This window comes from Toxorhynchites rutilus, chromosome 1, assembly GCF_029784135.1.
Source record: "Toxorhynchites rutilus septentrionalis strain SRP chromosome 1, ASM2978413v1, whole genome shotgun sequence".
Taxonomy (NCBI): domain Eukaryota; kingdom Metazoa; phylum Arthropoda; class Insecta; order Diptera; family Culicidae; genus Toxorhynchites; species Toxorhynchites rutilus.
In genome coordinates, this window is record NC_073744.1 from 161,768,552 (window position 1) to 162,056,909 (window position 288,358).

The 288,358-nt window shown below is 39.3% G+C and overlaps 10 protein-coding genes across 28 annotated transcripts; 6 read left to right on the plus strand and 4 right to left on the minus strand.

Annotated features, from left to right (window-relative positions):
- Window positions 1-16,929: 16,929 nt before the first annotated feature.
- Window positions 16,930-44,111, minus strand: LOC129776051 (transmembrane protein 41B). The gene is made up of 4 exons (XM_055781432.1): window positions 43,261-44,111; window positions 20,918-21,266; window positions 20,714-20,842; window positions 16,930-20,648 (listed from the first exon to the last, which is right to left on the minus strand). Exons 1-4 carry the CDS (start codon window positions 43,304-43,306, stop codon window positions 20,141-20,143), a joined length of 1,032 nt encoding a protein of 343 aa, XP_055637407.1. The 5' UTR covers window positions 43,307-44,111; the 3' UTR covers window positions 16,930-20,140.
- A 1,398-nt stretch (window positions 44,112-45,509) lies between these two features.
- Window positions 45,510-49,571, plus strand: LOC129761557 (uncharacterized). Its single transcript, XM_055759293.1, has one exon. The coding sequence runs from the start codon at window positions 45,510-45,512 to the stop codon at window positions 49,569-49,571; it is 4,062 nt and encodes a 1,353-aa protein (XP_055615268.1).
- A 32-nt stretch (window positions 49,572-49,603) lies between these two features.
- Window positions 49,604-50,905, plus strand: LOC129761558 (uncharacterized). The gene has a single exon (XM_055759294.1). It carries the CDS (start codon window positions 49,604-49,606, stop codon window positions 50,903-50,905), a length of 1,302 nt encoding a protein of 433 aa, XP_055615269.1.
- Window positions 50,906-56,026: 5,121 nt separating this feature from the next.
- Window positions 56,027-65,935, plus strand: LOC129779243 (tetraspanin-13). Of its 3 annotated transcripts, none has more exons than XR_008743606.1 (6): window positions 56,027-56,306; window positions 56,611-56,778; window positions 56,877-57,086; window positions 57,149-57,277; window positions 58,926-59,438; window positions 64,420-65,935. XR_008743606.1 is itself a non-coding variant. In XM_055786614.1 (5 exons), exons 1-5 carry the CDS (start codon window positions 56,247-56,249, stop codon window positions 64,516-64,518), a joined length of 666 nt encoding a protein of 221 aa, XP_055642589.1. In that variant the 5' UTR covers window positions 56,032-56,246; the 3' UTR covers window positions 64,519-65,935. The 3 variants fall into 3 exon arrangements, 1 of the variants encoding a protein (XP_055642589.1); XR_008743608.1 differs by lacking the exon at window positions 58,926-59,438 and adding an exon at window positions 57,604-57,880 and having other exon boundaries at window positions 56,028-56,306; XM_055786614.1 differs by lacking the exon at window positions 58,926-59,438 and having other exon boundaries at window positions 56,032-56,306.
- Window positions 65,936-66,615: 680 nt separating this feature from the next.
- LOC129764626 (uridine phosphorylase 1) lies at window positions 66,616-147,118 on the plus strand. 16 transcript variants are annotated; one of them, XM_055763933.1, is made up of 7 exons: window positions 66,616-66,680; window positions 86,013-86,117; window positions 86,733-87,186; window positions 132,128-132,251; window positions 136,504-136,851; window positions 136,912-137,050; window positions 144,026-147,118. In XM_055763933.1, exons 3-7 carry the CDS (start codon window positions 87,137-87,139, stop codon window positions 144,400-144,402), a joined length of 1,038 nt encoding a protein of 345 aa, XP_055619908.1. In that variant the 5' UTR covers window positions 66,616-66,680; window positions 86,013-86,117; window positions 86,733-87,136; the 3' UTR covers window positions 144,403-147,118. The 16 variants fall into 16 exon arrangements, with proteins under 16 accessions (XP_055619908.1, XP_055619987.1, XP_055619977.1 ...); XM_055764012.1 differs by having other exon boundaries at window positions 86,800-87,186; XM_055764002.1 differs by having other exon boundaries at window positions 86,817-87,186.
- A 20,184-nt stretch (window positions 147,119-167,302) lies between these two features.
- LOC129764683 (translation initiation factor eIF-2B subunit beta) lies at window positions 167,303-168,791 on the plus strand. Its single transcript, XM_055764034.1, has 4 exons — window positions 167,303-167,525; window positions 167,587-167,673; window positions 167,737-168,570; window positions 168,645-168,791. Exons 1-4 carry the CDS (start codon window positions 167,458-167,460, stop codon window positions 168,715-168,717), a joined length of 1,062 nt encoding a protein of 353 aa, XP_055620009.1. The 5' UTR covers window positions 167,303-167,457; the 3' UTR covers window positions 168,718-168,791.
- LOC129764608 (uncharacterized) lies at window positions 168,624-173,831 on the minus strand. Its single transcript, XM_055763860.1, has 3 exons — window positions 172,993-173,831; window positions 172,453-172,914; window positions 168,624-169,482 (listed from the first exon to the last, which is right to left on the minus strand). The coding sequence occupies exons 1-3, from the start codon at window positions 173,470-173,472 to the stop codon at window positions 168,823-168,825; spliced, it is 1,602 nt and encodes a 533-aa protein (XP_055619835.1). The 5' UTR covers window positions 173,473-173,831; the 3' UTR covers window positions 168,624-168,822.
- An 11,395-nt stretch (window positions 173,832-185,226) lies between these two features.
- LOC129764613 (programmed cell death protein 4) lies at window positions 185,227-227,508 on the plus strand. Of its 2 annotated transcripts, XM_055763881.1 has the most exons (5): window positions 185,227-185,569; window positions 185,654-186,692; window positions 191,834-192,225; window positions 192,300-192,550; window positions 226,200-227,508. In XM_055763881.1, the coding sequence occupies exons 2-5, from the start codon at window positions 185,990-185,992 to the stop codon at window positions 226,273-226,275; spliced, it is 1,422 nt and encodes a 473-aa protein (XP_055619856.1). In that variant the 5' UTR covers window positions 185,227-185,569; window positions 185,654-185,989; the 3' UTR covers window positions 226,276-227,508. The 2 variants fall into 2 exon arrangements, with proteins under 2 accessions (XP_055619856.1, XP_055619848.1); XM_055763873.1 differs by having other exon boundaries at window positions 185,227-186,692.
- Window positions 227,509-234,871: 7,363 nt separating this feature from the next.
- Window positions 234,872-235,519, minus strand: LOC129761559 (uncharacterized). Its single transcript, XM_055759295.1, has one exon. The coding sequence runs from the start codon at window positions 235,517-235,519 to the stop codon at window positions 234,872-234,874; it is 648 nt and encodes a 215-aa protein (XP_055615270.1).
- Window positions 235,520-266,644: 31,125 nt separating this feature from the next.
- LOC129764586 (transferrin) lies at window positions 266,645-268,942 on the minus strand. Its single transcript, XM_055763808.1, has 2 exons — window positions 267,261-268,942; window positions 266,645-267,201 (listed from the first exon to the last, which is right to left on the minus strand). The coding sequence occupies exons 1-2, from the start codon at window positions 268,925-268,927 to the stop codon at window positions 266,724-266,726; spliced, it is 2,145 nt and encodes a 714-aa protein (XP_055619783.1). The 5' UTR covers window positions 268,928-268,942; the 3' UTR covers window positions 266,645-266,723.
- Window positions 268,943-288,358: the final 19,416 nt, after the last annotated feature.

The window sequence follows — 288,358 nt, forward strand, 5'->3', positions numbered from 1 at the left end:
GCGCCAGAAGCTCCGGGAGCTCGGATGGGAGGTTCTTTTGCATCCGTCGTATAGTCCGGACCTTGCACCAAGTGACTACCACCTGTTTTTGTCCATGGCGAACGAGCTAGGTAGTCAGAAGTTAGCCACAAAAGAGGCCTGTGAAAATTGGCTATCCGGGTTTTTTTGCCAATAAGGAAGCGAGCTTCTATAACAGGGGTATTATGAAGTTGGCATCTCGTTGGGAACAAGTCATCGAACAAAACGGCGCATATTTGACTTAAAACAGATGATTGTAACTAATTTTATGAACAAATGAAAATTCAAAAAAAATACCGCAGGACTTTTTTGACAGCCTAATATAATCAATAATTACGAAAACAAAATTCATTTCTATTCGGAGTGCATTTTTTTTCAAACAAGACTAGCTTATTGGCTTAAATTTGATATGTCGATCATCTGAATCGGTCCAGTAGATCAAAAGTTGATGTTTTTTGTAGTAGAAAAAATGATTTTTCGGACCATCGGTTATCTTTGAATAATAAAAACTCAAAAACGAAAAAAAAAATCTCCCTGGTTTCGAGATATGCTATGTGAAAAATTCAGGGAGGCGTTTTTTTTCGTTTTTGAGTTATGATTATGTGAAAAAACCTCAGCTCTCCAGAAAAAATATAAAAATATATAGCGCCTTTGGTCCCGAGACCATGAAAACTATAAAAAAAAACAAATACAATCAATAATAACGAAAACATAATTCAAATTTTCCGCAACTGTAGTATTTTTCCAAAAAAAGACCAGCTAATTGGCTTTAATTTAATATGTCGTACATCTGAATTGGTACAGTGGTTCTAAAGTTAATATTAACATTCTTTGTCACAACATACCATGTCCCAATGTCGGTTCATGTAAGCTTTGTAAGCGGTTTTGGTAAGCTTTGTGAGGTTTTTTTACCAAAACATGACGAATTGTCTTCCGAGTAACATTCAATTTTAAATATTGCTTCAGTTGCATAAGCGATTTTGAGGTGTTCGAAGCTGTTCTAGCTATTTCCCGCTTATCCCGGTCAGAAAGCTTCGATTTACGTGGAGCTCTCTGCTTCTTACCGGATCCGCCAAATAATGGAGCACTACATGTTGGAATCGTCCAATCCGGCGAGCAATTTCTCTGATACCAACATTTTCTTGGTTAAATGCATCGATTTGTCTTTCTTCTCTCTCCATGACCGCTTTTCCCTTCGAAAATTTCCAGATTTATTGATCAAAACAACTAAAACAACGGTAAATGTAACTGGTCTTACAGAAACTTGCGTTCACAAGCGTTTACAAATGCTGAATTTATTCAAGTTATATATATACCTCGAATAAGTGTATCATATTTATTCTCACCCGTTTACACCTATTTTCACGTGAATAAATCCATCTATAGCTATAGATCTCCTTAATGTAAACCCGCCATAAGTGTCAAAAACATTCTTTACGCTCAGCGTTCGTACACACACATATGAAAATCATGCAGTGTATGGTAGTCACCATTACCTACACTCTAGAATATAAATTAAAGCATTGTTTGTTTTCAATGACACAAAGCAACAAGATCATCACCTGGTCTTATAGAGTCGAACTTGATTTGTATGATTCCAGTGCTGTTTTGAGCGAAACTGATTTTTACATCCGGCTCATCCATGATTTTCCATAGCTGTCGTCGGTCGATGGAATCATATTCAGCTTTGAAGTTGACAATTTTGGGTAAAAATTTGGTAGGTCGTCGAGCAACGGGCAACGGTGCTTACTACTGGCGATACACGGCTAGAGGATCGGGGATAGAACTTAGTGGGCACTATTCATGATCGTAATTGCACGATAGTTCCAACAATCCAGCTCGTCATCTTTTTTTATCGATGGGGCAGATTATCCTTTCTTTTCACCCCATTGGTGGCTGTTCTGTGTCTCAGATCCTGACTATCAACTGGTGCATATACTGTCAGACCTATTCTGCGTGGCATATGAGGTGAGATGAAGATTGTCACATCACCATCACACAATTGTTCTCATTCTTTTCCGACAGTCGTGTCGTATGCCGTGAGAGGTTCATTTTGAGGTGAGTGACCGCCTGCAAACTTTAACTTTCAGCTTTTATAATCAAACTTTTATTCCTGCTGCTAACAAAACATCGTTGTTTTCGAATGAGAAGTGTAGCTGGTATATTTTGTAGACATTAGCACACATTTACAGATATTTCAGATTTGTATTGCAAATATTTGAGAGAAAGACATCTGGTATTCCAGAAACAGATGTTCGTTTTGCTAACAGCCGAGTGAAAGCTATCGGTGCAACTGTCATAATTTTCCGAGTTGTTTGGTTCGCGTGTTGCAAATCTTCAGAAACTTATTTTGTTTTGGTTGACGTCCCTGATAGTTTCCTTTGGGAAACGCTTGAATACATGCAATTAGCAACACATGAAGTTCGAGCTCGGTAAGAGATTATCTCGATTTACAAAATACGGAATTTTGCTCGGGGTGATGTTGATATTGATTGTATCGACATCTCGATTCGATTTATATGATAGGGCCTATGATCTGTGCACAAAAGTCAGAGTCGTTTGTAAAATTCTCATAATATTTAAGCTTTTACTTAGTATTGAAAGCATCAACGTAAAAAATCAGACTTCTGCCAGGGTCGAAATCAAATCTTTTTAGACCGAAATAATTGGAAATGTACTCAAATCATCCTCATCTAGCAAAATGTAATTCTGTACCAGAATCTTTGTCCGTCCAAATAGTCTCATTCTTTTCTACCACTAACGCCTCGTTTCGAAACTACTGGTACTGACGTTCACCAAGTCCGGTACTATGAAGCTGTTAGTGTTCTTTAAGCCCCACTTGTAATGCGAAATAGATGGAGTATATTTAAAAAAACTGGTCAATCCTAGGAGAACTTTCGACAAGTTCATAGAATTTCGAACTAACAGAGATAAAATCCAGAGAAATTTAACGCTCACATCTGTTAGGATTACGATTAGGGCTTTCAAATCATCTGGCGTTTGGTTTAGTATAAATTGATGTTGATTTACACAAAAGTAATGGTTATGTAATGTTCATGGTCCATGGTACTCCATGGTTCAACGCAGTAATTCCTATCGTTATATTTCACTTTTTGCAAAAAGTACTAAGATGTCCTTACGAGACGAGCAAACCACTCGCATGAATATCCTACTTCTGCTTATGCTTCATCGATGTGGGTGTTAGCGATCTCTATATATTCTGGGTTGTGTCCTATTCACCCGAATTCCATTCACCCGAAACACGTTTACCCGAATGTAACGCATACCCGAATGTAACAAATACCCGAATGCAGCATAAACCCGAATGGACATTTACCCCAATGAAAATTTACCAGAATGCAACGTTTACCAGAATGCGACATTTACCCGAATGGGATGTTTACCCGAATGAAGAAGGAAAAATTCCGACAAATCAGTTTATGAGTTTTGTCGAGTCTGCCGTTAGGAAGTTACGAAGTAAACTGAGAAATTGTAATGAGGAAAGTCGAAAAAGATGTTGAACACTTCACTGTGTCATTTTTAGAAATTAGTGTATGCACAATTGACATGCTGTCTTCTTTCCTTTCCGTATTGCTCTTTAATACCAAGAGATCATTCAGAAATGAGCATGAGCAGAAATGAGGTTATGAAATATTCCGAAAATTAAACAGGTAACTTTAACATAATTTTTTTTTAATGAAAATGTGAAAAGAATCGGAAGCGGCGGCCTCTCGTAAGCAAACCTGTGTTTCACCGATTGCCCGGTTTGTTTGAAACATAGAAGACGATCCTTTAGTCAGGCGTCGGATTGCATACGTTTACCTGGTGCATTACGTTTGCCCGGTTAATTATGCATGTCATACATTTTGATTGCCTGGTTGCAAACGTGATGCACCAGATAAACGTATGGCGTCCGTAAACGGGCTGCGTCATCGTCATCAAGAATGGATGGACTTAATAATACGTTATAAAACTGCATTCTTTCACTTTTCATTATTTTGAAAAGAATTTTATTCAATGCCAGTATTTCTCGAATTGTACTTCCCACGAAAAATACTTATTGAATGGAAATGAAAGTATGAGACAAATATGATCTTTATATAACACTGATCAGAGTTAAATATACAAATATAGTAAAATTTGTGTATTATTTGAATATATCCTTCTTTTGGGTAAGTGTTGCTTTCGGGTAGATGTTAGATTCGGGTAATTGTTACATTAGGGTATTATATTTTTTATTATCTGTATTATAGTGATTTTCAACTCATTTGGCTGGTTCGTCACTTTTACTTCCATTTTTGGAAGAATGTCGGGAGTGAGAATGGAACTCGTGACCTTTAGCGTGAGAGGCATGGATGTTACCACTACGCCAGATCGCCTCCACATTACATTAGGGTAACTGCATTGTTGCATTCGGGTAAGTGTCAATTCGGGTAGATGTTACATTCGGGTAGCTGCCGCTTTCGGGTATTTGTTACATTCAGGTGAATGTCTTTCGGGTAACTGTCATTCGGGTGAGCGAGTTTCGAGTAAATGTGACACAATCATATTCTGCTTCGACGGGATATCCATCGATCGCGAGGGAAAGAGGAGCCATCCGACGTTCTACTCGGTTGAAGGCACTGCGTTCTGAAGTATTTGTAGTAATGAATATTGCTACGAGATTTAATTGACTAGAATGATGAATCACCGTATCTCTGATCTTTTTATAAGGTGGGTTCTCATCTGATCCTCCATCCATAGTAATTATGATTACTGACTTGATTATTCCTTCATACCGAATATTATCACCGAATTCAGGCAGCTCGCATTCCCTTTTTAAATCGAGTCCATCAGAAATTGCGTTCGAAGAAAAGTGCCTTGAACGAAGTGCAACGGATGTTGAACCACTATATCCAATTGCTTCAGCATGATTAAAGTGCCCTAGCTTTATTCTGCATTCCGCGATAAAAGATGGAATAAGCAAATGCTCAGCAGCCACGACAAAATCATGATCCGGAAGATTAACGCGATGTTTGAGAAGCATCAATATCGGAGCCTACTTATAGGTTGATGTTAAGACCATCATAACACGTGCTTCGTCACATTGGCTCAGGAAACACACATAATTCGGTCCCAGAATCGAAGCTAACTGCTCAAGCATATAGAGGCGCGTTGATTTGTTTAGGAATAAAAATGGAATTTTGTTACTTGACGATTACGGCTACCCCCTCCCCCTACATTCAGTAACGCAACCTCAACATACCTCCCCCCATGTGCAGGGTTGCCACATATACAGAATATTCTGTATTGTACAGATTTTTCGCCAGATACAGAATCTGTATATACAGAATTGCAGATTTTCAGCTAAAATACAGAGTTTACAGAAGCTTTTGAATTGAATTCTAAATATTGAATTTATTACAGTGCATACATAGACGCCTTGATTTATAAAAAAAATTGAACACGAGATGGCTTTCGTTGGAGACAGTTGTTAAAAGAAATCTTGAGCGGTTTGAAGAGCTTAAACTATTCTTTTGGTTCCAAATTAAGTATGACCATAATAAATCTGTTGGTGAGCAAAATTGCCGATCGAGACACCCCTCAACTTGATGTATCATCATCATTGCGTGCTAGCAATGATACAACGACTCATACCAACAAAACCAGTACAAATACAGGTTTTTTTTATTATTCATCATCACACTCATTTAAACGATTCTATGACTAAAACGATTATGCTGTTCCTAATCTTTGTTCTACCGCTCATCAATAAAGTCAGTTGCACTTTTCTATCAGAAAGTTCTCAACTTTGCGAACTTTATAATGAGAAAAGTATGTTATTGTTGATCATGTTGGGTAACTTATTTTTTGAGAGCTACGTGCAACGATTCGCTGATGTTGACCTTGATGTGAAAGATTTTGAAGACTTTCTAAAGAAGCCTGAAGATGTTTACGTCGATATCGAGAAGAAAAGCTGAAAAAGTATTGGATTCAGCTAGGAAGCTGAGCTTCAATTCGATTTGTTGTGACTTCTATATTGAACTCGTGAAACAGATTTCAAAGTGATTTGATTTCAGCGATTCGGTTATCAAAACTGCGGCCTTGAAAACCCACAAATTTTCGTCAAACTACCAAACCTTATTGATTTGATACGCTAATTTACGCCTCAATTCGATGAAGCATGTAATGGACAAGGCTTGGATAACGAATTCAGGCTACTCAAGACGAATCTTATGGAGCAAAAATTTAGTGACTTAGATAAAACTTGGTCCCGGCTGTTGGATGTCAAATGGCGTGATGAGAATTTTTTGTATCCAATGGTAAGGTCGTTTGTAAGACCCTTTTTGATAACATTCATCAGCGTGTGTTGAGCAAATATTTTCGCTTTACAATGCCAACAAAACAAAATCCGGGAATCGGTTGTCTCCCACAATTACAGACTCTATTTTGAAAGTGAAAAACTATGTATTGGCTCAAGGAGGAGTTTCAAGGATGAAATTAAAAAAAAATGAAGGCAAACTTCAACAAAACCATGTATAAACATCATATAATTCAGAGGATTAGAAGAAACCTTTTTATGATTTATTTATGATTTATTTATTTGAAAACGACTTCAACAACCCATAAATAAGGAAAAAAAACATTCAGAATGAAAAAAAAACCTTCATTTTCATTTTTCCCCCTTAATTTGTCGATACAGATTTTTTTACTAAGAATATAGATATACAGTTTTTTTTTAAATAATTTACAGATTTAAATGTGGCAACCCTGCCCATGTGTTACGTAATTTGTGCTCGACGCCTTAGGATATTAAGTTTATTTAATAAGTAGAGCGAAATGGTTGTTTGTATTCTGCTGCTCCCTGCATTTTTGCGATACAGAACTTTTCAATATCTTAATCCTACTCAAAGTTATTGATGGGTTTTCACCCAAAAACTGACGATTTCAATTTTAGTTTACTAAAATACAAAAAATAAGTTTTGGAAATCCCACATTATGTAGAGTAAAGTATGTGCTTTCAAATGTCTTCAACAAACATTTTTTATGTTTTCCCCACAAAGAATGACAAGCAAATGAAGAGAGCGTATTTTTTGGAAAGTAATATCAATAACTTTGAGTAGAATTGAGATATTGACAAGTTCTTACTAAAATACAAAAAATAACAGTTTTGGAAATCCCACATTATGTAGAGTAAAGTATGTGCTTTCAAATGTCTTCAACAAACATTTTTTATGTTTTCCCCACAAAGAATAACAAGCAAATGAAGAGAGCGTATTTTTTGGAAAGTAATATCAATAACTTTCAGTAGAATTGAGATATTGACAAGTTCTGCATCGCAAAATATTTGTCTCAGGAAGCCCTTAAAGTGTTCTGAAGACAGTTTGCATTAAAAATTTGAAAAAAAATTGTTCTACAAAGTTTTTTTAGTTACTGGAGCTATAACTATTTTCTATTTTCTTGAAGTTTCTGGAGCTATAACATTGTAGAACTATGTTTATCTATATCTATAAAGATAAGAAAGTTAGAAGTTTTATTTCATCGTAAATGTTGGTCACCCTATTTTTGACAATACCAAAATAAGCGCTCTACCATATGCAACAACTTTTTCGAAGACAGTTTTTTTTCTAGAGAATAACTATCGAGCTATAGATGTTAGTTTCCACTTAAATGCATTTCGTGGACCATTGTGCAGTGATTAATCGAAAATTTCGACATATGCCCCATACAGTGAACTCTACTGGATAAAAGAAATATTCCATTGGAGACCCGGGGTGGAAGAGTCGATTTGCACACACCTCCACCTGCAGCTCCTAGTTCGAATTTGCCATTCCCTATTTCGATCGTTACTTCCTGCGCACAGCATTACAGACCCACCTAGATACGAGAAATATACCGAGGAGAAAATGATGGCACACCCCACCCAGCCACCCCCACCTGGTACCGATTCCGATCAGTGAAGTTTCCCCGATTGAGCAAGGTGCGGTACAAGTCTAGCAGGTCATCCTCAGAGCCATGGGTATAGTGATCTGAGATAGGTATGCGAGTAGACGTTGGTGATGCCATGTTTTACCCTCTTGTAGGTAAAGTTGATGAACAAAAAGACGGGTGGGTAATGTCGGGGACATAACCGGAGTGACCTAGGACTATACAAAGGGGACAGCTTTTGTTAAATATATATTTTAAATATATTGTTTTATTTTCTTCTCCTACGTGAATACCTACCTATCTACCTGAAAAATGGATTAGTTTACTGTTTACTCTTTATGAACATGTTGATGGTTCTGAAAAGAACCTTTGGTGTTGTGTTTTTGTTATCACTCGATATTCCCATCTTGTTCGGTTAAACCTTCCTGTTTAGCTATTGCGTTTGCCACTCACCACAGCTTTCACAGTTGGAAAATTTCTTCCCATCCAGCTTGAACATGTTGTTCAGTAAATTACATTTAATGCGACGTGCCGGAGAAACACTTTGCCACTCACTGAAACTAATTGTTGCCTTGATGAGCGCCGAACCGAAGCTGCTCTGTTCTTGATGCGGGTTTTCTGATTGTCGTGAGCAGCTTTTCAAGCCAACTCGAGCACTCCGACGGCCGAAACTCTATAATCGCTGTTAGGTATATTGGTGCTCCGGCACCAATCCGTTCGGCCTAGTTACCCTTGCGGAGCAATCAGTAAATGCGACCAACAGGGAACTGGAGACCTGCACGGCTCGAGTGAGACTTTGCCTTTCCCTTAACTTGTCCTCCTTTGTTACGTCTACGATGCCGATGCCGTACAACCACACGGGTTTACGGTTTGAAAGAAAATAAGATATTTTTTTGGGGTCCACGTGTTTTATACTCTAGCGGTACACACTCACAGGATAGAGACAAATCGGCAGACTCAGCCAGAGGGGCGAGTCCAACGAGACGAACGAATGAGCGTTAAAAGGGAGCGATGGCAAAAAAATACATTCATTACGATTTGTTCGCTCGTTGGATTCACATGCAGGATAAAAAGGGTCCTTTTCAGGATCACAAAATTATCTTCAATCTAAAGAGTTTATTGTTTTGTTATCACTCGATATCCCCATCTTGTTCGGCTAAACCTTCCTGTTTAGCGATTTGTTGCCACTCGCCACAGCTTTCACAGTTGGAAAATTTCTTCCCATCCAGCTTGTGACATATTGTACAGTAAATTACATTCAATGGCACGTCGCATTACCACCACTCAGTGTCGGATTGGAGGTAATTTTAACCTGTAATTGAACATTTGCGATGACAGTGGTACAGTGTCGACTTTTAATGTGGGGTCATAATTTGGACCCCGAACTCTATGTTTACAAAAATGTCCAACTAAATATGTCGCATTACAGGTCCGTCCAATTAGCTAAATGTCGAGATAAGTGCAAATTTCTGTACTTTCAATCTAGAAGCAATTTAAGAATTGGTGAAAATCAATAAGCTCAGAACAACTGCCAAATATACATACTCATCATATCCTGGCAAACAAATTATGAAAAGATCATTTTGTGTTTTATTATTATTTTGGATATTGTTTTAGAAAGCATTGAACTGTATTTCCTAAACTCTTTTGACGTAGGACTACGTCTTTCATTTCTATACAGGGGTGTAAAATCAAAGTTTCGAAACCGAAAGCGTTACGCCGGAGACCGATATTTTGAGCGTTAATAGCTCCTGAACAACTGAACGAAATGGTATGATAAACACTTCATTCGAATGATAAAATGTCTACGCGTTATATACTTGTTACTTTTTGATCCAAAAACTTGTTTCAATAGCCTTAAAATTGTTCTCGAAACAGGCTATTGAAATCACCAATCGGTACATAAGCGAGCGCCGCTCGGAAATCCACTCAGTTCTAATTGAACAGCGATTGGAGCATGTTGTCGCTGTTGTGGTGAAGCTCTTCTTTTATCATGAAAGCGCGGATGAACGGTGTCACCAAGAGCCTGTTTGTGCACCTTAGACCAGAAGGGAATCCATCAGGAGGAGAGTGATGCCACAAACGGTTCCCCGGGAAGACATCGCTACACACACACATACACGTTTTTCAACCAAGTGTAATTAGCAGGAAAGCTTCTGAAGATTATTCTTCCCCATCAGTAGGATATTTCCGTATCCAATATTGTGTGCGCACGCAATCGATTATTGCTCAGTCGCCGAAAGTTTCGAGCTCAGAGAGTTCATTCCCCTCTAGTTTGCCTTCCAAATTGCCATCGTAAACCACACCAAATGAATGCGTCTCATCACCAGAATATCGCTTAAGTATGCTTTTTGTGTGTGATTGAATCGAGCAATCACACACAAAAAGCATACTTAAGCGATATTCTGGTGATGAGACGCATTCATTTTTCGTGAGGACATCGACAAGACAACATCGTTGCCTAACGTGCTGGAGGAGGTGGACGGCGAAGGATCGACACATACACGCGCAGAATTCTTTCCGTTTGGATGTCATTCAGCATCGAGAAAGTTCCGGAAAGATCTAATCATTTCTGGAAAATAATCTGCCAGTTCCTCTGGGAATTTAAAAATACATTCATGTGAAAGAGTTTATTTTAATTTTTTCTATCCATGTAACACTGTGACCAAATATTTTTCAATCAAGTGCTATTAACAGGTGGTTATCGAGTTAGTATTAACCACTGGTGGGCTTCCAGTATCGAGGAAAATGTGGAAATATCTAATCGTTGCTGGAAAATAATCTGCCAGTTCCCCTTGGAATTGAAAATTACATTCAAGCGAAAGAGTTTATTTTAATGTTTTCTATCCATAAAATATCCATATAATACATTTGGTTTTGTGATTTATCAATCAAGTGCAGTTAGTAGGAAAGCTTCTGAAGATTATTCTTCAGAACAAGGTTTTTCGTATCCTATATTGGATGCATAAAACCTTGTGCCTCCAACGTAACGCTCTCGTTTTCGAAGTCCCCCAAATATTCATTAATTCATTAATTCAGAATGGATTTTGATTCAACTTCAAACAAATGATCTCTAAATCAACGATAGTCCTACGTCACTCTTGCGGTTATACCATAGTTATAACCCACTTCCTGTTTTTTGGAAGGTTTAATGGCCCTGAAAAGCGCCTTGTTTTATGGAATGGTTCCAATTTAGAAAACTTAGTACTCGTGGTTTTGAAAAAAAAATGGGTGGGTTATATCTATGATATAACCGCAAGGTTGACGTGGGACTATCTTAGCGTAGCAATCATTTGTTTGTATTGATTAAATTTTTGATTGAATAGAACAATTCCCGAATTCAATTGAATTCAATATATTTGCCATGTGAGTAAAAAGATTGTATTATTCCATATAAGATCTATTCATGCATTCGTTACAAGTAAATTTAATGACAGTCCTTTTACGTTTGGTATGACGCCTAGGACAAAACATGTGAACGGAAGAATTATCAAACGATTATTTTATTTCACGTTTCCTTCTGAAGTTTGCATCTCTCAAGTGTACGTATTTCTCGAACCGCGAATTTGCTTGATTTGATGAACTTCAGGCACTCAGTTTCGATTTTGACATGTACGTCGAACGCATATTGTTTAATCAACAGGCGTCATCGCAGCAATAGATTATCAACATCTTGCCCAATCATCAAATGGTTTGCGTAGGAATTCAGTGAGCAGAGGATATGAAGGCATATCCTTCAATGCAATCTTGAATAGCTGGGCCAAAGCGTAGTGTTCGTACCCACTTTTGTAATCCGTGTTAGGAAAACACTTTTAGGAGTGCAAAAAAACATGCAAGTGTAGAAGTACCCCCGGAAGACCGTATTAAAGGAAACATATTCTAGTTTGCACAAAGGCAAGCGAATACAAAAGTACCCGCAGTTTGCATTTATTTGCTGAGCCGATTTCCCCAGACATCTTGGTTTTGAAGTCTGTGTTAAGCAAACACATTTCAGTCGGTACAAAAATGCCCCCGACTTTCTCAGACACCTTGGTTCTAAAGTCGGTGTTGGGGAAGTACATTTTAGTTGGAACAAAAATACCCCCGACATTCATGTATTTGCAATGCCGATTTCCCCACGCTCCATGGATTGGTAGTCTGTGTTAGGGAAACACATTTCAGTCGGAACAAAAATGTCCCCGACTTACATGTATTTGGAATGCCAATTTCCCCACGCTCCTTGGATTTGAAGTCTGTGTTAGGGAAATACATTTCAGTCGGAACAAAAATACCCCCGACTTTCATGTATTTGCAATGCCGATCTCTCCAACGCTGCTTGGTTTTGAAGTCTGTGTTCGGGAACATACTTTCATGTATTTGCGATGCCGATTTTCCCAAGGCTGCTTGGTTTTGATGGCTGTGTTAGGGAAACCGTAGATCGGACCAATCAAAATGAGGCAGTTAGGGCGTTTAGATAACGTTCAACATTTTACAGTTATTCAATTGTTTAACTAATGAAAAATAACATTTTCTTAAGTACGATAGAAGCGTAGAAATATTCCCTATCAATTGATGCCAACATCTTTCTGATCCAGTAAGAAATGTTCGCATTATAAGCATTCGGAATCTTTCATTTTATCCTGCATGTTCCGTGTTTAGGTTTTCATTTTACCCCCCATATACTCCGGTTAGACGTATTCCAACGTCAAAACCATTTCGAACGCCCTCGATGCCGCCTTGTTCTGGATTTGCCACCAAAGCAGTTTGTATAAAGAACAATTTTTTTTCTTCTGCTACCTGATGCCGTTTTGCGATTGCGTTTGCCACTCGCCACTCGCTGCAATTGCCTGTTGTCTTGATGTCCACCGAACCGAATGTGTTCTGTTCTGAATGCGGGTTTTCTTATCGTCGCGAGCATCTTTGCCAGCTAACTCGATCACTTCGGCGGCCGAAACTATATAACGCCGGCTAGGTGGACTGGTGCACTGGGACTAACGCGCTCGGCCTAGCTACCCTTGCGGGGAACTCCAGATCAACACGGTCCCTTCACTTTTCCTCCTTTACCATGTCCAGACATGGCTGCTTGGGTTGGTTTGTTGATGTGTTGTGATGCGAACCGATGTGGTGTACGGTTTGAATGAGAATGATCGTTACGGCAGCGGAGCGGGGATTTTTAAGCTGACTGGCTAGCTCGAGAATTACGCATGTGTGAGCCAATGTTTCGTTCATTTTGTTCTTTTTCTTTTCCAATCGTGCTTCATTCTATTTCGCTGCTGCTCTGGTTGCCCGTTTTGGTCGGTACGATTTGAGGAGCACAAAATGGACCAATCAAAAATGGGCACACAGTGCATTTTGACAATGCTTAATATTTCACAATTATTCAATTATTTATCTCAAGAAAAATGAAATGTTATTCGTTATGATAGATGCGTAGATATATTTCCTATCAATTGATGCAAAAACCTTTGCGATCTATTGAGAAATGCTCGAGTTATAAGCGTTCCAAATCTTGCATTTTTTCCTACTTGTTCAGTGCCTAGATTTCCATTTCACCCCCTATATCTTCCGGTTAGACGTAGTCCTACGTCAAAAGTTTAAGACATAGGTTTCAAATCCTGTATGGATATTCGGTAATACGATACCGTACGGGTTGGGTAAAGTTTCGGTCGGTCAGGTCGAGCGTCTGTAGAATCCAGTGGGTCGGATGGCCAAACATCTAGGGCGGGTAACCCTTAGCGATGAGCGTCATCCGATTCTAGTACGTGGTGGTCGAAACCCGTAAGGGTATATCATTTGAGCTTGTATCGTGTGTGGTCGTTATCGTCGAGTATCGAATGGATATAATGCAATCCACTCGTGTGTTAATCTCATGCGAACCCAGTACTGTTAAGCCCGTCACAATTCTTCGAACCACTCACCCCTGGTCATTTTCTGGTTGGCATACCATTGAAACCTGTATTCTTCTAAGTTTGAAGATATGGATTTTGGCCGCAGGGCGAAAGCAAAATGAACCATACTTTTTGCTTTGTACAGTTATACCTTCTGGATGTGCAAATCGCAAAATGAAATGTGATATTCACCAAACGAACAGGAATACGCCACGCCACATGATGGAGGTATTTGCCTCTATTCTCCTTTGGATTTTTAATATTAGCGTTTCCTAAAAAGATCGTGGTAATGATTACTATTACTTTGTCAACAGCCCGTCGGGCCTGTCCGGTTTACTTATGATTAAATTGTTGCTAGTTTTTCCTTCTTTCAATATGACTATTTACTGCTTACATGCTCCCTTCCATCCATCGTTCACTGTGGATTTCGGGGCATATTTTCGTTTCCCAAATATGAAAAATATGCTCCTCCTGCCACTGCTGCTTGTACTTGTAAAACCAATACACCTCCTTTGTCGCACTCGTTTACATTACCTTATTATTAATAATAATCTATTCATTAGCTATTATACGAATAATTTTGTTACTTCTTACATTCAGCAACACCTATCACACACCCCACCTAGCGGCGTTTTAATGTCGGAAGGGCAGAAGTTGCTTGTTTTTTTTCATTAAGCCTTCGGTTTCGTGTCTTATAACTTTTCATACTGCATGGCTAGGATTTTTATTTGTTAAATAAAATTTAGTTTTTTATGTAATGATTGTTACCATCGATTTTGTGACGGGATGTTCGATAAATATGTATATTTGTGGTATAAACTTTCCCGCAGATAATCACCACTATAATACTTTTCACTTCCACTAAAACTTTTACCCATTCAATTTTACGCGCGTTTTTCATCGTTCATAAAATAAAAACAAAAGCTTGTAGATGATTAAAATATTAACGATTTCTAAAGTGTGTGTACTTTAAAATGCTATTTGCCATCGTAAGGCGGCTACTATTTTACACTGCTGACGGAGCGATTCTATTTAGACATGAACCTGTTTGATGGCGGGTGGTGCCCCAAACTAACCGTGTTCAATTAATTACGAAATTTTGCTTTATTATTATTATTCTGTTTTTATAGATTTTTCATCACCATATATTATACTTTGTTTTGGTACAATCGGAGGCGAGTGAATAGAAAGATTCAGTGCCTAATCACAAACGCCACTTAATGGCAAAAACGAAATGAAATGTATTTAGACGGATTCCGCGCCAACTCGACCAACATCTGACTCTTTGACCCTTTCAAAATTTAATGAAACTTTCTGGGCGTGAAGACCTTACCTAATTAAGCAACTTGGCATAATTGGTTTTCCAAAAATTTATCTAGACTAATATATGGAAGGGCTAAATATTTTTGACCATTTTTATATGTGCCCTACAACTCGTCCATACATCGCAACTTGTGCATATTTAAGGCAAAAAAGTTTTTCTAACAAATTTTTTTTCAATATTTCATTGAAATTAAGTTTATTTATTTTTTTCAGTGCAGAAAGCCAACTCAAAATAAAAAAATATAATAATAATAATAAAAATGTTTAATGAATGTTTCAGAGGTCTTTATTTCAAATCAGATGTAATAAAACTTAGGCCATTTTTTGACATTAAATTCATTTTATTCATCTGATCTTATATCATGTACAAAGAGATACAATCATCATAAATTTCTTATTTTTTCTTTTTATTTAACATTTTGGAGATTTTGGGATCATCTACGCATCTTTAAGCTGCGATTTTGTTTTCATCAACAGGAATAAAGCAATGAAATGTTCCCGATATTGTTTTAGCCTGATTGATTGATTCTCAAGCTTACTCGCCTTTTTTGTATGCTGTTCTTTGGATACGTAACAGAAATTTAATTTCGTGAAACATTTGTCGTTTTGTTGATCTGCTAAATCATAAAGCTCCAGTGCTGTTGTATTTTCGTAATCTCGGGCAAGAGTTGCTCTCTTTGCCATTCGTTTTAGAGTCCCTTCTATTGCATCGCCGGGTTCTTTCCCGTGGGAGGTTGCGAAGAAATGCCATTCTGCTTCTAGTCCGTAAACTTTTTTGAAATTACTCAGACTGGAGAAATTCTTTTTGTTTTTGTAGTGTGCTGCTGCTCCATCGGACATGAAAGTTATTTTAGCAAAATCGATTATTTTTCTGACAAATTCTATCAGTTTTACTATAAACAACTGCACTGCCACAATGTCGGGTATTAAAACTTCTGAAATAACTGAAAGCTTACGTTTTCAAGTTTACCATTTGTTTTATAGTATATTTCAAAGGGGTGAATAGTTACTTGCGAGTTATTCCAGTGATAACCCTGTGCCGCATTTTGAATTAGGAATTAAAAATCATAAATTACTGTTATTTCTCCTTGCGTCAAAGATTTTTTTTATTTCGCAAAAAGGTTCACTGCTGTCTGTGAATAAAGTCATGCTCTATGAGTTTGTCTACATTAACAAAGAAATACGACACAAATTCATCGATTGGTTTAAAAATCGTTTCCAAATTACAACGGTCTGTGGTCAGCCATTGTTGAAAAATGATTTCTTCTTTTTCACTTTCCTCTAATAGAAGAGTTGTTTCTTCCGTGAATTGATGTTTTGGAAACACAATCCAAACAGCACTTGAGCTTCATGATTGGGCGGTTAAACAAAATGACAATTGTATCACGAAATTGCATTTATGCTACGTATCCAAAGAATAGCATACAAATAAGGCGAGTTAGTTTGAGGAACTATTCAATCGCGCGAAAACAATATCGGGAGCACAAACATTTCATTGTTTTATTCCTGTAGATGAAAATAAAATCGCAGCTAAAAGGTTTTCAAATTCAGTAAATCACCCCAAAATCTTCAAAATGTTAGATGAAAAGAAAAAAAAATAAGAAAGATATAATGATTGTATCTCTTAGAATATAAGATAACATGTATGTGTTATAAGATCAAATCAATAAAAATGAATGTAATGTCAAAAAATGACCTAAGTTTTATTACATTTTATTTGAAATGAAGACATCGAAAACAATCATTCAATATTTTTATTTTTATTATTTTTTTAATTTTGAGTTGGCTTTCTGCACTGAAAAAAAAAATAAACTTAACTTCAATAAAATATTGAAAAAGTTTTTGTTAGAAAAACTATTTTGCTTTAAATATGTACAAGTTGCGATGCGCGGAAGAGTTGTAGGGCAAATATTTTTCTACCATTTATCTACCATTTCATCAAAACCTGAGATGATAATTTCGAGAAAATCGACTTTTAGTTTTTGAAATCAATTTTCTTCAGTGTAGGATTTGAAAAAATATTTTTCCAGCTTTTTTTTTTTTTGATATCTGTATTATAGTGATTTTCAACTCATTTGGCTGGTTCGTCACTTTTTACTTCCATTTTTGGAAGAATGTCGGGAGTGAGAATTGAACTCGTGACCTTTAGCGTGAGAGGCATGGATGTTACCACTACGCCAGATCGACTCCACACACTTTTCCAGCTTTTTTTTTTCTGAAAATTCAACTATATTCCTAAATTTTTCTAAAAAAATTATTTCCATAGATCACTTTTTTGTAGGACTTGTCATTTTCAAGTAAAAAAAAACTTATAGGAGGTTGTGTTTAAGATACGACCGAATTGTTGACGTATAACTACGCTATGGTTAAATTCAAATCCCTTGTTTATAACTGCGGATATTATTTTAAAATGCTACGAAAATTTTGAAATGATCATTCTACCAGTTTGGTCGCCCTGAAATGTTTTTTTATTGTCATTTGAAGATAATTGTTTGATGATTCATTCTTGTGCTCGCAGAACAATACACACTCGAGATAAGAACAGTTGTCATCCTTAGTGGAAAAAGTTTTGCTGCTGGCAGGCGAAACCAAATCTCATACAAAATTTCAGATCGACATTTACTTTCTTGATGACTAAATAAACTAAATAAACTCTATCTGTTAATCTCAACAACCTCGAACAGAGTAGCACTGCTTCATTATGATCAAGATAAGCGCAAACGCAATCCTAGTTAAAAGCAGTTTTGCGACTGGCACGCGAGCCCAAATAAGTTAATAACTTGATATAAATGATTGAATAACTTGGTATTCCCCAAATAATTTTTTGGTGCACAACCTTAACACCTGCTTCACCATAGCGTCAGTCCGAAGCATTGATGACAGAAAACAAATAATGTGAACTGCTTGGAAAAAGGCTGAATATTTGCCTCAGAAGATTCATTACCAATACCCTAGCGTAAATATTTCCCTCCTGCTATCTCCTCTCCTTGTTTATATTTATCATCACGATTGCATAATTTGCAACACCACACAATCGTCAATCATAGCATAGAAAAATTGGGCGATTGTTGCATCGTTACTGGGCCAATGCACACGGGAGCAGTTACAAATGGGGTTTCAGCGTAGCGAAGATGCACCTTTTTTTAAGTACGGATTATGAAGCACACACGTACGCATACAAATATCCATATACGATGGCTAGAAGCAACTAAATATACACACACTTATCTCCGTTTTGCACTCTTCTCAGCAGAAGCCCTTTCTGTCAATATTGCCAGTCTAGATTAGCTTAGCTGTCATCCTTTGTGGAGAGAGTTTTCCTACCGTCATGCGAAACCAAATCACTGACAAAATTCCAGAAAATTATTTTCTTGGTCAGCTGAAGATAGCCTAGTTTGATGATTCCCCACACAATTTTATAGCTCAAAACATTAATGCAATGATTGCAATGCCAGAGACATCAGCGAGTGAGTAATTTGGACGCGTCCACAGCTCAATACGAAACGAAGACATGTGATGACGCAAAACAAGGAAGATCAAGCGATATTCATTGCTTTGAATTCAGAACGATACTGAAAGTTTACCTTCCTTTCTTGCTTGAGACTTTGAACTTCTTCAGTTCAATCGCCTGTAACCATCAAAAATGCCCTTGGAAAACTTTACTTTATCCATAATGTTACTCCTCTTCCTACATTGCCTTGAGAAAGGCATTCGATCCCTCGCCGTCTAGCTCGCCCAGCAACGATGTTGTTCAGTCGATTTGCTCACGAATAATGAAAGTTTGCCTCATCGAGATCCACTGTTTATACTTTATGCAAATATTTCCCTTCGTTCTTCTTCTTTTCCTTTGTTCACGGAGACTTTCGATAAGTTACTCGTTATTGACAGCTCTGTTCGTGAAAGCACACAAATGGACATAACAAATGTATGAGGAAACAAGAATGCTTCCAATTTACATTATTTTCACCATATGCAGACTATGGGATTATATTGTATAGCATATTAAACATCTAAGGAAATAACCGATTCGTTTGGTATGTAAATCGCCAAAATCCGTTCGCGGGAAAAAAAGGTTATTAACGTTAACTTTATTTCATAACAACGTGACCTGTTTTCTGATTTGGTACCCCTAATGAAAGACGTAGTTCTACGTCAAAAATTATAAAAAAAAATCAAAAATATTTGGCCCTTTCCATATGTTAGTCTAGATAAATTTTCGGAAAACTAAGTATGCCAAGTTGCTTAATTAGGTAAGGTCTTCACGCCCAGAAAGTTTCATTAAGTTCTGAGAGGGTCATGCCAATTCAATAGACGAGTTGGCGCGAAATCCGTCTATAACCTTGCATAGAATTCATTTCGTTTTCACCGTGAAGTGGCGTTCGTGATCAGGCTTTCAAATTTCTGTTATCAATGAAAAGATGAAAGATTTACACTCTGTCATATAAAATGTCAATATAAAATCAAAATCAAACAATTTTCGTTCATTATTTCCGTATTCCATAGAATGCAAACGGAAAAGCTTTTCATTCATCCATAAATTGTGTTTTTTAACCTCAGTTGTTGTAAAAACAACTGACAATTCGATAACGTTTTCAAATAATAAATACGTGGTTGTTCTCGACAGAATGTGTATCACTTTGAAAAACAGAAAAAATATGATTTCATACTGTCAGCTTACAACAAATAAAATTATTAGTTGAATTAGTTGATGTTATTTGAATAGAAGATTCGACATCGCTTCGCATCAACGCAGTGCAAACTTTTTTCGCATCTCGCTCTTAATCTTACCGATAATCCTATTTCGAGTCCCAACACGGTATCGAATTCCCGTATATGTTTTTCCCCCTCTCGCAGGAGAAAGCTTCCTTCCAGGGTTTTCGACTCTTTGCAGAGCTTTTCACATGCATATCTTTGGCTAAAATTATACTATTCACATGCTGTTTTCGAATGCTTTTGTTTTGCCCCCGTAGAGTTTGACTAACCGCGCCGCACCGGTGTAGTTTATAGCAGTACTGCTTAGTCACTTAGTCGATCTTGGCCTTGAAGTACCGCTTGAATATGACTGGCACGAGCGAAAACACCGAAAATACTGCCAAAAGAAAGATGGAGCCCCAGCTGAACGCATCGCTGGAGCTGGTCATCTTGTACAGCGTTTTTCCCGCCTGGATTGCGATGAAGGAGGGCGGTGCGACACCCAGGAATGTGCCCAGCACGAACGGATACAGCGGCACACCGATGACCGGCGCTACGAGGTTGATGAACCAGTTCGGCAGGAAAGGGGTCATCCTTAGGAAAAGCATATAGCTGAGCAGATCCTCCCGATGTTTGTCCACCTGTTGGGCCCAGACTCGCGCCTTCTCGGGGAAGTAGTGCTTGACTAGGCGACGGCCGACCAGCTGGGACAGCAGGTAGCATAAGGTGGCGCCCAGCGCCGAACAGAAGCAAACCAGAGCCAGCGCTACGGGGAAATTGTACAGGAATCCGCTCAAGATCGATAGGAACAGCGAACCGGGAATGGCAAAGGTTTGTAGGCTGCAGTACAAAATATCGGTTAGAAAATCTCAAATAACTTTAACACAATAACGAAAAACACTCACAATATGTACACTAAAATTACACCGAACATGACTTCCAGATAGTACAGATCTTTGTACCGATCCAGCACCAAGCCCAGCTGCTTGGCATCCTCGATATCGAACGGCACCTTGATGTACTGTTTTTCCGACCTTGAAGTAATCAAAACAAACTCATTAGCCCGCGTCACGACGTCACGACGACGATTCTTTCGTCGCTTTACTTACTCCTCCAGCTGTGGGAACATGGCATACACGTAAATCATCGCAAACAAGCTGGTGAAGAAGATCGCCGCCAGGATGATCAGCGATTGTCGGGCCGAACGTTCCTCCTCTTCCTTATCGTGCCTCTTATCGCTCTCACTGTCCCTGGTGGATGTTGGCAGAGGTCCATTTCCGTTGCACTCGGGGTGGTGTGCCCGCGTCTGTCCGTTTTGCTTCTTCTGGTGGTGCAAACCGGTGACATTGTTGTTGGTGGAATTGCTGTACAGCAGCTGGCCGTTCGTCAACGGTGGGGATGATCCGGAAGTCATATTGCTCAGAAGCAGTGGCACCTTCTCCGCTCTATCGTTGGACTCTAAATGACACAGAGTAGGTAATAAACGAATCAATAACGATGACTAGTCACCACATGTGGGGAATACGGAATGGATGATGATAATGGCTCATAACGAGCACAAAGGGGAGGTACCAAATCGAATCAGCTGACTCGGCTAAACAGTCTAGCGCGTTCTGACGAACGCCGAGGCAATGTTAAAACAAACCTTGTGCGGTGCTGTTTGGGACACGCAGCGGTGCTATTTACCAGCCGAGTGTCTCATGGACAAACAAACGTTGTTATGATGTTTGCTGTGTGTGTGTAGCCCATGCACAGATACTGTTGCACTTAGAGCAATCGATCATGCTTTGGGATGGGATGTGAGGAGTACTAAATCTTTGTACACACGTTTGTACAGCATGACGTGAATGTTTCAAATGGGCAGAGATTATTTATCTGTGCTTGAAATGGAGCAAACAATGCAGCAGTTGGAAGGGCCATGAAACTGAATAATGTACATACATTAGATTTGGAAATGTTTTCAAAGCATTTGAACGTCGTTTTCTAGAACACAGTTTAAGCCGTACTGATTTGTGAAAGGTCAAACGAAATTTTTTACGTCATTCAAAATTATTTTCGAACGATACACTAGCGGACTTGAGCCAACAACACCGAAATGTCCCACACATGAGTTTCAAAACGATGGCAAAGAGCTTCTTGTGGGGGTTTTTAAAATGTAAAAGTTTGGAAAATACGAAAGCCTTATCTGTGGATTTTCATAGACAGCAGCACCACATACATCATATGCCCTAGCTTCCGGGCAAGAAAATTTATAGAATATAAACAAAGCTGGTTGGTCTAAACCAGCCACTCAACCTGCGGCCCACGGCAACCTGCAGCTTTCGTTCTATGGCAGCAATACTCAATAGGCGACCCGCGGGCCGCATGTGGCACGGTGCTTTCTTCCGGTTGGCCCATGTGTCACTTTATTTTGAACTACTTTTTAATAAATATAATTTTAGTAACGAAAATCTCTGAAATCATCACCTAATGTTTTAACGTGGGGCTTCGTCTTTCGGTAGAGGTGCCAAATCAGAAATCAGAATACGTTTTTATTAAATAGAAATAGGAAATGAAGCGTTTTCAATCTATCGAGTATAAAAAAGCTATTCGTGATTTCAAAACATTTACGATTCTTCAGTCATCCAGCTGGAAGACTAGACGGCAGCGAGGTTTTCCAGGCCGAGAGTTTAGTTTTGTTTTCCAAATTGGCTTTTTTCAAGGCTAGAGGCGAATGGACAGAGTAATTTTTAAACCTCTATAATTCAAACCATGAGCATCATCAAGCATCATTCAAGACTGGTATCGCACATAGTGATGCGTGTTCGGTGGAGGCACTGCGTCGTTTTTCATGCCGTCTGGTGGAGAATGCTTTTGTATTTTTGCGTCTGTACTAGAGTGCAAGTTTCAAATATCGAAAACGAGAGGGTTACATTTAGGGTACAAGAATTTGAGCGTTAACATATATTTGCCGGTCGAGAGAAGTTTCGAACTTTCGAAAGATAATAGGTGTATAAATGATGTTTTTTATCTAATGACCCATAGCTCAAAAACTTCTTTGAAAAAAAAATTGAAATCACAAAAATCTATAAATATTGGTGAAATCACGTGCAAAATTTCATAAATTTAACCTGTTTCTGGAGATTGGTTGTGTATGATTGAATCACATGTATTTTTTTTTTCTTCATTCTATGTTGAAGGAGATTTTCTGTAAATTTAGGAGCGCGTGCGGATTTATTGGCGTAATATGTTATATTTTATGTTTTATTTAATTTCTGATCTGGCTCATTGCATTAATGATCGGTTTACATAGATGTTAAGAAGTAATGATGATGATGCTTTGAATAATAGAAGCTTTCTCAGACTCTCAGACTCCCTCAGTTAATTTGCCTCTAGCCTTAAAGAAGGCAAATTTTGGAAAACAAAACAAAATACTCGGACTTGACGAAGGCCATTTGGAATGCCACTGCCATCTGGTTGCTAACAAGATGAATGATAAATGGTGAATGTCTTATTGGTGACTTTCTGATCGGTCAATTTATATTCGTGAATTCGAGCATTGCTCCGGGATAAAAGTAGCGTCAAATTGCAGCGCATTTCAAGCCGGATGTAAAGAAGGTATTTTTCAGCGGTAAGTGCTGAAAGCGGTTGCTGTCGACGCCGCCACCCCATCACACACCAGTATTCTGACTGTTCTTTGGAGCGTTGCTTTTAGGAGCGTTGAAAGTGTATTTTTTTAAGAGATACTGAGAAATTACTCGGCAATTCTGTAGATTCAGTGTTTTACTGTCACTCAAACGGCGAACAATCTACAGTACACGCTAATTCTGCAGGTCCGCGAAACGTTCGAGCCCCGAAACGTGTGTGAAAGCATTCATTCATCTTCCTTGTCAGTGCAGGCAAATGTTTGCACTAAAATATTTAATTCTTGCATTTCTACAATGCTTGTTTCTCGCTGGTTATAATTCTTTAGCCCTACGTTGAAAATGCGTGCGTGTCTTGGACTTCTCCCTTCTTTATTCTTTTTGTAGCCCGCGATACCATGACTAAAACGTGTTTGTGGCCCTTCTGGAAAAAAGTTTGTGTAACGCTGTTTTATGGACAATGTTGACGGAGAACATATTGCAATTTCAGCTCCGCCCGTTTCAATTTATTGAGTATAAACAAGCTATTCGTGATTTCAACGCAAATGACCAAACGACCTTTCTCAAGACCGAGAGTTTAGTTTTCCGAATTCCGCTTTTTCTAAGGCTAGAGGCGAATGAACTGAGCAATTTTAAAGCCTCTATAATTCAAACCATGATCATCATTATTCAAGTCACAGACTCGCTCCAGCTATCAGACAGCAGTATTTTCCTTTTATCCTTCATTCCACTCCTTTATGTCAGCATCCGTTCACCCGTCGAGACGTGTACCGATTTCGAATTTCTCCAGCTTGACACGCAACTCGTCTCAGTCACCCTCGCGGGGTTTCTCACCTGTCGAGACGTGAACCGATTGTCCATCTACCGTTTTGAGCCTCTCTCTCTATCTTTCTCTCTCTAACGATCTCTCTATCTTTCTCTCTCTATCGATCTTTCTATCTTTCTCTCTCTATCTATCTTTCTCTCTCTATCGATCTTTCTATCTTTCTCTCTCTATCTATCTTTCTCTCTCTCTCTATCTATCTTTATTTTTCTCTCTTGTTTTTTTCTCTCTTTCTCTCTTGTTTTTTCTTTCTTTCTCTCTTGGTTTTTTTCTTTTTTTCTCTCTTTCTCTCTTGTTTTTCCCCCTTTCTCTCTTGTTTTTTTTCTCTTTCTTTCTTGTTTTTTTCGCTCCCTTTCTCTCTTGTTTTTTTCTCTCCTTCTCTCTTGGTTTTTTCTCTGTTTCTCTCTTGATTTTCACCATCGTTTTGATTGATTTCTGATTTTTCCATTTTTTTTTCACAATAACAAACTCTCAATGCTGTAACTCACGAACCAATCGACCGATTGTCGTCAAATTTTGACACGTATCCATTGAAAGATGGTGCTTTGTGGTAGTCAAGTAGATTTTTGCAAGAGGCACCATCTAGACGCCAACCTTATGAACTTTGCAGCCGAACTGTTACGGTGATTATGTGATGATTATTGGTGATTATAATCTGCCTCGCTTGCTCTGGTTATATGACGAAAACTTAGACTCCTTGCATTCACCGAAAATATGTTTGCTGGTGGACTGCAGCAGACCTATGACGTGCGTAATGCCAACAATAGGCCACATGACTTGGACTTTGTTAGTGACAGCAGTGAAGTAGAACTGATCGACGCGCCATCTGCGATTTTACCCTCTGACCGCCACCTAAAACCTTTTGTCCTCCTTTTGAGCACAAAAAGTACATTGGACGACCAAGTTGGCAGTATTTACCTGGATTTCACTAAAGCCATCGACAGATGCCTCATGATTTAGCCCTGAAAAAGCTCGACAGACTAGGATTCCCAAGTTGGCTCATATCTACAAGGAAGATTCGCTTCCGTGAAACAGAAGTCTTCAAAATCGAACTGCTGTGCTACACCATCCGGCGTACCACAAGGTCATCCTCGGACCGTTAATTTACATCCTGTTCGTAAACGACCCAAGCCACCGTCTTGAATCACATCATCTCATGTACGCTGATGACCTAAAGATCTACCGAATAATCAGGTCATCGGTCGATTGTGTCGCGTTACATCGTGACGAGTTGGTGTATATCAAACGGCATGGAGCGTTTGTTTTTTGCGACCGCTAGACATCGCACTATGTTCGAAAAAAAATCATCCTCTTCAAATGTGCTTCAATCTATTGATTGATTTTGATTTTTTTGATTTCGATATGTGTAGGGAAAAAATAAAATAAAACCTTGTATTACTTTCTCTCTTTTTCTCTCTCTTTCGCTATTTTTCTCTCTCTCTCTTTGCATACATCAGCTGTATTCTTTCTCTACTTAATCGGTCGCTGCGCTACACACTTCAATACTCCCAGCAGCTGTTGGAGTTCGTGGTTTGCTTGCGCTTTGGTAACATATCCCTTGTTGGTATAATGATGTCGATGTCATTGCCGAACCAACAATTTGGGCGTACTTCCTGAAGATCACACCTCCTAAGGCAACTTCAAAAAGTTCAACAAGACTCGATGTTGTCTCCTGCACTCAAACAATGCAACGATCCATATAGAGCACTGCGATCATTCGTTTATCATCTGTCACAGCTGATCTCGATCTATTTTGTCATATGTCGATTTGAAATCGATGGCGTTTCTATAGAATTTCTATGTAGTGTCTCATTGGAGGCGCTCGACAGTGTAATCGCGGATGATCCAACTGATCACCCTTTTGTAGATTGGATATACATTACTTCAATACTCAACTCTGTGTTTCAATAACTCAGTAGGTGGCCGCTTTTTTTCTTTTACGGCAGGTCGATCTACCTCAACCTCCTGGGGGTCTAGGGGCATAGTCTTCCGCTCGTGCCCCAATGGCCGTAAAATTGACGATACGTCATATAGAATATGAACAAAATCAATGATTCCTTCAAAGCTAGCGCAACAGAGAAAACTGCAATAGGAGGATAACGAAAGGAAAGATCCATATCAAGGACTTAATCTCCCCCTCCGCTGCAAAAAGCAGATTTGCCTAACGTACCGTGTAGTAAAATACATTTTACTGTCCAATGTAATCTCTCTGAACACTTATTTCAGTGGCCTTCTAATTTCTACATTTTAAAACTGACGGAGGACCAGAGGACTATCGAAATACAGTTTCATTGCTTTGTTTCCCAGAGGGAGTAATTCTGAATGTTATAACAAATCGTACTTCAAAATAAATTGATGGCATCTATTCTATAAACCATGTCTAACTCCAAATGCCTCGAAAAGTTGCAGAAAAATCGCCGGAATTCGCAAGTTTTGTAGCTGTGCAACTAAACTACATCAGCTTTTTCAGAATGATGAATGAAGTACATTTGGTCGGTCGTTTCTGCCAAAATGAACCAAGCACCAAAAACATTATTTCGAGATATTTCAATTTGAAGTTTGGGCTCCCACTAATTGACCGTGACTGATCAAATCTATTATTTTATCGTTCACGTGTAACCAAAAGGATGTCTTCAAATTGCAAAGATTATGAAAATCTGTAAAATAACACATAAATATAGAAAGAAATGATTTTTAGTTTTGGTACACATGCATTCAGTTCACTTTGGCAGAATGAAAGTCAAAGAATATGGTTTTCAGTTCAGTGTGGTTGGATACATTTTTAATCTGAATTGTTACGACAATAACAATATTAAAATGGGTGGGAAAAACTTTTTTTATTTCCCCCTGTTAGGTACATTTTCCACTACGACCAGTTATTTGATCTATTGTGGCGGGCCCCTATTTGTTGTAAGCCTTATCAGGGTGTCGTATCGATATTAGTTGGAGTGATTTCCACTTGCTGACTGTAGGCATGATCCCAATAAGGTATTATAGCACGAATGAACTATATTGCCTTATTGGAGGAAGCTATCCAAACATCTGAGGGTTGCATTAAACCTTTATCAAAGAAATTGCGCCTTCTATGAAAAAGTGCTTCGCAATTACATAATAAATGGTCCGAGCTTTCACTTTTTTGGTTACAGAAACGACAGGTATCTTCTTCCAATTTACCTAGTTTGTCTAGGTGGTATTTACTTGGACAATGTCCTGTCACTAGGCCACTGAAAGTGCATAGGTCTTTTTTTGTTAGACTGAGAAGTCTTTCAGTTCTTTAATTCCATTTTGAGGGTACATTCAGGGGCCCCATAGATGATTCAGGGCCTAGGAATGGTTTCGATCATCCACATCTAGCCTACAAATCTGCTTTTTCATTACCTTCAACTCCACAGTGCCCGGAACCCAGAATAGGTTCACTGCACTTTTTTTAGCTACCTCTTGAAGGCGTTGAATACACTCCCAAACTAATTCAGAAGTACAGGTAACTGATGCTTTCAATGCAGCTTGACTTTTAGAAAAAATGCATATGTTTGCATCAATAATTGCCTGTACTTCTGCCTGAAATACAGTTGGCCACTTGCCCATATCAATTTCGATATGTTCACTCCAGTACCGGTTATTCCAGCCCCGGCTCTTTCGTTTAATCTGGAACCATTAGTGTAGAAACTTATAGATCCTGGGTGAATATCAGGTCCCCCTGACTCCCATTCAGTGCGGCTTGGCTCAGTCACTTTGAATAGTCTTTCAAAGTTGTATTGCCTGCACATCCAGTCCTCCTGAGTTAATATCGAATTAAGTTTGAATGCCTTTAGAATACTTAAATGACCCCTAAGGTCTCCATCAAAGAACTGTTTTGTTCTTTTCTACCTTAGTCCTTTTTTCAGCCTCCAATTGAACGAATAGATATAAGGGAAGTAGATTCAACATTGCATCTAGTGCTTTAGATGGCGATGGCTGGTATGCAAATTGAAATTTACTGAGTGGTGTCGATTTCAACTATTGCGATTTGATATAGTCATCAATTAGTTTATCCATGAATTTCAGCACAAATGACGGAAGGCTAATAGGCTGAAACGATTTTGGACTTTTTTTTATCTTTTTTATTAGCTTTGGGAATAAAAACAACCCGAATTTGTCGCCAATTCTCTGGAATATACTTCAATCGTAAGCTAGCTTTGAACATTTCTGTTAAACAGGGCACTACAGTTCCTCCACTTTTCTGGATCATCACAGGACGGATCTCATCATTACCCGGTGATTGAAAAGGGTCGAATGAATTTATTGCCCACTCGGCTCTTGCATGAGTGAAAATACAACTCGCTAGATCTTGCTTCTCTGCACTGATCATTTCATGCCCAGGTTTACTGGTATTATCATTGAAATCTTCAGACGGTAAAGCGTGACTCTGTTGCAAATCAGTATGTGGATCTATGCTTGTCGTCCTATCACTCAAGACCGGTAATGATCCTGGAAAACGAACTTGCATCATTAAACTCAAGGTCTCCGATGCATTAGAAGTGAACTTTCCGTCCTGTTTTTTGAGAGTTCCTAAACCATTCGAATGATCATTTGCCAAAACTTTTTGTAATCTTGCAATGACTGGAGTACCTTCAATATTTTCACAGGTGTGCCTCCATTTTTTACGTTTAGATCTTCTGATCTCTTCATTATACGAAGTGAGTGCTTTCCTGTATTCAGCTTTGCTCGGTTAAACATTTTTCGAGCAAGTTTTCTTAAATTTTCCAGCCTAGCATTCCACCATGGTACATCCCTGTCTGTTGATCGTACCTTGACTGGGCAGCTCTTATTGTAAGCTTGAATTATTCTTGTTGTAGCATAAACAGAGGTGAGAAAAACTTATGATTCTTTGTGGCTGGTCAGATCATAATCACTATCAACAAAGTTTTGATTATAGCTCCATGAAGAATTCGTGGTTTACAAGTAACTCAATTTTGAAATAAAAGGCGCTTGGTTCGTTTCGGCAGAACTCCAACCATTTATGCTTGATATTTTATAATGCCTAGTTTTCCACATCTAATCTCATTCATATTTCCTCTAGACCTTGTGTTTTCAATTGGATAGTCTGGAAAGCATCAGAGCAAAGTATATTTCGTTTCGCTCTCTTATCTCCTAGTTTATTACTCATAGTCAAGGCATGAAAACCAAAAACAGGTATAAACAAAGTACAAATGTATCACTTCATTGTAACGAGAAATGAGAAGTATAACTAGAGAGACGAGAAATGGGAAACCCGCAGATCCAATAAAAGAAAGAATCTTTTGCTAAAAAGGAAAAACCCAAATCCTGAGATTATTGAATCATTGATGATTTGTTCATTATACCTTGTACTACCTAGGCCATTCTTTTGCGAGTCCCACCATACTTTTCTGTTCAACTATGCTGTGGTTATATAGAATAATGGTGCTGGCGGTAAAATTGTATAGCGAAACAACATCCAAGTTTCACTTGGCCTTGACAAATCGTTTATGTCACATGTTTATTTTTTCACCGTCGTGCATTTCGCAGCGCATGAAGCAGAGGAAGAAAAAATCAAAAATCTCGAGAACGGAAGGCGATATTCGTCTCTTACATTTTCATTCTTTTCATGCTGATAAAGTAAATCTGTTTTTTAACCGAACTAACACACGCTGAGGGCAATTTCTTCGAACGACAGACAGATTGCCGTTGTAGCGCTGCGAATACTCTCCTCGCAGGGAATTTTGCTGGTTTCGTATCATGTCTTTCTTTTTTCGGCGACGGACTCAATCCAAATCGAAATCAGCACTCGACTCGTCGTGGCCGCGTGAAGTCAATGAACGCGCGCGGTGATGATGCTTCATCCATCTCATTATGGGTTGTGACTATCGCTTCATTATGGACCCGAGAAGTTCGACTTGCACTGTCCCTGTGGAGGACGCAAACACTCTCTCTCAGAGGCTCTCGCTCTATCGGTCAGTCATTAACCTTGTGCCGGGCTGATGGCTAATTGCACCAAACAACTTGCCATTTCGGGATCATGGTTGAGAAAAAAAAAGACGCGCGAACCCGGGCCCCATCGATGGAAGTGAAAGTGTTCGTTTTCAAGTTCTTCCTTTTGCTCAACTTCCGGCTTTGGCGTAGCCATGTGTGGACCCCGAAGAAGGAGTTCTGGCTTGTTACGCGGTGGTTTTTCAAGGCTATATGTATCGATAAATGCATTCCCATTCGATGGTTTGTTTGTTTGCTTGTTTGTTTTTGTCCGTGCATTCCTTCGACCGTCGTAATTTGTTCCGCAGCTGCGCTCTGTACTGAGCGTGAAAGTTAGGGCTTCGAATCGTTCTCGCGGAAAAATGAATGCGAAATAAACACGCGTCGATTGGTTGGAAACAATAATTGCTGCGGAGTACAATTTTCGCCATTCTTTCGATTAGATTAATGCAACGGTGAAACTAGGTCACGAGCGAATGTTGGATAATTATTGATTTATTTGGAGCAGAATAATCCGTGTTTCTTATTTGGGTTACGGTAATACGTAGGAACGTAGGCTTCTACAGTGGTTAGAACAAAAACTTTCATCATCATTCTTTCTCAAAGCGAAGTGGTTTCTTTTGAATCAAACTGTGTATAGAACAATCAGGATGGCCACTCAATTTCAGTTTTAAAATTCACGCAATTTTCCCGACTTACTTTTTCCTGCATGATTTCATGAAATTTAATAATATTGTATTGTCAATTAAAACTTAATTGTTGAAACCCAAATTGCAAAAATATTTTTACTTTTTTGTTTCCAAGTTCCGCATTTGATAAAAAATTGGACGGTGTGTTTCTCGGCAACAAATTGTGGGTTGGATGTAGGGTTTAGGAGATAGGGGTCCGTATCTCTACTCTACTTACTCAGAATTCAGAAAGTTTCATTTATTAGAATAACTGACCAGAACCTCATTGATCACATCCAAACATATTTCGAGCATGTTCCGGATACCCTTTATAGTCAGTTTCTAAGTTGAACCACAAATCCATAATGCGACTCTTCTATACAATCGAAATTCTACAATTAATTCAATGTAAGTCAAATTAAGACATTAAGTTACTAGAATCAAATCTCATCCCCATGTCTGAACAATTAAACAAAAATTAAGCTATCATGTTTTTCAAGCTCATTATGTGATTCAGTTAGATATGTAGATTTGTTCAGGTTTTTATTTAAAGTGAAAACCCGTGTTTTATTATTTCATTCATTATCGCAAATAAAATTATACAGAAAACCTGTGTTGTTAGATAACTCTGGACAGAAACGCTTAGCAGGAATAGGAGCATATCAGGCGAGATGAAGTTAAGAACACGAAATAGCGCTTTTTCAATGACTCTGATTCTGACTTATTTTTCTTTAAAATGCGTCCCATTTTGACGTGGGACTACGTCTAACCGGAATATATGAAGGGTAAAATGAAAACCTAAACACAGAACATGCAGGAAAAAATGAAAGATTTCGAATGCTTATAGCTCGAACATTTCGTACTGGATAGGAGAGATGTTTGCATCACTTGATAGGGAATATTTCTACGCATCTATCGCAACTAACAAAATGTTGTTTTTCATTAGATAAACAATTGAATAACTGTAAAATATTAGGCGTTATCTAAACGCCCTAACTGCATCGTTTTGTTTGGCCCGATTTACGGTTTCCCTAACACAGCCATCAAAACCAAGCAGCCTTGGGGAAATCGGCATTGCAATACATGAAAGTAGGGGGACTTTTGTTCTCATCGAAAAATGTTCCCTAACACAGACTTTAAAACCAAGCAGCGAAATCGGCATTGCAAACACACGAAAGAGCCTAGAGGGGAGTGAACTGAAAAGTTTAAACCCTCTTAAAGTCAAAAAGAAGAAAAAGAACACACGAAAGTAGGGGGGGCTTTTGTTCCCACCGAAATGTGTTCCCTAATAGAGATTTCTAAACCAAGGTGCCTGGAGAAATCGGTATTTCAAATTCATGCAAGTCGGGGGTATTTTTGTTCCGACTGGAATGTGTTTCCCTAACACAGACTTCAAATCCATGAAGCGTGGAGAAATCGGCATTGCGAATTCATACAAATCGGGGGTATTTTTGTTCCGATTGAAATGTGTTTCCCTAACACAGACTTCAAAACCGAGGTTTCTGGGGAAATCGGCTCTGCAAATAAATGCAAACTGCGAGTACTTTTGTCCTCGCTTGCCTTTGTGCAGAGTGGAATATGTCTGTCCTAACATGATCTTCTAAACTTAGTAACCTGGGAAAATCGTGCAGCCACTAGAAGCGAATGAACTTCCCAGTTTCAAGCAAATTCGAGATTCGAGAAGTATGTACACTTTTGGGATGTAAACTTCAGAGGGAAATGTAAAATAAAATAATCGTTTGATAATTTTTTTATTGTCTTTATTGGAAAGATTTTCAGCCTTATGCTGGTTCATCAAACGTTTGATAATTCTTCCGTACATATATTTTGTTCTAGTCATCATACCAAACGTAAAAGGTCCGTCATTAAATTTACTTGTAACGAAGAACAATCAATCACAATAAATGAATTGACTTTACACGGCATTTGTTAATTTTTTTCACTCACAGAGCAAATATATTGAACTCAATTGAATTTGGAAACTGTTTCATTCAAACAAACGAATGATTGCTAAGCTAAGGTAGTTCCACGTGAACCTTGCGGTTATATCATAGATATAACCCACTCATTTTTTTACTCCAGAGCTTTGATTTACTTTAAGGACTTGTTTCGAACTGTATGGTGGATCTACATTTGAACTATCAACTGCTATTTTTTCAAGGATATGAATGTTTCTATTGTATGCCATAAGAAAGTCATAAGAGAGGAGAATGTTAATTAATCGTATTATGTTTATGAGGCTGAGGTACACATTTTGATTATATTTAAAAACTAGCTGACCCGGCAAACTTCGTCCCGGCCAAAATTGATATGTATGGGAGCCTCCCTTCAGAGAAGCCATATAAACGTTTATCGATCCCTAAAACCTCTATATGCTAAGTTTGATTAGTTCTCGAGTTGTTTAGCATTCTCCCCCCACCCCCCTCTTTAGAGAGGGGAAAGGAGTATCTCACTACCATAGAAACATTTGTTGCACCCTAAAACCTTCACATGCAAAAATTCGTTTCATTTGCTTGATTAATTTTCGAGTAATGCATAAATTCGTGTTTCATTTGTATGGCAGCCCCCCCAGCCGGAACTATCATAAGAATCTTCCCCGACCGCAAAAACCCTTACATCCCAACATACCAATTTTTATGTCGATTCAGTACTTTCCGTGTCCATAAGAATCAGACAGACAGACCGGAACCCATATATATATATATATATATATATATATATATATATATATATATATATATATATATAGATCTTTTTGCCGCCGCAGAGGTTTGTTTTCAAAACCTGGTTGATTCTGATCAAGAATTGTTCCTGGAGATCCTTAGGGATTTTTGTGTGACAAATCCCTTTCAGTTGCAGAAATCCCAGGTATTACAGGATTCGCCTTCCAGCAAATCTTGAATAACTTCACTCTCGTAAATGCGGAATCCTCTAGTCTTCACCAATCGTCCACGGTGGAGCTGTACTGCCTTACACTTTTCAATTCCGAGTTCCATCCGCACATCGGAACTGAAGTCGTTTATGAACTGTAGTAGATTATTTAGTGCTTCTGTTGATTCCGCAATTTTGTTAACATCGCAATGGTTTCGAATCATTCTATTAATCACATGTGATTGGTCTGTACTTCGCCGCATTCGCTGTGTCTTGATCCTTCGGCATCAGATGAGTAATTCCCTTGGTCACAAACTCCGGTGTTGTTTGGGGATTTTCTAGTACCTTGTTGAAGCACTCTTCTATTCGCCCATGAGTTGAAGAAATTTTTTTTTGTACCAGAAATTGTGCACGAAAACTGGTCCTGGCGCAGCCCAATTCCTGGCAAATCGAATGGCTTCGTTGATATCATGGACGGTTACCACAACGGCAGGCATTACTTCAAGCCCGTTTATATATTCCTCGTCCTCTGCCAGCCACATCCTGTTACTTCGGTGTTGAATGGGGTTCTCCCATAAGCTCGACCAAAACTGGGTTACTTTCTCAATCTCAGGAATACCACCATCGTAATTGGTTCGTTTTTGTTTGATGCGGCTGTAGAACTCCCTCTCGTTCATACTGAACATACGATTATCCGCATGCCTTTCCGTACATTCCGTTTAACGTCTTAACCTTTTTGATAGAGCACTCAACCGTTGAACATGGCTGTCGAGGATCTCAATGATGCGGTTTTCATTAAGATCAGAGAGCTCTGCCGGCTTAACAATTCCAGCAGCTCCACGAATCAGCTTTCGCGATCGACTTCCCATCTTATATTGCGTTAGTCGACAGATTTTTACTCGGAGCGTTTGAATACGACCTTTCAGGCATCGCATCCAAGCAGGTTTCGGTTTTTGGAGAGTACACCGTTCTGTTTATCGTTTTGGTGAAAGGTGCGCATTCCTAACGTCCGTACAACGGCTACAGCTCCACAATAAACGATAAATTGCAGCTCCTCTAGGTTCTCTACGACTTCCAGGTACACAGGTAGAACTTCCTGGTCGAGTACTTGGACGGCACTCGTCAGTCGGTGGGAATACTGCATCTTCGGGATCTTGTGTCGGGTTAAGGGTTCCGGGTTCCATAAAACTGGATCACTGCTGTATCCATGTGGAAAACCAATTCGTTTTTTAGTTGACCTCGTTGTTGATCCTCTGCCGGTTCTTGTTCTCTAGGCACTGCCACTGGATCCGGTGGTGGTGCAATCAATTCCCGCCTTTCACTAGCGAACGATGCACTTTGCCTAGCAGAGCTCCTTCTTGACATATCGCTCGATCCTCTACTCTCTCTACGCAGTTCTCGTTGCGCTTCCAACTTGATGGCCTCTATTTCAGCCGAGGACAGCATGTTGTGTGATAAAAAGACTCGTCTCCGTGTGTAGAGCTTATTCCGATCTAGTTGGCCTGAAAATCATGGGAATTGCTCGTTGAACATTTCCAGCATTCTTGGTCTGCCGGACATGTCCGTCTCCAACCTTGTGCAGACATAACAGCAACGAATTACGGATTTATTCATCTCTCTCCTCCACATGATTCGTTGCTGTTGGCGACCTGTCAATGTGAGCGACTGGCGTCGTCCAATCGCAGCATCATCTGCAGGTACAGCATTGCCACGGTGATTTATTGTGCTGCGGGTTCTGTTGAGCGTTCGGTTTACGGGCTGAGCCCGTTGATTAGGCGTCAGTTCTTGCTCCAATTCCTCTAGCCGCTGGCCGCTCGCATGAACGTTCCAGGACGAGCTCCAGTCCGGGAGCCCTCCTCAGGCGATCGTATTAATAATATTCTCCTTGATCTCAATTCCATGAATGGTTGTTTTCCTTTTCCCAGGGAAAAACGGGTTGGCACAGGTTGCTTCTTAGAGTACTCAACCTGTCTGAAGGACGGTATCTCAGCCGTTCCTAACCTGGAATACAGACGCTGTTGTGGGCCGCTCCTAACATGGAGAACAAACGCTACACTAGTCCCCCTTCACTGTTTGCATACGACCAAAGGTCCCATTGGGGTTGGCTACCCGATCTTTCCAAGGGTTGCTCGCATCTCAGTTAGTACAGCGTGACGATTTGGATGGTATGAGTTATAGGGATCGAATTGACCGTTCGATTCAATTTACATAATAAGGACCGTCATCTGGGGGCAAATTGATCAAACGCACTAATGAAAACAAACTCAAATTCTTTTTTTCAATTGAATTTTGAACTTTCTTGTATGAAACATTCAATAATCATCTGAAGGTTTTTTCCTCAGTGGTTCTCATCGAATCGCGAATTAAATTTTATAAAAATTATCTTTTTATGAATCGCATTTCGTTCCCATTTATAAAGCATGACAAAAAACGTATTTTCAACAAATCAAAATGATATTGATAGACGCTTAACATATTGATTCATACTGGGCTGATTCTTCACGAGATGAAATAGTAATCATATGGTTAAAATTACTTTTAACACGTGAGAAAAATCAATTTTACAAAAAGGCACCAGAAAAACAACTTTTTTTTTCTTAACCAGACAACCAATGTTGCGACTCAATTTTCTCAGAATCGGTCGAACCGAATTGAACACGAAAAATTTCATTTGAAATCCCATTTCGTTCCATTTGAGAACCTTTCGAAGTTTCATCAATATCTGTCCACGAGTTCCGGAGATATGTTAGAGAATCTGACGGTCCCTGGTTGGGTGTTTCGTAATGTGGACAATTTTGCCGTTCTACGGTGTTCTTGAAAGTATTATTCCCATTTAGTTCGCATTATGAACCATGATCAGGGTTGCCAACTTTAATTTTTTTAAATCAGAAAGAATGAAAAAAAGAATCAGGAAGAAATCAGGATAGCTCATATTAGGTTGCTCGGAAGTTTGTGCCGATTTTTGAGAAAACAAAAGCATGATTTTTATAGGCAACCATCTTTTACGCAGCCTTCAAATTATATCCTCCAAGAACATATTTGTTCTCTCGTATGGTTATTACAGAGTTGTAGTGTTTTTTGTGCTCCCGTGGTCGAGTGGTTAGCGTCACACATTATCATACCGGGGATTCGGGTTCGATTCCCGTTCTGGGCGGGGAATTTTTCGTTAAAGAATGTTCTTCCGACCTGCACTGGTACACGTATATTCTACAGCTTGCCACTCAGAATACTTTCAAGGCGTGTTATTTGGCATAAGAAATCTCAACTAAGTATTAATAAAAATGACGTTAGTTAATACCTACGTCGAGACGGCATTAGTTCCATGGGGAACGTTAGCGCCATTCAAGATTATTTCATGAATGTGAGTTTACAATCCAGAACGACGCCTAGATCTCTAACTATTTCACATTTTTCTACATTCTACAAAACGTATATGTTTGATACATTTGGTTTATACTGGTTATAGTTGAAGTTTTTGTTATTGAGAGAATTTAGCAGGGATCTTTCGATCATTTATATTTTTTCCCAAAAACCTACAGCATCATTATAGTGAATTAGAGTGGAATCAGTATTAAGAATTTCTTTGAATTCAACGTCCATGGAATGATTTTTTACTCGCCAAATGAACAAAGCATTCCAACGATGGGTGAATTGTTGATTTTTTTTTCTAAATTTTAATGTTATTTGATTCTATAATAGATATATTTACTATAATTTCACTGAACCTGGTGAGCAAATGTTATATAACAACTTATTATATTGACTTTGAATTCAAAAAGCTTCTCTTGAGTAGTATTACACTCTGAAACGTATTCTTTCAATAATAACTTTGCGGATATTCGTACACAGACATCATACAAGGTAATGTTGTTCCTCAAACTTAATCTCGTTATTATACATCAGATATTCTGGTTTCATGAAATTGAAAATTAAGTGAAAGTAAATCGGGATTTTCACTTATTCAATCATTCGGGATTTGTCGATTCGCAACGGTCATACATATTGATGATAAGTTAGGTATGGCTTTGTATCAGGAGAATTCAATATTCATGTGTACATGTGCGGACCGGAGAGCTCATTTTGACATAATAAAAAGTACAAAAAATTTCTTCCGACTCAAATAGCAACGGTCCTTCACGTACCCCCAGAGGAAGTGATCGACGACGAGAAATTTTGAAATTGTTACCATAAGAGGACAAAGTTTCATTAAGGCTTCGGTTGCTCGAGTGATAGAATTTCACTAAAACTACACGTTCGTGTAAATTGTACATCTTGACACTAAAAACCATCCGATCAGACTGAATGAGTAACCGTATATTATCGTCCCGGAGTGAGGAATACAGTGCTACCATCGACGGAGCAAAAAAATATATAAGGAGCTATTAGATGTTTTTGTGTGAGCGTTTAATCTGAAAGACCCTGTACATCCCAAAGCAATACAGAGACAAAGGTGCTGAATTCGCTCGAGTTTAATGAAGTGCCGCTAGTTGTACGGAGAAAAATTCATTCGTTTTGACATTCTTACCCAGAGATACCTAATAGCGGCCCTCCAAGTACATTTGGAGTCGAACTAGACCCCAAGATACTTGAATGACATGGCATGAGTGATCGGTTTACCCAAAAGTTGAATCTTTGGTATGATTGGTCTATGCTTCCTAGAACAGAAGACTATATCTGTTTTCTCCGTGGAGAACTCAATTCCTAGACCAATGGTCCAGCTTGAAAAATTGCTCAAAGTATCTCGTAGAGGATCTTGCTAGTGGGTTTCGTTTGATCTCACGACAGACACCACTCCATCATTTGCAAGTTGTCTTAGGATGCAATTATCAATGCCGCTTACGTAGAAGTTGTACAAAAGGGAGCTTAAACGTGAACCCTGGGGGAGGCCCATGTAGGAGACCCGACTTACTGCCGAAAATCCGTGAGAAAAATTCAAAGATTGCTTTAATTTGTTAAATCTTCGGTTCCTCACCCGGTGTGAGATTATAAATCCATTGGTGATCGAAAATTTTGAGCAGCTGACCGAGCTAAATTTTCACTGTGGATTCATGAGTGCATATCACGAATTCATCACTATGCAGGTTGATCCTTCTTCGTATATTCCCAACCGTGTTTGTTTTCCTGACTACATCAATTGCTTTGTGCATTTTGATCTGTCCATGAAGCAAAAATCCATGGAATTCCAGATTATCATCGATCGGAGTTTGGTCCAACGATCTTCGATTTAAAGTATGGGCGTATCAGTTGTGATAATATGTACTTTACCGATGGATCCTCCATGAACGAGTCCACAGGATTTGGAGTGTTGAAAGATTTTTTTAGCAACTCCCACAATCTTCAGTTTATTTGCTCAGTGTACAGGGTGGCGCATAAATCACGCAATGTTCTCTGAAGGAAAAAAAAATAACGATCGCGCTGTAACTATCGAGCGTGTTAGTTCCTAAGGGGCTGTCCACATACCACGTGGACAACTTTAGGGGGGGTAGGGGTTTCAAAAATGTCCACGTTTGTCCACGGTGAGGGGGGAGGGGGTCTATATCACATCCACGTGGACACTAATAAATATTTTGAAAAACAAATATATATCTGTGTTCAACAATATAAGAAAAATATTCTGCATTGCAAGCAAATCTATACGTATTTCTGCTGTCTGATAGCACTGCGCGGTGGAAATTCTATATTTATACATATTGTTGAAATTTTTGCCGAAATTTGTATTCAGAGAGTATATCGCACATGAGCTGAGAGCTATCGATTTGTTTTAATTGATTTTAAAGAATCTTACGTTATCATTATCGATCAGAATTGGGACGCTATTATCGGCAGGATTCAGATACCACTAAAGCATGTCGGAATGTTGTAATATTAATAAAACACGACATTGTTTTCGATTTTTTTTTTTGACGTAGGATTACGTCTTTCGGGAACATATTGGGGTACAAATTGAAAAATGAAAATCGATCGCATAGTGAAAAATGTCCAATTTCAAACGCTTGTTACTCATTCATTTCATGATGGATTGATGAGATTTTTGCATCAAACGATTACGGCACTCCATAACAATTTTTCACATTGGATAAAATAGTATATATCATATAACTAACTATCGAACAATTGAAAAAATTCAACCCCTATTCAAACAGAGATACCCAGTCCTGATTGGTCGAAATTGACGTCATTTCTTTCTCGCGCCCGATTCTTTCTCTCACCGGCAAGCTGCATGGCAATCGAGTAGGAGGCGCCTACTTCACACATACCAAATGATATAAAAGGAAGGAGCATTCGTAGATCTCATTCATTCTTACAACGGACAACAACAAGTGGAGAGCAGCAGCAGTGAAAACGGCTAATATATAGGCGAGCATAGAAGTTGAGCGGTCAAAATGCTCATATCGAACTTAAGTGGCAGTAGCAGCAGCAGCGGCGGTAAACATCGAGGCCTAACATCAACAATCGAGCTGTGTCCCGCATCGGTCCAGTACTGATGGCAACAGCAAACATCATGAGCAGAAAGTTTCAGGCATGTTCTCTCTTTCTGCTGATGCTGCTGCTCAGTCAGATTTCTCATTTTGTTCGACGCTCAGATCGGTAAACATATATGTTTTTAGTGTTTTAAGTGTGGTCACATCAGATCAACATCAACCAACATGACCTCATGCGGCAAGGAAGGCAAAGGAGGATCGAAGCGTATCGCAAGGTTCTACATGAGAATATCCAGTGTATCAAACTCGCTATTCGCCGTTTAGCTCGACGTGATGGTGTCAACGAAAACCACCAAAATAAAAACAGAAATAAGCAGCAGCGGCTCCGAAAAAGCTACCGCTGCCAAAAAACAAAAAAATACCCAACAACCAAACCAAACGGCCCTTTTCAGGGCCATCAGATCATTATCAAAGAGTTTAACAATATATTTTTTCAAACATCCAAAATCAACATGCGACAGATAGCCTAACGTAATCCTACGTCAACTATGCGGTCGTGTCTCGGACACAACCTTCTGTGACTTTTTTTATCCCATCCGTTTATTAGGCTCATTTAGCAATTCAGCTGTCACAGAGCCGAATTTATTCGTATACATTTTTATGTTAAGATAACTATTGTTGTATATTATTTAGGCTTAAGATTCCTATCCGTTGTTTTCGATGTTTCGATTCAGTTTCCGCTCTCAATGTAAAAACCGCTTCGTTTATGTTATTCAAGAATTCGAACAACAAATTCATTCACGGGAACCTATCTTAAGATAAGTCTTCCTAGCAGCGATGCTCTTCTTCGGTGAATAATAATATTCTGTGGAATACGCTTCTAGTTATTGGGTAGTCCAGCAAGTTTGGGTGCGCAACTGATGATAATCGAATCGAGACGCTGATGAAGAATAATCCTCGGTATACGACACATCAATTAGCAGGTTCTTTACAAGTATCTATGTTCATGAGCACCTGTTGAAACTAGATTAAGAAACGCTACAATGTATGAGTTCTACACCTATTGACCGAAAACATGAAATGGATCGTATCTCCATCAACAACTCGCTTCATAAATGCGATGAAAACTCGCAGTTTGAAGCAAATAGTGTCGGGCGAAGAAAAACATTATCCTTTACAACAATGTTGAGCGAAAAAAGAATCTTTGAGGTGAGCGAAATGAACCATCATTAGATATCTCCAAAACCGATCTTCACCTGCAGAAAGTCATTCTTTGTGTCTAGTAAGATAGAAAATCGATAAACTTCAAGAAGCACTATTCGTGACTAAACGAAGCAAAATCGTCAATCTAGAACAAACGTTCAGAATTGGCCAAGGCGTCCTCTTCCAGAATAATGCCAAACCTCATATTTCTTTGGAAGCCCCTCCAAAATTTTTTATAGTTTGACTAGGATGTGATAGTCTACCCGCTATCATCAGATATTGCAATTTTTGTTCATCACTTGTTTAGACCCCCAATAAAAAATATTGAAGGTCAAAAATTTTGGTTGCGCGTTCGCTTAGTAAGCGATCGATCGTGAGTTTAAAACTCAGGGTCCTCAATTGACCATCTTTGTGTTGTAACAGAATAACTACGTCCGCGCAACAATTATCAGCGATGGAGATCGATCCACGGCCGAAATAAGATCGATTCATCCTTACAACTGCACTGCTCTGCAAGAAACATCAGGCTGTTGTTCTATGAACAACACAACAATGATCATATTAACTGTGTCCGCTGTCCGGTGGTCCAGCCGGACAATGGAAGAACAGATAGAGTACTCTTACGCCTTAATGGCTATTGTATAATGTACCATATGCAATGGTATAAAAGGAATACTCTTACACCTAATATGGCTGTATCATGCGCTATTTATAGATTTGACAAAAAAAAGTGACATGTACACGATAAAATGCTAATGAACCTAAATAAATAAACAAATGGGATAAAAAAAAAAGAATTTCGACTCATTGGACACAGTTCTGCGGTGATAAATTCTGCAAGTTGCATGAAGAATGATCGGCAATTTTGGAGTTGAACTCGCCAAAACTACATAGCACAACACAATGGAACGAAGCACTTGATTTCATTGTCTTATTCTCTTGAAAACTCATAGTTCAGCCAGCTTGCGTCGGTTTATGATAGAAAATATCCGAGATTAGATTTACATGTGATGTTTTACTATAACGTAAATATTATGTTTTATAACGTGATCACATGGTAAATGAAATTTGGAAGGAAACAAACAGCAATACAAATAGCTTCACGAGTTGTTGTCCCCCAAAGCTGTCAAAGAATTGAGAAGAAATTGCCTCTGTTAATTATGTTCACATACAACAAACATAAACTTAAATTTAGGCGCAATTCAGCTATTTTTACGATTATTTTTTCCAAGAAATGGAGAAATGTCCACGTGGACAACAGGGGGAGGGATATAGACAATGTCCAGGTTTGTCCACGATGGGGGAGGGGGGTGTCTGAAATCGTAGTTTTTCTGTCCACGTGGTATGTGGACAGCCCTCAAGCGGTTCAGTTGTCGACTTTTTACCGTTTTGTATTCGAGAATAAAGATTTTGTGTCGTGAGACATTTTTTAACGAAAATTTCTTTTTATGCAAATTTACATTGTGTTGTGTTTGTTGATATGTCTCATTACAAGTCACAACCGCCTCTAATCCGACACTGAGGGGTGCATCAGTATGTGCAATTAGAGATAGTAATAAAAATATAGTTAAGAATTTGTCTCCTTAAAACCTGTGTCTATAAAAATAAACGAATTATAACAATAAAGAATTGAGAGTCATTTGGCTGAAAATTGTTCATATACTAATCAAAAATTCTCAAGGTCTAACCAAGAGGCATAATTAGTAACCTATAGCTAAATATAGTATTCAAACGAACTCTCTCACATTGTGACATTAAAACCACGACCAAAACGAACAATGTAAAAATTAACCGACCGCTCCTAATTAAGTTTTCCACGCTTTATCTAGCGCACATTTCTCTCCCCAATTCCCAGTTATAATCAACGTTACAAACCTGCTTCAAATGTCACAAAACGATTTGCCGTCTCGACGGTATCCATTTGTCGCGTTGTGTGTTCTACGGCGTAAAATCCGTCGGAATAAACTTCCGTATCCGGATCACGAGGCTCCGTTGGGTGACAATACAATAAAAAAAAAACAACACGCACTACTCGCGCAAAAACCCAACCGCGCGGCCGATGTTATTGCGCACACTATTGTTGTCTTGCTTTTTTTTATATGAGCTCCGTTTCACTCTGCGCGCCTGCTGCTACTGCCGCAGCCGAGTATCGTACGATGGTTTGTTGATCGTTCTTCACCTCTTCTTCTGGCACACCTCCTACGCGCTCCCGACAGCTCAGGTAATTTATTCTGTTCTTTCGCAGTACCAGCAGCAGCTGTAGTATCGGGTTCCGAAGTGTCGCCCTTCCTTTGTTCTAGTTTGATATGGCTTCTGATCCCTCCCTTGATGAACGACTCTCACTGTCGTTATCTAATTCTGGCAAATTGCGTCCTTCGGACGATAAGTGTGTGATAATCGCAATTCAGCCAGTGGAAACACGCATTCACCACACTTCAGTCTCGATTAACGAGTGCTCCAATTTCAAGCAAACTAGATGTTGTAATGGCACATAAATTATGCGTAACGTAGTTCCACCAAAGTGCGGTACTTCACTAGGGCTAGTCACACACACGGTACGCATGAATTAACCGAGGACGAGGATTAGTTTTGCACTGTTTGCTGCAATATAGACTGCAGAAAGTGTAATGTATTATATGTGGTGGCCGTTGTAATCAAACATACGACAGTTTGACCAACTCGAAACTGTCATGAACGGTGCAGAAAAAGGAACTGACTTTCGGACTGCAATTTGATGCAAAAAAAACTCGGAGAGGAAAAACATCGCACTGGCGAACGAGACAAGGCGATGAGAGCTGTTTTCAAATGGATGTCAAAATGGGATGTTTATGAATGAGGGCGGTATTCACTAACGAAAATGTCCACGGAATTATCACGCCACACTTTTCTACACCCAGAAGACAGATAAGGGGCTGTCCACATACCACGTGGACAAAAAAAGGATGATTTTAGACACCCCCCTCCCCCTCCGTGGACAAGCGTGGACATTCCTTATACCCCTCCCCCTACTGTCCACGTGGACATTTCTCCAGTTTTGAGGAAAAAAACAAGGGATTCTATTTTCTTCGCCTAAATTTCATTTCAAGTTTGTTTCTATTTCCTATTCCATATAAAATTATAGCCTTACCAATGGTAACGATTTGTCTTGAAAATTTCGGTTTTTTTCAACATTGTCCGAGAGCTTATTATTTGCTTCCGAATTCCATTTACGTTATCTCCATATCCATTTTAAAATATCAATTGTGAGCTTACTCTCGAGAATTTTTATTAAAGCTGGCTGGCTGTTTGAGTTTTCAAAAAATCAGATAATGAAATCAGGCACTTTGTTTGAAAACAGAATTTTCTCGTCTAAACATCAATGACTTTCGCATTCACAGCCATCAGGCGGGCTAAAATGAACCTAGTAAAAACAAAACATCTGCAGTATCATCGTGATCGATGATTCCGTTGACCTACAACCCTTAATTGTTAAATCATGCTAAATATTGTCCTGAAAAATTCGTGTCGATTCTAAGGAAAAAACCAAAAGCATGTTTTTGTAGACAAACATCTTTTCGATCATATCACCATTTTTTCTTGAATATTTCAGTATCATTCGTGCAACTTGAGAATTCCATCCTCTCAGAACTCATGCTATGCAGTAAGTTGAAGTTCTCACAAGAATCTTAACAGTTAATAATCTTGTTGTGGCACCGCTGGAAACACTGTCAGATGATACAAGCGCTCTCGAGCGGTGAGCGCGACAACCGGCGCACAAAAAAACGTCATCGACAACCAAATAAAAACAAAAGCAAAGTATAAGGTTGATGAGTATACAAAAATAGAAAATTGTGAAATTAATTAAAGTTCAAATAATTGTTTATCTGGGGTAAATATGAGTGAAATACTAAACATTGAAATTGTATTGATGAAATGATAATTAAATATAGAAAACAGGAGGATATTAGGCGGAAATTAGCTGGTTGAAGAAAAAGGGAGTTGTAGCATAGAACTACTCATGTGAGTAACAGTTTGTTACAAAAAAAATGTCATTATTAAATAAAGTTCATTGCAGTTTTGAGCTGCTGATAAAAAAAAGTTGCTTCAAAAATCTAGTTCCAGACAACGTCCGAACAATCTCAAAAATGAGTAAAACTCGACGTACGGGACAATCTAACCTCGAAACTGAGATGGCAGAAGAGGATCCAAACAAGACGGGGTACAACTGTGCGCGTTGCTCTCGTCCGGATCATGCCGAAAGTAAGATGGTGTTTTGCGATCAATGTGAGAGCTGGTACCACTACGGTTGTGTCGGTGTGTCATCACCGGTAAAAGATGATGATGATTGGATGTGCCCTGACTGTCGTAAATCTGGTGACGAAATAAGATCAGAGGGTGCCAGTGTTGGACAGAATGCTAGTGTCGGTACTGAAGTGACGGATCCCGATCAGGAAGATCAAGAGATGGCAGTAGCCATGAAAGCGATAGAGCTGGAGAGGGAACGTATGAAGAAACGACAGACGCAGAAATTGAAATATGCCCAAATGCAGCTAGAGCTGGAAAAAGAGAAACTTGAGATGCAATGGTACACTGAGAAGAAGATCCTGGAAATGAAAATTAAGGCGCAAGCGGAATTCAACCACAAGAGAGATGCCGAGCGCAAGAAGTTGCAGCAGGAATATGATCAGCTAATCAGAGAAGGGTCCCGAGAAGAAAAAAAGGTGCAGCGGGAGAAGAATGTGAAGAAAAACGTAGCTGTCGAAAAGAAAGAGGAATTAATAAGTACTGAAGAGTTTTACGATGGCAACGTTAGCAATTCAACTCCGGTCATGCAAGCTGGACCTTCAGGAGTAAAAGGCGTTCAGGCATCTATTGTAAAGCAGTCAGACGCCAACGCGCACAGCGAAGACAGCAGCGGTTCTGAGTACGAATCAGAGGGAGAAAAAGAAATTAGAAATAAATCCGAAAATGTCATTAGAAGTGGACCATCGAAAGCGCAGTTGTCAGCTCGACAGTTTTTGTCCCGAAAACTTCCACCGTTCTCTGGCCGACCAGAAGAGTGGCCTCTGTTTTTCAGTAGCTATCAGACGTCGACGGATGCATGCGGATTTTCAAATCTAGAAAATTTGGCCCGTCTTCAGGAGAGTTTGAAGGGAGCAGCGAGAGATGTGGTTAGTAGTCGTCTTCTACTACCAGACGCGGTGCCTCAAGTCATGGAAATGCTTCGTATGTTGTACGGACGGCCGGAGCAGCTTCTAGACTCTCTTTTGCTGAAAGTGCGTAAGGCTGATCCGCCAAAGTCTGAAAAATTAGCATCGTTTATCACGTTTGGAGTGATTGTTCAGCAGCTCTGCGATCACCTCGAATCGACGAACTTGGAAGACCATTTGGTGAACCCTATGCTCATCCGGGAATTGGTGGAAAAATTGCCAGCGGGTACGAAAATCGACTGGATACGGTACAAGCGGCAAGCGACGAAAGTGACGTTGCGAACATTAGCAGATTTCCTATCAGATTTAGTATCTGCTGCGAGCGAAGTGGTAAATTACGTTGATACGTCTCAAGTAAGTGGTAGTCGAGTTGATAAAATAAAGAACAAGAGTAAGGAACAGGAGAGTTACGTCCATGCACATAGTGGATTCGATGGTGCCGTTGTGAACAAGACGCAGGGTCGAACACCTTGCGTGATGTGTGGGCAGACAAATCATCGTCTGCGGAACTGTGAGAACTTTCGCCTACTTAGCGTACCACAGCGGTGGGAGGCGGTGAAGAAATGGGAATTGTGTCAAATCTGTCTCAACGCCCACGGTAAAGCGAAGTGCAAACTTAATATTCGTTGCACAATAGGAAATTGTTCGAAGCTCCACAACAGTCTGCTTCATTCTGCTGAGATCCAATCGAGCTGTAATACTCACAGTGACTTCTCCAAGGATTCGATTTTGTTCAGAATGGTGCCGGTTAGAATTTTTAACGGTGACGTAAGCGTTACAACAATAGCATTTCTAGATGAGGGGTCATCGTATTCACTGGTAGACAGTTCGTTGACCAGAAAACTAAAGTGCAGCGGACCAACTCAGCCGCTCCGCGTCACGTGGACAGCTGGAGTCTCCAGATTGGAAAAATATTCTCAGAGACTACAGTTGACAATCGCGGCTCGCGACTCGAACGAAAAGTTCGTGCTTCGGGATGTACACAGCGTGAACAATCTGAAGCTGCCAACGCAGTCCATGAATTTCACTGACGTAGCCGGAAAGTATCGGCACTTGAAGGGGTTGCCTGTAACCGATTATGCTTTGTCAACACCGATGCTCCTGATCGGGCTTAAACATATTGAGTTTTTCGCACCAATAGAATCGCGTATCGGTCAACCAGGCGAACCGATCGCGGTTCGTTCGAAACTAGGCTGGACAGTTTACGGACCACAAGGGACAAATCGCGAAGCAGGTTTTGTGGGACAACATTCGTGTATAGGGTTATCAAATGAAGAGTTGCACGATCTTCTTAAATCGCAGTACGCCCTCGACGAAAAAGGGGGTTCAGTTAAAATAATGCCAGAATCTGAAGAAGACAGAAAGGCTCGAGAAATTTTGGAGAAACGAACAGTTCGGGTCGGCGATCGCTTCGAGACCGGACTGCTCTGGAATGAAGAGAACCCTACATTTCCAGATAGTTTGCCAATGGCACTGCGGCGCATGAAAAGTTTGGAGAAGAAATTATCGATGAATCCAGAACTGGAAGAGGCAGTAAGGCAGCAGATAGTTCAGTATCAGGTGAAAGGCTACTGTCACAAAGCAACGAAGGAGGAATTAATCTCAACAAAACCAGAAAATGTGTGGTACCTACCGTTGAACGTCGTCCTCAACCCAAAGAAACCGGGAAAAGTTCGGCTGGTATGGGATGCGGCAGCAGAAGTGAAAGGAGTCTCACTCAATTCCATGCTCCTGAAAGGACCGGACTACTTAACCTCCTTACCTTCAGTAATAAACAAATTCCGGGAACATCGCGTCGGATTTGGAGGTGACATCCGCGAGATGTTTCACCAGCTTCAAATACGATCGGAGGATAAACAAGCTCAGCGGTTCGTGTTCGAAAATGAAGTTTACGTAATGGACTGCGCCATTTTCGGAGCCAGTTGTTCTCCAAGTGCAGCAATGTACGTAAAGGATAGAAATGCTCGAGACTTTTGTGAACAGTTCCCAGAGGCTTCTGACGCAATTATTAACAGACATTACGTGGATGACTATTTCGATAGTAGCGACACCGTCGAAGAAGCGGTTCAGCGAGCGAGTGAGGTGAAATTGATCCATTCCAAGGGCGGTTTCGAGATCAGGAACTGGGTATCAAACTCCCCAGCTTTCCTGGAGCAGATGGGTGAAAAGGAGAAGAATCAGGCAATCCTCCTGGATTCAGCCAATCCCGAACGGGTGTTGGGGATAGTATGGAACACGACAGATGATGCTTTCACGTTCACCACCAAGATGCAGGATAAATTGATGCCGTACTTGTACGACGGAAAGGTACCAACGAAACGTGTTGTGCTTAGCTGCATCATGAGCCTCTTTGATCCACTAGGACTACTGACACCGTTCACATGTTTCGCAAAGGTGCTGATTCAACTTCTTTGGAGAATGGGTTGTGAATGGGATCAGGACATCGAAGGAGAAGCGCTGGAAGAATGGAGGCAATGGACGAGACACTTGGGTGTTGTGGAGTCGGTGAAGATCCCGCGACATTACTTCGGCGACGCTTTGTCTCTTGATTACTCGTCGTTGCAACTGCATATTTTCGCAGATGCCAGCGAAAAGGCTTACGGCTGCGTCGGATATTTTAGAATCATGGCTGGGGGAATTCCTCGGTGTACGATGGTGCAAGCGAAAGCAAAGGTGGCACCACTGAAGCAGGTATCGATCCCACGATTGGAGTTAATGGCGGCCGTGCTTGGTTGTCGATTAGCTGACACTATAAGAGAGAATCACAGCTTGACAGTGAAGCAAGTGTTCTACTGGACGGATTCGCGCACCGTCCATTCTTGGATAGTTTCCGATCAACGGAAATATAAGGCATTTGTAGCGTTCCGGATCGGAGAAATCATCAGTCGGTCGCAGCCATCGGAATGGCGATGGGTGCCAACCAAGGTAAATGTTGCGGACCAGCTAACCAAATGGAATAAAGGGCCACAGCTCGGTTCGGATAGTTCTTGGTTCTAAGGTCCTCAATTTTTGCGCAGACCGGAACCGGAATGGCCACTACCACAACCAAAACCCCAAATGTGGAAGAAGAGATGAGAGCGGCTTTCCTGTTACATGATATAGAAGTCCAAAGCACGTTAGTGGACGTTTTAAGGTTTTCCAAGTGGAACGTTCTCGTCAGAACGCTGGCTTGTGTGAAGAGGTTCATCGACAATCTACGAGCAAAGCGAGAAGGAAAGGCAATCGAAGTTGTGCCGGCATCACAGAAGGTTAAAGCATCGATCTTGAAGAAGCTGTCGATAATCGAAAAACCGTTGGACCGCGATGAATATCAATTCGCGGAAAGTTGTCTGTTTAAATTGGCTCAGGTAGAAGCGTATCCCGACGAAGTCAGAACTTTGATAAAAAGTCGTCAAGCAGAGGGGCCAGTCAGATGCAATATGGAAAAGAACAGTCCACTCTACAAAGTGTCACCGATCCTAGATGAACTCGACGTCATTCGCATGGAAGGAAGGTTGGCAGCAGCGGAGTTTCTTCCGTTTGAGCTGCGTTACCCGATAGTGCTTCCGAAAGGTCACCAGATCACACGCAAATTGTTGGACCATTATCACCAACAGTACGGACACGCAGGCCGAGAAACGCTAACAAACGAAATTCGACAGAGGTTCTACGTGTCCCATCTTCGAGCTGAGGTGAGAAAGGTTGTGGATAATTGTGTATGGTGCAAAACAAGAAATTGCAAACCAAAAGCACAAAGGATGGCACCGTTACCAGTACAACGCGTGACCCCTAATCTGCGTCCGTTTAGCTTCACTGGAGTCGATTTTTTTGGGCCTTTGCTTGTTACTGTTGGTCGGCGTGTGGAGAAACGGTGGGTGGCATTGTTCACCTGTCTTGTGACAAGAGCAATTCACCTAGAAGTCGCCCATAGTTTGTCGAGTCAGGCGTGCTTGATGGCGATAAGACGATTTGCTTGTCGGCGAGGTATGCCAACGGAGTTCTTCTCGGACAATGGGACAAATTTTGTAGCAGCGAGCAAGGAGGTGATTCAAACTATCGTTATAAGATGCAAAGAAGCATTTACAGATGCAAGAACAAGATGGAACTTTAATCCACCGGCAGCTCCCCATATGGGCGGGGCATGGGAGCGACTCGTTCGATCAGCGAAAGAAGCGTTGTCAGCGTTGGACGATGGACGAAAGCTAACCGATGAGGTGTTGTTGACGGTTTTGACTGAGGCGGAAGATGCGATACGAAGCACTGTCGCCAAATCATTTCCTTCGAGGTTATCCGCCAGGTGGCGCGGAGTCGTACGTCGTTCCAGTAAACGAAGCAGAAGCATTGCGGGATAGCTACAAGCGATCTCAGTTGTTAGCGGAGAAACTTTGGCAGAGGTGGCTGTTGGAGTACTTACCGTTCATCAATAAACGTACAAAGTGGTATGTCGATCGAGAACCAATAAAGCCTGGAGTCGTAGTATATATTGCGGATAGCGAGAACAGGAAAACATGGGTTCGTGGAGTTGTGGAGGAAGTTGTAAAGGGCATAGATGGTCGTGTCAGGCAAGCGGTAGTGCGGACGACCAAGGGTGTCTACAAACGACCGGTTACGAGGTTGGCGGTGCCCGAATTCGAAGTCTGTAAGTCTGGCTACAATCCGTGATTTAAACCAGAATTACGGAGAGGGGCTGTTGTGGCACCGCTGGAAACACTGTCAGATGATACAAGCGCTCTCGAGCGGTGAGCGCGACAACCGGCGCACAAAAAAACGTCATCGACAACCAAATAAAAACAAAAGCAAAGTATAAGGTTGATGAGTATACAAAAATAGAAAATTGTGAAATTAATTAAAGTTCAAATAATTGTTTATCTGGGGTAAATATGAGTGAAATACTAAACATTGAAATTGTATTGATGAAATGATAATTAAATATAGAAAACAGGAGGATATTAGGCGGAAATTAGCTGGTTGAAGAAAAAGGGAGTTGTAGCATAGAACTACTCATGTGAGTAACAGTTTGTTACAAAAAAAATGTCATTATTAAATAAAGTTCATTGCAGTTTTGAGCTGCTGATAAAAAAAAGTTGCTTCAAAAATCTAGTTCCAGACAACGTCCGAACAAATCTGAAGACGCAATATCTGGTGTGTAAGGCGGGTGGAGTTTTAGAAGTGCCCTAGAAGCGTTTTCTGGATCGTTGATTTTCATAAGTTCAGCTGCCAGCAGTACTTGTTGGAATTCACCGAAACTAGCTGCTTGGTAGAAGCCCATGATACAGATTTTCTTCCAGTTCTACCAGACCCAGCCATAACTTTCTTCAAGCGAAAACCTGCTTCGGGGTTCCATTCACTTGCTAATATTTTTTTTAACTCAACATTCTTGTAAATGATTTGCCCTTTACAATTCGCTATAAATATGTATTTTCGTCGCGTTTATGAAACGAATCGCAGATTGAGATAAGTCCCTTCAAGTGTTTTTTGATAAAATAAACCCTTATTCCGGAATCCGGTTGGATTTGAAATTAGCACAATGTTGCGTTCTTTAAAAGGATATTCTAGTCTAGAAATTTGAAAAAAAATTCAATTTTTTTCTTCATATTTCTCTAATTCAGATATTTAAAAATATACCATAGAAGAGAGTTTTCGAAAATCTCATTATTTACCAAGTTATAGCCATTTTAGTGAAGCGATATCTTATTCAGTACGGCCATAACAATTAACTTCAAATGCGTTTTTCTCGAAACATGTTTTTTCAAACTGGCTTACACGATATTTCGAGTTCTACTTATCCGATCTATGTTTATATGAATACAATCTGTATGTATCTTTCTATCGCATTAACCTATAAAAAAATAATTTCGTAACTTTGCTATTTTAAAAAAAATCAAGAAACAGCATTTTTTTTTTCTTCAAATTTCCGCCATCTTATCAAAAAACACGATTTTGACTTGTCCGAGGTTCATGCAATAGTGGCATCTTTACTGATTCAGAATCTGTTCGATTTGTTTGTTTCAGAAAAACAGAAGTACTGGAATCATGTACGTCATGGCACCACTTTTTTTTTGAACCCCTTCACTTGATCAGCTTCTAATTATGGATATATTTTTGAAAGATAGATATTATTGAAAGATAGATAAACAAATAGTGATTTAATGGATGGTAAAAATATTCTTTGTTTTACTTTTTCGGAGCTCGAAAAAACGTCCGAAATTCGTGTCTCTATCCCCCCTAATCTGATCGAGTCAAATCCCAATCGGATTGTACAAATGTTGCAACCTTGAAATGCAGAATGCAAAAGTTTATTTCGTTCGGATTGCGATATGTCAAACCCGATCGGGTTCCGTAATATGGGTTAATATGTAGTCAATGCATTGTTGTATGTTTGCATGTTGTATGCATGTTTTTCGTGATGTTTCGTTTCTGTGATCTCGGTGATTTTCGACATCTGTAGCGAATCTACTAATTCATGTGCATGGAAGATTAATCTTTTCTTTTAATTAATCAGCAATAGCAGCATGAACTTTCCAGACAACTCAAATGAAGCGTATTACAAAAATTACCAGACATCAATGAAGAACAACATCATTGCAAGGAATAGATCTCCAGAGATACGGTCCGTACACTCATGGAAGAATTTGTTGTTCGTTTCAATGTTCAGAAATCCTTGGGAGTTCTCGAAAAAAAAAACCAAACAGTTTTGTCATCAAGAGCAAAAGCTGAATTTAACCCGCACTTAAGTCGTGATTTTTAATACTACAAAAAAATCCAACATTCTTTGCGTTATTGGGTGTTTTTATCCTGGCGGATTTAAGCCCACTATTACCGATTGGAATAAATCGGATCCTAGTTCATGTGCGTTACCTTCAGAATATACATTTCAGGAAAGACGTTCAGTCATATGAAAAAAATGGATGTTTGACCGAGCAGCACTTTCAGGCAGTTCAGTATTTTTATTGGTGAATACTGAGTACTCAGGGCGGGCGTGAAGTTCAAAAAATCGTGTAAATACAAAACAGATCTCATTCAATTTTGACTACTAACTTGAATGTTTTACTTCAAAAAAAAAAAATTAACGTGTCCACGTGGACATTATCAAAACCCCGTCTCCCCTCACCGTGGACAAGCGTGGACATTTTCGTAACCCCTACCCTCCCTAAAGTTGTCCACGTGGTATGTGGACAGTCCCTTACTATAATAAGCTACCGAATCTTTGGTAAGCCAAACATTAGTAGAATGTACATATTTTCTGTGAATATTACCGACCGTTAGTAAAATAAATCTCAGATGCAATACACATTCCTACCAACGATTACTACATTTTACTGTGCGTTCTCGGTAACTTTGACAATTGTCATCCCTGGCAAACGCGAAAAACTATCTGTCATCATTTAAATTTTTCCGTGCTGATAACAACAATAAAGGTAAGTTCTTTTGGATAAATTTTGTTTTATGACTTATTATTTCATTTCGTTGCTGTATTGCAGGTTTTTACATATAGTCCATCAAATCGAGCATAGCGCAAAGCGCACAAAAACCGATTCAGAGTGGTGATAATTTGCGAACCACCAGTGGAGGTGGAGTTATCGTGCTGGGAATAACCGCCGAAGAGAATTATTACTCGGCCGATAAACACCCAGTCATTCTTTTTCTGAGCTGGATAAATATGATAAGTGTCAGCAGTACTTGCGGGGGCTGATACATCATGGATTGTTATGCAAGCAGTGTAATCTCATAGTGCATCGGTAGTGTTCGGCTACGGGGCTTCATCCGTGGGAAGAGGAAGCTGGCAGTCGAACGGTAGCGTTGATTTTCATTTTCGCCTGATTTGCATTTTCGCCTTTATCAAAGAAAAACTGTAAAATGTACTGGATATTCTCTTTGTTGATTCCCATTATTAACACACTGAAACTTACCACTGAATTCAGCAAACAAAAAACAACAGAAGAGTTTTTCAAATGTGAAATTTCATCTTAACAACGAGCATAACTATGAAATTGTTTGATCGATACTACCGAGAAAATAATGGATTTCATTTTTCCCAGCCTAATATTTGACTCCGGCCAAACAGTGTACGTAGGGTGTTCATATCAGGGCTCTGCATAGTCAAAGTCAACTGAGGATAGTCAGCTGACTATCTGACTGACTATATCCGTATTCACTTAGTAATGACTTTTGGCTTCTTCACGCAGTTTCTCCACCAAAATGACTAAACAGTCAGTCGGGCGTTTAGTCGCTATCTCCCTCTACCGACTCGACTATATCATTTCATTCTTCCCAGTCAAATTGTCCTCATTGCATTTTGAAGTGACTTCCCCCAAAACGAATTCATTCCTCTCTTTCTCACTCCCATGTACGTGTGCATGCATCGATGTTTGAGTTCAACGTGGTTTAACATACGCTACTGGTGAGCTAGATTCTTTTGTATCGTACACGAAAATTATTCACACGTATAAAATAGCTACGCTATTTACTAATACTAACGCGAGGACCTTTCTAGCATACTTGATAAATGTCTAAGTTCGTTGGTTTGAGTTCACGATGGGTAGACGATAGACCGTCCATTGAGGGGGTAACTTCTTTTTTGCATAAGGAATCATGTTTTCGTTCCTCTTTACATCGTAAAGTCGTAAAAATAAGATTGCGTACGCGGGTATAAAATTGAATGAAGAGGCAGATTTGTATTCATTTGTCGAGTCAGTTAAAATAACCACTGAATGGACTAGTCATCCTAGCTAGTCAACGCTAGCCGATTCATTTTCTAGTCAAGTCACTTTTTGTTGTGACATTGTATTTGACACAAAACACGACAAGCAAATATTCAGTTCGTGTTTTTAGTCGTTCGTCGCATGCAAATATTCAGTTATTGGATGCCTAAAATATGTTTTCGGTTGTTCGTCGAACCAGTCGGTACATGACCATGCTACCTTAACCCATTAGTGCCCAGCGCATGAAATTTAATACGCAAAAATGCCCGTTTTTGAAAAACTGTTTTTGATTAAACCAAAGTGTTAAGCGCATTTTAAATGATACCACATGACAATTTAAGAGTGTTTTCTTGTGTCAGTGCCATTTATCTGTCATTTTTGTTGTTTTGTTGTGTATTAAAGCTTGCAGAGTTCGAGTTTCCCGCAAAAGTCGCAAAGTAAACATAACCTACACCTTGGCAGTAATTGTAGTAATGTAGTAATATATCAGTCGAATTTTTCCCATGTTCGATGTTTGACATTGTTTTCCACTGTTGATAATTGAAGAGTGGTAAACAAAATAGTGTTTGTACAAATTACAAAACAAACTTTATATGTCAAAAAGTGTTAAATATATGACCTTGGGACAAACGGTGTACGGTCACCTTTAACATTTGTTTTGGAAGAAAAAAAAACGCTCTGTTGACGACCACAAACCACTTCATGTTCCGCCACATGGGAAACATCGCATCTCGCGCAAGCTTTTGCTCCCACCTGTCAAACGGGCCCGTCCGTGAGGAAAACTTGCGAGGCAACAGCAGCAGCTGCTGCAGAAAAGCTATTCGTGAAACAGTGTGCGAAGACAAAGGTGGAAAGGATCTGGCAAAGCAGAAAGACGGGAGGAAAAAAATACACATATTGCAGGATTTTCCAAATTTCTTAGAAGTGGAAGTGGCGAGGTTGATTGATTTTTTTTTCTGGTGGAGAAAAATTAGCAAATCTGACCGAAAACATGTGCGGGGGCTTTAGTTGTTCCAAAAATGCACTGATTGCGCTGAACATCCTCTATGTCGTAAGTTCGAATTTTGTTTTACGATGGTCTAAATAACTTAATCCCACGGTCTCGGTCTCCATTGTGAAATCGCATTGCCTCGCTAGCGCTGCAGAGCTGGGCAATTGATTCTATAATTGACTATTTCCCGTTCTCCTTTCCTTTTTCCCCCGAATCAATCGATTTGTGGTGTTTTATTTTTAGTGTTTGTTTTGCGCTATCACAATGTGCCTTCGAAACGCGTTTCCTTGTTTAGCATAATCTGCGCCGCGGTGCCAATTGTTCCTTGTATTTGAATTGAATTAATTTTTTTTAATCCTTACAGATGGTTGGCTTCCTGCTGATCGGGGTTGGTGTATATGGGCGCGCCTCTTCTATCGTGACCAACCTCCCGATCATCGGTGGTATCCTGGCATGTGGCGTAATTCTTATCCTTATCTCGGTTCTGGGATTGATTGGGGCTGTGAAACATCACCAAGTGATGCTGTTCTTCGTGAGTATTGTTGCACTTGAGAAGAAAAACAAACAAACAAACAATATGCGAGCGATAAGCTTTAACCTTCTGGGGGCTTTCTTTTCTCTCGTCTGTAGTATATGATCATATTGTTTATGCTGTTCCTGATCCAGTTCTCGATTGCTTGTTCCTGCCTGGCGGTGAACCAGGAACAGCAGAGAGAATTTGCGGAGCAGGGCTGGTCGTTGGCCCCCGCGGAGATCAAGCAGCAGGTACAGGAAGAGTTTATTTGCTGTGGATTCAATTCGACAATGACTGAGGATCATCCGTCTTGTGCGTCCGTAAATGTGAGTATAAGAACCAGAATAAGGTTTTCTGATGAACTATATGTTCCAATTTCGCTTTACAGACCATGTGTTGCCATGATCGCGCTCCAGAGAACTGTCAGTGTCCTCCCTGCATGCCCAAGCTGGAGAGCACCATTGATTACGCGTTCCATCTGTCGGGAGGCATTGGACTATTTTTCAGCTTCACAGAGGTAAGCTCAAATTTCCCTCCCCCGCTCCTTTTAATCCGTTTTGGTAGTGATCAAAGTTCGAACATTCCACACACACACGTTGCGCGTTTAATACGTTGTTTTCAAAATAACCATAACTGTTTCTTTCTTTTTTTCCATCTTCAAAATAATTGACTCGTTTCATGCTGGCATGCTGGATTGGTTGTTTGTTTTGATTGATTCCGGTCATTATTAATTATTTGGCTATCATATATGCTGCGGTTGGTTCACGTTTGCGCGCATCATTTGTTCCTCCTCTCCAATTCGTAACAACACTTCCGCCGCGTGGAAATCACCGCGGGTTACAGTTCGTTGGTGTTTGGCTAACCGTGCGCTATCGCAACCAGAAAGATCCCCGAGGAAATCCCAGCGCTTTCCTCTAAGGTTGGAGGGAGCCTCTCACCCCCGCAATGGAGCTGTAAAACATTTCATATGGGTTTTAGTTTTGTTTCTTTTTTTTTTACATCTATTTGGCGATCGAAAAACGGGTCTAGCGTAACACACAGACACACGCCCAGTTGAAAACTAGAAACCATCAGAGGGAGCGAACTCGAATTTTCGGATCTCCGGTCTTGGTTTTGATTGGTAATTCTACTCGCTAAGAAACCCCTGCCGAATGATGAGTGTATATTGTCGATGTTGTACGATGTGTTTGGATGGTTTATAATTTTGCTTTTCTTCACTGAGTCGAGTGATGAGAACGTTTCGGTGCACCGAGGCAAAGAGCAGAAGTGGAACACGAATTGGAATGTTAATGGTTGACTAAGCTCGCAGATTGTAAATTGGGATTATAACTTAAATCCGTATTTGAGGTTAGATGGAACCACTTGCTTATGCGAAGGGATACCATCCGTACTGATTTAGCAGGAGATCTTTCTGGGTGTCATGATTTATTTTTCATATTTTAGCATTCGTTCTGATTTTCATAAGAAATTCAAATTCATTTCCCATGTAAAAGTTAAAAAATGTTGACTAAAATTTTACGAATATATAAAGAGTGATAGTTGCATCTTAACCCTTTATAAGGCCGTGGAAACTAGGCAAATAATGGACTCAACCTTCAGAGAACACAATCCTTACATAAGGAAGAACACATATTTACCTTTGACAAAAAAAAAACGATTGAAAAAGTTGGTGGCATTATAGTTGCCACTGTCCGTTAACCCAAAAACAATATTTGCCGTTGCCGTGTAAGTTCACTTTACTGCGCCTTTGGTCATACAAAAATTAAAATTATTTTTCTAGTGCAGCAAAAAAATATAGACTTACAGTGATGGAAAAAATGATAAATGTAAGCATTCCTTATAAAGTCATCTGAATTATAACCTATCAGATATAATGCATATTGAAACGCCATCTCTGTGTGAGGTCGCTCATATCATGAGCAATTAATGGAACAATGCTATCTGTCAAAATTCATATTATTTTGACCGTGAGCGAACGTAAACTTTCGTTGACCAGTATTCGAATGGAAAAAATAATAGGTGTTATAGTATACTATACATCGTGACGTAACTTTTAATACAAATTGGTTATTGATTTAAGGATTTCTGTGAATGAAAATAGTACGTCTGTACTGATATACTGATATTTCATAAGTTGGCTTTAAAATTTCGCTTTCTGTTTACAGACAATGGGTCGTGATAAACGTTGGAGTCCCGATGAAAGACGGCTGTTAAAAATCTGCGATGTGAAACTAAAACTTTTAAAGAAATAGCAGAAACCGTCGGATGCTCACAGAAAATAGTTACAAGTGTCCAGAAATATCGGAAGAAATCAGAAACACGAGGACAGAAAAGGAAAACTGGTTCTAGGAATGACCGCCGAATACTGAAATTGGTGAAAAAAGATCCTTTCCTTACATCTACAGCCATTAAAAATAATCTTGGACTGGAAGTGACAACCAGAACAATCCAGAGCCGCTTGATTGATTGTAAATAACGTGTTAGTGCTGCCGGAAAAACTCCTTTTGTATTGAAAAGAAATCATAAAAAAGACTGGTATTCGCTGACATCATCTGGAAAATCTCAAACTACCTGCAGCCAGCTATTTCAGAAATGTGCTATGGAGTGACGAAGCAAAAGTGAATTTTTCTCTCCCCAATACACGAATAAGACCATCAAGCATGGCGGGATGAATTATGGTATGAGGATGTTTTTCATGGTATGGTATGGTATGGACCTCTTTTTTTTTGATAAAGTTTATTATGACACAGAATGCCTTGCCATCTTGAATGAAATAATGCTGTCTTATGCAGAGGAAGAAATGTCATTAAAATGGCGATCCCAACAGGATAATACTATTCCGGTAGAAACAGGCCAGAAGCTTGTCGATTCTCTGCCAAGAAGTTGCGAGACTGTATTGAAAAGTAATAGATTTCCGACTAAATACTAAAAGTTCACTCAATAGAACATATTTACTATTAATTTGAAACAATGAATCATATATTTTAAGCTGTCCTAAAAATTGGAGTATGGCGAGTATTGTAGAAGACTTCGGTTAAGTAAAATGGAATAGTAAAAAAACGAAAAAATTTTTTGTGGGTCGCAATATAGTTGCAACGACCTTATAAAGGGTTAAACGAGATTTTTTAATCTGAATTCATCAGAGTTTTCGTTTCACCAGTCACGGCGTTGTTTCCGTTATCTCGATATTCCAAGTTGATTTTTAATGTCTAACCGGAAGTGTCATTATACCGACGAATAGCGCCAAAAGTACCCTTGTTTCACAGAAGGATTATGCAGCTAAGTGCTGCATACGTTATTCATACTTGTTGGTGACTAAAAGCGGTATGTACATTTTGTCATTTTGTTGAAAATGAAGCTTGAAAGCAACTATGAACCATTACAAGGGAATCTGTAGTGGTGCGGAGCTGCCCTGCGAATGAAACACAAATTTCTGCATTACTCGAGAATTAATCAAGCAAACGAAACCAAATTAGGTATATGGAGGTTTGAGGGCGCAATAAATGTTTTCACGGTGGTTAGACACTCCACCCCCTCTCTAAGGGGGAGCTGCCATACAAATGAAAGACAAAATTCTGCATCACTCGAAAACTAATTCAGAAAATATTAAATTTGGCATGCGAAGGTTTTAGGGGACACCAAACGTTTCTATGGCGAGAAGAATTCAAGAACTAATCAAGCAAACGGAACTAAATTTTGCATGTGGAGGTTTTATAGGGAAGAAACATTTCTAAGGTGGTTCGACACTCCTCCCCCCTCTCTAAGGGTGGGCTGTCATACAAATGAAAAACAAATTTCTGCTGAACTGGAAAACTAATCAAGCAAATGGAGCCAAATTTGGTATGTGAATATTTAAGGGGGCACGAAACGTGTCTATGATGAATAGACACTCCTCCCCCCTCTCTAAGGGGAGAAGAGGAGAGGGGTCTGTCTTTATTCTATGATATTTTCTGTATCAAACATTTATTCCATGTAACGGAGAAACACTTTATTTGCAAGTGGTTGAAAAATCTTGAACGAGAATTGTGTTTGAAAATAATCAGATATTATAATGATGAGTTTTGGTAGAAGTACTAGGAATTTTTTAGTAAAAGGTAAATTCAACGGGGTCGATTAGAAGATCAATCAATGAACAGTTCTGCGATTGTACTCATGAACTTGCGCTTAGTAAGAAAACGTGAATGTTTGAAGGTATTGATAACAAAAAAACAAATTTTGGGCGGGACGAAGTTTGCCGGGTCAGCTAGTATTATATATTTGTCCCATACTACCGTTAACTATTTGATAACGCATAACGCATAAAATGAACAATTCGTACAATCTCCACCGTATGAACACCGACAAGGTACCTTCTATTTAATATTTCTCTTCTGCTTTGATTCCGCTCTATACTATACTTGCTTCTTGCGTATTCTGAAGATGCATTCTTTGGCAAAAAACAGGAAGTGGGTTATATCTATGGTATAACCGCAAGGGTGACGTAGGACTATCGTTGATTTAGAGATCATTTATTTGAAGTTGAATCTAAATCAATTCTGAATGAATGAATAAATGAATATTTGGGAGACTTCGAAAACGAGAGCGTTACGTTGGAGGAACAAGGTTTTATGCATCCAATATAGGATACGAAAAACCTTGTTCTGAAGAATAATCTTCAGAAGCTAACCTGCTAACTGTACTTGATTGACAAATCACAAACCCAAATGTATTATATGGATGTTTTATGGATGGAAAACATTAAAATAAACTCTTTCGCTTGAATGTAATTTTCAATTCCAAGGGGAACTGGCAGATTATTTTCCAGCAACGATTAGATATTTCCACATTTTCCTCGATACTGGAAGCCCACCAGTGGTTAATACTAACTCGATAACCACCTGTTAATAGTACTTGATTGAAAAATATTTGGTCACAGTGTTACATGGATAGAAAACATTCAAATAAAATCTTTCACATGAATGTATTTCTAAATTACCAGAGGAACTGGCAGATTATTTTCCAGCAATGATTAGATCTTTCCGGAACTTTCTCGATGCTGAATGGCATCCAAACGGAAAGAATTCTGCGCGTGTATGTGTCGATCCTTCGCCGTCCACCTCCTCCAGCACGTTAGGCAACGATGTTGTCTTGTCGATGTCCTCACGAAAAATGAATGTGTCTCACCACCAGAATATCGCTTAAGTATGCTTTTTGTGTGTGATTGAATCGAGAGAAGGTGTGGTTTACGATGGCAATTTGGAAGGCAAACTAGAGGGGAATGAACTCTCTGAGCTCGGAACTTTCGGCGACTGAGCAATAATCGATTGCGGGCGCATACAATATTGGATACGGAAATATCCTACTGATGGGGAAGAATAATCTTCAGAAGCGATCCTGTTAATTGCGATTGATTGAAAAACCACAAAACCAAATGTATTTGGTCACAGTGTTACATGGATAGAAAACATTCAAATAAACTCTTTCGCATGAATGTATTTTTAAATTCCCAGAGGAACTGGCAGATTATTTTCAGTAACGATTAGATATTTTCACATTTTCCTCGATACTGGAAGCCCACCTGTGGTTAATGCTAATTCGATAACCATCTGTTAATAGCACTTGCTTGAAACATATTTGGTCACAGTGTTACATGAATAGAAAACATTCAAATAAACTCTTTCACATGAATATATTTCTAAATTCCCAGAGGAACTGGCAGATTATTTTCCAGAAATGATTAAATCTTTCCGGAACTTTCTCGATGCTGAATGGCATCCAAACGGAAGGAATTCCGCGCGTGTATGTGTGTGTAGCGATGTCTTCCCGGGGAACCGTTTGTGGCATCACTCTCCTTCTGATGGATTCCCTTCTGGCCTAAGGTGCACAAACAGGCTCTTGGTGACACCGTTCATCCGCGCTTTCATGATAAATGAAGAGCTTCACCACAACAGCGACAACATGCTCCAATCGCTGTTCAATTAGACCTGAGTGGATATCCGAGCGGCGCTCGCTTATATACCGATTGGTGATTTCAATAGCCTGTTTTGAAAGCAATTTTAACACTATTGAAACAAGTTTTTGGATCAGAAAGTAACAAGTATACAAGTTTATCTTTCGAATGAAGTGTTTATCATACCATTTCGTTCAGTTGTTTAGGAGCTATTAACGCTCAAAATCTCGGTCTCCGGCATAACGCTTTCGTTTTCGAAACTTTGATTTTACACCCCGGTATAGAAATGAAAGACGTAGTCCTACGTCAAAAAATTCATCAGCCAACGACATGCATCGACAAACTTAGACTAAGATGGACTTTCAAACAGGTACTCATATTTATACATTTTCGTGATTTCAGTAAATTGCTTTCGCTGCAATTTTGAGATATTGAAACAAATTTTTGGGTCAATTAGTAAACAGCACTACTTACACACCTTTAATCTTTCGAATGAAGTGATTGACATACCACATTGTACAACTGACAAAGAGGTGTTAGCGCTTGAAACTTTGCACGCCAAACGTAGCGCTCTTGTTTCAAATATTCTAAACTTACACCCCAGCGCAGATTTAAATGTGATGTGATGCCATAATACAGAGGTACTCTTCACCAGTCGGCATACAAAGTGACGCGGTGCCCCAACAAAATTGCACCATACAGTGCGATATCTATCATTCATTCTTCCTTAGATTCGAGCAAAATCATTGTGTGTGACATCAGCATTGAGAAAGACTGCTGTTTGATAGCTGGAGCGAGACGACTTGATGTGAGTGATGATGATGTTTCGAATTATAGAGGCTTTTAAATTCATCGGTTCATTCGCCTCTAGCCTTGTAAAAGACCAATTTAGAAAACTCTACTAAACACTCGGCATTGAGAAAGGTTATTCGAAAGACTCGCCGCCGTCTGGTCGCAAGCTAGATGATCGATGAATTGTGAATACGTAAGAGGGGTATACGATAACGTGAATGATAGGTCACCGAATGGTCTGCGTAAGAGAGATACGAAAGCATGCATAAAGGCTGTATGAACGCAAGGCGGGGCACATTTTCGTACCCCTGCATGACGGTCTCGTGTGTGCGTTTGGTCACCGAGTGATCTGAGTATGATGGAGCCATTATTAGGTTACCTAAAGCAAACCAAACTTATTTGAAAATGAAAAGTCTGATTTTTAGGTTATACTCCCAATAATAGCAATTAACTTGAACAAAAACATCGGAATAAAGCAACATTAGTGGCAAATAAAGGACAATATCTAGAGAATTCTATTTCACCTAATGTTCCCCTTCTTCTCTGTGCTCAAACTGGTTTTGCCAGAATCATGTATTCTTTCCCCGATGCAAACGTTGCACTGGACCGACGGCAGCCGGAGACTGACGTCCCTTCTTTGAGCTCAGTGCGTCGACTTCGCACGCGCCTGCGTATGTGCGCTTGGTTTGCAATACTATCATGCCTATATTTCTCTCGCTAGCGCGCTTCTCTGGATATCCCGCTATAATTTTGTAAATTTCGTCCATTTTCCTCTCAATTGTAAGTGTGATGTGAATTGCTTTAACCCATCCTCCCCATCCGTGTTGCTCCCGTGTACATGAATGTTTCTAGTCATTGTTGTTAGTCAACTAGCCTGCAAACCTGTGCCAACATTTAATCTTATTTTTTTATGCATTTTGTCATCACCACCAAAACAGATCATCGCTGTGTTCCTCACACGTCGCTACCGGAATCAACAGGATCCGGACCATCTGCCGGCACGGGCGATATTTCCCCAGAGCAACTACGTGTACTGAGCGGATCACGGTTCGGTCGAATGTCAGGAAAAACCGTCAGGGAGAGTCAGACTGCTTCGGTTATAAGATGGGTGTGCGTAAACAGGTCTCAAAACCAAAATTTCTTTTGTTTATCACGCCGCCGCCGCCGTATACTATTGACCTGTTTGAACCCCAAAAAAATTATGTATGAAAAAAGAATGAAGATAATACTCATTTTGTCGCTCCTCTAGGATTAGGTTTTGTAAGGAAAGGTTGTGCTAACTCTAGATCCGCCGATTTTTTTTTTATTTTAAGTAGACCATTTTTAAAGAGAGGCAAAACTAAATGCGCGATCGTTTGTATATTTCAGCAGTTCAGAAGCTAAACCTAATGAACTTAATTAATACTTTAAGTAGTCTGTTTATTGCAACCATGGTTGAACAAAGATTCTCTCTAATAAGTTTATATAGTGACTATTGAATAGAGTTCAAATTCGAACAATGAGTAGTCAATAATGGTTCGATACTTTTAACATCATATATGTGTTGTTATCCATCAAGTGATCTCCCATACATAAAGTGTGAAGTAAATCTTCTCCTTTAGCACATCTATTGAGACGCACGTGGTTCACGTTAACGGTATATCCTTTACACAATATGTGTATACGTAAAATCTATAAATCCTTAAGTTAGCAGCTTTGGTTCGAATATCTCGAAACATTTTTTTTATTATTTTGTGATATAAAACATAGCTATCAGGCCAGTTGCAGAAGAATGTTTCCTCTTGCTTAAAGGCACCCAACCACAGAATATAGGTTCCGGGTGCGATGCTCTTTGCTTCCACAGAGACGCACAGCCCTATTCTGTATTCCGACGGATTTACATTTCGTTCGAAACCGTTATTTCGTTCGAGTTTTAATTTCGCATTCCCTATTTCGAACGTTTTGCCCATTCAATGTTTGAAGAGAAACAGATCGAACGAAATGCAAAAACAACTCGAACGAAATACAGAATGGAATTTTATCAAGTCGTTCGAAATATTTCGACTCGATCGAAATGCAGAATAGGGGTGGCAAACAAGTTGACGCAATTTTGAATGTATGTATTTTTGAATCCAATACACGAACACACGTATTTATTCAAGCACTTCACGATAGTATACATTTATATATACATATTTACGACATATTCGAGAAGCAGCACCAGGAGCAGCCGACCGCAGATTAAATATCCTCGAAATGGAATTTTTGTTTCCCATCCAAATTTCACTGAGTTCGATTCATCGCGCAGAGAGTATTCAACCAATATCAATTGTGCAACATGTATTCTGTATTTGGCTGACTGGTTGGGAAATGTGTGCGCTGCTAAAAGATCACGAAACTGTTAGTCAAAAGAATGTGGATTCTAGTGTGTAGAAATAAAGGTGAAATCAAGGTATGTAAACTGTGAAACGTCAACCACCAGTTTGATTATATTCGGTAGAAAATTTGAGAACACCATTCTATTTATTCAAGCATCTCCCTTGATCGCTGTTCCAGACCAAGGTGGCTATATAATATGTATACCAGGTGAAGCGTCACCGTCACTTTAATAGGAAGGGGAATGCAGTTTGTAGAGCGGGGGTTGTTTGTTTTGTTATTGCTTTGAAACGTCATTTTTACATTTTCAAATGCGAGAATAGTGTGTGCTAAATAAGTGAAACTGGACCAACAAAAAGAACTTCAGACGAACTTCGTTTTGCCAATTCAAACCCAAGAAAGTCTGCTATCATTGGATTATTGCTTCATGGTAACTTGTTTTTTTACAGATGGCCTATTATTGTGCTGTAAAGCAGTGCCACAATAGTCAACGTGTGACTAAAAACACGTCGATATTGTACCACAGATTCCAACGCAATGACGAGCAGAGGAAAATGTGGATACGCTTCTGTGGACATGATGAATCCTGGTGTCCAGACCAAAAATATGGAGTTTGCTCGAGCCATTTTAACGCAGAGAGCTATGAACAGCGAAATGAATATACCGGGGCTAAACAGCGCAGACAACTTTTGAAAAATGGTGAGGGAAGAAACTCAAATTATCGAATGATACATACAATGTATTTCACTTTTAGCATTACCAATCGTGTCCGGACCCATGAACCAGAATGATATTTAATTCCCTCATGCTTCCGAGGATGCAATCGAACATTCTGGAAGAACAGGTATATACATATATATACATTTCATAGAATTCATAGAAATAGAGACGAATGAACTCTCAGAGTTTAAAGTCTCTCTAATTCAATACCTTCCTTCCTTCCTTCATAGAAATACAAATTTTTTTCACCATGCTCTGGCTATCCATGATCTACTCTAATTATCGTTTATACCCATATCAAAATATTATTTACTTTCCTACTTCATGAAGATTACATTCATTACATTTTATATTCATAATTTCGTAATTCGTATCCGTAATACAGTTCGTAGAGATACTAAAATGATTTAATTAGCTTCGCCTGATTAGCGGCTAATTCAATGGCTTTTCTTACTGTTTCTTCGTCTGCAAGGAATTGCATGAAAATAACGGGTTTCAGATTCTCATCCAATTCATAAACATAAAAGATTCCAAATTTCAAATAGCTACATCGCTCTTCTGATCAGAATTTGGATCGGACGATACCACGCAGACTTTTTGTGATCTAAGATGATGATTTTCCTGACTTCAGTTGTCGAATGATACCCTCGTTTCAATAGGACAGAATACGTTTCATTGTCAGCTTGAAGAATTCCGCCATTGGCAAGTTAACCGTTTAGCGATCCTTCTGTAGCGTGTCTTTCATGATTGCGTCGTAAAATACAGGATTCGGTTCCTTGTACGATGGTGGTACTTCAAAATTACGACGCCTTATAAAGAACTGCTCTTTATCGTATTTTTCCGCAACTTCAACTTGTTTAAACCGGTTGATTCACCACAGTTGCGTTTAATCAAACACCTTGTTTTCTCTATGTGGAAGAGACGAATGAACTCTCAGAGTTTAAAGTCTCTCTAATTCAATACCTTCCTTCCTTCCTTCTCTATGTGGATGCCTGTTTGACCACAACCGGCAGCTAGATCTTCTGCTTTCCTAAAGACGTAAAATAAAATTACATCACAGTTTACCTTCGTTAGCATCAAACCAACCACAGAAGATTTTTCTGGTTCTGTAGATTCAGATTCACCGTGCCGAACCACAACGGAACAAAACTTTGCCACTATTCTCGGTATGATTTTCAACAAAACACTTTTCTCTGAAGATCACTTGCTACAAAATCGATAAATCAGAAACAGAAAACGAGCTTAGACTCCGAAATGGATTGTGGTAAATCTCAATCGATGTATTCCGTGGGTGACATAGCCGGCAAACGATGCTGTTTGTAAGCAATACCGACAGCAATTCCAATATGGCTGAAAGTGTATTTCATATGATTGTTTCACCTGGTATATATAGAGGCGCCTTGTTCCAGACCAGAAACTATTTGTAAAGGCAGTCCCGACTCAAATTGCATCATTTTCAAATGGCTGTAACTTTTTACACTTTGGGTTACTTTGGTTGAAACTTTGGGTAAAATTAGTTCAATGTGTATTGTGTACATTGTGTAAGTTTTACAGGCGGATGTACAATAGTTGCGAAAATAGAAAACAGCAGCAGCGCAAAATAATTTTGCGCACGTACCTCGATCCGGATTTCTCACATCGTGCCATCAGCAGGAATCTGATAATCTACGGTAAGTCGTATCTTAAATCGGTACAACGAACGTTTGGCCATCGATCTGAAGAAAAAAAAATGGGTGGGTTATATCTATGATATAACCGCAAGGTTGACGTGGGAATACCTTAGCGTAGCAATCATTTGCTTGTATTGATTAAATTTTTGATTGAATGAAACAATTGCCGAATTCAATCGAATCCAATATATTTGCTGTGTGAGTAAAAATATTGTATAATTCCATATAAGGTCAATTCATGCATTGCGATAGATGAAGTTCTTCGTTACAAGTTAATTTAATGACAGTCCTTTTACGTTTGGTATGATGCCTAGGACAAAATATGTGAACGGAAGAATTATCAAACGTTTATTTTATTTTACGTTTCCTTCTGAAGTTTGCATCTCTCAAGTGTACGTATTTCTCGAACCGCGAATTTGCTTGATTTGATGAACTTCAGGCACTCAGTATCGATTTTTGGTTCTCAACATCTTGCCTAATCATCAAATGGTATGCGTAGGAATTCAGTGAGCAGAAGATGTGAAGGCATATCCTTCAATGCAATCTTGAATAACCGAGCCAAAGCGTGGTGTTCGTATCCGTTTTTGTAATCCGTGTTAGGGAAACACTTTTCGGAGTGCAAAAAAAATGCGAGTGCAGAAGTACCCCCGGAAGACCGTTTTAAGGAAACATATTCTAGTTTACACAAAGGCAAGCGAGTACAAAAGTACTCGCAGTTTGCATTTATTTGTTGAGCCGATTTCCCCAGACATCTTGGTTTTGAAGTCTGTGTTAGACAAACACATTTCAGTCGGAATAAAAATGCCCCCGACTTTCATGTATTTGGAATGCCGTTTTGCTCCACGCTCCATGGATTTGAAGACTGTGTTAGGGAAACACGTTTCAGTCGGAACAAAAATACCCCCGACTTTCATGTATTTGCAATGCCGATCTCTCCGACGCAGCTTGGTTTTGAAGTCTGTGTTAGGGAACACATTTCGGTGAGAACAAAAGTCCCCACACTTTCATGTATTTGCAATAGAGATGGGTAAACCGTTCATGAACTGATCAAAAGAACGAGTTCACCCAAAAAAGTGAACGAACTGCCGTTCTTTTTTGCTGGGCAACAGTTCATATGAACTGTATACCCAGTTCAGAACGAACTGTGTACGGTGAATGATGAACTGTGTATACAGTTCAGAACGAACTGACCGCTGGCAGAACTGTGCATGCAGTTCAGAACGAACTGTGTACGGTAAGCGGTAAGAGGAAAGAAAACGAATGAGTGATAGATGAATGGTGCTGCAAGGTAAATAGTTCTCAAATTAACGAATTGAAACAAACGATAGCCCCATGAAACAACAAAAATAATATGTCGGTATTGTCGCTTCATAAAAAACGCTTGTTGCGTTTTTTTATGTTGCGTTCAAGATACGATGGTTTTAAATTGGATTGTTAAATTATTTATCAAATTTCATATTTTGGAGTTCAGGGTAAATATTTCAGTAAGTTGTTATGCCAATCTACCTCACTTATAAAATATAGTTGAAAGCTGAAAGTTGATTTAAACAGTCTTGTTAAACAGTAAAATTCGCGTCGCTAATATGAAATATGTTTTATATTATATCATATTGTGCTCTATAATTTTGAGATGGACGTTCACGGTTTGGGTACAGTTTTGCTATAGCATTTATTGCAATACATCGTAAGCAAAGCAGTACAATGCTAGTTTATGCCGAAAATAATGAATAACGACTCAAACAAAATCAAAATATCAAAATCAAAGTTTGATTTTCTATTGTGCTAAGTTATTTCTAACAAATATCGGACATATCCCGCCACTGTACAAAAGAGTGAGTGAACTGCTCAAAAGAACTAGTTCACTTAAGTGAACGGTTGGTCAATGAACGGTTCATTAAAGTGAACCGTTTTGCGCACCTTTAATTTGCCATGCCGATTTCCTCAAGGCTGCTTGATTTTGATGGCTGTGTTAGGGAAACCGTAGATCGGGCCAATCAAAATGAGGCAATTAGGGCGTTTAGATAACGCTTAACATTTTATAGTTATTCAATTGTTTATCTAATGGAAAATAACATTTTATTAATTGCGGTAGTAGCGCAGAAACATTCCCTATCAATTGATGCAAACATCTTTCTGATCAAGTAAGAAATGTTCGAGTTATAAGCATTCGGAATCTTTCATTTTTCCTGCATATTCTGTGTTTGGGTTTTCATTTTACCGTACGACATCGACATCGGTACGACATCGGTTCAATCACCAGTCGCTACGCTTGGCTCAATTTCGTCAACGTAAATTTACTCTCCCGCTCCGAAAACAAATTTCTCCGCTCCGTCTGCGCTGCCGGTCCGTACAGAGAAGTTGCTATGCCTGATAATATGAATACATCATGTATTTGTCTGCCCATGTCGGTACGTGCCGTTTACGCTACGTGGTGGATAATATAAAACGGCCTTAAGAGATATCGATGGATTTGCAGGCGATGTATGCGGTGCGATACCGCAAGAAGGAGAGACAGGCGGTGAAAACGTCGTGCCGGGTGAAGAAGTCCTTTTGACCAATTGATCTGAAATTTGGAACTCACCTTTATCTCTGCAGTCATTATAAAACTGCGTATTTCATGATCTTCGCTACAAAATGGCGGATTACATATTTTCTCAAAGCCCCATCAATATTGGTAGCAAATGAAAGGGATTGACTAGTAGAACACAGTTATTTATGAAAAATGCAAATCTAAAATGGCGGATTACATTTTTTCTCTAAATCCCATCAATATGGGTATCAAATGAAGAACTTGACTAGTAGAACATAGTTATCCATGAGGAATGCAAATTCGAATTATATCACTATACCAGACGGTAAATACCTATTACGATGTGCTTGCCATCAAGTGTGTGATCGTTGCCGGCTGAACAATAATCCCTACAACATTTGCACCGCGTTTGAGTGTTTAGGTGGAAATACGAAAAAATCAAAATTTGTCGTGTGCTGAGGTTTTGTTCTATCCTTTGATTTTTTTTCTGTAGTTATGTGCATGAAAAGTTTATCTGTGCTCTATGATATTCGAATAATGGACAACCCCTTGGTATAGTCCTACGTCTCTCCTGTATGTCCCCGATATTACCCACCGTCTTTTTTTGGCATCGAACTTAGAATAGTACTGTGAGTCACGAGATACCTTGTTCAAACACTCAAAAAAAAAACATAGACATCTTTTGCCTCTCCGGAAGCCATTGACCTCGGGTGTGATATGGTTTTTATTTCTTCGAGTGGTTTGTCAAAAATTCAAATGAATGTTTGCCTTTTGCAATCAGCTGACTGTGCGAATTTTAAAATTTCATTTTTATTTGCGTTCGCCTATGGCGACAAAGGTTATCAGCACAAGTTCGTTCAATCCTCGTATCAATCTTAATGACGCTCTTTTTTTTCGAAAATTCTTAGAACTACGACGAGTGTACAGGTCGGACTCGATTATGTATAGTCGACCATTTTTTTTCAACAATTATTTTCAAATCCTATACATAATCGAATCTTAAGAAAACAATTTTTCATTAATGTATGAATGTCAAGCATTAATAGAAAAATAGCTTTTTTGTGATTCGATTATGTATTGGATTCGACAATTAACGCTGAAAGTTGAATTGCGACTATATATAATCGAGTCCGACCTGTATTGTCGTCATAGGCAGCAGATAGGGAAGAATACTATAGGTTCTATGATGTGGAAAATAAATATTTTGATAAGGTATTTATGCCATTCATTATTTGCACATATACATCACTCGTATGTGATGGTGCTCATATTTTTGATGTTTTTGACGTATGACTACGTTTTTCATTTCAATACCGGGGTGTAAAATCAAAGTTTCGAAAACGAAAGCGTTACGCCGGAGACCGAGATTTTGAGCGTTAATAGCTCCTAAACAACTGAACGAAATGGTATGATAAACACTTCATTCGAAAGATAAAATGTCTACGCGTTATATACTTGTTACTTTTTGATCCAAAAACTTGTTTCAATAGTCTTAAAATTGCTTTCAAAACAGGCTATTGAAATCACCAATCGGTATATAAGCGAGCGGCGCTCGGAAATCCACTCAGTTCTAATTGAACAGCGATTGGAGCATGTTGTCGCTGTTGCGGGGAAGCTCTTTATTTATCATGAAAGCGCGGATGAACGGTGTCACCAAGAGCCTGTTTGTGCACCCTAGGCCAGAAGGGAATCTATCATGAGGAGAGTGATGCCACAAACGGTTCCCTGGGAAGACATCGCTACACACACATACACGCGCGGCTATTAACAGGTGGTTATCGAGTTGGCATTAACCCCAGGTGGGCTTCCAGTATCGAGGAAAATGTGGAAATATCTAATCGTTACTGAAAATAATCTGCCAGTTCCTTTGGGAATTTTCAAAATATATTCATGTGAAAGAGTTTAATTGAATGTTTTCTATCCATGTAACACTGTGACCAAATACATTTGGTTTTGTGGTTTTTCAATCAATCGCAATTAACAGGATAGCTTCAGAAGATTATTCTTCCTCATCAGTAGGATATTTCCGTATCCAATATTGTATGCGCCCGCAATCGATTATTGCTCAGTCGCCGAAAGTTCCGAGCTCAGAGAGTTCATTCCCCTCTAGTTTGCCTTCCAAATTGCCATCGTAAACCACACCTTCTCTCGATTCAATCACACACAAAAAGCATACTTAAGCGATATTCTGGTGGTGAGACACATTCATTTTTCGTGAGGACATCGACAAGACAACATCGTTGCCTAACGTGCTGGAGGAGGTGGACGGCGAAGGATCGACACATACACGCGCAGAACTCTTTCCGTTACGATGCCATTCAGCATCGAGAAAGTTCCGGAAAGATCTAATCATTGCTGGAAAATAATCTGCCAGTTCCTTTGGGAATTTTCAAAATATATTCATGTGAAAGAGTTTAATTTAATGTTTTCTATCCATGTAACACTGTGACCAAATATGTTTCAATCAAGTGCTATTAACAGGTGGTTATCGAGTTGGCATTAACCACTGGTGGGCTTCCAGTATCGAGGAAAATGTGGAAATATCTAATCGTTACTGAAAATAATCTGCCAGTTCCTTTGGGAATTTTCAAAATATATTCATGTGAAAGAGTTTAATTGAATGTTTTCTATCCATGTAACACTGTGACCAAATATGTTTCAATCAAGTGCTATTAACAGGTGGTTATCGAGTTGGCATTAACCACTGGTGGGCTTCCAGTATCGAGGAAAATGTGGAAATATCTAATCGTTACTGAAAATAATCTGCCAGTTCCTTTGAGAATTTTCAAAATATATTCATGTTAAAGAGTTTATTTGAATGTTTTCTTTCCATGTAACACTGTGATCAAATACATTTGGGTTTGTGATTTGTCTATCAAGTACAGTTAGCATGTTAGCTTCTGAAGATTATTCTTCAGAACAAGGTTTTTCGTATCCTATATTGGATGCATAAAACCTTGTGCCTCCAACGTAACGCTCTCGTTTTCGAAGTCTCCCAAATATTCATTCATTCATTCATTCAGAATGGATTTAGATTCAACTTCAAACAAATGATCTCTAAATCAACGATAGTCCTACGTCACCCTTGCGGTTATACCATAGATAGAACCCACTTCCTGTTTTTCGTGATAAAAACAGAGTTCTTTGTTTCAATCAAAGTAAACCAGACAATAGATGCTCTGTAGAAATAATTGACTCAATAATGGCCCTAATTGTTCTGCATAAAGCTTTAACACTTTCGTCGCCCCGTCACCCCGATATGGGTGACACTTTCCTCGTTCAAATTGAATAGGATTTTTAAAAGGATTTTGACAGAATAGGCACCTAAATGTAACAATAGGATATTTAGAAAAATAATAAAATCATAACCATATTATTATAATGTTTATAATATACATTTCATTAATTTATAGTGCGGATGGTTAGTACTGCAGTTTTTTGCGAAATCCATATAATCACCCCTGTTCTGTATTTCGATCGATTCGAAATATTTCGAACGACTTGATAAAATTCCATTCTGTATTCCGTTCGAGTTGTTTTTGCATTTCGTCCGATCTGTTTCTCTTCGAACATTAAATGGGCAAAACGTTCGAAATGAGGAATGCGAAATTATAACTCGAACGAAATAACGGTTTCGAACGAAATGGAAAGCCGTCGGAATACAGAATAGGGCTGAATATGACTTTGGCATGTGTTATTGTTGTCAAATCGTCTTCAAATCATAACAAATATTGCTAGATAACGTGAAAGGTGTCTAAAAACTAAGTTTGATCTTCATTTAATAATTTATCCGCAAGTTGGGCCCCGCTATAAACTCAAAAACCTCGTGTTGGGCGACGAACGTGTTAAACATTGAGAACTCGGTATCACAAAACCTTTTGTATCCCGCCATTGGTTAAAGGTATAACATTGTTTTTATATCAAAATGCGGATTGTTCTTTTCAACAACAAAAAAAATCATTAAAGTTGTAATGAATTTTCGTAGGTTTCATCGGATATCCTCCATCAAAGTTTGGACTCTTTGTTGGTCAACCTCAGCGGCCATTTAATTCCACGATCTTTTCATGTCTGCGAGTCACTTCGGGACCATTCTTCCGCCTGACAATTGTCCAATATTTATCGATTGGGTGGGATTGAGGGAAATTGGGAGAATTGAGGCCCCATTTTCACGGTGCCAATAAAGCACCTCTCGACTGTATTGGCAGCTTGCTAAATATGGCCAAAACTTCACTGGATATTTGTGGGCCTTAATAAATGGGAAAAGACGTTTCTGCAGACACTCTTCCATATGCATTTTCGAGAGTCCATTGTTTTGTTTGTGACGAGAGCTTTGGTAAAAGTTCTTGCAAAACAAGAACTTCCTGTCAAATTTATCAGCGAAAACTAACTTAAAAACGATCGATTTAGCCACTTTCAGAGATTTCGCGATTTTCGTATCAGATCAAGTCAGATTTTCTTCTCTCGACTTCCGTCTTTCACAACTTTTTTAAAACAAAATGGATCAAAGTGAAATTTTTACCGAAAGATACATTTTTCCAAAACAGTTTCCTGTCAAAAGATTTCAGATATGCCTACTATGACGGCTGCTATAAAATGAACAGTGATTCCGGATTCTAAATGTTCGAAGCCATAGCTGGTTAATATTGAACGCAATGTGAATCCGAAATAGGAAGCTTGTAAAATGTCACGTAAAATAATCAAACTTCATGATATTTCATCATCTTCACCTATTACGAAACGTGGATTATCTCCAACAAAAAGCAGATATTTTTGAGAGTTTGTAAAACTAAAACAAAACGGGTGGATGGAAGAACAAAAAAAAAAGGATGCGTCGCCTCACGGTAGCAGAGTACCACGTGTCTCCTTCGAATCAAAAATTTTACGAACACCTTCCATTGTCGGAACACGATCCGCAAAGTATATTTCACCGCTCGGAAGGGAGCGCGCGTGTGCGTATACTATCGGGGCCCGAGATGCTCCTGAAAGTAGAAAGAGATCCTATCCTATCTATTCACGTTTTTGGTGACGACGACGAGGACGCAGGAGAAGGGTGGCGGAAGGGGCGATTTTTCGGCTTCGTTACTTCGGTGGCACCGAAAGCATGTCGCTTCCATTCCATAATCTCACGACTCGTGTGCGCGTTCGTGGTCTTCTGCTCTCGTGGTGCACTCGGCGTCGGGTGGCCCAACGGAGTTCAGTCTTTGTAACGCCGCTATTTAGGGTAGATGTAGTGGGGTTTGGATCAATTCAAGTGGAGTTGAGTAAGTTTTTTTCGGATATATTTTAGTGGCAAAGAAAGTTTTGTGTCAGAGCTTGTGAGAGTGGATTGATTCTTATAAGGAGTGAATTTAACCGCAAACCATTAGTGAGCAATATTTGAAGATAGTTTTTGTCCTGGTGTCATACAAACAAAAAGGTTGCCGTTCTTCTGGGAATTGAAGGTACTCTTTCCTAATGCGATATTTTGTCGGGATAACGAGATTAAATTAAGTGCAAGTTAAGAATTTTGTACTGAAAGTTCTGCTGCTTCCGTGCAACAAATGCCAACTTACGAAGAAAATCGATATCCGCCGCTTTGCCACCACACAGTGAAGCACACACATTCATCCCACTCCATTTTTCTCCGCTGGCATTCTTTCCACACCCTCCTGGGGGTGTGTGTATTGGGAGAAAAGATCCGTCGTCGGTTTGTTGGTCCGTGTTCGGAACAGAAACAGCGTCGGCTGAACATCAGAGGTACTGTGAAGCTAGGACTGAAGGGACAAACGCCGTCGTCCGCTGCGTGTGTTTCATTTTACAGTCATCACGTCACTAGCCCCATCCCACTGCTGGCCATCCACAGGGTGGGCTGGAGGGTGTAAATTACGCTCTCACGCTTATGCTCGCCGCCTCAACTTTGGCGGAGCCACATGACCCGAGTGGATGAAAAATTGGGAAAAAACTGTCATTCGATTTGGGAAGAGTTCAATGGCTCTTGCGGCTAATTTTGATGGTAATTGTCTTACGCATTAAAAATGCTTTGAAAAATGAAACTTTTGTATAATTGGTATAACGAAATTATTCCGGAATAAGTGCTTTTTTCTTGTGCCCGTCAATGTTTGGTTTCCACTGTGTGGGAAAGAATGAGTCATTTGAGTGAGACATTATTTATGCCTTTTCCTAAACATTCATACACTCTTTATTCCATCAACGAGAATTTGAATGCAACGATAATTTGAACACAAATTATTATTGGGAGTACCTGTTGGGCAACAGGGCAGGGACTCTCTATTGTTCGAGCAATCTCGAAAAATGACAGAGGAATGTTAACTAGGGATCTCCATCTATTAATCGTCGGAATTATCTCTTGCATCAGAAATTGTTTCCCGCTGATGAATCCAGAAACAATTATTCCAAAATAGAGAAATCGAAAAAGTTGGTACCATTGGAAGACCGTCAACGCAGACACTGTCTGAAGAGTATCACACAGGAACAATACGAGAGATTGTGTTGTCCGTAAGAAGTTCTTCGCCTGAAAGATGAATATGAAGGGACGGCTGGAGTTTGCTTAATTTGCTATGTGAATAAATCTAAGGGGTTCTGGCATAAGGTTCTTTATACGGACGAGACTAAAATCAACCTCTATGGATCAGATGGAATAACGACAAACGATAAAATACGTTCGAGAGTAGCCGTTTTATAATGCCTCCAATTGATTCGAAACACCTCGCGAATCACCAAACTTGAACCCTCTCGAGAATCTGTGGTAGGAAACCCAGTACCATCTAAGTAATAAAAATCCATGGAACGAAGCAAGGCTGAAGACGGCAGTTACGGAGATCTGAAGGAGTGTTTCGCGCTCACAGCGTCAAAGTTCGTTGAATTGATACCACGTCGCTTGCAGGTAGCTGGATGTCACATGCAGCCATACCAATTGCAACGGGCCCTATTCCCGTATCCACTTACATTTACACTCTCACTACAGTTGCACCTCGCTCATACTGCACGCTATCACATGAACTCCAGCCTATCTGTTGTCAAATTGTGTTTTGGTTGATCATTATATAATTAATGATATAATTGATTCCGCACCGAAAGCGATCATGACGTTCTAGTTCTCTCATTCCCCTTTGTGCCATGATTCGTAGCATGTAACAACAAACGAATGCCACTGGGGGAAATGACTTCTGCAAGATCACATTTGAACGAACGAATGAGAGTTATTCAGTGAAACGTTCAATCGACAAACACTGTTCACACTAGTTCCAACCCGAAAACTGTCTTACGCTGAGGTTGTCACTGACTTCAAAGATCTTAAGCAGGAAAATGAAAAATTAAAAAAAAGAGGTGGAATGTTTGAAAAAGTCTCAAGACCAACTTCGTAATATGGTGCCCAAATTGGAAGCAAATGTCGACAAGTCCGATAGAGCTGCCGTAGGTAATAATATTGTAGTCTGGGGTATCCCAACAGTTCAGAATGAAAATGTGCCCCAGATTATTGAGAAAGTGCTCACTTGTTTAGGACTGAGCAATAATTCTAAAGTTGTGGCCTCCGCTGAGCGGATTTTCTTCAAAAGGAATTCCACTAACGCTCTGGTTCCTATAAGAATAACCTTTAATGATAGGGATTCAAAAGAATTAGTACTAAACAAAAAGAAACAGTTTGGCAATATATTATCAACAGTGATCGATTCAAAGTTCACTGTTAACGGGAGAGCAACGAACGTGACCTTGCGCGACGAATTAACTCCATTATCTTTGGAAATACTTAGAGAGCTTAGACAATCTCAAGAATTGCTGAATATAAAGTACGTTTGGGCTGGAAGAGGTGGGGTTATTTTGATTAAAAAAAAGGAAAATAGTAGACCAGAGATGATTAAAAACAGAGAAGATCTTGGTCGTGTCATAAGTCAGTTCTGGGAAACGCCTAGTATTTCTGATGCTGCATTGGTTCATGGACATTCTCCTCCCCCGAAGCGGAAGAGAAGTGATCAATAACACGACTTATTATCAGTCCGATCAATCTTGCTACGAATCTACAGAATCATACTATTTATAGTGATATCAGTGACCATCTTCCTGTTATTTCGTCTCTTTCCTTAGGTATTGTGAAGAGTCAACAAGAATTGAGGACGAATATCGTCGATCGCGCCAAACTCGATAATCTGTTTTCCACTTTTTTGAACGATTTTGAAGTAACTGATGATGTCGATGTCACTTTAGATACTTTCATCTCCAATTATAATAACATGTTAACTGAGTGTACCAGAACATTCACTAAAACTGTTAACCTGACTGTCCATGGATGATTTACAATATTTGGAAGTTGATACAGATTAAAAACAACTATTTCAAAAAAGCGAAACTCGAACCCAATGATGTAGGTATAAGGGAAATGTTAGTTTATGTATCAAAAAAAGTCAAAACTCTGAAGACAAAATGTAAAAAAGAACATTATGAAAATATACTCAATAGCTCGAATGTGTGGAAAAAGTTGAATGAAATCTTTGGTCGCAATAGCATTCGAATGTGTGGAAAAAGTTGAATGAAATCTTTGGTCGCTCTAAACCTAGGGAGCAAATTAAATTGAGAACTGATGGAAAAATTTTAGATTCAAACTTTGATGTTGCCGAAGAGTTCAATTGTCATTTTACTAGCATTGGTAGTAATTTGGCAAGTAAATTATCTATTAATACTTACGATTATTTAAAATCTGTCAAAAGTATGAGTAGCTCCATCTTTCTGAGGCCCGCTAGCGTTAACGAAGTAAAAATCTTGATAAGTCAGTTGAACTCTAAGAAAAGTAAAGGTTACGATAATTTCCCAGCAGATTTAATCAAAGCTAACATAAGTCGGTTTTCTGAAATAATCTCTGAAATTTTCAATAAAATAATCATTACTGGAAATTATCCAAATGCTTTAAAAGTCGCCAAAGTTTCGCCAGTGTTCAAATCCGGGGACACCTGTGATCCTTCGAATTACCGACCTATTTCTACATTATCGGTCCTCAATAAAATTTTGGAAAAACTTTTAACAAGTCGGCTTATGAATTTTTTGTCTGCCAACAATGCTTTGTACAAATATCAGTACGGTTTCCGGGAAGGCTGTGGTACAATGACCGCTATCACTGAGCTTGTTGATGAATTTATAAGGGAAATTGATCATAAGAAGATCGTAGGGGGCTTATTCATCGATCTTAAAATAGCTTTCGACACCCTGAACCATGAAGTTCTTCTGAAAAATCAATACGGGATTAGAGGAGTTGCCAATGATCTGATAAAAAGCTATCTATGTGATCGAAAACAATTCGTTGTAATCAACGGTGTTCGCAGTAGCTTGCGCCCAATTGACATAGGAGTAACATAGGTCCTTTGCTTTTCTTAATCTATATCAATGACCTAGGAAACCTAAAGCTTCATGGTACACCAAGACTATTTGCGGCTGATTCGGCTTTATTCTATCCTCGCCATAATACTCAATCCATAGTAGCAGACATGGAAGCAGATTTAGCGTTACTAATTGAATACTTCAACGGTAATTATCTTACTATCAATCTTACCAAAACAAAGTATATGGTTTTTCATTCGCCACGCAAAAAAAATCTTCCAACATCCTGATCCGTCTGTCTGTAGCTTAACAATTGAAAAAGTCGCATCATTCAAATACTTAGGGCTACCTCTAGACTCACGTCTCTCTTGGGACACCCACATAAACCACGTATCGAGTAAAGTTTCAACTTTATGTGGTCTCATGAAAAGAGTACGAGGTTTCGTTCCCAAAGATGCGTTGTTGCGATTTTATTACGCATGTATTCATTCCATTCTTCAATATCTAATAATTGTCTGGGGTCATGCTGCTAAGTCAAAACTTAAAAAAATACAAACATTGCAGAATAGATGTGTAAAAATAATCTTTAATCTACATTTCTTACATCCGACAGATGCGCTCTATACTAGTATACAACACAGAATCATTCCAATTTTAGGCTTGTGTGATTCACAAACAATCATGTTTGTACATAATACCTTACACAATAGCAAATTTCACCACAACATAAATTTTTCGACTCGAGTTAACCATCACAATACTAGAAATGCCAATGAACTAATGAGAAGCAGATCATGCACGAACTTGGGTCTTACACGTATTATGAACTACGGTCCATCAAAGTTTAATACACTTCCTAACGACTTGAAGTCCATAACTAACAGCAATATTTTTAAAAGTAAGCTTAAACAATATATAAACAGGAACGTAAGCGAATATTTCCTTTAAGTGTGCCAATCATCCAACCATGAAGTTCTATTTTTTTTTCTCCTATGTTTTAGTTATTGTCAAACGTTATCATTGTTAAATTTTGTTTTGTATTTTTTCGTGAATCCCTGTGTTTTACTGTTTCTTTGTCTGTAATTATAGTCTCCGCGTTTTATTTTTTATTTTTTTATAAATGATAGTAAGTGTCCACTACCAGTGGGCTCTGCTGAGCCCATTGGTGTGGGGGTCAGTGGAGGGTATAAAAAAAATTTAAAGAAAAAAAAACTGGTGGCCTCGCACCAGGGCCCTAGCATCCCTATCCCAACCAACACAAATTGAGCGTGGTAAGATCTCAAGCTGCCAATTGAGTCGGGCTGTTTCTGAAGTTTGAAGTTCGTTGAAATTGGTCTCTGAACAATGCAACCAATCGCTACAGAGTTACAAATTTTCAGCAAAAATACAGAATTTACAGATTCTTTTTGAATTCAATTTTAAGTGCATACATAGATACCTTGATTTATAAAAATGTTGAACGCAACGCAACGAGATGGCTTTCATTGGAGGCAGCTTTTGTGTGAAATCTTAAGTGATTTGGAGTGCTTAAACTCTTCTTTTCGTTTCAAGTTAAGTACCGTCAATCGTATATTGACTCATTTAAACGATCCTATGACTAAACCGTTAATGTTGTTCCTAAACTTCGCTCTACCGCTCATCAATAACAATTGCACTTTTCAACCAGAAAGTTCTCTATTTTGCGAACTTTATAATGAGACAAGAATGTTATTGTTGATCATGTTGTGGAAACTTATGTTTGGAGAGCTACTGGCAACGATTGCGATGATACTGACCTTGATGAGATAGATTTTGAAGATTTTCTGAAGAAGCCTGAGGACGTTTACGTAGGTATCGTTGCAGGAGAAGCTGAAAAAAAGGATTAGATGCAGCTAGAAAACGGACTTTCAAATCAATTTGTTGTGACTTCTATATTGAACCCGTGAAACAGATTTCAAAGCGATTTGATTTCAGCGATCCGGTATTCAATGTATTCTGATGGAATCGGAAATATTAAATAACATAAAGATTTCATCTATGATGTCAGATAACTTCAAATCAAATAAATCCCGATTGGGAAGTTTGAATGGACGACAGGGCCAGTTGGGTTTTTATGTCCTCTCGCGAGCGGGATTGTTTAGAGGAGAACTACTTCCACGGAAGCCATGGGCGCCCTGATTTTGCTTGTCCGTTGCACTCGATTTTAAAAGCAAGCTAACGGCGGAACCACCGAAGGACTTCGGTAGTGGACCAATTTTCACGCCGGAAATTTCGTTGCAAAATAAACGGTGTGCTCTCGTTAACTGTGTCCACTTCCATTTCGTCAGTTGGCGAAGACATTGTGATTTCCGCGAAAGCTCGCTTAGCCCGTTCCTTTAAAGAGCGCTTCAATTTATCCCTGCTATTTTCAAAAGTTTCACATATAGAGAGCTCTCGCAATACGGATACTTAGGTTCCTTAGGTTCACCCACATACTACTTCCCGCATGTCGCCATGTTGCTTAAGTATGTCATGGGCTTAGGGATAAAAAGTATCACAGGTAGCCTCAATTTTTCTACGTAGTCAGGAAGGGCGGAGCGTAATGTTTTTAACCTTTCAAGGAGGACTGTTCCGATCTGGTGGAAATCCAGGATGTTGCCAGTTATCAAGAGCAGTTTTTTAAAGTAGCCAATACTTTTAGGTGCGATTCACATACAACATACACGTCACGTTCACGTCCCGTCACGTCACGATACGTCAATGATTCTACCATGCAATTCACATGAAAACATTCACATACACCAGCAACGTAACGACCCGTCAGCATACGTTCAACGAAAACTACCGGCAGGGTTTGTAGAAAAGAATAATTGACGGAGACGGACGGCTCGTTTGGTTTTTGTCTGGGCTTTGTGTCTCGGCTTTTGTTTTGATTTGGTTGTACAGTAATTTACATCTACATCGACATTAAGCTAATTGAACAGATCTGTGATGCAACACGTTTAATTAGACATTTTTACCTCTAGTTGGACATTTTTGTAAACATTGAGTTCGGGGCCCAAATTATGGCCCCACATTGAAAGTGGCCACCAGTCGCAAATGTTCAATTACTGGTCAAAACCGACTCCAATGCGACACTGAGTGGTGCCTCAACATATCGCTTTATAAGTAACTTACTGTACTTTTTATGCCAACATATCTCTTAGCTCCAAATTTCGCAGTGAAAATCATTCGCGACTAGTTGGAAGAATTATTCTATTTATTATTATTGTTGCATAAGGGTCGGACTACGGGGTTTAAGCATTTAAATAATTGAATTCAATGATTCTCATTGATTTTTTCAAAATTTAGAACTGATTCTAGGCATGCTGATTTGAAAGAGGGCATTGCAATTTAAAATTGTTGTAGGTGGCGACACCATGAATAAAATTAAATAAATCATTCGTTTGGCATTTGACGTGTCGGTGCCGGTGGAAGCATTGACTGCATGTGTGAATTGGTGGAGACGTTGACGGAACGTAGACGTTCTTCTCCGTAACGTGCTATGTGAATCGCACATTACTTGTATGTCAGACCCGTTTCGGTCTCACCCTCAATTTCTACTAGGTGTGAGGGAACATAAACTCGGTACTCCAACGTGAAGTGCTCGTCTGGTTACAAGCTTTCGATCAACCACGACAACGCGCAGTTTGTTTGGTATGAACTTCCAAAATTTCTGTAACGGAGGTATACCTTGTCAGATCTTTCACAATCTGTATGACTATGAGAAATTATCAATCCAGTTGAGGCCGGAAGAAAACCATCCACTTGTGGAATGTAGATGAGGAATATGAGATCGAGGGCAGAGTGAAGGCAGATGGTTTAGCGGATCGAGAGGAGTGGTTTACGGTTTTTTTTTTGAGGGGTTAATTCCTCTTCGGAGAAAAAAGCTTCCGAAGTGAGAATACGGTTGAGCGATTTCCCAGCTTAACACTTGGCTTGATTGCCCATTTTAGCACTAAGGAGGAGTCAGTAGTTTCTGTATCAGAAATCTTTTTATCATCAGAAGATCATCCACCCTCTGCCTTTTTTGCGACAGTTAAACAATATTATAAAAATATTATTATTAAAATCTTAATTCTATCAAAATATTATTTCTATTAAATTATGAAATAGAATGTTAAACCTGTTTATATTTAAAATATATTAAGTTAAACTGACGCAGTTGTATTATTTGGACTACTACTATGAGATTTTATTCAAATGAGGAGGTGATTGCAGGAACGAATGGCTATTTTTCAGACTTGGACAGAGCTATTATTCGGAAGGCAATAACAAACTAGAGCAGCTTTGAACAAGGTGTATACTGCCGTTCAACGCATAGTTGTCCCATGTTCCAAAATCAGCAACTGAGAAAAACGCAATCCAAGTTTACTCGCATATTTGTCTACCAAAAGCTTTAAGCATTTCAATTTAGCAATACACCGGATTTTTATAAGCACTATACTATTGTTTAATGAAATGTGATGAGATCCCCTCACTGAATCAATTAAGCTTGATTACGGGTTTAAACATTAATGGTGGGACTGTTATGCCCAAGGCGCTTGTATAAATGTATAACAGGTGAAGCAACATCATCACTTCAATAAGAAGGGGATTACGGTTTGTGGAGCGGGGGTTGTTTGTTCTGTTATTGCGAGGATACGCCATCATTGCATTTTCACATGCGAGAGTAGTGGATGAACTGGATGAGAATGAAATTCTACAAAATCATCCCTTCTTTTTCACATAAATTCGCGAAAGCCGAACATAGTAGGCATAGTTCGAATAAGCGTCGTGGCAATTTGTAGGGAGCCGCCGGCAGCTGTTTGTAAACAATACCGACAGCAATTCCAATATGGCTGAAAGTGCGTTTCATATGATTGTTTCACCTGGTATATATAGAGGCCTAGAATATCAACATGGGACAATTGAACTTGATGTTGTTTTTTGATATACAGGGAACAAACAACAATTTTTTTTGTGTTTTTTCGAAAGATTATGCATAGAAACATCGTTTTATGAAGAAATGAGTGATCTGCAACACCTTCGCAGAATATAAATCATATTGTTATTAGGCATTCGCTAACAAGGTGTAGACTGTGGGCAGATTTGGTACCGACAGTGAAATTAAACGCCGAGGAAGATGGAGAAAAAGGAACAACTTATTGAGAAAAAGACACGCGTTTTTTAGTTTATCAGAAATATAATACGTCTTGTTTGTTCGTGTTACAAAGTTGAAGTATGAGAACACCACTGCAGAGAATAGCTTTTTATGTTTTGTAATGTTGGCAGCGAAGTAATACACATCGGGGGACAGGTCAGTTGAAAATACACTGATAACGAAAATAGATCATTGTCCTAAACACCTACTTTCCACATACACGTGTTCTGTTAACCTTTTTCTTATTTGTTTGAGAATTAGTTCGTTCTTCCAAACCAGAAAAGAGTGCATTAGGCCTGCTGAAAATGTGACATTAAATTCTTATACTTGAACCGACTTATTCGATATGGATCTACAAAAAATACATGGTGGGACAGTTATGAATAGAATATCAATTTTTTTCTGCTGAAAATACTTTGTTAATATGAATTATGAAAAAATGTGAAAGAAAAGATGGCATTTCGGTTCTCACCTTGATATGACAAGCTTGCATTGGGTTCGTCAATAATTTCTCGTTTGTTTTTCACTGAAAGTATTGTTCATAACTAACTGTTACTTCACCCCCTCTCTACTGCTGTGGCCAACTCAACTCAGTGGTGGAAAACGCCTTTTTCTTGAAAAGAATAAGCTGACTCTATTCAATAAATATTAACGGCCAGAGGAGTTTTATGATTTTTGTTATTTTATTTTAATTGAAAAACTCAATTGGCTCTTACGTCAGCTATGCATATTTGGGCAGACCCGAATGAAAGTTATTCATTTTCCATCTTGTATTCATCATTCATTTTTTGTTTCGATATTTCGTTTCAGAAATTTTTTCCGTAATCGTCAAAAGGGATCCATATCTGTGCTTATTCAAAGCCACGAATTACCGCGGACTTGCTCTTTACATGTAAACAACACCAATTGATTCAGGTACGAGGGTGTAAAATTGCAGATTTGGCAAGTCAACAAAATTACTCCACGCGAGAGGTGGCGATGACAGACGATCTAAGGATAAACTTGCTGACTGCCATCGAGTTCGGTGTATCGAAGTGAAAAAAGGATGAAAGTGTTAGTTTTTCTTTTCGAAAATATGTCGAATGTTGAATTAATGAATGTCAAATTAAAACACTGTATTTAGGCGACGATGTTTATTCGTGTGTACTGATGAATGCTGTGAATGTTGGTTATAGTGGGATGGAGACATGTCGAACACATGACACTTGACTGTCACGTATAGTTATCTATTTGACGTTTGCTCTCATATGTTCATTTCCCATTTGTGTCATAAGTGCCAATCACCGTTGTAGGGATGTGTTTCCACTTGAAACAACCTCTGAAAGCTTTCTAATACTTTTTTTTGTATTGCTGTCTGGCCTATTTCACACAATAGATAAATGACGATTATTACGCTTCACGAAAACGTTTGACAGCTCGAATAAACTTGATAATTTCACCTGTTTTGTACCATATGAAAACACTTTTTACGATTAGATTTCATTCTTTACATCAATCTCTTCTAATAGTTCAAATGAATGATTCTTCTAGAGTCCTTCACAGTGCAAACCTTTCACCCCTACGCGAAACAGTAAGGAAAACCCTAATCGATAATCAGTACTCCGCATTTCCCAGGCTTATTTTCCACGAAGTGAGGTGAAACAAAAAGCAAAAAAAAAAAGGTGGATCCGACCGTTATTAAGTGCTTGCTCGTCGTTAAAGTGGGTCTTCTCTTCGGAGGAAAACGAAGGAAAACCGGCAGAAGATTACACTCTCGGTTCGATTTCTGCTCGAGATCTTGAAAAGTGGGTGTGCTGTTTGTGTAATCGAAGACACACTTTAAAGTGAGTGCTTAACGTAATTGAATAAAAGTGTGTACAGAGGTCTGACCCGGCAGAGGAGAACTTAAAACGGTGTGTTAAGAGGGTGTTGGAAAACACAGAACATAATTCGCCATGTCCGCCTGGAACTATCACCCGTCGCTGTCGGAGGAGGAACGTGACGAGTAAGTATTGAGTTTTTTTCTTATTTTACAGTGCATTTTCAGGATTACGTATTACCGACCAAAGGGCAGATTTCCTTTGTGTTCGGTCTTATGCTTCCACCTGACAGCTCCACATTTTGGGGCTGGAATTTGTGGGACGTGATTCAATCACAATCTTTGCGCCCACATAGAAGGGCATGTTGGCCATCCAACCAAAAATATTGATCACGTTGTAATGTTTTGACGTAAGACTACGTCTTACATTCGGGGTGCCAAATCAGAAAAATCAGAATAAAGTTAATGTTAATTTATATTTTTACTGCAAACGGATTTTAACGATTTGCATACCAATCGAATCGGAAATTTTCTAAGATTTGTTTTATATGCTATACATTACAATCCCATAGTCTGTATATGGTTGAAATTGATGAAAATTGAAAGCATTCTCATTTCGCCATACATTTGTTCTGTCTATTCGTGTGCTTTCCCGAACAGAGCTGTCAATAACGCAATAACGGGCAACTTATGCAGCCGCTAGAATAGAAACAACGAAGGGGCATAGCGAAAAGAGAATATTTGCGAGCAAAAAAATGGGTGGGTTATATCTATGATATAACCGCAAGGTTGACGTGGGACTACCTTAGCTTAGTATTGTTTGTATTGATTAAATTTTTGACTGAATGAAACAATTTCCGAATTCAATTGTATTCAATATATTTGCGTTACGAGACCGTGTTGGGGAAACGCACTCTAGTCTGCACAAAAGCAAGCGAGTACAAAAGTATTCGCAGTTTACATGTATTTGCAACACCTTGGCTTAGAAGTCTTTATAGGTAAACAGATTTCAGTCGGAACAAAAATACTCCCGACTTGCATGAATTTGCAATCCCAACATCCCTAGACACCTTGGTTCTGAAGCCTGTGTTGAGAAAACATATTTTAGTCGGAACAAAAATGCCCCCCACTTGCATGAATTTGCAATGCCAATTTTCCCAAGCTCCATGGATTTGAAATCTGTGTTAAGGAAACACATTTCAGTTGGAACAAAAATGCCCCGACTTGCATGTATTTGCAATGCCAACTTCCCCACGCTCCTTGGATTTAAACTCTGTGTTAGGGAAACACATTTCGGTGGGAACAAAAGCTCCCCCTACTATCATGTATTTGCAATGTCGATTCCTCCAACGCTGCTTGGTTTTGAAGTCTGTGTTAGGGAAACCGTAAAGCGGGCCAATCAAAACGAGGCAGTTAGGGCGTTTAGATAACGCTTAACATTTTACAGTTATTTAATTATTTATCTAATGAAAAATAACATTTTATTAGTTGTGATAGATGTGTAGAATAATTCCCTATCAATTGATGCAACCATCTCACCGATCCAATAGAAAATGTTCGAGTTATAAGCATTCGAAATCTTGCATTTTTCCCCTCATGTTCAGTGTTTATGTTTTCATTTTACCCCCCATATACTCCGGTTAGACGTAGTCCCACGTCAAAACTCCACCTTTGCATTGTAAGTAAGCTGTTGCTAGTTGTGTGATACACAATAATAGTACGACCGATTTGAATATGTGTTCTCTCAAACATATGATCACATCGGGCGAACGCTTAACTGTGACGTCATAACAGCGATGTGAAAGTCACCGACACCGCATAAACCTTCGCTTAGTAATCATTGTCCATGGACTTCACTTTCATCACCAACGAGCGCGAGGTAAGACGTTTCTCCGTTACAACAGCTACGCTGGGTGATTCCCTAAGAAAGCTATATTTATGAAACTCACACTAGTGTATAAGTATTGCATCTCCTCTGATGAAAATTATTAGAATCTTTCTGTGCCCGAAAGAACAAAGGTCGCTTATTCTGCTCGTTTTGTGTTTTATGTTTCCCTTCGAGCTGTGAACGCTAGCGAATATTTCACTTGAAGTGCATCTGACATTGGAATTAACACAACCATCCGAGCCATGGCAAAGTAAAAAAGAAAAAGAAAATAGAGAAGAGTGCAAATGATTATAGGTCGCTTCTAGCCATCAGTGTTTGGCTTTATGTGTACCCAGGTAAGCACTAAGCACTAAGAAATGATCTTAAATCAGCACTGTATCCACATATAGAATACTGAATAAATGCTTATTACGCACTATAAACCAATATAGGGTGGATATAATGCTAAAAAGGCGAAATATAGGGCTCGTTAAATGCTTCAGTTACAGCTTTAAATAAGCATTACTAATGCTTACTAAGGGCTCATTGAAAACGTCACTTGTGATGCCAGCCGTTAATAAGCATCCTTAATGCTTATATTTCGATCGAGGCGAATAGAGCTGAATTTCCACGATTTCAACATTATTCGCCTCGATCGAAATGACTCGTTTGGTGGCGTACTATTGGGGATCAAAAAATGTCACTCCTTCTATAGAGTCACTCTCCCATCGATGACAGGCATTGAAGTTGTCGCTTGCCAGACACAAATCAATGGCAAAGACCTCTGCATTGCCTCGATATATATTCCTCCAAGAACTATGGTTGGCCGCCATCAGTTTTTTGATATCATCGAGGCATTGCCGGAGCCGCGGCTAATCTTAGGTGACCTCAACTCACATGGAACAGCATGGGGATCACTCTACGATGACAACCGTGTCACTTTGATTTATGATCTGTGCGACAACTTCAAATTGACAGTTTTGAATACTGGGGAAGCAACCAGAATAGCCAACCCTCCTGCACGGGCAAGCATGCTAGACATATCACTTTGCTCTTCTTCGTTATCCCTGGATTGCACGTGGAAGGTAATCCAAGATCCCCACGGTAGTGATCACCTGCCAATAATTTTATCGATCGCCAATGAATCAGGTTCTCGTGAGTCAGTCGATATTGCGTATGACCTCACGAAAAATATTGACTGGAGAAAATTTGCAGAAATAATATCTGAAGCACTTGCTTCAATGCATGAACTTCCTCCACTCGAAGAGTATAATTTTATATCGAGTTTGATTTACGAAAGCGCACTTCAAGCTCAAAGGAAACGTGTACCTGCCACTACTTTCCGACGTCGTCCTCCATCACTTTGGTGGGACAAGGAGTGTTCAAAGGTCTACCTTGAAAAATCATCCGCTTTCAAAAAATTCCGGAAAACTGGACTAGTGGAATGGTTTCGAAAGTACCAAGCTCTAGAAGCCAAACTAAAAGGTCTGATTAAAGCAAAAAAGCGTGGATATTGGCGAAAGTTCAATGGTTTGTCAAGGGAAACCGCTATGAGCACTCTTTGGAATACGGCTAGGAGAATGCGTGGCTGGAACCATACAAATGAAAGTGAGGAATACTCTGATCGTTGGATTTTCAAATTTGCAAGAAAGGTTTGTCCCGATTCCGTTCCTGCACAAAGCGTCGTACCCGACATTCCGCTCCAATGCGACAATGAGAATTTTTCGATGGTAGAATTCTCAATTGCCCTCCTCTCATGTAACAATTCAGCTCCGGGGTCGGACAAGATTAAATTCAACTTGTTGAAGAATCTTCCAGACTTGGCGAAACAGCGTTTGCTGAACTTGTTCAACAAGTTTCTGGAGCTGAATATTGTCCCACATGATTGGAGGCAAGTGAGAGTGATAGCCATGCGAAAACCCAACAAGCCGGCTTGCGATCACAATTCGTATAGGCCGATTGCAATGTTATCCTGTATTCGTAAATTGTTAGAGAAAATGATTCTACTTCGTTTGGACAAGTGGGTTGAAGCGAACAATTTGCTGTCAAATACGCAGTTTGGCTTCCGCCGAGGTAAAGGGACGAACGATTGTCTCGCGCTGCTATCTTCTGAAATCCAAATCGCATTTGCTCGCAAAGAACAAATGGCTTCCGTTTTTCTCGATATCAAAGGGGCATTTGATTCAGTTTCCATGGAAATTCTCTCAGAGAAACTTCATAATCGTGGACTTTCACCAATTCTGAATAATTTCCTGTACAATTTACTGTCAGAAAAGCACATGTTTTTCAATCATGGCAGCTTGAAATCTTCTCGACACAGTTTTATGGGCCTACCGCAAGGTTCCTGCCTAAGCCCCCTCTTGTACAGTTTTTACGTCAATGATATAGATGATTGCCTAACTAGAGATTGCACGTTGAGACAACTTGCAGACGATGGAGTTATTTCCATCACGGGTACTAATCCCGCCGTTCTGCAAAAATCCTTGCAAGATACCCTGAACAACTTGTTCACGTGGGCTCTTAAGCTGGGTATCGAATTCTCTACGGAGAAAACCGAAATGGTCGTTTTTTCCAGGAAGCACGAACCCGCCCAATTCCAGCTTCGCCTATCCGGCAAAACGATCAGGCACTCGATGTTTTTCAAATACCTTGGAGTATATTTTGACTCTAAATGTACCTGGGGAATACACATTGCGTATTTGAAACAGAAATGCCAGCAAAGAATCAATTTTCTCCAAACAATAACCGGAACATGGTGGGGTGCCCATCCAGGAGACCTTATTCAGTTATACAAAACAACGATATTATCAGTGTTAGAATATGGCAGTTTTTGCTTCCGATCAGCTGCCAGGATTCATATTCTCAAGCTGGAGAGAATACAATATCGTTGCTTGCGTATAGCAATGGGGTGTTTGCATTCGACACATACGATGAGTCTCGAAGTTTTGACAGGAGTACCCCCGCTTACTCTCCGGTTCACAGAATTATCCTACAGATTTCTCATCCGTTGCAAGATCATGCATCCATTGGTGATTGATAACTTCGAAAATCTACTCCAGCTGAGTCCTCAGTCAAGTTTTATGTCTTTATACCATGAGTACCTTACCCACGACGTGCACCTTTCACAAGGCATCTCCAACCAAGTTTGCTTCCCATACTTTTGCAGTTCCTCTGTCATTTTTGATCTGTCCATGCGACAAAAAATCCATGGAATCCCAGATCATCTACGCTCAGATTCTATTCCGCCGATATTTTCGGCAGAATATGGGCGTAAAGTTAGATCTGAACGTTAGATAAACGGGTCCACTGGCTTCGGCATCTTCAATGAAAATTCCAGTGCCTCTTTCAAACTCAAAGATCCTTGTTCCGTGTATGTCGCTTAAATGGGTGCGATATACTATGCTCTAGGGATCATTGAAACACTGCCCATCGACCATTATTTTATTTTTTCAGACAGTCTCAGCTCAATAGAGACAACTATTGAGTGTTTTGGTCGAAAAATTATTCAAGATTACCTTAGCATGGGTTTCTTCTCATTGCTCGATTCCGGGGATTGAGAAGGCGGACTCGCTAGCTAAGGTGGGTGCTTCAGAAGGCACACTTTTTGAAAGGCAAATTGCTTATAACGAATTTTTTCACATTCCTCGTCAGCACACGCTCGTAAGTTGGCAGCGCATGTGGAGTGAAGATGAGTTCGGTCGTTGGTTACATACGATTATCCCTAAGGTCTCGACGAGTGCATGGTTCAAGGGATTGAATGTAGGTCGTGATTTCATTCGCGTGATATCTCGGCTTATGTCCAATCACTACAACCTAAACGCGCATCTCTATCGCATTGGGCTCGCAGCAAACAATCTTTGTGATTGTGGCGATGGCTACCACGACATCGAGCATGTTGTCTGGTCGTGTATCCGGTTCCATGCTGCTCGCTCTCAGCTCTCTAGAGCACTGAGAGCACAAGGCAGACAATCGGATATCCCCGTCCGGGACCGGGACCGTCCGGCTAGTGACCATTCTATCCTGGATTCCTCGAGTCGAGAAAGACGCACCACGCTAGATATGAGGTACAGACTAGGGGGGCGTTGCTGATTAATGGTCAGCTGCATCCCAATAGGAAGTATCCCGTGTCGGGCACACGTACAGAGCATTGGAGACAGCAACATCCCAATTACGAAAACACTTGTAATACTAACCTCGAGCCAACCGCGAGTAATCGGTTACATATTACTAACATAGATGGACTCCCGGTCCCGTGAGGCTAACGCCATATGAGCCTTGATAAAAATATATATTTTGGAAAAAAAAACAACAAAAATCTGGATAGCATATATCGCAATAAGATTTTAGCGTAATGTGCATTTGCAATCTTTGAAACGTTCGTTGCATGCCTCATTTTCAATTTCATAGAGGCACTTCCTTTATTGAAATCAAATCAATGACGTATAGTTCCCTCCGAATAGGAAAACTCTCGACCTCCTTCGAAAAACGAATGACAAATCCCAAATTCAACATCCCAAATGAACTCGTAGCTTCCGCTCAACGGTGCCGCTTTGGGAAGCAAAAAAAAAATGCTATCACGTTAACCCATCGTGATTGTTCCGCTACATTGTGCGGTCTTAAATTCAAATCTTGACATTGTGGTTAGCTGATGCTGTCACGTGCCGGGATACGTCGAGAAATGCAAATGCTTAGCATACAGCATGCATATTGGTGAGCATCTGTTACCCGGGGCACTGTCTGATAAATATTCATCAAAATGCTGGAAATTTCCCATTAGATTGGATCCCAATGAAATGATTTAGCTTCGCTAGGAGCGTTTAGTGGGATGTAGATTTGATATCAGAAAAAAACTGTGGTAATTGAACTATCTCAGTCCATTGTGTTGTTCATGTTGGATATGCAACCGCCAATGGAACTACATAGAATTCCATCGGAACTTGTTGCACAGTCCAATTTATTTTTTTTCCAATTCCGATTTTGTTCGCGCAATGAATTCGCCGTAGGGATTATCGATTGGAAAGCAATTAACACCGGTCGGGTTTCCTCAGTTGTTCAACTGTTCAACAGTTGCAGCGAGGACACCACAACGGCGATCCTATGCAACCCCGCATACATGTAATCAGTGACAGTTGATTGGATTAGAGCTTGAATGGCGAACAGGAATAGAACACATTTGTATTGTATGTAAATACAATGTTTTGTGTCGGTTTTAACTTCGAAAGGATTGACTTTGTCACAAACATTACATAGTTTGATTACAACGATAGATTGGGCAAATATGCAGTCAAACGTAAAATTCAGTATACAACTCGTGCTGGTTTGTTATTGTTAAGTTTTTCGGGGTTATAAAATAAATAATCACATTTAACCTATATTCATCGTGAAATCGATCCATTTTACTCTCATTTAATGATAAGAAAAAAAATAAAATGGTCACATTTCTACTTAATGTTTAAAATCTCCAATTAGGTCGTTGCAAAATTGAGTGTACAGTTCAAGTTTTTCTTAAAACGAAAATTGAAATCAGTTCAGAAATGTTAATATATAACAAAAATCAATCCACTAGTATTTGGTATGACCCCCCTTTGGCGCCCAGCACTTCCTGCAAGCACCGCGGCGAGATTTCTGGTCACTGTTCTCAAACTGTTTTGGGCAAGAGACCCCTTTTCATGAATTAGCCAAATTTTTATGAAAACCATCTCTTTAGTTTTTTTATGTTTAAAAATAAAAAAAAAGCAAAGATTATTGTGATGGAAATATATCCGACAAAATCTTCAGTAAAGTAATATTTTTACTATTCTCTGCACTGATTATTGTTTTAAACCTTAATTTTTACGTCGTCCATTATTTACATATCCGAATAAACCAGCTCTTGAAAAGAGCCGTCGAGCCGCTCAAATGAGCTGGCTCTTTTCATTGAGCGCACGGCTCTGAGCCGCTCACTGAAATGAACCGTTTTACCCATCTCTATGTGAGAGACTCTTGGTGGTCAGCGAACTCAGCGTGTAGAAGTAATTGAGTAGAGATTTTGTCATTTTCTCATATAGCTGAGCAAATAATCGAGTGTTCAGAGCACTGGTTCGAAGGTTTTTGATAGCACTCATAACATATTGTAAAGACTGATGCGATCTAGGGCTCAGATTTTTTTGCTACTAAATAAATGCTGTCTGTAAATCACGCAGTGAATGGCCAACATCTCAATGTTCTTCCATGGAATAGCTTTTTCGGTAAAAGAAAACCGATCGATTCTCCTCTGGTATCAGTCTTCATATATGTAGCAAAAATCATTTCTTGGTACATATTTTCATCTTTAATATGTTGAACATAGAATACTTTGTTACGCCATGCACATAGATGACCAAGTATTTTGGAAAATTTTTTTCAATCACTTTATTCTAGTTCACTTCATTCACGAGTAGCTATGCAAATACCTTGTAATCTCTTGTAAACTTGGGTATGTGAACATATTTACAGAATTACCTATATTTTACAGATTTTTCGCAAAATTTCAGATACAGAATCTGTATATACAGAATTACAGATTTTCTGCAAAGATACATAATTTAAAGATATTTTTTCAAATTCAAATTTAAATGTTAAATTAATTACAGTTCATTTTCTCTGTCTACCTTCTTACTAACAAACTTTGTTTTTTTATCGTTGAGTCATGAAGATATGTACATTGATTAATAAAAATGTTGAACCATAATTTCACATTCATCAGTATGTGTTGAGTGAATATTCTCGCTTCACAATGCCAACAAAACAAAGTTCTGAAATCGGTTGGCTTTCACAATGATGGACTCTATTTTGAAAGCAAAGAACATGCAGGATCAAATGTGGCAACCCTGGTGATTCTTATAACAGGGTGGTTCACGTAACACAATTTATGGAGCATCTGAAATATTTCAAATAAGAACTTGTGTTATTTTATAGGGGTCGATATTCAAACCCCGTCGACCCCCAAAATCAATTCTCGTTTCTGTCGATCCCTGGGAAACACATATCGACCCCAGGGGGTCGATATAGACCACTTTGAGAAACCCTGCTGTAGACGGAAGTACCTCCCAGATCTCCGTAATCGTCGTTTTGAGTTTTGCTTCGTTCCCTGGATTTCGATGGATGGATGGTTCTTGATTTCCCACCATATATACTCGATAGTGTTCAAGTTCGGTGATTTCAGAGGTATTTTGAGTTGATTGGGACATGATAGAGCAGGCATCACGAAGTCAGTTTGCTTCGGATCATTATTCTGTTGAAAGTAGTAATCACGACGGAGACCGAATTTCTGGACGGGAGCCTGCAGGAATCAATAAACACCATGGTTCCAGTTCCAGAAGCCGCCAATACATCAACTGACTACCGCCGCGTTTTACTGTGATAACCAAATGCTGAATCTTAAGCACCGATCCTGGTTTTCTCCACTACATCTGTCTTCCATTCGGTTCAAAGATATTGGTTTTTGGCTCATGCGTATGAAAGACCTTGTTCCAGAACTCCTTAGGTCTGTTCACATATGCCTTAGCAAACTGTAGTCGTTTTTTTCATATTCATATTCTTTGAGATATAATACTTTTCACGGTCAACGCCACCTCTCAGATTGTTCCTGTATGCTGTTCTTCGGACAGTGTCTGCCCAGACAGGTCTTCCAATGATGCCGGCCACTTCGGTATTCAATTTTAGAATGTTTGTTTTAGGGTTCTTTCGCAATGTTCGAACAATTACCCGTTCATCATCAGAAGATGGGATCCGTTTGCGTTCTCTACCGGAAAATTTTCCATGGTTCCTTCGTATTTCCACTTGTTTATGATTTTCTTTACTGTAGAGTGGGTTCGTACCGCGTATTATGGAGACCAATGAGTGAACATAAAAGGACATGAAGAAAAAATAAAACAAAAAGTGGAAGGGTCTGAACCTAGGGGCACGGACGGAAGTTTGACGTAGGACTGTAGTTGTTCAGAACAGTTGTTTTTTTTTAATGCAATTCTTTCCATTGTTCATAAATCTGTTAGTTTAATACTTTTGAAACTCTGAATAGTAGCCCTGAAAAGACCGGAAACAGTCAAACGGATTGTAACGGTTTGTACTTATAATCGAGGGCAGTAGCTTTTTTGGTGGAATAATGCTCGTTTGCAGACTATCACAATCATGTCGTATTGGTTGTACTGCTCAATCTATCATAGAGGGAATTGAGTCATTAATGTCATAAATTATGAACACGAATCATGAAGATTAACCCTTTGCGGTCGTTTGTCTGCTCTCAGTCACCATAGCACGGAATCATACTAAATACATCATTAAACGATGTATATAGATTTTTTTCCAAACGAATTTCAATGTCTAGTGAACTTTTTCACAAATGTATACGGAGTTTCTGTGAATAATAGGTAACGGTACTTGATATCAACAAAATATTGTAAGCGTGGGAAGATAAGAGGATCTCTTGCAAGGGAAATTAATTCCGACCGCAAAGGGTTAGTTTTCATTTCGTTTCATTTTTGTGATGCGATGTAATGCCGATCTCAATAGGTCCGCGCATGATAATCGCTGCCATCCTCCTAGTTGATATCATTTTTCGATGTACAATTGCCCATGTTGCCGCAGCCCGGAAGACACTTGCTTATGATGTTCGTCATCCCGTCATACACAAAAGTCATTCCCTCACTGGAATATCTTCAACTGGACTTATCTATAACAGGGCGTACGTTAACTGGGATGCAAAGCAGTTATGTATCAATAATAGATGTTATCTTTAATTTGAAGTATTGCTTTTGCTGTTTTGCAGTCCAGTTAGCGAGTAAAATTCGATAAGTGTATTGATTTTTCGGCCCAATTAACGAACCTTTTTTATTTGTTAAATTTTACACTTGTGTTATTATTTCCACTGTTGATGTCTCAGGCGAAAAAAATGCTGGATAAATTTGCTGTCTAATGGTATATATTATATCATATATTGGAGGAAAGATTTAGCGTAATATGCATTTGAAAACTCTTAGACAAACATTACATTTTTCATGGAGTGACCCCCTATATAGAAATCAAACACGTAGTCCTCAAAACTAAACTAAAAATTTTCATTTAAATGTTAAAATTTCCAAACTGCATTCGGGTGTTTTTCTCTGATAAAAGTGGATCCCTATCTAGATGGGGGACATTGATGATGCTGAAGTTAAAGAAGAGGCTTCGCATACTCAATCTGCACATTATTTCTGTAACCATTTTTAACCCTTTCCCGTACAAAATCGAGTCTCACTCGTGGGTACTTGAATAACATAGGGCGCTAGAAAGCTCACCAGGCTAGTGAAATCACTTGATGTGTGACGTATCAAATAATACGGGAAGGAGTTAAAGTATACTGCTTTTTTGAAAACAAAACACAATACGCTTGTGCACATTTGTGAACTCTACAACAGTTCATGTTGCGAACGTTTATCTTCGAATAAAGTACTAGTAGCAGCTAAATACTACTTAAATAATCTACCGCTCTTCTAACCCTGCTCAATAACCAAACGGGTGCACCTTTTTCCATAGATCTGCCTTAAGCTCATCAAGTAGTTTGATAGGTTTGGCAATGACAGATAATTTTGCAGCACATCTTGACTTGCGAATCTTATCCTCTAAGCCGGAGCTTGCCTGAACCGAGGTCGTAAACGGCGAAAAGATTATCTTGAATGTTAATAAAGGGTGTGTCACATCAAATTGCATCACGGAAAAAACGCTGTAGAAATTTAATTTTTAGGAATTATATCTTCAGCTTTCGCTTTAAAATCAGATAAGAGTGTATAGATCACGTTGGCCATGCTTCACTGTAAATTTGGAAAAATGTCGTCGAACGAAAAAGAGCGTCGTGAATTAATCCTGTGCACTCATTTCGAGAATCCGGAGTTGTCACATCGGGACATCGGTAAGATGCTGGGAATCGTCCAATCCGCGGTCAGCAGAGTACTAAAACGATACTTCGAGAACCTAACCATCGACCGGAAGGTGAAGAACGGCAAAAATGGATGCTCCGTCAGTGAAAAAGATCACAAGCGCGTAGTTAAGCAGTTTAGACGTGATCCGAGAAGTTCGGTCCGGGATGTCGCCAATAAGCTGAATTTGCAGCACGAGGGCCCGACCATCTTCTGGCCGGATCTCGCTTCGTGTCACTATTCAAAGGACGTGTTGGAGTGGTACGAAGCCAACGGGGTCACCTTCGTGCCAAAGGAAATGAACCCGCCCAACGCGCCGGTGTTTCGCCCAATAGAGAAATATTGGGCGATTATGAAGCAGGTCCTCCGGAAGAACCCAAAAGTTGTCAAATCGGAGGCGGACTTCAAGAGAAAATGGATTTCTGTTCAAAAAAAACTACAACCTGACGTTGTACAGAACCTTATGGACGGGGTAAAGAGGAAGGTACGAGCATACGGACTTGGGCTCGAAGTATGAAAAATGGAAAATGCCAAAAGTTGTTTAATAGTTTTTATTTTACTGTCTAAAATTTTCAAAAGGATCGGTCTACTGGGCGAATTTCTACAGCGTTTTTTCCGTGATGCAATTTGATGTGACACACCCTTTATAAACATATCCAGTTAAAATCATGCATTGGTTGCACGAAAAGAACTGATGGGACGTTGTTGAACGGAAACCGCGCTATAAGAGTACCGCGTTATAGGAGGATTGACTGTATTCTATACCAAATAAGTGGAAAGTATCGTCAAGTAGCATTTGTATACTCAATTTTGCGATAGACTGTATCTAGACGGAAAGGGAGCTTATGCTATCAGATACAATTAATCAAAGAAAGGTTACAAAATTCTAACTTTATGAGATACAGTCGAGTAAAGGCTGAACACGAAACAATCCAAACAAACAAAAAGTGTGCCATTTATTAGGTGTACCCGTAAGTTTCTTCGGTTTTACATCAGATGGCGTCACTTGATTATTATTCCAGTGAATCAAATTTCCAGACATTCGTTTTAAAGCTACTGTCATTGAGCGTCTTTTTTCAGTATATGTCAAGAAGTTAAAGCGTAAACAACATAGTTTTTTTGCCACTTCGAATATGTCGAACTTCGTGTTTTTGCGGGGAGTGTTACTTCACTACTTCAATATGAAGAAAAAAGCTGCGGAAAGTCATCGCATTTTGGTGGAAGTTTTTTTTTCCCGTGTTGGGTGTGAACCACTGCGTCCATTATTTTGAACTATTGTGGTATACCCCTTTTTATACTACACTTCAAGCTTATCTACTATTTATTGATGAAGGAGTAGACTGAAAGCTATAGCGAGATAGGTGCCAATCAGGAATGATCTGTTTGATAAAATTTATAATCCTGATCGGCGACGCAGACCAGATTTCCTTGGGCTCCAGAATAGCTTTATCAAGGTGTTGAAGTCTGCGTCTAGTTAGAGCTCTGCAGTTACAGAGCAAATGTTCCAAGGTTTCGCTTTCGGCATTACAAAAGCGACAAATATCATCTTGTGCTTGGTGGAAGGTGGTGGAAGTTTATGGTGACCATGCTCCAACTGAGCGAACGTGTCGGACGTGGTTTGCACGGTTTTAAAGTGGTAATTTTGACTTGGAAGACGAAGAACGTTCCGGACCGCCAAAAAAGTTTGAAGATGAAGAATTGGAGGCTTTACTCGATCCGTCACAAACGCAAGAAGAACTTGCAGATACACTTGGAGTAGCTCAGCAAACCATATCCGATTGCGAAAGCAATGGGAATGATCCGAACGATAGGACATTAGGTGCCGTATGAATTGAAGCCACGAGACGTCGAACGCCGTTTTTTCACGTGCGAACATCTACTCCAACGGCATAAAAGAAAGTTTTTTTTTTGCAATGAATCGTTACTGGCGATGAAAAGTGGATCCATTACGACAATCCTAAACGTCGGGCAACGAATAAATACCCCGGCCATGCATCAACATCGACGGCCGAGCGGAACATTTACGGCCAGAAGGTTATGCTGTCTATTTGGCGGGACCAGCTGGGTGCGGTGTACTATGAGCTGCTAAAACCGAATGAAACCATTACGGGGGACCTCTACCGACGACAATTGATGCGTTTGAGCCGTGCACTGAAGCAAAAACGGCCACAATACGAGCAAAGACACGATAAAGTTATTTTGCACAATGCGACAATGCTCGACCGCATGTCGCGAAACCGGTCAAAACATACTTGAAAACGCTGAAATGGGAGTTCACATCCCACCTGCCGTATTCTCCAGACATTGCTCCGTTCGATTGCTTCCCTTTTTTCGATCGATGCAACATGACCTGGTTGACCAGCACTTCTCCAATTTTCCCGACTTTTTGAAAGTTGTCATTGTTCAATTGAAACCGAACAATAAATAGTACAACGACAATGGTGTCATGGTGGTCCCCAAGGAGTACAATCCAATACGTCGTGGCTAAATCCGATCGAAGAATACTGGTTGATTGTGAAGGGGGAACTGAAAAAACGAGTGTGGAACTGCAAGCGACCAGAAAGAATTCAAGCGAAAATGGAATTTAACTGCCAAATAAATGGGGAAAAGCTCGTTCACGGGATGATCGGGACCGGTGCTCGAGGAAAAAAATGCTGTTGTCATATAATGACATTACATTTGGATATGATCGCTTGTGGCTTATGGTTCATGACAATTCGATCATTTTTGAAAAATAATTAAACAAATATTCTACACACGAACAAGATGAATTCTCGAAAAATAACTTCCAAGTGTTCAACAATTTTGTTTCGCTCGTCTCGTGTGAACATAAAATCACGTCTAATCGCCAAAATCTCGCACTTATTCCCACATATCAGAGTACTTCTCCAAACTTCCTATTTTTTTGACGTAAATGGTCTCAACTCACTACGAGCTTTGTATTCAGCAACAATCGTCATTATTCTGTGAAACGAAACCAGTAACTATTCGCCCCCGCAAGCTAAGAGCAACTGCACATCGCACCTTTGCGAAGCGAAGTTATCCATTTATTCCTGCACCACATGAAGCCACCATAAAGGAAATCCGGGAAAGGAACATATTGTTGCTATTGCCTAACTAAACGCAGAGCAGAGCACGTGACCTGGTGGCGTTGTTTCCCGAAAATGGGTTACACGAGCCGAGCATCTTTCTTGCTGGGAGAAACTTTTTCATTGCATGAGTGAACTTTTTCGTTATGAAAATTATCTCGGCTAGGTATTGATTTTTTTCTTTCTCTCTTAGTAACTGTGCACTCCATATTGTGAGCTTTTTCGTTTGGAAAATCAGGCCGCAGCTGCAAATACCTTGCCAAATAATCAGCTTTCTTGGGAATTTATCGGCAAAAACGAATTTGGACTTGCTACGAATTCTATAAAGTCACTGATCACCTTGATCAGTGACTTTATAGAATTTTTTGTTCAGGAAGTTGTCCATAATCCTTTTTGAACCTGATCAAAACATTTACAGCAGACAGCTGATTTTTGTAAAAATAAAACATATTTTGAACTAGCTGACCCGGCAAACCACAATTGCTTTTCTGATTTAAATAATTATTTTTCTGTGCGCGATCTATATTGGCAGTATATAATTTCTTTCTTGACATATACACCTTACCTGGGCCATTGGGCTAGGGATCGAATTCTCCACGGAGAAAACAGAGATGGTGGTTTTTTCTAGGAAGCATAGACCAGCAAAACCAAAGCTTCAACTTTTGGGTAAACCGATCACTTATGCTATGTCATTCAAGTATCTTGGGGTCTGGTTCGACTCCAAATGTACTTGGGGGGCCCATATTAGGTATCTGAGTAAAAAATGCCAACAAAGAATAAACTTTCTCCGTACAATTACCGGCACCTGGTGGGGAGCCCATCCCGAAGATCTTATAATGTTGTATCGAACAACTATTCTCTCAGTGATGGAGTATGGCAGTTTCTGTTTTCAATCAGCTGCCAAAACACACCTCATTAAACTCGAGCGAATTCAGTATCTTTGTCTCCGTATCGCGTTGGAAGATATCCATGGATATTCAGATTACCAACGATCTTCGATGAAAAATATAGGGGTATCAATTGTGATAATATGTACTTTACTGATGGGTCCACTATAAATGAGTCCACAGGATTTGGAGTGTTCAACGAATTTTTTAGCACCTCACACAGTCTTCAGAATCCTTGCTCAGGATATATTGCTGAATTGGCAGCAATTCATTGGGCGCTGGACAGCGTCGCCTCACGACCTGTTGAACACTATTACATTGTAACGGATAGTCTTAGCTCTGTCGAAGCTATCCGTTCAGTGAGGTCGGAAAAGCACTCGCCGTACTTCCTTAAGAGAATACGAGAAATTTTGAGTGCTTTATCCAGACGCTGTTATGTCATTACCTTTATCTGGGTCCCTTCACATTGCTCCATTCCGGGTAATGAGAGGGCTGACTCATTAGCAAAGGTAGGTGCAATTGAAGGCGATATTTATCAGCGTCAAATCGCCTTCAATGAATTTTATTCTTTAGTCCGCAAAAATACCATCGCAAACTGGCAACGCAAGTGGAATGAAGATGAATTGGGCCGTTGGTTTCACTCGATTATCCCTAAGGTTAGCCTCATTCCGTGGTTCAAAAGTCTGGAATTGAGTCGGGACTTTCTTCGCACATTCTCCCGACTCATGTCCAATCACTGTTCTTTAGATGCACTACTCTTTCGTTTCAATCTTGCCAGCAGCAATCTCTGTGTTTGTGGCAAAGGTTATCGCGACATCGAGCACGTTGTTTGGTCGTGCGAGGTGTATCTGGTCGCCAGATCGAATTTAGAAAACTCCCTTCGGGCCCGAGGAAGACAGCCCAATGTGCCGGTGAGAGATGTGTTGGCTCAGTTAGACCTTGATTACATGTCCCATATATATGTTTTCCTTAAAGCTATCGATCTTCGTGTGTGATTGTCCCTATGTCCTTATACCCTCCTTTCCTTCCTTTGCGGGTAATTCGTCCTCTTGCTATAAATAGTATAATAAGTTGAAATGTAAAAACACTATAGATATACAAACAGATTTAAGAATTGAGTGTTCGTCAACATTGTTACAGTTTTCTTATACCCCATCCTTCTCCTAAAAATATGTCACCCTTCTAAACTCGAGTACACCGCGAGTAATCGGTTTTCCACCTTACTAACCATAGATGTAAGAAAATTGTTTATATATATAGTTTTAAAATTATATTTAAGAATTCGGCTCCTTTAAACTTAAGTTACTGAGCCTGCAAAAAAAAATATACACCTGATGCAGACTGAGACACTTCAATCCTGGTGCTGACTGTTCAAATCCTTTGCTCCGTTCTTGAGTTAAATCGTGAGGAACGGACACCAAATCGTTTTTATTTATTAGGCTGTCAAAAAAGTCCTGCGGTATTTCCGCGAAGTGTCGTTGTAAGCGCGTAGTTCTAGTTGTATTCATTGTATCGAGTCATACTATAGCTTGTTGGAAAGGTATTTTTGCGCGCTATAATATAGTCCTTGACAGTGTTTTGTTTGGTTAAGTCGTTCGTGAGTTATAGTGTCGCAAATATGGAGCAAAATAAAGAAAAAATTGTGCAGTTTATGGACCCGATACAGTTTCCATTTCCACCGCACAACGATGGTTTCAACGTTTTCGTTCTGGTGTAGAGGTCGTCGAAGATGCGCCACGCTCCGGAAGGCCTGTCGTCGAAAATTGCGACAAAATCGCTGAATTAGCCGAGAAAGACCGGCGTAGTAGCAGCCGTAGCATCGGCCAAGAGCTGGGGATAAGTCATCAAACCGTTATTAACCATTTGAAGAAGCTTGGATTCACAAAGAAGCTCGATGTATGGGTGCCACACACGTTGACGTAAAAAAACATCTTTGACCGTATCGACGCATGTGAATCGCTGATGAATCGCAACAAAATCGACCCATTTCTGAAGCGGATGGTGACTGGCGATGAAAAGTGGGTCACTTACGACAACGTGAAGCGCAAACGGTCGTGATCGAAGCCCGCTGAAGCGGCTCAGACGGTGGCCAAGCCCTCATTAACGGCCAGGAAGGTTCTGCTGTGTGTTTGGTGGGATTGTCAAGGAAAAATCTATTATAAGCTGCTTCCCTATGGCCAAACGCTCAATTCGGACCTGTACTGCCAACAACTGGACCGCTTGAAGGTAGCACTCATGAAGAAGAGGCCATCTTTGATAAACAGAGGCCGCATTGTCTTCCATCAGGACAACGCCAGGCCACACACTTCTTTGGTGACGCGCCAGAAGCTCCGGGAGCTCGGATGGGAGGTTCTTTTGCATCCGCCGTATAGTCCGGACCTTGCACCAAGTGACTTCCACCTGTTTTTGTCCATGGCGAAAGAGCTAGGTAGTCAGAATTTAGCCACAAAAGAGGCCTGTGAAAATTGGCTATCCGAGTTTTTTGCCAATAAGGAAGCGAGCTTCTATAACAGGGGTATTATGAAGTTGGCATCTCGTTGGGAACAAGTCATCGAACAAAACGGCGCATATTTGACTTAAAACAGATGATTGTAACTAATTTTATGAACAAATGAAAATTCAAAAAAAATACCGCAGGACTTTTTGACAGCCTAATATATAGATATGCAAAATTTGTCGAAAAATGACTTTTCTATTTTCCAACTTTCCGAATGTTTTTCGTATTTTTTTAGCATACAGTGATAGACATTCGTTTAGCCGCACTTAAAAAAAACTTGAAACACTTACAAAACAACTAGGAATGTTCTTTTTATCGGGATACTCATTTGCTATAGTGATAGTATATTTTATTGAAAGGACGTGCGTCACAATCACACACACAAGGCGGCATCGGTGGATATAAACATTCAAACGTCGTTTTTTCCCGAGACATAGTTCAGCCGCAGGGCATAAAATCGAGTTTTCGCATAATGACCAAGCCATTATCTGTGTTTTTTGAAAAAATACTTGGGAATGTTCAATTTACAAGATTAATATTAGATGTGCAACGTAAGAAGTTGGTGAGATTAGTGATTTACGTAGAATTTAAAGGAATGGCGAAAGGTATTCTATTGACGGAAGAGGGGCTGAAAATAATAAAGATATTCAGTGAACAAAAGTTTTCTAATCGCTCGATCGTAACAAAAATTGGTCTATCTGAGAAAGTGGTAGGGAATTTCTTTAAATAGTGCCAGAAATATGGGATATAACGACCATCAAATGGGAACACCAAAGTTACTTTACGACTTAAAGGTCGAATAAGACACGAAGCAACCAGGAAACGATGTCCTGCTCATACATTAAGGCAGAAACGGTTGTTCCAGTAACGAAGAGGCATATTGCGCGCATCTTGAATGAGTCACCAAACATCATGTGGAAGAGACCTCAAGGGAAGCCGAAACTGACCGCCCCCATATTTAAGCAGAACCATCTCATTATCGCCCGGCAATACATGGAATGGAAACTAGAATGGAAAAATCTTGCATTTTCCGGCGAAAAAAGTTCAATTTGGAAGGTCCGGACTGTTACAGTTGCCATTGGTACAATTTAAGTCAACGGCATGTCGTGAGATCGAAGCGAAACTTTGGGGGCGGAAGTTTGACAGTGTGGGGAGCCGTTTCCTATCACATCAAGCTTCTCATTTGTTTCATTTTCTCCCGAATGAACTCCGAAAAGTATCTTCAATTACTGGATGACGTTTTGATTGGCCATATTGAGAATAACGCTACCGAGAATGTCGTTTTTTCAGCAGGATTATGCATAGATCCACATTTCCAAGCAATCGAAGGCATGGTTTGCCGAGAAGGACATTCCGCTTCTTGAATGACCTGCTGGCAGTCGATTGCAATCCCATAGAGAACCTATGGAGAACGCAAACGGATGACAATTTGACAACATTTCCAGTCTCGAGGCAGTAATTCAGGAATGTTGGGCTATAATCAATATGGCAACTTTAAAAGCTGTCTGACTCGATGCCAAATCGAGTTTTCAAAGTGATCCGAAATGGAGGTGGACATACTAAATATTAGCTACCGATTGGACTCGAAATTTGCCGGCCAAATTTTCTTTTATTGAAATTTTAGGATGCGGCTAAACGAATGTCGACCCTGATTCCACATATTTGAATTACTTAGAAAACAAAAAGTGAATTTATACTTTTTTTTTGATGAATTCGATGAAAATAACCAATAATCATCTTTTATGAGCAAAACTGTACAAAGAATTGACTTATTTTTAAAAATATTGAGAAAAAATAAGGTGCGGCTAAACGAATGTCTACCACTGTATAAACCTGACGCAGACTGAGACACTTCAACCCTGATACTGATTGTTCAAATCCGTTGCTCCGTTCTTGAGTTAAATCGTGAGGAACGGACACCACATCATTTTTATTTATATAGTTATGCCCTCTACGGAAAATAGTTCAACCAAAATTGCGTCATTTCCCCCGAACAACAATTCCAATTCCAAATCACCCCGTTTATTGGATAAAGCAAACTACTCGAAGTTGATGGATGGCATAATAGCTCTATTAACCTGCTAATGACCATCCGTTCGAAAATACAACAGCAACTTCGATAATTTTTCATATTTTGCCATGTGACAATATTTTTACACCGAATTATGCTCAATCAACTTACACCAATGGCTTTCGTAAACCAATATGTTTTCTAATTTTATGAACAAATGAAAATTCAAAAAAAATACCGCAGGACTTTTTGACAGCCTAATATATAGATATGCAAAATTTGTCGAAAAATGACTTTTCTATTTTCCAACTTTCCGAATGTTTTTCGTATTTTTTTAGCATACAGTGATAGACATTCGTTTAGCCGCACTTAAAAAAAACTTGAAACACTTACAAAACAACTAGGAATGTTCTTTTTATCGGGATACTCATTTGCTATAGTGATAGTATATTTTATTGAAAGGACGTGCGTCACAATCACACACACAAGGCGGCATCGGTGGATATAAACATTCAAACGTCGTTTTTTCCCGAGACATAGTTCAGCCGCAGGGCATAAAATCGAGTTTTCGCATAATGACCAAGCCATTATCTGTGTTTTTTGAAAAAATACTTGGGAATGTTCAATTTACAAGATTAATATTAGATGTGCAACGTAAGAAGTTGGTGAGATTAGTGATTTACGTAGAATTTAAAGGAATGGCGAAAGGTATTCTATTGACGGAAGAGGGGCTGAAAATAATAAAGATATTCAGTGAATAAAAGTTTTCTAATCGCTCGATCGTAACAAAAATTGGTCTATCTGAGAAAGTGGTAGGGAATTTCTTTAAATAGTGCCAGAAATATGGGATATAACGACCATCAAATGGGAACACCAAAGTTACTTTACGACTTAAAGGTCGAATAAGACACGAAGCAACCAGGAAACGATGTCCTGCTCATACATTAAGGCAGAAACGGTTGTTCCAGTAACGAAGAGGCATATTGCGCGCATCTTGAATGAGTCACCAAACATCATGTGGAAGAGACCTCAAGGGAAGCCGAAACTGACCGCCCCCATATTTAAGCAGAACCATCTCATTATCGCCCGGCAATACATGGAATGGAAACTAGAATGGAAAAATCTTGCATTTTCCGGCGAAAAAAGTTCAATTTGGAAGGTCCGGACTGTTACAGTTGCCATTGGTACAATTTAAGTTGAACACATGTGTTTTGATAAAACAGCACTCAGTGCAACATGTACTTTTATTTACTCTAGTCTGTATTTTTATCTTTTCCCACATCAAGGCCAATATATGCTATCGTTGATTGTAGTTAGCAGTAATTTTAGCCTTTTCCCAGAAGTGCATCAAAACACATAGAATTAATTACTTTGAAATTGAGTGGGATGCTAGGTGTTGTTGTAAAAAAAAACGAAGCTGAAGAGAGTGACCAACAGCTGTTTAGCATGCTTTTTAGTCTCTTTCCAGTAAAAAAATAAGCTTAACTCACAAGTGACATCGAAAATCGTATTATGTGGATTTGGAAAATTTGATACTTACGTATAAACGCCACCGGAGTCGTAATAAAATAGATATCAATTTTATTGTTCGCACTCAGTTATCTTTTATATTGTTGTCAACTTGTAGTTTGCAATGCTTTTTTTCTTATTTTTAGGGCTACCAAAATGGGTACTTAAACAAACACAACAAAACTTAAAAACAGCAATGCGTACGTGTGATTCAATTAAACACAAACACTCTTCGCCAGACGGTGTGAAAACTGATACGGTGTATATTTATCGGATTCGAGAACAAAAATTTATAAGGAGAGCCTAATTGGATCTGATTCTCACCACACAGTTGAACCTCCGAAGCGGTTTCGCTCTCAGACTTCGCGTCGTACTAAACCTCTTTGTGTGGGACTGTTGCCTGCTCGCTGGCTAAAGGGAGAACAAAGTACAAATCATGATTATGACTAGGTTTTGAATTATAGAGGCTTTCATCTTTCTAAGTTCATTCTCTAATTGAAACTCTAATTAAAAAAGGCCAATTTTGAAAACTTAAATCAAACTCTTGACCCTGAGAAAGGCCATTTGAAAAGCCTCGCTGCCATTGCCGTTTGGTCGCTAGCGGGATGAGTAATGTGTAATGAATTATGCCTTCCCTATTTTGTGTTGAAGATATTTCAAATTTGAACGTTCATTCCCTTCTAGTCTCGAAAAAGGCCATTTTGGAAAACTAACTCTCTTGCGGCCTTGAGTAAAGCCATCTGGAAGGGCTCGAGTATTGCCGCCGTTCGTTTGCTCGCCAGATGTCTGATGAATCGTAAATGAAAAAAGATGCTTTCCGATTTCTGTTCAGGAATCGTCCTGCGTTGTCTGCACAAACGTATGTGCAATCACAATCTCTCGCTTTGGTACGATTTCATAATGAGAGCACTTAGTTAGCGAAAAAATAAATATAAATTGGGAATCAGTTTTTTTTGTACTTCAGAATCTGAGGTCATATTCCTCTTCTGATGTACTCCTGTGTGTGTATAAATGTGTAAGCTATGCACTGAGCGTGTATTAACAGAATTTTAAGAATGCATCCACGAGCAAGTTATTTTGATTATCCATTCAACGCAGTAGCAAAACAGAAACTGAAAGTACGAATCCCGAGTGAAATTACTTTTGTTGTATGGCAGTGCAAAGGCGGAGATGACGCACTAATTTTTATCTCCTGCACTGCATTTGCATTTCGAACGAGCAATTTACGAGCGACTGATTTGCATAGCAGACTTTGAGACAGTAGTGGTATATGAAAAAAAACCACAGCTCACGAAACTGATCCAATATTGTTCGTGTTCGAAAATATCGTAGTATCGTTATAGTTTCAAGTTATATTCGTTTTTTTCCTCTATTATAATGATCTTCCATTTTTGGAAGAATGTCGGAAGTGAGAATTGAACTTGTGACCTTTAGCATGAGAGGTTTGAATGTTACTACAACGCCAGATCGCCAGATTTTCGTTTCAATAGCAATCAAACAGGAGACGAAGGAGACGAAGTTACTGCTCTGCTGAGATGTTCTGAGATGTTCTCGAATGAACATATAAAATAGAAATTTATGGTAGCCCTGCAAGGACCAATGAACTGATGCACTGAACGGCGCCAACGATTCGCGAAGCATCAGAACAATACAAATTCAATTTGAACATAAATTACAAGGGTCGTTCAAAAATAAGTTTCAGAGTCTCAGAAATCTCGGAAAAATAAAGTTAGGACCAAAAACAAGGCGATTTTCGTAATCTACGTTTCATTTTCTATCTTTCTACATAATCGCCGTAACGTTCGAGGCATTTTTCATAGCGTGGCACGAGTTTTTCTATTCCGAGCGCAAAGTGCGTAGCGTCCAAATTTTTGAAGGACGATGTAACTGCGTCACGAATTTCTTCAGTGTTATCGAATCGTTGACCGCCGAACCGCTCACCAATCACGACTGAGATGAAATTTCAAGCAGGTAGCCGTATTTATAGATTTATTTGATTTCAAAAGTTAGTTTTGTTTTGAGCCATTGAAAGTGTTATGGGGCCAATAAGTAGCATATATTACTTGTACACCTTTTGTCTTTCGAATTAGGTGATTATCATACCGCTTCGTTTAGTTGGTGAAGAGGTATTAGCGCTCAAAACCTTACACCTCAAACCTAACTTAAACTTACACCCCAGTACAAAAATGAAAGCCGTTGTCGTACGTCAAAAATTTCATAAGAACGAATGCTATGGATGCCCAACTTTGTTTGCCGGATTGTCAGACACTATAATTGAAAGTGAAGGCTTCATGCGTAACAGCTGTCAGCCACTAGCATACATACTGACGTGCGTACTTCTTCTGTAGCAGCCAGGGCTCGACAAAGTCATGTTCAACTGAGGATAGTCAGGGGAATCTGAAGAAATTCGCCTTCGTATTCAATTGGGAATGAGTTCTGACTTATTCCAGCAGTTTCTCCGTCAACATGACTCAACAGTCATTCAGGTGTTTAGTTGCTATTTCACTCTACGACTCGATTATCTCATTTCATTATTTTCGTCAAATGGACTTCAATGCATATCAAAATGACTCCTCTCAAAACGAATTCGTTTCTCTCTCTCCTGTATCACTTGTGCATGTATCCATGTTTGAGTTCAACGTGATTTGACATATGATGAATTTCATGCCAACTCGACTGGCCGTTGGTAGCAGCATCTCATATATCAGTGAAACGTTGTGAGTGTCAACACTTGGGTCTATTAAGCAACTTTGGATATTTGAAATATTCAAAAAATATTTAGACTAATTTTTGAAAAGGACCGAATTTTTTTCTTGATTTTTCGCAAAAAATTATAACTAAAAAAATATATAATAATTACAAAATTTTGGTCAAACGATGAAATATAGTAAATTGTTTAAATTTTCAAAAAAAAAGAACAATTTTTGTTTCGATTTCGCTGAAAAAAAAAGTTATTTTCAAAATTAAAACTCATTTTTCTCAAGAATTTTTTTTTAAATTCTCAAAAAAATTATATGAATGGCCCTTACAATTTCCAACAAGTCGTCCATACATCGGAAGATGGGCACTTTTACATTTTAAAAACTTTTATAACAACCACCTATTCTTTGAAAAATTACAACTAATCCTAATTTTGTTTAAAGTCAAGATAGCGATATGGGGTATTTGATAAAGCTCTATATCTTATTAAATTATGAACTTTCGTGGAAGACTTCAATTTTGTATCTTTTATAGTTTCTGAAATATGGGCATTTTTGTATGGAGACCCCTGAAAAAATAATGTTTTACTCGTTACATTGTTGTGTGTAAATTCTCGCATTTGACATGTTTCTTAATAGAAAAAAACATGAAAAATTTGTTGTTAGAAAAACTTTTTCACTGAAAAGTGCCCATCTTTCGATGTATTTTTCGATGTTACAAGTAGTCCGAATTGTTGGAAATGATAAAGGCTATTCACATAATTTTTTGAGATTTTTAAAAAAGTAAGTTTTTGAGAAAATGAGTTTTAATTTTTGAAATATTTTTTTTTAAATCTTGTGTTTTTATTATGTACTTTAAACAAAAAGTACACGTTCGGTGCGATGAAACTAGCTCAACGAGTTAACCTCGGATTCATTGGAAGCGCTCTTGAACAGTCTGCTAAATAAATGTTTTTTTGAGGTTCATCCATTTAAGAAAATCAACATGATCAAATTCAAATATTGAAATATATTGATATCGCGGGACACTTTAGCTTCTTTTGCCAAATGCGGGACGTTTCGCGAGACGTAATCTAACGCGGGACATTTTGGCGAAATGCGGCACTGTCCCGCGTAACGCGGGACGTCTGGTCAGTTTAAACAAACTACAACTTTTTTGGTGTTTTTCCGGTAGACTGGGCATAAAAACATCGTTTTATGAAGAGAAGAGAAAATTGTCAAAAAGTAACATGGGACAACTATGCGTAGAACGGCACTACAGGTGAGCTAGATTTTTTTGTTTCGTACACGAAAATTACACACATATGAAATAGCGTACAGTGTTGTGTTCAGAAACACTGACAAATTTGTGAATTTTGTTAATTTGAACCCGTTTTCGGCATTTTCAAAATTGAACTCGGAGACAAACGCTTTTTACTAATACTAACGTGAGGACCTTTATAGCATACCTCGTAACTGTATGAGTTCGTTGGTTTCAGTTCACGGTGGGTAAACAATCCAGCCATCCATTAATGGTGTTACTACTTTTTTGCAATAGAAATCTAGTTTTCGTTTCTTTTTATATGGACTTCAAAATAAGATTGTGTACGCAGGTAACGAGATTCGTGTCAGAGGGAAGAGTAGTGTGGATTGAAGTCAGGTTGAATGAAGAGGCAGATTCGTATTCATTAGTCACGTCAATTAGAACAACCATTTGCTAGAATAGTATATCAGTCATCCTTGCTCTCAACGCTCGTCAATTCATTTCCTAGTCAATTCAAGTCATGTTGACGGGGAATGCCGAAGTAGTCCTAGTCGAAGCGAAGCTACGAGAGTCAATATTAATGTTTCATCTTCGAAGATTTCGAGTCCTGGTAGCAGCAGTAGCAGTCCCGTTATTGAATAGACTTCTCAATCTACTGAATCGTTGATTTGTCATACAAAATCATTCGGTTTTTTTCTCGGTGTGTGCACACATGTGAAAGCGAGAGAACGTGTGATCGCGAGAGCGGCGAACCGCGATCGTATGATGTGATCGTTGGAAGCCAAGCGCGAGTAATTTCACCCCTCTCACCCACCAAGTAGAGTGTAATTACGCATAAGATTAGCAGTGTTTGATGTTCTATACACAATGTTTTTTTTTCTCGCTGCACATATTGTTGACGTTCGCTCGAATCGCCGCCTTTTAATGTTTATGTTTTATTTTACCTACCTCCTTCGCCTTCGCACCCGTTGGCAGTTGTGGCTTCTGTTTTTTCAAGTCTCCTCATCTTCCGAACTGCCAGCTGGCAGCTGCATTCCCGATCGGACAAATAAAAGAACCTAATAAATAGAAGCTCGCGAACTAGTTTCGTTTGTACCGTCGCGTTGAACGGATGTCAGTACTCTATTTTCGAGTGGTGAACGGTTTTTTTCTTGTGTGAACGCGTACACGTGTTGCGTGCGAATTAAGAGGTTATATACTAGGTGTCACACTGTGACAGTTTTGCGTAGAAAGTGTGAAGTGATTATCTTTAGTGTGTACTAAACCGAGCAAAAAATAATTGCGAGCAGTATCATCGATGTGATTAGAAGTGTTGACTAGAAACGTGTTCAATAGTCAGAGTTTGAAGATTGTTCTAAAATTAGACCACAGGTTCGAGCGGTTACATTCTACATAGCTTACGTGCAACGGTTTTTTTCGGGTTTTTTTACGTTCGAATTGTTTGTGTTTCTTGCATGGCGGACAGTAGACATGCTGACTAGGTTTCAGTGGTATTTCCGATGTGGACAAAAAAAGGATTGCGTCAGCCGAAATTAAATTCCCGTTCCTGTCTGACATACAAACTTCTAGTGTTCGAGCGCTAGATGCATGAAAATGCCTCCAAATCTCTTCATTTCCAGAAATTGCTAAATGATGGAGAAAGCGATAAAATAAAACTGCAAATCACTGCAATTTGCACAGTTTATTCGACAAAAAAAGTGACTAAGCGCGGTTGTGACGTACAGAGCACACCTCGAAATGACCGTAAGCTGTGTTGAAATAGGATAGGCGAATTTTGGCGCTCATGTTTCTTCCTTTAGTATCGATTCTCTCACCTTTCAAATGTTGCTTTTAAACATAGGTTGCATCGGGGGAGGAGAATTCGAACAACTGTCGGGTTTTTCTTATTCACAGCGGAAGTAACCCATAAAACAGCTGTAATGGAATTTTCCTTCTTTTGTCGCCCTTGTATTGTAAAATCGACGAAAGGCATTTGCAAGGCACTCAATCAATGACGCTACTTTTATGGTTATTATGGTGGCGGCTACCCAACATGTCAATTTTTATTACCACCTGATCAATGGACAGTGGACATCATTCTTCCATAAAAGGTGTATCCAAAATTAATTACATTTTTTTCAAATAATTGATAATTGGGCGCTTGTTTTCGGATTGAAATGTGATGTTCGTAAATATTTTTGAGAGACAAAGGACTACACAGAAAAAATATCCTGGGCTCTCAAAAAGCACGCTTTCAGGCTCCCCTCTCCCCCATCGTGGATAAGTGGACTGATCATTTTGATCATGCTCACTGCGAAATATGATCGATCACAGGAAAAGTCGGTTTATTTTCAGTCTCGATTTCCGATTCACCTTCCTAATCTGCGTCCTTGTTCAACCACAGTATATAATCTTGTCCGCTGTCACCAAAGCGATACAAAATCTTTCCCGCCATCGTTCGAAAAATTCGAAATTTTCAGAGGAAGCGTTCCACTACATATCTCGGCTAAAGCGGATTGATTTTTTAATCCTTATCGAGCATCAATGTCTAGATGACACTGATGCTCGATAAGTTCTCGTGTACAAATGCTTGAAGCTACTCAAATTACAATTTTACTGTGTTATGTCCAGTTTCAATATCGATTTTTTTTACGTAAGGACATATTGACTTTTTTAAAAAAAAAAATCGAAAGCCAGCTATCCGATTCAAACATTAACAAAGTTATTGACAAATTAATGAACTTCATAGGCTGAGGCTTTGCTGAGAAAAATACACTAAATACACTAAAATGCTAAGAAAACTTACTCTAAAATTGAATTAATTATTAAAAAAATAATATCTCATTTTTTCTCAAGTTTTTATTCATATTTTTTGACAAAACTGGTTCAATTTATGAAAAAAATACGACTAGTACTACATGGGTTATCTCACGTAAACGTATATAACAGTTCGACTGAAAAGATTATAAGGTAACACAGTAAAACTACTTTTTTTTGCAAAATTCATTTTATTATTATGTTGAATAATAAAATTGAATTTTGCAAAAAAAAAAGTGGAATGCCAACTCGTCTTAGGAGTTGGAAGCACCATCTCAGATAGTAGTGAAACGTTGTGGGTGTAAAGACATGGGTCATTTAAGCAACTTTGCATACTTTGCAAAATTAGACTACTTTTTGTAAAAAGCCAATTTTTTTTCTTAATTTTTTACAAAAATTTAGAACTTAAAAACTATGATACCTACAAAATTCATGTCAAAGGATGAAATGCAGAAAATTAATTAAATTTTCGTAAAAAATGCCAAAATTTTTTGGAAAAAAATTTCGCTGACAAAAAAGTTTTAAAACTAAAATTCATTTTTCTCAAAAACGTTTTTTTTTAAATCCCAAAAAAAATAAATATACGTACATACATCGGAAGATGGGCGTGTAAATACTCACGTTTGACATTTTATTGACATGTTTCTAAATATAGAAAAGTTAACAGAGAACTTAAAATGTGATAATTTATGCATAAAAATGAAACGAATTGAACATTAATAGCATTGTTCAAAAGAAAAACATGAACAAGTTGTTGTTCGAAAAACTTTTTCCATGTAAATGAAATTATTAAAAATTATCAAAGAATTTTTTGGAAAAAAATTACATTGAAAAAAAATTTTGAAAATTAAAATTTATTTTTCTCGAAAATATATGCTTTTAAAGTTCTAAAAAAAAGATATAAATAGCCCTTAACACTTCCAACAAGTTTTCCATACATCGGACGATGGACACATTTACAGGGTAACTTCGATATAACGTACATTTTACTTTCAAAATTGTACGTTGTATTGAATTGTACGTTACATCGAAGCATAATAAAGAACTCTGAAACGTAGCTCATATTACTTTATTGTGTTGCTGTTTGAGTAAGGTTGATGAATAAAATCAATAAGAAGACGAAGCCAACTTTTCTCATGATGTTTCCCTTCGTTCTGTTGATTGAAGATTTATTCATTTAGAATCCGGAATCACAAAACAGTTGTATTTCGGGATTGGTTGTAGTTACAACACAAGCTTCAGTATCAAAACACAGATAATTTATTGTTCTTTTAGAAAAAGATGCTCAAAAAATTATTTTTTTGGACTTTGATAATGTGTACGTTATAACGAGGTTACGTTATATCGAAGTTTCCCTGTACATGGAAAAAGTTTTTCGAACAAATTTAATTCGAAACATTCTAATGTATGAATTATCGCATTTTAATGCTCTGCTAACTTTTCTCTATTCAGAAACATGTCAAGAAAATGTCAAACGTTGCAAAGTTGCTTAAATGACCCATGTTTTTACACTCACAACCTTTAACTGCTATCTGAGATGGTGCTGCCAACGGCCAGTCCAGTTGGCATGAAATTCGTCAATTGCCTTCGAGGGCGATACAGCGATTATAGCGATCTTGCAACATTTCGATACCATTTTTATAGTACTCTTTCGGTTTTTCCTCAAAATAGACCTCAGTGTCAGTAATCACTTAATCATCGGTCTTAAATTTCTTGCCAGCGAGCATTCTCTTCAGGTCTGGGAACAGAAAATAGTCGCTGAGGGCCGGATCTGGAGAATATGGTGCAATTCGGAAGCAATTCGAAGCCCAATTCATGCAATTTTGCCATCGTTTTTATTGATTTGTGATTTTTCCATTTTTTTCACAATAACAAAAGTTGCTTCACTCTCAATGCTGTAACTCACGAACCAATCGACCGAATGCTGTCAAATTTTGACGAGTATCCATTGAAAGATGGTGCTTTGTGATAGCCAAGTAGATTTTTGCAAGAGGCGCCATCTAGACGTCAACCTTATGAACTTTTCAGCCGAACTGTTATGTATACAATTTGAACAATTGATGAAAGTTCAATACTTTGCCAAAGTGTGAATACCAAGAATTTAGCATGCTTTGCTTTGCTCTTTTTTTGACGTAGAACTACGTCTTTCAGGAAGGGTGCCAAATCAGAAAACAGGTCACGTTTTTATGAAATAAAGTTAACGTTAATAACTTATTTCACTGTGAACGAATTTTCATGATTTGCATACCAATGGAATCGGAAATTCTCTAAGATTTGTTTGATATGCTATAAAAAACATTTCGCTAGTCTCTAAACGGTTTAAATTCATGAAACCTGAAAGAATTTTCTTTTTCCCATATATTTGTTCTGCCGATTTGTGTGCTCACCCTACCCATATTTCGAATGCTTATAACTCTAGTATTTCTTAATAGATCGGAAAGATGTTTGCATCAATTGATAGAAAATATTTCTACGCGTCCATCACAATTAATAAAATGTTATTTTTCATGAGATGAACAATTGAATAACTGTAAAATGTCAAGGGTTATCTAAACGCCCTAACTGCCAAGCTTTGATTGGCCCAATTTAAGGTTTTCCCAACACAGACTTCAAAATCGATGTACCTGAGGAAATACGCTTTGCAAATATAAATGCAAGTCGGAGGCATTTTTGTTCCCACCGAGCTGTGTTTGCCTAACACGGACTTCTAAATCAATGTGCCTGGGGGAATCCGCTTTGTCAAAACATGTAAGTCGGGAATATTTTCTCCCACTTAGCTGTGTTTCCCTAACACGGACTTCAAAATTAATGAGCCTGGGAAAACACGCTTTGCAAATACAAGTCGTGGGTATTTGTTGGTGTTGAGTACTTTTGTACTCGCTTGTCGTTGTGCAGACCGGAAGATGTTTCCCTAAAACGTACTTTTAAACTGAGAAGCCTGGGGAAAATGTCATTTCAGATACGATAGGTGGATGAACTTTCGCGGTTTGAGAACTTCGTAAACATGAGATGTGCAATAATTTCAGAGGAAAATGTAAAATACGTTTGACAATTCTTCCGTTCACATATTTTGGTAGTCCTAGGCATCATATCAAACGTAAAAGGACGTTCATCAAATTTATTTGTAACGAAGAACATAAAATATTACAAAAACTTCGATGCATTCTTAAATAATATTCGAAGTGGTAAACAAGTGGATTGCATAATGTAATTGCGTAGCTCTACGTCGAAAATATGCGGTCGTGTCCTAGATACAACCCCTTACAATTTTTTGTTTTTAAAAGGCTCTAAACTTTGCAGTTCATTCGCCTCTAAGATATAATTTAACATGTCATTGGGTATGAAAATCTATATAAAGATTAGTATCCTTTTGACATTTTCTTTACTATTTTGAAAATACGGTCGAGATGTGCAGCCACGGTATGTTCTTCATACTATTTATTAGAAATGGACAAAAAGTCCTAAGACGCTAAAGCTTGTCAGATGCACCGCATTATTTTCCTTTTTACTTACAACTGAATTCGCGTAAGTCGACATTCTTGAATATTATCCTTTGTTCAAATAGTTAATAGTATTACGTGGTGTGAAAACCTATTTCCGGGATTCGAGTTGTATGTCTCTAGCGAAGGAAACCTTTAATTCTGCTTCCATTAAGATTTTATGGTGCTAGGCGTTGTGGTAATCAGTAGACGACGATCCAGGAGCTCCACTCTCATGCATCGACGTAAATGTCGACCGACTGCACAAAAAAGTTACTAGAAAATTAAATGCCGGTGCCTTTTGAGCATGTTTTTTTGCGAAAAAAAGTATCCCAATTTTGGCACATCCATCCTATAAAGGGTGTCTCACATCAAATTGCATCATGGGAAAAATGCTGTCGAAAATCACCTAGTTGGCCGATCCTTTTCAAACTTTCAGACAATAAAATATAACCAATTAGTAAGCTTTTGGCATATTTATTTCATTCAACTTCAATACCATAATGTAATACCGGCCAGAAGATCGTAGGGCCCTCGTGATGGTTCAACAGAGGAAGCAGACACCTCTGTAGACACTCCTTGAGGTAGATCTGACCGTTTGTAGTCCCGGTAGTAAAGAACGGCGTACTCCATTTGCCTTATGAGCAGATCACTAGCCAAAGCGAAGCGTATAGGCTATCAAATAAATGACCAGTGACTAAAGTTCAACTGTGTTAGACTGCGTTGCATTACCACGCATCGATAAAATATTTGGCTTAGAACGTTTTGAGGCGTAATGGAGAATTATGTTTAATAAAAAAATCCTAAGACGCATAATTTCAACCATTGAATCACATTACGATATTTGTAAAATAAATTAACATTTCAGAACTAGTCAATAATTCAATGTTAGTGTTTTGTGTTGTTTACGTTATTTTACTGTCGAAAAATCACAATGCCGTTGTCTTGATCAACCTGATTAATCCTCCCAAACTGATTTATGATCCGTTCTCTGACACCAAACTGCTATCTCTTTTACTTTCATGGCAATTTCATTCTAAACATCTCCAAAAACCACTAATTCTACTCCATTACGTCCAAATTGGCAAGTGTCTGAAATGAACAGCAAGCAACATAACACTTCCATTAATAAATACGGGCAAAAAAAATCGTGAGAATGCAAAACAGATTCTATTTATTTTGAAATATAGATGTGGATGTATTTTTTAGAAATATTTATTTCACATGCCCACATGGAAATTATTTATACCCCTACCCCTCGCACCGTGGGTACACCCCCTAAAGTTGTCCACGTGGTATGTGGACAGTCCTTTATCTCATCCGGGTGCTATGAATGATGCTAAGACCGTTAGGGGAATCTCAAGCAGAACTTCCAGTGGGGAACTCAATTCAGGAGAACACAAAGGTAAAATGTCAGTGGGGAACTCGATATGTTGGCTCCTGTCAGTTCAATAGAGGTTCAGTTCGTACGCCACCCACGTGGCTAATCTGTTCAAATTTATTCTTTCGAACGATCGAACGACGAAACGAAAATATTATAGTTTTTGTATGGTTATGAAAACTGATATAAACTGAATAATAATCTCTAAATCCGTCATAACACTGAAAAACTAGACATTTGCTTCTTGACATGATCCAGATCATTCACCGCAACTGTCGCAGACTTTTCGAGCCAGAACTCGGAATTCTGGTCGTATCTCAAACTATGACTGAATAAATTGCGATTTGACTAATGTAAACAATACACAATAAACTTTCATCCACTCTTTCAATTTAAATTCTACCCAAAATTTATAAAAAAATCTGTCAAACTTGTATGTTTTTTGTGTGTGCTTTTCAATACAAGACAGACTCGACTTCTCTCTTTTATTCGCTCTCAATTCTACTCCCCCAGCAAGTCTCAGCGAATGGTCCGCTGTCGACGTTCGGAAGCGGTCGAGCGTGACGAGCCCCCAAATTCGAGCGAGAAAAAAAAACAAACAACACTCGATAACAGACATTCCCACTGGTGAGGTGTACCGAAAGGCGTTGTAGAGGAGAATGCAAACAAAACAAGTTTCTTTCTTGATAACGCTGCCAACTTTATTTACATCTACCCGTTCGCGTCCGCAAAAAAAAAAAACAAATAAATAAAACCGGTTCAACATATGTTGTACAGGCAGGACGTTGAGAAATGTCACCTCCTATCGTGCGATTCCTATAATTTTTGTTTTGTTGGATAGACGGAACTATTAATTTTCTGCCGAAAAGTCGTCCTTTGGGCTGACTGAGCAACAACGGCAACAATAAAAAAGCGAAGATGTTATTTTGCGCAGTTCGCTGGAGATTGTGACATTGAGAGTTGTGTCTGTTGATAGAGGTTCTGACGGAGGTTTACCTTAGGTCGCACGTATACATTTTTAAGATTATTCCGCTTTCATGATTACACAGCTGAAAATATAATTTCATGGTTTGTTCCTCTATTACGGAGCAACTGATAAGGGATTACACAATTGGCTTGGCTTTGAAATCCCCGTCTTGGCGTCGCGTTTCCCAAGGTCACGATTTTTGTCGGCGTTTGGTGTTCACCAATGGTGAAGAAATTATATTTTGATGAATGAAAAAACCGTTTAAAGAACCACTACAGTTTGTCATATGGCCATGTCATCATCCAGGTTATGCAACAAGTTAGACAGAAAAATGACCGAGAGGTTTCTACCGTAAAATCAAGTGATATGTTTATCACTGTAAATAATGGAAAACGATGTTTAGTTACAGAACTTAGCAGCTGTAACGATGACAACTGTGAACAACAACCACGAAAATCATCCATGCAAGAAATCAAACTGTTTCGCTTCGTCAAACCGTTTGCCAGCAGTTGAGTCAGCTTCAATTCGATCGTAAATTTTCAGCGCTTTTTTCGTCAACTTAGGTCATTTCCGGAAGTTCAATAGAGTTTGAAAAACAGAAGTGAAAGTGATAAAAAAACCTTTTCTTTCGGTGCATAGAAGAAAGAAACAGTGAAACAACATAAGTGACGTGATGATGCACCAAAATGAAAACGGAAGCAGTCCGGAGGTGTTCGGAAATGGGTCGTCCTCAAATGGAAACCACGAAGAGGATGAAGAGACGGTTTATCCTCGGGATACAAGGTAGTAATCGAATTGAACTTTAATGGTATTTCTGCGTGTCTCAAAGAGACAGGGACACTCATTTTTATTTATTCGAAAAATATATCCTTGTATTCTGACAGCTTTCATGCTTTGGTGTCATCGAAGTTGTGATAGGTTTAATTTCTGGCTAGTAGGGGAAATGAGGTTGAAATGAACCAGTGCTCAAACTTCTATAATTTAACTATAAACAAATTGATACTTCTTCATTATCCTATTCTTAGAACATTTGAAGCGGTGTAAGACATCCTGTTATGCATGAAACTGTCAAATGTAAAAAATAATAAATAAAACTGAAATTTCTCTCACGGTAGCCTTTTTGATGTAATTTTGTGCGCATCGTATTTAAGGAATTTCCCGTGAAATTTAAATTATTCGACCTGATATCTTCGACAAATCATCAGTTTGGACAACTGTTCACATATTCAATGAGAGGTAAACAGGTATTTTGTTTGGTTTCAGTGATTGATTCGCATTCGGAATTACTTTGTTGTTTGGGGCAAAATGAGCCACCACTGGATAAAGACTAACAATGTCATGTTTTCCAAAGCTGATCTACCTCATCAAATGTGACTTTTCAAGGGATTCCTTTTGTGGCTTTAACCCTGAAAAAATATGCCACCTCGACCAAAAACAAACCTCAATATGTGAAGCGTTATGCGTTTCTTACTACTTTTTCGCACGTATGAGTAATTTCTAATATTACTCTAGGTGAATAAGCTCAGTATAATTCATACACGTACCTGCTATTTCAATAAAGATTTAAACAAATTTAGATAAGGAACAACGCATAAATCTATCCCATTTAGCATAATATGTGTAATTGTTCATTTTACCACCACCATGTGATCATATTAACCGCACGATAAAAACATCTTACATCTTATTTTCTTTTAATGAAAAATGTACTTTTTTATTTTGACGTGGGACTACGTCTAACCGTAATATATGGGGGGTAAAACGAAAACCCAAACACAGAACATGCAGGAAAAAATGAAAGAGTTCGAATGCTTATAACTCGAACATTTCTTACTGTATCGGAAGGATGTTTGCATCAATTGATAGAGAATATTTCCACGCATATATCGCAATTAATAAAATGTTATTTTTCATTAGATAAACAATTGAATAACTGTAAAATGTTAAGCGTTATCTAAACGCCCTAAATGCCTCGTTTTGATTGGCCCGATTTACGGATTCCCCAACACAGCCATCAAAATCAGCATCCTCGGGGAAATCGGCATTACAAATACATGGAAGTAGGGGGACTTTTGTTCTCACCGAAAAATATTCCCTAACACAGACTTCAAAACCATGTAGCGTGGGGAAATTGGCATTGCGAATTCATGCAAGTCGGGGGCATTTTTGTTCCCACTGAAATGTGTTTCCCCAACACAGATTTTAAGACCAAGGTGGAGAAATCGACATTGCAAAATGCCCATGAAATTTAAAATGTCATGAAATTTTAGAGGCGAATGAACTGAAAAGTTTAAATCCTCTTAAAGCCAAAAAGAAAAAGAAGAAACACATAAAAGTAGGGGGAGCATTTATTCCCACCGAAATGTGTTCCCTAACAGAGATTTCAAAAGCAAGTTGCCAGGAGAAAATCGGCATTGCAAATTCATGCAAGTCGGGAGAATTTTTGTTCCGACTGAAATGTGTCTCCCTAACACAGACTTCAAATCCATGGAGCGTGGGGAAATTGGCATTGCAAATTCATGCAAGTCAGGGGCATTTTTGTTCTCACTGAGCACAGAGTTCAAGACCAAGGTTTCTGGGAAAATGGGCTTTGCAAATGAAAGCAAACTGCGAGTACTTTTGTACTCGCTTGCCTTTGTGTAGACTAGAATATGTTTCCCTAACGCGATCTTCTAAGCTTAGGAACCTGAAAAAATCGTGCAGACGCTAGATGCGAATGAACTTTCAAGTTCATTCAAATTCGCAAACTCGCTTCGAGAAGTACGTACACTTGAGAGATGCAAACTTCAGAGGGAAACGCAAAATAAAATAATCGTTCGATAATCCTTCCGTTCACAAATTTTGTCCTAGGCATCATATACCAAACGTAAAAAGACTATCATGAAATTTACTTGTAACGAAGAACATAATCTATCACAATACATGAATTGCCCTTACATGGCAAAGCAAATATATTGAATTCATTTGAATTTGGGAATTGTTTCATTCAAACAAGAATTTAATCAATACAAAACAAATAATTGCTAAGCTAAGGTCCCACGTCAATTTTGCGGTTATATCATAGATATGACCCAACCATTTTTTTATAATAAAAACCGTTTTATATCTTGAACAACAGTTAGTTAAGCTATAATATTCTTCGGAGAACGGAAGTTGTAGCAGTATGTGGACGAGTAAATGGGCATATTCCTTAGGGTGTTCATTTTAACCGCTTTTCCTCTAAATAACCTCATGCTAAATACCGCGATCCGCTTATTTTTAAATCAATGAGCATTGCTGGTCATTGTTTTACTTCACTGATGATCTCTGAGAGGAAATAACCAGGGATCGAACCTTCTTGATCAGTTGACCTTAACAGAATGTATTCCAACGGACGCGTGTTGATCATAGCTTCAGTGGGATGAATTACCTCAGAGGGTATCGGGTCTCAGAGTTAGTAAAAACTGTAGTCAAACGTTTATTACGTTCTTTGGCCTTACTCCCTAAAAAGTTCTTCGTTCTATGGAAGTTCGTCGCGCTATCACTAAAATACCCACTGATGAACCTCTTCGTGCAACAAATTTTCTACCTGCCATGATACAGATTTGTGTTGATGTATTTTTTACATTTGAAGTGGACATATAACTCTTAAATACCTCAGCAATCATCGATCGCAAGCTAGGGATTCGGTAGAGTTGTCGCAGCTCGTTCTCCACGTTTAATTCCGATTTGAATGGTGATTTTGTTAGGATGTTTCAACAGTTCTTACCCTTATTGACGAAAAGCTTCCTAAGTTCCTGTCAGCATGCTGGATAGCATATTCATCACCACCTTAATACTTTCACACAGAAGAGATCCCCATCCTTAATGTGTGCTATCGTGTTCACTCCTTACGCAGGCTGCAGAACTGTGTTCCTCCTTGCTTCTTTCACCACTCGGTGACCGCTTCGCATGCACCCATCCATGCTCTCAGGAACTCGTAAGGAACCACCAACACACGGATGGGTAAAAACCTTTGCAACGCACGGACATATTTCGTTCCATACGGTATCCATTAGACTCCGCCTCGATATCTCTCCATGCTGCTTCTCTTGAGACCGCCGTTGATCTCATCGAATCTATTCCTAGACAGCGGTTGAATCCGTCCACAAAAAACGTTCCGTCACGTCGGAAAACGTGCATAGATATGATACTATCGAGAAAGAGAGATCCTTAAACGGCCGTCTGACGCTCCGGCCGTGGAATCGTTGACATTTTCAACGGCGATACGTTTGATTTCGCCACCACAAGAGTTACGGCAGGTCAGTCTGGAGTTCCGGTCCGGTTTCAGCGAAACAACACCGCGGAATGCGAAGCGTGTCGAGTTTAAGTTTGACATGTTTGATTGCACTATTTACGGCATTTGTGATATTCCTAATAGTATCAAAGACAGGCAGTCCTTCGCGGGCAGACAAAAAACACGTGCTCGGCTGATTCATTCATATTTTCGCATTCCAGACTAAGATGCTTGCGTGCGTGTACAAACTGAGTAGGTACTGCCTTAAACCACCGTGATCAACGAGGAACTGCGTTAGGTAGAAATTCTGTCGTAATCTGCGTCTGTCCCATGTTCGTCTCGTAGTCTAGCAGCCGGTTCTCAAAGTATCTTCTCAAGATACTGCACAAATAGTTTGAGACTTTCATTTTGTTACAAAATACTGGTTTTCTCTACGCTTCTGTTTGGATGCCTCTTTCGCTCTTACGACCGCTGTGTAAATGACATCTACCGTAGATGTTCCTTTCTCGAATCCGAACCAGCCTACAGTCCATCGGCTCCCTCCGTGCATTCCGTCAACCTGTTGGGATGATTTTCTCCAGACGTTTCCCAACAGCGTCCAACGGGTCTTTTGCCACTGTTTTTACTGGTTGAGATAACATGCTACATACATACTAGTTTTTGTACCTTTGATAGATCTGGAAGGTAGAACTCGTCTAGCTAGAGTCTAGACACATTGCTGTCCTGAACATATCATTGAACGAGAGGACCACCGCCTTTAGAGCCAAATGAAGGATTCCATCCAGGCCACGTGATTTCTTCGTTTTGAGTCATTTCACAGCTGCAACTAAACTCATTATTATCTCTGGTGTGATTGCTTACTCGTAGGAAGTGTCTTTCGGCGGTGAGGCAGTTGGAACGAAGCACACCAAGTGCTTCGGACTCACGACGATCTTTGCGGAAGGTATCAGTGGTGTCCTTGTTACACAGGTTACAAACACTTGAAACATCTCTCCAGCTGCTTTCTTGTTTCAACAACTTGTTCGCTGTGTCCGTCGAGAGACGATTCGTTGCGGTCTGTGTCACTCGATATGTTGTTCTCAACAGGATTGTTATCGGTACTTTGCGCATGGTGTTTTCCGCCTCTAGCTTCCAACGCAGGTCATCCTCAGGGGTAAATAGACCGAGATTACAGCATTCTATCAATGTTTCGAGAGATGAGGGCCTTACATTCGATCCATCACTAAGGACCTTGAATGCTGAGCTTCTGATATTCGGGTCTCACTTCAGCTCGATCAGCATGATGTAAGTAATAGGGTATGATGATTCTGTCGACAATTGTTGATAGTGCATTTCTTCACTTTCTTACACGGTCATTTTTCATGCTGGCTTAGACATTCCCTGCTGAGATCATTCTGGTTCACAATTTTCATCCTCTCGTCGATGAAGTCTGCCACAATCTGCTACCCGGAAGCGCTTCACAGGACTCTGCAGTCCTGGAGTACCATGATTCGATTCTTTTTTCGTGTATGAGGCCGTTTCCGAATGTGTCTGTACCAGTCTGTCAATATTGAATGATACACAATGTGTCATGCAAGTAACCATTCACTAATATGTAACGTAACATGGATGGATGATTGAAATACTCGACCGAATGACAGTATTCCCTTTTTTTGCACGACATGAATATATTCGAGCTGTACTTAACATCGCACACCATTTTCAAAGCCTGCATACAAGTTTGAGCCGTATATATCGTCCCGTTCTAGCTATAGCAAAAACCGCTGCACAGACAAGTGCAGAGCGATAATACACGAAAAATTACGTCATCATTCGGTCACCACTTGTGGAGAGCAGCGAATGGGAAAAGAGTGAAAACGAGAGATTTTTTTGTTTCTCACTGGAGCGATGTCGCTAGTAAAGTATAGCGGTCTATATGAATATATACGATTCAAGAAATAGCAGCTTTAAAAATGAAAAATATAATCTGACTACCCTTCCCTGAGCATCTAGAAAGCACAGTTTGCACTCTTTGACACTTTTGGGTCAAGATTTGTTGCTGTAAATGAATATGAATAATTCGCTTTGCGTAAACCGTATGATTCTGCTGCTTCATGATGCATGAAGAGAGGTTCGACATATAATGGGTTAGAGGCAAAGAAAAATATAAACTTCCTGCACCGAAACCGATCATGACGGTTTTGGTTTGCTTGATCGTGTATCATGTATCACCATAAGCGTCTATACTGACCTTATAAGTTTTAAGGAGTAGTCTTCGAGTCCACAAATGTTGCGCTTCCGCTTACTAAGCGAAGGGTCGAACTCAATTCCAGGCCCTTCCAATGACAATCTTCAAAATATGGCATTTTTCAAAGCTAGAGGCGAATGACCTTGAAAGCATAAAGCCTCTATAATATAGAAAAATAAAGAAGTAAGTCCGTAGGTCACGAAGGAATACGGATCAGAGCCAAATGTGTTTCTTGTTCAGTTCATATCTCAAATCTCTGGGTTATTCCATATGACACTACATGAAGGCTAAGCGTCAATACAATACAACTACTCCCAAGTAAACCAAAACCTTTACCTTGGATTCGAAATATAATATCGTAACCAGTCGATGATTCTGGAAAGGTATTGAAACCGTAATCACTGCCAACGGAAAGCTTGAAAGCTTGAAGTCTAATCTTCAATCTACTTGAGAAATAAATGAGTTCGCTAGTTTTTTTCAATTATTGACATGCTCCTAGGGTGCAATCTTTTTGCCGCATTGGATATAACTTTCTCCAGCGGGCATACTCAGATACCTGTCTAGTAAGCCTCCCTTTCACTTTAGCCGACTGCCTTCGAATGACCATCTGTCTTCGACGAAACATTATCTTGTTTGTCATTCTTTTCTCCAGTAGAACCTTGGCATCCACCGCAGTAAGTAGAACATCGGGTATACTACATGGGCTGAAAAGTCCCGGGATTTTTAATGAAAACAATCGTTTTTTGGGCAAAGCTGTATTTATCCCTCAACATAGTTTCCTTCGAGGACAATACACTTAGTATAGCGAGTTTCCAACATTTCGATTCGCTTTCCGTAGTACGAAACGTCTAAGTGTTTGAAATATGCCACTCTACAGACTCCACTCTACAGACTGCCACGTTTCATCCATTGTCACAAAACGTTGAAAGAAGTCCACTCGATTACACTTCAAAAACGCCAAACCTGCTATTGAATCATCAACGCGCCGCTCTTTTTGGTTGACGGTCAGCAAACGCGGCACTCATCGTGCGGATAGTTTTTGAAGTCCAAAATGTCGTGCAAAATTTATTTCTTTACGATCGTTCAAAACGAGTCGATGCACTTGTTTTACGATTTCTGGATTCGTAGCTTCTATTGGCTTTCCAGAGCGAGGTGCATCTCAGTGTTGTACGGCCTATTTTGAATTCACTAAACCACCGATAAACTGTGGTTCTTCGGAGGAGCAGAAGTGGAATAACATTTCGTCAACCACTGCATTACTTGTTCAGGACTTTTTTCCATCAAAAACAATGTTTGATCAAATTACGATATTCCTCTTTTTTCCTTTTCTATACGAATGCTCAGGTATTGACACTTAAACAACTGTAGTTTGTGAACAAATAAACGAAATGTCATGAAACTTCACACATAAGCTAGTGACAGATGAATTTCTCGAAATGAATCTTGTTAATTTTTTAGTGGTGCCATCTGTTGGAAAATCCCGGGACTTTTCACCCCATGTAATACAGTAATTTACATTTAATACGACATGTCGATACACAACTCAGTGTCGCATAGGAGGCGATTTTGACCTGTAATTGGACATTTGCGATGAGAGTGGTACAATGTCGACGTCTGGTGGCAGCATTCAATGTGCGGCCAAAATTTCCAATTAATGTGTCGCATTGCAGGTCTGTCCAATTAGCTTAAATGTAACTTACTGTATTTCAGTGGCGAAGTCTGCGCTGTGTATTTGGTGGACCAGATCGGTGCTGTTCAAACCAAACAAAATTATCACTGGGGAACGGTCTCAAATTCAAATAACTTTTGATTGAGACACAAAATATGTATCTACAGCATGACAACGCTCGACCTCACGATGCAAAACCCGTTGAAACCTTCTTCAAAACACTCAAATGGAAAGTCAGATCCCACTCGCCATATTCTTCAGATATTATGGCGTCCGATTTTTACCTGTTCCCTTCGATGGCGTATAATTTGACTTATCAACAGTTCCGCTGAAATGAAGCCACCAAAATACCTTGATTCGTAGATAGCATAAACGTCTCAAAACATAAAGACTATTAGCGTAACTGTATTCGAGCTCTGTCAAAAAGATGGAGAAAAGTTGTAGATAACGATTGACAATACTTTGATACCAATCCATTGAAGTAGTATAGGTAAAACCACATGTTTTCATGGGGTAATAGTGTTTGTGAGAGATGAGCAACGCACACCGTTTGTTTTGGTTTTGGTACGTAAATAGATCAATTCACTTATCAGACTGTGTGGCGCTTCACTGACACGAGTCTTAGAATACATTTGAAAAAATAACAGTTCAATACTGAAGTAAAATGTATGAACGATGTGTTCCGATGAACAATTGCAAATATAAATATATATAGAAGGTGTATTTGCATCTGAAGTAAAATCTGATTACAAAAAAGGTATATAAAGTCTGTCAAGATAGTTGTTCTTTAGTTGTTCCGATACTTTCGTCACTGCCAGTCGGAAGGGATTTAAAATCATGTTCTTTGATATAAGCAAAATATGTTTCAAGTTTAACTTGCTGTAAATAGTCTTGAAAAATGCAGTACAATTTCCTTATTTATGTTCTTCTATACTGTTCCATCGTCTGCTCACGTTGGAGAGCTTTAACTCTTCTCTTCGTTGGCCGGCGCATTTTGATTGAATGTAATACTTTTTCGTTTACTATTTTTGACAGCAGAGGCAGCCGTGGCAGTGTTCCGAGCTCTGCAATACAATTTTCTTAACCAATGTTGAAGTAGCTAAAATTTGCATTATTGACCCATTAAAATAATAATTGCATTGATATCAATACAATTTTATTTTATCGATTTTCATGACATGATACGATATGACTCAGGAATAAGATTTTATTGAGTGGTTTTTATAGCTGTTTCGATGATGTTGTCTGGCATCAATGTCGGAAAAATAACGATGCTTTCACCAATACAAACAAAACCATTGCGGAAAATTGAGAAATGAAAATTTAACTTTCAGAGCACTAGCTTGAGTTTTCCGACGTTTTTCATTATACATTGCGACGGCACATGAAAATTCAATATCTTGTGAGTAATCCATTAGAGTTTGGTTGATATTACTTGATGGGAAGTGTGCGAAAACGATCATTTTCTACACGCTGTTTCGCAAAACTATTCATTTTTTTATATATAGGGCGAGGGGTGAGAGAGGGAGATGAAAGAAATGAGCGCCATTGTGGTCTCCTTCCACCTTCACCTTAATAACTAATCTGCGTGGTTATTTGCGTTTACTTCCCTGCATTCTAATTATCTGCACTTTCTTTTAAAAAAAAAGCTCCATGTTTCGAATAATAAATCAAGAGAATCATTGATTCATGCACAGAAAAACATTCACTTCCTGTAGCATAATCACTTCAGCTTGTGGGATATACCCAACATCCCAACTTTTAAATCAATCTGAGCAAAATCTTACAGATGTTTGCGGCAGGAAGTTCCGCTGGTGCAAGGGAGTGGGAATACATAACTGTGACAACTTTCACTGATTACAACCGTTGTCGTTAGCCCCTCCTCCAGGGAATGAAACCAGCTGAATCCTCGTATCAACTTCATTTACGCTGTAAATGAAGTTGATACGACAAAATACTTATAACTTTGATTGTATTGTTTGTCTCGTTTCAACTCGGAGCGACAAAGTTCTTTGTTCGGGCCTATTATCATCGTGTCTCGCTTTCTTGGGAACACCTGAAAGCCAAGTAATTATAACTTGGCGAAGTGGGTCTAAATTGCGAGGATAACTTGAACAGTGCTGTGAGCAGCTACAACAACTCGTGTATATCTTTTTACACGCGAAATTTAATCCCATCATTCCTTGGTAGAAACAACACACCACTGCAATTCGTAATAAGACCGTAGACCGTTATCGTTTGCCATTAATGCGAAATCTACCACGACAGGATGAATATTTTATATCTGCATATTTTCCGCTGAATTCACAAATCAACAAATGTCGGAAAGCTGTCATTCTTTGCACAGCGGGGATAACGACGTGGCACATAGGATGTGGCGCGGAAATCAAATATTTATTAATATGTTTTCATTTCCATTTTTCGTCTCCGCAGTTCTAACGACGAACAAAATTTGAAACAAGTATGAACACAATGTTCCTTCTGGGATCATGAATATTTGATTTCAGTTTTGGAATGTGGGCATTGAGCAATCGATTCCCAGGAATCATCACCGAGCTCGTATCGGACTCATTCCTGTTAGAACTCTGTTTTATAAAAAAAACTCTCACGTTTCATTATTTGTTTTCTCCATTCTTGCAGATACAACGATGGCTCGGTCAAGTTGCGAAATCCCAACATTGAACTCATGGATCAGGACATCCTGTACCATCTGGCTTTGGGCAGTGGGAGCCACGATTTGCAGGAAATGTTCGGTGACGTAAAGGTAAGTTTTGGATTTATGATTTTTAATTAATGAATACGACTGCATAGAACACTGTATTGGACACTTCTCTCCGAGAATAAGCGGGTCACTATCTATTTTTCGAATCTTCACCGCAATGAGTGTTGTTTGTAGGAAGGTGCATTCTGGAAGATAGATTTTTTTAATCATGGCCCTATTCATAACAAAAATGAAATTGATTCAAGAACATTCGCTTATGTACCTAACTTGTTCAATATCATTATTCACGGATCTACATATCAATGGTTCTGTAATCCAATCGTATGAAATCAAACTAAAAAGATTGATTTGAAAACAGACAGTGGATTTTGTCACCACATTAAACGAGGATCTCCCACTCTTGATTTCTGACGTCAAATGAATTTCATAGCCAAATTCGTTAAAGTTTTGCCTCAGTGTAGATATAATCTATGCTGCACCCCGAGTCTGAGAAAGTCAACAAGTTGAGTTGAAGAAGGAATAGCAACGTTAATTTGCCCGCAAATTCACGCCATCAACAACGAGTCAATATTTGCTCGCAGCTCTCATAAACTACAGTGGCTTCTTGAAACCTAAACGTAGCAGCAGCAGGTCCTGAATGGAAGCTGAAGGAGCGGTATGCTTCAGGGATGTGAGGGAGCTGCTGTGACAATTTCACTCCGTTGAATAGGGCGAAGAATTTTATTTGGACTATGGATGGTTTATACACCAAAATCCTCGTTCGAAAATTACCAAATACATTTGGTAATGCAAAATTAGTAGAATGTATAAATTTTTTGTACATATTGTCAACAAACCCGCATCCCTACCAGAGATTAGTATATTTTACTCGATAACATTAGTAAGCTTGGATATTGTCATATCTGAAAACTAATGAGAAAAGCGCGTATTAACCATTTTCATTGTTCCCATAAGGCAATACGGAGGTATAATAAGGATATAATTCTGATACGTGCATTTTCGGCGAGAAAATGTAGCCGTTATTGTGCTTCCGGATCATGGTTCTGCTTGACATATGTGTTTATTAGTACGGTCGAAAATGGCTATAGATTGGTAGTATTTACCAAAAAATTCGTTATATTTACTAATTATTTCTCTCAGTGTACCTATGATACAACCGCATTGGCTCAGTAATCATTTGTGTGTATTGATTAAATTATTAATTTAACTAGTGATTGAATCAGACAATTTACGAATTCAAATTGAATTCGACATATAAGTAAAGCGTTTGAGCAAATCTCGATTTAGGTCAATTCATCCATTGTGATAGATTACGTTCTTCATTGCAAGTAAATTAAGTGACTAAGTCTGACCCAAGGCGCTTAGAAGTATATCCTAAGGTGAGGCCGTTTCGTCACTAAGTTGGTTAGGGGAGCGGTATATGAAACCGGGAGAAAGAAAGCAGTAGAGGAATTATTTCAGCCAAGACGGGTCTATGGTACTAGGTGAGGCCGTTTCGTCACTAAGTTGGTAAGGGGAGCGGTATATGAAAACAGTACGGAAGAAAGCAGAAGGGGAATTATTTGCTTGTAGCGTAAAAGAGACAGACTGATCACGAGCGAGCTTCGGCACCAGCGTATTGTGTTTTGTTTACATACAAAACACAGTAGAAAATAATGAAACTTCGTTTGTTTCTATGACTATGGGGGAGTGAAACTGGCACATTGAAATATCACTTTTATCCGTCTTTTTCGACGTGATCTCACAAATATTCACTCCACACTATCACATTACCCTCATACTCAGCGGGAGCTCTACAAAAATATACGTTTTTATTGATAAATTACTTCCTGAAAATAGTATTTTTACATGGATGCGGTGGGCAATCAAAAATAAACACAACGACTGACGTCACTATTTGCGAAATAGTTATGGCAGCGCATGCTATGTCGCTTGAAACTCGACCATCTGCATTACCTTTTTTCCAGGACATTGGTATGACACAAGGCGCTTGTATAAATGTATGACAGGTGAAGCAACATCATCACTTCAATAAGAAGGGGATTACGGTTTGTGGAGCGGGGGTTGTTTGTTTTGTTATTACTAGGATACGCCATTTTTGCATATTCACATGCGAGAGTAGTGGAAATGAGAATGAAATTCTACAAAATCATCCCTTCTTTTTCACATAAATTCGCGAAAGTCGAACATAGTAGGCATCGTTCGAATAAGCGTCGTAGCAGTTTGTAGAGAGCCGCCGGCAGCGTTCTGATGATTTTCCTGTTCTTCCGACCGGGTAGAGATTTTCACCAGAGCTGTTTGTAAACAATACCGACAGCAATTCCAATATGGCTGAAAGTGTATTTCATATGATTGTTTCACCTGGTATATATAGAGGCGCCTTGCTCCAGATAAAAGAACTAGAGCCAAAAGGTTGAAAGAATAAATGGTCGAAAGACAAAAGGTCGAATGACAAAAGATCAAAAGACAAAAAATCGAGAGCACATAAGGTCGAAACGGGACAAAACGCTGAGAGGGGAAAAGTACGAAAAATAGAAGGTCGAGAGCCAAAATTTCGAAAAGACATGAAGTTGAAATGAGACAAATCCAAAACCTATTGTCTTTTCAACCTTCTATCCTTTTGAGCTTTTGACCTTTCGACCATCTGTTTCCGATCTTTTTTTTTTATAGATTTATTTCAGGAATCCTTTTTTGTTATTGTCGTTTTAGTTGAAAACATTATTAAAAAACAATTTTACTCTCATTGGTACGCGCATGTGGTCTACGATTTTCGAAGAAAGGACCTAAAAACATTCGTTTACAAATGATGTTAGGTCATTTTTATTGTTGCTCTAGAACTGAACTGTCCTCTCATACCAATTAGTGAACTATTGCTGTATTTGCGTGAAAATAGCGTGTTTTAACATAACTGTGAAATTTGAATCATTCGTCGAAATTTTATTTGAACACTAGTTGAATACTAAGTTTTTATAAATATTTCTTAATTAAAGGTCATTTGTTCATCCATTTATAGTAGATACTTACCTTTTCTAGCACTTAAAATGAAAGACCAAACCAAATAATGAAAAAAAAAACTACAAAACTGAAATATGAACGATTTTTTTTTTGTTAACGCAAACAATTTTTTACTGGCTTTAACTGTCACTTTTTTGCAAATTCTTTTTATGCGGAAGGGTATAACCCAAAAGAAAGTCAGCTTTTCCATTATTCGATCATTTATAACATTAAAGCTCAGTACATTTTTATTTAAAAATGAAGTGTTCGGAATATGAGTCAAGCGGTAGAAACATTTGAGTTTCAATATACAATCTACCTTTTTCGAACTCCAATTTAGATTTAATCCCTTTAACAAGCTTGTGTGCGGTGTGTCGACAGTGTGATACCATCGGAAGGCAGAAAAGATAATATAATATGATCCTATCAATTCATTGAACCAATCCCATAGAATAAATTTTTGCGTATCATCGAGAATTTTCCCTGCGCCCAATCCCCATATTAAATCATCACAACATAGACATAACATGTTGTTATGTCATTTTGATTCACAACCAATTGATGTGGTAATTGTTTGTCACGTGATCTGTGATCTGTGAGGAAAGCTATTTCCGTGTGCTTGAAACTGGCTGGCTTATGATGAAAATATATATATATGTATTTCCATAAAATCAATTAAGCACCATTTTAATCATCCAGCCAACGGGTCGGATGAAGCTCACGCTACTCTCGTTCGATGCATCCCCCATGTAATCTATATGTAAAAGAGCAATTTTGTTCGCTGATAAGCCAAACGTGATTACCTCGTGTTGCACAGTTTCTGCCGGTACCAGCGGGGCCCGGGGATTAAGAACATCATAATAACTAGATTAATGGTATAGTTTCATCAACGAACTACGGATTGACAGCATAGCGATGAGCGGAAGAAAAATTAAACGAAATCTAATCGTGGCGTGACCATTTACGTTCCACAGTCTAGCGTGAACTCGTTCTTCCGATGACGGGGCGCTGATCTGATTAATTAGAGTCGTTAGTCAACATCGTCCTCGCGAGAATTCTCTCTCCAAATAGTTCCTCCACTGGCAGGGTAGGAAAACCACGCTAAAGAGGCAACCCTTTGGCTGCGAATAGCATACTAGCATTCCTTCTATTGTCCTTGTGACCGTTGTTGGGGTTCAAGGTTAAAAAAATAAAGCTACGTGCTACATTTTCTTATCGCTGAATCGTTCACGCTAAAGTTCTAACGCAATCGAAAGTTCTTCATTTTACTAAACGAAGTCTTTTTCCCTTTTCCCCACAGTTCGTCTGCATGGGTGGCACCCCCAAGCGGATGGAGAACTTTGCGCACTTCATCATGGACGAGATCGGCTACAAACTGCCACCCGGAACGCAGCTGCTGGACATCAGTGCGTTCTCGTACCGTTACTCGATGTACAAGGTTGGCCCGGTGCTTTCCATCAGCCACGGAATGGGCGTTCCGTCGTTGGGCATCTTGCTGCACGAGATAATCAAGCTGATGTACCACGCCAGGTGCAAGAATCCGATTTTCATCCGAATTGGGACGTGCGGTGGCATCGGAGTCGAGGGCGGTACCGTCGTCATCACCGAGGATGCCGTGGATGGGCTGCTCAGGAGCACCCATGAATTGGTAAGGGGGAAATGTTTGTTGTGCGATCAGTTCACCAGTGCTTACACCGATTGATTTTAGGCCATTCTGGGTAAGATCGTTCACCGTCCAGCCGTCCTGGATAAACGATTAGTTCGGGAACTGAAGTCACTCGCATCCCAGGATGATCCGTACGATACCATCACCGGTAAAACGATGTGCACATCTGACTTCTATGAGGGTAAGTTAAACTTCTTTTTTCATGTCACTTCACTGGTTTTTCTATCGTTTGCATGAAAAATGGACCTTGAGACCTGATGATGAGACCACTTATGCATCATCAATCATAGTTTTCGTTTTCGAATAAAATTTGACAGCTCTATGAACTGCGAAAGGTATGGTGAAAATAGTAAAGCAAGTGCGCTACTTGGTTTGTACATACCGGGAGCTCCATCCCATTGCGAAGAATGTGAACATCGTCAAGTACTTTGAGTCCGCCGGATACGCACGTTTCGGTATCGTATGTCCTTACATTTCTGAAGAAGAATGAGAGCATAGGACGAAAGCCTGGTTCCGGTCGTTCGATGGTGCTAAAGCAGAAAACAGAGGGAAAGGTGGCTAAATCGTTCCGGGCTTTGGTCCGGAAAGTCGGAGCAACGGGCCAGACAGTGAAAAAATTATAGGAGGTTGTGTCCAAGATATGACCATATTGTTGACGTAGAACTAGGCTGTCATTTTATTCAAGTCGCTTGTTAATAACTTCGGATATTATTTACGAATGCTGCGAAATTTTAGAAATAGCTGTAGAATGGTTTGGTCGCCCTGAAATGGTTTTTTTTATTGTAGAATCAGTTGACGTTGAGTTGAGTTGATTGATGATTCATTCTTGCTCTCGCAGAACAATACACAAGCTGATCGCATGTCGCATTTTGTTTGAGTTTAATGCATTGAAAATTTACCTCGAACGCTGACCTCCGGTGGCCTTTTTCGTAATCAACATACATTTAGCTACAAGCTCGTTGCACTAGAATTTTTTTTTTGGTTTTGTTTTATTTATTCAAGGTAGTTTTGCGATTGGCACACGAACCCAAATAACTCACAACATTCCAGCACGACATTCACTATGGTTTAGTTTGAAATTTCTGATATAGATAGGTGCGCACAACCTTAAGGCATGCTTCGCCATAGCGTCAGTTCGATGCATTGATACAATGTCAGAGGCGCTAACGAAGCACTTATGACGACGGAAAACAAGCGATGTTAAGGCTAGGTTTACGGACGTTTCTTACATATCTATCTCTACGAATACTCGTACGCAACACACATATAACAACACTTAAGAAGCAATGTAATTATATACTACAGCCAGGTTTTTAGACGGTTTCTATGAGGTTTTTCATTAAGTTTTTTTTTACGCGGATTTTCGAATTAACGCGGTTTTTTTACGCGTAAAAAAATCTGAGCAATATCACACCTCTCTCTCTGCTCACATTTTTTTTTCATGCTCCCTTAGAGCATCTGACGGTGCCGCACTCTATCACGATGCTTACGTAGATTTTAGGTGACCTGGTTTTTGTACGCGGGTTTTCGAATTAACGCGGTTTTCCTACGCGTATTTTTCAATTAATGCGGGATTTTTTACGCGGGTTTTTCACGAGGTACGTATCCCCCGCGTAAAAAAAACCTGGGTGTAAAAGTGGAAAATTAAAACATGTAAAATTGAGGTTCACAATAATATTACTAATCCAAAAAATATTCTAGTATTTCATTTTTCAACTCGAACTAAGCAACTGAATTTTTTAAAATCTCTTCGCACTCTGACATCATCTGAAATTCTGCGTTTCATTCTTTCTATTGTTGCTTTCCGGCAACAGTTGTTTTTCGCTTGTTTCATTTGAGATAACGGTATCAGATTATGGAGATAGCGGATCGAAATGTCGGTATATTCCTATATAAACATAGGCATGGAGACATATAGTGGTAGACATTCGTTTAGCCGCACCCTATTTTTCCTCAATATTTTTGAAAATAAGTCAATTCTTTGTACAGTTTTGTTTATAAAACACTATTATTGTTTATTTTCATCGAATTCACTTTTTGTTTTCTAAGTAATTCAAATATGTGGAATCAGGGTGGACATTCGTTTAGCCGCATCCTAAAATTTCAATAAAAGAAAATTTGTGCGGCAAATTTCGAGTCCAATCGGTAGCTAATATTTAGTATGTCCACCTCCATTTCGGATCACTTTGAAAACTCGATTTGGCATCGAGTCAGACAGCTTTTAAAGTGTTGCCATATTGATTATAGCCCAACACTCTTGAATTACTGCCTTGAGACTGGAAATGTTGTCAAATTGTCATCCGTTTGCATAGACCATCTCGGCCAAGATCCTCCAAAGGTTCTCTATGGGATTGCAATCGACTGCAGGCAGGTCATTCAAGAAGCGAGATGTCCTTCTCGGCAAACAATGCCTTCGATTGCTTGGAAACGTGGATCTATGCATAATCCTGCTGAAAAAACGACATCCTCGGTAGCGTTATTCTCAATATGGCCAATCAAAACGTCCTCCAGTAATTGAAGATACTCTTCGGAGTTCATTCGGGTGAAAATGAAACAAATGGGAATCTTGCTGTGATAGGAAACGACTCCCCACACTGTCGAACTTCCGCACCCAAAGTTTCGCTTCGATCTCAAGACATGCCGTTGACTTAAATTGTACCAATAGCAACTGTAACAGTCCGGACCATCCAAATTGAACTTTATTCGCCGGAAAATACAGCATTTCTCCATTCCAATTTTCAGATTCACTCATAGGTTTCCATTCCGCGCGTTTCATGTTTGCTCCTGTTTCGGGACACTCGTAGATACATCAGTGTGTATGTGCTTGTTGCTGCACAGTTCTCTGAGTGAGTGACGGGCGTTATAAAGAAGAAAGAGAGCATGTCGTTTACGTTCCATCTTCGCGCCGCGTTATCTTGTTCACACTGCAACAAAACAAGACAATGTTCACTCGATTATGATCAGGTATTTTGTGTGTAGATATGTGACGTCATTGTAATGTACGTCGTGTTTCTTTAATTATTTAAATTTTTAATGCTTCCTTCTTTAATCCTTTGATAAATTAGTTCTTTAATTCTTGAATGTATTAATAACTTTAACTAATCCAATTGTGACAACGGGTGGTTGTCTTTGGGGGGCCGCCGAGGGAACTCGTCTTCTATAGGTAGAGGCGATGGTTTTCTGTTGCTTAGTGCGTGCTCTTTGAATGTGTCTGGTCGAGGGAGAGGTGGACTGTCTTTGGGTGTTTTGGGAGGGACCGATGATATGTGGTGTTTAGGGGTTGAGTGGTTGAAGAGTTAATGGGTTGAAGAGTGGGGAGGGGTTGAGTGGGAGTTGGGGAGTTGGAGAGCCGACACTGCTCAGGTCTAGTTGAGGGCTTGATCTAGTACTAGTGTATACCCGCGCGGTTATTTTCTCAAGTGCAGCGGATGGTTGGGATGGTCATGGAGGTGGAGCGGTGTTTTGCACTCGGTTTTCGTGTTGCGCGGATTGTGGAAATAAAGAACTTAACTGTTAAGTGTGTGCGGTGCGGGGGTTGGGTGTGGCCTGGAGACTGACCGTTGGTTTGTTGTGTGTCTTTGTGTATTTCCGGGAGATCGGGGGGCTTTTGGTCCTTTTGGTTGTCTAGTGATGTCTTTCACTGTCGTGTTTTGGGGGGTGCGGTTCTGTTTCCGTGTTTGTCTTGGTTGTCTGTTGTATTTGGGAGGGTAGTTGGATTTGAGTGGCTTTGGTTCCTTGGTTCCATAGTTCTTCAATTTTTGATTCTTCTGTTGTTGGGTCCTTTCATTCTTCAATTTGTCGATGCTTTGGATATTCAACTTTTAAATTTTGTGTGTCTGTCCTTCTTTGATTACCCAGGGATGGTCCATCTTCCCCACGATTGGATGTGTGCGGGGAGTGCGCGTTGAATGGCAGATGGGTCGCCGCTCCTGTTTTTTTGGGACGGGTTCTCTCGGTGACTTTTTCAGATTTCCCGGAGATGACTGTCTGTCGTCACAATTGTATTCATATAAGGAGTACGCGCGTTGAAATCCGACCAATTTTAGAAGAGTTCTCCCTGTGACCTTCTCAGGTTGGCTAAAGATAGACCTCTTTCGCCGTGATTGGAGTTATATAAGGGGTACACGCGTAGAATAAGATATCGTTGCTCCGATTAATTTTAGACAAGCCCTCTCGGACCTTCTCAGATTGCTCAGGGATAGCTCTCCTTTGTCGCGATTGGATTTATATAGTGAATGCACGCGTTGGATAACTCAAAACTAATGGATGATTTTCGGAATTCCAATTCGTCGAGTGATCAAGAGTTTGCGCTTAGATAATCACATCACTTACCGCAGTGAATCCTGATTTTTTTTAACCATTCCCACTAACAACTATCCCTTCCATGATAAGCGCTAGGGAACCACGCTATAGAGGCGACCCTTCTGGCCTTCGGGCGGCGAATATCATACTAACATTCCTTCCCTTCCCCTGGTGACTGTAAGGACGTGGCCGGCGTCGTTATTGACAATTTATAGCTCGAATCACCGAAAATTGCACAACGAGAATGATTTGCTAGTCCCAAGCGTCATTCTGTGTGTTCTTTGTGCAATTTGGTTGGTTCAGGTCAATCACGGAGAGCAACTACGAATTGTACAGTCTACCCAAGCTCAAGCTCAAGCTCATTTCTCCATTCCAATTTTCATTCCATGTATTGCAGGGCGAAAATGAGATGGTTCTGCTATCTTTATTATTTTCCGTCCCTCCTCTGTCAATAGAATACCTTTCGCCATTCCTTTAAATTCTACGTAAATCACTAATCTGAGCAACTTCTTACGTTGCACATCTTACATTCCCAAGTATTTTTTCAAAAAATACAGATACAGGCTTGGTGATTATGCGAAAACTCGATTTTTATGCCCTGCGGCTAAACGTATGTCTCGGGAAAAAACCCCGTTTGAATGTTTATATCCACCGATGCCGCCTTGTGTATGTGTGATTGTGACGAACGTCCTTTCAATAAAATTGACTTGAATATACTACCACTACAGCAAATAAGTATCCCGATAAAAAGAAACACAAAACAAGTCACTCGGGGCCAAATCTGGAGAATATGGTGGATGGAGCAGCAGTTCGTAGTGCAATTCGACCAATTTGACCGTGGCGACGGCAGAGGTGTGAGCCAGTGCACTTTTTTCTTCGCCAAATGGGGCCGTTTTTTCTGCAATTTGGCGTCGGATCGGCCCAATAATTCGGCATAGTAGAGCCCTGTGACCGTTTTGCCCTTCTCCAGGTAGTCGATGTAGATCACAACTTGTGATCCCAGAAAACGGTGGCCATTACCTTTCGGGCCGATAGGACACTCTTCGCCTTCTTCGCATTCGCACGTTCGCCGTCTTTGGTGTGTACAAGTCGATCCATGTTTCGTCGACGGTCACGAAACGACACAGAAACTCCTTCGGATTGCGCTCAAACAGTGTCAAAAACTGCTCGGAAGTGGTCTCACGGTTGCGCTTGTTGTCCGGAGTGAGCAAACGCAACACTCATCGCGCCGACAGCTTTCTCATGCCCAAAATTTCATGCAGAGGTTTTATGGGAAACTTGTTCCTTTAAATTGACTTTTGTAGTTTTGACGTAGGACTACGTCTTTCATTTCTATACCGGGGTGTAAAATGAAAGTTTCGAAAACGAAAGCGTTACGCCGGAGACCGAGATTTTGAGCGTTAATAGCTCCTAAACAACTGAACGAATTGGTATGATAAACACTTCATTCGAAAGATAAAATGTCTACGCCTTATATACTTGTTACTTTTTGATCCAAAAACTTGTTTCAATAGCCTTAAAATTGCTTTCAAAACAGGCTATTGAAATCACCAAACGGTATATAAGCGAGCGCCGCTCGGAAATTCACTCAGTTATAATTGAACAGCGATTGAGGTACCATCGCAGGAATGAATGGATGTTTCCCTAACACAGACTTCAAAACCATGGAGCCAGGGGAAACTGGCATTGCAAAATAGATGCAAGCAGCGGATACTTTTGTACTCGTTTGTGTTTCTGCAAATCGGAATGTTTCCCTAACACAGACATCAAAATCATGGAGCCAGGGGAAACTAGCATTGCAAAATAGATGCAAACAGCGGGTACTTTTGTACTCGTTTGCGTTTCTGGAAATCGAAATGTTTCCCTAACACAGACTTCAAAACCATGGAGCCAGGGGAAACTAGCATTGCAAAATAGATGCAAGCAGCTGGTACTTTTGTACTCGTTTGCGTTTTTCCAAATCGGAATGTTTCCCTAACACAGACTTCAAAACCATGGAGCCAATGCAAGCAGCGAATACTTTCGTACTCGTTTGCGTATTTGCAAATCGGAATGTTTCCCTAACACAGACTTCAAAACCGTGGAGCCTAGGGAAATCGGCATTGGAAAATAGATGTAAGCTGCTGGTACTTTTGTACTCGTTTGCGTTTTTGCAAATCGGAATGTTTCCCTAACACAGACTTTTAAACCATGGAGCCTGGGGAAATCGACATGGCAAAATAGATGCAAGCAGCGGGTACTTTTGTATTCGTTTGCGTTTTTGCAAACCGGAATGTGTTTTCCCAACATAGATTCCAAAATCAATAAGTTGGGAAAAACGGCATTCCAGATCTCGGCAGTACTTTATATACCTCCATGCATTTTTACACTCCGGAATGCGTTTTGCTAACACGGTCTATAAAAGCGGGTACAAATGCAACGCTTTGGCTCGGTTATTCTAGAATGCATGCCCCTTCATGTCGCCAGCTCACTGAACTTCTACGGATACCGTTTGATGATTAGGCAAAATGTTAATAACTATTTGCAGCGATAACCACTACCATAATGCGTGAATTGACCTAAATTGAGATTTGTTTGCAATTGAATTCGTTAATTGTTTAATTCATGCACTAGTTTAATCAATAATTTAATCGATAGCTCTGCGCAGCGGCGATATCGTACCCAATGAGGAACATTCGAAGTGCGATTGTTGCTAATTGAAAAATCACCATTAATTAATAAGCCAACGGCAGTCCTACGTCAATCTTGCGGTTATATCATAGGTTAAACCCATCCATAGTTTTTTTTATCGCCATCCGAAAATTGTCCGTTTTTTAGTGCAAACATTACAGCTACGGTTTGCTTTCTATTCCAGGACAAGGTCGCCTGGACGGTGCCTTCTGCGACTTCTCCGAGCAGGAGAAGATGGAGTACCTCGAGAAGCTGCACAACTTCGGCGTGGTAAACATCGAGATGGAGTGCACCATTTTCGCGGCGCTGACCCATCACGCCGGCATCAAGGCAGCCATTGTGTGTGTCACCTTGCTGGATCGCCTCAAGGGGGACCAGGTTATGTCACCAAAGGAGGTGATGAACGAATGGCAACAGCGACCCCAGATTCTAGTGTCCAGACTAATCCGAAAGCATTTGGCCCAAGCGGGCCACCTCAAGAGTCTGGCGGCAATTCCCAGCGCAATCAAGTCGCCGCGACGCTTTAAACTGGTGCAGCAGGAGTCGGAGGCACACGAGTAAATCTCGAGGAGTTTCGCAGAACATTTGCTCGGTACTTAAGCGCCTGATAAACGCACGACTTGTGATGACTGTTGTAGATTTTAAGACGGGACGCGCTTCCGTCGTGAGCCATGTAAAGACACGAGGTGCAGGAAATAAACTTCCTGGATACACACTCACAGGACACATTCCATTTAGGTGAATAACGTATTCGTCATTTGAACCCGGGCGAATTAATATAGAAATATTCAATATAGTATTGTTACAGCAAAAGTTTCCATATATACAGTAAAACATGTTACTAGTGAAAGCGGTTATATCGGAAAATCGCGGCAGCTGACGAGGAATGATACCGACGAAAGATTTCTTCTCGGTTGATCAACTTCTCTAATCAAAACATCTACTTAAGATAATTACCCTATATTCGCATCTATGCGATGATTTCCATGACCACCTTCCAGAAAGATCCGACGGAAATCTTTCATCGGTTCCAGGCAGAAACCAGTCAGCTGAGCACGGAAATAAAAATTAATGTTTACGCTTGTGCGAGTATAATAATCAAATAGACAACGAGTAATAGACAACAAATAACCACGACCACGAATTTTTTTTTGTTTGGAAAATGTCGTTAATTGATATTTGATAGTCGTGTAATAAAATACCCCTCATCGTTTGAAAGAATATCTTGGAATAGTTCATGAAAGATTTAAATCGTCTTAGCTGTGTGGCTTCCAGCCATTTTATTTGTTCATTTTAACGTGACAAAAAATTAGTGGTCTATAAAGTGCATTTAAACCGTTACACTCACATTTTTGTTTCCATACAATCATTTGATACATGATGTTAAACAAAATCTATCGAACATGCACAAAGCAATATTCGTTTTTTTTTTATTTGAACTTTTGCTATTCTCTGTTTGGGGACGGAGACCTTTCTATTCGTTAAAAAATAGGAAGTGGGTTATATCTGTGTTATAATCGCAAGGGTGACGTAGGACTATCGTTAATTTAGTTATCATTTGTTTTTAGTTGCATCTGAATCAATTCTGAAAGAATGGATAAATGAATAATTGGGGGACTTCGAAAACGAGAACGTTATGTTGAAGGCACAATATTCAGCAAAAGAAGCAATCACACGAAAGTTGTATGATACATAATACATTGCTTGTATTGTGATATGATTTTTATTCCATTTACAATAGACAAAATTGCATCAAATCAGTCTACATTATTTTTGCGTCCGCTCATCCTTTCTCACAACACCCATTTCTCGTTTGAGAAACTGTTGAATAAACATCGTTTGCCAGTGTTCATTGCACCTCTAATAAATTACCGAAAGACGTGATCTTACGTTGATCGCACTTGATTGAAAAATCACAAAATCAAATGTATTTGGTCGCAGTATTATATGGATAGAAAACATAATAAATTATTTCGCCTGAATGTAATTTTCAATTCCAAGGGAACTGGCAGATTGTTTTTCAGCAACGATAACATCTTTCCAGATTCTCCTCGATACTCGAAGCTCACCAGTGGTTAATGCTAACTCGATAACCACTTGTTAATTGTACTTGATTGAAAAATCACAAAATCAAATATATTTGGTCGCAGTGTTATATGGATAGAAAACATAAAAATAAACTCATTCGCTTGAATGTTTTTTTCAATTCCCAGGGGAACTGGCAGATTATTTTCCAGCAACGAGAACATCTTTCCGGAATTATGTCGACGCTGGATGGCAACCAAACGAAAATAGTTCCGCGCGTGTATGTGTGTTTGGCGGCTGCTCCGATGTATCAAGCGGAACCGTTTGAGGCATCACTCTCCTCCTGATGGATTCCCTTCTAGCCTAAGGTGCACAAACAGGCTCTTGGTGACACCGTTCATCAACGCTTTCATGATAAACGAAGTTAAATTCACCATAACAGCGACAACATTCTTCAATCGCTGTTCAATTATAACTGAGTTGATTTCCGAGCGGCGCTCGCTTACATACCGATTGGTGATTTCGATAGCTTGTTTTGAAAGCAATTTTAAGACTATTGAAACAAGTTTTTGGATGAAAAAGTAATAAGTATATGACGTGTAGACATTTTATCTTTCGAATGATGTGTTTATCATACCATTTCGTTCGATTGTTTAGGAGCTATTAACGCTTAAAATCTCGGTCTCCGGCGTAACGCTTTCGTTTTCGAAACATTGATTTCACACCCCGGTATAGAAATGAAAGACGTAGTCCTACATCAAAAAGTATATTCGATATTTGCTACTTTTCCAACAGAAATACGAACTAACTGAATGTTGGGGTAACTTATTATACCCCTTGCTGTATCTACTACTGTAACTAAACCGACTAAATCATTCGTCATTCGTTGAACTAAAATCGAGCTAATTGATAAATCATCCACTCCTACCCTACTACTATTACCACTAAATAATAACCATTCATTACTCGCTTGACGCATATATACTACGTGATTCTACGCAACAACAAAAAACCTATTGTTGAATTGCTACATATTTTCGTTTTTGATTGTACTAACGTAAAACCATCATATATAAATACTGATCCAATGGCGGCGAAGCTACAGATGCAGATAATGGCGATGATGAAGAGCGAAAAAAAAATGGAATCCGATGACCAATGATGATGTGGCGTGAAATGTACAAAGCGTAACAGTTAATTAGTATATTAAAAACACACACTATTGATACACTAGTTTAACGAATGGAAACAACATTAGCGCTTTGCAACTCACTAAAACGTTCCGAAAATTCCAGTAGGGGATCCCGGGGCAAGAGTGCCACCTTAAGCTATTACGCGTTTTTGAATGATCTTTTGTTATATTTTTTGTTCATTTATACTCCTATTTAGATGTAGCTCTGCATCAAATTGTTCAAAAGTTATATTTACTATGAAAATGTTTCATTTACAAAAGTGATGTTTTTGGCTTGTATTTTTCTAGTACGGGGCAAGAGTGCCAATCTCACAAAAATATAATTTTTGATGAAAAAAGCACTGTGAAATTCACGGTGGTTCCAAAGAACGCAAAATCAAGTTCTGGTGGCGTTCACGAAAACCGGCAAGCCAATCTTCTCCGGCCAATTTGGATGTTTTGTCGAAAGAGTGATCTAAATTATTTCACTCTGCGATTTTATACCCTCGGTTCGGGATGTCGTGTGTTGTCAGCCCACGACTTCTGCATATGAGGGATGTGACTCACGAGTTACTCCTCCTGTTGTTCAGTAAACACAGCTTTAAAACGGCCTAACTTCTGCACATATTTGGCCAATGTTCTTCTGGGCAAACTATATTCCTCCGCAGCTCGACTCCATGATTTACAGAATGTACTGCAACAACCATAGTTTCCATCTGCCACTGGTTTCGGAACGAAATCCGTTCATATTTACAAACCATGACCACAACAAACACAACCACGATTACACTATTTGCGTTTGACAGATCGAATTCGAGGTTACGACTATGGCATTTGTACCCCGGTAATAATGGCTCCTTTTGCCCAGGAAGTTGAGAAATAACAAATTTATTTTATATTGAAATAAATGCGTATGCTTTAAATTAGTTCATACAGTAAGATGAAGAAAAATGATTATTCTATTTGTATTTATGGGTGGAGTCATGCAAACATATAGAAACTGAGGGTATGATAATATGTGAGATATCTAGGTAGTGCGAACTGAATCAAAACGGCTGTCAAAAAAGATCCAATTGAAATGTCAAAAGAGATCCAACGATCAGGAGTGTTATTTTTCTTATGATAATCAACACTATAAAAGAGGTATTGTTGTCAGGGGCAAAAAAAATTAAAATAACAAAATGAACGAACTACATTTTTCCGTCAATTGTTTGATTAACCATTGTATCTCTGAAAGAGCATCTCAGCCTTTCACTGAGCTACGCCTTTTTAATGTCCCCTCTCTTTGACATAACGTTTTTCCGAACGAAATTAAAACAAACGAAGTCAGAGTCACGTAAATGTTTACTCCTGCGATTTGAAAATATTCGATAAAAAGTGGAAGGAAGAGATGCCAGATTATTTTTAAAAAAAAGTCTGTAAAAACATGTGAATGTCTGTTAAAAATGTGGAAAATGAATACTTTGTACATCGTGATGCACGTAAGATTGTATTTTGTTCTCAGATCTTCGTCAAAAGTGGTAATATTGTTCTTTATCGCAAAACATTAGACTCGTATTTTTTTATTTTTTCATTGGGGTGCCCATTTCCATTTTAGGGTGATCCAAAAAATCATTTTTTTTCCACTTTTTCCCAAAATGACTTTTTTCTAAAATTTATAACTTTCGAACCACTTAACCGATTTAGATGATCGACATATCAAATTGAAGCCAATGAGCTTTAATGGAGAAATATTGAACTTGCAGATAATATGGATCCTATTTTCGTAATTATTGATTGTAGTCGTTTTTTAATGTTTTCATGGCTTTGGACTAGGGGGCGCTATATTTTTTTATATTTTTTCTTGGAAGCTGAGAATTTTTTACATAAAATATCTCGATATCAGAGATGCTATTTTTTCGTTTTTGAAATATGATTTTTCAAAACTAATCGATGGTTCGAAAAACAAATTTTCCCCATTTTTCCCACTACAGAAACATAACTCTTGAACTATTGGACCGACTCATATCATCGACATATCAAATTGAAGCTTACGAGCTATTTTTCTTTGGAAAAATGTTACTTTTGCGAAAAAATTTAATTCTTGTTTTTGTAATAATTGATTGATTTATTTTTTCATAGTTTTCTCGTTTAAAGATAGGAGCGCTATATTTTTTTTATATTTTTTATGGAAAGCTGAGGATTATTTACCTAACATATCTCGATATCAGAGATGTTATAATTATCGTTTTTAAGTTATAAATTTGTAAATTTAACATGTTTTAAGTCTTCGATCAATATTCATATGTGACTAAACTAGAACTATGCTACTAGAATCCTTCCCGCAAGTGTGATATTTTTTCAAATTTTGCTTATTGGCTTCAATTTAATACATCGATCATCAAAACCGGTTCAGTAGTTCAAATGTTATGATTTTTTGCAGAAAGTTATTGTACAAAGGGGGAAAAATGATTTTTCGAACCACCATTACTTTGAAACATCATATCTAAAAAACATAAAAATAGCATCTCTGATATCGAGATATGTTATGCAAAAATCCTCAGCTTTCAAGAAAAAATATAAAAATATAGCGCCCTCTAGTCCAAAGTCATAAAAAAAATAAAAAATGACTACGATCAATAATTACTAAAATATAATAATTTTTTTTCGCATGTTAAATATTTTTTAATAAAAGGCTACGTCAATACTTTCAATTTTATATGTCGATCATCTAAATCGATTCTGTGATTCAAAAGTTATTTTCATTTGTCAATTTTGGGAAAAAGTGGAAAAAAATTATATTTCGGACCACTTAATAACTTATGTGTCGTAAGTGTGTTTAAATGTTTCAATGGTCTACACATACATACATACACATACATACGCGTTGTTAATTTTTACAAAAATCAGTATTTCTTCGTTGATATATTGGACATCCACCAAGGCTTGCAGTCTTGTCGTTGATGAAATTTATAAGAAAATACAGTGTATATTTTCCATCCGCCATGCAAGGCTATACAAGTTTTAGATCCCCACACAGCCATGAACCATGTCTGTGGTAACAATAACGAACAGTAACCCATATTTCGTCATAAGCAGACCCGAAAGCGAATGTAAATTGTTGAGAATAGAATGAAAATTTTTATTCGATTTTGTTGTAATACTTAGAAGACAAAGTCCTGAGCCTAGCTTAACTATTTTTCAATAAATCTCCTTGCATTTCAGCAAAACAATCTTATCTAGAACAAAAAATAATTATCAGAGACAATTTTCGTTCAAGGTTTTTCGTTACCTGCAAAGAATGCAATTTTTCATTAATTGTGAATAACCGTATCCTCTCTTTCGTCTGCTATGATGTCAGGGCAAAAGTACTTATGTGTATGAGTTCCAAACTTCATACACACCAGATGGGCCAACCAGAAAGACTGCCGGGCCGCAGGTTGAGTATCGCTGGTCTAACGTCATGTGTATTGATATAAACTAAATATAATAACTTTTCTGTATTAAAACTATGGAAAAATGGCATATGGTGAGTCAAATATCTTTGATGTGATGAATAGAGCCCTTTTATTTTTCAAAAACCTGTGAAATATTGTTATATCCAAAGTCTACAACAAAAATAAAAAGTGTTTTACAGATATGTCTGTAAATTCACAAACATATTTGTAAATCTGGCATCTCTGGTGGTCTAAGAATTTATTGCAAGAAATCGCTTGAAAACATGCATGAATTTGCTTGAAAATGAAGTGGATTGAGTCCGCACCACTTAGTGAGATATATGCAGTATCTATAAAAAACAAAGTTCTGTAGTTAAATAATTGTAAAAGAAGGAAATAGGCAAAATAATCAGATGGGCACTCTTGCCCCGGGTTCCCTTAATACCTACAATACCTGCGGCGGTGACACTTGCTGCGGAAAAGTGGTCGTACGAATTGTATGCAATAGTGAAAGTAAACAACCACATTGAGTTGTAGTGGTGTGGTTACATTGCTTCCCCCTTGCTTCGTTCAAATTCGTCAGCATCTATGGAACAAAATTGTTTGTTTCACTTCGTACAATCAAATTTTCGTGCGTACTCCGATCCAAAGTAACCCTAGCCTTATTTTTGTTTTTGTACGAATGGAAAACGTTCGAAACTATGCCTCATTCATATCCTTGATATCGTACGAAAGAAATCTATCCATTCGAACTTTCGAACACAGTTCGTTCGGACGAATTGTCGTATCCTTGATTTCGTACGAACGTGTTTTTTTCGTCTGTCAGTCAAACGCTACTTTTGAGTTGCGAATCAGATCAAGTGTAAAAGAAAATTCAATGAATGTTAATGTTTTTTTGTGATTTATTGAGACGATGTGGTATGTAAAAAATACTACATAATATATCATCACAGGAGAACGGCTGATCAGATTTGATTCGTCTATATATCGTTGAGTTTATCTCCATCCAAAATTAGTGTGATAGAATACTTTGGAGAATATTTTAAATAAAATGCGAAAATTCGAAAAAATAGGGAGGGCAGATCATCATTCAGATCAATTCTACAGATCTGAACTAGAATATACAAACTCTCTTGTAATATATACGTCATTTTTACCAACCAAAATATTCTCTAGAAATAAATTATATGGCAAAACAACGTTTGCCGTTTGTTTAACATATTTCTTGGGCGATCCATTCTGTGAAAATAGTCCGGAGATGATGGCTTTTGTCTTTTTACGAGCACAGGAGATTTCCAAATTTTCTGAGCGGCTGGATTTCTTCACCTTATAGTTCATCATGGATTTGGAAGTGGATGCCCATCGAATATTCTGGCAATGTTTCCGATGTTTGGATATGCTTTTCATCATGGTTTTTGAAGTGGATGCCCATCGGATATTCTCTGGCAATGTTCCGATGTTTGGATATGTTTTTCCTAATCAGATCTACCTGTAACGTTTCATTGTTGAATTCAATCTTCTGTTTCAACAAAATGGCCAAATCTAAATACCGCTATGAGCCACCGGCACTTATGAATCACATATGCAGCATTGGCATTAAGGCCAAGCGTTCGAAAAATCGAACAGCAAGTTTGACCATTTTCCATGGTTGATCATTTTCCATGGAAAGTAAATAGTAGGGTAAAGTTTTGGCATTGATTTTGGCACATTGTGAAGTTGAAAAAAACCATTGGAATGAACCTCCTTCAGGATGAAAAATGTAGGTTTTAACCAATGTTTTCGTTTAGTGATTTTTCGAATTTTTTGTCATTTTCCGGAAAAAGGAAGAACGGAAAAAATATTCTTAAAGATTGGGGTTTCTGTAACGCCAATAATCAAAATTACACTCTACCAGTTTGGTCGCTAATGGGTTCTTTTGTGGAAAAGGGTACTTTTGACGCAATTCGTCGGTAAAATGAAACTTTCGTTTAGACATATGAAAAAATTAACTTGGAATATCGAGACCAAACACAAAAACATTACCGTGTTTAGTGAAATAAAATTTATAAATGAAAATAGTTGACAGATCTCGTGGAAGATCCAACTGCTCACAAAACATTGGTCCTCAATAGAAAATGGTTTTACTCAAAAACATAATACACTGGAAATAAATCTGATTCTGCAACAAAATTGAATTTCTCATGATAATCAGGACAAAGGCCAGATTGTGAAAAATAAATCATGACGCCCAAAATAGATCACAAAATCAGGACATGTCTTGCTAAATTAGGACAGATGGTAACCCTAGGTGGAATCATTCTTTAAATAATGCATACAAAGAACATGTAGCATTGGTTTCTATTCATGTCTTCAAAAAGAGAACTGCGTTCGGGTGCACTAATCAGAAAAAGAGAATATTCGGTACTTACGTATCAACGTCACCGCAGTGGTTTTCTTTTGAACATGTCCAAAAAATCCCAAAGAAAATAGTGCAATGGAAAACTGAACGCATGAAAGATAGCGCACATGGAAAAATCCTAATGGGTATAAATGCCACACAGAAAAAAGAGAATTTTTAAGAGAAATTTTTCAAATGGATAATTTTTTTCATATTGAAATTTATTCTGAAGTCAATGAAATGAGGGTGGAGTCCTCATCTAACGAAAATAACGAACCGAGGCGGTCTCAAACCGCTGAGGTAACGCAATCCGAGTTGGTCGCAAGCAAACTTGTGGTGCAGCGTTTGCCCGTTTAGTTTGGAACATAGGAGACGATCCTTTAAGCCGGACTTAGACGTTGTGAGTTGCTCGGTTGCGAGTAAACGTCAATCGATCCGAAGAATTATGAACGCACCATACCACGAAATTTGACATTTGATTTGTATGTATGGAACTACTCGCTCGTTTGAAAACAAAAAACTTTGAAGTAGCTCGGCTGCGAGTAAAAAAAAATGTCTTCACATGGTATGAAAAAATGTCTTCAAATGTCTTCACAGTCATATTGGAGGAAACTAAAATTCATAACGTACTTTTGAAGAAAGTTTGATAGCTTATTGAATGTTTATTCCAATTGGCATTCTTATATAGCGCATTTCATTAAACTTCCCAGCAAACATTAAATCGCATAACAAGCGTATATATAACATCATATGCCCTAAAATTTGGTTGGCATATAATGCGCCTAACTGGCATATGCATGCAAAAGTGGAGGCCATATACATACATGGCAAATGCTTACCGAATTTGTTTGGATGAATATGCAACATTGACCGGCTATAATAGCGACTTGTGCCATACTCATATACGATTTATTACAGACATAGAAAAAAAACAAATGGCGCAAAATATTTTCGTGAAATGTTTATTATAGCCTCACGAATCGCCATTTTTATATATGAGTATTTATGTTTGTAGAAATAATAATTGTTTGATTGACTTGTGTTGGGAGTGGAATTGAATGTTTAAAATGGCACAGATTGGTGAAAACTGCTCCGATATGGGTTCGAACTCCGGTCGTCTGGATTATCATCCACCAGCTATCTCGCGCGGCTATCTGCAATTTAATTCAACAGCGGTTAAAACTTTTGAGTGCATCAGCATTTCATTGACATTTCAATATGATGTAATATGTCCTTTATTAGGATCTAATATGATTTACTGTTTCATGATTTTCTTCAGCATGCAACACGATTTACTACAGTACTGAATCGATTTAAATTATACGCTTATACGACACACAAACTGCATCAGCGTAATATACGCATATGATGCGGATTAAATATATTTTACGACAATGTACATCATAAAATTGATGTTTATTATACCGATATGCGACTTAATTTGATAATGGTATATAAAATCGAGTTTTTACATTTAATGCGATTTCAAATATACACGATACATACTTTGATTGATATCATATGCGATTATGATTTATTCGGATTTCTTGTAAGACTTGGCACGTGCAAAATTATACGATTTAATGTTTGCTGGGTTACCTTGAGATATTGAAGTTTATTTCAAAACATTTGAAAAAAGGATGTGTTGCGCAACTGCGAATTAAGTTTTATGAGTTTAGAAATGATAATTGGCTTGATGTATCATTGATTAAGTAAATATAGCCCAGGTTCTTTCACAAAAACTGAACTGTGATAACTCTACTGGTTTAATTCAGCTTTAAAGTTTTGGTTGTAGCTCAAACCATATCCATAAAGCTAGTTATTGAAACGGTATGTAATCGTAAAACCTTTTGACATGTGAAGTGGTCGTTTGAAAGATTTGGGTTAATCCATTGTATAGTATGGGCCCAAAATAATAAAAATACAATGTCACAATCATTCGAATTCTCGAGTGCAAATAAACTAATGTCTTCTAGAGATAATATCTATTCAGACCGCCTGAAGTTCTCCAGAGTTTGAAGTGAATATCGCTTTGTTATTGAATTCATTCAATATTCCTGTGGATTTTTTAGAAAAAAAGAAAAGTTTAGAAAAGTTTCAAAAAGGCGAGTGAATGACCCCGAGACATATGTCTCCATTGATTACTAAGAACAAAGGTAAACAAGTGATACTGAGACAAAAGCCCTACTTCCCTACTGACGATATTTTCGGCCAATAGTTAGAATTTTAAGGAAATAATATTGTCGGAATACAACGATCACCTCTTCATCATTTATACACCTTGGCTCAACCTTGGTGTTTCCATGCCTCTCGTAGATAGAGAAAAATCATTCCTAACCAAACGTTTAACGAAGCAAGTTCGTTCGTGTATATTTCTTTTCAATTCAATAAAATAGTTAGTTAAAGTATTATGTAATGTGTGTAATTATTTTCTGTATCGAATTCCAAAAGCTGTATTCCGCTGTGGTGTTCTCTCTGTCCGCCCGTCAAATCTTCTAAAAAATTTACCTACGCTATCATACTGAAATGTCTTCACATATTTCATATTGTCTTCAAAATGTCTTCACAAAATCAAATGTCTTCAAAATGAAGACATGGTAAATTGGTAATTCGCGGAGACATGGTGTCGACGTCTGGTGGTGACTTCAAATTAGGGCCGTAATTTGGGTCCCAAACTCGTTGGTGTAATCTCCAGCTGTATGGTACCCACCATGTTTTTGGTGCCAACATCTCAAACGTCAAAAGTATTCGTTTTCTTCAGCCAGGTGCTATTATTGGTGCTAGGATCGTTATGGGCACCTTACACGATCAACCGGATTGACAATAAGGGTCTTCAATATCGTGACAGCTAGGCTTTCAACATCTGATCTAACCCCAATCAATATTTTTCCACTTTACACGGACAATATCGCCCTCAACCCGAGACAACGAAAATATCCGCGATGGCTAGTGGCGACATTTGAGTTTGGGATCCAAACTCTATCAGATAAGAAGGCTAAAAGGCAATTGTCAATTGGTAAAATTTGAATGAAATCTACTTGGTATTATTTAATTAGTTGAAGTGCGTAGTCCTAACCTTAACTTAACATATTTCCCCTGAATTTTCAGATATTCCTACTAAAATGTATTATTATAATATAACGTCAATTTCAGACATAATTTTTGTATGGGATTTTCTCACCACTTGCAGAAAAAAAGTGATTTGCATTCACATAAAATACTAATTTGATTCGTAAAAGTTAATTTTCATTCATAATTTACACTTTAGAATTCGGTTTTTCTTCTCAAAAATACATCATAATACTCGTTTCACAAATACAGACTGTTCCTTTCAGTTTCAGAGATGCCAGATTATTTTAGTTTGCGAAAATATATGCAAGTTATTTTATCTGCAAGCAAATGTTTGTATTCCATAAATGAGACTATGACAGTAGAACCCCGATTATCCGTGAGCGGGTGATCCGCCCTGCGGATTATTCGTGACTGCGAATTCCATAGTAAATCAATAGGCCTTTCCGGAATTTGTTAGTGAGTGGTAGGCCCATGCTCTTTTGTTGTGGTCATGGCTTTTACATTATTTAGCCACTGGTGTACACGACCTTATAGATGGATAGTTGATTGATTTCTGTATTGATAGAACATAGTTTTTATGTTGAAACATCTCTTTTCGTGTTTGCATTTTTTTGTCCTTTAATGGGTCATCCGCGATTTTCGTTAATCGCGGTGAGTATGCCCGACTATTCCGCGGATAATCGAGATTCTACTGTAGCTTGAAATAACACATGATGTTTTTTCATCTGTGGTTTTCCCAGATCTTCTCATTCTCCAAATTTTATAGCGGAGTGTGAAGAAACACACAACCCGCTCAATAGCGCAAAGAATGACCGAGTTCAACGTTAAAAAATTCCTACAACGTTGTTAAGTTTCATCCACTCTCTCACCATCACATTGTCAGTTTACTTTGAAGTTTTGATTTGTATCGTAAAAAGTACCGTATTTTGCTATTCAAAGTATCGGTTTTCCAAACCAAAAGCTTCCATTTATGATTCCTACAATTTCAGTAGTTTATAAATTTTAATTGCAATCGCAAAAAAGACTAACAAAAATTAAATGTGCGCTTGCATATCTGGCAACTCAGTCTGGAAGTCCGTGAGGTAAAACGTCAACATCATGCATCCATATGAAATGTCACGATATTGATGCTCGAAAATCAGAACATCCGGATTTGTGCATCGTCGGCCATGTTCAGCTGTCATTATGCTCTCAAATGTCATCATATTGTCAATAAAGTTGACCGTGTAAGGTCCGCTTTAGCAAAATCTCAAGCAGAACTGTCGGTGGGATACCCAATTCATGTGAAAACAAAGGGAAAATGTCAGTGGGATACTCGATATGTTGGCTACTGTCTGTTCAATAGGGGTTCTCTAAAGACGTCACCCAGGTGGTTTTCTTCAAAACAGCGATCCGCGTTGACGGCATTAAGCTTCGTTTACTAGTTTAGGGGAGCGTCGAAGGAATGGCTGATTTTCAGTCGGAATGAACGTTTTTAAAATTAAAATTATGAATGAAAATTAGCTTTTCCATATCAAATTAGTATTCTAGTTAAATTAAAAACATTTTTGTTTGCAGGTGGGGAAAAGTCTCATATGAAAATTGTTTATGAAACAACTTTAGATTATAATGAAAAAAATAAGTAACAATGTTGGAATTGTATAGCCATATGATTGAATGTAAGTCAGAAATACGTGTTTCAAATAATTAAATTTCATGATGTGAAAATTTTCATTCAAATTTTAAAATTTAAAAACCGGCTGCGCATCTTCTAATCTTATAGAGATTACACTAACGAGTTTGGGACCCAAATTATGGCCAAAATTTGAAGTCGACACCATGCCACTGTCATCGCGAATTACCAATTTGATGGTAAAATACGTATCGTGATGTCGATGATGAACTTTTACGGCAGAGTGATAGTGAGATAGGCGGTGACGATAGGTAGAGTGAGATAGCGAGAATCGTACCATACACCTGGTAATCTCTATCAGATTAGGTGCTGTCCACATACCACGTGGACAGAAAAAACATGATTTAAGACTCCCCCCTCCCCCTCCGTAGACAAGCGTGGATTTTTCAATACCCCTACCCCTTTTTGTCCACGTGGACATTTTTTTAAAATAAAAACTATCAAGGAAATAACTGAATTGCGCCTAAATTCCATTTTAACTCCTTTTAACTTCAATTTATATAAAAAATTTCTAACTGTACTCTTCTGTACCTGCTTTGCTGTGGCCCATTGTTTTTTTTTGTATGGTAGATCAGGGGTTTTCAGATTTTTTTTTTCTCTGACATAACCCAACCGGAAACAACTCTATTTTGGTTACGCGTCCCAGTTACACGACATCTTACCCGGAGTAAACAAAATAAATTACTATATGCCCAGTGAAATTAAATTAAAAATTAAAAAAAATCTGAATATAAACCACACAACTTCAAAGATTGATCTTGAGTTTACTAATTATGATTGCAAACGCCAATCGAATAAATATAAATGAATTTATTAAAATCATCTTTAAATACAATTTTAGTACCCGTTTTTTAAACACTTGGAAAAAATGTGTTGATGTCACATAGTATACGGGCCTGATCACGAACGTCACTTCACGGTGAAAACGATATGTAGTGCACACAATTCATTTCGTTTTCACCGTGAAGTGACTTTCGTTCGTATTGTACATATAGGGTTGGGGAAAAAAAAGTCACAGGAGGGTTGTGTCCGAGACACGACCGCATAGTTGACGTAGGATTCCGTTAGGCTATCTGTTGGTTTTGGATATGTTTGAAGAATTACATCGTTAAACCCTTTGATAATGATTTGGTGGTCTTGAAAAGAGCCTTTCTGTTTGGTTGTTGGGTATTGTTTGTTCACTCTACCAGTGTTTACCGAGTGATGATGACAGAAGGATGGTAAATAGTCGTTGGATGTCGCGTATCAGATAAAAGATACCGAAGTGGAACGAGATATGATGAAAATCGCCCTCTGTGATCATAGACGAGATGCCTCCTGTGTTATGTATGGATGAAATAAATTTTAAAAAAACTCACCAATGTAATATGAAATAATCACCAATACCGAACACAATAATCATTCAGTTTTCTCATCATTAAAAACATAATACTTTAATATGGAATTAGGGGGTCTCCGTAGCCACATTGGTTGCGCGTTCGCTTAGTAAGCGATCGATCGTGAGTTCAAAACTCAGGGCCCTCATTGACCATCTTTGTGTTGTTACAGAATAACTACGTCCACGCAACAATCATCAGCGATGGAGATCGATCCACGGTCGAAATAAGATCGATTCATCCATACAACTGTCTGCTCTGCAAGACACATCGGGCTGCTGTTCTATAAATAACTCAACAATGATCAATCAACTGTCTCCGCTGTCCGGTCTAACTGGATAATGGAAGAACAGAACGAAAACTCTTACGCCTATATGGCAACTGTGTAAATGTGTACCATATGCAATGGTATAGAAGGGAATACTCTAACGCCGAAAACATGGCAACTGTGTAATGTGCTAATTATAGATATGATAAACAGGGGTGACATGTACACGATTGAAATTCGGCTCTGTTACAGCTAAAAGCTGAGCCTAAAAATATAAAATAAAAAAACAAAAGGGATAAAAAAAAATATAGAGAAAAAAAATATTTGAAATAGGAAAGGTAATTTTATTTTATAATTTTAACTTTCTGAGTGTTTATTCAACTCAATGCGAATTTTAATGGGACTAACAACACTTAATACTATATGTAGAGTATATGGGAAATCACTACCCTCCTCTAATTTTCTTCACCTTTCCATTATTTCTCGCCGTATAAACCTTCCTTGGGTGAAAATGAACACAACAAAACAGACGGCTCAAACCAAACGACTCGTTCTCGAGCCGAAACACACCTTGGTTTTTACTTATGAAAATTGAAATAAATCGTAAATCGTAAAATTTTTAACACAACTGCTACCATATACAATTTTACGCTTACACTTGTGCTAAATTTTTCACAGTACACGATCGGTCATTGATATGAAATTTCACGAAGCGACCAACATTAAAGTTTCAAATTTAAATTTTATTTGCTAGAATTAATCGTATCACTCACCTTACTTGCAATATAACAATGCCCCCGACTTGCATATACTTGCAATGTCGATTTCCCCCAGGCAGATTTGTTTTAATGTCTCTGTTATGGAATACATTTCGGTAGGAACAAAAGTTCCCCCTACTTTCATGTATTTGCAATGACGATTTCCCCCAGGCAGCTTAGTTTTGATGTCTCTGTTAGGGACCCGTCGCATGTGTTGTCAATTTCGACCAATCAGAAGTGGGTATTTCCGTTAGGATAGGGGTTGAGATTTTTCAATTGTTCGATGATTAGTTTCATGACATATATTTTTTTCTTCAATATAAAAAATTGTTATGGAATGCCGAAATGGATTGACGCGAAAATTTCATCAATCCACCATGAAATGACTGAGCAATAAGCGTTTGAAATTGGACATTTTTCACGATGCGATCGATATTCGTTTTTCAATTTGTACCCCAATATGTTCCCGAAAGACGTAATCCTACGTCAAAATGTCGTATTTCTGATCGAAATTTGACGCTTTATGTAACATACTTAAAATTATCCAATTTAAGTCAAATATGCGCCGTTTGTTCGCAAACTTGTTGCCATTTAGAAGGCAACTTCATTATCGCCCCCCTTATAAACGCCCCCCCCCCCCTCCTTATTTGCAAAAAACTCAGACAGCCAGTTTTCGCAAGCCTCTTTTGAGGCCAACTTAGTATCACCAAGAGCATTTTGCATGGACCGGAAGAGATGATAATCACTTGGAGCCAGGTCCGGACTATACGGTGGGTGCAATAGGACATCCCATCCGAGCTCCCGTAGCTTCTGGCGGGTCATCAAAGATGTGTGAGGCCGAGCGTTGTCCTGGTGAAAAACAACACCATTCCTATTGATCATTTCTGGTCGCTTCTGGTCAATCGCCTGCTTCAAACGGTCAAGCTGCTCACAGTAGAGAACCGAGTTGAGGGTCTGGCCATAGTTGAGCAGCACATAGTGGATGATTCCCTTCCAATCCCACCAAACACACAGCAAAACCTTTCTGGCCGTCAATCCGGGCTTGGCGATGGTTTGGGCCGGCTCACCGCGCTTCCACCACGACTTTTATCGCTTTAGGTTGTCGTACGTGATCCACTTTTAATCATCAGTCACTATCTTCTTCAAAAATGAGTCTAGTTCGTTCCGTTTCAGCAGTGCATCGCAGGCGTTGATTCGGTCTAAAAGATTTTTTTGCGTCAACTCGTGTAGCACCCATACATCCAGCTTTTTTTGGAATACAATCTTCTGCAAATGGTTCCAAACGGTTCAATGGTCTATACCCAGTTCCTGGCCAATCGAGCGAGTGCTCACATGCCGGTCTACTTGGATGATTTCAACGATTTTATCGGTTTCCACGACGATTGGCCTACCAGTACGGGGTGTATCTTCGACAGCCACTACACCAGAACGAAATCGATCAAACCAACGCTGTGCTGTACGAACCGGTACAGTATCGGGTCCATAAACTACCCGAATTTTTTTGGCCGCCTTCGTTGCAGTTTTATCTCGCAGGTAGTAAAAACGTAAAATATGGCGAATTTCTTGCTTGGTGGACTCCATCTTTGACGCGCTATAACTTGAGACTGAAAAGGACAATCACAACACTGTCAAGACGACACTTGTGGCACAGATTGTGGTCTTTCAATAGCCGTTTAGTATGACACGATGCGATAAGTATAACACAAGATATGTTTAAGTGTTGCCATACATTGACAATATACGAAATTTCTTTTTCCCCAACCCAATATTTGATACAAGAAATCAATTTACGTTCACGGCTTTATTTCAGAAGAGTACTCATTCCATCTGGAAATCCATTAACATTTTCGCCAGTAATAATGCAAATAACCTGATTAATTCGATTCATATTTGATTCTTGTGAAATTTCAGCAGAACTTTTCACTATAGAGATATTCTTGATCGAATGAAAAATTATCCTTTCACTTTAGGTTATGAATGTTTCATGATATAACGATCGCGTAGTTGTGAAAGATGAAAATGGGCAGTTGTGAAAGCTTGAAAATGTTCTATACAATATACAGTCATTGCTTTGACATTGTTTCGTGGCAGAATTACAGCGTTCCAAAAATCACCCAAAATTTACGATGTCGCATCCCGCTCCTTAATTATTATTTTTTGAGTGCAGTTCTTTGCCCACTCCGGAATATGATCGATCACTGCAAATGTCGATTAATAGTCACTCTGTATTTCCGATTCACCTTTAGTCGGTAACGTATTACGAAACCTTTTATTTCGTATAATTTTCTAAGGGTATTCGAATATTTTATCATTATTCAAATCCTTATCGAACATTCTGCATTGAGTGTCTAGATGACTTCCAAAGTGGGGAAAAATGACATCAGACAACTCACGATTCATGCATTCCCAACTATGAAATTAAGCTCAAATCTGAACTATGAAAGAATTATTGAACATTTCTTGAGACCTATTTTTTTTGCCTTAAATTGACCCAAATTAAAAAGTACGCTATTTAAAACGTTTTAGTTGCATTCATTCGATAGATGAAAAAAAAATTGCGGGAAAAAGCTTCAATTTTGTTGATAGAAACAATCAAGTTTATCATGTATTGTCGGCAGAAAATTAATAAAACCATTAAAAAACGAAAAATTTCAAGTTTGTTTTCACCTTTAAAAGGTACTTTAATCCATCAAATTGAATGTTTTACAACTGCATTCTATGCGAAATTTTCAGAAAAATAAATATTAGAATACTAGGTCAATTGATTAAAGTTTGACGACTAGTGGTGCATTGATCATTTTACACAAATGTAAATAATAATTCTTAGAAATCGACAAAATTGCAATACATTGAAAAATTGCAACTTTTCGAAAAAAAAAATTTTAAAAAATGGTTTTACACGTAATTCGGCATGAAAAACTATACAAGCATCATTATCCTAAGACCAACTGTTCTCGAGATAGAAAAAAATCTATAGAAAATTATATTTGATGAAAAAGCCATATGCGTAACATCATGAAAACTCAACCATAATGGAATTGTTTAATTTTCATAGTTTTGGACTATGAACGTTTATGCATAACCCATATCTATAAAAGTCATAGAATCATAGATCATAGATCATGGATCATAGAAAATAGCTCGGTCCTTCACAGTTTACGAGAGTTATTTTCAGAATATGTATTTCAATGAAGAAGAATGATATTAGTAAAAATATATCAAGCAGGCAGCTCAATCCGTTTATTGATAAATATGGAATACTCAGGTCTGGCAGAATGTTTTCAAAGTCTTGAAAACGGAACAGTTTTCGTTTAATTTAGAATGTATCGGTGATTGTATTTGAATATATATATATATATATATATATATATATATATATATATATATATATATATATATATATATATATATATATATTTGTATATATATATATATATATATATATATATATATATATATATATATATATATATATATATATATATATATATATATATTATTCGTGTCCACGTGGACGTAGTCTATACCCTCTCCCCCCTCTCCGTGGACAAGCGTGGACATTTTCATACCCCCTACCCCCCTAAAGTTGTCCATGTGGTATGTGGACAGCCCCTTAGAAGACACGAAGCCGATTTTTGAATTTTAAAATGTGAATAAAAATTTCCACATCATGTTATTCAATTACTTGGCTATACAATTTCAACATTATTACTGATTTTTTCATTATAATATACAGTTGTCTTCATAAACAATTTTCGTATGAGACTTTTTCCCCACCAGCAAACAAAAATGTTTTAATTTAAATAGAATACTAATTTTATATGGAAAAGCTAATTTTCATTCATAATTTTAATTTTGGAAACGTTCATTCTGACTGAAAATCAGCTATTCTTTGACGCTCCCCTAAACTAGTAAACGAAGCCTAGGCTAATGTCACATTAGGCGGATTCGTCGCCGCGGATATCACGACGGCTTTTTTCTCGATATGAATTCGCTTCCAAAACCGCCCGCTCTGTGTGACATGGCTCATTCACAATACACTGTAGATCATCCGCTTCGGTTTTACTCGCGGAATCCGCGGCGGCGAATCCGCCTAATATGACATCAGCCTTAATGCCGTCAACGCGGATCGCTGTTTTGAAGAAAACAAATCTCGCGTAACTTTTGAAAAGGTCCTATGTAACAAATGTAAACAAATCGAGTTAAGTGCGATTCACATACAACATACACGTCACGTTCACGTCCCGTCACGTCACGATACGTCAATGATTCTACCATGCAATTCTCATGAAAACATTCACATACACCAGCAACGTAACGACCCGGCAGCATACGTTCAACGAAAACGACCGGCAGGATTTGTAGAAAAGAATAATTGACGGAGACGGACGGCTCGTTTGGTTTTTGTCTGGGCTTTGTGTCTCGGCTTTTGTTTTGATTTGGTTGTACAGTAATTTACATCTGAATCAACATTAAGCTGATTGACCAGATCTGTGATGCAACATGTTTAATTAGACATGTTTACCTTTAATTGGACATTTTTGTAAATATTGAGTTCGGGGCCCAAATTATGGCCCCACATCGAAAGTCGCCACCAGTCGCAAATGTCCAATTACTGGTCAAAATCGACTCCAGTGCGACACTGAGTGGTGCCTCAGCATATCGCATTATAAGTAACTTACTGTACTTTTTATGCCAATATATCTCTTACCTCCAAATTTCGGAGTGAAAATCATTCGCGACTAGTTGAGAGAATTATTCTATTTATTATTATTGTTGAATAAGGGTCGGACTACGAGGTTTAAGCATTTAAATAATTGAATTCAATGATTCCCATTGAATTTTCCAAAATTCGAAACTGATTTTAGGCATGCTGATTTGAAAGAGTGCATTGCAATTCAAAATTGTTGTAGGTGGCGACACCATGAATAAAATTAATTGAATCATTCGTTTGGCATTTGACGTGACGGTGCTGGTGGAAGCATTGACTGCATGTGTGAATTGGTGGAGACATTGACGGAACGTAGACGTTCTTCTCCGTAACGTGCTATGTGAATCGCACATTAATGGATGCACGCTATTAGTCTTCAATCATTGAATGCATTACAAAAACAATCGTTCACGTATCTATTTTCTTCATCTTTTTATGGCCGATACAAAAAATATCCAATGTACAGATTCGGATTTTAAGCACCCGGCTGTTACTTCGGACGCCACTTTCCGCCGATGCCCGAAACGTCCGAAGTAACAAAGCAGTCAAAACAACACGAAGTCGTACTTCGGTCGTTTTAGGTTTTTGTTTCTTACAGTAGTTGTTATCGATTTCAGTTCAATTCAACGGGTGATAACAATAATAATCTGTCTTTAGAACGAAATGCTGATTTTTGGATTGTTGTTTAGTAGTTAGTTTCAAATTCTTATCGTACAACGTAATATGTCCAATGTGCAAACGCGGACAGTCAAAACGACCAATGTAACATTTTTCGCTCATTGGCTTCAACTTTAAACACAAATTACGGCACAACAGCTACGATTGATTTTGGAGAGTTATTCTTGATCGCTAGTGGTGAGAGGAGCGATAAAGATCGATAACTTTTAAGACAATACGCGGAATAATGTTCGGGTCTTCAACTTCGTTTTTCTCGAGTTGACGAAAATGTTACATTGGACCTTTTCAAAAGTTACGCGAGAAACACTTTTGACATGTTGGCCCCAAAAACCAGGGGTTAGACATCAATTGAATATAGGCTACCCAAAATCAAAATCAATATGGCGTCATTTGTTTATCAACATATCATTTACGAGGATGGAAATCGAAAAATGCGCTGCTTTAAGTGCGATTCACATACAACATACACGTCACGTTCACGTCCCGTCACGTCACGATACGTCAGTGATTCTACCATGCAATTCTCATGAAAACATTCACATACACCAGCAACGTAACGACCCGTCAGCATACGTTCAACGAAAACGACCGGCAGGGTTTGTAGAAAAGAATAATTGACGGAGACGGACGGCTCGTTTGGTTTTTGTCTGGGCTTTGTGTCTCGGCTTTTGTTTTGATTTGGTTATACAGTAATTTACATCTACATCGACATAAGGCTAATTGAACAGATCTGTGATGCAACACGTTTAATTAGACATTTTTACCTCTAGTTGGACATTTTTGTAAACATTGAGTTCGGGGCCCAAATTATAGCCCCACATTGAAAGTCGCCACCAGTCGCAAATGTCCAATTACTGGTCAAAACCGACTCCAATGCGACACTGAGTGGTGCCTCAGCATATCGCTTTATAAGTAACTAACTGTACTTTTTATGCCAACATATCTCTTAGCTCCAAATTTCGGAGTGAAAATCATTCGCGATTAGTTGAAAGAATTATTCTATGTATTATTGTTATTGCATAAGGGTCGGTCTACGGGGTTTAAGCTTTTAAATAATTGAATTCAATGATTCACATTGAATTTTTCAAAATTTAGAACTGATTCTAGGCATGCTGATTTGAAAGCGGGCATTGCAATTTAAAATTGTTGTAGGTGGCGACACCATGAATAAAATTAAATAAATCATTCGTTTGGCATTTGACGTGACGGTGCTGGTGGAAGCATTGACTGCATGTGTGAATTGGTGGAGACGTTGACGGAACGTAGACGTTCTTCTCCGTAACGTGCTATGTGAATCGCACATTATTCTAACTGCATGAGCGATTTTCATATTTCGGTTTCACATGGAGGTGTTCACATTTAACATGGAGTTTAAAGTTAGCCACTATTCGACTATATAACCGGACCGAGTTGTAAACAACATTAATTGATTGAACCAAAATGTCAGTAAACCGCAGCAATATTGGGTACACTGGCAATATGAGGGATTTGACGTTTTAGTCGTAACCCTGCCAAAAACATGGCGGGTGCCATACAGCTGAAATATACAGGGGTATGACTAAAACGTCAAATCCCTTATATTGCCAGTGTACCCAATATTGTTGCGGTTCAGTGACATTTTGGTTCTATCAATTAATGTTGTTTACAACTCGGTCCGGTTACATAGTCGAATAGTGGCTAACTTTAAACTCCATGTTAAATGTAAACAGCTCCATGTGAAACCGAAATATGAAAATCGCTCATGCAGTTAGGAATAAAGCAAACTATCTCCGTGATTTCAACGATTTCAATCCTCGCAAATGATATGTTGGTAAACAAATGACGCCATATTGATTTTGATTTTGGGTAGCCTATATTCAATTGATGTCTAACCCCTGGAAATATACGAACATCCCAGCTGAAATATACTGAACATCCCTACATGTTTTGATTGTGTCTATAAAGCAGTTCGATTGAAGCGACTGTCACTCGATTTGTGTCTTTCGCGTGCATTTGTTTACGTTTCTTCACGCACGGAGTTTCATTCGACCTTCGTCGATTTCTCTTTTGGCTCGAAGTATTTCATTATCCTGGGCCGATTTATCAACGCAAAATGACTGGACAACAAGAGATCAACCTTACTCCGGAAATTGCTCAGTTTATCCGTGACATTCGGTTAAAGTAAGTCAAAATTTCAATTTGGGATATAAATCTATCTATTATATGTGCATTACAATTCCAGCAATATCGTGGGCTCACATAAACTCACGTCCAAAACTCTGGCCCTGTTCACGAATCATATTTCCAAATCGGAATGGACCACAGCTGAGTATATGCGCTTTCCAAACGCTGTCATGAAAACTAGCTTGCATTGAAGAATTCCCTTCCACAGACGTCTGATGACACAAATTCGCCAACAAGGCCAGCTACTGGTAGCGGCTCTCCCGCAGGACATTGTCATCGCAAACACCGTCCGACGGATCCTCAAAATCATCCGAGAGGAGTACGATTCGGCCCAGCTTCGGGTGCACTTCGATGATGCCCAAACTGCGCTCTCCCTGCACAAACTGGTGACCCAAACAAGTGAACAGAAGCTGGGCGATTACTCCCAACCCCAGGAAGGTCTCAAGGAAGCCGTGCTGGAACATCTCAGTGAAATCGAGTCCGAGCTGGAAACCTGCGCCGATAATCTGTCCGTCCAGGCAACGGAACACATCCATTCGGCCGAGCTTATCATGACCATCGGACACTCGAAGTCGGTGGAAAAATTCCTCCGGAAGGCAGCCGAGAATCGGACCATCGAGGTGATCGTGGCGGAATGCGCCCCCGCCTGCAAGGGTCACCAACTTGCGGTGAACTTGGGTAAGGCTAAAATACAGACCACTCTCATTCCCGATTCGGCTATCTTTGCGATGATGTCCCGGGTGAACAAGGTGATCATAGGGACGCACTGTGTGCTCGCGAATGGGGGGCTGCGGGCCGTTTGCGGCGCCTACTCGCTGGCGCTGGCCGCCAAGCACTATTCGGTACCGGTGATCGTGCTGGCCCCGACTTACAAACTGACGCCGGTGCATTTGTCCAACTACGATCAGGACGATTTCAATATTCTGGGCAATACGGAGGGGGTTATTCCGTACAACTCGCCCGTGGCGAGGTTTGCCAAGGCGTACAATCCAGTGTTCGATTACGTGCCGCCGGAGCTGGTGACGCTGTTCATCACCAACTCGTGAGTATACTCTGATTTCTTTTTCTATGAAACCAATAACGAAACACCATTTTTTTTATGTTTATTTTAAACAGTGGTGGCAACGCCCCGTCTTACATCTACCGATTGCTAAGTGAACTTTATCATCCGGACGATAACGAGTTATAGGAAAGAGTACCGAAACTTTATTTTTGCGAATAAATCACTCTCGATTGACGATCGACTGTAGAAAAGCAATGAAATGTACAGTGACTCGGAAAAAACATATCGAAACTATTTCAAACTTTTTCTGTTCAACAGCTTCGAGGCTTTGTAGGTTGTAAGATTATAAAACCGGCTTAAACCTTTCGCGGGAGTACTTAAACTTTCGCTTGACGCTTTGGTCGCTTTATCCCCTTTATCCGGCGAGGTTTCTCCGTTCAAAATCGTTCTTATTCGGCTACTGTCATCGTACCGGTCCAGGATCCGACAGCGGACCAACTGCTGATCGGAATCACTCTCCACTCCACCCGGATTGGCCCGACTGTGTGATCGGGGTGGTTTCGGAAGTGAATTGACCCTGTTGAGAATAGGGGTAGAGGTCGCTCTCGCCCGTGCAATGGTGGGTTCGTCGTCCCCGTCCCCGTCGTCGGAACTATCCGACCGTTGTTGTTCATCCTTGATCGTGGATGGATCGGATGAGCTTAGGCTTATACGATCGGTCGTTGGCGGTGAGGATTCCTCCGGCGAGTACGTGCTGCGCACTATTATGTTCGTGTCGGGAACCGCCTTCATGTTGACGTTCTCGATTTGTGTGGCCGCATAATCGATTGGTAGCTGCTGCCGTTGTCGGGTGGAAGATGACGATTGCAACTTTTGGGACTGGGTGATCAGCACCAAACTGCGGCTGCGAGACGGGGTGACCTCGATTATCCGGACGCGGTAGTAGAGGATCTGCGGAGGAACGAAATAAATTCTTAAAGTCGATTCGATATAAAACTTTCTTCAGTAATCTTGCTGTATTGAAGTACCTATAATTGGGTTGCCGGAATAAATCACTGCAAAAAAAGACTGCAACTGAAACTACCCATCAGAAAAAGTGTAATAGGCCTGAAATATTGTGGATACCGCGCCGCATATTTCAAAACAGGAATTAACCGGGCAAACGAATGCCGTCCGACGTTCGCTAAAGCTCGGTCGAACATTGCTAATGGATGGTAACCTATGTTTCAAACTAACCGGGAAATCAGTGGACCCCAGATTTGCGTGCGTGGGATCTCCGCTTCCCACAGCGGGTCGGCGGTCGACTTGCAATGCATCATCTTGGCGGCTTGACTTTGACCTTGACGAATCCTTATTCGCGTTAAATGGGGACCTCGTCCCCATTACATTGGCCTCAGAATAAATATCGAAAAATGAAAACGAGAGAATAATTTTGTAATAGAAATATGAAGCATTTATACACATGTTTTTCCTGCGCCACAATATTTCTAGCCTACTAGGCGAACCAGAGTGCCCATCTGATTATTTTGCCTATTTCCATCTCTCACAATTATTTAACTACAGAACTTTGTTTTATACAGATACTGCATATATCTCACATATTATCAGTCAGAACCTTCAATATTTTTTATTGGAAAACAGATAAATACTAACTTTACAACTGCAATCTATATAAGAACACACAGGCGCAAATTAACGAAATACCCTCAGCTTCAATATGTTTGCATGACTCCACCCACAAATACAAATAGAATAATCATTTTTCTTCAACTTACTGTATGAACTAATTTAAATCGTACGCATTTATTTCAATAAAAAATAAATTTGTTATCTCTCAACTTCCGGGGCAAAAGGAGCCATTATTACCGGGGTAAAAATGACATAGTCGTAACCTCGAATTCGATCTGTAGGTCGTTTTAAAACTGTGTTTTCTAAACAACAGGAGGAGTAACTCGTGAGTCACATCCTTAATATGCAGAAGTTATTTTATGGGCACACGACATCTGTAGGAAAGAGATGTGGTACAAATAAAAATAAATAAACGTTCACCGGATAGTGTACTTAATTCATAAGCATAAAGAAAAAGAAGAAATATATACCCCTAATATCTCCCTTTGTATTTCGATGGGCGGGTGAAATGAAAGAGTATCGTCGGGAGGAAAACATAATGAACGCAGCTATATAAACGGCCGCGCAATTTCGAGCGAGCTCACCATTCCAGACCATTCTGAAAGGTAGCCAAGGTCCTTAGGTCCTGCTTACCAGTATTTGTGAGTCATGACATTTTCTCTTATGTTATGTCTCATTTAATGTCATAAATCGGGATGACAAAACATGAGCTAAAAATCAATTTTGGGTGTAGTGTCTTAGAATATCAACAGATATTCACGAGTAACGAATATGGTTTTATTTCACTGTAAAAGACTTTTTTTCAGCCTGAAACACACTGACCTCATTATATTGACGAGAATAACAAACGAGTTCATTTTGTTCATATCGCTGATGCATGAACAAATTTGCTATAATGAATGAATGCGGCATTGAGTGGGATCCATAACTTCGCTGTTATTTATCCTTTGAATATCAAAAGCAACAAATTGATATTTATCACATTCGAAATGATATTTGTTCTGGCATTGATCTTGAGTCAAAGTTCAAAAATTAAATAAAAATAGTCAGGCTGGATCATCTAAAGAACAAAACCGCCAGAGTTCGATGAAACGAACCTTGCAAGAAATCGCGCATGATTTTGTTTGGTGAGACGGTAACAACGGTATAAATAAAACCAACCACACACAGCTGTCTCAGGCTAAAAGTGAAAAAAACGGCTGATATTCATTTGGCTGAGATGAAATTCAATTCTGGCATCTTGAATAATCAATGAGAGAATAACACTGGGTGGATAAATAAACTACAAAACATATTGAAGAATAAAAGTTAATTTGCTCATATTCACTGGTTGTCTGGATCTGTCATTTTGATTTTCAGTTTGGAATAAATAGGTTTTGGATGCAACCTACCCGAAAATCTATATATTTGAGCTTAGCGAAGATGATTTTTCTCAACACTGCTATCAAGAACTGAGTTTGGAAGATGGGTCGATAACACGAGGTCCCGCTGCTTGTATCAATTCCAGTAGATTTTCAAACAGGGGTACAACCCTAGTGTAATGGGTACTGGAGCGTGAAGAAGTTAGGTAAGCCTTATATGGGCCATAACGTTCGAATAAGAGACACTAAAAGTCTGCCTTCTATGGGTTTCACCTCTCGTGTCAGACGCATTGGAACGTGAAAAAGGTGATGTCACACGTTAGGTCAGGCCATGAAAACAAGCGCTCCTGTCACTGTGATTTGATGGCTCTCGGGATCAACAAACCGGTATGCTTGGCTCTGCGTGTAGTAACCAATGGGAATCAGCTTCCTATCGCGACTTTCAGCATTCCTTTTCTTTCGTCGGGCACTTACACATAAACCTCGCACTTGAAGACTTCGAGATAATGAGAGGTTTCCGACTGTGCTACTTTTCGTAGCCGAGCGTGATGTCAGCCAATTCTGGAGCTTTTTAGGGTATAAATTTTACCCTAACGGTTTTATACGAAATTTGAGTCACAGCTACTGCAAAAAGATCGATTTGTTGAGCATGATAGATCTAAACTATATTCAATGGTTGTCGTGAAAGAGACTCCCAACTTCCCATGGTATAGAAACTGATTTTCATCCGAAGTTTATATATCAGCGTTACTCAGTTGTCTACGCTCTCAATTTAATAAATGTTGGTAACGGAAAGCCTCGTTACTTAACTTCTGCCCCGCTTCAAATGCCGGGATTTTTATCACCTAGATAACAGTTAGGCAGTTCCTCGCCTAATTCCCCTGTTATCGCACAAATTTCTCCAAATGAAGCAACAAATAAGAATTCATACCTTCTCGGTCGTCATGAACCGAATCGCTTCATCGATTGGAATTTTAGCGCAGTGGCCGTCCTTCAAAAAATCCGCATCGCTTTCCGCATGGCAGGAAAACCTCTGCACCAGCAGCTTGGCACTATCAATCGGCGAGTATAGTTCCAGTTCGAACGCGAACCGCTGGCAAGTCTTGGTTTCCTTCGCGCTGCAGATCACCGTCCAGATGGTTTTCCGACTGTTCTGGTCGTAGATTTGGTACACGTTGAAGTACTGCCCGTACGCACGGATTACATAGTACGCGATAACGGATTGCAGCTGGATGCACTTCTGGCTGTCCAAGGCGTAGTTCCATGTAAGCACAATGTCCGGAGAGCTGTACACCTTGTCCTGGTGTCCGGTGATGCAGTGATCCATCCAGTCCTTATCGCTACCAACCCAGGCGCAGTTCTCCCACACCTTGCCCATGAAACACTCCACTTGCTGTTAACAAGCGCATGCAATAAAAACAAGTAATCAATATTCAAACGAAGAGAAACAACTATGGAATCCGCAAGGTACCTTGAAGCCGCATCGTTCCTTGTGCCACATAATTAGCTGCGGAGGCAAACGTACGGTGCAGCCACGCGACGAGTGCATACACGGAAAGTGCACCTTTGCGGCAATCGCTTCCAGGGTGTAGTTCCGCATCTCGGTTAACTTTTTCCGACACAGCGGACACGTGCTCAACCGCTTGGGACACTGTGCACAGATGCTGTGACCCGTTTGGCACAACACAATCGGTCCGTACAACGGTTGGGCACAGCCGGGACACTTCAGTTCGCTGACGATGCTGTCGTAATGGTGCAGCGTGATGCTGAACAGGCCATCACTGTAGACCAAGGACTTGCGCTTATCGCAGCTTTTCTCAGAGACAATGCTAACCGGTGTGGAAGGGATCGACGTGCTTCCAAGGGAACGGTCCAATGATTTTTTCTCATAGTAGGTCAAGGACCTTACCGTCACTAGCGTGGGTTCCAAGGAATCTTGATCGACAGACATTCTTCCGACAGCTCTGCACTTTTCACACTATCGCGATGTGTGCGAAGCAATTTTTGCTTTTCCGATTCAGAGTGAAAAAAACCGCTATCTTATCCGCTTATCACTTATCGCTTATCGAAATGAGTAGGATTTTCAATGTATTCCTAAGACACACGCATCAATACGTCAATGATATGATAAATGGAGATTTCTCCGCTCTGCAGTCAAAAGTTAACCCTCGCGCGGTTCCATCGATTCGTTACTGAACGGAAACAGGCCACCCGCTGGCACCGTGCCGTGTTTCCGTGTGGATTAGTGTCATGCCCGTTGTGGTCGCATGCTCCTCCCGGTCACCAGTGTGGTGGGACTAACCGGAGGCTTCACTGATTACCTGGCAAGCGCCCTGGAACCACCCTGGAAAAATTTGCGCAACATGAACAGCAAACAATTCAAAAACACCCGAGCACTAATGAGATTAGGGTTGGATAAGAGTCGGGTCTTCGTGTTACCCTTTTGCGGTTGATATTTGCCGAGCTTTCGCTTGTTTTCTGGGCTGTGATAATAGGGGGAGCGAATATTTAACTGCGTCTCGGAGCAACCGCGGACGGTTGACATGTTGTCACAATGTCGGCGAATACGGAAGAATATTCTTCCACGCTCTCACCGGATTCATCTCGGGGGAATCAATGTGAGTTCAGCGTTAATTGATGCAAGATAACGTACGGTCTCACTAGCCATCTGCCCTCACACGGTTTTGTCTACCATGTAAATACATGTAGATCTTCGATGAAATACATGCATATACCGGAAACAACTAACAAACGGTGTATTGGAATCTTGAAGAAGGTTTCACTGTTTTCAAACAGGTGATACTATGAGATAATCGTACAAGTTGTTTAAGATGGTAGTATATCCGTAAGAAAACCCTATAAGCAGGCTTTGAGGGTAGGGGTACCATTTTCCCTGATTTAGCAGGACATGTCCTGATCTTGAGATGGTTTTGGTGCGTCTGATGTATTTTTCATATTCTGGCGTTTGTCCTGATTTTTATAAGAAATGCAATTTGATGACAAATCATTATTCATTCAAATTTTGACGTAGGAACATATTTGGGTACAAATTTAAAATAAAAAATCGAGCACATCGTGAAAATTGTCCAATTTCAAACGCTTATTGCTCAGTCATTACATGAAGGATTGATGAAAATTTTGCGACAAGAGAATTATATATGTCATGAAAATAACTATCGAACAATTGAAAAATCTCAACCCCTATCCTAACGGAAATACCCACTTCTGATTGGTCGAAATCGACGACACATGCGGCGGTTCCCTAACAGAGACATCTAAACCAAGCTGCCTGGTGGAAATCGGCATTGCAACATTGGTTGAATAAACACTCAGAAAGTAAAAATTATAAAAGAAAATAACCTTTTCCACTTCAAATATGTTTTCTCTATATTACAGTAACATGTTTTGACTGATGAGGAAAATCGATAATTGTGTTCGGTATAGGTAAATTATCGTATACAGTAAACATTCACTAACTGAGCGAAAAGGGAAGACCAGTTATCGACATTCGCGTTTTAACTGGTCCGGCATGTTAAACGTCAAATAAAATCGAGGGGAACTTCAATGAATTGTTCGATTCGCGTTGATCATGAAATTGGCTAAACAAAAGGATTCCAATGGTAGTTTCGCATTGAGTACGACAACAAGTATGAAATATAGTTTGAGGAAATTATTTTTCTGTTATTTAATCAATTTTTTTTGTCATGCGAAAATAATGTCAATTTTCACAACATTTCAAATTACATTCGAATGTCCCTCACAGCTAATCTTCCATTTGAATATGGCGTCGATTGTTTACGAAATTCTGCTTTTTAACTGGTCCAAGGACCGGTTAACGTTCGCCTAGTTAAAAAGCAGACCAGTTAAACCACGACCAGTTAGCGAACGATTACTGTATTACATTGGTGAGTTTTTTTTTTCTTAAATTCATCCACACATAACACAAGAGGCATCTCGTCTGGGGTCACAGAGGACGGTTTTCATCATATGTCATTCCACTTCGACATCTTTTATCTGATACGCACCATCCAACGACTGTTTAGCATCTTTCTGTCATCATCACTCGGTAAACACTGGTAAAGTGAATAAACAATACTCAACAACCAAACAAAACGGCCCTTTTCAGGGCTACCAAATCATTGTCAAACGATGTAATTCTTCAAAAATATCCAAAATCAACGGATAGCCTAACGAAATCCTACGTCAACTATGCGGTCGTGTCTTGATAAATTTTTTTTATTATTCATTTTATTTTTCACCATCAATCTGCCTTCATCGCTGGATTGCACCACTGGTGACTCCACGACTGAACCGAACTGAACAAACTTTACTCAATAATCCAACTAAACGCTCCTTTTCAGAGCCATCAAATTATTATTATGAAATTTTTCGAACATATCCAGAATCAATACAGGTAAACCTGTTTATGTGCGAGGAATAGAGGTCGCACAAAAAATCGTATAAAGTAAAATCGTACAAAACTTCACCAGTAGCTTTTTAAGGGGATATTCTAGTGTAGAGACACGAATTTCGGACGTTTTTTCGAGTTCCGTAAAAATAAAACAAAGAATATTTTTATCATCCATTATATCATAATTTGTTCATCTATCTTTTAACAACAAAACAAAAATTCACGGAGAAAAAATATTCATGACTAAAATAGTTAAGAGCTGATGAAGTGAGAGGGTATAAAAAAAGTTGTGCCATGGCGTACACGATTCCAGCCCTTCTGGTTCTCTGAAACTAAAAATTATAGGAGGTTGTGTCCAAGATACGACCGCATTGTTGACGTAGAACTACACTGTTATTTTATAAAGGTCGCCATACATTGGTGGCTTGAAACTACTAGGAATATAAACACTTCTCATCATTTTGCGCTATTCTCAAAAGAAACGCTTATGTTAACATTACTGGCCTCGAAAAAAGTTGCAATACTTTCTCATGCTCGAGGGTCACCTTTAGTGGAGGAGGTTTTGCTACTGGCAATTGAATTGCTAATTGAAGGCAGATTTGCGACTGCCACGCGAACCAAATAACTTATAACATTCTATTAAGACATTCAAGATGCTTGGTATTCCCCAAATAATTTTTTGGCGCACAACTTTAACGCCTGCTTCGCCATAACGTTAGTTCAATGCATTGATACCTTCTAAAAGGCGCCAACGAAGCCCTTATGATGACGGAAAACGAACAATGTTAACTGCTTGGAAAAAGACTTAATTATGCCACACAGCTTGTACTCTGTCGTAACACCTATCGATGCGAATTCGCTGATGAGTTTGTCAAGAGCGACCGCCTTCACCACCAGCGAGGGGAGCTTGATTTTGGTTGCTGTCTGGGTAACGGCACTTACATTTTCGACCGACGCGCCGAAGTCGCCTACTTCGCTGTTGTTCGATGCGAAGCCTACCTTCTTCTTCTTCTTCTTGCTCATCACACAGTGTCCAATTTATGACGCGGAAAGAAAAACACGATACGAATAAAGTGCGATTCACATACAACATCCACGTCACGTTCACGTTCCGTCATGTCACGTTGCGTCAATTATTCTTCCATGCAATTCCTATAGAAGCATTCACATACACCTGCAACGGCAAGTCGAAGTTGCCGTTGCCGGTGAATGTGAATGTTTGTATAAGAACTGCTTAGAAGAATAATTGACGCATTGTGACTGGACGGAACGTGAACGTGACGTGGATGTTGTATGTGAATCGCACTTAACGCACCTGGGTGACGTCTTTAGAGAACCCCTATTGAACTGGCAGTAGCCAACATATCGAGTATCCCACTGACATTTTCCCTTTGTTTTCACATGAATTGGGTATCCCACTGACAGTTCTGCTTGAGACTTTGCTAACGATCCTAGCACCAATCATAGCACCCGGCTGGAATAACGCGAAAAACGAACAGAAAAACCAAACGACGATATCCAAGTTGGATTACCACTGGTGGGGTCCAATCTTAGATCGAAGCGCAGCGAAAGCAAAGTGAACTGGATTGCTCAACAGTCCGATGCCGAATGAAAGTTTGCCTTTTTTTTTCACTTAAATTCTTTTTATTTCTTAATTTGGTTTACATTATAATACTAAATTTCAAGTGATCAACCTAGGGTTCTACATCTTTAAATTGATGAAAGTTTGCCTCAGCGAGATTCACTGTTTATACTCTAGGCAAGTATTCCCCTTCATTCTTCTACTTTTTATTTGTTCACTGAGACTTCAAATCCTCTCTCTGCTCTGTTCGGGAAAGCATACAAATGGACAGAACAAATGTATGAGAAAATGGAAACGCTTAATGTTTTCATAAATTTTAACCATTTACAAACCAGGGAATTCTAATGTATAGCATATTAAACAAATCTTAGGGAATTTCCAATTCGTTCAGTATGTAAATCGCCAAAATCCGTTCGCGGCAAAAATAGTTATTTCTGTTAACTTTATTTCATAAAAACGTGACCTGTTTTCTGATTTGGCACCCTTAATGAAATACGTAGTTCTACGTCAAAAAAAATCCAACAGATTCAGAATGAGTAAGGATGACGATATCGCATGAACCTCGGACATGTCAAAAACATCTTTTTTGACAAAATGGCGGTCGTTTGAAAAACAAAATGTGGTTTAAAACGTTTTTTCTTACGTTTCACGTTTTTTTTTAAATAGTAAAATTTAAAAAATATTGTTTTTTTAGGGGTTCATGCGATAGAAGATGCCTGCAGATTGTATCCATCTAAATTTGACATAAATCGGTTCAGTAGAACTTGAGATATCGTGTGGCTCTGCTCGGTAATTAATAGGATTTTCGATTAGTCCTTTCTAGGGTATATTCTTGAATGCCTAAACTACAGAAAAATGAAGGAATTTTTTTTTATTTGTTTCAAATTTCTAGACTTGAATACTGCCTTAAAGCTACTGTTTAAAGTTGTGTTCGGTACACAATTTTGATAAAACTTTTTTTTGTGCGGTTGATAGGGACGCATAAACAAGTTTTCCCAAAAAAAAATCCGCATCGTTCACCGTTCGATTTCCTTTGGTTTTCCTGCTGTGCGATGGGACGGTTCGCGTCGATGTTCGGCCAGTAAACATATGGACGAGCGAAGGAGCGCATTCGTTCAACTCCGGGGTGCCCTTTATGCATCTGTTGAAGAACGCGCTTCTTGAACGCAGGCGAGATGATCAACGATTGGGCCATCCAAGAGAAGAGATATATCTACATATCCATGATCCTCAATAAGGCAATGTTGTTCCTCACACTTTGTAATTTAATAAATTCGTCAGACAATCTGGTTTCATGAAATTTTCTAGCACTGTTTAGGGAAGCCAACAAACAATTGAGGGTAGACATAAATAAAGTTAAGTACAAAGTTTAACTTAATGCAAAATATATACAAGTGCGAAGGAGAACTATCATAACAGAAAACTTTGGCATAGAAACCAGTATATTTATTACGAATAAGGCAGAGTACAAAAATCATGAAAAATCAGGGTCATTTCAGAAAAATCTGGATAAATTGAGTGATCGTCAGGATATCAGGGAGCGTGCTAAAAAAAAGTCCTGGAAATCCTGGAAAATCAGAAAGGTTGGTATCTCTGCCCACAAGTTTGGCCACCTCTGATATAAAGGATAGTAATGATATTATTTGTTATATTTTTACGGAGCTCGAGAAAACGTCCGAAATTCGTGTCTCTACACTAGAATACCCCCTTGAATTGACAGCCCTTGTTGTAGTGCTACGTCTCTTTATTGTTATGACCCCTATATTGCCCACTTGTCTTTTTAGAACCCCAACAAGAGTTTCGTGTCCGGATTTTTACGTGTTCAATCTTTAGGCCTTGTTCTCATTGCAGCGGGGCGTCAGCGTGGCTTGGGCGGGACGTGTGACGCTTACGATTAAACGTGTGTGTTCATACCGATGTGTTCACATAGGCTGACGTGTCGCGAGCATGGTTTTGACGTGTGGCTGGCGTGCAAACGAAAACAATTCACCCCGGCGATATTAGTGCTTCTCCGCTTCTCTCTAGTATATGTTTGTTTGTAGTAGTGACATAATTTAAATTTTTTTGATTTTTTAAATTTTTTACGTTTTTCACCCTCCGAGTTTTTAGTCGGATACGTCCAACGATGTTGGAATATTGAAAAATAAACCAATTTTCATTCTTTCATTCAAAAACATACATTGACATTTTTCATAGAACACGCCGGAGACACGCCGCTGGCACGGTATGATGTGAGTGAATTAAAATATCGTGGCGTCAAGTGAAAACGCCCCGCTCACACCACGTTAACGCCCCGCTGCAGTGAGAACATGGCCTTATGGCGGGTTTACATTAGGGAGATCTATAGCTATAGATGGATATATTCACGTGAAAATAGGTGTAAACGGGTGAGAATAAATATGATACACTTATTCGAGGTATATATAACTTGAATAAATTCAGCATATGTAAACGCTTGTGAATTTCTCACTGGTGAGAAATCACTAAAGTTAGATGCAGTTCTACTTCAGGTGAATAAATTCATCGAAGATATGAATATATTCGTTATACAAGTTCATGCTAGTGTAAACGGTTGATGCGATTTCTATAAATCTCATCATATTTCTTCACATGAATATATTACTAGTCTAAACCCACCCTTACGATGATAGATCGTTTCAAAATTCGGTAACATCGTGATACTTTCAAACTCCCTGAATACGAAAAAATCGCAAGGCAGCTGCAGAAACATAGAAACAATTTATAATCGCGCGATGAATGAAAAAGCAATTCTGTGAAAATTCAAATGAATGAAGAATAGAACACAGGATACGAAGTATCATAAAAACAGGTTTGTTTCGATTTAGAATATATTGCGCGCATTCTTTATTAGTGATGTCTAAATTTTTCATTTATTCGATTATCGATTAGTCGTTGGGGCATTTTTCAATATTCGATTCATTCGAATAATTCTCGCGTAACTTTTGAAAAGGTCCTATGTAACATTCACATCAACTCGAGAAAAACGGAGTTGAAGATCGGAATATTGTTCCGCGAATTGTTTCAAAAGGAATTGATCTTTATCACTACTTTTACCACTAGCAGTCAATAATAACTCTGAAAAACCAATCGTAACTGTTGTCATGTGATTTTAGTTAGAAATTCAAGCCTTCGAGCGAAAAATGTTACATTGGACGTTTTGACTGCCCGCTTTGTACATTGGACAAATAACGTTGCACGATGAGAATCTGAAAATAACTACTAAACAACGATCCAAATACTTGCACTTCGTGCTAAAAGCAGATCATTATTGTTATAACTCGTTGAATTGAACTAAAAACGATATCAACTGTACGTGTGCCCGACACGGGATACTTCCTGTTGGGATGCAGCTGATCATTAATCAGCAACGCCCCCCTAGTCTGTACCCCATATCTAGCGTGGTGCGTCTTTCTCGACTCGAGGAATCCATGATAGAATGGTCACTAGCCGGCGCAATCATCAGCTCGTGTAGAGTTGTCATGAGCGGTACAACCTTTGGCTCTTGTTGAATGATCAGTGGACTGCACAACCTTCGGCCCGTGCATCTGTAAAGAGTGTGTGTATGTATTGCCGCGACTAAGTAAAAGTTTATCGATCGGATAGGAGGGATATGGAACGGGGACACAACGAAGGAAACATCATTAGACGTTGACATCGGAACAAGTATAGATGAAGCAGAAGATCAGGATTCCGGCTACCTAAGATATCCCGGACGGGGATATCCGATTGTCTGCCTTTTGCTCTCAGTGCTCTAGAGAGCTGAGAGCGAGCAGCATGGAACCGGATACACGACCAGACAATATGCTCGATGTCGTGGTAGCCATCGCCACAATCACAAAGATTGTTTGCTGCGAGCCCAATGCGATAGAGATGCGCGTTTAGGTTGTAGTGATTGGACATAAGCCGATATATCACGCGAATGAAATCACGACCTACATTCAATCCCTTGAACCATGTGTAGCATGTACCACAAATTACTTTGGAGAACCCCTCGTACTATTTTCTTCAGCTCAAAATCAACAGCGGTGTGTGCTTCTGAGTGTCTTTCTCTGTGTAGAATGAGATGCATGGCAATGCGAGTGCCATTCCTATTTTCGATTTGGCCGGCTGATCATATTGAGTGCCAGGTGTAACTCGGCGGCTCAATTTAGCCAGGACGCAGAGCACCAACACATGCCTCGTAGACTTTTTTTTTGTTTTCTGTTTTTTCCCCCAAATGGAAGAGTCTTTCGGCGGGTTTTCTTGTTCTTGGAAATCTAAACCCGGCAAGTGACTCGACTGAAACTGCGCTCGGGAGATGAAAGACAATTGCCCGCGAATATTTGAAAGCGGGACAAATCCAAGCACAGAAGGAACTTCGGTGCGACTACGGAATTGTTAACATCGTTAACAATTACGTAGTTCCGGTTCCAATGAACATCTGGCTGATCTGAGGATCAAAAAGTGTGCTTGCCGATTCCGACTTGGACCGTGGAAGAGGCCAGAGCGGATTAGTGTTTTTGTATCGCGTAAAAAGTAGCCAAAGTTAGATAGATCAAGTTCGTTTATAAAACGTGAGTAAGTGAGCTAGATTCCCTCCCAAGTTATCCGTCAAACCAAATTGGAGGAAGCACCGCTTTGGACCCCACGCTCGAGGCCCGGATTTGCCACCTCTTTCGTCAACCCAGGTGGCTGCGCGAAGTACGCAGACGCAAAACCACACTCGCGCACCGGTAAACGCAGTACGGCACCAGCATCATTCTGTGAGCGGACTCAAAGCTTCACCGTTCATCGTCTACAGCGAACGGCGGTAAAGCAGAACCACGTAAAATCCTAGGTCGTGAGTAGAAATCTATTTATTTCCATTATTAACATACATGCGCATGTAGGGAATAAATAAAGACAGAAAAACCACACAAAACTAACGAATGCCACACGAAACAAAAGCCACACTAAGTTGAAGCGTGTCCTGGATGAACCGATACCGATGGTGAGCACATGCCCATCGGGATAGAAGAACGCTTGCTCGAGGTGCAAACGTAGGGTAGATAGGAAACGCGCAGTTCCGAACCTCAGGGTCTGATGAAGTTGAAGCGTGTCCTGGATGAACCGATACCGATGGTGAGCACATGCCCATCGGGATAGAAGAACGCTTGCTCGAGGTGCAAACGTAGGGTAGATAGGAAACGCGCAGTTCCGAACCTCAGGGTCTGATGTTCGAAACCCGAGGGAAATTAAATAAAAATATGTATATGTTTAAATTAAGGTTGTTGAAATAATCATGTTTGTATAAAATTATATCGTCTGTAGTTGAATGCTGTGGAATATACATGAGTTTGTTATGGGGAAAAATGTATGTAATTGATTAAATCGAGTTTCGTTTGATAAAATAAATGTCGTTAAAGTTTGTTTAGGGAAGGAAAGTTCTGCATATTTACTGGCTTTGCGGTGTAGCCTAAAACCCGTCAATACGATTAATTGTGTAGTGAGGTCACACGAGTCCTGGGTTGGGGGACTCCTTTCTGTTACGGAAATCTTCAACCCCCGCTTCCCATTCTGAAGCTGGTTCAAGGTGGGTGGGAGATCATCATTGAGTAGATCCAGTGATGATAATTTCAGTATAAACGGTGTTCATTGAGAACCACCGGAGTGAATTTCTGTTGCTTTAGATTCGGAACGCGGACAAACGGTGTCGCGGGTCTCTCTTTGTAGCGCAGCCAACAGTCGCGGAACAAACCGGGTTTAGCGACAAAAGGACAAACCCGCCCTCAGGTGTTGGGTGTCTCAAAGCCGGGCAACGACAGCAAACACAACGGCTGGTCTCCTCTTCGCAGGAGTGGCGCTTAAGCCAGCCGCTTATCTACGTAAAAGCCCCGGTAGCGACTGGCTCGCACGCTTTCCCAGCGTCGCGGGTTACACATGCACTCGTCGAGACTTTAGGGATAATCGTGTGTAACCAACGACCGAACTCATCTTCACTCCACATGCGCTGCCAACTTACGAGCGTGTGCTGACGAGGAATGTGGAAAAATTCATTATAAGTAATTTGCCTTTCAAAAAGTGTACCTTCTGAAGCGCCCACCTTAGCTTAGCATGCTAAGGTAATCTTGAATAATTTTTCGACCAAAACACTCAATAGTTGTATTATTCTTGTTAGGAAATAAGATGAGCGTTTATCAACCTTCATTGAGCGGATTGCCTCTATTGAGTTGAGACTGTCTGAAAAAATTAAATAGTGGTCGATGAGCAATGTTTCAATGATCCCCAGTGCGTAGTATATCGCACCCAGTTCAACGACATACACGGAACAAGGATCTTTGAATTTGAAAGAGGCACTGGAATTTTCATTGAAGATGCCGAAGCCAGTGGACCCGTTTATGAATGAACCGTCATTAAGAAAATTTTATCAGATCTAACTTTCCCATATTCTGCCGAAAATATCGGCGGAATAGAATCGGATCGTAGGTGATCTGGGATTCCATGGAATTTTTGTCGCATGGACAGATCAAAAATTACAGAGGAATTGCAGAAGTATGGAAAGCAAACTTGGTTGGAGATGCCTGGTGAAGGGTGCACGTCATGGGTAAGGTACTCATGGTATAAAGACATAAAACTTGACTGAGGAGTCAGTTGGAGTAGATTTTCGAAGTTATCAATCACCAATGGATGCATGATCTTGCAACGGATGAGAAATCTGTAGGATAATTCTGTGAACCGAAGAGTAAGCGGGGGTACTCCTGCCAAAACTTCGAGACACATCGTATGTGTCGAATGCAAACACCCCATGGCTATACGCAAGCAACGATATTGTATTCTCTCCAGCTTGAGAATATGGATCCTGGCAGCTGATCGGAAGCAAAAACTGCCATATTCTAATACTGATAATATCGTTGTTTTGTACAACTGAATGAGGTCTCCTGGATGGTTATCGGGTTGTCGATGTTAAATTTTAAAAAATTATTAAAAAAAATTTAAAAAATTGGATAAAATTAAAACATGTTTGATAGAAAAAATTTGTAGCCTAATTCTTAACGTAAAAATGCATGAACCTTGAGAAAAAATTCCTTCTTTCATTAATCGCGTTTACAGTGGCATTTATTCGATGTATTCATATTTTGATTTTAAATTATTCGATACAAAATTACTTCATTATAATCTCAGAAATTCGATTTTTAAATTAATCGAACGATTAACCGACGTCTTTATTCTCTATTGACACAACATGCACCCACCGATGTGTGCGCTCGCAATCGAACAAACAGTAAACATACGGCAACATAAGAAGTTCCAGAAAGTTCCGTGATTTGCTTTCGATTTTAACACCTGAAGGTCAAACGCTAAACACCCCTAAATGCAAAACTCTCAGCGCGTATTTCCATATGGCGTATCGGTTTTTATTTTTCTCCTGCTTCTTTCTGCGCTAGAAGATGATTATGGCGGCGGACGGTGTGGTGTTTCGTATTCGTAATTGTTGTTATTCGAATGGCTCGCTCCTCGTTCGCCGGTAAGCCCTCAATACTTAATAACAACATTTGCAGAGAAAAACAAATATTGGATAATAATCAAAACATAGCGCTACACAAGCAAAATATTGGAGGGGAAATTCGCACACACACAACGCGCAAACGAAGCGAACACACACACATGTGCTCGCAAACTCCTCATCCGCGGGGGGCTGTGTGCGTGTATCGAGGAACGCAACGAACCGGTCTCGGTCGGCGGCAGGCGCTGACTTCTTCGTTGGCAGTCGAGCTCATTGGATGTGTTTTCAAGTTTCGGAGCAAAAGCTGTGCTTTTTTTTGAGTGGCATTCCGGTTTCTTCTTTCTGTGTCTCTCACTCACTATTGGGGTGTGTTGTGTTCCTTTTTCTTGCATGAGAGATTGCTGTGTTTGGGGCTATCGCGCTACATTTAGCAGCAACAGCAGCAGCAGTGAAAGGAGCACTTGGTGGAGCAGGAAGTGAAGAGAGTGGGTCGGTGGTGTAGGCAGGCAGGAAGAACCTCGGTGTCGCACGATATTACGCAGTATTTGTTCGCGATCTTTCCAAGCTAAAAGGTGAACATTTAGATAGTGTGTCCTGCAAGGTTTTTACTCCGGTGAAGATAAGGTGCATTTGATGGTGTATTTTTAACTTTGAAGGTGATATTGGACACATAGTTGGCGTTGCAACAGATAGAACTTGCTGGAACAACCTGCAGCTGGTCTGCGCCGTTCAAGGCCGGAGGACATTTTGTTTTTCAGTGAAAAAAGTGAGATAAAAAGACTGACATTGTTTTAAGATTTGACCATAGTGAATAAAAAGCTTGATATTGCGTGGGTTTTCGCTGAGTGAAGAAAGGACAAATATTATTCAATCAAGTTAGAGCCGGCATCTTCTGAAAATAGCCCCACAGACAGCGGCGTGTCTGTTTGTGTGCGTGTCCCTTCGTTCCATCCGGTGTGTGCGTGAGCTCAAGTGCTGCAACAGCAGCAGCGATGGAGTTCGAGAAGCAATTGAACGGGGATTGCAAGGGCCATAATGGTGTCCCGCTGACCAATGGACACCATAAGAGTCCGGTTGGGAGCCCGAAGGCACTCGCGAATGGGTCCGCTTTTGATGGGCTTATGAAAAAACCGACTGCCATACTGGATGACACAAAACAGAAGAGAAGAACCCGCAAATTGTCCCGTTCGAACAGCAAAGATGGAGTGCTTGGTGTCGCCGGTACACCCAACTTTGTTGCCCCACACCGGAGGTGGAAAAACAGCCGCCGACCACGCAACGGTGTGGGCCGTGGTTTGCCCAAGAAGAACGGAGGCGGTGGCAAGGGTGTCTGGGGCAAGCTGGGCTCGGAAATCTACGAGGAGCTGGACGAGGAGGATCAGAACGATCCGAACTTCGATCTGGACTCGTACAACAGCCAGCGCAATATCGAGCTGAAGGAAGTCATTCCCGAGTTGACTGATGAGGAATTCACCCGGAAGGTTGAACCAATCATCTTGGAGTATTTTGAGCATGGGGACACCACCGAGGTGGCCGCTAGTCTGGACGAGATCATGAGAGCCGCGAAGCGGCCACTGGTGACCAAGATCGCCGTGGAGATTGCTTTCGAGCATAAGCAATCCCAGCGGGAGATGACATCCGTACTGATCTCGGATCTGTACGGGAAGGTGATTGGCCGTTCGGACATTACGAAGGGTAAGCATTGATGTGCGTGAGGTTCTTGGCAGACAAAAGAGTTTTATTCTATATTGTTCCTTTCTCCTAGCATTGTTTTTGTATCGATTGTCGGTCGCTATTCATTATTCAAAACGAGTTACGAAAACAGAAACTTCCAATAACGAGACTTCTCAGCCTATTTCACAGCATGTGATTTTACGCTGAAACATTCATCCACAATTCTGAATTGCCCTTGAGAGGCATATGATGGAAATGATAAAATCATTTTTTTTTCTTCCTGAAGGCGCATACTTTCGGTTCGTTTGATTATTGTAGAAAAATATGTTCATTTCAAAACTCTTGTTAAAGCATAATCTGGATCATATTAAAAAAAACTTCATTATGGAAAACACAATCATTTAAACAATTTCGCGTTTTTAGAATCAGTTTGAGCTAACGTAATGATTTGTTCTAATAGGATAAATGATCTTGGTTTGTCCAGTCGAAAATATGATCATGGTTTGCCCACTTTTTTGAATGCTCTAATTCAGCGCTCCTGTGTCAAATAAGGCCTTCGAATGTTTCGAAACATATAAATGAAATTGCCTTTTACATGATTTATAGTAGTTTGATAGTATATTTTTACGAAATCACATGTTTTAAGGGATTATAAAATACACCTTCTATTTGTGTCAATGCGCCCCATATTCGAGCTAACTTTTAATCGATAACCAGATGATCATTTGGCACGTATGCAGACCTTTTTCAGGATTATAACACTTAAAAATATTGTAAACATCATGCTTGCACACCATTTGTATCGGATTTACAAAGCTAAACCATTAAATTAACGCATTTTGATGAACTCAATTCTGATCATGAGTTGTCCAATTCAATAATGTTGTTTTGTCCACATGATTTCTATGGCAACCGCTTGGCGCGCTGCAGTTTGTTTATGTTTGTTTATGGTGTGCTTCGCGCATAGCAGAAGTATGGTTTTTCTGTGTTGATTGTGTTGAGGTGAACACTTCTAAAATGCCCAAGAAAAGGCAATATTCTGAAGAAAGCCTAAATTATGAATGAATCAATATGATGACAGTAAACTCAAGCAATGATAAATGCAACATCTAATTGTGAATTCGAATGTTCTCATTCAAAAATGGAGATTTCTAAAACCGGACAAACCATGATCAGAGGTGGTCAAACCATGATCATAATTCTTCTTTAAGGAAAATCGTTAAAAAACATAAAAACTTGAATAATTTCAACACCTTATGGTAGTATTAGCAACTAGAGACTTGGGGCTTTTCAACAAACCCAAACTATCGTATCGATTATGTGTGATTTTCATGAAGAAAAATCGATTTGCATTTACTAGTTGCGTAAAAACACCCCAAATTGGACAAACCAAGATCATTTACCCTATTTGGTTGTCTGAAATTTGCTGGTGATTCTCAGTCTGCCAAAATTGTTGTGAACTCCACTTTCATTTGTGATTTTCCTCAAACGAAGTTCGCTAAAATGTATTATAAAGTTCTTAGTAAAGTTCATTGAACTTTTATCTATGTCCATCTGTATTCAATATAGCTGGCTGAAATTTAACGACTTTTTCCTAGCTAAGTCTCGGCTTTTGGAATACGCTGATTATGTGTTTTCTTTGTTATTCTCGTCAATGCAGGGAAACTTCGATATAACGTAGGGTAAATGATGTTGGTTTGTCCGATTTTGAGTGTTTTCGAGCAACTAGTAAATGCAAATCGATTTTTCTTCATAGAAATCACATGTTATCAAGACGAATTTGGGTTTTTTGAAAAGCTAATAATACCATTAGCCATACCAATAAATTACCATACCAATATTCGGCTACTCGTTCAGTCTGATCGGATGGTTTTTAGTATTAAGATGTACCAATTTACAAGAACGTGTATTTTTAGTGAAATCGTATTATCCGAGCAACCGAAGCCTTAATGAAACTTTGTCCTTTTATGGTAAGAATTTCAATTTTTTCTCGTCGATTACTTCCTCTGGGGGTACGTTAAGAACCGTTGCTATGTTAATAAGCCACAAAATTTGGAGTAACTTAAAAAAGATAACTCGAATTTTCAACAGCATCGAAGTCCTAATGTTAGAGTTGTAAAGAATTTCGTTCACCGTTTAAAACGCGTTATCAAAAAAGGGGTGGTCACATAAAAAATGTCCTAAAATAAGCTTTATTTCCGCTTTTTAAAAATAAAAATCGCTTCACTTTTGTAGAGGTTATTAAAATTTGTTACGTGAACGTTTAATCTGAAAGATCCTGTATTTGTAGCGAATTGTGAAGGGCAAATCATTCACAATAATGTTGAGTGAAAAAAAAATTGGCAAGTGAATAGAACCCCGAAGCAGGTTTGAAGGAAGTCATGGTGCGGGTCTGGTGGGTCTGGAAGAAAATCTGTATCATGAGCTTCTATCAGTATCTAGACTAGTATCGATGAATTCCAACAAGAACTGCTCGCTGCTGAACCTTCTAAAATCATCGATCCAGGACACTTCTAGAGTGCTTCTAAAGACGCGTCCACATTACGCCGAGCAGCCTTGGCCGCCCGGTAAAGCCCGGAATTGTGGACGTACCGCCCGGGCTTGCCGACGTGCCGAGAACCGAAACAAATCGAACCCAACCCGAAACAAGTGGGTCCGGGTCGAGAAAGTCGAACCAAGGCTAAACGAAGTAAATTAGCGTTGACGACATTGTGTTTCGTGTGTTCGTGACGGCTTCGTACCTCCGATGGGGCTTCGGCTTCGTGCACCCGATGTGATGTCCATGTGGCGTCCACATTGCATAACGAACCGAATATGACAAAATAAATAGTAGATTAACACTAACACCTTGTTTTTTTTTCACCTAGACACCAAATCGTAGTGTCCCACACATAATCAAAGGGATGGATTTGTTCCTGTTTCTCGTTTATTATCACTTTCAATTATATCCTTCTCCAGTGCCCATCGCTACCGACCGATCCTCGTCACTCTCTTCCATTCTCTCCCTCTCGCCCTGTCCTATCTGTCATTGTATCAATGTTTTCATAAGCAGGTATGCTGTTCTTTTATTGCGGTTAGAGGTAAAACCCTACAGGTGCGTATCAGATAAAAGTTGCCGAAGTGCAGCGAGGTATGATGAAAACCGCCCTCTGTGATCCTAGACGAGACGCCTCCTGTGTTATGTGTGGATGAAATTTAAATTTTATTTGCTACAATTAATCGTATCACTCACCTTACTCACAATATAAAAATTCCCCCGATTTTCATATATTTGCAATGCCGATTTCCCCCGGGCACCTTGGTTTTGATGTTTCTGTTAGGGAACACTTTTCGGTGGGAACAAAAGCTCCCCTTACTTTCGTGTATTTGCAATGCCGATTTCCTCCATACAGCTTGGTTTTGATGTCTATGTTAGGGACCCGCCGCATGTGTCGTCATTTCGACCAATCAGAAGTGGGTATTTCCGTTAGGATAGGGATTGAAATTATTCAATAGTTCGATAGTTAATTTCATGACATATTTTATTTTCTTCAATATAAAAAATTGTTTGGAATTCGAAAATCGATTGACGGAAAAAATCATCAATCCATCATGAAATGACTGAGCAATAAGCGTTTGAAACTGGACAATTTTCACGATGTGCTCGATTTTCAATTTTTAATTTGTACCCCAATATGTTCCCGAAAGACGTGATCCTACGTCAAAAATAATTAATGCAAGATCCTTTAGGCCCCCTGTTGGCCGCGAATCCCAGAACCTTGTTCTAAAAATGTATCGACACAAATTTCGAAAAAGCCAAAGAAGGACAAGGATTGCTCTAAATTGGATCGTTCTTATTATGCTTAAAAGGCCTTCAATTTTATATAAAACTAGCTAACCCGGCAAACTTCGTCCTGCCCATTTACTTGATTAATTCTCGAGTAATGCAGAAATTTGTGTTTTATTTGTATGGCAGCCACCCCTAAGAGAGGGGGGAGGGGTATCTAACCACCATAGAAACATTCATTGCACCCTAAAGTTTCCATATGCCTAATTTGGTTTAATTTGCTTGATTAATTCTCGGGTAATGCAAAAATTTGTGTTTCATTTGTACGGTAGCCCCCTCTAAGAGAGGGGGAAGGAGTATCTTAACACCATAGAAACATTTATTGCATCCTAAAACTCCACATGCCAAATTTGGTTTCATTTGCTTGATTAATTCTCGAGTAATACAGAAATTTGTGTTTCATTTGTATGGCAGCCCCCCCTTTGAGTGGGGGAAGGACTGTCTAACCATCATAGAAACATTTATTGCACCCTAAAACTTTCACATGCCAACTTTGGTTTCGTTTGATTGATTAATTTCCGAGTAATGCAAAAAATTGTGTTTCATTTGTATGGCAGCCCCCTCTAAGAGAGGGGGAAGGATTATCTTATCACCATAGAAACATCTATTGCATCCTAAAACCTCCACATGCCAAATTTGGTTTCATTTACTTGATTAATTCTCGAGTAATGCAGAAATTTGTGTTTCATTTGTATGGCAGCCCCCCCCTTTGAGTGGGGGAAGGACTGTCTAACCATCATAGAAACATTTATTGCACCCTAAAACTTTCACATGCCAACTTTGGTTTCGTTTGCTTGGTTAATTTCCGAGTAATGCAGAAATTTGTGTTTCATTTGTATGGCAGCCCCCTCTTAGAGAGGGGGGAGGGGTCTCAAAATGTCACGAAAACCTTCCCCGGCCCCAAAAACCCCTACATACCAATTTTCATGTCGATCGGTTCAGTAGCTTCCGAGTCTATAAGAATCAGACAGACAGACAAACATCACTCCATTTTTATATATATAGATAGATAATGGATCTCTACACCTCATATTTTCTACTACTAATCTAAGCAGCATTTATGTTGATTGTTCCACAAGCCAGAAAACACCTTATGATTTGTAATAAAATATTCGGCCAAAGGAAATGGATCATTCTAATGTTTTGAAGATCGAACATCTCTAAATGTCAAGCCTTAGACATATGCACATTTCAAGGCATCTCATTAATAATTCCACGAGCACGAGAAAACTGGACCGGTTTGAAAAAATTCTCTAACGTATACAACAGTTTCATCCATCTTTCGAGGATATGCGTTTGAATAATTTTGATTTCAACAATTTGTTTTCCCTCACAGGATTGGATTTGGTTCTGGAGAACCTGCCGGATCTGATGCTGGATACGCCGGAGGCACCCCAGCTGCTGGCGAATTTTATCGCCCGTGCTGTCGCCGACGACTGTATTGCACCGGTGTACACAATACTGGAGAAGAGGGCGGACAAAAGCGAGCTTAGTCAGCCCGCTCTCGATGTCATCAGCCGGGCTCATGCACTACTGAATGTGCAGCCCGGCTGGAGCTTCCTGGATGACGTATGGGGCGTCGGAGGTGGCCTTCGGCCGGTGACCAATCTCACCCATACTATGGAGGTGATGCTGAAGGAGTACCTCGTATCGAGGGATCTCGAGGATTTGCAGCGCTCGATCAAGGAGCTGGAGGTGCCGCATTTCCACCATGAACTGATTTATGAGGTAAGAGAGAGCACGAACACAATGACGATTTACGCGAAACAGGTGTTCATTGATGTGATGTGTATTGTCTACAGGCCATCGTGATGATGCTGGAAGCTTTTAGCGATTCCTGCGAGGAGGCCATGTGTACGCTGTTCAAATCGCTGGACGATGCTTGCATCGTCAGTCCGGAACAGATGGAGCAAGGCTTCCGGAGGGTGTATGACGATCTTTCCGACATCGTGTTGGATATTCCGCTTGCCTATTCCATTATCGATAGGTTCGTGCAGCGCTGCCAGCGCGCCAATTTCCTGAGCCCGGCGGTCATTAGAGATGTGCCTTCAAGGTAAGTCCTGCTCTGTCTTGTTCCCATATGAAATCAAGTGTCGATTGTTCTATCGGTCAAAGCGCACCTGCCATTTCCTGGATTGAAAAAAATCCTTTCAAAGACCCTGCTGCCACTCTAGTCAAAATAATCATGTGGAACCGGTTTTCTGTTCCTAAACACACCGCGCCTCGATTTGACCCGCATACGCGAGCGTCGTCCGTGCGCGAGTTTATAAATAGAAACATCGCGGGGAAGAAGGCAAGAAAGCAAAACACACAGCCGACGCCGTGTGCGCCGAGTAATGTTGTTGTTGAAAACAATTAACCCTTCCGAGCGAGCGAGCAGTTGGCTGGGCGCCGCCAAGTTTGAATCACCGATTTATCATTCGAGCTATAAAACGCGTTTGTTTTTCTTTTTTTTTATCTTGAAAATACATTGAACTCAATTTAAAGAGTGGATCAATGCTGCACTGCTCGAGTAGATGGATGCACCAGCAAAGCCGGTGTGCATTTTTGCAGCGAGCAGCAGCGCTGTAAGAGGAGGTGGCAAACGGAGGCGTGCCGCGTTTATATTATTAGCAAAGCGAATTGTAACGATCCGTTTACGCGCGGGGTATGCATAACAATAACGACTTCCAGACTACGACTCCTCTCGGTGCACGTTCGTTTCTTCAAATGGTCGTGCGATTAAATACAAAATGTTATGAATTTTGTATTCAAATGAGAATGAGGGGATGGGGCTAACCACTCGAAGTGGTTAAAAGTTATTGATTCTACGAACATCAGATGCTAATGCAATGTATTGTTGCGCGGCTCCTCTCCGGCTGGATTCAAGGCTTGGCCAGTCGATTGGATGTTAACCACTGATTTCTTCGAAAATGTTCTCCATTTGGGATGGAATACTTATTCCAGCGTTCTGTATTAACATTTAAATTTCGATTGTTTTAATGTCTTAATGCCAATGCTCAGCAATTGTTATTTGACCCATTCCAGCGACAACGTTTTGACTCACAAACAGTTTTTTTTCTCGTTTTCATGTATAACACACACGATTTCCAAATAGTGCAATTCCTAATGAATTCGAACTAAAAATGCAGATTTTTAATACAGGTCGGACTCGATTATCCGGAGTATTGAGTTTTTTTCACTCTGGATAATCGAGTCATGGAAAAAAAACGAATTTTCTCTTGGTAAACGTAATATAATTATGGTTTGCACTTATTTATTAAACGGTTTTATCTAGGATGACCCATTTGTATGTTTGTGACTTTGTAACTCTGTATGTTGACTGATTGATCTGAAATTTGGAAGACACCTTTTATTCTACTGTCATTTTAAAACTACGTATTCCATGATCGGGGTAATCTGCCCCATCTATAAAAAAGGCGACAAGTTGGATTGTGGGAACTATCGTGCCATCACAATCCTGAATGGTGCCTACAAAATTTTGTCTCAGATCCTCTTCTGCCGCCTATCGCCCATAGTAAGTAGATTTGTGGGAAGTTATCAGGCCGGATTCATGCCCGGTTGCTCGACGACGGACCAGATTTTTACACTGCGGCAGATCCTCCAAAAGTGCCACGAGTATCAGGTCCCTACACACCACATCTTCGTCGACTTCAAGGCCGCATATGATACAATCGACCGACGACAGCTATGGAGGATCATGGACGAACACGGCTTTCCCCTAAAGCTGACAAGACTGATTCAAGCAACGATAAACGGTGTGCGGTGCAGTGTGCGGATCTCAGGTGAGCTGTCGGAATCATTTGAGACTCACAGGGGACTTCGACAAGGCGATGGATTCTCCTGTCTGCTCTTCAACGTGGCGCTGGAAGGTGTTATGCGGAGAGCGGGCTTCAACATGCGGGGCACGATTTTCAACAAGTCTAGTCAGTTTATCTGCTTCGCCGACGACGTGGACATAATCGGAAGAACACATGCGACGGTAGCCGACTTGTATACCCGACTGAAACATGAAACAGGGCTGATTGGGCTTGGGAACAATGCGTCTAAGACTAAATACATGCTAGCTGGAGGGACTGATCGCAACAGAGTTCTTCTTGGTAGTAGTGCTGTGATCGACGGCGACGAGCTCGAGGTGGTAGAGGAATTTGTCTACCTTGGCCCGTTGATAACAACTGACAACAACAACAGCCGTGAAATTTGAAGACGCATTGTCAATGGAAGTCGGGCCTACTATGGGCTCCGCAAATCCTTGAGGTCCAACAAACTCCGACCCCGTACGAAGTGTACCATGTACAAATCCCTAATTCGACCGGTTGTTCTCTATGGGCACGAAGCATGGACGATGCTTGAAGAGGACTCACAAGCGCTTGGAGTTTTCGAACGCCGAGTGCTCAGAACAATATACGGTGGTGTACAGGAAAGCGGAGTATGGAGAAGGAGAATGAACCACGAACTGGCGCAACTCTACGGCGAACCCAGCATTCAGAAAGTCACCAGGCTGGACGAGTGCGATGGGCAGGGCATGTTGCAAGATTGCCGGACAGCAGCCCTGCAAAGATGGTGTTCGCATCGAATCCGGTAGGAACAAGAAGGAGAGGAGCCCAGCGAGCGAGGTGGTTGGACCAGGTGGAGCCGGACTTGGCAAGAATCGGTGCAGCCGGGAGTTGGAGAACTGCAGCCATGGATCGGGATTATTGGCGAAAAATTGTGAAGAAGATCTAATCTCTCAATGGGATGTAGTATCATTATAAATAAATAAAATTCCATGATCTTGAAAAAATCAATTTGACCGTCGCTGAAAATGGCTGAATGACTTGACTTGGAGAACACGAAACATAACAAACAACATAAATTCAAAAAGGTCGCGTCGTCGGTCGGTCGGTGTATTTTTTGCAATCCCTCAATATCGGTATCAAATGAAATGACATCATGAAAATATTCCGAAGAAAATTAGGTAAGAAATAAATTAGGATTTTCATTATCCACAGTTAGTTGTTTCATCATATACCCCACGATTTTATTTTAATCTCATCATTGTACCAAAATAATTAAGGAACGGATGTGATAACTACTAGCTGCTACTTGTCTTATTACTTTCTAGCTTTTAGTACATTGAACCGTTTAATTTTAAAAATTTTTTTTACTTATTTTATTTTCTAGTTTTTAGTAAATTATCTGTATCATCAATATACTTCTCTACATTAAAACCATTCAAAAAATTTTTTTTTTAAATTTTTATCTCTTACCTAACTTTCTTTGGAATATTTTGAAGATGTACTGTATTCTATTAGTCAAATCATTTCATTTGATACCAATATTGGAGGGGATTGATACAAAAAATTCATAGTCAACCATTTTGTGACGGCGACCTTTTCGAATTTATGTTGTTCATAGTGTAGTGTATTCTCCAAGTTAAGCCATTCAGCCATTTTGACGTAGGACTACGTCTTACATTAAGGGTGCCAAATCAGAAAACAGGTCACGTTTTTATGAAATAAAGTTAACGTTAATAACTATTTTTGCGGCGAACGGATTTTAACGATTTGCCTATCAATCGAGTCGGATTTTTTCTTAGATTTGTTTGATATGCTATACATTAGAATCCCATAGTCTGTATATGGTTTAAATTTATGAAAATTGTTCAATGGCGATGCACGGAAGATGCCTCTCGTTAAATACTCAGTGCAATGCGTGCATTGATATAAAGAAACAAAATGCGACATATGACCAATTAGTGTATTGTTCTCGCAAAGGCAAGAAAGAATCGTTTCTTCTCGAAATGATTCTACAAAACCACGCAAGCCATTAAACCCTTTCAGGATCCCCGGAACCTTTTACTAAAGAGTTATTTATGAAATTCTGACGTATTATCAAATAATATCTGAAATGATAAACCAACAAATCAAAAAAAAAAAGAATGCGTAGTTTTACGTTCTATGCGGTCATGTCTCGGATACAACCCTTCGAATTTTTTTTAGCGATGGCCAAATTGAATTTTTCAAGATCATGGAATACGAAGTTTTATAATGATAGTAGATTTGAAGGTATGTTCCAAATTTTAGATCATCAGTAACGGGGTCAATTTTCTATTAATGTGGGACAACCCTACAAACACCCAAACATACATACAAACAGGGCAAGCTGAATGGAACCATTAAAATGTAATTGTTTATTTGGGAACTGCGATCAACTTGAATTTGGATTTTTCATGATCTACTGTGTTCTACCAGTCGAGCACTTTGTCATTTGATACCCATATTGATGGAGCTTTGGAAAAAAATATGGTACCATTTTGTGATGGCGGCCATTTTGGATTTGCATTTTTCATGAATAACTGTGTTTTACTAGTCAAGCCCTTTCGTTTGGTATACATATTGATGGGGTTCTGAGAAAATATGTAATGCGCCATTTTGTAGTGGTCGCCATCTTGGATTTGCATTTTTCATAAATAACTGCATTCTACTAATCTCAAGCCCTTTCTTTTGATACCCATATTAGCTATTCCATATACAATTATTATACAAATTATTCAAAATGTCAAAATCCGAAAATCAAAAATAAAATACTCCGGATAATCGAATCCGACCTGTACTTATATTTTTTATTCGAACGGAACTTCGATATAACGTACACATTTTCAGTGGACGAATCCGGGCCATTTCAGATTGCAGTGAAACATTGTGGGTGTAAGGGTCATTTGAGCAACTTTGCATACTCGTGATTTCAAAAAAAAATTAGATTACTTTTTGGAAAGGGTCAATTTTTTTTCTGATTTTTTTTATAAAAAATTACAACACCAATACTATAATACCTACAAAATTTTGGTCGAAGAATGAACTGTAGGAAATCGTTTAAATTTTCATGTAAAAATTAATAAATAAAATAACCCTGGAAATAAAATATTTTGAAGATTGAAATTATTTTTTTCTCAAAAACGTATTTTCTTAAATTCTCATAAAAATTAACAAAAGCAAGCAACAGTGCCCTTTTTCCAATATACTTGTTGACTTGTTGATAGTTGTGGGAAATATTTAAATAATGTTTTTGAGAAAACAATTTTTTTTCAATATGATTTCTTTTTTAAATTAGTATTCTATTTTTCAATGAAGGCTTGAAGAATTTGCTATATTTCATTGTCTGACCAAAATTATGTAGTTCTTATAGTTTTTGAGCAGGATTGTTTAAAAATTTAATTTATTTTTTTTATTTTTTTTAAATTTAAGAAGATGAAATAAAGGAAATAATATAATCTTTCATAATAAAAAAAAATATAAAAATTGCACAAAAAAAATGAAATTCATTTTTCTTGAAAATTATGTTTGTTTTTAAATTCTGAACGAAAATTATATAAACAGTCCATACAACAACCATTCTGACTCCCACACATCGGGAAAGAGCACTGTTACAGAGAAAAGGTTTTCTAACAAGTAAGTGGGAAACATGATGGGAAAGGCTGGCTTCACCTTCTAGTTGGATTTTGTCATCATTATTTACTAACTCTACTCAAACAGCTTCACAATAAAGTAATATGAGCTATGTTTCTGAGTTCTTTATTATGCTTCGATATAATTTTGAAAGGGAAATGTCGAATCGAATTTGGCCTGTATATACTATTTTTTATGTTTTTATTACTCTGAATACTTCTCACTTTCCTCTGAAATCTCCCCTTCCTTTCCATCCCATAGGAGAAGGTGGACCTAACATAACCGGTGGTCCTGAACACTTTGTATCTCGAAAACGATGCTTCCTTCGGAAGTTTCAGTAGTGTGGAATTATTGGTATCACATCGCTTACGATGTGATAATATTGTGACTTTTTTCTGACTCTTTTCATTGTAGTGTTTTAGCGCCATTTTGCGTCTTCATTGCTTCAATAACAGAAAAGAAATATTTTTGACCTGTATGGAAAATGAGTTCAATGTTCTTTAAGATTGTGAAACATTACACAGCAAGGCAATCTTAATTGCTTATGATATGCTCATCAAAATAAACTATATAAATTGCATCCAACTGTTACATGTAGTACCCGGAATACCGCTATTTGGAAATAGTTATGGCGGTTCTAAATGGACTCTCAATTTTTACATCGTGATTACTTAACACGTTCACTCTAGTTATTTTCTTTTGACGTAGGACTACGTGTTTCAGTAAGGGTGCCAAATCAGAAAACAGGTCGCGTTTTTATGAAATAAAGTTAACTAATTGAGCTGCGAACGGATTTTCACGAGTTACATACCAATCGAATTGAAAATTCTCTAAGATTTGTTTGATATGCTGTATGTTACAATCATCCCCTGGTGTGTAAAGTCAGGGTGTCGACTACCTTGAAAAACCTTGAAAATCAGGGAATATAAGGGAATTCAAACAATGTCAGGGGAAATCAGGGAATATCAGGAAATTACGTCACCAATTTGGAGAAAATGAATTTCCGCCAATTGGAATTTTGATTATTGCAGTAATTAGATAGGTAATGAAACAAAAAAAAGTTGTTTTTGACCAGTTTGACTCTCTGTAGATTTTTCAATACAATTTTCAATGCTGTTTGCCTGTAGGTGAACATTCGCGCTGTTTTTACTGGCATTTGGCATCAGTATCTGCAGTTCAGCTTCAACCAATTCCCTTCCTTTTTTCTTCTTGGAAAACTATCGATAAATTCATGCATGGAAATCATGCTATCAATGCTGAAATCCTACGGAGCTTGGAAACAGTTAGGGTCGATAGGGGCAATATGGTCCCCCTAAGAACGAAACGTCCTAATTCATGTAGGAACATCTATAAATTATGCTAAATATTAAAACCTCACGATTTGAAACCTTATTGATCGATGTAGATTGTATGAACACGTTTTAAAAAAGATTTATGTGAAAAAATTACACTTTAAAAATGTGTTCCATTTCCATCGATCGAAAACATTACGGGGCAAAATGAGCCACCATGCGGGGCAATATGACCATGTTTATTGATTAAATAATTTAAGCATGTTTTCGTAGGGGAATAACGTAACAAATTCTTATTCTATTCTTATTATATTCTTGCTTTTTCTATTTTGCAACTTTTACGTGTTTTTCAGTGATTGGACTACAATTTTACGTTGCTCAAATTAAGAACAGAGATCTGTGCATCGATAGCATTGGTTCTGTTTATCGCCACCCGTAGAGGAACTGAATTATGTCCCACAGCAGCAACATAAGGTGTCCTGTGGAATATTCTAGAATGGTTATTCCTTGCTCAGCGCTCATCTGCCTTTTTCTCCGCATTGCTAGGATTTTGGAATTTTTGGTCTGCACCTGTTGAATAAAGATAATAATTTTTAGTTTACTTGCTGCTCCTATGGAAAAAAAGATAGTCACTGATGTTTTATCGACGTTGAATTGCCTTCCTGGTGGAGTGTTGTATTTCTGTTGTATGTCCTCCAGTAAAACGTAGAATTTCCCGACTGCAACGCTATTGAAACATTTAGACCTAGCGGCGGATGTTGCTCCTCGTGTCCGAAGTGACATTTGGGGGTAACACTTTCGAAAACCAGCCAGCCAATCTATTCCGGCTAATTGCTTTTGACTATTGAAAGGGTGAGAAATATGGAGCAGCAAAGGGTCTGCACAACGTAGATAACGTTTAAGTGTTTCTCGCGGAACACAATGCACTAAGGATGCTTGTCACACTGTCGTACTTCTCTTCGCTGCATCGGTGGCCGCGTTCAAGGTTTGTGACCACTTTTTACAATCGGATGTTCTGATATAATTCCACATCTATTTCCAACTATGTTTACAAATTTTGACAGCTGTTTTTACAGGTTATGTTGGAAAAATACCTGGTCATAATGCCCCAAACAGGTATGCCCATTCCGCCCCGTACGTTTACGCCCAATAAAAATGAACCGATATTTTACATGAAACGGCAAAGCATTGTTGCGTCAGTGAAAATGTTCAGAAATAATAGCAGTACGAATTGATATAAAGAGCAGAGTCATAAATTTCAGCATGGAGCGTACAGAGCTTATTTTGTTGACTGTTTTTTATATGTTTTTCGTGATAATCAGTCAGTGTGGTATTTCTCTCAATATCTTTATACAACAATTGAATTTGAATACGGTTTTCACGGAGATACTTCATAAGAGTATTTCTAACACAATTGTTGGCAAATAAGTGTTATTGGTTCAATAACAAGGCCAAACGAACGGTGGCCCATTTCGCCCCGCATGGTCATATTGCCCCTATCTACCTTATGTGTCACAAATCACTCCGCACTTCAGCAATAGACATGGTTTCATTGAGAAGAATGTTTCATCACAGCCCGAAAGCTGAGAAGGTACAACCAGGGCGTGATGAAATGAGCTTTATTACGATGGAACTTTGTGAGTTATACGAGACTTCAAAGAGGCTGCAGATGGATCAGATTTTGGGATGAAGAAGAGAAGGAGTTGGTAAATCGTTTCATGACGTCAATGTGTTTGGGACGTTCTCGAGCATCATAGATCAACTTGCAGCTTCTAAAGAAGGGCTGGGAATTATATATTTGAACAAACTTCTTGTGTCGATGGACGGTATCAACGTGAACTGGTCATATTACGCGAGCTGCAGCTGGTCTTTCAAAATGGAGAAGATAACTCTTGAATTTGGGTAGTTTCGGATTGCATGTTTTACATGGTTCGTGAAAGGATGAAGGGATTCGAAAACACTCGCCAAAATTTTACGAAATTTTGAACTTTTCACCAAAAAAATTGTCATATCTCGTGTAAAACCCGAACGTTGAGAAGACTTTTCCGTTAACACCGAGTGTTTTTATGCAAATATGCGTGAGGAAACTGTTGTGCTATACGACAAGTTTATGACGCTATACTGTTTCTTGGTTGGATAGCAAAATGTTAGTTAATTCATTAATAAAAAAAGCTTATTAATTCAACTAGTTCGAAATTTTCATTATCTTCATCGTCATATGAATCAAAGTTAATGAAATGGCTACGGGAAGAAGAAGCGAAATTTCTGGAGATAAAACGAAGAAAATTTCATAAAATTTCACAGAAGGGAGCCGAAAGATTACAAGATAAAGCATTTCGTTAACATCGTAACAGTTTCATGAAATTGATCCGAATCAAAATAAAAATTACTTATTCTGTACTAGTGTTTAAGAGTTCCTCAAGATAACTTTGAAATGTATCAATAAAACCATTTTTTTAATCTTCTACGATACTTCTCATTCATCGTTCAATTCAATCAAAAATCACCAACAATTCGTTTATTGGAAGATGTCCACACACATTCCAAAATTTCATTGTTTAAACTAACTAAATGTTTTAGGAACTACAGCTAAAGTACTAGTAGAGAATTTAATTATTAGTCCTACATATCATGGATTTTTTTTCGGATTTTGAATCGACACCCTGAAAGCCTTTAAATTGATGCAAATACTTCTATTCCCATTTTCCCATACATTTGTTCTGTCCATTTGTGTGCTTACCACCTAACCGTGCTGTCGATAACGGGCAACTTATGTAGCCGCAAAAGTAGAAACAACGAAGGGGAAAACGCAAAGAGAATATTTCACTTGCTGTGTATCGGGCATTGCAATTAACACATTAAGCCGAGCCAGGTAGGAAAAATCAAGCTATCATCGACAGCTTACAAGAAAAAATATTCTTCTGCTGAAATGCTATGTGAGATTTATTTAATTTCACGTTCCATTCGCAAAACTGTCTCCACCAAGGATCTACGCAGTACGGGCCATTTCCGATGAAACAATCTCCTAGCTTTGTTAACGGTTTTGACCGAGAATTCGCTAAACGGCCCGACTAGTGATCCCCGATAATTGTTCGATTAATCGATTAATCGAATACTTCCTAAAGGGCCTGGCCGGGTAAGGGAGTAAAAAGTGCCCCCAAACCAAATCACTAGCTGTATGGCAAATATTGTAAAGGATATTAAATAAGAAATTTTGGCGGTTTATTTGAACACTTATGTGGTTTGACGTAGGATCTATAGTGAAAAACGTACTTTTTCATTTATTTCAGGCCATCCTCAAAAGATCCGAGATAAAAATTTGAAAAAAAATACTGAATGTGCATCTTACTACGGTGTATCAAGAAAAATTATCAAAAAAAAATTTCATCAAAAATTTTAGTACCAAAAAAAAAATTGAAATTTTGAGATTTAGTGATTCAGTACTACTCTAATTCATATTTAAATGTGTTTCTACGGCTTTTCTAGATATGTGTGATTTTTTTCAGTGTTGCGCGGTATCAAAAAATATTTTTTTTATATTTCCAAAGAGTGGTTAGGTAAGGGAGTAAAAAGTGCCCCCAAACCAAATCACTAGCTGTATGGCAAATATTGTGAAGGATATTAAATAAGAAATTTTGGTGGTTTATTTGAACCCCTATGTGGTTTGACGTAGGATCTATAGTGAAAAACGTACTTTTTCGTTTATTTCACACCATCCTCAATAGATCCTGAATCTCTAAATCCCAAAAAAAAATAATCAAAATTTAAATATTTTTTTAGTAGTAAAATTTTTGATGAAATATTTTTTTGATAATTTTTCTCGATACACCGTGGTAAGATGCACATTCAGTATTTTTTAAAATTTTTTATCTCGGATCTATTGAGGATGGCGTGAAATAAACGAAAAAGTACGTTTTTCACTATAGATCCTACGTCAAACCACATAGGGGTTCAAATAAACCGCCAAAATTTCTTATTTAATATCCTTTACAATATTTGCCATACAGCTAGTGATTTGGTTTGGGGGCACTTTTTACTCCCTTACCCGGCCAGGCCCTTTACGTCGATTAATCGATTCTAGAGAAAAAAAACGTACGGCAGCTGAAGTTTTATCCTGAATTCAATCATTATCTTTGATGATCCCCTTAACTCGTATACGAAGCTCAATTCGCGATGACTGCATTGAGCTTCGTTTTACAGTTTTGGGCAGCGTAAAAGATAATAATCGATTTTCAAGCGGAATGAACACTTTTTGATTCCAGATGGCTTTTAAGCAAATGAGAAATGTTATGAGATAATGAGATAATGATAAATATTATGAATAATGGGAAAAAACTAATTATTTCTCTCAGTGTGACGATTAATCGATTAATCTATTATTTCGGGCAATTAATCGTATCGAATAACAAACTGCTGAAAAGTATTCGATTAGCGCTGATGAACGATCAATTCCAAAAATCGGGGATCACTAGTCCCGACACTTAATATTTGCAAGTACAGGTCAGACTTGATTATATACAATTTTGGACTCGATTATATACAGTTTGGATTTTTTTTTATATTTCAAATATGGCTGATTTCAAGAAGAAATGTAAGCTTTCAACGTTAAGGTAAGGTTTAAGGGGCTATTACATGTACAGTGGGACAGTGATTTTTTAAGATTTTGCTTGAATTTTCACCAGGAATTGTTTATATCCATATTGCAGCCAAATTAAGAAAGATAGAAGTTAGGCGTCAAAAAACTAATTGTAGAGCGGTTAAAGAACTTCAATTTAATTGATGGAAACAATCTAGTTTAATATAAATTTTTAGATAAAATTAATAATAACACTCTAAAAATTATTATCTTTTAAGTTTTTCACTTCCAAAATGTTATCAAAATCCACTAATTTAGTTGTTCCACTACTATATCCTGTACTAAATTTTCTCATCATTCAAATGAATCGTCTTCCGTAGCGTATTTGTAATGCAGTGCTAGTTTGGGGCAACAGAGTTCGAAACAAAAAAAAAGTTCTATAACTCTGTCATTGTCGAAATTCGAACATATGCGTAGAAGGATTTTTTTCATCAAATATGATCGTCTATCACCTCCTGAGAGAATCGGGATAATTTTTTTTCAAAAAATTTATTTTCAAAAAAACAAAAAATACATGCAAAAAAAAACAAATAAAAAACAATTTCTTTTGACTCGATTATATATAGTGAAAAGAAATCAAAAACTGTATAGAATCGAGTCGGCGCTGTATTCAAATTTTTGTTATTTTTATGTGTGGTCAATAAAATGGAGGTGGTCGAGAAATGTGAAATAACGGTGGGTGTTGGTGGACCAATATTTAATCGCAATCGTTCCCCAGCAAACACATATTTCGTAAAGGTTCTCATTAAACAATGTTTCAATAAAAATTGACACAGAAAAGAGTATCTTGTATTTTCATTTTTAACGCATTTTCAAAGTGTATTCGAACTTATTGAACACCCTACAGGTTTGGTTATTTTTTATTTATTTTTTTTTTCAATGAATGTTGTACAAAAAAAAACATCACATTGATCTTCAAGACTGGCTTCCACGAGCCACTTGGCGACAGCTTCACCAGCTGACATTCGACGTTGCCTTTCCCATATCGGAAGATGATTTTGTGAGAATGTGGAGAACAATTCTCCTCAAACGCGTTCAAGACATGTACGAGATTGAGAAGCATCACCGAGCCGACCACTTTATCGGACTCATCCCCAACATCACAGTCCCAGCCCCCCCTTGCCGACCTCTTACATTCAATAGGACCGTACTTCGATCCACTCGAGGGGATCACCCACCACGTGATTCCTCCGTCACGCTCCGCAAAAGCGGAAGCTTGGTGGACAATTGACAAGCGCATTATCCAAATATGGTCGACCACCATGAGCCAGATGGCATAATAAAAAAAATTATTATTAAAAATGAATTAAATGATCTACGTGAAATTAAATTAAACCATTCCATTTTTATCCGTTTTTTCGGCTGCATACTATATCTAATAGTTGTCCCAATAAATTACAACTTCTGTTTTTTTTATTTTTTAGTTCATCTTGTTCCGTAACATACAAACCTTCTTCCTATTCCGCAGTGTTTTATCCGTAGCTTGCCTCCGAATGCGTTTGAAATCCGTACGGGGTTTGTATCTGTTCCGTTTACTATGATGTTCAAAATTACCCTAATTTCCCTCAGACGTCCAATCTTTGCTGATTATTGCTAAAGGTGGGTCAGGTTCGAAAACTTGGACTACATCCGATTATTTTGTATTGCGCCAAAATGTGGGACAGGTTGTGTGTTATCCCAAGATCGGCTGCAATTTCTACACCAGTAAGCTCTTCACTGAGCTTGCTTTGTGCATATTGTGATAATGCGTTCTGTAGCAAACCACTTTGCATGTCCGTTCAGCACGATAGCAAAACAAAAGCTGACGTTTGGTGGTAGGTTGGTATAACTCTACTTCATTCAAAGTATTTTTTTTTAGTTCGATGGCAATATATTTTTCACATCCCTCTGCCAAGTGACGTGTCAAAAAAAAACCATTCATCGACAACTTCCCAACCAAACTTTGGATTAGGACTGCTTCGCCGTCAACATGACTAGTTCAACAGTCATCCTCGCTCTCGATACATGCATATGTGATACACGGGAGAGAGAAACGAATTCAGTCTGAGGGGAACGTTGAAATATTCCATTTCCGCTCATTCACATTTGAAACACGAAAAAAAATGTTATGGACTGTACACAATCGCGTCTGAAATTGTATATAATCGAATCCGACCTGTACATGAAATGGGGGTTCCAAAACAAAATTTTAACGTACAATGTCCTAAAATTGCATAAAACGTCGACATTCACTGTTATCCGAAACCTTCACCCCTATTCTGTATTTCGATCGATTGGAAATATTTCGTATTCCATTCGGTATTGATAAAATTACATTCTGTATTCCGATCGAGTTGTTTTTGCATTTCGTTTTATCTGTTTCTCTTCGAACATTAGATGGGCGAAACGTTCGAATTAGGGAATGCAAAATTATAACTCGAACGAAATAACGGCTTCGAACGTAATGGAAATCCGTCGGAATACAGAATAGGGCTGCGTATACATGCTTCCAGTCGTATTCCAAGTGTCTGTATGACGTTTTAATGGGATCGGGATCATTTGACGTAACGCGGCTTTTGGTGAGCTCTGATCTAGTGTCACATAATACTTTTTTCGATTGATAAATGCAAAGCTCGGCTGAATTTTGACGTAAGACTACGTCTTTGATTTCTAGATAGGGGGGTCACTCTACGAAAAATGTAACGTTTATTAAGAGTTTTCAAATGCATATTACGCAGAATCATTCTTACCATATATGTTATAATATATGCCGTTTGACGGCAAATTTGTGAGCAATTTAAGAAATAAAAAAGGTATGTTTTGCGAGCGGATGCAAAGATAAATCATATATTATGCATTCTTTCTTTCAGTTTCGTTCCCATGAATGCAGTAACACACAAAACACAAAATTGTGTGCAATAATTCGTTTTATCAAACAAATTAGCAAGACCTTTTTGAATGTAAACATGTTGAAATAATCGGATGCAAGATTTCATGCATCACTCAAATTTCATGCAAAATCGCTAACTGGACTGCAAAACAGCAAAAGCAATACTTCAAATTGAAGATGACATTATTGATACATAACTGCTTTGCAGCCCAGTTAACGTACGCCCTGTTATAGATAAGTCCAGTTGAAGATAGTCCTGTTAGCGAATAACTTCTGTATATGGCGGGGTGACGAATATCTTAATAGAGTGTCTCCGGGCTGCGGCAACATGATCAATTGTACAGCGAAAAATAATATCAATACTAGGAGGATGGCGGCGATTATCATGCGAGGACTTATTGAGATCGGCGTTACATCGCATCACAAAAATGAAATGAAATGAAATATAATAATCTTCATGACTCATATTCATAATTCTCAATGACTCAATTCCGTCTATTATAGTTTGAGCAGTAGAATCAATACGACTTGATTATGATAGTCTGCAAATAAACATTATTTCACTGAAAAAGCAATTGCTCCCGATGCCATAGGATAAGACTAATAATAAAAATAAGACAATGGAATAAAATCGCAGTACATTATTTCATGTGTATTTTAACTCAAAGTATCACCAAATCATAAGTATTTTTAACTTGTTTTTTTATTTCTTACCCATAATTTTCTTATTCGATGTAATCAATGACGATATAATTTTTTTGTTTACCGATCCACATATACTTCATCTATCATTCCACTCTGTTATGTGTTACACTGATATTCATTAATCATTTTCGATTAGACACTAGACCAGACTGCTAGAAGGTTATTTTTTTGTTCATTTCAAACCGTTTGATGGTTATGAGTACATATAACAAACGGACCTTTTCAGGGCTACTACTTGGGGTTTCGAAAGAATTAAGCTAACAGATTTCTGAATAATGAAAAGAATTACAATTGGAAACAAAAACGGTTCTGAACAATCCCAGTCCTACGTCAAACTTCCGTCGGTGCCACTAGGTTTAGACCCTTCTGCTTTTTTTTATTCAATTCCCGTATTTTTTGTGATTGTGATCCCGTCAGTGGACTGAATGAAATTAACCGGTGCATTTTGTTTGTATATTTCTTTTAAAGGGTGTTACGATCAACATTTGGGCAAACAAGGATGCTTGTGACTTTATTATTTATTATTTATTTGAAAAAATCAAAATATTCAATTCAGCTTCCGGTTGTACGAATCTGGACTGTCGGGCCTTTCGCTTCTCGTTACCAATGTTTTTGGGCCTTCTTCAGCTTTCGCTTGACAATGGATCAACAATCATTGCAGGATGCATGGCCCCCAAATCCCGCCAAAACAACACCGAACCACTGAACCGACCAACATGAAAATTGGTATGTAGGGGTTTTTGGGGCCGGGGAAGGTTTTCGTGATAGTTTGAGACCCCTCCCCCTCTCTAAGGGGGGCTGCCATACAAATTAAACACAAATTTCTACATCACTCGGGATTTAATCAAGTAAATGAAACCAAATTAGGCATATTGAGGTTTTAGGGTGCAATAAATGTTTCTATGACGGTTAGACTCCAAATTAGGCATAGAAATGAAACACAAGTTCTGCATAACTCGAGAACTAATCAAGCACAATTTGGGATGTGAGGGTTTTTGGGTATGAGAAAAGTTTCTATAATGGTATGACACCCCTCCCTCCTCTGGAATGGAGAGGGGGTCCCATAAAAATATTACACATATTTCAACCAAAAATATTCCAACCAAATATGAAAATTGAAAATTTTCGGAAAACTCTGAAGGAAATAGGGAAAATTGAATTCCCATACAATTACATAGTGACAAGTGCTGTTAGTCCATTTGATGTTTGCGCTAGCGAAATTGATCTTTGTTCGAAACTGTAAATGGATTTTAATGTGATGAAACGCACTCCTATATCTTCTTCTATCTATACCAAAAAAAGGGATCGCCGGATGTGTTGATAAGAGCAGAACTCGAGGAAGGAATTGTCCGATTTAGGGCTGTCTTTATTCTATCATATTTTCTGTATAAAACATTCATTCCATGTAACGGAGAAACATGTTATTTGCAAGTGTTTGAAAAATCTTGAACGAGAATTGTGTCTGAAAATAGTCTGATATTATAATGATGAGTTTTGTTAGAAATACTAGGAGTTTTATGGTAAAAGGTAAATTCAACAGGGTCGAATAGAAGATTAATCAATGAGCAGTTCTGCGATTGGACCCATGAACTTGCTCATAGTAAGCAAACGTGAATGTTTGAAGGTATTGATAACAAAAGACAAATTTTGGGCGGGACGAAGTTTGCCGGGTCAGCTAGTTTACAAAAAAGGTGTAAAGCTACTTCTGGAGACGTTTGACACTATTATTTTTTCTATTTTAGCTGCCTTATACAATAGTACTGGAACACAATTAATTAATTATTAACTTCAAGTGTTAGATTCATAGTTTCAATGAACGAGTATCAGGTTCAGTTTTCACATGATCTATATATCTGATTCAGATCACACTGTGATAGTGTGCTACAGTTTATGTAATATATCTTCCAGATTATATTTTATATATAATTTTATGATATGGTATTTGTGTATTTCGTGTATCAAATTCTTGTCTTGCTATGGAAGAACTACAGAGAATGTTTTTCACATGTTGAATCGATTGAATTTCCCACAAAAACCTGTTAATATGAGTTTTCTCGGTTACCTTCTCAGGTTTCCCAGAGTTAACTCTACAATTAGCGATTGAATTTGATAAAAGTACGTGAGATAAATGATAGAATATATAATATAATAATGGGGGTCTCCGTAGCCACATTGGTTGCGCGTTCGCTTAGTAAGCGATCGATCGTGAGTTCAAAACTCAGGACCCTCATTGACCATCTTTGTGTTGTTACAGAATAGCTACGTCCACGCAACAATCATCAGCGATGGAGATCGATCCACGGTCGAAATAAGATCGATTCATCCATACAACTGCTCTGCTCTGCAAGACACATCGGGCTGCTGTTCTATAAATAACCCAACAATGATCAACCAACTGTCTCCGCTGTCCGGTGGTCCAACTGGATAATGGAAGAACAGAAAGAATACTCTTACGCCTAAATGGCTGCTGTGTGAATGTACCATATGAAATGGTATAGAAGGAATACTGGCGAATGGCAACTGTGTAATGTGCTAATTATAGATATGATAACCATGTGACATGTACACGATTAAAATTCGGCTCTGTTACAGCTAAAATGCTAATGAGCCTTAAATAAATAAATGGGATAAAAAAAAATATAATAATATCGCGTGCCGTGACACATGAGTTTTTTGCTTCGTCGAATTGTTGCTGGCTCGCGTTCACATAATCACATCACTTACCTCGGTGAATCCTGATTTATACCTCTTCCCACTAACAACTACCCTTTCCTTGATAAACGCTAGGGAACTACGCTATAGAGGCGACCCTTCTGGCTTTCGGGCGGCGAATATCATACTAACATTCCTTCCCTTCCCCTGGTGGCTGTAAGGACGTGGCCGGCGTCGTTATTGACCATTTAAAGCTCGAATCACCGACAATTGCACAACGAGAATGATTTGCTAGTCCCAAGCGTCATTCTGTGTGTTCTTTGTGCAATTTGGTTGGTTCAGGTCAATCACGGAGAGCAACTACGAATTGTACAGTAGCTCAAGCTCAAAAAAAAGCTCAAGGTGTAAAGCTACTTCTGGAATATTACACAGTTGCTGAAATTTTAGGTTAGAATAACCTGTTCATTTTTTTTAAGGTAACTAAAGTTAAACCCAAGGTAACCCCTAGTTCTTTGTTTTAACGGTAAAGTTGACGCTGTGAAGAAGTCATTGCGCCAATTACTGGCAAATTCTGATGGGAATTTGGTCCAAATAATTGTCTGGGGTTCTTCTGTACCACGCAATCTCATTCTTGAGTAGCTAATTGGTCTAAAAAGCAGTGGCGACGCGTGACCAAGTGTGCTACCTGTTCAACATCAACATTGATGTGTATGTGTTTTCTATCGTTTCCATAATAAAATAAGGGATAATATGAACGTTACAAATAATTACCTTCGATAATTTTTCATCCGTGCTAAAAATGTGGAATAAGAAAAAAAAGAAATTTTTTTCTGAGATTGTCGACCTGTTCTATGAACAGTTTGATCAGGCGGACGAAACGCCACTGCTAGAAAGTACGATGACTGTTATTTCTTCTTTCGAATTTGTATTATCAATTGATCACTTCTTTTTTAGTCAATACACCGACACAACAACTCTAGCTTTTTACGCTAGCTTCTTATTTCTTATGAGACTCGGAACAAAATCGAACAGCTAAAAGAGAAGAGGTGCCACGTTGAAATATTTTTTTTATGATCCGGTATCTACGCCTCATTCTCTGCACATGTTTTTAAAACTAATTTCATTCACGTTGCCCACAATGTGGTATGTTCTAAATGTGGATAGAGAGAGCAGGTGTTGTGTACATATTGCGCATAAATGACTGCTCTGGGGATTCTTCCTCTTGCTTCACATGTGAGTCGAACGAAGTAGAAACACAACACAACACTACACATTCTCGCAATCTCTCACAGATCAGAAAGCTTGGTTGAAGGTGATATGAAGGTTTGTTAGAATGCGAAAAGCAAGAAAAAATAAAAATAAACACCGCATCGCGCCTGACCACACCTCATCGACCGCCCCCCGAGGGGTGGTAAAGGTGGAAAGTATAAAAAGAAGTTTCTGTTGATAAGCTTGAGCGGAGATTGTTGATACACTGAGAAATACGACGCATATCGCTGTTGTTTGTTTTTTGATTTTTTGTTTCCATACCTAACCGAATGTTGTGAGTGTTTGCAACTTTGTTGCGAAACCGGGCAGCTGTGCTGCGCCGATTGGCTGTGTGTCCTGCCGAAGCACGTTCGGGCGCGGTGCAGCGCGACCAGGGGTGATGAACGTCGCGAACTTTCTAGATTCCACCGACCCAATACAAATGGGCGGTGGCTCTCTATGGCTGCACCAACAACAACGCTCGGCTCTTATCGAACTGATAAACAGTTACGTAAACTTTATAATTAACTTTCGCCCCAAAATAATAGGTGCACTGCTGATATGTGGGAACAAAGTTTGCGTTTGCTGTCAAAACATTTGCACAGAGGACATACTATTTTCATTCGGAGGATTCCGTCAGTGCGTTCTACAAAACAACACAACATACCCCGAAAGAATTGCGCAAACGCGAAAATTCTTGTGTTATCTTTTACCGGATGATAATATTTGGATTCGGCCGTTGCCTTGTATGGGTCGCACTCCGTGATACGATAGCTATGATCTTCAGTGTGTGTATATGCACACCGCGGCCCCGGAATATTTATACATATCCCGATCTATTTTGAACACACACACACACACACACGACAGCATCCAACATGATGCCGGTAGTGTGTAGGATAGAGGCTGTGTGTAAAAAAAAAGCCTGTATGGCTATCACAACGCCAGATGAACAACATCTCCCGGATAGAGTGGGAAGACGCATGCGGAGAAAATGCGCCTCAGCCACGAAAACAAAAACAAAAACAAGCTGGGTTCCGGCGTCGTAAAGCAACCGAAGTAGCCGCAGCAGCGCCGCATAACAAGAAATATGCTTCAAATCTTGCACGTAGGCCCAGTCAAAATACAACAACACGTGGTGGAGGAATTGTAGCAGCAGGCCTTGGGGTGTGTTTTATTTTGGGAGTTTTCCACTCCGCAGGCGTCGTAGCAAGCGACGGCGGCGAGCGACGTTTGATAAGTTGCGTTAGTTTTCTGTGTGTTTTGGTTTTGGTCAACGTGACTTTTTCGGGGTAGACCCCTTTCGTTTGAAGCTTGATTGGCTCGATCTCGCGTGGTGGGTTGTTTTGGTTTCGTAGCTCTGAAGGTCAAATCCGCGGAGATAAAATAGAATGGCGAGGGGGAGTTGTTTACGTTTTTTTTTGAGTATTGTTTCGGTGCGTGGCGGATTGAGTCATCGAATGTTATTGTTTTCGCAGCCAATGTCTATTTATATGGTGTTGAGGGACTATGGAATTGTCCACATACCACGTGGACAGAAAAAGCACAATTTCAACCTCACGCTGCCTCTTCGTGGAGAATTATTATACCCCTTCCCCTGTTAACCACGTGGACATCCTTCTTTTTTTCATTAAAAATCAAGAAAATAATTGTATTGTGTGTATTCAATTTTATAATTGTTCTGTTTAGCGTTTTATGGTGTTATTAATAATATTAAAAATAATTCGAATAAATAAATTGTGGGTAATTTTTACATATTTATTTATTTATTTATTTCTATTAATTTCATCTGACTGTAAGTTGTCACATTGAAAATGGTAAAAAAAAGAACACTTAGACGTTATACATTGTACGAAGCACATTAAAACATGCAGTAGTCAAAACAAGGAAAACATCAACAACTTCAAAAAAAATTTAAAAAAAAAGTTCGCATAGTAGTCCATCGCAGGAAGCGTCCGGCATTCACTCTTGATCCAGTAATCCTCGTTGAATCCGAAAACGAAAAGCTTCAGCAGAGAGGTTGAAGTCGAAGTAACCATAAAATTCATTGAACCGGACTGACATATAGCGAATGTGGTCATGCAAGCTGGAGTTTGTAAAACGGGATCCAAGATGAAAAAAATTTTTTGAACGAAGTACTCTCTCAGGTGCATAAATATCAAGCTCCGCAAGTACACCAGGGCCTGGGAGGGTAAAAAATCACATTCAACGACCAATGAATAAGTATATCCCTCTAGTCGGATGTTTTTAAATCACCCCCAGCACGCGAGGCTCTTTTATTCTTCATATGTACACAGAGAGAATACTTGGAACGGTGAGCTACCAAGATATCAAAAAAGCAATATAAAAGCGGAATCCCCACTGCTTGCACTCTCGAAGCATTACTTCTACTACTCAAGTTTTATCGTGAGTACAAGCCACAAACGATTAATCCCGTTCCATAGAGCGGATGATGAGTTCTTGATCGGAAAGTGTAACAAGAGAAGATCAACTGAAATCTTACGACACTCATCGAGGGATTTTTAATTCTTTATTGCACAGACCGCAGTGAGTGGCTGACTCAGTCTCGTGTCGATTTTATTTTGCTGTCGTCTCCCGCCCGATAAACAGCAGACGGGTAATGGATGCAATTGATTAATTTTGTTACCAGCAGATTTGGGCGAATCTCATCCCGCCCAAAATCGTTTTTAGATTCCAATAATTCTGAACATTCACATTTCTCTCCAAATAATTTTTCCAATAGTAATTCAATTAGTGACTTCACGAAACACCTTTCGAATTCGATTGAATTTCAGACCCTTTTTTATTTTGTAGATAAAACGGATCACATATTTGATTAATTCAATTCTGTGTGGTTACGTTCTTCGTTGCGAATAAATGTAATGAAATAGTATGGACGTATGATATTCATGTATCTTGGACTTCCCACATATGTAGATTTATCGAACGACTAACGTTTTTTTATATCCCTTCAAACTTGTTGCATCTCTCAAGTGTACATACTGCTTTGACCGCAGATTTGCATGGTTCAATCTGGTTAATTTCAGGTGTTCAGTCTTCATATTGTCGAATGAATACTGTTGGAACAATAGGTATCGCAGCAAATGATTATCAACATCCTACCTTATCATCAAACGGTGTGCGAATAATTTCAGTGAACTGACGGCACTGGAATATATGCTTTGTGAGGACCACACAATTATTATCAGAGCGAATAAACGTCCGACTGGAAGTCATGAACATCAATTCAATGTGCCCAAGATAAATTTATCCTTTGAAGGTCATTAACCTTTCTAAAGATGATCAGATGGAATATATTCCAATGTCGTCTGGAATAACCTGTCCAACACCTTATGATCGTAATATTGTTTTTGCTATTATTCTGATGTTTCATAACACGGCACTCTATTGATTATTCGCCGAAAATGAATAAAAAATATCCTTGAAGTTAGCCTACGGTTTTAGTAGCAGTGCAATATGGTGAGCCAGTCTCAGGATAAGAAAACATTTAAAAATAAAGCTTTTTTTTTGAATGAATCAATAGTAAAACAAAACGTCAAAAAATTTCTCAGCTTTGTGATAGCAGATAATCATTATCCATTTGAGTTGTATGATTATTCCATCCCCCCACAAACTGTGGATAGTCTATCTGCATACAAATTATGTAGAGTTCCACAATCCAACAATCCAACAATCCATTATGAGCAAATATTTACGTGCTTACACAAAAAAACACATGTTGACATATTTGCGCTAATTTATGTTTTTTGATTAATTCAAGGTAATCAAGGTCTTTTCTAGACACCAGTTTACTCGGTCCCGAAAAAAGTGGTCTGTATTTGGGCTGGCGGAAAAATCTATCTCGCAAGACCACGTGTTCGATGTCGTAATAGCCTTGGCCAATAACGCATTTCATTACCTCATAAAATTAGTGAGTTGAGGGGGATTATTGTTTGTAGTTTCTTGATTAATTTAAACACCATCTGAGAAATCCTCTGTGAAACATGAAACATTGAAGTCGTCCTATCTGCTATAGCGCATTTTTTTTATTTTACCCAGTTTCATCGAAGTAAACGCGCTCGGAAAGGAAAATTGAACGCCCCGACGAGAGAGCGAGAATCGTTAAGCGTACGTCATAGAGACACTCATTCCCATGGAGCAAATTCTTTTTAGGAGTTGAAAACAAAACGAGGAAGGAGAATAACTCAATTATTCGAACTAGTTTCAGTCTAACCAATGCTTTGGTCAACTTAGAGTTACCAAGAGAAAATCATTTGGTTATGATGGGTGAGGATTAATAGTTAGTCGCAGTTTGCACAGATTGCGATCTGTGCAGTTTGCGATTAATCGTAAATCACATCATGCTCCCTTGTTTTCCATCTTTGACCAGGACTATCAATTTCGCCCAGCAACACCTTAGCTGCGAACATTGCCCGGCTAACCTTTCTTCTAGAACCAAGTGTTTCCAGTCCTAGCAGCTGACAACGGGCCTCGTATGGTGGTGGATTGTTTGGGTCATTCCATGGAAGGTTACGTAAGGCATAACGGACGAATTTCCTCTGAACGGCTTCAATCCTTGCAATCCACACTGTATGATAAGGGCACCAAACCACCACGCCGAATTCCAGAATCGATCGAACAAGCGTGCAGAACAATGCTTTCAAACAGGTAGGATCGCGAAACTCGTCGGAGATGAAATCCGGAATCCATTAAAGATGAATCCGAGTTGCCTGTTAGCCCTATTTATTATGTCCGAGTAATGCGGCGTAAACGTTAAGGCAGAGTCAAGCGTAATACCGAGATCAATTATTTTTTCAACCCGTAGCAAAGGTTGAAAGTCGATCGTGTATGTAAACGTTATTGGCTTCAGTTTTCGGTAAAATGTTATTGCCCTGCATTTTTGCACACTAAGTGTCAGAAAATTTCTTGAGCACCACTCTACAAAGGTGTTTATCAGGTGCTGTAGTCGCATGCAATCTGCTGAGTTTCGAACTGTCATAAACATTTTAACATCATCCGCGTAGAATGATCGACTACCAATGGGAAGGATCAACCCGATCTCGTTCATGAATATAGAGAAAAGCAACGGTCCAAGGTTGCTGCCTTGAGGTACTCCAGAGCTGTTAGTGAAATTCTCCGAAATATCAGATCCAATTCGTACGAATATATTTCGGTTGGTAAGGTAAGACTTGAACCAACGAGCAAGTCTTGGAGATACACCAAGCTTCTCAAGCTTACACAGTAGTACAGTGTGGTCGATCCTGTTGAAAGCAGCCATGAGGTCTGTGTACACAACATCCACCTGCGCTCCGGCTTTCATATTCCTGAGGCAAAGCGAGACGAAAGGAACAAGATTGGTTGAGACTGATCTCTTTGGATGGAAGCCGTGTTGATCATCAGAAATATAATGTTTGCAGCTAGAAAATAATGCGTTGTTAACTATAATCTCAAATATTTTAGAGCATGCGTTAAGCGATGTGATCCCTCGATAATTTTCGACATTCTGCTTGTCACCTTTCTTGTGAACCGGAAACAAATGAATATTTCCAACGTGTTGGAAACACACCCTGCTGCAACGAAATATTGAATAGTTTCGACAGCGGCGTTATAAGCTCAAGAGAGCAATTCTTCAGAACACAGGAGGGAATTCCGTCGGGACCAGGAGCGTTGGAGAATTTCACTTTTTTTATGGCAGATTCGACGCTGGCTGGTGAGATCTTGATAATATCAAAATCGAAAATATCTCTAGGAGTGTCTCTTACCTCATGATCAACTCGGGTCGATGAGGCGGAGTAATCGTTGAAGACACTTTTGAAGTGCCCACACAGTAGTTTACATTTTTCCAATGAGATGCAGACAGTTATTTTACCCAAGTGATTCTCCACTGGTAGCCCATCCTCCTTCCTTTTTGTCTTTACAAACGACCAGAACTGCTTTGGATTGCGTCGTGGATTATCCTGTAGACGCCTAGTATACCTTTTGTAAAGGAAACGGTTGTACGATCGATTTTCCATGCTGGCAACCGAGAGCAAACGTTTGGTGATTGAGTTGCGAGTGCGAGAGTACTTGCGGAGTGCCTTTGATCTCAGTCGTTTCAGGTGATGTAGTCGAGCATTGGACCAAGTGGGCTTCGGAGCAGGTCTGCTTAAACGGTACACAGTCAGATATAGCTCGGCTCACGATCTCCTCGAAACAGTTAACGGCTTCATCTATTGTGAAGTGAGTGTCCAGGAACTGCCAATCTGTCTGGGCAAATAACTGAAGCAATGCAACGAAATCAGTTCTTCGAAAGTCGAGCTCACGCACATCAGCTGTATTGTCAAAGTGAACGGGCAACGATAATTTAATAGGAATTTCCAATGCGGGGTGGTGATTGTCAATGCCGATCAACGGTTCAGAAGCTTCAATGACAGAACATTCCGGGATTGCAGCTTCATTTACTAGCACAAAATCAAGATTCCGAGAGTTAATGTTCAGAATCTTGTTGATTTGCGTTAGGTTATGCAGACTGAAACCGTCCGGGAGTGTACAACAGCAAGCCGGTATATTCGAATGTAGGACATCAATGGTGGGATGATCATTTTCAGTGACGTTCCAAGTCAGCCCGGACTGATTGTAATCGCCAAGAAATAGAGCCAGGTCATTCTGTTCTAGTCGTGTAGTATACATACTGCCAAACAATTGTGTCGAGTTAATTCGCTCATCGAGCCAGGTTTCGGTGAGAACTATGACATCGTAGTTGGAATGTCAAAAACAAGTCGTCTATCTTCATCCTCAAGCCACGAACGTTCTGGTAGTACATCAAGAGATCGTCGACTGGCGTTCGCTCGAAATCTTCCATGAGGCGGCAGGCAATGGGATCAGTATCGAAATAGTTACTGCAATTTTGCTGGGGGACTCTGAAAGTCACTATCAGGCGATGGAGAACTATTGAAGTTAACGTACTTGCCTGAACGGGAGGTTCGAAAGACCCCGACACCTTCCTCGACCACAGGACCAGAACGACTATGAGGATAAAAGATAAAAGAAGGATTTCCCCACGTACGTGTAAAATATCACAGGAGAACGATTGATCACCTTATCTTACGGTTCAGCGATTTTTCCACGTCCAGCAAAGCCATTATCGTAACAGTACTTTTTAAACCCCCTAAGGATGTCTTCACCTCTGCACCACGTGCTACTCCGTCTTTTCCCGGAGTTGTGCGGATCACTCGTTCACGTAACCATCGGTTCCAGATATTCTCTTCCACCACAAGCACCAGGTCCGTCTAATAATAGTCGGGAGGTATTCCATCAACCAACGGCCCCAGAAGCTGTCCATCGTTTGCCTCACCATGTTCCGAATATTTTTAAATGTAATTTTTTTCATCTATTGGTAGCTTCTCCGGTTCTCGTACACCATTGGAATTGAGAAGCAAACCATGGTTGGGCGTCAATGATTCATGGAATGAACGTCAATGGTAACGGTCTCATTTTAGGGGCGTTCGGCGTCGTCTTGTACACCCGGCACCACATACACCGTTTTCTAATCAGGCGTACTTACACTCGCAGCCGTGGATCATGGAATTTCTGACGTACCGTCATCCGGGGGCAAATTGATCACCGGTGTTAAATTGATCAAACGTATTACTGAAACCGAACCTAAATTTTCAGAGGTATTATGCAATTTAGTTTTAAACTTTTTCAATCTGACATGTTCAATAATCATCGGAAGGTCCTTTATGTGAATGGCTCTCAACGAATCACTTATTAAATTGCATGAAAATTAACATTTTTCTGAATAGCATTTTTGTTTCCATTTTTAACTATGGTAAAAAACATATTTTCAACACATCAAAACAATATTTATAGACGCTGAACATATTGATTCACTTCTAGCCGATACTTGATGAGTTGAATAAGTAATAAAATACTTGTTATTACTATTCAAACAAGTGAGGAAAAACTATTTTGCAAAAAAAGCACCACGAATGATCAGAACCGAATCCCATCATGCGACATATCGAACGTCTTGTATTGTCAAAACTGGCTCATTGGTGACCATTTTAAGGGTTTTTGGCCACATTAGGATAACCCGAATGGTCTCAGGATGACCTGCAGATCAGTATTTAAATCGAGTTATGGAAAGACATGACCACACCTTTAGGTGGATTAAACCGGGTTTTTGTAACCTCAAACCCTTGAATTATCTTTAAAATGGCCGTAAGTGAAGAAATAATTGATTTTTTATACATTTTTGTGCATACAATACTAGAAAATCCTGAAAAATATAGATTGACCAATTTCTCTCCGAAGCAACATTTTAAAATTTTATGCTAAAAATTTTCCAAATTAAGGATTAGGATTTAAGAATTTTTCGAACAAAACTTACCATAAGGTTTTGTGGCCTTAGCACCAGTACTGATTTTGAAAATAATTGGGTATAAATCTATAAAATCAACGGAAATATTCACATTTTTCTGAAATTAGTGATCAATTTGCCCCCGGTTTACGGTGCTGAAAAGCTATTTCTCTCCAATTTTGATATTATTTTTTGGTATTTTACTTTAATATCAGACTTGTCCAAACCAAATTTGGGTATCAAGATCAAAATGAGGTATTCTTAAGTATTTCCTCCTGCTCGAGAATATACTTTTGGAAAAAATATCCATAGTATACATACTTGCTAGATGAACACTATAGTGCTTATGTATTGGGTGTACAAATAAGTCCCAATCGTTTAACTCAATAGGTATGCAATTTCAAACATACACATCGGAACACAACTTTATTATAAGGATAAGGATTGAGGCTACAAGTACCAATGCGTGTTGAATAAAAAGTCAAAACAATATTTTTCCCATCACTCCAAAAATGGAAAATTTCGTTCCAACAAAGCCGTTTTTGCGGGAAATTCTTTAGCATTACTGAAAACAAAAGAAGACAGCAGCTGAGATACATTGAATTCTTGTGGAAAATTACGGCATGCATGCTCTGTCGGAACCAACATGCAGAGCTTGGTTTCATCGATTCAAAAGTGGTATCTTTGACCTCAAAGATGAGGAGCGCCCCGGTGCACCAAAAAAAATTCGAAGATGAGGAATTGGAGAAGTTACTCGATGAAGATCCATGCCAGACACAAGAAGAACTTGCAGCTTTGTTGAGAGTAACACAACAAGCAATTTTACATCGTTTAAAGCAACTCGGAATGTTTCGAAAACAAGGCAATTGGGTCCCATATGAGTTGAAGCCGCATGCCATTGAAAGGTGCTTTTTCACCTGTGAATAACTGTTTCAGCGACAGAAAATCTATCTGGGATCAGCTCGGAGTAATTTATTATGAGCTACTCAAACAAATGAAACTACCACAGAAGAGCGTTATCGACATCGGCGTTTGAGCCGAGCTCGGAAGGACAAGAGGTTGCAATACGCCGATAGACACAACAAGGTGATTCTGCAACATGACAACACTCGGCCCCATGTTGCCCCGCCGCATTCACCAGACATCGCTCCCTCCGATTACCATTTGTTCCGGTCGACGACACATGGCCTGGTTGAGCAGCGATTTTCCTCCTATGATGATACCAAAAAATGGGTCGATTACTGGATTTCCTCAAAAGACCAGTCCTTCTTTCAGCGTGGAATCCGTATGCTACCAGAAAGATGGGAGAAGGTTGTAGCTAGCGATGGACAGTACTTTGAATAATCTGTGACTTTTCTTCTTTTTATAATAAAACGTTGAACTTTTCAAAAAACGCTGGAAACTTATTTGTATTCCCAATATTTTATGCAAAGTATGCATTTTTTGACGTAGAACTACGTCTTTCATTAAGGGTGCCAAATTAGAAAACAGGTCACGGTTTTATGAAATAAAGTTAACGTTAATAACTATTTTTGCCGCGAACGGATTTTGGCGATTTACATACTAAATGAATCGGAAATTTCGTAAGATTTGTTTAATATGCTGTACATTAGAATCCCCTGGTTTGTAAATGGTTAATTCATGAAAACTTTAAGCGTTTCCATTTTCCTATACATTTGTTCTGTCCATTTGTGTGCTTTCCCGAACAGAGCTGTCAATAACGAGCAACTTATCGACGACCAACGGAAGGGAAATCGTAGGATTTAAAGTCTCCGTGAACAAAGGAAAAGTAGAAGAATAAAGGGGAATACTTGCCTAGAGTATACAGTATACAGTGGATCTCGCTGAGGCAAATTTTCATTCGGCATCGGACTGTTGAGCAATCCAGTTCACTTTGCTTCCGCTGCGCTTCGATCTAAGATTGGATCCCACCAGTGGTAATCCAACTTGGATATAGTCGTTCGGTTTTTCTGTTAGGTTTTTGCTTTATTCGTATCGAGTGTTTTTCTTTCCGCGTCATAAATTGGACACATCGCGTAGTGTGTGATGAGCAAGAAGAAGAGGAAGGCAGGCTTGAGCCCTGCAGAAAACGAACGCATTGCCAGGAGCAATAAAATTTCGAGGCAAGCGTCATCTAATGATGCACGCGATGTTGGTGCAGTGAAAAGCGCTCGCACTGAACCGAAATTTCCTCCGACTTGCACTGTGATCACGCGTATTCTAGAGCTTGCCACTCAGAATGCATTCAAGGCGTGTTATTTGGCATAGAAATCTCAACAAAGTACTAATAAAAATGACGCAAGTAATACTACGTTGAGACGGCGAAGTTCCTCTAGGAACGTTAGTGCCATTGAAGAAGAAGAAGAAGAAGTGTTGTCGTTGTTGTTGTTTCCATGCGGTGCCAAGGATATATTGATGTAGTTATGAGATGTGGAATAATGGTGCTAGTGCAACATGTATATAATCGACTGTAGCCGAGTCTATGTCAATTGCGAAAAAGGCCACCGGCGTTCGAGGTAATGAATCATCAATCAATTATCGTCAACAGGTTCTACAATGGAGAAACAATTTTAGAGATTATTCTACTAAGCAGTTGTTTCTAAAATTTCACAGCATTATAGAATAATATCCGAAGATATAAACAAGCGACTTATATAAAATAACAGCTTAGCTCTACGTCAACAATGCGGTTGTATCTTGTACACAACCTCCTATAATTTCTTAAAATATGCATCAAATAGGAGAGTTTAGATCATGCGTAATGTTAATGCTATTTAGAACTAAAAATCCTGAAGGATTTTTAGTTCTAAATAGCCATGAGAAACTAATATCCCATTGATGTAAACGGAGACAAGATTACATGGGTTTTATGTCCATATCAATCAAAGTCAATGGAACTCATTGACTCTAAGGTCTTTTGAAATTTAAAATGATTCGGAGGACCCATAACATTCGATGATTACATAAACTCAAAACCAGCATAGCACACGAGCTCTATGAACCTATTTAGGTAAGATTTCTTGCTATGAACATTGCTAGTCGTGGTTGAAATGGTAGTTCAACTAGTCTCAACTCCAGAATGTTTTGGAGGACGTAGGATATCTGATTTTTTATATAAATTCAAACACACTGCGCGCATACCGTATCAAATTCGGAAGTGTAAGCAAGAGAAAAATAACACTGTGTTGAGTGTGAAATAAAAGATCCAAGGTAAATGCAAATTGAATCGAACGAACGATAAAAAAAACTAAATTGGGCCACGGATAGGAAGGGCGAGTGAGGGATGTTGTTTATACATTTTGAATTTATTTTACATAAAATAGGTAAAACTGAAGCACACATAAAAAACTGGATGATATTTGAAAGATTTTAGGGTTTAACTGTTTAACTGGATCGAGTGAATAAACTGGAAGAATCCAGTTTGAATTGGAACATTGGCAACGCTGGGTCCGGTACAGTTTTGGACAGATTTGACAATATGCCATCACAGTCGAGAGGTGTTTCAGTGGTACTGTGACAATGATTACACAGAAAAAGTCAGTCCTCCGAATTGTCCCCAATTCCGTCCAATTGAAAAGTATTGGGCAATTGTCAAGCGGGAATAGAAGATCCCGCTGAATCCCGTAGAATGAAATGGTCGCTGAGGTTGGCTAACAAAGAGTGCAAAATTTGATGGAGGGTATCCGAACAAAAGTACGAAAATCAATCAGAACTGTAACGGAATATTTTTTAATATTTTTCTAAGACGAACAATAAATTATGTGCATTTTGATATCAAAACATTCCGGATTCTAAATGAGTCAATCGATGTACCAGTGGCGAACACCATTTTGCTTTGCCGCATTACGTGACCCGTGAGAAGTTTTCAGTCTTGTTTGCCTATGTTTCTCCTCGGCTTATCCAAAACAACTTTTAATTGGCGCTCTTCACACTGCCTTGCGCGCCGGTTGCCTCCATTCGCCGGTTTAGACCAAAACAACATCGCGGTGGATTGCACAGTGGTGGTGTGCGCTTGAAGCAGCACCAATCCTCTAAACCGGTTCGTCCTTCGTGGATTACAACAAATGTGTGTTCGAATGTTGTTTGTTTGGTAGCTTTGGGAAAACGTGAAACAAAAACTGGCGACAAGCCTCCGCGAACGCGTTCGCGCTCGAGTCAAAATAAATAAGCAAATATCGATAAACAACGTGGATTCAGGTTAGAAGAAGGAACCAGAAGAGCAAGAAACAGCGGCGGCTGTTGCTGCTGCAAATGCCGGTTTTGCATCAGTAATGGTGCGGTTTCCGCGATTTGCGATTTGCGAAATGAGCCAAGAAGCAAGTTAGCAAACTCACAACAACTCACCATGCGAGATATTATAGTGCCAAAGTTGTGACGAAGCATGTAAAATACAAAAGGAAGCTCCCTTGCTTTCTGATGCGTTTGGGTGTTGTTCTGTGTCCGCGAGAGACGACGTTGTGGCGGCACCTTGGTTGAGAAACATGGAGGATATAAACATTCAGAAAATTGCGACGTGGGCAGAATATTTATCGATCGCTACAGCTGGAAACTTATTTTGGTTTGAAACTTTCGTTATGTGATTGAGAGCGTTCCGAAATGCGTGACAAAATTACACAATTTGTTACACAGAAGTGCCTTCGTATGTTGTTAAAGAATGCACTTCTTCACAGTTAACTTTAAATTAAAGAAGGAACTACGATACGACACAGCAACTGTTTACCTGTGTAACCAAACACGTTGTATTTGAAAAGGTGTTCTTAGCTCCCCTTCGTTTCGAGTCCAACGCAGTTGGATCAATGCACATCCATAAGTTTTTGATTCTACAACTCAACGTCGTTAGGAGTATATTGGGTTATATTAGGCTGTCAAAAAAGTCCTGCGGTATTTTTTTTTGAATTTTCATTTGTTCATAAAATTAGTTACAATCATCTGTTTTAAGTCAAATATGCGCCGTTCTGTTCGATGACTTGTTCCCAACGAGATGCCAACTTCATAATACCCCTGTTATAGAAGCTCGCTTCCTTATTGGCAAAAAACTCGGATAGCCAATTTTCACAGGCCTCTTTTGTGGCTAACTTCTGACTACCTAGTTCGTTCGCCATGGACAAAAACAGGTGGTAGTCACTTGGTGCAAGGTCCGGACTATACGGCGGATGCAAAAGAACCTCCCATCCGAGCTCCCGGAGCTTCTGGCGCGTCACCAAAGAAGTGTGTGGCCTGGCGTTGTCCTGATGAAAGACAATGCGGCCTCTGTTTATCAAAGATGGCCTCTTGTTCATGAGTGCTACCTTCAAGCGGTCCAGTTGTTGGCAGTACAGGTCCGAATTGAGCGTTTGGCCATAGGGAAGCAGCTCATAATAGATTATTCCTTGACAATCCCACCAAACACACAGCAGAACCTTCCTGGCCGTTAATGAGGGCTTGGCCACCGTCTGAGCCGCTTCAGCGGGCTTCGACCACGACCGTTTGCGCTTCACGTTGTCGTAAGTGACCCACTTTTCATCGCCAGTCACCATCCGTTTCAGAAACAGGTCGATTTTGTTGCGATTCAGCAGCGATTCACATGCGTCGTTACGGTCAAAGATGTTTTTTTGCGTCAACGTGTGTGGCACCCATACATCGAGCTTCTTTGTGAATCCAAGCTTCTTCAAACGGTTAATAACGGTTTGATGACTTATCCCCAGCTCTTGGCCGATGCTACGGCTGCTACTATGCCGGTCTTTCTCGGCTAATTCAGCGATTTTGTCGCAATTTTCGACGACAGGCCTTCCGGAGCGTGGCGCTCTTCGACGACCTCTACATCAGAACGAAAACGTTGAAACCATCGTTGTGCGGTGGAAATGGAAACTGTATCGGGTCCATAAACTGCTAAAATTTTATTGGCAGCTTGAGATGCATTTTTGCCTTTGTCATAGTAGTACTGTAAAATATGTCGGATTTTCTCTTTATTTTGCTCCATATTTGCGACACTATAACTCACGAACGACTCAACCAAACAAAACACTGTCAAGGACTATATTATAGCGCAAAAATACCTTTCCAACAAGCTATGGTATGACTCGATACAATGAATACAACTAGAACTACGCGCTTACAACGACACCTCGCGGAAATACCGCAGGACTTTTTTGACAGCCTAATATTACCTTCGATAATTCCTCATCCATTTTACAAATGTGAAATAATATACGTTTTGAAGTTTTGAACAGGGGGACGAGAAGCCTCTGATCAAACACTCGAATGAATTGCTAATAAATGAGTTTTTTTCATTCTAATAATATATAGATATATTTTTTACAACGTATATTTTAGATGGTACAGTTTTTTTGAAGAAAAAGTACAGACGAGAAAGATTTTTAATCCCTCTGGTACAGATTAAAGTGTGGCAGCACTGCTTGGAACTAATCTTTCTAATGAAGCTGAATATTCTATCTAGCCTTTCCACCGATTCCTATTCGATATTTGATTATAGCACAAGCAAAAGATAATGGACAACGTCAACTAACTTCCTATTTTCTTTGTTCCATTCCAGAGGCCGCAAGCGTTTCGTGTCGGAGGGCGACGGTGGCCGTATCAAACCGGTCACTTTGATGGCAAACGAAATCTAAATCTGCTCTCGCGCATATAAATCCATTCGTCGGCGCGCGTCCGCTAAGCAAAACACAACAGCAGCAGCAAACCCACAAACGCAGCATGCCTAGACAGAAAACGAACCAGCAAACACCACAACACAGCATACTTTGTTTTTGGCACACACCTTGACTACTATTTTTTTCGTCCTTTTAATATTTTCCATCCATACAATACAACACACATTCACACATACAACGCGCTATCAACAACGGGCGATTGCAAATATATATTTTTTGTAAATATCGTTTGCAAATCAATAACACGAAGGCGGTGGAGTGCTGAACTGATCCAGCAGCAGCAGCAGCAGCAGTAGAGCCAAATAAACACATCTTATCACTTGAAAGGGGGAAAAATGAGGATACGAATATACAGAAGCAGCAGGCAGCATAAGACATAATAATTCCACACACCAGCTATCAATAGATAACACACTGCAAAATCTTCATCCGAGCATGGATCACCGCAAGCGTGCCGCGCTTGTCAGCAAGCTTCAATATCTCAGCAACTAACCAATTGTGATAATGGGATTTGATCAAGTTACTAAACTAGCAGAGCGCAAAGGCGGTGAATTTCTGTCTCGGATTAGCCATCAGAAATGTGCAAAACAAACAGCGCAGGGTAGGTAAGCAAAAAAAAAGCGCTACACTTTTCATATAATGTCGCATTGTATTCCATATGTTGAGAGCTGCTCGTATCCGTATTCTAAACCGTTAAAGTGAAAATAAAGGATGTAACAAAACCAGAAAAATTATCAATACTTGAAAATTACACAGTAGCAAAATAAGTATTATGGACAGGAAACAAACAAAACAAAATAATTACATTGCTTTAAATGAAGCGAATTCGGAGCGAAATTTTGTACGCTGCAAAAGGCTGAGCGAATGAATGACACGGTGGAGAATAGCATTTAGGTATACGTTCTTCTTCTTGCGTTTACAAAATTATGATCAACTGTTTGATTCCTAGGTCCCCCTATGCGCAGAGAGCTAACTGTATATTTTAAAATTTGGAACGTTTTATCTTTGCCATTCGAGCTCTAAGCTCATCAGTTACTAACCCTACCCTTTTTGGATAAAAAAAAATCCTTCCTTGCGCACACGAATCAGTTAAAATTCTCTGTACTATCCTTCAATGTTTCGCAAAGATGTAAACCACCCCACAGTGGGATAATAGGCGATGAAAAGCTACCTGAACTATTAATATTACACTATTATGAACCCTACTGGTTTCTGAAGAAGTGCATGCGCATAGCAAGTTGTGGCTGAGTTTTGACAAAGTGGTATGCCAATTAATGATAAAACTACTAACCAACCCCACTTATTTGGGATCTTCCCAGTCAGAGAGACAGAGGGAAAGAGAAGACCCAGTGGAATACAAATATATGAAAACAAACAAATGGAGAGACAATTGTTTATGTTAAACCTTAATACATAGATTACTATTATCGTACGTACTGAATAATAATTAAAAAAAAAACTAAAATAAAAGCAAAAAAACATTGAATAAAATATGCAAATATTGAATACAAAAAAAGAAGAAGTGCACTTCAAACTGGCCGTTGGTATATCACATCCCATTTGACATTGGTTTTTTGAGACGTGACGCAGCAATTGGTACCACAAAAGATCTACCGGTAAGTTCAGAAGAAAAATTCACCAAAGTTGGAAACATTTTCTGGCAGAGGGCTCCCATAAATGGCTGCAGTATTATAGTAAAAAAAAGGTAAACAAACCTCATTTCATGGTTGAAGCAATTAACTTCCTTTATTTTAGTTTTCATACCTGAAAAGAAGAAGAACCATCCATTAACCGCCGTAGTCGAACGATCCAAACGGGAAGAGGTCGCAGATGATAAGTCAGGTAAACAACCAAGAAGTCATTTGGCATCCACAAAACGAGGCAGCCTTCTCTCTAGATGTATCCTGAATCGACGTGAGGTAGGTCAAAATCTAATTTTTATTTGAAATTTGAAGAAAGTAGTCCTAAAACTCGCTGAGGACCACTCGTATTTTATATCGATGGGTCTAAAATTTGTAAATCTACATGAGCAGGCATTACTGGACCGGGAATCGACATGTGGCCTACAGTTTTACACGCAGAAAAACATGTTATTCTAATATGTACAAAAGTTTGTGTCTGCAAGTACGTATACTCTGTTTGACGAAGAATCCGGCCCTGGACGAGTAGATACATCTCATCATCCAAATTACGTAACGCAATAGGAGAGAGATAACCACAGTCATCGTACAATCATCAACCGTTGCAAATTCGCAATAGCAGCATCGGAGAGAAACGACAATTCTCGGCTTTTCTCAACGAGAAAAATATCGCAAAACCCAATCCTGGACACTCGTATCAGACGCCAGAGTTGAGTTGTCTCAGCACTGCCAAATCTTCCACACGGAATTCAGGACCCAGCCTCACCGAACAAGTTAATTCTTTTTCATGATTCTTTGTTTTAAATAGTGTGCTAAATGTTTAATGTTGAAATACTAAATGTTTAATGTAAAAAATGGTTTGGTTATATCTATCATATAACCGCAAGGTTGTCGTGGAACTACCGTTGGCTTAGTAATCACATGTTTTTGATTTTATTATAATAATTTAATAATTTTATAATAAACAATCAATTTTCGAATTCAGTTTAATTCAGCTTTGTAAATGTGTAAATAAAGAATTTTAACAAACACCATGTAATGTAAGGCACCTTGGTTTTTGATGGCTGTGTTGGGGAAACCGTAAATCGGGCCAATCGAAACGTGCGAGTTAAGGCGTTTAGAAAGCGCTCGATATTTTACAATTTGTTTTTACAAATAACATTTTATCGACTGAGATAGATGCGTAGAAATATTCTCTATCAATTGATGCAAACATCTTTCCGATCCAGTAAGAAATGTTCGAGTTATACGCATTTGGAATCTTTTATTTGTTGCTGCATGGGGCTGTCCACAAACCACGTGCACAACTTTAGGGGGGGTAGGGGTTATGAAAATGTCCACGCTTGTCCACGTAGAGGGGGGAAGGGGTATAGACTTTGTCCACGTGGACACGAATAATAAATACTTTTACAAATATAATCACCGATACATTCTAAATTAAATGAAAACTGTTCCACATTCAAGACTTTTAAAACATTTCGCCAAACCAGAGTATTCCGTATTTATCAATAAACGGATTGAGCTGCCTGAGGGTGCATCATATAGTTTTACTTATATCATTCTTCTTCATTGAAATACATATTCTGAAAATAACTCACGTAAACTGTGAATGACCGAGCTATTTCTTATGATCCTATGACTTTTATAGATAGGGGTTATGCTTAAACGTTCATAGCCCAATACTATAAAAATTGAACGATTCCATTATGGTTGAGTTTTCTTGCTATTACGCATATGGCCTTTTTCAACAAATATGATTTTATATAGATTTTGTTCTATCTCGAGAACAGTTGGTCTTAGGATAATAATGTTTGTATAGTTTTTCGTGTAAAATTAATTTTGACGTAGGACTACGGCTAACCGTTCAATATGGAGGCTCATTTCAATATTTCTGTATGAAAAAGTGTTCAGTTTTTGAACGGTAATACCTCCTCAATTAATGAATGGATTTTGGTTCCAAATACGCACATTGATAGGAAATATCCTCAGCAATTGTTTATGTGCTACACATTACGGGTTCTCAGCTCATATAAAGTTCAAATTGATGAAAAATTGGAAGAAAGAATTCCCTACTTTCCCATACATTTTGTCTGCGCTCCCCCAGCGAACAGCTATTCATTACAAGCAACCACGGGTGCGGGCGAAACGTATGGACAAGGTGAAGGTGGGGGTTGAAAAAGAGATTATGAATAAATATAGGCGGTCGCTACAACGTTAACTATATGGCTATATAAAGTGAACGATTGTGGTGCTTGGCCTAGTGATGTCTAAATTTTTCATTTATTCGATTATCGATTAATCGTTGGGGAATTTTTCAATATTCGATCGAATCGAGCGAATATTTATTTTTGTAATAATCACGTATCACGTTGTCATTCTGGTCGCGTGGTCTATCGGGTTGTCGATGTAAAAAGGACGTTCGATTAAAAAAATATATAGCCTAATTCTTAACCTAAAAATGCGTCAACCTTGAGAAAGATTCCTTTTTTTTTATTAATCGCGATTACAGTGGCCATTATTCGTTGTGTTCATATTTTGGTTTTGAATCATTCGATACAAAATAACTCGATTAAAATTTCAGATATTCGATTATTTGAATTAATCGAACAATTAACCGACGTCTCTAGCTTGGCCACATCCTATCATCGGACGCCAAGCAGGAAAGACGCTATCTTGAAATTGATTTTGAGCATAAGAGATATCGCTGCATTTGCAGGGGATGCATGCGGTGCGATACCGCAAGAGGAAGAGACAGGAGTTTCTATGCGATGTGTAGTAACGAAGAACGTTGGAGAGAAAGTAAAACACGTTGTTAACTGTTGCTGTCCAAATTACTTCTGCCTTTATTATGTGTACTCTCCCATCTCAGTCATCTACTCACACACACGTAAACCATACCGTTACACCGTTACATCTACATACACTGATTACTATACTACATTACTCTTCTCGTTTTTTTTTTCTTTTTCTTTTATATATTGTTATAATTTGAGCACAGATAGAAATTAACCATGATGAATGTAATCCTGCAAATACGTTGGTTGTCGTGTTGTCCTCCTAGTTCTTGGCTCAGAACTTGTATATGTCCTTGTCCGTTTTCCGTTGCTGTGACCTGCTGTTGTCGATAAAGATGATGATGGGGTTGGTGCTGATGATGCTGATGTTTGGTTCGTATTCGGATTGATGATTGAGTTTTCATTGTCGATGTTAATGCGCTGTAAATGAGAAACATGCCTGCGATATTCGACTCCAGACTCTTCTGAAGCCACCACAACATCTCCGCCTTTCCTTTTGACCACTCTAAATACTTCAGGATCAAAGTTCGATGACAGTTTGTTAGCCTTCGTCATCTTTTTAAACAGTACAGCATCTCCTTCAGCAATTTGATTCGGTCTTGCATTACGTCGCTCATCGGCATATGATTCCCCCTTATCTTTCTCCTCCTTATCCCTACCAACAACTTCCTCATCAACTTCCTTCGGTTGATGGATCGATAGAACCTTATCACGGATATTGTAACCCAGAAGCATTTCCGATGGTGTTTCCCCGGTTGTAGAGTGTGGGGTGGATCGATACATCAATAAATACTTATTTAATTCCACTTCCCAATCTACATTGGTTGCCTGGCTAATGGTAAGTCTCTTCAAAATAGATCGATTTTGGCGCTCCACTTCACCGTTTTGTTGTGGCCAATATGGAGTTGTATGGATTAACTTGATGCCTTTTGAAACACAATAACCTTCAAACTCCTCGCTGATAAATTGTCGACCGTTGTCTGCTGTGATGGAAAATGGATTGCCGAAGCGAGCAAATTTCGGATCCAATCGCTTGATGTCTCAGCAGAATCTGTTTTCTTCATAGCCTCAACTTCAATATAACGGCTGAAATAATCAACCACTACCAACAAATAATGACCTGATGGTAGTGGGCCCAGATAATCCAAAGTACGTAGAATAGAAGGTAAGTGATATTACCTGTGTATACACACGGAGCGCGCACACAAAGAAGATAGTAATAAACAATCCTCAATTTGTTCGATGTTCGGAAGTTTTTGCAATATTTCTTGTTCTGAAAAGTTCAAAAAATCGTAAAAAGTGACCAAATCGTTGGTCGAGCCGACGATAATCACGATAGTGTACCGCATTTTCACTGCAGGTAAGATTTGATGTGATTTTTTATCGTTTCCATACTGAACAGTGTTTGTTTACACCAGCAATATGTCGAAGTGCAACTTTTTCGAATACAAAAGCTCGTTCGATACGCGAAACATATTTGTTTGTTCGCTTCATTTTTCGCCGGATTCTTTTGGGGATACTGTTTTAACCTATAATCAGCAAAGAAGACGTCTTCGTACTGGAGGTAAGTGTGTTTTTTTATATAAATTGTGATGAGATAAACTAATCGAAGAAGTTTTCAGCTGTTCCATGCATTTACTTCTTGCATCTTCCAAAACGTTCCGTTTCAATGGTTTCACACGAAATTCCAAATTTATACATTCACTTCTTGCGAAAGTGCAAAATATTTATTTGCAATCACTTCGGAAGATGATCCGGGATGGAGAAAATGTTTTTCTCGTTTTCCAGAAACGCCAATTTGGTCCCTTAAGTGGCCCCACTACGGCTGAACACTCCAAACTGAGACCAATGAAAGCGTCGCGATGATTCATGATGGATGCTTCAATGAAAGACAAAAAAATCAGCAGTGTTCATCTTTCATCATATTATCAAATTGCGGGAACGACACTGCTTTGATATAACCTCTCCACACATTTGTTCATCGTTTTTTGCGTTATTTTCATAATACAGATGCGATAATTTCACTGTTTTTAATTTTAAAATGATTAACTGTTGTTTCATCCCCTGGAAACATATTTTGAGACAGTTCTTTTGTTACAATTTAAAAAAATTCAAAAATGTTCGAATTTATATGAATTCAATCGATGGTTTATTACAATTTTTTGCTTTTTTTCTTTGCCTACCACTACTTGAACAAAGCAGGGAGGAGACTACCTTCTATTCTACGTACTTTGCAGATAATCAATGGCCAAGTGTTGCCAGGGCGCAGATGGGAGCTCTCTATCTAGCCTTCATCGGTTCAGGAGCAGGAGGGGCCGACACTAGTATACATCCTCGGCAGTTTTCGACGTATGCTTCAACTTGTGCATCTAGCTTAGGCCACCATAGTCGTTGCTTCATTAATGAGATGCCCGGATGACCCTCATGCGCCAGGTCAAGTGTTCGCTTTCTCAAGCTCTGCGGCATAACCATTCGTGTTCCACGCAATAATATTTTTCCAGCGAAGCATAGCTCATTCTCGAATACTTTGAAAGGAGCTGCATCATCGCTCCATACGCCCTCTTGCAGAGCAGTCCTGACAGCTCCGATTGACATATCCATTTCCGACTCTCGCTCAATATCGGTCATTTTCAAAGCAACTGGAGCAGCATTCGAAGCCACCCAATGTACGTAATGTTCCGTATACTCATCCAGAGCCTTACCGTCCACTTTAGATGTAACCGCCAACCGTGATAGGGGGTCAGCTATGTTAGATTTGCCTGGCCGATGAATGACTGTTACTTTATACGCCTGCAATCGGACCACTCACCTCAATTCTCGCGCAGGGTTTCGATCGTGGTCCGAATATCGTTTCCAATGGTTTATGGTCTGTGATCAATTCAAACGAACGACCATATAAATAGTAGTGAAACCGCTCGACGGCCCAGACTAATGCGAGGGCTTCTTTCTCTATTTGAGCATATCGCTTTTCAACGTCTGTCAAACTACGGCTGGCATATGAGATAATTCTTGGGCCTCGGTTGTTAATCTGGATGAGAACGGCCCAAGACCAACAGGACTTGCGTCAGCAATCAGTTGAGTGCCATCATCAACGTCAAAGTAACCCAAAGTTGCAGGATTTACCATGGAAAGTTTCAGATTATCTAAGGCTATCTGATGCTCCCATTTCCAAATGAATTTATGTTTCTTAGTCAATTGCCGAAGAGGATCAGTCAAGGTCGCTAAATTCGGTATAAACATGCCCACATAATTGACTAAGCCCAAGAAACTTCGAGTTTCTTCCTTGGAACAAGGTTCTCTAAAGTTACGGATTGATTCCAGCTTATCTGTAGCGGGTCTAATTCCATTCGAAGACAAAATATGGCCCAAAAAAATCAGCTTAGATTCTCCGTACAAACATTTAGCATCATTGAGCTTCACATTCATTTCTTCTAATTTACGACGTACCTTTTCCAAACGTATATCGTGTTCCTGTCTATCAGATCCGTGTACGATTACATCGTCGATGAAGTTTATGCAACCCTCGCACCCACTCAACACTTGTTCCATAATCTTCTGGAATAGCTCGGGGGCGCAACTGATGCCAAACATTAGGCGAGTATACCTGTACGTATACCTCTGCGTGTGATAACTGTTGTTATTTCTCTGGATCTCTGAGATATTTCCACCTAAAAATAAAACTCAATGTAACCATATTTTAAGGTACTCTCTTTATTGAAAATTCAAACCAAATTGACAGTTCACCATATCTCTAACTTCAAATTATTGGGTTAAAATTTCAGAAAAATGTCTCATAAATTAAGTGAGCAAGAAGTGAATCAAAACTACCTAATTTCTAACGTAAATTTAAAGTCTTCAAATCGATCGGTTTAGCAACACTGTCAATTTGGATTCAGTTAATCGCTATTAGTGCACCTGATGAAAAGCGTTTTCTACGTCGAGCCTTGAAAAAACTTTTGCCTTTGCGAGATCCGGAAGAAAATCCTCAATCGTCGGCAATGGGTGATCCTCCCTTTGCACCGCTTCATTAGCCCGTCGCATGTCCACGCATATGCGCACGTCGTCTCCTTTGGGCTCGACGACAACCGGAGACACCCATTTGAAAGGTTCATTCACCTTTTAGATAACTCCTTTGTTCAGCAATTCATCAAGTTTTTTGTCCACTAGCTTTTCCAATGCAACAGGAATGCGTCGATATGGCTGGATGACTGGAACAACATCTGTCATGATGGGAATGTCGATGACAACGTCCTTTATGGTTCCCAAAGGACTAGCTTTGTCTTCCGCGTTAATCTCATTAACCGCAGCGTCTATCTTCAAGATTCCCATAACCGTTGCCGTATCGCGACCAATCAGAATCTTTCCATTTCCTTTTACAACATAAAACTTAGCCGATGTGATTCTCTCTCCCACTTTGATGGTTGCAGTGAATGCACTGAGTACCACTAATTCCTGTCCGCCATAAACTTTGAAAATCTTTGACACCTCTCGTGTTTGATTATTCACAACCACCTTTTTGGACTTCATCTGCTGCCAAATGATTTCGCTCAGTAGATTATATTTCGACCCTGAATCGATTACAGCCGAAATGGTAACGCCTCCTATTTCACATTGTACTTCGCCATCGTTGTCGGTGGTCGTCACGTTGAATACATATTCAGTGTCGGTATCAACAATCTGGTGTACAGTACTGGAACCTTGATTCCGGACCTCATGACTTGTGCGAACCACCTTCGAGATATCATCACGCTTGGCAACGGGTGGCATTTGATGCTTTCGTTTGCGGCACTTTTTCGCGAAGTGATCACGACCATTACACTTATTGCATGATTTTCCCTTCGCGGGACGTAACCATACCGTTACACCGTTACATCTACATACACTGATTACTATACTACACGATGTGAAGCAGGAGAGCCTATCGAAGTGTGTTAAAAGCTTTGGAAGCGTCGCGCCGAGTGAAGGCAAGGTTAATCGCGCTCGATTAGATTAGAAAAATGAAGTAGCGGAATGCCACATCGTAAATTTTGGGTGATTTTTGGAACGCTGTAACTCTGTCATGAACCAATGCATTTGTCAAAGCAATGACTGGATATTGTATTGAACCCAATGTCCTGGGAGAAAGGTAATGAAGATGGTCGAGTTTCGAGCGACATAGCATGCGCTGCCATTACTATTTCGCAAATAGTGACGTCAGTCGTTGTGTTTATCTTTGATTGCCCACCGCATCCATGTAAAAATGCTATTTTCAGGAAGTAATCAGGAAGTAATTTAATCAATTAATCAATTAAAAACGTACATTTTTGTAGAACTCTCGCTGAATATGAGGCTAATGAGATAGCACGGAGTGAATATTTGTGAAATCACGTCGAAAAAGACGGATAAAAGTGATACTTCCATGTGCCATTTTCACTCCCCCACGTTCATAGAAACCAACGAAGTTTCATTATTTTACCATTATGAAGATGATGTTTCGAAGGCTCTCAGTGTCGGTGTGTATGTTGTGAGATAATAATCGCCAATTAATCAAAATTTCATCGGAAATGTTACTGCTTTCGAAAACTAAGCATACGACTGCTCTTTGGACCTTTTTACCACATGAATAATCGAAATAAGCCACGATATAATTGTCATCTGTTAGAAAACAACCAGTTGAATGATTTCATGAGAATTTTGGCTCAAATTATCATGCAACCGTGAGTACTTTGTACATTGTTTTGTATCTTCCATATACATTCCATATTGAATGCAAATGATTACGACACGATATTTTGCTTGCCAATACAGATATACTTCGCCTACTGCTCCACCTCTATATGTACCTCATTGTATTGAACCAATGTCCTGGGAGAAAGGTAATGAAGATGGTCGAGTTTCGAGCGACATAGCATGCGCTGCCATAACTATTTCGCAAATAGTGACGTCAGTCGTTGTGTTTATCTTTGACTGTCCACCGCATCCATGTAAAAATGCTATTTTCAGAAAGTAATTTATCAATGAAAAACGTACATTTTTGTAGAGCTTCCGCTGAATATGAGACTAATGTGATAGCGTCGAGTGAACATTTGTGAAATCTTGTTGAAAAAGACGAATAAAAGTGATATTTCCATGTAACATTTTCACTCTCCCACGTTCATAGAAACAAACAAAGTTTCATTATTTCACCATTATGAAGTTGAAGTTTCGAAGGCTCTCAGTGACGGTGTGTATGTTGTGAGATAATAATCGCCAATCAATCAAAATTCCACCGAAAATGTTGCTGCTTTCGAGAACTAAACATATGACTGCTCTCTGGACCTTTTTATTACATAAATAATCGAAATAAGCCACGATATAATTGTCATCTGTTAAAAAACAACCAGTTGAATGATTTCATGAGAATTTTGACTCAAATTATCATGCAACCGTGAGTACTTTCAACATTGTTTTGTTATTCCATATACATTCCATATTGAATGCAAATAATTTCGACACGATATTTTGCTCATTGGTATTGAACATATTCATACTTTCACAACTGCCCATCGATGTGCTCTGCGATCGTTATATCATGAAATAATCATAATCCAAAGGGAAAAGATAATTTTTCATTCGATCAAGAATATCTCTGTAGTAAAATGTTCGAATTAATTAGATTATTTGCATTATTACTGGCGAAGATGTTCATGGATTTCCAGATGGAATAAGCACTCTTCTGAAATAAAGCTGTGAACGTAAATTAACTTTCTTGTATCAAATATGTAGGGCCTGATCACGAACGTCACTTCACGGTGAAAACGAAATGAATAGTATGCAATTTGTATTTTATGTGATATCAACACATTTTTTGCAAATGTTCAAAAAAACGGGTACTAAAATTGTATTTAAAGATGATTTTAAATTCATTTATTTTTATTCGATTGGCGTTTGCAATCATAATTAGTAAACTCAAGATTAATCTTTGATTGTTCCTCACCTGCTCAACTGTACATTGCGTGTTTCCGTATTGGCAAACCAGATAACCTTTTTTTCGCTGATGATGACAAAAAATATTGTATACTCACAAGTATTTCAAAATCAAACTCATATGAAACATGTGCTTTGTACTCTGTACTTGCTAGTCATTTTTTCTACCATGCAAAAACAATGGGCTACAGCAAAGCAGGTACAGCAGGGTACAGCTAGTAAAATTTGGAATAAAGTAAACCTAAATGGAGTTAAAATGGAAATCAGGCGCAATTCAGTTATTTCCCCAATTGTTTTTATTAAAAACGGAAAAATGTCCACGTGGACAAAAGGGGTATGAAAATGTCCACGCTTGTCCACGGAGGGGGAGGGGGGAGTCTAAAATCATGCTTTTTCTGTCCACGTGGTATGTCATTTTGCGCAGTAAACCTCAGCTATTGTGAACCATAACAATTAACTTTTAGCTCTATTGTAGCACTAATTCAGCATCTCAAGCATTAAGATAAAACATATGAAAATAAGCATTATTGAAAGCCCTATATACGCATTTAGTGCTATCGTGTAATGCTTACAAGCATTAGGATAAAACATTTATGCATTTAGCATTGAATATCTGGCTGCAAATGTTTGTCTCAAAATAAACATCACATGGATGTGTAACAGATTTTAAAAGTGGAAATTTTAGGCCAAAAATATGCTTCCAAGCCGGCCAGCAAAACCCGCTCATACATGGTCTTTTTGAGCAGGTACCTGAGCGGTTGTTTTAAATAGGACTATTCTCAATTCATCCATTTATATCAACAGTGGTCCAGATAGCAAAGGCACAACAGAGAAACATACATGTTGCAGAGAGGTACCTTGGTTCGAATCTCATTAGATAATTTTCATATAATAATTGTTTCTCATTCAAAACAGTTCCAAATGGAAACAACTTGACGTTTTTATGGAATCGTATATAAGCATGAATTATGCTTATTAACCCTTTCAATACGGCAGTGTGCTACGCCGGAGTGCTACCGCTGTACGGAGCACTGCGCCGAAAAGTATGCTTCATCATAGCCATCGTCTGTCTTTTCGAACCCCACAACAGCGCTCCAAGGCAAAGGGTCGGAATCCTCAGAACCGAAATCCAAGATGTGGAAGAAAAATAAACAATTGCTTAAAAATAATTCAAAATGAATTTCAAATGAAAAATGGTTTTATTTACACCGTACATTCAATTCAATAACGGTTATGTTTCGTTCATGTTTATATCTTTACAATGAACTTCAAAAAAAATTAATTTTTTTTTCAACAATGAGTTTCAAATAAATCAAGTGAAGGTAACTATGTATTGTGCATCCGTGGCCGAGTGGTTAGCGTCTCACATTATCATGCCGGGTGTTCGGGTTCGATTCCCGTTCTGGCCGGGGGATATATATAAATTCGTTTATTTTTACAGGCTCAGTTACATAAGTTTAAAGGAGCCGAAATCTTAAATATATTTTTAAAACTATATATATGAACAATTTTCTTAAATCTATGGTTAGTAATGTGGGAAACCGATTACTCGCGGTGGACTCGAGATTAGAAGGGTGACATATTTTTCTCAGGAAAAGGATGGGGTATAAGGAAATTATTACAATGTTGATAATCACACACACTCAATTCTTAAATCTATTCGTACATCTGTTGTGAATTTACATTTCATTCTCCTGTTTATAGCAAGCGGACCAATTACTCACAAAGGAAGAAATGGAGGGTATAAGGATATAAGGATAATCATACACGAACATCGATAGATTTAAGGAAAACATATATTTGGGACATGTAATCAAGGTCTAACCGAGCCAACACATCTCTCACCGGCACATTGGGCTGCCTTCCTCTAGCCCGAAGGGAGTTCTCTAAATTCGATCTGGCAACAAGATACACCTCACACGACCAAACAACGTGTTCGATGTCGTGGTAACCTCGGCCACAAACGCAGATATTGCTGCCGGCCAGATTGAAACGAAAGAGTAGCGTGTCTAACGAACAGTGATTGGACATGAGTCGGGAGAAGGTGCGAATAAAGTCCCGACTCAAGTCCAGACTTTTGAACCATGGTTTGAGGCTAACCTTAGGGATAATCGAGTGAAGCCACCGGCTCAATTCATCTTCGTTCCATTTGCGTTGCCAGTTAGCGATGGTATTTTTACGGACTAAAGAGTAAAATTCATTGAAGGCGATTTGACGCTGATAAATATCGCCTTCAATCGCACCTACCTTTGCTAATGAGTCAGCCCTCTCATTACCCGGAATTGAGCAATGAGAAGGGACCCACACAAAGGTAATGACATAACAGCGTCTGGATAAAGCACTCAAAATTTCTCGTATTCTCTCAAGGAAGTACGGCTAGTGCTTTTCCGGCTTCACTGAACGGATAGCTTCGACGGAGCTAAGACTATCCGTTACAATGTAATAGTGTTCAACAGGTCGTGAGGCGACTGGCCGGGGGATGTTCCTCAAAGAATTTCTTCCGACTTGCACTGTGGTCACGCGTATTCTAGAGCTTGCCCCTCGGAATACATTCGAGGCGTGTTATTTGGCTTAAGAAATTTCAACTATGTATTGATAAAGGACGCCAGTGAAGGCATACGTTGAGACGGCAAAAGTTCCACAGAAGAACTATGTATTGATAAACTTGATCTATATTGTTAAAAATTATTTGGTGTCCGTTCCTCACGATTTAACTCGTGAACGGAGCAACGAATTTAAACAGTCAGTATCAGGATTGATGCTTTCTAATCTGCATCAGGTTTATATGTCAAAATAATATACCGCGAGAATAGATTATGTACATAAAAATAATTTCTGTGGGAACATGAGTGACGGTCAACAGGAAGAGGGTTAAATTTCTATTAATGTTGTACAGCGCTACAGGCAAAGTTACAAAGTCACAAACATACAAACGGGTCCAAGCTAGATAAAACCGTTTAATGAATAAGTGCAAATCATAATTATATTACGTTTACCGAGATAAATTTCGTTTTTTAAGTACTTTCGTACTTAGTGATGTCTAAATTTTTCATTTATTCGATTATCGATTAATCGTTGGGGCATTTTTCAATATTCGATTCTTTCGAATAATTATCTTTCAATATTCGAATAATCGAGCAAATATTTATTTCTTGTAATGATCACGTATCACGTTGTCTTTCTGGTCACGTGGTCTATCGGGTTGTCGATGTTACATGGTTGGATAAAAAATGTTGGATAAAAAAATTATATAGTCTAATTCTTAACCTAAAAATGTATTACCCTTGAGAAAGATCCCTTTTTTCATAAATCGCGATTACTGTGATAATTATCAATTATTCGATACTCGATTATGATTTCAGATATTCGATTATTTGAATTAATCGAACGATTAACCGACGTCTCTATTCGTACTCGTTTGCGTTCTTGCAAATTGGAATGTTTCCATAACACAGACTTCAAAACCATGAAGCCTGGGGAAAGATGCAAACTACGATCACGGGTATTGCTTGATTCAAGTTTTACCCACTAACGTTTTACTCTTACCTTTTTATTTTCAGAAGCCGTTTTCCCGCCAAATTTGCGCTGCGTTGTGTTGTGCTGTGTTTGAGTGAGAAAAAGTGCTGCAAAAGTCTGTATTAAGACTCAGTGAATTTGAAATAAAAAGTAAGAATAGAAAAAGAAAATTATAAGCGAAGTTATAAGGAAACCAAAAGAAGAGAATATATTGGTGATCCAGTTTAGTGAGTGCCAGAGGGCCTCTTCGAAGGCTATTTTTTCATTTCGTGGTATTGAGGTGTTTCTACGGCGATAACCAAAGATCTCGTTTAATCACTGGTTGTTATCATCAGGTACGCGGTAAGCGAAACCATTTTTCTTATCTTATCTCATCAATAAATACCATATTAAAAACTCAGTGGGTCGATTAGCCCAGCCGTCATTATGGCGGCTAAAAGCAGTGGTGGCGCGGTACCACCTGATATAAATAAAAGGCGCAACAATTATAATTATACAGTTCCACTTTTTATGGACCCAAACGGCGAGTTCGGGCAAGCACATTTCCTTTTGCTCCAGGCAGAGGAAGGTTGTAAACTTCCAAAGAACCCGTTTATAATTGGGAAAACCATCCAAGATGCGGTGAAGGGTGATATTGAAAACGCCCACACCGAAGAAAACCGATCCCGATACGTGTTGAAGGTGAGAAATCCCGAACATGTTGAAATCCTTCTTTCTCTGAAGGAATAAATTGACGGTACAAAAATTAATGTCAATTACCATCCAACGCGCAATTATTCTAAATGCGTCGTTACTTGCTGGGAAGCCATAGAATTGTCTGAAAAAGACCTTATGGCTTCACTAAGCGATCAAAATGTAACGAAAATTCATCGTATGACTAAAAAGGGTACGGACGGTGAAGTAATTCCTCTTCCTACTTTAATATTGACGGTTTTGGGTACTGTTCCTCCACAATTTATAAAATTTGGTCTACTAAGAGTGGCAACCAGACCTTTTATACCAGAGCCAATGCTCTGTTATAAGTGCTGGAATATCGGACACACAAAATTGCGTTGCCCAAGAAACGAACCACTTTGTGGAACTTGTGGCGAAGAGCACAAAATTGTCAAAGATACCAAATGCGACAAACCAGTTTTTTGCCTTAGATGCAAAAACAATGAGCATGGATCTTTCAACAGAAAATGCCAATTTTACCAGGACGAAAAGGAAGTCCAACGGCTTCATATTGTCAAGGGGATCTCGTTTGAAGAAGCGCGTAAAATTGCACAAGGCGGTAAAACCACCTATGCAGGAGTAGCGCAACTAAGGCTAACTCAACAAAAAACAGATGACGAATTCAAAAAAATCATCGAAATTAAAAATCGCGAGATCGAAGATCTCAAGAAACAATTGGCAAATTCTAATAAAAAAATTGATTTGCTATGTGCTAATGAATCTTTGACCGAAATGGACACAGAAAGCGATCGTGAAAATACTAAAATCGGAATTAACACTGAACAACCAGAACACACCATATACATGAACAAAAAACGATCAAAAAAACACAAACGACATTTAACAATTGACAACGGACAACAACCGGCAAAAAAGACTCCGACTAGAGAACACATGAAAACTCCACCAAAAACGAAACAAACTAATAAAGAACCACTTATAATCGGACCCAGCAACACACAAATGAAAACAAATATGGAAATAGACCAATCTTTTGACAAAATGACGCTAAAGCCATCCACTTCTGGTAACAGTACATCTGCCCCAGCTAGAAACAACTCTTCATAAATGGCTAACAATCCCACCAAAAATAATTGGAAAATTTTTAACAATTTAGCCGTCCAATGGAACGTTAGAGGTCTCAGAAGTAGACTAACTGGTTTACAACTATTAATTTCCGAAATTAATCCCATTATTCTTTGTATTCAGGAAACAATGACTCCTGGTAATTTTTCTTCAGATTACATAAAAAATTATGTAACATATTTTAAGGAAGGCCCCACCCCATCTTCAAACGGGGTTGCAATTGCAATTAAAACCGGGTCCCCCCATAAACTCCTTAAACTCAACACTTCAATGCAAGCAATAGGAATTTTAGCTGAATTCCCAATTGCAGTTACAGTTGTTAGCCTGTACATCCCACATCATGCTGACTTGGCTACACTTGGTGGTCAACTGGATCATCTAGTGAGCCAGCTTCGCCCCCCATTTATAATTACGGGTGATCTTAACGCTCACTCTCATACTTGGGGTAGTACACATCTCGAAGAGGAGAGATAATTGAGGATTTCACATCTGATCACTCCCTTCACATTTTGAATAATGGTCAACATACCAGATTACACTCTTCTAATGGTCTCACAACCGCCATTGATCTCACTATCGCTTCTAGTCAACTTGTTTCGAAGCTATTATGGAACGTTTATGAAGACAACTGTAATAGTGATCACTTCCCCATTATTATTTCCCTTGGTAAGTCTTCTCCGGAAGTACCCACTAGACCAAGGTGGAAATTTGAATTCGCAGATTGGACTAGTTACCAGTTAGATACTGAAAACCGCCTCTTAGCCAGACAGGATTGGTCTGCAGAAAGCTTTTCTCAGACCATCCTTGAAATTGCTTTATTGCACATACCAAGAACCAGTGGAAATCCTGGAAAAAAGTGCGTCCCTTGGTTGACCCCTGAGGTCGGAACTGCTATTAAATGCAGAAGAAAGGCGTTAAGAAAATTGAGGAACACCAACTCAAACAGTCCGCTCAAGCCTATTCTGTTGAAGGAATTCCAGAAGGCGCGAAGCGAAGCTAGGTCTGCCATTTTCAGAGCCAAACAGGACAATTGGGCCAAGTTTGTCGAAGACAACAACCCTCAAACGTCAAAAACGGCAAGAAGAGAAGAAACCAATACAATCTCCTTATTGATGGTCAATATACTATTGACCGTAATGCAATAGCAGAAACTTTTGGAGAACATTTTGCCAAAGCCTCGTCCAACCATAACTACAAATGTCTTTTCCAAACCAGAAAAGCCGAATGTGAAAATGAACTAGTTGACTTCAACTCCGATTCTGAGTTTGATTACAACAGGGATTTTTCCATCATCGATCTTGAATGGGCACTTGGTAGAGCAAAAGAAGGCTCTGCAGGACCAGACGAGATTAGCTATCCTTTGTTGAGAAATCTGACCTACCTTGGAAAAAAAGTCTTATTGAAACTTTACAATAAGGTATGGTCCAGCGGGAATATTCCCAATTGCTGGAAAGAAGGTCTGATAGTTTCACTTCCGAAACCAGACAAAAACCAACATCTTCTTGACAATTTCCGACCTATAACTCTTTTGAGTTGTGTCGGAAAAGTTCTATAAAGGATAGTTAATCGACGCTTAAAGACCTTCTTAGAGTCTAATAAGCTACTAGATCCAAGACAGTTCGCTTTTCGTGCGGGAAAATGCACAGAAGATCACCTCGAAGAATTAGAGGCTATTGTACATGACGTTATCGAGAAAGATCACCACGCAGATGTGGCCTCACTTGATCTTAGCAAGGCATTTGATAGAGCATGGAGGTACCCAGTATTGAGGAGTCTCTTCGACTGGGGGATCCGTGGAAGACTAGGTTTTTATATTAAAAGTTTCCTAGAAAATAGAACCTTTAGAACCATAGTCAACAACACAAAATCTTCACTAAAAATCCAAGAAAATGGAATTCCCCAGGGCTCGGTTATATCATCAACCCTCTTCTTGGTCATTATGCAATCCCTTTTTGCAAAAATTCCTGATAATGTAAAAATCCTTGTTTATGCAGATGACATTGTGCTAGTTTCAGTTAGCGTCGCTGCTTCAGCAACAAGGAAAAGACTTCAGAGAGCAATTGATTCCGTTCTAGACTGGGCCCAAAATCTTGGTTTCGAAATATCTCCGGAAAAATCTAAAGTTCTTCATATATGCAGTCCAAAAGCTCAATTCAAAATTTTCAACCCCAAAATTTTCGAAACTCAAATCCCCTCAGTCAAAACTCTTAAAATACTCGGAGTAACCTTTGACAAGAAACTTAGTTTCATGCCACATGCTCAGGCGATCGAAAACGAAGCCCGAAACAGATTAAATTTATTGAAGGCAATTTCTGGCAACCTAGTTTCCGGACATAGGAAATCTCTTTCAAGGATAGTAAACGCTTGGTTAATTCCAAAAATTCTCTATGGAGTAAGCATCTTCAGCAGAGGTGGCGAAAAACCGCTTAAAACGATCGAACCGGTATATAATAAGGCAATAAAGATAGCCATCGGTGCCTTTGTTACAAGTCCCACTCTCGCTGTTATGGCGGAAAGCGGGCAGCTACCATTCGATCGGCTCGTTACGAAGATTGTAACCGATAGAGCTATCCGTTACCTTTCAATTCCTGACCGCGACCATGATGTCCCATTAATATCTCGGGCGAAGGACCGATTCAAAGAACATACCAATCAGGATCTTCCCGATATATGTGTACATTCGACGGTTATGTAAAGGAATTGGAATGTGAAACCGCCGAACGTCAACCTTGATTTACTCGAGGAAGTTCGTGCAGGAGATCTCCAATCAAAAGTAAAGGCATGTTTCAATCACCTCATAGAAACAAAATTCCAGTTTGAACATCAAGTTTACACTGATGGTTCTGTAAGCACTGACGGTGTCGGTTGTGGAATTTTTGATAACCAATACACTGGTAGCTTCTCGCTCCCTCCTCAATGCACAATTTTTAGCGCAGAAGCTTTTTCGCTTCTAATCGCTACCCAAGAGTGCACACATGATTCTCTTCCTACTGTTGTATTTTCTGATTCCGCGAGCTGTCTCCAGGCTCTTCAAAAAGGTAAAAACCTTCACCCATGGATCATTGCAATAGAAGAAGCTGCTTCTGACAAAAATATTACCTTCTGCTGGGTTCCCGGTCATACCGGAATTCCTGGAAACACTGCCGCCGACAAATTAGCCGGTAGGGGCAGAACCCAAGAACCCCCTAATATACCCATTCCTCGTTCTGATGCGAAACTTTGGGTAAAACAACAGATCCGCCAAAGTTGGGACATAGCCTGGAGAAATAGCAGATCAACTTTTCTTCAAAGAATTAAAAACAACACTCTTCCATGGCATGACAGAAACAACAGTAAGGAAAGACGGCTTCTCACCCGTCTTCGAATCGGCCATACAAAGGTCACTCATACATATCTTTTTCAAAGAAATAAAGAAAAACCTCAATGCTCTTGCAACGAGGCTCCCATCTCTGTAAGTCACTTGCTACTGGATTGCCAACATACGAAGGATGCTAGAATTAGGAATAATATTGGACAGAACCTAAGGGACATATTAAGTAATGATGACACTCAGGAGAATAACTTAATTGAATTTTTGAAAGAAACAGAACTTTACAAGAAAATATAGAACATTTGAAACAAAAATAATTAAAATAGTAGAAAAGAAAATCGGAGACGAATGAATTGTTAGATTTAAAGTCTCCGTAAACAAAGAAAAAGAAGAAGAAGAAACTACGAGTTCTTTTGTACTCGTTTGCATTATTGCAAACCGGAATGAGTTTTCCCAATACAGATTTCGAAACCAAGAAGTTGGGAGAATCGGCATTGCAGATACATTCAAGTCGGCAATACTTTTATACCCTCAAACATTTTTACACTCCAGAATTCGTTTTACTATCACGGTCTACAAAAGCGGGTACAAATGCAATGCTTTGGCTCGATTATTCAAGACTGCATTGGAAGATATCCTTTCATGTCGCCAGCTCACTGAACTTCTACTCATACCGTTTGATGATTAGGCAAAATGTTGATAACTATTTGCTGCGATAACTACTAGCATAATGCATGAATTGACTTAAATTGAGATTTGTTTGCAATTGAATTCGTAAATAGTTTCATTTTCGCCATTTTAATCAATAATTTAATCAATACACAAAAGATGCACTGCCCAGCGGCGATATCGTACCCAATGAGGAACATCCATTGAAGAAATACAATTGATCACTAAGCCAACGGCAGTCCTACGTATACCTTGCGATTATATCATAGGTATAACCCATGTACAGTGTTTTTTACGATTTTGTTGCATGTTTTTTTTTACGCTATTCGATCAAAATTACGCGATTTGCTTGGAATTACGCGATTTTTTTACACGATTTGCTCGAAAATACGAGATTTTTGACTAGGTCTGGAAAATTTCAGCCTGCCCACGCAAAAATGCGAGCGCGCGCACAAACGCACACAAGCACGCGCACGCACACAAGCAAGGGTGACGTAGGACTATCGTTGATTTAGAGATCATTTGTATGAAGTTGAATCTGAATTCATTCTGAATGAATGAATATTTGGAGAACTTCGAAAACGAGAGCGTTACGTTGGAGGCACAAGGTTTTATGCAATATTGGATACGGAAATATCCTACTGATGGGGAAGAATAATCTTCATAAGCTATCCTGTTGATTGCGATTGATTGAAAAATCACAAAACCTAATGTATTTGGTCACAGTGTTACATGGATAGAAAACATTAAAATAAACTCTTTCATATGAATGTAATTTTAAATTCCCAGAGGAACTGGCGGATTATTATCAGTAACGATTAGATATTTCCACATTTTCCTCGATACTGGAAGCCCACCAGTGGTTAATGCTAACTCGATAACCATCTGTTAATAGCACTTGATTGAAACATATTTGGTCACAGTGTTACACGGATAGAAAACATTCAAATAAACTCTTTCACATGAATATATTTTTAAATTCCTAGAGGAACTGGCAGATTATTTTCCGGATCTTTCTCGATCCAAACGGAAAGAATTCCGTGCGTGTATGTGTGTGTGTAGCGGCTGCTTCGAGATCTTCCCGGGGAACCGTTTGTAGCATCACTCTCCTCCTGATGGATTCCCTTCTGGCCTAAGGTGCACAAACAGGCTCTTGGTGACACCGTTCATCCGCGCTTTCATGATAAACGAAGAGCTTCACCACAACAGCGACATGTCGCTGTTCAATTATAAATGAGTGGATTTCCGAGCGGCGCTCGCTTATATACCGATTGGTGATTTCAATAGCCTATTTTGAAAGCAAATTTAAGACTATTGAAACATGTTTTTGGATCAGAAAGTAACAAGTATAGAACGCGTAGACATTTTATCTTTCGAATGAAGTGTTTATCATACCATTTCGTTCAGTTGTTTAGGAGCTATTAACACTCAAAATCTCGGTCTCCGGCGTAACGCTTTCGTTTTCGAAACTTTGATTTTACACCCCGGTATAGAAATGAAAGACGTAGTCCTACGTCAAAACACGCACGCACACAAACACACAAATAGGCGCACAGGTACGCACAAATGCGCTACACACGCACACGCTTGCACACAGGCGCAAAAACGCGCACGCACCTGCACACACACGCGTACGTGCACACGAACAGACACACGCGCACATTTGCACGCTCAAAAAAAGACGCGCACCCTGCACTCAAACAAGAAAAAAAATCACAGGAGGGTTGTATCCGGGACACGACCGCATAGTTGACGTAGGATTCCGTTAGGCTATCTGTTACATGCTGATTTTGGATATGTTTGAAAAATTACATTGTTAAACTCTTCGATAGTGATTGGTGGCCCTGAAATGGGCCGTTTTGTCTGGTTGTTAGGTATTGTTTGTTCACTCCACCACAATGTCCATAACCGAGTGATAATGATAGAAAGATGGTGATTAGTAATTTGATGGTGCGTATTACGATAGAAGATGCCTAAGTGAAATGAGATGAAAGCCGCCCTCTGTGGTCCTGGACGAGGTGGCTCCTGTGTTATGTATGGATGAAAAAAAAGGAAAAAGAAAAAAAACCTCATCAATGTAATATAAAATAATTATCATTATCGAACACAATTATCAAGTTTTCTCATCAGCAAAAAAAAAGTTTTATGTTTTCAATAGACAAAATATATTTGAAATGGAAAAGGTAATTTCATTTATAATTCTTACTTTCTGAGCGTTTACTCAACCCATTTCCATTTTCGCTTTAAATTCTTATTGGAACGAAAATAAAATAAAAAGAAAACACTCATTCATCGCTCCCTACTTATTCGCCAGCACGTATGCAATCAGCAATGCCCACGCTAGTTACAATGAGCACTATCCATTTGTGCGCGTCGTTAGTTAAACTATCGACCACGAGGTTATCTACATGCTGATTTCCCCCAGACACCTTGGATTTGAAATCTCTGTTAGGGAATACATGTCGGTGGAAACAAAAGCTCCCCCTACTTTCATGTAATTGCAATGCCGATTTTCCCCAGGCAGCTTGGTTTTCATGTCTCTGTTAAGGAATACATTTCGGTGGGAACAAAAGCTCCCCCTACTTTCATGTATTTGCAATGCCGATTTCCCCCAGGCAGTTTGGTCTAGATGTCTCTGTTAGGGAATATACTTCAGTGGGAACGAAAGTTTCCTCTACTTTGATGTGCCGATTTCTCCGTATCTTCATTTTCGACCAATCAGAACGAGGTATTTCCGTTTGGGGATTTTTTGATTGTTTGCTAGTTAGTTTCATATGATATTAATATATTATCAATTGTGATGAATTGTTATGGAGTGCTCTGATCGATTGAAGCAAATGTCTCGTAAATCCATCAGGAAATAACTGACCAATAATTGTAAGTACACGAGCCGCTGCATGTGTCGTCAATTTCGACCAATCAGAAGTGAGTATTTCCGTTGGGATAGGGGTTGAGATTTTCCAATTTTTCGTTGGTTAGTTTCATGACATATATAATTTTATTCAATGTAAAAATTGTTATGGAGCGCCGAAATAGATTGACACAAAAATCTCAACAATCCATCATGAAATGACTGAGCAATAAGCATTTGAAATTGGACAATTTTCACGATGTGCTCGATTTTCGATTTTCAATTTGTACCCCAATATGCTCCCGAAAGACGTAATCCTACGTCCAAACACGCACACACGCACACTCAAAAAAGGCGCGAACATACACAAACACACACACACAAATGCAAGTGCACGCACAAACACACCCACATACGTGCGCACATCCGGACTCGAAGCTGAGTCTTACTTACTACTAGCGCCGATAAATGATTGCTCCTACAGGCATACTGCACCGTTTTCATTAGTTTCAGTGAATAAGTTTCGAATGCAGCAAGGAAACATTCATTTGTATACAAACTGCTCAAATACATGTATGCTTCAAACTAATTTCCAAGAGACGATTTCTAACGTCGCTTTTGTTTGCAGAATGAAAGGAATCAACGTGAAACGAAAGGAATATGTACGAAAGCTACGAGATATTTTTCTTACTGAGCGAGAAGAGTGAATTGGTATATTTTTAGCCTGCATGGTTATGCGGCAGAATGAGAAACGATAGGCACATAATTGCGTGACGATGTGCCAATTGAAGTGAAATTGTCAGGCCCTGCCCGGCATAGTCATAGTCAACTGAGGATAGTCAGCTGGCTGATGGACTATATTCGTATTCAGTTTGAAATTACTTTTGGCTTCTTCACGCAGTTTCTCCGCCAAAACAACTAAAAAGTCAGTCGCGTGTTTGGTCGCTTTCCCCCTTCTACGACTCGACTATCTCAATTCATTCTTCCCAGTCAAATTGTCTTCATTGCATTTTAAAGTGACTGCCCCCAAACGTGGTTCAACGTGGTTTGACATGCCGCTACAGGTGAGCTAGATTTTTTTTTGTATCGTACCCGAAAATTATTCACATGTATAAAATAGAGTGCAATGTGTGTGCGCTATTTTGCACGCTATTTACTTATTCTAACGCGAGGACCTTTATAGAATACCTGATAATTGTCTAAGTTCGTTGGTTTGAGTTCACGATGGGTAGATAATAAATCGTCCATTAATGGGGTAACTACTTTTTTGCATCAGAAATCAAGTTTTCGTTCCTCTTTATATGGACGTGAAAATAAGATTGCTTACGCGGGTAACAATTTCGTTCGTAGAGGGTAGAAATGTGGATTGTTGTCAGTTGAACGAAGAGGCGGATTTGTATTCATTAGTCGTGTCAGTTAGAATAATCACTGACTGGACTAGTTCATCAGTCATCCTTGCTCTCAACGCTGGTCAATTCACTTTTTGTTTACGGCGACTGCCGAAGCAGTTCTAGTCGTAGCCAAGTTACTGAGAGTAGAGTCGGTCTTCATTTTTCACCTTCGAAGATTTCGGGCCCATATCGCGCTGTAGCTTTCACTCTACTCCTTCATCAATAAGCAGTAGATATGCTTGAAGCGAAATAGAAAAATGGGACATACCACAATAGTTCAAAACAATGGACGCAGTGGTTTACACCCAACAAGGGAAAAAAGAACAAGGGATAATTCGGATGATTATAAATAAAACTTAGCGGTATACCTGGTGTTCAGTTCACATCGATTGCGACTTGGGGAAACCTAAACACACATCGTTCAGTTCACACCCAACATTTTTGCGAGCACCGATGCCAAAAAAGCATAAAGAGTCTTCGTCAATACACTAGCCATAAATCCACTTCTCGCCAAATTCTCCTCGTTTGAAATAAACGGTTGCTCGAGATTCTCCAAGATTTCTTCAAAATCCTCCTCGTTTGAAATAGACTTCAAGATTTCTTCAAGACTCTCCTCGTTTGAAATAGACGGTTGCTTGAGATTCTTCAAGATTCCTTCAAGAGTCTCCTCGTTTGAGAAAGACGGTTGCTCGCGATATCTGAGAGTTGGTCTGTTGAGCACCGAAATAGGTCGATTTTGTATCGGCTTCCGCCGCTGCTGCTGCCGCCTTTGAGAGTACCTTGGTCGAGTCTGGATGGGTGCTGGCGGCGGTAATTCGTACATGGTCCGACGATGGGCCCGTTCCTTTGCTCTGTTGTAAGCAGCATCAAGCTTCGGGAATAGCTTTCCCAGGGCGACACCCCGGGCATGTCCGCGAGCTTCCCTTTCTTCACCGCCGCTGGCTTGTATGTCAGTGTTGGAATCCTGGCAACAGCATGGAGTACAGCAGCAATCCTCGGTAGGATATGAGAAGGATGCTTGAAAGAAGGCTCCACTCAGAAGAACAACGCAAACAGCAAAAGCCATACTACTCACTACGCCCGTGGGCAGGAAACTACGCACAGTGGCCGATTGAGATTAGTTCTGTGGACATATGGAACCCACCCGTAACAAGTTGTTTTGTTTTCCCAACAGGTGCTTCTAATTAGATGGAAATTTATGAGTGCATAATAGTTGCATTCAGACAATAAACCACACCAAAGAGGATTTTTTTGCCGATGTAATGATGTTTCTTGAAGCACATATGAATTTGCATCTGACCAAGAACACATATTTTGCTTGTTGACAAAGCCATTTAGCCAGAAATGAGCCTCATCGCTGGAGATGGTTTTCTGATGAAAATCATCATTTTCTTCAAGATTCGCTAGAGCCCAATCGGAGAACTTACGGTGCTTAATATGGTCAAGTGGCTTTAGTGCTTGATTCAATTTGATCTTATAAGGATGTAGCCCAAGATCTTTTTGAAAAATACACCACAATGAGGTTTGGGAGATTCTCAATTATTCAGAACGCTGTGCAATTGACCGATTAGGGTAATTTCGAATGGATTCACTTGCGGCAGGCACGGTAGCATCCCGCAATTTTTTTCTCGAATTCTTTCGCTATATAATAGGAATGCCAGTAAGTTTCTTCATTTTTTTGACGCAGAACTACGTCTTTCATTAAGGGTGCCAAATCAGAAAACAGGTCACGTTTTTATGAAATAAAGTTAACGTTAATAACTATTTGTACCGCGAACGGATTTAGACGATTTACATACCAAACGAATCGGAAATTCCCCAAGATTTGTTTTCTATGCTATATAAATATTATGCTTTTTACTCCGGAAACAAGTCTAATTTGATTTCGTGTTGCATTGGTGGCGTGGACCTGGACATGTTGGTGGATTCCGGAGCCGATTGCAATTTGATTACACCGGAGGCTTGGAACCTGTTGAAGGCTGCTGGTATCAAAGTTTATTCGTCAACAAAAGGTTGTGATCGGAAATTGAAAGCTTATGGAAGTGAAAATTTGTTGAGTATTTCCGGAACTTTCGTTACTGACATTTGTGTGAAACGTAAATGTGTGAAGGCAGAATTTTTCGTTGTGACTGGTAGATGTTTGGTAGGTGACGAAACATCGAAGCAATTAGGCATACTTAAAATTGGATTAGATGTCAATAAGATCACGGAAGATGTGAAACCATTCTCAAAGATTTCTGGTGTACAGGTCAAAATATACACAGATCCCGACATCAAACCAGTTTTTCAACCGTTGAGGAGGGTTCCTATACCATTGGAGTCTGCTGTGAAAGCGAAGTTGGAAAAATTACTTTCAAGAGATATTATTGAGCTCAAGACAGGACCAACGAGCTGGGTATCACCGATGGTGGTTGTAGGAAAACCGAATGGGGACATAAGACTTTGTTTGGATTTGCGCCGAGTGAACGAAGCAATATTGAGAGAACGCCATCCAATGCCAGTGGTAGACGAGTATTTGGCTCGTCTTGGGCAAATATGATACGGAGCAAGTTAGATGTTCGTGAAGCATTTTTGCAAGTAGAGCTGGAACCTGAATCAAGAGACATCACGACTTTCATAACAAGTCTTGGACTGTTCCGTTTCAAACGGTTGTCTTTTGGTTTGGTTACTGCGCCTGAAACGTTTCAACGAACAATGGATGAAATACTGACTGGTTGTGAAGGAACATATTGGTATTTAGATGATATCATTATTGAGGGATCAACTGAAGAAGAACATGATAGACGTGTAAACGAGGTAGTTTAATTTATCAAAGTATTATTATATTGATAATAAAATAAATAAATCTGAGTTATATATGTTTTTTTGACGTAGGACTACGTCTTTCATTTCTATACCGGGGTGTAAAATCAAAGTTTCGAAAACGAAAGCGTTACGCCGGAGACCGAGATTTTGAACGTTAATAGCTCCTAAACAACTGAACGAAATGGTATGATGAACACTTCATTCGAAAGATAAAATGTCTACGCGTTATATACTTGTTACTTTTTGATCCAAAAACTTGTTTCAATAGTCTTAAAATTGCTTTCAAAACAGGCTATTGAAATCACCAATCGGTATATAAGCGAGCGGCGCTGGGAAATCCACTCAGTTCTAATTGAACAGCGATTGGAGCATGTTGTCGCTGTTGCGGTGAAGCTCTTTATTTATCATGAAAGCGCGGATGAACGGTGTCACCAAGAGCCTGTTTGTGCACCCTAGGCCAGAAGGGAATCTATCAGGAGGAGAGTGATGCCACAAACGGTTCCCTGGGAAGACATCGCTACACACACATAAGGACCGTATCGTTAATTATGGGTACGCTCAAAACACAGCTTTATTTCAAATATTGCATTTATTTTTCAGTTCTGATATCAAAATATTGTATCTTATGAATGAAAGAAAGGAGTAACAGTAAAAAATAATCAAGATTCTGATTTTCGCGCCAATGATCGCACCTGCTTCTTGATGTCCCTCATTAGGTTCTGGACAACCGTCTCATCGACTTGTTTGCTCACATTTATCCAATCCTTTTTGAACTGCTCAAGGTCATCGGCTGCCTTGTCCTTCTTCCGCAGTCGTCCCTTCATCAAAGCCCAAAATTTTTCAATAGGTCTTATTTGCGGACAATTTGGAGGATTCATCTCCTTTTCCACAAAATCGACATTATTCTCGCGATACCAATCCAAGGTCAAACGTGCATAGTGGCATGATGCCAAATCAGGCCAAAATAGTGTCGGACCAGTGTGCTTTCGGATGAGCGGTAACACACGCTTTTGGAGACATTCTTTCCGGTAAATTTCACCATTCATATTCCCGAGAGTGAAGAAAGGAGATGATTTCATGCCACATTGACAAACAGCTTGCCAAACCAGCACTTTCTTACCGAATTTTTCGCAAAAAATTGACTTCTCCGCGTTCGGGACATCTGTTCTTTGCTTTACAGTGTAAAACTGTGCCCCAGGAAGAGTTTTGTAGTCCAGTTTGACGTAGGTTTCATCATCCATGACGATGCACAGTTCGCGTTTGCTTAAAATCCCATCGTAAAGCTTACGGGCACGGGTTTTCACGGAACTTGCCTGAATTTGGCTGCGTTTGGGACATTTTTGCTTTCTATATGCCTTCAGTGAGTTACGTTCTTTGGCACGTTGAACCATACCGATTGATGTTCCACACTTTTTTGCGCAATCCCGTATCGATAATTCCTTTTTTCTTTCAAATTGCCTGCAAATCTTTTTATCCAAGTTTGGCTTGGATGGCCCAGGTTTTCTGCCGCGACCGGGTAGATCCTTCAATGTATTATACATACCAAATCGCTTGATAGCGTTTTGGACCGCATGGACGCTTACTCCTTCCGCCTTCGCCAATTTTCTCATTGATATTCCTGTTTCGGAGCAGTATCTGGTCACAATGGATTTTCGTTTTTCTTCTGTTAGCCCTCTCATGATTGCACTTTTAGGAAAAACGATCTTTTAACAATGCTAACTGAACGCTAACTGTGTCAACAACAGGAGAAAAATAAACAGCTGTCAAAACAAGCTATAGTCTTTTTCAGACGGAGACTCTAAGGCGTACCCATAAATAACGATACGGTCCTTACACGCGCGGCTATTAACAGGTGGTTATCGAGTTGGCATTAACCACTGGTGGGCTTCCAGTATCGAGGAAAATGTGGAAATATCTAATCGTTACTGAAAATAATCTGCCAGTTCCTTTGGGAATTTTCAAAATATATTCATGTGAAAGAGTTTAATTGAATGTTTTCTATCCATGTAACACTGTGACCAAATACATTTGGTTTTGTGGTTTTTCAATCAATCGCAATTAACAGGATAGCTTCAGAAGATTATTCTTCCTCATCAGTAGGATATTTCCGTATCCAATATTGTATGCGCCCGCAATCGATTATTGCTCAGTCGCCGAAAGTTCCGAGCTCAGAGAGTTCATTCCCCTCTAGTTTGCCTTCCAAATTGCCATCGTAAACCACACCTTCTCTCGATTCAATCACACACAAAAAGCATACTTAAGCGATATTCTGGTGGTGAGACACATTCATTTTTCGTGAGGACATCGACAAGACAACATCGTTGCCTAACGTGCTGGAGGAGGTGGACGGCGAAGGATCGACACATACACGCGCAGAACTCTTTCCGTTAGGATGCCATTCAGCATCGGGAAAGTTCCGGAAAGATCTAATCATTGCTGGAAAATAATCTGCTAGTTCCTCTGGGAATTTTCAAAATATATTCATGTGAAAGAGTTTAATTGAATGTTTTCTATCCATGTAACACTGTGACCAAATATATTTCAATCAAGTGCTATTAACAGGTGGTTATCGAGTTGGCATTAACCACTGGTGGTCTTCCAGTATCGAGGAAAATTTGGTAATATCTAATCGTTACTGAAAATAATCTGCCAGTTCCTCTGGGAATTTAAAATTACATTCATGTGAAAGAGTTTATTTTAATGTTTTCTATCCATGAAACACTGTGACAAATACATTTGGTTTTGTGATTTTTCAATCAATCGCAATTAACAGGATAGCTTCTGAAGATTATTCTTCCCCATCAGTAGGATATTTCCGTATCCAATATTGGATGCATAAAACCTTGTGCCTCCAACGTAACGCTCTCGTTTTCGAAGTTCTCCAAATATTCATTCATTCAGAATGAATTCAGATTCAACTTCAAACAAATGATCTCTAAATCAACGATAGTCCTACGTCACGCTTGCGGTTTTACCATAGATATAACCTACTTCCTGTTTTTTAATTATTAGGTTCTCAAACGTTTGAAGAAACGCAATGTAGAGTTGAACTGGGAAAAATGCATGTTCAAGGTTAAAGAGCTAGAGTTTCTAGGACACATCATCACTACGGATGGTATACATCCTTCGAAAACAAAATCTAATGCTATTCTCTCATTTCGTGAGCCGAAAAATGAAGCTGAAGTACGAAGTTTTCTGGGTCTTGCTAATTACATGAATAAGTATATTCGTAATTTAGCCACCATTGATGCACCACTTCGAAAATTAACACAAAAGGGGATTTTTTGACGTAGGACTACGTCTTTCATTTCTATACCGGGGTGTAAAACCAAAGTTTCGAGAACGAAAGCGTTACGCTGGAGACCGAGATTTTGAGCGTTAATAGCTCTTAAACAACTGAACGAAATGGTATGATAAACACTTCATTTGAAAGATAAAATGTCTACGCGTCATATACTTGTTACTTTTTCATCCAAAAACTTGTTTCAATAGTCTTAAAATTGATTTCAAAACAGGCTATTGAAATCACCAATCGGTATATAAGCGAGCGCCGCTCGTAAACCCACTCAGTTATGATTGAACAGCGATTGGAGCATGTTGTCGCTGTTGTAGTGAAGCTAATTTCCTTTTTTTCATGAAAACGCTGATGAACGGTGTCACCAAGAGCCTGTTTGTGCACCTAAGGCCAAAAGGGAATCCTTCAGGAGGAGAGTGATGCCACGGTTCCGCTTGAAACATCGGAGCAGCCGCCACACACACACACACACACACACACATACACGCGCGGAATTCTCGTTGCTATCATCGTTGCTGAAAAATAATCTGCCAGTTCCCCTGGGAATTGAAAAATACATTCATGCGAAAGAGTTTATTTCAATGTTTTCTATCCATATAACACTGCAACCAAATACATTTGGTTTTGTCATTTTTCAATCAGTCGCAATTAACAGGAAAGCTTCTGAATATTTTTTTCCCCATCAGTGGAAATTTTCGTATCCAATATTGGATGCATAACATGAAAAACGGAAAATGTTTCACATCGCGAAAATCAAGTCATTTTCGAGTGATTATTTGTTTTCTACTCATATAATGCTGCGACCAAATACATTTCGTTTTTGATTTTTTCAATCAAGTGCGATCAACGTAAGACCACGTCTTTCGGCAATTTATTAGAGGTGCAATGAATCTTTAGGAATTCCCGCTCTACGCGCACTGACAAACAATGTTTACTCAACAATTTCTCAAACTAGAAATGGGTGTTGTGAGAAAGGATTAGCGAACGCGAAAACGACAAACGGGAGAAAGATACGTTTGGAGGTTGAAGGAAATTGGCAGAAAACTTCTTCATTCTATCATTCAAATAATGTGATTCATACCACATCGTTTTGCCAGAAAGAGATTATTAATGTTCAAAGGAGGAATCGAGTCCTCCGAGGAAATTACCCAGCGCAAATTAGAGTCGACTATCGATTGCGGCATTCGTACACAAATAATTTTATAATGCAGTTTCACCAAAGTGATTTCTTCGGATATATTCACTACATCATGTCATGTATTTCATATTCTTCATTAAGAAATCCATATCCATGGCACCTATCGGTAACGAATTATTATCGAAACCACGATTTTCGCTAAATGCTCCTTTCAGTTCGGCCTGTAAAAAACTTTTCTGAACTCTAATCCATCAAATTTGGAGCCCTGAAAAGGGCTGTTGATTATATGCTAATCTAATATAGCACACTCTCCTCGGATACGATGGGCCAGCTGGATGTCCTTGGGCATGATGTGACGCGTTTTGCATGGATAGCACACAAATTGATATCTTCGAATAAGCCTCCTGCAGCGTCATAGCCGCGGAACTTTGGAAGCGCAAGTCGGCTTTCAAGTCCTGAGCAATTCCACGATCCAAATGCGGATCAGCAATTCGGTCGACTTCTGATAGCGACGAATTTCATGCGAAGTTCCCGGTCGATAGCGATGTGGCTTCTTCACCTATCCTGCGGCTGATGCGCTTATCCGAGCTGACTTCGTGTGCCTTACCACCGAAAGACTAACGAGCTGTCTGCGAAAGACTAACGAGCTCGAGTCCTCACGGTGCGAGAGTAGAGTAAGAAATGAACGAAAGCAAGGAAGGAAGGAAGGTATTGAATTAGAGAGACTTTAAACTCTGAGAGTTCATTCGTCTCTTAAACGAAAGCAAAGGATGCGTCATTTTATAAACCATAAAAGTATAGAATCTAAATCCCACCCTTATTATATTCGTGAGTATACAGTAAGCTTATACAATAAAGAGGGTGGGGTTTACATTCGATTCTTTTATGTTTTATAAAATGACACTTCCCTTGCTTTCGTTCATTTCTAACTCTACTCTCGCACCGTGAGGACTCGTTTCATCGGGACTAAGCAGACAGCTCGTTAGTCTTTCGGTGGTAAGGCACCACGAAAGCAGCTCGGATAAGCGCATCAGCCGCAGGAAGCGTGAAGAAGCCACATCGCTATCGACCGGGAACTTCGCATGAAATTCGTCGCTATCAGAAGTCGACCGAATTGCTGATCCGCAAGCTACCTTTGCAGCATTTGGTTCGTGGAATTGCTCAGGACTTCAAAACCGACTTGCGCTTCCAAAGTTCCGCGGTTATGACGCTGCAGGAGGCTTATTCGAAGATACCAATTTGTGTGCTATCCATGCAAAACACGTCACATCATGCCCAAGGACATCCAGCTGGCCCATCGTATCCGAGGAGAGCGTGCTATATTAGCTTAGCATATAATCAACGGCCCTTTTCAGGGCTCCAAATTTGATGGATTAGAGTACAGAAAAGTTTTTTACAGGCCGAACTGAAAGGAGCATTTAGCGAAAATCGTGGTTTCGATAATAATTCGTTACCGGTAGGTGCCATGGATATGGATTTAATAATGAAGAATATGAAATATATGACATGATGTAGTGAATATATCCCCATATCGAAGAAATCACTTTGATGAAACTGTTTACCGTTTGTCGTTTTTAATTGTTGGGAAAGGGCATTATTTCTGCTGACTAAATTCCAAGAAAAAATCCATTCCTTCTTTAAGCGTGATTCATTCTGCCTCGGATCAACGGAACAGTATGATAATCATTTCATACAAAAGATAAAATGTCCAAGAGTTATATGATTGCTGTTTATTGAGTCGAAAAATTGTTTCAATAGCTTAATGATATCTTCGAAAACAGGTTATTGAAATCATTCGTATCCGTATGTAGCGCGTCCACTTGGAAACCCATTAATCTTATTGGAATGTGAAATGGGGAAGCTCATACTTACGTCTATGCATTATGCTGTACACTACAGACTTTTTTTCTCCGTACTGATTAAGAAGCCGACCGAACTATCGGTCGACAAGTCAGTCTGCAGTCGACGGGGGCTCTTAATTTCGTTTTTGCAGGCCGAACCGAAAAAATTTCAGTCGAGTTAATTCTTTTTTACAGTAATGCTTTTGAATCCGGACACTTTGCATTACATTCAATATCATACCACAGCCATAACATTTTTTTCATGTTGAATTTATGCGATTAATAGTTGCTAATATAGTTACTGATAGTTTCTTGATAGTTACTATTCAATCGCATTAATTCAACATGCAGAAAATGTTGTGGCTGCGGTATGGTATTAAATGTAACGCAAAGTGTCCGGATTCAAATACATTACTGTATACTTACTTCGATGTTATTCGTTTCTCTGTCAGGGTAAGCAACGAATATAATAAGGGTGGGGTTTAGATTCTATCGGCCTGATTCTACGCGGCGTGTGAGGTGAGATGACAATTGTCACATCACCATCACGCAACTCTCCTCACTCTATTCCTACAGTCGTTTCGGATGCCGTGAGAGGTTCATTTGATGTATGTGAGAGGATGAACAGCAAGTGACAAGGCGTTCATTCTGCTGGTTGCCAAATCTGATCAGAGATGCCACATTCGCACATGTGTTCACGAATTTGCAGACATTTAACTTTTATCACAACCTTTTATTCCTGCTGTAGGCTATTTAAAATAGTGACAAAACATTATTGATTCCATATGATAAACGAAGCTGGTCAGTATGTCAGACATTAGCACATATTTACAAATATTTCAGATTTTTATCGCATATATTTGAGAAAAAACATCTGGCATCCCAGAATTTTATTTGTTTCGCTCAGAGAGGTCAGATATTTGTTTTGCTGCAGTCAGTACCGTATCTATAGATCTGATTTAACCTGGCCTGTTGTTAGTGTATCAGGACATTCTGCCGAATTTGCAGGTATTTGATTTAGATTTGGTGAAACAGTTGATTGCATCCTGTAAAGTTTAGCATTTTTGTTTGTTTTGGTCGTAGTTGCTGCTGCTCTCTGCACTCTCAGTGTTAAATTGTTGCTCTGGCTCCGGCTCGGGCATATACCACGGCTACTGAAATGGATATGCAGTTCGGTGACGATGACTCGCGGATAGATAGATGAAACACAAGACCCATATGATAGATATATTTTAGAGAAAATAAATAGATTTCATGAAATGAAAATAATTTCGGTGTGCTTATTCGTCCAATTGAGGACTCACTACCGCTTTCACAAAAAAAACAAACTACTTGCAATTTGTCTTTCGTACTGTGAAAATTGAAGATAAATTGAATTTATTGATACATATAATACCATTACTATCGATTCTATACGACCCAAAAAAACACTTATTATTCCTCTTCCTTTTTTCATTTGTTTTCATGCACTGTCGACACCTCAAGACATGTCGACGATTGTCACCTAGAAATCCCAGTTCATGTGACAATCGTCACGTATATTTGAGAGCGGGAATAAAGTGAGAGTTCATTCAAGTGAGATTTCTCACGGCATACGCCTGGTGGAATCGCGTGACATAAGTGACAATTGTCATCTCACCTCACACGACACGCAGAATAAGGCCGTATACTTTTATGGTTTATAAAATGACGCTTCCTTTGCTTTCGTTCATTTCTTACTCTACTCTCGCACCGTGACGACTCGTTTGTTTGGGACCAAGCAGATAGCTAGTTAGTCTTTCAGTGGTAAGGCACACGAAAGCAGCTCGGATAAGCGCACCAGCCGCAGGATAGGTGAAGAAGCCACATCGCTATCGACCGGGAACTTTGCGTGAAATTCATCGCTATCGGAAGTCGACCGAATTTCTGATCCGCAAGCTACCTTTGCAGCATTTGGATCGTGGAATTGCTCAGGACTTCAAAACCGACTTGCGCTTCCAAAGTTCCGCGGCTATGACGCTGCAGGAGGCTTATTCGAAGATACCAATTTGTGTGCTATCCACGCAAAACGCGTCACATCATGCCCAAGGACATTCAGCTGGCCCATCGAATCCAAGGAGAGGGTGCTATATTAGCTTAGCATATAATCAACGGCCCTTTTCAGGGCTCCAAATTTGATGGATTAGAGTTTAGAAAAGTTTTACAGGCCAAACTGAAACGAGAATTTTTGTGTGGATACCATACAGCATCGAGAAAATTCCGGAAAGATCTAATCGTTGCTGAAAAATAATCTGCCAGTTCCCTGGGAATTGAAGAATACATCCATGCGAAAGAGTTTATTTTAATGTTTTCTAATTATATGGCGAACACAGCGACCAAATACATTTGATTTCGTAATTTTTCAATCAAGTGTAATTAGCTGGAAAGCTTCTGAAGAATATTCTTTCCCATCAGTAGGATATTTTCGTATCCAATATTGGATGCATAACATGAAAAACGGAAAATGTTTCTTATCGCGAAAATTATATAATTTTCAATCGATTATTGCTCAGTCGCCGAAATTTTCATACTCAGAGAGTTCATTCTCCTCTAGTTTGCCTTCCAAATTGCCATCGTAAACCACACCTTCTCTCGATTCAATCACGCACGAAAAGCATACTGAAATGATATTGTGGTGGTGAAACCGATTCATTTTTCGTGAGGCGTCGTGCACAAATTACGTAACGCGATAAGGGGGGAGGGGGTAGATGTTGCGTTACTTTCTGTTTATTAGAGATAGGAAATTGCGTTACGAAAGGGGGGGAGGGGAGAGGTGGTTCAGAATTCGGATTTTTAGCGTTACGTAATTTGTGCACGACGCCTGAGGACATCGACAAGACAACATCGTTACTGAACGAGCTGAACGGCGAGGGATCGAGGGATTCATTACCTGGCCTGACCTGACCTGAAATGCAATCAGTTTGTTTTAACTGTGAGGGAGCACAGAAAAGCCGATGCTGATACTCTCGTGACCAAGAGAGTATCAGCATCGAAATACGGTTCCTCGGGAAGACATAGAAGCAGCCGCCACACACACACATACACGCGCGCAACTCTTTTCGTTTGCTGGTTATCGAGAGGAAACCTGGAAAGAAATGATCGTTGCTGAAAAATAATCTGCCAGTTCCCCTTGGAATTGAAAATTACATTCAAGCGAGTTTATTTTAATGTTTTCTATCCATATAATACTGCGACCACATACATATGGTTTTGTGATTTGTCAATCAAGTGCAGTTAGCAGGAAAGAAAGGTTTTTTGTATCCAATATTGGATGCATAAAACCTTGATGCTCCAACGTAACACTCTCGTTTTTGAAGTCACCCAAATATTTATTTATTCATTCATTCAGGATGGATTTAGATTCAACTTCAAACAAATGATCTCTAAATCAACGATAGTCCTACGTCACTCTTGCGGTTATACCATAGATATAACCCACTTCCTGTTTTTTGAGTGGAAATCGCTACATTCAAAAGCTTTTGAAGAAATTAAGAAAAAAATGAGTGAAGTTGGACGACTAGGATATTACAATGTTAATAACAGCAGTAACAGTAGATGCAAGCCCGGTTGGACTGGGGGCTATTCTTGCTCAATATGATAGTCAAGGACAAGTGCGCATTATCAGTTATTCTTCAAAATCGTTAACTGATACAGAGTCGAGATACTGTCAGACAGAGAAAGAAGCTCTTGCTTTAGTCTGGGCAGTGGAAAGATTCCAAGTGTATTTATTGGGACGATCGTTTGATTTAATTACAGATTGCAAAGCGTTGCAATTTTTGTTTGCACCTCGATCCAAGCCATGTGCCCGAATAGAAAGATGGGTGTTACGTTTACAAGCTTTCGAGTACAATGTGGTGCATATCCCTGGTGATAGCAACGCAGCTGATGCACTGTCCAGATTAGCAGTTTTGGATCCTGAGCCTTTTGACAACAGTGAAGAATTAATAATCCGAGAAATAGTGACATCTGCGGCTAATGCGATGGCATTGAGTTGGGAGGAAATTAAGAAAGCGTCTATGGAGGATGAAGAAATTCAAAATGTACTGGAGTTAATCAAAGTGGATCGACATTTGGAACTTCCATTGACATATAGAATTATTGCCAAAGAACTATGTCAAGTCGGGGATGTATTATTGCGGACTGATCGTTTAGTAATCCCATTGAAGCTGCGACAGAGAGTACTCACATTGGCGCACGAAGGACATCCAGGTAGCAGAATGATGAAGACTCATTTACGAAGCAATGTATGGTGGCCGAAGCTAGATCAAGATGTCGAAAAATTTGTGAAAGAATGTCGAGGTTGCTGTTTAGTATCTGCACCTGAAGCTCCGGAACCAATGGTCAGAAAAGAAATGCCTTCAGCACCATGGGAAGATGTTGCAGTAGATTTGTCAGTATCTACTGGTGGTAGTTGACTATTATAGTCGTTATGTTGAAGTTAAGGAGATGTCCACTACTACTGCACCAGCTGTAATTGAAGAGTTAAGCATTATTTTTGGTCGATATGGATTTCCAGTTTCATTAAGAACAGACAATGGACCACAATTTAGTGAAACTTGTAATGAATTCAAAATATTTTGTGCAGAAAATGGTATAAAATTAGTGAATACCATTCCATATTGGCCACAACAGAACGGCGAGGTAGAGCGACAAAATAGGACAATTCTGAAAAGGTTACGGATTGCACAAGAATTGGGGAAGAATTGGAGAAATGAACTAAGTAAATATTTGCTTGTGTATCATTCAACTAATCATCCCACTACAGGTAAATCGCCATCAGAGTTGATGTTTGGAAGACGTATTCGAAGTAAACTGCCTAAAGTTCCATTATACCTGTTAAATGACGAGGAAGTTCGAGACATGGATCTATTGCAAAAAGAAAAAGGAAAGCAGTATAGTGACACGAAGCGGAAGGCTCATGATCGTAAAATCGGAATAGGGGATATAGTATTAATAAGGAGAATGAAAAAGGGCAATAAGTTGGACACCGATTTCATAAACGAAGAATTTGTTGTTACACGGAGAAATGGAGGAGACTGTATTTTGAAATGTATAAAAAACGGAAGAGAATATAGGCGTAACGTTGCACATTTGAAGAAAATAGGAAGCGGAGATGAAGATAAGAACGAACAATTGGATAAAGTTGAGGATGAAGAAATACATAATAATCCAAACAAGAGAATGTGTAGAGAACCTCATCACTTCAAGGATTATGTGCTACATTAATTTAATTTCAATAAAAACAAGGAGGGATTGTAGAGAAATGTATATAAGGGCAGGCCTTGGAATATCTTAGGAACAGATAAATAAAATATTATTCTTCCTTGGACTCTAACGAAGAACGGTTGTTCGTGTTAACGGTGTGAATATAATATCCGGAAGTAAAAGATTGAGTGGTGTCTATAACGCGTTCGTTTTTTGCAGGGCTCGAGCCTGCCTTCCTCTTCTTCTTGCTCATCGCACACTACGCGAAGCGTCCAATTTATGACGCGGAAAGAAGAACACACGATACGAATAACGCGAAAAACGAACAGAAAAATCAAACGACGATTTCCAAGTTGGAGTCCTGGTGGAGTCCAATCTTAGACCGAAGCGCAGCGAAAGCAAAGTGAACGGGATTACTCAACAGTCCGATGCCGAATGAAAGTTTGCCTCAGCGAGATCCACTGTTTATACTCTAGACAAGTATTCCCCTTCATTCTTCTTCTTTTCCTTTGTTCACGGAGACTTGAAATCCTGCGATTTCCCCTCCGTTGGTCGTCGATAAGTTGCTCGTTATTGATATCTCTGTTCGGGAAAGCACTCTAATGGACAGAACTATTCTATTGTATTGCATATTAAACAAATCTTACGGAATTTCCGATTCGTTTAGTATGTAAATCGCCAAAATCCGTTCGCGGAAAAAATAGTTATTAATGTTAACTTTATTTCATAAAAACGTGACCTGTTTTCTGATTTGACACCCTTAATGAAAGACGTAGTTCTACGTCAAAAATGGTTTGGTAACACTGACTTTCTCCTTAAAATCCCAACATAAGTCTTGGGAAATGGACCAAAACCATTCGATTCAGAAACAAGGATCCCGACGTTAGACACATTTCAAAGGGGGAATGGGAAAAAATCACCCTCGAGAAACAGCACAAAAGCTGCCATTATGTTGACACATTGTGTCCGTTGATACAACGGCTGTTTATACAAACGACGCATGAAATCGCGTATCTGTTGCACAGGTGCTTCACCACTGCAAACGCAAACATTTGACAACCATATTATCACCCGCGCGAAGGTTGACCCAAAACACAAACGCTTGATACAATGTGTTGCTGTGGTATGTATTTATACTTCAGATTATTGTATAATATTATTTAGAAAAACAAATAACATATTATCCGTTACAGACACATCAATCGCTGGTAGCTGGCCTGATCCACCTCGCTGACCCTGTTGTCGGCCTGGCCGAGCTTCGCGGCCCGATCGTGGAACAGAACATTCTTCGCTCCCGGCTCGAACTCACCGAACATATCGAACACAACCTCGCCCCGTGCCCCGTGACCAAACTTATCCGACAGGGTTACGAAGGCATGCGAGATGTTGTCCTCGATTTGGCCGGAAACCGTCTTGCGAACGTAAACTCCCGTCGGCAGGGTGTAATCAATGTTGCACGAGGCGTAGTTAGCGATCGGTTCGAGCTCCAGCGAAGGGCAAACCAGCTTCTTGTTCGTGCCGAGACGGGTGAGATCCTGGGCGGAGATGATCTTTATCGGTGAGTTGGGGACGGACGACAGCTTGTTGGGACAGACCGCCTTCTGGCGCTTGTCATTGAGGAAGAGGGCCGCCGATAGGGCTCGCGTATCCGTCTCGTCGAATTCTCTGTCGAAAGCATGTATTGGATATAGATTTGAAAGTTTTGATAGGTTCACCATACTTACAGAGTCGATTTCAGCAGCTGATCACGCGTGGCATCCTTATCAGCGATCGCCACCATCAGGTCCTCTTCGGCGTACTTCTCGAACAGGATCGGTTTCAACGCTTCCGTATTGGCGGCATGTTGCTCCTCGCCCTTCAGCACAACGACATCCGCTTCCCCGTCCTGGACAGCCTTGACGCAGCCATTCTTGCCCTTAAGAACGCACTGGATCTCCGGACGGACATCACGCGAGTAGGCAGCCTTGCGCATCACTTCACATTTCTTCTGCTCCAGCTCGGAGGTAACGCACAGCTTAATCTTGTACTGGTAGGGACCATCCCGTTCGATCACATCCTTGTACTGGGCACGATTCAGATGATCTCCGGGTTGCACCGGGTTCTCCCGATCAAAGAGTACATTTTTCCGATCAACCCACATTTTGCTGGCTTGCTCTGTGTTGGCCGAATTCTTGGCTTCCTCGTAGAACTGCTGGAGCCGTTTCTGGAGTCGTTGGAATCTCGCATTGATGTCACCATTGCCCATGTATCCCTGCCAGGGTCGTTGAGCCCAGGAGCAGGCCGGTCCAGTGATGGGACGAGTCGTGCCATCCTCGCACAGATACACATAATCATCGGTGCGAGCATTCGGGTTCAACGCTGGTTGGGCCGGTGCTCCTCCCACCGGCAAACCGAAGTACTTGTTCACATAAATCACCTTTGTGAAGGCCACGTCGCCATTGTTTTCCACCAAACACCGGATAGCTCCATCGTAGCCCGAGTAATTATCAGGATAATCGCACACATCCGGTTTTTCGCAAAGTGCACACAGGTTTGAGTAGCGCTTCTTGAGCAGCCTGTTCACTTCATCATTGGGTGAATATTGACCAACCAAACACGAGCTTGAGAACAGCTCCGACAAACCCTTCAGCTCTCTCTCCAACGGGGATAGCTCGGGATCGTCCGCCATCTTGAACAGACCGTGCTTCTGCAGCTTGGTGATCGGTATTTTGTACCCAACATTACGACCATAACCCGTGTGACAAGATTTCTTCCCGCGCAGATCACTCAAACTGCCGAAGTTATCACTCTTTCTCACCAAAATAATACCCTCGTATCGGAACTCCGCCTTCGGTTCCTCCGCCGTTCTAAACTCAGTGAACACGCTGAAGTCCTGGTTGGCCATATGATAGGCCACGTACATATCCTCGGGATCGACCGCTACGAAATCCGCCTGCCTTGCGTTCACTTTCTCCAGACAATCCATCCGATCGCGACCCACAACGCACTCAACCTGCACCGAAGCCTCCGGCTTGGCCATCAAATCCCGACACGCTTCGATTATCTGATGCGGGACGCACAGTCGAAACGTCTCCTTTTGGCCATCCTCGCCATGGCAGACGCCACCAAGGGCCAGAATTGCCACAATTACTAGGGTTCTCATTTTCCTCAACCGAATAGCGACTGATCGGGCGATCGACTGAATGACCTGCGATCGTGCGAATTTATACTGGCCCGGTCCCGTGTGTGTGGTCGGTTTGTTGTCTCTATGTGCGCACACGGGGGTTTTTCGCGCACACATATTGGCGTGAGGCGGTGATTCACGCGCGATCGTTTGTGCGGCTCGTAATGATCGTCGTGCGTTATCACGTTGCCTAGGGGTCAGTGGGGTGGAGTGCCGATTGTTGACCATGGATTGGCACTGGACGGTTTCAGCATGTGTCGGAGGAGCAACCTTGCAAAAAAATTATATGTATTTGAATTTAAAAAAAAAAGCTTTATGTTCGCAAGATTTACACATATTTTAAGATGGCGAAAGTTGTGTTGCATATGACGGCTTTCACGCCAACTCGTCTTAGGAGTTGGCAGCACCATCTCAGATAGTAGTGAAACGTTGTGGGTGTAAAGACATGGGTCATTTAAGCAAGTTTGCATACTCTAAATATTCGAAAAATAATTAGACTACTTTTTGGAAAGAGCCATTTTTTTTTAATTTAAAATTTACGTGGTAACCTTGGCCACAAACACAAAGATTGTTGTCGGCAAGATTAATACGAAAGAGTAGCGCGTCTAACGAACAGTGATTGGACATGAGTCGGGAGAAGGTGCGAATAAAGTCCCGACTCAAGTCCAGACTTTTGAACCATGGTTTGAGGCTAACCTTAGGGATAATCGAGTGGAACCACCGGCCCAATTCATCTTCGTTCCATTTGCGTTGCCAGTTAACGATGGTATTTTCACGAACTAAAGAATAAAATTCATTGAAGGCGATTTGACGCTGATAAATATCGCCTTCAATTGCACCTACCTTTGCTAATGAGTCAGCCCTCTCATTACCCGGAATGGAGCAATGTGAAGGGACCCAGATAAAGGTAATGACATAACAGCGTCTGGATAAAGCACTCAAAATTTCTCGTATTCTCTCAAGGAAGTACGGCGAGTGCTTTTCCGGCCTCACTGAACGGATAGCTTCGACAGAGCTAAGACTATCCGTTACAATGTAATAGTGTTCAACAGGTCGTGAGGCAACGCTGTCCAGCGCCCAGTGTATTGCTGCCAATTCAGCAATATACACTGAGCAAGGATTCTGAAGACTGTGGGAGGTGCTAAAAAATTCGTTGAACACTCCAAATCCTGTGGAGTCATTCATAGAGGACCCATCAGTAAAGTACATATTATCACAATTGATATCCCCATACTTTGCATCGAAGATCGTTGGAACGATCCTCGATCGAATATAATCTGATGTTCCATGGATATCCTGCATCATGGACAGATCAAAATGTACAGAGGAATTGATGTAGTCAGGAAAACAAACACGGTTGGGAATATACGAAGAAGGATCAACCTGCATGGAGATGAATTCATGATATGAAGTCATGAATCCAGAATGAAAATTTAGCCCGATCAGCTGCTCAAAATTTCCGATCACCAATGGGTTCATGACCTTACACCGGATGAAGAACCGAAGAGATAATAAATTGAAGCGATCTTTTAGTGGGAGTACGCCTGCCAAAACCTCGAGACTCATGGTATGCGTTGAGGGCATACATCCCAACGCGATACGGAGACAAAGATACTGAATTCGCTCGAGTTTAATGAGATGTGTTTTGGCAGCTGATTGAAAACAGAAACTGCCGTACTCCATCACTGAGAGAATAGTTGTTCTATACAACATTATAAGATATTCTGGATGGGCTCCCCACCATGTGCCGGTAATTGTACGGAGAAAGTTTATTCTTTGTTGACATTTTGACGTGGGACTACGTCTAACCGGAATAAATGGAGGGTAAAATGAAAACCTGAACACAGAACATGCAGGAAAAAATGAAAGATTTCAAATGCTTATAGCTCGAACATTTCGTACTGGATAGGAGAGATGTTTGCATCACTTGATAGGGAATATTTCTACGCATCTATCGCAACTAACAAAATGTTGTTTTTCATTAGATAAACAATTGAATAACTGTAAAATATTAGGCGTTATCTAAACGCCCTAACTGCATCGTTTTGATTGGCCCGATTTACGGTTTCCCTAACACAGCCATCAAAACCAAGCAGCATTGGGGAAATCGGCATTGCAAATACATGAAAGTAGGGGGACTTTTGTTCTCATCGAAAAATGTTCCCTAACACAGACTTTAAAACCAAGCAGCGAAATCGGCATTGCAAGCACACGAAAGAGTCTAGAGGCGAGTGAACTGAAAAGTTTAAACCCTCTTAAAGCCAAAAAGAAGAAAAAGAACACACGAAAGTAGGGGGAGCTTTTGTTCCCACCGAAATGTGTTCCCTAATAGAGATTTCTAAACCAAGGTGCCTGGAGAAATCGGTATTTCAAATTCATGCAAGTCGGGGGTATTTTTGTTCCGACTGGAATGTGTTTCCCTAACACAGACTTCAAATCCATGAAGCGTGGGGAAATCGACATTGCGAGTTCATACAAATCGGGAGTATTTTTGTTCCGATTGAAATGTGTTTCCCTAACACAGACTTCAAAACCGAGGTTTCTGGGGAAATCGGTTCTGCAAATAAATGCAAACTGCTAGTACTTTTGTCTGTCCTAACATGATCTTCTAAACTTAGGAACCTGGGAAAATCGTGCAGCCACTAGAAGCGAATGATCTTCCCAGTTTCAAGCAAATTCGAGATTCGAGAAGTATGTACACTTTTGGGATGTAAACTTCAGAGGGAAATGTAAAATAAAATAATCGTTTGATAATTTTTTTTGTCTTTATTGGAAAGATTTTCAGCCTTAGGCTGGTTCATCAAACGTTTGATAATTCTTCCGTACATATATTTTGTTCTAGTCATCATACCAAACGTAAAAGGTCCGTCATTGAATTTACTTGTAACGAAGAACAATCAATCACAATAAATGAATTGACTTTACACGGCATTTGTTCATTTTTTTCACTCACAGAGCAAATATATTGAACTCAATTGAATTTGGAAACTGTTTCATTCAATCAAGAATTTAATCAATACAAACGAATGATTGCTAAGCTAAGGTAGTTCCACGTGAACCTTGCGGTTATATCATAGATATAACCCACTAATTTTTTGTTCAGATACCTAATATGGGCCCCCCAAGTACATTTGGAGTCGAACCAGACCCCAAGATACTTGAATGACATAGCATGAGTGATCGGTTTACCCAAAAGTTGAAGCTTTGGTTTTGCTGGTTTATGCTTCCTAGAAAAAACCACCATCTCTGTTTTCTCCGTGGAGAATTCGATCCCTAGCCCAATGGCCCAGGTTGCAAAATTGTTCAAAGTATCTTGTAAGGGTTCTTGCAGGTCGGATTCGTTTGATCCTACGATAGACACCACTCCATCATCTGCAAGTTGTCTTAGGCTGCAATTTTGTGTAAGGCAATTGTCGATGTCGCTTACATAGAAGTTGTACAAAAGGGGGCTTAAACATGAGCCCTGGGGGAGGCCCATGTAAGAGAACCGACTTACTGCCGAATCTCCGTGAGAAAAGTTCAAATGTTTCTCACAAAGCAAGTTATATAACATATTATTCAATAGAGGCGGCAGACCCCGAGAGTGTAATTTGTCCGACAAAACCTCTATTGAAACAGAATCGAAGGCCCCCTTTATGTCCAAGAATACTGAAGCCATTTGTTTTTTTTTCGGCGTAAGCCATTTGAATTTCTGAAGAAAGCAACGCAAGACAATCATTCGTCCCCTTGCCCCTGCGGAACCCATATTGTGTATCTGAGAGTAGGCCATTCGTTTCAACCCATCGATCAAGGCGAAACAAGATCATTTTCTCCAACAATTTCCGTATACAAGACAGCATTGCTATTGGGCGGTACGAATTGAAGTCGGACGCGGGTTTTCCGGGTTTTTGAATAGCTATAACTTGTACTTGTCTCCAATCATGTGGAACAATATTATGTTCCAGAAACCGATTGAATAAATTCAACAAGCGATGTTTCGCCACATCAGGGAGGTTTTTCAACAAGTTGAACTTAATTCGATCCGATCCCGGAGCAGAATTGTTACATGAAAGGAGAGCAAGAGAGAATTCTACCATCGAAAACTCGGAATCAAGATCGCACCTATCTTGTGGTATATCTCGAACAATTTTTTGCACAGGAGCGGAATCAGGACAAACCTTTCGTGCAAAATTAAAGGTCCATCGATGTGAATATTCCTCGCTGTCATTGGATGAAGAGCGATTTCTCATGTTTCGAGCCACTTTCCATAATTTTTTCATTGACGTTTCTCGTGACAAACCTCCCACGAAATTTCGCCAATAAGCACGTTTTTACCTTTGATCAAGTTTTTAAATTGATTTTCAAGGTCTAAATACGTTTGAAAATTGTCAATGGTTCCTCGTTTCCGAAAAGCTTTAAATGGATTCGATTGTTCTACATAAAGCTTTGAACATTGGCTATCCCACCATGGATTGGGAGGCCTTCGGCGAATAGTGGAACCTGGGATGGGTTTCGTTTGAGCGCGAACCGCGCTGTCATAGATCAAACGAGAAAGGAAGTTATACTCCTCCAATGGAGGTAAACCATCTCTGGAATTGATGGCTAGAGCAATCGCGTCCGCATATTTTATCCAGTCAATGTGTCTTGTGAGGTCATATGCCATGTTTATAGATTCAGAAGAATTCGACCCAATGGTGATGGAAATTTTGATTGGCAAGTGATCACTACCGTTGGGGTCCTGGATTACATTCCACTTGCAATCTAACGATAGTGAATTCGAGCAAAGCGAGAGGTCAAGAGCACTTGGGTTAGCAGGAGGTTTAGGTACACGTGTTGTTTCCCCAGTATTCAAAACGGTCATATTGAAGCTGTTACAAAGGTCATATATCAACGATGAACGATTGTCGTCGTACTGTTCCCCCCAGGCAGTTCCGTGAGAGTTGAAGTCTCCCAAGATCAATCGTGGCTCAGGAAGGAGTGAGCACATGTCAACAAGTTGCTTGCGGCTAACCGCAGCTCTCGGAGGCCAATACAAGCTGACTATACAGAGGTCTTTGCCTCTGATGTTTGCATGACAAGCAACAGCTTCGATTCCTCCAATAGGTGGAAGGTCAATTCTAAAAATTCAGTGGCACTTATTGATCCCCAATAGTACCCCTCCGTATCTGTCATCGCGGTCCAAGCGTATTATATTAAAATCGTGGAAAGAGAGATCATTTGCTTTGAAACTATGATACCTACAAAATTCTTGTCAAAGAATGAAATGTAGGAAATTGTTTAAATTTTCACTACACCAAACTTTGTTTGGAAAAAAATTTCGCTGTCAAAAATGTTATTTCAAAAATTAAAATTCCACCACTTGGAATATTATTTTAGAATGCATCGGAATTTTTGTAATAGATTATGTTCTTCATTACAAATAAATTTGATGAACGTCCTCTTATATGATATCCTTGATATGATGCCTAGGACTACTAAAATATGTGAACGGAAGATTTGTCAAACGATCATTGTATTTTACAATTCCCTCTGAAATTATTGCACATCTCTTGTTTACGTAGTTCTCGAACCGCGAAAATTCATTCACCTCCAGTATCTGAAATGACGATTTTCCCAGGCTTCTCGGTTTAAAAGTACGTTTTAGGGAAACATATTCCGATCTGCACAACGACAAGCGAGTACAAAAGTACTCATAACCAAAAAATACCCTCGACTTGCATGTATTTGTAAAGCGAATCCCCCCAGGCACATTAATTTTGATGTCCGTGTTATGGAAACACAGCTCGGTGGGAACAAAATACCCCCGAGTTTTGACAAAGCGGATTTCCCCAGGCACATTGATTTTGAAGTCTGTGTTGGGGAAACCGTAAATCGGGCCAATCCAAACTTGGCAGAAAAGTAATATTTTATTAATAGTGATAGACGCGTAGAAATATTTTCTATCAATTGATGCAAACATCTTTCCGATCTGTTAAGAAATGTTCGAGTTATAAGCATTCGAAATACGGGTAGGGTTAGCACACAAATCGGCAGAACAAATGTATGAGAAAAAAATTATAGGGGGTTGTGTTCAAGACACGATCGCATTGTTGGTGTAGAACTAAGCTGTAGTTTAATTCAAGTTGCTTGTTTATAACTGCGGATATTATTTTATAATGCTACGAACATTTTGAAATAACCATTCTACCAGTTTGGTCGCCCTGAAATGATTTTTTTATTGTAGAATCATTTAACGATAATTGTTTGATGATTCATTCTTGTGCTCGCAGAACAATACATGCTCGAGATAAGCGCAGCTGTCATCCTTAGTGGAGAAGGTTTTGCTACAGGCAAGCGAAAACAAATCACATACAACATTTCAGAACGACATTTACTTTCTTGGTGACTAAATAAACGAAATAAACTCTATCTGTTAATCTCAGCAACCTCAAAAAGAGTAACACTGCTTCATTACGATCAAGATTAGCGCAAATGCAATCCTAGTTGAAAGCCGTCTTGCGACTGGCACGCGAGCCCAAATAAATTAATAACTTAATAAAACTTATTGAATAACTTGTTATTCCCCAAATAATTTTTCCAGAACATTTATTTTCTTGGTGAGCTGACGATGGCCTAGCTTGATGATTCCCCACACAATTGTGTAGCTCAGAACCTTAATGCAATGGCGTCAGTTTGATGCAATTATTGCAATGCCAGAGACATCAGCGAGTGAGTAATTTGGTCGTGTCCACAGCTCAATCCGAAACGAAGACATGTGATGACTCAAAATAAGGAAGAACAAGCGATATTCATTGCTTTGAATATAGAACGATACTGAAAGTTGCCTACCTTCCCTGCTAGAGACTTTAAACTTCTTTAGTTCATTCGTCTCTAACCTTCAAAAAGTCCCTTGGAAAACTTTACCTTATCCATAATATTACTCCTTCACCACATATGCCTTGAGAAAGGCATTCGATCCCTCGCCGTCCAGCTCGTCCAGCAACGATGTTGTTAAGTCGATTTCCTCACGAAGAATGGAAGTTTGCCTCAGCGAGATCTACTGTTTATACTCTAGGCAAATATTCCCTTTCGTTCTTCTTTTTTTCCTTTGTTCACGGAGACTTCTCATCTGACGATTTCCCCTTCGTTGCTCGCCGATAAGTTGTTCGTTATTGACAGCTCTGCTCGGGAAAGCACACAAATGGACAGAACAAATGTATGAGGAAACGGGAATGATTCCAATTTTCATCAATTTAAACCATATACAGACTATGGGACTGTAATGTATAGCATATCAAACAAATCTTAGGGAATTTCCGATTCGTTTGGTATGTAAATCGCCAAAATCCGTTCGCAGCAAAATAGTTATTAACGTTAACTTTATTTCATAAAAACGTGACCTGCTTTCTGATTTGGCACCCTTAATGAAAGACGTAGTTCTACGTCAAAAGGAAGTTCTTCCAGTTTTCATGAATTTAAAACATTTAGAGATTAGCGAATTGTAATGTGTAGCATATCAAACAAATCATGGAGAATTTACGATTCGATTGGTATGCAAATCATGAGAATTCGTTCAAAGTGAAATTAGTTATTAACGTTAACATGATTACATAAAAACGTGACCTGTTTTCTGATTTGGCACCCTTCCTGAAAGACGTAGTTCTACGTCAAAAGCTGTTTCGAATATATTACGTTTACACTATATCACGAAATTTTTTTTTGAGCGTGATATAATCGTAACGTGTATAATTGTTTTTATTCAGATGGTCGCTATGCGGGAAGCTAAGATGTGGATATGGAAATTTCATATCGTTAGTGACAGTCGGAATTGTATGTGGGGAACAGGTCTCAGGGGAACACAAGCTGAAAATGTGATTGAGTGCTGTTCAATTAAGCTTCTGGCAACTGGCGGCAATACACAGTTTACCCTGAAACACACCGCAACTAACCGCAAATGTCCACAGCCCGACTGTTGCTAGAAGGAACGTGTCTGACGATTCGTTTACCGGCCGGTCGAGTATTTGTTGATAAACTTTCGCTAGGGTGTATGTGTTAATTTCAAACCCAAAATCAACATTTTTTCATCACTGAATGAAGTGTGAGAGAAAGAAAGATTATCAATCGATCATAGAGATCCGAACTTTACGCAAAAAAAAACAAAATTTCACCACCCCAAAAACCGGCTGAGTCGCTAATGCGCTCGCTTTGCATGAATTTGCACGTCCGACGACGAGATGATTGCAAATAAAGTGCAAAACGAGTTTCCGTGTGTGACTCTGAGATTCATTCCAGCAAACGAAGGGCGGAGACGAACCGGCCCCCTGCCGACTATAATTGCTGTAAAGTTCTGAATTTACTCTGGAGTAGCGATATTGTACATTGTTCTGTGGGGCATTATTTATGACACTATGAAGACAACTTTTCCCCACCTTGGCATGTCATTCGATTACAATCTATGCGAGTTTTATTTGGTATTACCAGTTATACATGTGTCATAAAATAGTAAATGTTTTCATAATATTCGTCAGAACTGAGTTGTTGCATAAATCACATATCAAAACAGAGCGCATCATTAATTGCTGACCTGACCTCGACCAAAGCAATGACAGATACAGCGATTTACTAACAATCCATGGAGCTTCTGCAAAAGAAACTCACGAATACTCGTACAAAAGGAGTTGGAAAAGCACTCATTTTCGCTACAGACTAGCGCGATGAATGTTTATGTTTACGATGCACATGAGGAAACTACGGGGAGCCCGGAAAACCCGTAATAACAAGATTCAAAGACTCCGTGAATCTCTTTGTTTCTGGTTGAGCTTACAGTTACAGTGACCCATTTCTAAAGATGCATTGAGCCCTCTCCAAGGCTCTAACAAATAAATTATTATTCTATTATCAGTTGAAACGACGTTAATATTGATTTAAGGGATAAATTCGTAATGTTTCTTCAATGTACAATCTTGCTTCTATGATTTTCTTATAGATAGCTCCAACAGTAAGTGTTGGACAGTAGACAGTAGTTGGACAGAGTTAATTACAGTAGCCCCTTTTCAATTGAATTCAATTCACTCAATAATGTAATCAATACAAATGATTACTAAGCCAACAGTAGTCCCACGGCAACGTTGCGGTTATATCTTATGTATAACTCACCCATTTTTTTGACATAGGACTATGTCTTTGATTTCTATATAGGGGGATCACTCTAAGAAAAATGTAACGATTTATTAAGAGTTTACAAACGCATATTACTCAAAATGGTTATTGCGACATATGTTGTGTTATATATCATTAGACAGGAAATTTATCCAGAATTTTTTTTGCTTGAAACATGAACAGTGAATATAGTAAAAAAAAAAAAGACGGGTGGGTAATGTCGGGGACATAACCGGAGTGACGTAGGACTATACAAAGGGGACAGCTTTTGTTAAATATATATTTCAAATATATTGTTTTATTTTCTTCTCCTACGTGAATACCTACCTATCTACCTGAAAAATGGATTAGTTTACTGTTTAATCACTCGATATCCCCATCTTGTTCGGTTAATCCTTCCTGTTTAGCTTTTGCGTTTGCCACTCGCCACAGCTTTCACAGTTGGAAAATTTCTTCCCATCCAGCTTGTGACATGTTGGTCAGTAAATTAAATTTAATGCGACGTGCCGGAGAAACACTCAGTGTCACATTTGAGGCGATTTAAACCTGCAATTGAACATTTCCGATGACAGTGGTACAGTGTCGACTTTCAATGTGGGGTCATAATTTGGACCCCGAACTCTATGTTTACAAAAATGTCGCATTACTGATCCATCCAATTAGCTCAATGTCGAGCTAAATATAAATTACTGTACTTTCAATCTAGAAGCAAATTAAGAATTGGTGAAAATTGGATAATCGGGAACGTCCCCAACCATCAATAAGCTCAGAACAACTACCAAATTCACATACTCATCATGGCAAACAAATTATAAAAAAATCAATTTGTGTTTTATTATTATTTTGGATATTATTTTAGAATGCATTGAACTGTATTCCGTAAACTCTTTTTTGAAAGGTTTAATGGCCCTGATAAGCGCCGTGTTTTATGGAATGGTTCCAATTTAGAAAACTTAGTACTCGTGGTTTAAAAAAAACCATTTCGAACGCCCTCGATGCCGCCTTGTTCTGAATTTGCCACCAAAGCAGTTTGTATAAAGAACAAACTTTTTTCTTCTGCTACCTGATGCCGTTTTGCGATTGCGTTTGCCACTCGCCACTCGCCACTCGCTGCAACTGCCTGTTGTCTTGATGTCCACCGAACTGAATGTGTTCTGTTCCAAATGCAGGTTTTCTTATCGTCGCGAGCAGCTTTGCCAGCTAACTCGATCACTTCGGCGGCCGAAGCTATATAACGCCGGCTAGGTGGACTGGTGCACTGGGACTAACGCGCTCGGCCTAGCTACCCTTGCGGGGAACTCCAGATCAACACGGTCCCTTCACTTTTCCTCCTTTACCATGTCCAGACATGGCTGCTTGGGTTGGTTTGTTGATGTGTTGTGATGCGAACCGATGTGGTGTACGGTTTGGATGAGAATGATCGTTACAGCAGCGGAGCGGGGATTTTTAAGCTGACTGGCTGGCTCGAGAATTACGCATGTGTGAGACTGCGACCAATGTTTCCCTTTCTTTTTCCTTTCCAATCGTGCTTCATTCTATTTCGCTGCTGCTCTGGTTGCCCGTTTTGGTCGGTACGATTTGAGGAGCACAAAATGGACCAATCAAAAATGGGCACATAGTGTATTTGGACAATGCTTGATATTTCACAATTATTCAATTATTTATCTCAAGAAAAATGAAATGTTATTCGTTATGATAGATGCGTAGATATATTTCCTATCAATTGATGCAAAAACCTTTGCGATCTATTGAGAAATGCTCGAGTTATAAGCGTTCCAAATCTTGCATTTTTTCCTACTTGTTCAGTGCCTAGATTTCCATTTCACCCCCTATATCTTCCGGTTAGACGTAGTCCTACGTCAAAAAGTTGACAATTTGACGATTTAATTGGGTATGTTTTCTTTCGATTGCACTATCCACTCGCTTCCTCCCCGACGCAACGAGCAATCTTTTTGCCTAAATCCGGGCGGGATTCTAAAAACGCGAACTCCCAACTACTCGGCGAAATGAGATTTGAAGAAAATATACATTTATATCAGACCGGTCATGCATTTCGTTATTCATCGTGCGTAGTACATAGATATTTTCCTGACCTGAGAAGGTCACAAAAAAAACTCCTTTAAAAACTCTCGTCGTTAAAACTCTATGTATTTTTATTCAATCGCGGAGTCCAAGGTTATTTTTGGCAATCTGAGAAGGTCGCTAAGAAACCCTCTTAATATTCCTCTAATCGACGATATATTCTTAACCTGAGAAGGTCACCGAGGAAATTCTTTTAAACTCGCTAAAACTGACTATGTATTCCGATGTTTGTCACTTGTATTATCTTTCAAAATATTATTCAATCGCGACGACCGAGAATATTTTTTAAACTTAAGTAACTCACCCATTTTTTTGACATAGGACTATGTCTTTGATTTCTATATAGGGGGGTCAATCTAAGAAAAATGTAACGATTTATTAAGAGTTTACAAACGCATATTACTCAAAATGGTTATTGCGACATATGTTGTGTTATATATCATTAGACAGGAAATTTATCCAGATTTTTTTTTGCTTGAAACATGAACAGTGAATATAGTAAAAAAAAAGTTGACAATTTGACGATTTAATTGGGTATGTTTTCTTTCGATTGCACTATCCACTCGCTTCCTCCCCGACGCAACGAGCAATCTTTTTGCCTAAATCCGGGCGTTAGCTCATAATGTGAGTTGCTACGTAAAATGAATTATTCTCCATTTACCGATAATAGGCATTAATTTTATATTATATTGTATGTTGTCCAATCAATTTGTGCTCAATTCATGTTTTATCGTGTAGGTTTCACTACTAACAATTTGTGTAAATGTTCCTGGACCACATGTCATAATATCGAGTATGGTGTTTGGTTATGTGAAAATGCAATAAATGAATTTAAATGGCGACTGATTTAGAAGATCGAAAGGGTATACCCACGTAAATCAGATTATGATAGCATGAGTAGTCGCGATCTTACAGGGCTATGAAGTTATTACAAACAATGTTCCGGACAACGTGGTAACGAAGAAGATGATGCTATTTTTATCTATAATATATTTTTGTAGTCATAGATTGATTTGACTCAGGCTTATATATATGTAGGTCTTAACTATTTAGACTTGTGTTTCAAAATGATACATGGTGACTCTTTGTCTTTTTCTGCATGATTGAATAAACAGAAAAAAAGGGTAGTAATGGCTTTAATAGTATTTTTATGTACATTTTTGAACAGAATGTAGTACCGAATTCTACCCGTTTAAAGGATACAAGAACATACAGGAAATTCAAATGCAATTACTACACACAATCACAATCCTATGTCAAGATCCCGTCCGTGCCCCTAGGCTCAGACCAATCAACTTTTTATCTTAGATTTCTTTATCTTATATACGAAGTATGCAATACTTTTGGATTCCTGTGCTTTAGTTTCCTGAACTTTTGGAACAGAATTTCACATTTAGATGTTGTATTGTTTTTATTCAATTTCTGATTCAATTTTATTTGTAATTTTAGAATTTGAAATTTTCAAGATAAAACATCTTCATTACAATTTCTATATATTACTAGCGGACCCGGCAAACTTCGTCCCGCCCAAAATTTGCTTTTTTAACAATACCTTCAAACATTCACGTTTTCTTACTGAGCGCGAGTTCATGAGTCCAATCGCAGAACTGTTCATTGATTGATCTTCTAATCGACCCCGTTGAATTGAGTTTGAGCTTGAGCTTGGGTAGACTGTACAATTCGTAGTTGCACTCCGTGATTGACCTGAACCAACAAAAATGCACAAAGAACACACAGAATGACGCTTGGGACTAGCAAATCTTTCTCGTTGTGCAATTTTCGGTGATTCGAAGCTTTAAATGGTCAATAACGACGCCGGCCACGTCCTTACAATCACCAGGGGAAGGGAAGGAATGTTAGTATGATATTCGCCGCCCGAAGGGCAGAAGGGTCGTCTTTATAGCGTGGTTCCCTAGCGTTTATCATGGAACGGATAGTTGTTAGTGGGAATGGTTGAGAAAAATCAGGATTCACTGCGGTAAGTGATGTGATTCTAAAAACGCGAACTCCCAACTATTCGGCGAAATGAGATTTGAAGAAAATATACATTTATATCAGACCGGTCATGCATTTCGTTATTCATCGTGCGTAGTACATAGATATTTTCCTGACCTGAGAAGGTCACAAAAAAAACTCCTTTAAAAACTCTCGTCGTTAAAACTCTATGTATTTTTATTCAATCGCGGAGTCCAAGGTTATTTTTGGCAATCTGAGAAGGTCGCTAAGAAACCCTCTTAATATTCCTCTAATCGACGATATATTCTTAACCTGAGAAGGTCACCGAGGAAATTCTTTTAAACTCGCTAAAACTGACTATGTATTCCGATGTTTGTCACTTGTATTATCTTTCAAAATATTATTCAATCGCGACGACCGAGAATATTTTTTAAACTTAAGAAGGTCTCCGAGACCCTGCTTCAACATTATTCAAATCGACGATATATTTTTCAACCTGGTCACCTAAGAAATTCCCTTAAAATGTGAAGGTAACCGAAAGTACTCTACAATAACTCGAATCGGCGACTAATTATATGATTTTTACACCTAGAATTCTCTTGTGTTCTCAGATCGCGACTCTAAAGGTTATCAATATTAAGCTACCTAAGAAGGTAACCGAAAGAACTCCTCGATGATGATTCGAATCGACGATATATTATGAGATCCTTCGAGCGTAGTATTCCTCTATTGTATTCCCTGAATGTTATGAATGGGCTATGAAAGGTAACCGAAAAAACTCCTCAACAAAAGTTCGAATCGGCGATATGTTGGGCCTGATTCTTGAATACATTTCGAATACACTTCACGGTGGAAACGGAATGAAACGTATCTGCGATGACAACGGTACGGTGTCGACATCTGGATACGAGATTAGTTTCTCACTAAACTTATCATCATAATATCAAATTATCTTCAGATGAAATTTTTGTATGAGATTATTGTATCACATGAAGAAAACAAAGTTTTCCACTCACATTGAATACCAGTCTGATACGAAGAAGTTAATTTTCATTAATGATTTTTTTATTTGAAAAGTGCTCATTCTGCCTGAAAACTCATTATTATCTTCGACACTTCACTAACACGTAAAACGTAGTTCAATGGCGTGCCGTTTATTTTGTTTCCACCGTGAAGTGTATTCGAGAATCAGGCCCGTTGTGGGTTTTTTTCGCGTGTAGTACTATGTCACATGGCCCGACCACGAACGCCACCCCACGGTAAAAACGAACAGAAGTGCATAAAATCTCGTCTACAATTCACCTCGCTCTCACCGCGAAGCGACGCCTGTTATCATGCCCATAGATTTAGAGCGCGACGCTAGATGCTTATTAGAGAGCTACCTAAAATCTCTTTTAAAGTCATAGAAGCACACATCTACTTCAATATAAACACTAACTACAGCCAAACACATTGCATTATCTAACAAAGCGCCGGAATCGAAAATCGAAAAGAACAGAAAAACAGATAACTGAGACAAAAATAGCTCACCATCTAAACTAGGTATAGAAAGAATATAAAATAAACTGGCGATAAATAACCGCGTATAGAACTCTTATTAAACACAAATTTCTACAATAAATTATGAACTCACAGATTTTTGTGCATCATTTTCATAGTAATGCACAAAAATCAACTTCATTACATTGAAATAAAATATCTAACATTCTGTTCAAAATTGTCAGATCTGAAACTAACATTTTGAAACCGAAAATTTGCGATTGGATTCGTATTTCAAACTGATAAACTTATAATAAATAAGGAATGAATTAAACCCACATACACACTTGAAAACGCATCCAAACTTCCACTAAAAACTTCCATTCAAAATCAAAAAAGGATTGGCCCTACCCCAAATTGCAACATTTACAATGTATCTGAAAAATCCGTTTTGGTGACTTCAGCATTGAATTGTACATCAAAACCCCATACCCTTCATCGGCCGCAGCGGTTCATGAGTGTATCAAAAGAGAAACAAAGAGATCGATCTATTACCACCGGTCGGACCATCGTCCCCTACACATTGCACAGCTGTTACAGACACAGACAAGCACAACACGCATCTATCCCGACACAAACCAAAACACCAGATATTAGGTGCGATCACGAGCAAGCACATAGGGTAAATGATCTTGGTTTGTCCGATTTGGGGTGTGTTTACGCTACTAGTAAATGCAAATCGATTTTTTACGTAGGACTACGTCTAACCGGAAGATATAGGGGGTGAAATGGAAATCTAGGCACTGAACAAGTAGGAAAAAATGCAAGATTTGGAACGCTTATAACTCGAGCATTTCTCAATAGATCGCAAAGGTTTTTGCATCAATTGATAGGAAATATATCTACGCATCTATCATAACGAATAACATTTCATTTTTCTTGAGATAAATAATTGAATAATTGTGAAATATCAAGCATTGTCCAAATGCTCTATGTGCCCATTTTTGATTGGTCCATTTTGTGCTCCTCAAATCGTACAGACCAAAACGGGCAACAAGAGCAGCAGCGAAATAGAATGAAGCACGATTGGAAAGGAAAAAGAAAAAAATGAACGAAACATTGGTCGCAGTCTCACACATGCGTAATTCTCGAGCCAGCCAGTCAGCTTAAAAATCCCCGCTCCGCTGCCGTAACGATCCATTCTTTGTGTGGACACCGACTGGACAACATCGTTGCTGGACGAGCTGGACGGCGAGGGATCGAGTGTCTTTCTCATGGTAAGAGGACGCTGGAGTAGAGTAGAGTAGAGTTTTCAAAGGACCTTTCTCAATGCTAGAGACGAATGAACTGCAAAAGTTTAAAGTCTCTATAATACAATACCTTCCTTCCTTCCTTCCGTAACGAGCATTCTCATTCAAACCGTACACCACATCGGTTCGCATCACAACACATCAACAAACCAACCCAAGCAGCCATGTCTGGACATACTAAAGGAGGAAAAGTGAAGGGAAAGGCAAAATCCCGCTCGAACCGTGTTGATCTGGAGTTCCCCGCAAGGGTAGCTAGGCCGAGCGCGTTAGTACCAGTGCACCAGTCCACCTAGCCGGCGTTATATAGTTCCGGTCGCCGAAGTGATCGAGTTAGCTGGCAAAGCTGCTCGCGACAATAAGAAAACCCGCATTCGGAACAGAACACATTCGGTTCGGTGGACATCAAGACAACAGGCAGTTGCAGCGAGTGGCAAACGCAATCGCAAAACGGCACCAGGTAGCAGAAGAAAAAAGTATGTTCTTTATACAAACTGCTTTGGTGGCAAATCGAGGGCGTTCGAAATGGTTTTTTTTTCAAAACCACGAGTACGAAGTTTTCTAAATTGGAACCATTCCATAAAACAAGGCGCTTTTCATGGCCATTAAACCTTCCAAAAAAGAGTTTATGATGTACAGTTCAATGCTTTCTAAAACATTATCCAAAATAATAATAAAACACAAATTGATTTTGTCATAATTTGTTTGCCAGGATCTGATGAGTATGTGAATTTGGCAGTTGTTTTGAGCTTATTGATAGTTGGGGACTTTCCTGATTATTCAATTTTCACCAATTCTTAAATTGTTTCCAGATTGAAAGTACAGTAATTTACAATTAGTTCGACATTTAGCTAATTGGACGGACATGTAATGCGACTTATTTAGTTGGACACTTTTGTAAACATAGAAATCCAAATTATGACCCCACATTGAAAGTCGACACTGTACCACTGTCATCGCAAATGTTCAATTACAGGTTAAAATCGCCTCCAATGCGACACTGAGTTGCGCTTCGGCACGTCGCATTGAATGTAATTTACTGTACAACATGTCACAAAGCTGGATGGGAAGAAATTTTCCAACTGTGAAAGCTGTGGCGAGTGGCAACAAATCGCTAAACAGGAAGGTTTAGCCGAACAAGATGGGGATATCGAGTGATAACAAAACAATAAACTCTTTAGATTGAAGATAATTTTGTGATCCTGAAAAGGACCCTTTTTAGCCTGCATGTGAATCCAACGAGCGAACAAATCGTAATGAACGTATTTTTTTTGCCATCGCTCCCTTTTAACGCTCATTCGTTCGTCTCGTTGGACTCGCCCCTCTGGCTGAGTCTGCCGATTTGTCTCTATCCTGTGAGTGTGTACCGCTAGAGTATAAAACACGCGGACCCCAAAAAAATATCTTATTTTCTTTCAAACCGTAAACCCGTGAGGTTGTACGGCATCGGCATCGTGGACGTAACAAAGGAGGACAAGTTAAGGGAAAGGCAAAGTCTCACTCGAACCGTGCAGGTCTCCAGTTCCCTGTTGGTCGCATTCACTGATTGCTCCGCAAGGGTAACTAGGCCGAACGGATTGGTGCCGGAGCACCAGTATACCTAACAGCGATTATAGAGTTTCGGCCGTCGGAGTGCTCGAGTTGGCTTGCAAAGCTGCTCACGACAATCAGAAAACCCGCATCAAGAACAGAGCAGCTTCGGTTCGGCGCTCATCAAGGCAACAATTAGTTTCAGTGAGTGGCAAAGTGTTTCTCCGGCACGTCGCATTAAATGTAATTTACTGAACAACATGTTCAAGCTGGATGGGAAGAAATTTTCCAACTGTGAAAGCTGTGGTGAGTGGCAAACGCAATAGCAAAACAGGAAGGTTTAACCGAACAAGATGGGAATATCGAGTGATAACAAAAACACAACACCAAAGGTTCTTTTCAGAACCATCAACATATTCATAAAGAGTAAACAGTAAACTAATCCATTTTTCAGGTAGATAGGTAGGTATTCACGAAGGAGAAGGAAATAAAACAATATATTTAAAATATATATTTAACAAAAGCTGTCCCCTTTGTATAGTCCTACGTCACTCCGGTTATGTCACCGACATTACCCACCCGTCTTTTCTTCATGAAAATCACACATAATCGATACGAGTTTGGGGTTGTTGAAAAGCCCCAAGTCTCTAGTTGCTAAAACTACCACAAGGTGTTGAAATTATTCAAATTTTTATGTTTTTTGACGATTTTGCTTAAAGAGGAATTATGATCATGGTTTGACCACCTCTGATCATGGTTTGCCCAAAAAATGATAATGGTTTGTCCGGTTTTAGAAATCACCATTTTTGAACTTCTAATCAGTGTTTGGATTTCGATCAAAATCAAATGATACACAATGTGTCATGCAAGTAAACTCTCACGAACATATAACCAAATATGAGAGGATCATTCAGATACTTGTATGAATGTCAGTAATCACTTGTGTAACATTTAGTGATTAAACTAAGAGAGGAACGAAGACTGTTGATTGCATATCCGATCTGTATCAAACATCGCATACCATTTTCGAAGCCTGCATACAATTTTGAACCACATATATCGTCCCATTTTACTATAGCGAAACCCACTACACAGAAAAGTGCAAAGCAATAAATGATACAAGAAAAATTACGTCATCATTCAGTCACCATTTGCGGAGAGCAGCGAATGGGAAAAGAGATAAAACGCGCGAGTTTTTGCTTCTCACTGGAGCGGTGTTGCTAGTAAAACTATGCGGTCTATATGAATATACACATTTCAAGGGATAGCGGCGTTAAAAATGGAAAATATAATCTGACTACCCTTCCCTTAGCCTCTATCGAGCTAAATAATCATATAGTTTGCACTCTCTGAGACTTAAAAATCAGGATCTGCTACATTAGCTGAATATGAATCTTTCGCTTTGCGTGGTCCGTACGATCCTGCTGTTTCATGATACATGGAGAGGTCGATATGCATATGTTAGAGGCAAAGAAGAAAATAAGCTTTCTGCACCGAAAGCGTATATGATAGCTTTGCTTGCATGCTGGTGTGCAATGAAGTGCGAGCCGATGCAGAGTTGTCTCGTTCTCTTTTGTGTCGTGATTTGCAGCACATAACAACAATAGAATACCGCTGGGGGAAATGTTTCCTGAAAGATCATATTTGAACGAACGAAAGCGATTTTTTCAATGAGTGGATCATTTAACCTTTTACTAAAAAAATCCTAGTATTTTTACCAAAACTCATCATTATAATATCAGATTATTTTCAGACACAATTCTCGTTCAAGATTTCTCAATCACTTGCAAATAACATGTTTCTTCGTTACATGAAATAAATGTTTGATACCGAAAATATGAATAAAGACAGACCCCTCCCCTCTTCACCTTCACCCCTTAGAGAGGGGAAAGGAGTGTCTATTCACCATAGAAACGTTTCGTGTCTCCTAAAATCTTCACATGCCCAATTTGGCTCCATCTGCTTGATTAGTTGTCGAGTTATGCAGAAATTTGTTTTTCATTCGTATGACAGCCCACCCTAAGAGAGGGGGAGGAGTGTCGAACCATCATAGAAACATTTATTGCATCCTAAAACCTCCACATGCCAAATTTGGTTTCGTTTGCTTGATTAGTTCTCGAAATATGCAGAAATTTGTGTTTCATTTGTATGGGAGACCCTCTTTGAGAGAAGGGAGGAGTGTCGAACA

Bases quoted from the DNA above. Each gene is read 5' to 3' on its own strand.
- LOC129776051 (XM_055781432.1), bottom strand. From the start codon at position 43,306: ATGGATACCGTCGAGACGGCAAATCGTTTTGTGACATTTGAAGCAG. The intron at 20,843-20,917 runs GTAAGTAAAGCG...GATTACTTCAAG, and splicing joins ATGTTCCCACAGCTGGAGGA to GTCGGAAAAACAGTACATCA. The intron at 20,649-20,713 runs GTGAGTGTTTTT...TTTGTACTGCAG, and splicing joins GTAATTTTAGTGTACATATT to CCTACAAACCTTTGCCATTC.
- LOC129764586 (XM_055763808.1), bottom strand. From the start codon at position 268,927: ATGGTCAACAATCGGCACTCCACCCCACTGACCCCTAGGCAACGTGAT. The intron at 267,202-267,260 runs GTAAGTATGGTG...TGCTTTCGACAG, and splicing joins CAGCTGCTGAAATCGACTCT to AGAATTCGACGAGACGGATA.
- LOC129764626 (XM_055763909.1), top strand. From the start codon at position 122,010: ATGATGCACCAAAATGAAAACGGAAGCAGTCCGGAGGTGTTCGGAAAT. The intron at 122,120-132,127 runs GTAGTAATCGAA...CCATTCTTGCAG, and splicing joins GTTTATCCTCGGGATACAAG to ATACAACGATGGCTCGGTCA. The intron at 137,051-144,025 runs GTAAGTTAAACT...TTTCTATTCCAG, and splicing joins CACATCTGACTTCTATGAGG to GACAAGGTCGCCTGGACGGT.
- LOC129764683 (XM_055764034.1), top strand. From the start codon at position 167,458: ATGACTGGACAACAAGAGATCAACCTTACTCCGGAAATTGCTCAGTTT. The intron at 167,526-167,586 runs GTAAGTCAAAAT...TTACAATTCCAG, and splicing joins ATCCGTGACATTCGGTTAAA to CAATATCGTGGGCTCACATA. The intron at 167,674-167,736 runs GTATATGCGCTT...TCCCTTCCACAG, and splicing joins TCGGAATGGACCACAGCTGA to ACGTCTGATGACACAAATTC.
- LOC129761559 (XM_055759295.1), bottom strand. From the start codon at position 235,519: ATGCCACCCGTTGCCAAGCGTGATGATATCTCGAAGGTGGTTCGCACA.
- LOC129761557 (XM_055759293.1), top strand. From the start codon at position 45,510: ATGAGTAAAACTCGACGTACGGGACAATCTAACCTCGAAACTGAGATG.
- LOC129764613 (XM_055763873.1), top strand. From the start codon at position 185,990: ATGGAGTTCGAGAAGCAATTGAACGGGGATTGCAAGGGCCATAATGGT. The intron at 192,226-192,299 runs GTAAGAGAGAGC...TATTGTCTACAG, and splicing joins ACCATGAACTGATTTATGAG to GCCATCGTGATGATGCTGGA. The intron at 192,551-226,199 runs GTAAGTCCTGCT...GTTCCATTCCAG, and splicing joins ATTAGAGATGTGCCTTCAAG to AGGCCGCAAGCGTTTCGTGT.
- LOC129779243 (XM_055786614.1), top strand. From the start codon at position 56,247: ATGTGCGGGGGCTTTAGTTGTTCCAAAAATGCACTGATTGCGCTGAAC. The intron at 56,307-56,610 runs GTAAGTTCGAAT...TAATCCTTACAG, and splicing joins CGCTGAACATCCTCTATGTC to ATGGTTGGCTTCCTGCTGAT. The intron at 57,087-57,148 runs GTGAGTATAAGA...TTCGCTTTACAG, and splicing joins CGTCTTGTGCGTCCGTAAAT to ACCATGTGTTGCCATGATCG.
- LOC129761558 (XM_055759294.1), top strand. From the start codon at position 49,604: ATGGCCACTACCACAACCAAAACCCCAAATGTGGAAGAAGAGATGAGA.
- LOC129764608 (XM_055763860.1), bottom strand. From the start codon at position 173,472: ATGTCTGTCGATCAAGATTCCTTGGAACCCACGCTAGTGACGGTAAGG. The intron at 172,915-172,992 runs GTACCTTGCGGA...GCTTGTTAACAG, and splicing joins AGGAACGATGCGGCTTCAAG to CAAGTGGAGTGTTTCATGGG. The intron at 169,483-172,452 runs GTATGAATTCTT...GTTCCTCCGCAG, and splicing joins GGTTCATGACGACCGAGAAG to ATCCTCTACTACCGCGTCCG.